Source organism: Pleurodeles waltl, chromosome 8 (genome assembly GCF_031143425.1).
Source record: "Pleurodeles waltl isolate 20211129_DDA chromosome 8, aPleWal1.hap1.20221129, whole genome shotgun sequence".
Lineage (NCBI taxonomy): Eukaryota > Metazoa > Chordata > Amphibia > Caudata > Salamandridae > Pleurodeles > Pleurodeles waltl.
The window spans coordinates 20,238,096-20,526,453 of record NC_090447.1 but is presented as its reverse complement, the minus strand read 5'-3'; the positions used below and the strand labels follow the sequence as shown (position 1 = coordinate 20,526,453).

Below are 288,358 nucleotides of genomic sequence, written 5' to 3'. Positions count from 1 at the left end.
TAATGGCACGCTAAAACTGAAGTTGGCAAAGATACAAGCGAGCTCTGGTCTTAAATGGCCTGACGCTCTGCCTTTAGCACTCCTATCAACAAGAATGACTGAGCATTCGCGAGTGGGACTTAGTCCCTATGAAATTGTGTTCGGCCGGCCAGCCAACATATGGGGAGTGCCAAGACCAACAAAATTCAGTGAGATCGAACACCCTGTACTGCTTGATTATTTGTATGAATTGACGACTAAATTGCGTGTTCTACCCCAACAGGTTCACAATACTCTGCCTCAGGTCTCTGAAGCTCCAGGACATCTTATCGATCCTGGATCATGGGTGCTGGTCAAGAACTTCCAGCGGACAAAGAATGACCAGCCCGGTTGGACCGGCACCCACCTCGTCCTTCTCTCAACAAGATCAGCTGTTCGAGTGGATGGGAAAAAGAACTGGATCCACGGCGTACACTGCAAGAGGGTCCCTTTTCCTCTACCGTACGACCGGTGGGTCCAGGAGGGGATCGCTGACTCTGAGACTGAGACTGTGCCTCGTTCTTTGCCATTTAGCGATGCATGTGTAAAAGGAACAATTTCTGAACGAGAAAGTGACAATAATTTGCAAGAAGCTGTGCCACCGTCAATTCGATTGAACACTACAGAGCCTGAACTCTTGTTCCAGAACCAGACAGTACCTGGAAAAAGCCGTTATAATTTGAGACCAAGAAATAAGGACAAATAATTTTTTCCCGTTCCTTTGCTATTTTTTTTTTAAGTGCGGCTCTCTCATCTGATAAACTTTCTTATTTTAGTTTTTTTTTTTCGAACCGCCATCCGGGTTCAGCTGTAGGGTCGTGGTTGCCCAAGTCTTTGGAGTGCAGCTGAAGACGTTAGGTCGACAGTTCTGGTCGGTCTAAGGGAGTTGCCCTGGACTGACAGAAGCATTCCCTAGTGTTAGAAATGGGGTCTTTGGTTGACAGTCAGGTTACCCCCTGTTCAAGCAAGGACCCTCACTCTAGTCAGAGTAAAAGAGAATCACCCTCAGCTAACCCCTGCTTACCCCCTTGGTAGCTTGGCAGAGCAGTAGGCTTAACCTCAGAGTGCTAGGTGTAAAGTATTTGTACCAACACACACAGTAACTCAATGAAAACACTACAAAATGACACAACACCAGTTTAGAAAAATAGGAAATATTTATCTAAACAAAACAAGACCAAAACGACAAAAATCCAACATACACAAGTCAAGTTATGAATTTTTAAAGATTAAACTCAAAAATAGCGCTTAGAAACAAAAATGCTTCAATGAGATGTTAACACGGCGTCGTGACGGAGTCGTTCCCAACAAGCCGACACCAGCGGCGCCGGACACGGAGTCGTGTAGACCCCCAAGTACAGTACCTTTGGTGAAGAGTGAAAACAAGCCGATGCGCAAAGTCAGGGATCGCGGCGTCTGTGCGAAACGTTGAATCGGTGCACTTCGAGCGGCGTCTGTCACGACGTGGTGCGGTGACTTCCACGGAGTCACGAACTTCAGCGGGGCTGCAGCGGCATCGGGCCTGCGAAGAGCGTCGCGTTCCAGCGAAGGTCACGGCGTCAGGTGCAGGCGGCGTTACCGGATTCAGCAGCGGCATTGGTCCGGAGTCATCCGAAGTCAATTTTCTTGGATTTCCACCAGCTTTTCTTTCAAGGGCCCAGGGACTGGATCGGGCACCACTTGTCAGAGCAGGAGTCTCTCCAGAGACTCCAGGTGCTGGCAGAGAGAAGTCTTTGCTGTCCCTGAGACTTCAAACAACAGGAGGCAAGCTCTAACTCAAGCCCTTGGAGATTTCATCACAAGATGGAAGGCACACAAAGTCCAGTCTTTGCCCTCTTACTCTGGCAGAAGCAGCACTGCAGGAAAGCTCCACAAAGCACAGTCACAGGCAGGGCAGCACGTCTTCCTCAGCTATCAGCTCTTCTCCAGGCAGAGGTTCCTCTTGGTTCCAGAAGTGTTTCTAAAGTCTGTAGATTTGGGTGCCCTTCTTATACCCATTTTAGTCTTTGAAGTCACCTTTCTTCAAAGGGGACTCACACCTACTTGTGAAATCCTGCCTTGCCCAGGCAAGTCATCAGACACACAGCAGGGGGTTGGAGCCGACATTGTCAGAGGCAGGCACAGTCCTTTCAGATGAGAGTGACCACTCCACCCCTCCCTCCTAGCAGAGATGGCTAATCAGGAAATGCAGGTTACACCCCAGCCCCCTTTGTGTCACTGTCTGGTGTGAGGTGAAAAACAACCCAACTGTCAAACTGACCCAGACAGGTAATCCACAAACACGGCAGAGTCACAGAATGGTTTAAGCAAGAAAATGCTCACTTTCTAAAAGTGGCATTTTCAAACGCACAATCTTAAAATCAACTTTACTAAAAGATGTATTTTTAAATTGTGAGTTCAGGGACCCCAAACTCCACATGTCCATCTACTCTCTAGGGGAATCTACACTTTAATCATATTTAAAGGTAGCCCCCATGTTATCCTATGAGAGAGACAGGCCTTGCAACAGTGAAAAACGAAGTTGGCAGTATTTCACTGTCAGGACATATAAACCACATTACTATATGTCCTACCTTATCCATACACTGCACCCTGCCCTTGGGGCTACCTAGGGCCTACCTTAGGGGGGCCTTACATGTAAGAAAAGGGAAGGTTTAGGCCTGGCAAGTGGGTACACTTGCCAAGTCGAATTTACAGAGTAAAAATACACACACAGACACTGCAGTGGCAGGTGTGAGACATGATTACAGGGTTACTTGTGTGGGTGGCACAACCAGTGCTGCAGGCCCACTAGTAACATTTGATTTACAGGCCCTGGGCACCTCTAGTGCACTTTACTAGGGACTTAACAGTAAAACAAATATGGCAATCATGGAGAATCAATTACGTACACATTTTAAACAGGAGCACTTGCACTTTAGCACTGGTTAGCAGTGGTAAAGTGCCCAGAGTAACAAAAACAGTAAAATCAGAGTCCAGCACCCATCAACAACCTGGGGAACAGAGGCAAAAAGTTAAGGGAGACCACGCCAAGGATGAAAAGTCTAACACCTAGCATAGAATACCCTACCACCGCGAGCAGCAATTAGAGAGGATGGAGTTTTTCAAGAATGAGAGACCTGCCAAACAGATGGACTTTAAAGCCAGAATGTGTATAATAATGATAAAGAAACGATTTTTGATATTATGTATTTTCATGTTGCTTAGTGTAAGGACGTTTTTAATAGGATATGTTTTATTCTCTTTTCAAGTGACATTTGCACCCATTACACAGCCCATACCTCCTTCTACTGTTTCCTCGCATTCTTTTCACCCCCTGAACACGAGTCTGCCAGAAGATTAGAATTTGTCAACAATTCATTCATTCAGCTTCTACACCAACACCAATTAGTAGTGAACACAACTAACTGTTGGGTGTGCGGTCTTATGCCTCATACTACTGATAAAGGTATCCCTTATCTGGTCCTGCCTTTCAGCCATAATGGTTCTGTGTGGGCATATAGAACGGTGTTCATATACGCGTATGAAGCCAACCCCCTACATTCTATGAAAGATAATCCTAAAAATAGTGCTCTAGCTAAGGGTATAGTAGATATGATTAGGGAAGATATTTCCTATGAGACTATCCGGAGAGATGAGACACTAGCATATATTGGATGGAACATAACAGGATATGGAGTTACTCTGAGTGGGAACCAGCGAGCAAAGAGATCCTCCCCGATTTGGATTGTACCCCATCAGGGTCACCTATGTCTGCAAGGTAATGGCAAGAATCCCAGAGCTCAGTTAGGGAAAAGTATCTGCACTGAAACATTAGTTTTTGCGTCTCAGACTTCTCCTTCGTTATTAGCAGCTAAGGGTACCTATTTCATCTGCCGTAATAGAGCCTATACATGGTTGCCCCCTGACTTCTCAGGCACATGTTTTGTTTCGTTCCTGTTACCTCCTACCTACACGGCCGCAGCAGATTACCATAAGACAAGGATAGTTAGAGGTGTCATAAGTAAAGAAGACACTACAGGACAAGAATTTGGAGATGTCGTAAGGGGTTTTCTGCCGTTTTGGGGTCCTATGGTTAACAGCAGGAACATAAGGCAATTGGCAAGGGTGGTTGAATCCACGGTAGTTGAAACCGCCGGTGCCCTTGGTAATTTGACTGCTGAGCTCCAGTCGGATCGCCTTATGACTCTTCAGAACAGGGTCGCATTAGACGTCATACTTGCAGACCGAGGTGGGGTATGTAAAGTGATCCAATCAAGTTTCTGTGTTTTCATCCCAGATAACGCTCCGACAGTCTACCAGGCCATTTCCAAACTGCATAAGATCTCTGAATCTATTCACGTGGATAAAGGAGATTGGTCATTGATGGGGTGGTTCTGGGAGCTGATATCCGCCTGGGGATGGAAGACTCTGGTAGTCATTGGGATGATCTTAGCCATTCTTTTCCTGTCCTGTTTGTGTATACAGTGTGCTCCTGCAATATGTGGCCTCTGTGCTACATTGTGTGTAAGGAAACCTGTATCAAAAGACGAGCTAAGTAATAGGATGATGCTACAGCAACATCTCAACGATTTTATGAATATAGACCTGGACTCAGATTAGCATGAGTATAGGTTATTGCCTATGTAAGGGCAAAAGGAGGGTCTGTGGTACTGAAAATTCTGGACCCGTGTTATAAACATTGTCGTATCACAACGATTTTGGTATCAGCAGACCGAGAATGATTAGAATAGTATGCACAAGCATTGTATTCATATTCGGGTGACGAAATCACCCGAATATCAGAGTTTCCGTCCTGAAACTCTGAGGTTCCATTGTAGCGACAGCCATTTTATGATTGCCCTCACATAGGCCAATGACTAATGCCGAAAACGAGTCTGAAGGACACGTACATCTTTGCTGACTCCTCTGTGACCTGGGCAAGCTGACTCCACTGTCTGAAGCCAAACCTGTTCGGCCAGATTCATTCCCAGTGGCCGAATGAGATTAGTATCAAGGCACAACACATCATAAAACCTTTCATCACACACAAACCATGCCTAATCTTACACACACCTGTCCCTGTTTCTTTCTTTATGACTTGCTTTACAAGGAGGAGGTGCCTGTTTATATTGGGGGTCCGTCGATATCTGATGAAAGTACTGAGCCTTGCCGGGAAATTGATTGAGGGCTGGACAAACTGAAATATGGGCTTGTCATCATAACCCTGCTATTTTCTTTGTAGTGAAAATATGTGAATGGTCAACTGCAAAATAAGGAATGTTTGCCTAAAGCATAATATTTTGTATAAAAGAGAAGGTTAGCTTTGCAAGGGGAGCAGTCTCCTGAGAATATACACCGTGTTGTACTTCTAGGATACCTGTTGCTGGCTGCAGCCAATAAACAAGATCTTTGACTTCACCAAGAAGACTCTGGGGGTCATTCTGACCCTGGCGGCCGGTGGCCGCCAGGGCCACCGACCACGGGAGCACCGCCAACAGGCTGGCGGTGCTCCCACGAGCATTCTGACTGCGGCGGTTCAGCCGCGGTCAGAAGCGGCAAGTCGGCGGGCTCCCGCCGACTTACCGCTGCTTGGGGGAATCCTTCATGGCGGCGGAGCGCGCTCCGCCGCCATGAGGATTCTGACAGCCCCTACCGCCATCCTGTTCATGGCGGGAAACCCGCCATGAACAGGATGGCGGTAGGGGGTGCCGCGGGGCCCCTGTAAGAGGGCCCCGCAAAGTATTTCAGTGTCTGCCTTGCAGACACTGAAATACGCGACGGGTGCAACTGCACCCGTCGCACCCCTGCAACTACGCCGGCTCAATTCTGAGCCGGCGTCCTCGTTGCAGGGGCATTTCCTCTGGGCCGGCGGGCGCTCTTTCGGAGAGCGCCCGCCGGCCCAGAGGAAATGTTTAAATGGCCACCGCGGTCTTTTGCTTTTGACCGCGGTGCGGTAATTTCACGGCGGTACCTTGGCGGACGGCCTCCGCCGTCCGCCAAGGTTAAAATCACCCCCTCTGTGTTTCTGTAGTCTGAAACAGGAAGGACTCGAAGTCTTAGGGTGTGTTCCCTGGCACCACTGGGTTCTGAAAAACCCAGTACTTCAAGGTGGTGACAAGGACGGCAAGAAGAAGGATGGTAAGTCTTCTGACAAGGGTGGGGACAAAGATAAAAAAACATTCTGAGTCTTCATCAGGCCCACAAAAATCCTCTGGGGGTGGTGCGTCCAAATCTTCTTCCCACAATCAAAAGAAGCCATGGTGTTATTTATGTAAGAGTAAAGGCCATTGGGCAAGTGATTTCACTTGCCCAAAGAAAAACACTAACGCTCCCACTACCACAACCCCAACTGCAACCTCTAGTGCCCCTAGTAATAGCAGTGGTATTGGGAAGTCTACTACAAATAGCCAATCAAAGGGTGTAGCTGGGCTCACCATTGGTAGTGTAGTTGGGATTGGTCTTGTTAGGGAAACCACAGAGGCTGTTTTAGTCTCTGATGGTGGCATTGACTTTGCCACCTTGGTTGCTTGTCCCCTTAATATGGGTAAGTACAAGCAGCTTCCCCTAATAATTGGTGTTGAAGTTGAGGCCTACAGGGATACAGGACCCAGTGTCACTATGGTGATTGAGAAACTGGTTCACCCTGATCAACACCTACTTGGTCAGCAGTACTAAGTGACTGATGATCATAACAACACTCTTAGCCACCCCATGGCTGTTGTGAATCTCAACTGGGGGAGGGGGTTACTGGTCCAAGGACTCAGGCCAAGAAGCAAAGAAGACAGGGAAGCTTGGATCCTGGAACAATGGATCAAGTGCTCTCAAAAGCTAGGGGTAGAAATGGTAAATCCTTGCCCACTATCCCTCCCTCTCCAGAAGATTCCTCTTTTGAGGAAGAGGAATCCTCTCCCTGTGCAGAACCTACACCAGAGGAGCTGGCAGCAGACACTGCTGAGCTTTTGGGTGCAGGGGGGCCTGCTAGGGAAGAGCTGACTGTGGCACAGCAGACCTATCCCACACTAGAGGGTTTAAGACAGCAAACTGTCAAACAGAAGAATGGGGATGTCACTCATAGCCATAAAGTCTATTGGGAAGACAACCTCCTTTATACTGAGTCAAGGGACCCTAAACCTGGAGCTGCCAGGAGATTGGTTATCCCTTTGCAGTATAGGGAGTTTCTTCTGACCTTGGCACATGACATTCCTTTGGCTGGGCATTTGGGCCAGAGCAAAACTTGGGACAGACTTGTTCCATTGTTTCACTGGCCTCACATGTCAGAGGACACTAAGGAGTTTTGTCGCTTCTGTGTGACCTACCAAGCCAGTGGCAAGACTAGTGGCACACCTAAGGCCCCCTTTATTCCACTCCCAGTGGTTGGGGTGTCGTTTGAAAGAGTAGGGGTTGACATAGTTGGCCCCCTTGACCCTCCAACAGCTTCAGGCAATAGATTTATCCTTGTGGTAGTGGACCATGCCACTAGGTATCTTGAAGCAATTCCCTTAAGGACCACTACAGCTCCTGCAGTGGCAAAAGACCTCCTGAGAGGGTTTTCCTAAGGAAGTGGTGTCAGACAGAGGTAGTAACTTCATATCTGCATACCTGAAAGCTATGTGGAAGGAGTGTGGTGTAACTTATAAGTTCACTACTCCTTATCATTCACAGACAAATGGTCTGGTTGAGAGGTTGAATAAAACTCTCAAAGGTATGATTACAGGACTCCCTGAAAAACTCAGAAAGAGATGGGATGTCCTGTCGCCATGCCTCCTTTTTGCTTACAGAGAGGTACCCCAAAAAAGGGTGGGCTTTAGCCCCTTTGAACTCCTCTGTGGGCACCCTGTAAGAGGTCCCCTTGCACTTGTGAAAGAGGGTTGGGAACAACCTTTAAAAGCTCCTGAGCAAGACATTGTGGACTATGTACTTGGCCTAAGATCCAGAATGGCTGAGTACATGAAAAAGGCCAGTAAAAACCATCAGGCCAGCCAATCAGGCCAGCCAAGAGCTCCAAAAGCAATTACATGACCCGAAGGCTGTCCTGACCCAGTACCACCTAGGACAGAAGGTGTGCGTATTGGAGCCTGTGGCCCCAAGAGCAGTCCAAGCCAAATGGAGTGGACACAATCTCATTGTTGAAAAGAAGGATGAGAAGGATGAGGTTACCTATTTGGTAGACCTGGGCACTGCCAGGAGTCCCCTTAGGTGCTCCATGTCAATCGCCTAAAACCCTACTATGACAGGGCTGATCTCACCCTGCTCATGGCAACTGATGAGGGGCAGGAAGAAGAGAGTGACCCTCTCCCTGACCTCTTCTCCACCACTGAAGCTGATGGCTTAGTGGAGGGAGTGGTGCTTGCAGATAGCCTTACTGCTGAGCAGAAGGACAACTGTATAAATCTCCTAGGCCAATTTTCTGACCTCTTCTCACTGATACCAGGTACAACTACCTGGTGTGAGCACACAATCAACACTGGAGACAGTTTACCTGTCAAAGGTAAGATTTATAGGCAGCCTGACCATGTCAGGGACTGCATAAAACAAGAGGTACAGAAAATGTTGGATTTAGGAGTAATTGAGCCTTCAGAAAGCCCATGGGCTAGCCCAGTGGTTCTTGTCCCAAAACCTCACAGTAAATATGGTAATAGAGAAATAAGGTTTTGTGTTGACTACAGAGGTCTCAAACAAGTAACCAAAACTGATGTTCACCCTATACCCAGGGAAGATGAGCTAATAGTTAAACTGGCTTCTGCCAAGTATCTAAGCACTTTTGATTTAACTGCAGGGTATTGGCAGATTAAATTATCAGAAGATGCTAAACCTAAAACTGCATTTTCCACCATTGGAGGGCACTATCAGTTCACTGTTATGCCCTTTGGTTTGAAGAATGCACCTGCAACTTTTCACAGGTTGGTGAACACAGTCCTGCAAGGTTTGGAAGCTTTTAGTGCAGCATATCTAGATGATATTGCTGTCCTTAGCTCCACCTGGGATGAGCACCTGGTCCACCTATGGAAAGCTTTGGAGTCCCTGTAAAGGGCAGGCCTCACTATCAAGGCTTTTAAAGTGCCAGATAGGGCAGAGGAAAGTGGTTTATCTGGGCCACATGGTAGGTGGGGAACAGATTGCACTACTGCAGGGGAAGATCCAGACCATTATGGAATGGGCTCCCCCAACAACTCAAACCCAGGTGAGAGCCTTCCTAGGCCTCACATGGTACTATAGGAGGTTCATCAAGAATTATGCCTTCATTGCAGCTCCTCTTAATGACCTCACTAGTAAGAAGATGCCTAAAAAGGTATTGAGGACCGCTAGCTGCCAAAAGGCTTTTGATGAGCTAAAACAGGCCATGTGCTCTGCACCTGTCCTAAAAAGCCCTTGTTACTCCAAGACGTTCATAGTCCAGACTGATGCTTCTGAATTAGGGGTAGGTGTAGTACTATCACAGCTTAACACTGAGGGCCAGGATCAACCTGTTCCTTTTATCAGCGGGAGTTTGACCCCTAGAGAAAAGCGTTGGTCTGCCATAGAGAGGGAGGCCTTTGCTGTGGTCTGGGCTCTGAAAAAGTTGAGACCATACCTTTTTGGTACTCACTTTATTGTTCAGACAGACCACAAACCTCTATTATGGCTTAAACAAATGAAAAGTGAAACCCCCTAAATTGTTGAGGTTGTCCATCTCCCTACAGGAAATGGACTATACAGTGGAACATAGACCTGGGAGTACCCACTCCAATGCAGATGGACTCTTCAGATATTTCCACTTAGACAATGAAGACTAATCTGGGCAAGGTTAGCCTTATTATCCCTTGTTTGGGGGGAGGGTGTGTAGGAAAGTACCATCTTGCCTGGTATGTTATCCCCATTTTCTACTTGTGTGTCAGTTTGTTTTTGCCTTTCTTACTGGGATCCTGCTAGCCAGGACCCCATTGCTCATAGTTGTGGCCTGAATGTGTTCCCTGTGTGGTGCCTAACTGTGTCACTGAGGCTCTGTTAACCAGAACCTCAGTGCTTATGCTCTCTCTGCCTTTACAATTGTCACTGCAGGCTAGTGACCATTTTCACCAATTCTAATTGGCACACTGGAACACCCTTATAATTCCCTTGTATATGGTACCTAGGTACCCAGGGTACTGGGGTTCCAGGAGATCCCTATGGGCTGCAGCATTTCTTTTGACAATTCTTACACAGAACTGCCACTGCAGCCTGAGTGAAATAACGAAGTGGCTTGTCTGACACTAAGAGGGATGTCTGTGGAGGGCGTTTGATATTAAAGCCCTTAATCTGCTGGCAAATGTCACAGCAAAGGACATACTGCTTATTTCGTCTGCATAGACCAGGCCACCAGTATCGTTGCTGTAGAATTGTTATCGTGGCCTGTATACCAGCGTGTGCAGAAGCAACACCCTCATGAGCGGCTGTAATCAGCTCTAATCTCTGGTCTTCATTGGGGATCACTCGATCCCCAACCCCATGTATTGTTGTATAAGCAACATTCTGTGCACTGACATGGTAAGTATAGTTTGTAGGGTAACCTTTCGGAAGGGTCTTGCCTGCAGCCGAAGCTTTAACGGCAATCAATATTTCATTATCCAACCTCGTCCGAGAACGAGTCACTGCAGCCACAGAAGCCGTAGCTACTGATGCTTTAGCAGCTTCATCAGCCAATGTATTGCCGGCAACGTGTATTCCTACATGTTGGTGTCCTAATGTATGAACTACATGGACACATGGTAGCTTATCCTTAGGAGCAGCCACCCTTCCCCACAATATTTTGTGTTTAATGGTGTTCCCTTTAGAATCCCGAAATCCGTTCAATCTCCAATGATTGAGATACTCATTGTATGACTGGATGCAGTAATATGAATCACAGACTATCAAAGTCTGGCTTCCTGCCTCAGTATGTTCGAGCGCTAGAAGAAGAGCCTTAAGCGCGGCCAACTGGGTTGTGCAGTCCCCTAAGGTCTGCGTGTAGGTATTGTGAGGGTGGAAAACTCCATCTTCCATCACTCCGCACACGGCTGCGCAAGCTGCAGAGTATTGATGTCTAGTACCTACAGCGGGTTGTGCTGATCTGTCAGTATAAATTATAGTATTATAACTGTCTAGTAGCAAGATATGCAGAGGAGCCGGGTACTCCTGTTCGTACTGGAGAAATTCTTGTGTCTGAAGCCTTGGATCGAAGACATAAGCGACATCAGTGGCGGTCAGAGACGTTGCCCATTGAATCCGCATGGATGTAATGCCTTAGCGTTCGGAACGCTCGCTTTAGTGACAGCCTCTAAGGCCGGCACCGGGGAGACAACAATAATGCGTTTCCCCTGAACAAGTGGCCTCTCTTTTATGACGGCCATTTGAACTGCTGTCAGAATCTTTTCTGTAGGTGCAAAACGTTTCTCAGCATTTGAATATAAATGTGATTTATAAGCTATCGCCACTGTGCCATCCTCATTAAAGGTGACATATGTAAATCCAAGGGCACCAGCAATTATTCTGATGACCAAATTTGTTTTGTTGTCACGTGTGTGTAAATGTTTAGCTTCTAGCATGTCCCGTTGCATGTCCCTAAGGATGTGTGTGTGTTCAATCGTCCATCGTCTGCTAGAAAAAGTGGGCTGAATTAAGTCATAAAGTGGCTTGATGCGTTCTGCATAATCTGGAATGTATGTTCTGCCCAAATTGAAGAAACCCAGTAATGACTGTAATTTCTTAAGTGTGTTCGGAGGCTGTAGTTGAGCACACTTTTCTAGGAAGTGCGGGCCAGGCTCTTCCCCTCGTTTGATAGCTCATATCCCAGGAACAATACGCTAAGAAAGGCTATCTTGCTTTTCTTAAAATTACATTTATAACCGAGGTCTGCAAATCCCAAAATGATCTGATCGACCCTCGTAAAATGAATGTCAAGGGTGTCGTCAGTGAGATAGATATCATCCACATAGGACAATGCATCGGAATCAAGCTCGTCGCAAAATTGATGTTACACGGGCTGAAAACAGGCATGGGCTATTTTTATGGCCTTGAGGTAAACGACAAAAGCGTTTCTGAGAGCCAAATGAAAATGCACTTAGGTCCCTACTTTCATGTGCTAAATTCTGGCAGAAAAATCCATTAGATATATCCAATGTAGTTTTATATTTCTTACGCACTATATTATTTATCAGTGCTGTGCTGTGTGAATTTTGTATAGCATATGTGCGTGTATGACTATTTAAGTGTCTATAATCAACCACTATTCTATATGAATGATCTGGCTTTGCAACGGGGAATATTGGATTATTCATTGCCGATGTACAGGGCTCAATTACTCCCTGGTACTCAAGTTATGATAGTATCTCCTTCACTGGAGCTTTCGCTTCATGTTTAACAGGGTATTGTGGCTGCGGTTGGGGTGTAGACCTAACGGGAATAACATGACAAGGAGAAACCCTGTCCCAACCGACATGATTGCGATATAGCGCAGGTGCTTGCGCTAAAGCCCATTCAGTAGCATATGCTTCTTTCGCTGCTGGAACAAGATCGGAGAAAGAAGGCAAAATTACATCTTCCCCATGCGGGAGCTTGCGGACGTGTTCAGGTGGCCAGTCTCTCTCGGCCAATAGGATATCACTAGTAAGTTCATCCCAAAATATTACACTAATAGTGCGTTTCACGTCTCCCTCTATCTGAATAGTCAAATCATAAACCCTATCGGGGGGAAGAACGCAGCCATCCGCTGCCTCAACCGCGATATAACCGCTAGTTGCTGTCGCATCCAGATGATCTTTCAGACTCCGGCGACATATCGTGACCTCTGCCGCGCTGTCCAACAGAGTCACGGCCCACTTCTTGTTCCTCAACAGCGTTCTCAATACTACTGTCATTTTTAACTGTCAGTGCAGCCACCTTCTTCTTTTTAAACTGTGGCTTTTGCTGAGGAGTCTTTTCTTCTTTTTTAATGGTAGACTGTGGTGAGTCTTTCTTCTTCGTATTCCAGACGTCAATCTTGACGGCCCCCTCTCTCGCTACGTTTATCCGGTGCGTCCTGAAAGGAACGAGAGGGACGTGAATCAGTATATCTGTCTGGAGGTCTAATGTGCTCCCTATTTCTGAGATTATACCTCCTTTCGGAGTACTCTGGATGTGGAGAATCTGCTCTCTTATTTCTTCTTTCTTTGAAATCTTTTTGTTTTTCCCAGCACTTCTTAGAGCCCTCTTGTGCCTGCTTCGTACCCTCCTTATTGGCGGTACTTTGTAACTCCAATTTTTTAGGTTTGGCTCCCAAACTATCCCGTCCTATACTAGTATAGGTATCGGAAATTATTTTCGGTAGCTGTCTCTCTTGTTCCACATTTGGAGTTTCCCGGAGACGCTGGTGTATTGCCAGTGCCACCGCTTCCCCTTTAATATTACTCAGTATTATCGAGGAGACGGCGTCAAAGTTACGCATCAATTTCATCCCAAGGTCCAAGGCCGGTGCAGCCCCATGTTCATTTTGTATTTGTATTAGCACTTTCGGTAAATTGGCAAGTGTCGGGGTACCATGTGTGGTAGTATACACGGCAGCGAAGACCGTACTCCATGTAGCACAGTCATCCACTGAGGGAACCATCCCAAACGGCAAGCACATAGTGAGCAATCTATGCTTTTCCTGTGGTCCCGTATGGGGAAACACAGCTTCCAGATGATTAGTTTTCAGGTATACAGAACGGTATGGACCCCGGGTACTGCCGAACCAGCTCACTGGGGTTTTCACTGCAGCTACCGCTGCTGCCAACCCACAGACAGGTTTCCGCCCTCCTGGGGTCTGGGCAGCACAGTCCCAGGAAGGCAGAACAAAGGATTTCCTCTGAGAGAGGGTGTTACACCCTCTCCCTTTGGAAATAGGTGTTAAGGGCCTGAGAGGAGTAGCCTCTCCTGGCCTCTGGGAATGCTTCGAAAAGCACAGATGGTGCCCTCCTTGTATAAACCAGTCTACACCGGTTCAGGGATCCCCCAGCCCCTGCTCTGTCATGAAACTGGACAAAGGAAAGGGGAGTGATCACTCCCCTTTCCATCACCACCCCAGGGGTGGTGCCCAGAGCTCCTCCAGTGTGTACCAGACCTCTGACATCTTGAATGCAGAGGTGTGAGGGCACAATGAGGCCTCTGAGTGGCCAGTGCCATCAGGTGACAACAGAGACCCGTCCTGATAGGTGCTTACCTGACTAGGTGGCCAATCCTCCTGTGAGGGCTATTTAGGGTCTCTCCTGTGGGCTTCTCAGGAGATAACGAATGCAAGAGCTCACCAAAGTTCCTCTGCATCTCCCTCTTCGACTTCTGCCAAGGATCGACCACTGACTGCTCCAGGACGCCTGCAAAACTGCAACAAAGTAGCAAGGAGACTACCAGCGACATTGTAGCGCCTAATCCTGCTGGCCTTCTCGACTGTTTCCTGGTGGTGCATGCTCTGGGGGCTGTCTGCCTTCACCCTGCACTGGAAGCCAAGAAGAAATCTCCCGTGGGTTGATGGAATCTTCCCTCTGCTACCGCAGGCACCAAACTTCTGCATCACTGGTCCTCTGGGTCCCCTCTCATCCTGACGAGCGTGGTCCCTGGAACACAGGAGCTGGGTCCAAGTGTCTTCCACAGTCCAGTGGCCCTTCTGTCCAAATTTGGTGGAGGTAAGTCCTTGCCTCCCCATGCCAGACAGTAATCCTGCATACTGCGTGATCTGCAGCTGCTCGGGCTTCTGTGCACTTTTCCAAAACTTCCTTTGTGCACAGCCTAGCTTGGGTGCCCCGCACTCTGTCCTGCATTGCCCAACTCGCTGAGTTGGACTCTGACGTCGTGGGACCCTCCTTTGTGACTCTGAGTCGACCTCTGTCCTCAGATCTTCTAAGTGCCTGTTCTGGTACTTCTGTGGGTGCTGCCTGCTTTTGTGGGGGCTCTCTGAGTTGCTGAGCGCCCCTTCTGTCTTTTCCTCCAAGGGGAGACCTCCTGGTCCTTCCTGAGCCCCAGCAGCACCCAAAATCCTCAACCGCGACTCTTGCAGCTAGCAAGGCTTGTTTGCGGTCTTTCTGCATGGAAGCAACTCTGTATCCTCCAGCACGTTGTGGGATATCTTCTGACCAAAGGAGAAGGTCCTGACACCTTCCGTTGTTGCAGGATCTTTGGCTTCTTCCTCCCGGAGGCAGCCCTTTTGCACCTTCATCCGGGGTTTAGTGGACTCCTGCCCCCCAGACACTTGTGTGGCTCTTGGACTTGGTCCCCTTCCTTTACAGGTCCTCAGGTCCAGGAATCTGTCCTCAGTGTTTTGCTGGCAGTTTTTGTTCTTGCAGAATCCCCTATCTCAACTTTACCTTCTCTTTGGGGTAGTAGGGTAACTTTACTCATACTTTTCAGGGTCTTGGGGTGGGGTATCTTGGACACCCTTAGTGTTTTCTGACACTCCCAGCAACTCTCTACAATCTACACTAGGCCTGGTGTCCATTTCTGATTCGCATTCCACTTTTGGAGTATATGGTTTGTGTTGCCCCTAGGCCTATTTCTACCTATTGCATCCTATTGTGATTCTACATTGTTTCCACTACTTTTCTTACTGTTACTTACCTGATTTTTGGTTTGTGTACATATAATTTGTGTATATTACTTACCTCCTAAGTGGATACTTCTGGCATATTGTCACTAAAATAAAGTACCTTTATTTTTAGTAACTTTGAGTATTGTGTTTTATTGTGATATTGTACCTATATGATATAAGTGGTATAGTAGGAGCTTTGCATGTCTCCTAGTTCAGCCTAAACTGCTCTGCTATAGCTACCTCTATCAGCCTAAGCTGCTAGAAACACCTCTAATCTACTAATAAGGGATACCTGGACCTGGCACAAGGTGTAAGACCACAAGGTACCCGCTATAAGCCAGGCCAGCCTCCTACAGGGACCCCTTGTGGTAATGCCTGCCATTCTCCGGTTGCCCTCTTAGCACGGTAGCAGCGAGCTATTGTACGGAAGCCAGATTCCACTACCAGGATATGCCGGTACCTCACTGCCCTCTTTTGAAATGTGTGTGGTTCATCACTGCTCATGTTGGCAGCTGTGAAATTGAGACAGGCAACTAACAGTGCCAGCATTGTGTGGAGTCTTTACAGACTATTAGCTTACACTGCCACATCTAATTACACATGCACTCCAACTCACATCCCGGATAAGACAACGGCCCTGATAAATGTAACAACAACGCTGCCTTAGCATCATTTTATAGAGACTAAGGCGACGTAAAATGCGAAAATGAACCAAACATATGGAAGTGTGCATTGCTTTTGTATTAAAAAAGAATAATGCAAAGGCAGCGCAAACTTTACATAGATCAGGCCCAAACTTCCTCATCATCTGTGGCTATTTACAACCATAATTGACCATGAACTTGGACATGTTAATAGGAGGATGGGATGCTGCTGGTAACCATAATGGGTCAGAGCTGATAGGTACACATGCAAGCCTGATCAATATGACTGTCACCTACACTGTGAACATCTCATCTACCTACAAATTTGGTATTCGACTCCCCCTGAGTCTAAGAGGGGAAGACAATGCAATCCATCATGTCAACTGTCCTGGTCATCCACCAAGGCATGCCCACTTCATGGTGTCAAGGAGTGGACCATATGCTCGGAGGGCTGACAACTAGGAATCTGGCATCTATAGGACTATAACATCAACATTCTTGTGTCCAGGTGTAGACACCCATCAATACCTGATCTGCCACTACTATTCCTTACACCCATTTCCACACCAGCACACGTTTGGCCTTGACCTGCATGCAAGCCAATTACATTCCATATAAGTGTAACATACAAGGAGTTCAAAAGACGGAGCGCCATGCTGGGGGACATTTTCCAGCCCAGTCCTCCATCTTCATGACAATATAGGAATACACCAAATTGGGTTCAATATGGTGCATCCCTGTGTTCTCAGAGGTATGCACCATCCCTGTGGCTCACTGGTTCCTATATTCATGTCCTTAACTTTACAGGTGTAAACACTGATCAATTGAAAGCCTGTAAAAGCCCTTAAGGTAATCCATGTCAATGACGCAGCCATACTTGTATGTGATATGGTAATTCATGTTGCATTCCATAAGAGTATTTGTTTTTTTCCGGATGTGCTTCTGTAGTGTTTCCTCAGGTGACAAGTGACTCTTGTATGGTGGACACTGTACACTGAGTCACCTCTGGGTGTCTGAGTGAGTTCATGTTGTGTGTGGGTCTCACAGCGGGCACCATGGAGAGTTATGGAGCTGAGACTGAAGGCAGTGCCAGTTTCTCACAGTGCCTGTCGTGCGTAATAAAAGTGTTCAGACCACATGCTCATCCAATCTTTGGCCTCTCTGCAGAGAACACGGGTGCAGGTCACACATGTACCAAATGTAATTACCATTTCAAGTGAAAGTGTGTGAATGACATATACACAGCTGCTGAAATATGACAGCAGCAAAGGAAAAGAATATGCTGTGTTTGCAGGAGAGGAGAGGGTGTGAACGTGTGACACAGGGGCCATGGTGAAGAGCAGATGATGCAACAAAGTGCATAGAGGACAGTGAGAATTCAATGCTGATGAGAAAGGAGGTGACGTGACAAATATGCAGAATGAAGGTTTCAAAAAGATTCAGAGAGAAAAAGAATGTGCGGTGTGAGCCTGCTGAGGACAGCGGTGTGAAGGGGAGAACCGGAGAGACTGAGACACCCTGAAGACGATTATCCATCCCACTGACCTTAGTAATGTTTAGTTCACAGTCTCATATTTTCAAAAAGTTAATATTTTTTACTCTAATTATTCATAAGAAGACCTTTGTTCCTACTCACTCTCCTGACACTGGTTACAACCTTTATGAAGCCTAACAGGCATGGCTCGTTTCAGGGTTTTGATCTAACATATGAGTGCATTCTGGGAGTTGTAGTCTTGGTTTATTTTATTTGAGTTACTTGGATCAACACACCTTATCATAATAAGTAACAGCAAAGCCCAGAAATGGAACAGTGGTGTCCTGATGACATGGCGCCATCTGGTCACGCTAAGCCTGGTGCTCACAAGCTGTGAAAAGGATTCTTTTAAGGGGAAAGCCCCCACTGAGAGGTGGCATGCTTCATCGTAGGGCTCCTCCTCATGCTGACACTACATAAGGCAGGGGTCTTCAACCTGCGGGGCAAGGCCCCCAAGGAGCGTCTCAAGTGATTCCAAGGGGGGCGCCAGGCTCTGGCTAAAAGGCAACAGAACTTAAATGCAATGTTTAAATAAGTCTAGACATATCTGAACAATGCCAACTTCATGGAATAATTGTGAAAAATTATGAGGGGGACCTGATGCCCCTCCCTCCAATTAGGGGGGCCTGTGGCGTTAAACGGTTTGAAGACCACTGCCGTAGGGTTTCCATCTGGGCTGCAACCCTCAGTATGGGCAAGTCTTTGAGGGGTAACAAGTCCTAAGTCGTACTGTCAGTGCTTAATTTGATACAGTGCTCCCCAGTGGGGGTCACTGGTACTCATTTTTGGGGAGTGGCACTTATTTTTCCTCATCCAACATTTCCAGAGAGCAAGAGAGGGAAAGACACCCAAACAGGAAAAAACACGAGAGGACGAAAAAGAGAAAAAAAATTGCCAGGGGAGAAAGCATTAACCTGCAAGAGTGAGATGAAGGGGCCTGGACTGTCTGTTGGGGATTAAAGAAGCATGAGGTGGGGTCAGGATTACCCCAGCAGTCAGAAAGAGTCAATTGTTCCAAATATCAAGCAGAAATAAATTACCCCCAGATCACAGCAGAAAAAAATATTATTTGGAACTGGGGACGCGGTTCAAGTCTCGGCACCGGCTAAACATCCTGTGATCCTGGGCAGATCACTTCATGTCGCCCGTGCCTAAAACGTATTGCGATGTGAAGTTGTGTAATGTAACTGGTGCTGGTGCAAAGCGCTCCCATGTCCTCGAATCGAGTTCGCAGTGCATAAAACCGCAAAAAACGAAAAACATGAATTGCCCCGGGTGCTTGGAGGTGTGTCACAAAGCACTGTGTTCGACCTGTGAATATAGAAGCGTTGGCACCGAGTGAGGCTGTAACCTGGTGCCCAGAACAAGCTGAAGCCAATCACTGCAGAGCGGAGCTTTCCCTCTTCATGGCACTGTCTGGGCTCTGTTAAAAACACTGTTTGTGCCAAGTGTGGCTTGAACGCCATAGCAGCCCTGAACCCCTGGGGCACAGCAGTGAGGTGGCCTGTTGCTGATGAAATGCGTGAAACCAAGAGCGCAAAAGCGCAGCCGTGCTGGCTCAGTCTTTCATCCTTACGCGGTTAAGAAGATGGATGTTCTTGAGTAAAGTTAAGACTTATTTGCAGGTCATAGATACTTTATTCAAGGTGATGTGTTCAAGAATAAGTGCCCATCTCGGGGTCAGGCGGGGGCTCTAGTGTTAATCTCGCACCCCCGGCTCTGTCCCCCACTTCCGGGGATGGAGCCACATGGCTTCCACAGGTCACGTGGCACCGGTGTTTGCGAGCAGGGCCTCAGGTGCTCTCCTGGATGCTGATTGGTCCCCGGGGGGTGGGGGTGCTCTCTCCCTCTCCATCCCGTGAAACAACACCTCCCGTCTCTGTTGCTGTGAGAGGAGGCAGGGAGGGTGAGGTGGTGTAAAGTGAGGGCTGCTGGGGGCCGGGGGGGTGTCTCACTGGGGTAATGATAGGTTCCTAGAGTGCCAGGGCGGAGGGGGAGGGGCTCTCCATCAGCAGGTATCAGGTGTGCTGTCACCTGCCCCCCTGAGACTCTTCACGGATTCTGTTCACACCTTGTAATCACCCACTGGCCCTGTCACCTGCAGCTCTCCATCATCGACTGACAGTCTCCTGTCTATTCTCGGGCCTCCATCCACGACGGTCTCCTGTATGCTGTCTCTTCTCAAGCCTCCGCCACATGCTGACAGCCTCCTGTGTGCTGTCTCTTCTCAAGCCTCCGCCACCTGCTAACAGTCTCCTGTGTGCTGTCTCTTCTCAGGCCTCCTTCACCCACTGACAGTCTGCTGTGAGCTCTCTCTTCTCAGCCTTCCATTGACTGCCCTGTGTTTTCAGACCCTCTCTGAGCCCCCCAGACTGTGGCCTGTCCTGTGTCTCCAAGCCCTCATCCCCTCAGCTGGTGGACTGCCCTGTGTCTCCGGGCCCTCCCTCAGGCCACCAGCCCTTGTCCAGTGTCTCCAGTCCTGTCTGAGCCCCTCATCCCGTGGACTGCCCTGTGTCTCCAGTCCTCTCTGAACCCCTCACCCTGTGGACTGCCCGGTGTCTCCAAGCTCTCTCTGAGCCCCTAATCCCGTGGACTACCCTGTGTCTCCAGGCCCTCTCTGAGCCCCTCACCCTGTGGACTGCCCTGTGTCTGCAGGCCCTCTCTCAGCCCCTCACCCTGTGGACTGCCCTGTGTCTCCAGGCCCTCTCTGAGCCCCTCACCCTGTGGACTGCCCTGTGTCTGCAGGCCCTCTCTCAGCCCCTCACCCTGTGGACTGCCCTGTGTCTCCAAGCCCTCTTTTAGCCCCTCACCCTGTGGGCTGCCCTGTGTCTCTCAGCCCCCTCTGAGCCCCTCACCCTGTGAACTGCCCTGTGTCTCCAGGCCCTCTCTGAGCCCCTCATCCTGTGGACTTCCCGGTGTCTCAAAGCCCTCTCTGAACCCCTCACCCTGTGGACTGCCCGGTGTCTCCAAGCTCTCTCTGAGCCCCTCATCCCGTGGACTGCCCTGTGTCTCCAGTCCTCTCTCAGCCCCTCATCCTGTGGACTGCCCGGTGTCTCCAAGCCCTCCCTGAGCCCCTCACCCTGTGGACTGCCCGGTGTCTCCAAGCCCTCTTTTAGCCCCTCACCCTGTGGACTGCCCTGTGTCTCTCAGCCCCCTCTGAGCCCCTCACCCTGTGAACTGCCCTGTGTCTCCAGGCCCTCTCTGAGCCCCTCATCCTGTGGACTGCCCGGTGTCTCCAAGCCCTCTCTGAGCCCCTCACCCAGAGAACTGCCCTGAGTCTCTGCGCCCTCTCTGAGCCCTCATCCTCATGCCCTGCTGTCTGGAGGGAGCACCCCAGCTTCCCAAGGGCCTCCACAAGGATGATGGACCAGACCCCAGGTAAGGAACTTCGTGGACTGAAACCAAATTCTGCCACTGTTGAAAGATGTGAAGGACATTTAGATGGCTGGGACAGGAGGCGGGGGGGCGGGGGGGGGGGGGGGTGGGTGTCAGTGAGGGTTGTAACTCATAGAAGACACAGTTTGTGTCCATTCCTAAGTATCGCCTGCATGGACAGCAGCACCGCAGGGTCAAGGGATGTCCTGTGGCCCTATGAAGGTCTGGGGAGGGGGTGCAGCTCAGGTGCGTCAGTAGACAGGGACGTAGCTCAGTGAGTGAGATTCGGAGGGTGCGGAAATTGAATCTCGGATTTCCCAACTAAAACAGCAGTGGGCTGCAGGGTGGAGGACTGAGATGGCCAAGGGTTGGGATGGGCTGTTTCCCTGAGGAGAGGGTCGGTACTTACTTGTGTTAGGTGGGCCTTTGTGTAGTGTGGCACACTGGGGACAAGTAAATGGCTTTGAACGCTACCTTGAGTGATGGCCACTGGTTAAACTATTTGCAAGCATTTCTCCTATCACCGTGTGGGTGTTTGATTGCCAGCAGTTTGGCGGGAAACTTGAGACTGACTCAGCCTTCCAAGCATGCCACTGCCAAGGATTGACTCCAAGCACTGTGGCCCGTATTTATACTTTTTGACGCAAAACTGCGCTAACGCAGTTTTGCGTCCAAAAAATTAGCGCCGGCTAACGCCATTCTGAAGCGCCATGCGGGCGTCGTATTTATTCAATGACGTTAGCCGGCGTTAGCCGCCGGCGCTGCCTGGTGTGTGTGAAAAAAAACGACTTACACTAGGCAGCGCCGGCGTAGGGGAATATGGAGATTGGGCGTCAAAAAATGGGGCAAGTCAGGCTGAGGCAAATTTTTCGCCTCAAGCCGATTTGCGTCATTTTTTTCGACTCCCAACCCCCATTGAAATGACTCCTGTCTTAGCAAAGACAGGAGTCATGCCCCCTTGCCCAATGGCCATGCCCAGGGGACTTATGTCCCCTGGGCATGGTCATTGGGCATAGTGGCATGTAGGGGGGCACAAATCAGGCCCCCCTATGCCACAAAAAAAAAAAAAAAATACTTAACTGTACTTACCTTATTGTCCCTGGGGTGGGTCCCTCCATCCTTGGGCGTCCTCCTGGGGTGGGCAAGGGTGGTAGGGGGTGTCCCTGGGGGCATGGGAGGGCACCTGTGGGCTCATTCCGAGCCCACAGGTCCCTTAACGCCTGCCCTGACCCAGGCGTTAAAAAACGGCACTAACGCGGGTACACGTCATTTTTTTTGACCCGCCCACTCCCGGGCGTCATTTTTGCCCGGGAGTATAAATACGACGCATATGCATCGGAGTCATTTTTTTAGACGGGAACGCCTACCTTGCATATCATTAACGCAAGGAAGGTGTTCACGCTAAAAAATGACGCAAACTCCATGAACTTTGATGCTAGACGCGTCTAACGCCAAAGTATAAATATGGAGTTAGTTTTACGTCAAATTTGCGTCGAAAAAAACGACGCAAATTCGGCGCAAACGAAGTATAAATATGCCCCTGTGTTTGGTGCGAAAAGTTGAGCATTGCACCTGTCTAACAACCAGTGCAGGAAATGGAGGGAGGGCGTCCTGATCCCAGTATCCGGCAATCATTATTTAACCGGATCCGGGATCCGGACAGGTCCCAGTGTGCTCGGGTGTCATTTGCCGACACTAGGGTGCCTCAGCAGCGCCGCACATTGTCTGCTTTTCTGTTTGGAGCAGCAACCTACATGGGTCTGGGGGAGGTTTCAGCCCAACCCAAAGGCCTCACTTGAAGGCCCATAAGCCCTGCTTTTGTGGAGTATCACCCTGACTGGGAGCTATCTCTACCCCAACATGTAGATGCAAAAGAGATGAAACAAATCTACCCAGGTTCTTATTGCTTTACAAGTACTTAGAAACTGTGATGCAGAGGCAGGTTTTTGGCTGTGCTAAACCTTGGTATATAAGAGACATGGATGCTCTGTGAGGATGGCAGATGTACCAGTCCCTGTGACTGATGATGGGGAACACTAATGATGATTTACATAACACTTAATGCTTTTTTACTCTACTTTTATGGAGCTACTCGTCCCACTGTAGGGTGTCCAACTGCTTTACATCAGAGACATTATACCGAGACAATAAATTATGCAAATGTGTAAATCAATATGCAGGAAATGTTACATAAGTCATCGAGTGTTGCAAGGTGTAGGACTGACATATTGTCCATAACTGTGGGCACTGTATGTTAAAAATGTATGATCTGGAGAAACACAAAGTCGGGATCTAAAACATAACACAGTGGTTGGGGTTGTCTGTACTCATAAGACCTACACCACTGAGGAAGTAAATACTGTGGGCATCTTCATGAGTGGCTTGAACTGCTGTCACATCACCTTTAGTGATGCAGTTAGTGGCGCAAACCACGGAACTACTGAACCATCCCTACCAGGCCAGATAAAGGCACTTACGCAGCATCGAATGGCCTCATAGACGTGGAGTAAGGCACACAAGCGCACGTCCCTGCGTTGCCTTACTCTGCACCAGGGGGGTGCACATGGGCATTATGTTGGGTTCTCCCACGCAACACCCATGCATTTTGACCTTTCCCCAGATTTACTCTATGACATAAACCTGGGGATGTGCCAAAACCTTATGTCTCCCCAAGGAAGGTCCAACAAGAAGAAATATCTTCATTTCCCTTCATTTTTCCTCTTTTTATGTGTGCTGCATTCTGCCCGTGTGGGTGCTAGTAGGCCAAAAGAAGTGCCGACGCAGTTGGAAGACAGAAATGCGCCGTATCGTATACATACAGTGCAATCCTGCCATTTCCTTTTGATGCAGGGCAGTGCAGCAAGACGACCTGCTGGGCTTCCCTCCGCCAAATTCTTGTAAATGTGGCCCTCAGCTTTATGACTTAGATCTGTATTGCGCATATTATGGTGGCAAGAATTGTGTATACAGTGTAGGGTCCTCGTATTGCGATGTTAGTGCGCGTTGACCTGAATGTACTACTGATCTAGCAAACTCTGAACTGTTTGGGTGGCTTGTAGGTGCCTGAGTGCCCCAGGACTTGTCTCCTCATCCGCGGGCATTGACAGGGCACCGCACGGTGACGACTGGAAGGGAGGTACCATTAGGAAGGGTATTGGGAACCAGGCCGAGGCAGGAAGAGAGTGGGAGAAACAGAGTCCACAGCAGCACCAACACCCTGTGAAGAGCACATGATGAAGTGACTTTAAATAGATGAACATAGGGGAGCAAGTGAGGGCAAATAGTTTACAAGGATTTTTGCAACAAAAGCATTTACCTAATAAGCTATCTTCATTAGACTAAAAAAGTGAGACCTAAAATTGCATGCAATGCTCTGGTGATGGTACATTAACCATCCAATCTATTTTAAGAAGACAGACTGTGACCATTGGTTTGGCCAGTGTTTTCATGCCAGGGCAGACAAAAAGAAATCGCGAAAATCATTATGATCCAATATTTTTCCATTTGAAATATAAATATGAAGCAACTACTACTGGTGAAAAGTATTTGAGAGTGGTCTCAACTATTCCTAGGTTATTTAATGCCAACCGAGGTAGAGTCGCAATGTTAAAGAAAACCAATACAGAGTTTTACACAAACTATCCCCTGGCCCTTCCATAGCCTCAGCATATACTGAAGTGTCCAGTATTGAAGGTCTGAGAAAGGGGTCAACCCATCCTGCAGGTCTTCAAAGATGGGGGCACCCACTTGATGCCCACAATCACGGTTAGAACCCACATCCAGGTGCACCCACTTAGCACTGTCAGAGATGTGCACAACAGTGCTTTAAATAATGATGCTGAAACAGAGTAACAGCCTCCCTTCCTCACCCAATATGTACCCCTCACCATCAACAGTCCAAGCACCACTCACAAGGGACCCACAGTGGAAGCGTCCCTCCCTGACACTACTGCAGCAGTGCGAGCTTCCTACTGTCACAGAGGAGGTACAGCGTGGTTCCTGCAGTGAAAGCTTCCCTCCCCAACACTAGCGCAGCAGTGCAAGCTTCCTACTGTCACAGACCAGGTACAGCGTGGGACCCGCAGTGGAAGCTTCCTTCTCTGACACTACAGTAGCAGTGTGAGCTTCCTACTCTCACAGAGCAGGTACAGCGTGGGACCCACAATGGAAGCTTCACTCCCTGACACTACCGCAGCAGTGCGAGCTTCCTACTGTCACAGAGCAGGTACAGCGGGGGACCTGCAGTGGAAGCTTCCCTCCCTGACACTACTGCAGCAGTGCAAGCTTCCTACTGTCACAGAGCAGGTACAGCAGAGGACCTGCAGTGGAAGCTTCCCTCCCTGACACTACGGCAGTTGTGCGAGCTTCCTACTGTCACAGAGCAGGTACAGCGTGAGACCCACAGTGAAAGCTTCCCTCCCTGACACTGTCGCAGCAGTGCGAGCTTCCTTCTGTCACAGAGTAGGTACAACGTGGTGCCTGCAGTGGAAGGTTCCCTCCCCAACACTACCACAGCAGTGCAAGCTTCCTATTGTCACAGAGCAGGTACAGCATGGGACCCACAGTGGAAACTTCCCTCCCTGACACTACTGCAGCAGTGCAAGCTTCCTATTGTCACAGAGCAGGTACAGCATGGGACCCACAGTAGAAACTTCCCTCCCTGACACTGCTGCTGCAGTGCGAGCTTCCTACTGTCACAGAGCAGGTACAGCGTGGGACCCACAGTGGAAGCTTCCCTCACTCACACTACCATAGCAGTGCGAGCTTCCTACTGTCATAGAGCAGGTACAGCACGGTGCATGCAGTGGAAGCTTCCCTCCCTGACACTACTGCAGCAGTGCGAGCTTCCTTCTGTCACAGAGCAGGTACAGCACATTGTATGCAGTGGAAGCTTCCCTCCCTGACACTACTGCAGCAGTGCAAGCTTCCTACTGTCACAGAGCAGGTACAGCAGGGGACCTGCAGTGGAAGCTTCCCTCCCTGACACTACGGCAGTAGTGCGAGCTTTCTACTGTCACAGAGCAGGTACAGCATGGCATATGCAATTGAAGCTTCCCTCCCTGACACTACTGCAGCAGTGCGAGCTTCCTACTGTCACAGAGCAGGTACAGCACATTGTATGCAGTGGAAGCTTCCCTCCCTGACACTACTGCAGCAGTGCAAGCTTCCTACTGTCACAGAGCAGGTACAGCAGGGGACCTGCAGTGGAAGCTTCCCTCCCTGACACTACGGCAGTAGTGCAAGCTTTCTACTGTCACAGAGCAGGTACAGCATGGCATATGCAGTAGAAGTTCTCTCCCTGACAGTACTGCAGTAGTGCGAGCTTCATACAGTCACAGAGCAGGTACAGCGTGAGACCCACAGTGGAAGCTTCCCTCCCTGACACTGCCGCAGCAGTGCGAGCTTCCTTCTGTCACAGAGTAGGTACAACGTGGTGCCTGCAGTGGAAGGTTCCCTCCCCAACACTGCCACAGCAGTGCGAGCTTCCTACTGTCATAGAGCAGGTACAGCACGGTGCATGCAGTGGAAGCTTCCCTCCCTGACACTACTGCAGCAGTGCGAGCTTCCTTCTGTCATAGAGCACATACAGTGTGGGACCCAGAGTGAAAGCTTCCCTCCCTGACACTACCGCAGCAGTGCGAGCTTCCTATTGTCACAGAGCAGGTACAGCATGGGACCCACAGTGTAAGCTTCCCTCCCTGACACTACTGCAGCAGTGCGAGCTTACTATTGTCACAGAGCAGGTACAGCATGGGACCCACAGTGGAAACTTCCCTCCCTGACACTGCCGCTGCAATGAGAGCTTCCTACTGTCACAGAGCAGGTACAGCGTGGGACCCACAGTGGAAGCTTCCCTCACTCACACTACCATAGCAGTGCGAGCTTCCTACTGTCACAGAGCAGGTACAGCACGGTGAATGCAGTGGAAGCTTCCCTCCCTGACACTACTGCAGCAGTGCGAGCTTCCTTCTGTCACAGAGCACGTACAGTGTGGGACCCAGAGTGAAAGCTTCCCTCCCTGACACTACCGCAGCAGTGCGAGCTTCCTACTGTCACAGAGCAGGTACAGCGTGGTACATGCAGTGGAAGCTTCCCTCCCTGACACTACCGCAGCAGTGCGAGCTTCCTACTGTCACAGAGCAGGTATAGCACAGTGCATGGAGTGGAAGCTTCCTTCCCTGACACTGCTCCAGCATGTGTGAGCTTCTTTCTGTCACAGAGCACGTACAGTGTGGGACCCAGAGTGAAAGCTTCCCTCCCTGACACTACCAAAGCAGTGCAAGCGTCCTACTGTCACAGAGCAGGTACAGCATGGTATGTGCAATTGAAGCTTCCCTCCCTGACACTACCGCAGCTGTGCGAGCTTCCTACTGTCACAGAGCAGGTATAGCACAGTGCATGGAGTGGAAGCTTCCCTCCCTGACACTGCTCCAGCATGTGTGAGCTTCCTTCTGTCACAGAGCACGTACAGTGTGGGACCCAGAGTGAAAGCTTCCCTCCCTGACACTACCACAGCAGTGCGAGCGTCCTACTGTCACAGAGCAGGTACAGCATGGTATGTGCAATCAAAGCTTCCCTCCCTGACACTACCGCGGCAGTGCAAGCTTCCTACAATCACAGAGCAGGTGCAGCGTGGTACGTACAGTGGAAGCTTCCCTCCCTGACACTACCACAGCAGTGCAAGCTTCCTACTATCACAGAGTATGTACAGCATGGTACCCGCAGTGGAAGCTTCCCTACCTCACAGTACCACAGCAGTGCGAGCTTCCTACTGTCACAGAGCAGGTACAGCACGATACAGGCAGTGAAAGCTTCCCTCCGTGACACTACTGCAGCAGTGCGAACTTCCTACTGTCCCAGAGCAGGTACAGTGTGGGACCCACAGTGGAGGCTTCCCTCCATGACACTACCGCAGCAGTGCGAGCTTCCTACTGTCACAGAGCAGGTACAGCATGGTACAGGCAGTGAAAGCTTCCCTCTGTGACACTACCGCAGCAGTGCGAGCTTCCTACTGTCCCAGAGCAGGTACAGCGTGGGGCCCACATTGGAAGCCTCCCTCCCTGACATTACTGCAGCAGTGCGAGCTTCCTACTGTCACAGAGCAGGTACAGCGTGGGACCCACAGTGGAGGCTTCCCTCCCTGACAGTACCGCAGCAGTGCAAGCTTCCTACTGTCACAGGGCAGGTACAGCATGGTACAGGCAATGAAAGCTTCACTCCGTGACACTACCGCAGCAGTGCGAGCTTCCTACTGTCCCAGAGCAGGTACAGCGTGGGACCCACAGTGGAAGCTTCCCTCCCTGACACTACCGAAGCAGTGCGAGCTTCCTACTGTCTCAGAGCAGGTACAGCGTGGGACCCACAGTGCAAGCTTCCTTCCCCGACACTAGTGCAGCAGTGCAAGCTTCCTACTGTCCCAGAGCAGGTACAGCGTGGGACCCACAGTGGAGGCTTCCCTCCCTGACAGTACCGCAGCAGTGCAAGCTTCCTACTGTCACAGGGCAGGTACAGCATGGTACAGGCAATGAAAGCTTCACTCCGTGACACTACCGCAGCAGTGCGAGCTTCCTACTGTCCTAGAGCAGGTACAGCGTGGGACCCACAGTGGAAGCTTCCCTCCCTGACACTACCGCAGCAGTGTGAGCTTCCTAGTGTCACAGAGCAGGTACAGCGTGGTACTTGCAGTGAAAGCTTCCCTCCCTGACACTACTGCAGCAGTGCGAGCTTCCTACTGTCCCAGAGCAGGTACAGCGTGGGACCCACAGTGGAAGCTTCCCTCCCTGACACTACCGAAGCAGTGCGAGCTTCCTACTGTCTCAGAGCAGGTACAGCGTGGGACCCACAGTGCAAGCTTCCTTCCCCGACACTAGTGCAGCAGTGCAAGCTTCCTACTGTCCCAGAGCAGGTACAGCGTGGGACCCACAGTGGAGGCTTCCCTCCCTGACAGTACCGCAGCAGTGCGAGATTCCTACTGTCCTAAAGCAGGTACAGCGTGGGACCCACAGTGGAAGCTTCCCTCCCTGACACTACCGCAGCAGTGCGAGCTTCCTAGTGTCACAGAGCAGGTACAGCGTGGTACTTGCAGTGAAAGCTTCCCTCCCTGACACTACTGGAGGAGTGCAAGCTTCCTACTGTCACAGAGCAGGTACAGCGTGTGACCTGCAATGGAAGCTTCCCTCCCCTACACGACTGCAGCAGTGCGAGCTTCCTACTGTCACAGAGTAGGTACAGCCTGGTACCTGCAGGGGAAGATTCCCTACCCGACAATCCCGCAGCAGTTCGAGCTTCCTACTGTCACAGAGCAGGTACAGCCTGGTACATGCAGTGGGAGATTCCCTCCCTGACACTGTTTCAGCAGTGCGAGCTTCCTTCTGTCACAGAGTAGGTACAACGTGGTACCTGCAGTGGAAGGTTCCCTCCCCAACACTACCACAGCAGTGCAAGCTTCCTAGTGTCACAGAGCAGGTACAGCGTGTGACCTGCAGTGGAAGCTTCCCTCCCTGACGCTACCGCAGCAGTGCAAGCTTCCTTGCTTTCACAGTTGGTAACAGTGAAGCCCCTTTCTTTCTCACATAACAGGTACTGCACAGTCTGCAGCTGCACTGCTCACACCCTTGCCTATTTGATGCGTATGTTTCAGTGTGGTTGTCTGGGTTGGAGAGGGCATGGATGGCTGAGCCAGTAAAGTGGTTAAGGATCAATGGTAGAGTGTAAACATCTCATATTTCAGTGACAAGATGCCCCAACGGGTGAATAAGTACTTATAAGTATATGCGATGTGATGCGATGCAATGTGATATCATATCATGTCATGTGGGTGAATGGATTTACTGATACGTGAGTAAATGGATGGCGAAGTGGATGGTGGTGTCATTTGGTGGGCATCTGGGTGAGTGGGAGGTTGGGTGGCTCATGAATTTATTTTTAGATGAATGCTGAAGTTGTGTGGACAGATGGATAAGCAGATGATTGGATAATGTGCGTGAGAATGCCAGTGAAAGGATAATGTCTATGGATTATTGGGTGTTTGTGCATGGATGTTTGATGGTTAGTCTGTGTGTATGAATGGATTAAAGGTCACTTTGTATATGAATATAAGTGTAAGCCTGGGTTCTGTTTATGGATATTTTTACATACCAATGGGTCTTGCATGTGAATGTGTGCCCGGATGGATGCTTAGGTGGATGGATGTGTAAATGAGCTTGATGATGTTGTTTGGAGCTGCTCACCTTGTGCACATGATGAGGTGTGAAGAGGCACTAGTGTACTTGAAGGAGATGTACACCTAACTCCCGAGCAGTGAGGCGCGAGGCAGCTCTGTGATGGGGAAGCAGTGTCACTGAATATCATCTCATGAAGAATCCTGATGCTGCATGCTGGCTGGGAATGTCTTTAGTGCACGTAGGTGTCAGGCCTAAGTGATGAAAACTCCTGTCCCAGCAAACATGATGTCTTTGGTATGACAGTATGACTTGGCCACTGTTGGCTGTAAGAAAACTCGTAACCAAAAAAATAGCTGTGAGCCACCTCAGAATGATATTTGATATGTTGTCGACATGTATGTTTCAGCTCCAAGGACACACGTGCAACTGTGAGTCCAGCAATTATGTGACCCACCTGCCCTCGTTTATCAGAACATTCATTATTTACAGCACTTACATGAAGATAACTAATCTTTGGGATGCTAATGAACTGTCAGTGAAGTGTGTAGGAAAGTACCATCTTGCCTGGCATGTTACCCCCATTTTTACTGTATTTATGTTTGTTTTTGCCTATGTGTCACTGGGATCCTGCTAGTCAGGACCCCAGTGCTCATAATGTATGCCCTGTATGTGTTCCCTGTGTGGTGCCCAACTGTATCACTGAGGCTCTTCTAACCAGAACCTCAGTGTTTATGCTCTCTCTGCTTTTAAAATTGGCACTGCAGGCTAGTGACTTATTTTACCAATTCTCATTGGCACACTGGAACACCCTTATAATTCCCTTGTATATGGTATCTGGTTACCCAGGGTATTGGGGATCTAGGAGATCCCTATGGGCTGCAGCATTTCTTTTGCCACCCATAGGGAGCTCAGACAATTCTTATACAGGCCTGCCACTGCAGCCTGAGTGAAATAACGTCCACATTATTTCATAGCCATTTTTCACTGTACATAAGTAACTTATAAGTTACCTATATGTCTAACCCTCACTTGGTGAAGGTTGGGTGCCAGGATACTTAGTGTGTGGGCACCCTGGGACTAGCCAAGGTGCCCCCACATTGTTAAGGGCAAATTCCCCGGACTTTGTGAGTGAGGGGACACCATTACACGTGTGCACTACATATAGGTCAATACCTATATGTAGCGTCACCATGTTAACTCCGAACATGGCCATGTAACATGTCTAGGATCATGGAATTGTCACCCCAATACCATTCTGATATTGGGGTGACAATTCCATGCATCCCCGGGTCTCCAGCACAGAACCCGGGTACTGCCAAAATTGCTTTCCGGGGTCTTCAGTGCAGCTACGGCTGCTGCCAACCCCTCAGCCCGGTCCCAGGAAGGCAGAACAAAGAATTTCCTCTGAGAGAGGGTGTTACACCCTCTCCCTTTGGAAATAGGTGTGAAGGGCTGGGGAGGAGTACCCTCCCCCAGCCTCTGGAAATGCTTTGATGGGCACAGATGGTGCCCTCCCTGCACAAGCCAGTCTACGCCGGTTCAGGGATCCCCCAGCCCTGCTCTGGCGCGAAACTGGACAAAGAAAGGGGGAGTGACGACTCCCCTGTCCATCACCACCCCAGGGGTGGTGCCCAGAGTTCCTCCAGTGTGTCCCAGACTTCAGCCATCTTGTTTTCCAAGGTGTGGGGACACTCCGGAGGCCTCTGAGTGGCCAATGCCAGCAGGTGACATCAGAGACCCCTCCACATAGGTCCATACCTGATAAGTTAGCCAATCCCCCTCTCAGGGTTATTTAGGGTCTCTCATGTGGGTTTCTCTTCAAATTCTACTTGCAAGTTTCCAGCAGGAATCCTCTGCAACTACTACTCTATCCTCTGACTTCGGATCGACCGCAGACTGCTCCAGGAACTGCTGTAACAGCAACAAAGTATCCAGAAGGGCTACTTTTCCTCTGCAAATTCAGCTCCAGCCAGTAACTGCAACAGTTTCCATGGTGTGCACACTCTGGGGACTCCCTGTCTTCACCCTGCACCAGAAGAACCGAAGAAATCTCCCGTGGAGTGACAGAGTAACTTCCCTGCTCAAGCAGTCACCTTCTAAGCCGACGTCCGGTTCTCTTGGACTCCTTTCCTGGCGACGAGCATGCTCTTTGGAACACAGGTGGTAGACCCCTTCAACACAGACTGTCCTGAGGTTCTGCTGTCCCAATTTGGAGGAGGTAAGACCTTGCCTTCCCCAAGAACGACCGTACCCCTTTGCACTGCGTCTTCTTCACCTCCTGAGGCTTCTGTGCACTATTTGCAAAATTCCTTCATGCACAGCCTGGTCCAGGGTCCCGGTACTCTATACTGTGACGCTCAACTCGCTGAGTTGTTCACCGGTGGCGTGGGACTGTCCTTTGTAGTGCTGCACCAACTGCAATTTGCACCTCCTTTATCCCGGTGTCCTGGGACTCCCGTGGGTGCTGTCTGGAGTTCTGAGGGCTCTCTAAAGTGCTGAGAGCCCCCTCTTCCTCCTCACACTGAGTTGAGGCCCCAGGTCTCTCCTGGGTCCAGGCAGCGCCACTTTGATGAAAAACACAACTTTGCCAGAACCAAGGCTTGTTGGAGGAATCTAGCGCCAAAACTCACCTGCTTCCAACTTCTCGTTGTGAGACATCCAGTGCACCATGCAGAAACCCACTGACATCTTCCTTGGGTGCATTTCTGCAGTCTTCATCCAACCTGTAAATCTTCTTTTGCACCCACGTCTGGGTTGGCAGGGGCTCCTGTCCTTCCTGGAACTTATTCCAACTTCTGGACTTGGTCTCCTTCCTTTGCGGGTCCTCAGGTCCATGAATCCACCATTTGTTGGTTGCAGCCTTGCTTGGTTCCTGCAATAACTCTAATCACGACTTGTAGTGTGTCCTAAGAGAACTTGCAGTACTTTACTCCTGCTTTCTGGGCTCTGGGATGGGGTATTTTACTTACCTTTACTGTATTCTTACTCTCCCAGCGATTCTCTACACACTACACTTGTCTAGGGGGGAATTCGTGATTCGCATTCCACTTTCTTAGTATATGGTTTGTGTTGCTCCTAGACCTATTTTCTCCCATTGCATTCCATAGCATTTCCTATTATTTGCACTATCCTATGTCTAATTACTTACCTTATTTTGGTGTCTTGTGTATAATACTTACCTCCAGAAGGAGTATTGCCTCTAAGATATTTTTGGTACAGTGTCACCCAAATAAACTACCTTTATTTTTGGTAACACTGAGTATTGTCTTTACTTGTGTATAAGTACTGTGTAACTATAAGTGGTATTGCAGGAGCTTTGCATTTCTCATAGTTCAGCCTAAGCTGATCTGCTATATCTACCTCTATCAGCCTAAGCTGCTAGAACACTACTACATTTCACTAATAAAGGATAACTGGACCTGGATTAAGGTATAAGTACACAAGGTACCCAATACAAACCAGGCCAGCCTCCTACACTTTGTCTCTGCCTGAAACTCCTGAAGACTAATTTACACACGCCTTCCAACTGTCACCCAGATGTCAAATGGCCCTGCGTGAGGTGTGAAAACTGATCGAGGAGCAAAGGAACTCTGTATGGGCAAGTGTTTTGCTCCTCTGGAATTTACGGCAAGTGGCTCTCTCCTGTCAGAAGGAGATGTCAGATGATACCTAGACATGACTTTTCTTTTCTCCTCCAAGTCAGACAGACACCAAACCTAGTGGGAGGAGCTTCCCCCAAAACAGGTTTCTAGTGACCACAGAGGAGGTGCTGCTCATTGCCCTGGCCACACCTCTGGGTGGGCAAACAAGCTCAGTGCACAGAGAAATTTATTTCCATTTTTGATTTTAGGAGGGAGGGGTACTGTGGGATTGTTTGCGGTAGGACAAACAGGAACTGCTACAAAAGTGGGTAGGGTTACCCCTGAAAACTATTACCCCATTGGTTTAGAGGGACTTAAGTGTCACTCCCACCCACAAGCTAGAGCCAGGTATAAATGTGGGTTCCCTGGCCTCCTCCTCAGGACACTGCTGGTTGCAAGGAAGAACAGAAGAGGAATGTATGCGACCTGAGAGAAGCACTGAAGGACTAGGCCTGCACCCTCCTGTACACAGGAGAAAGAAGTGGACTCCAAGGGTCACTTGACTGGCCTCCTGTTCAGTTACACAACTTCAAAAGGCTACAATTGGTCTTATCCTGCAACTCATAGCTGACCAGTACCATCTGGACCTGAATCCTGCTAGTGGCCTTTTCTTGGCTGAGTCCTGACTTCATGTCCTGTGGTTCTGGAACCCTTGGCTGTGTCTTGCTGGATTTCTCCAACCACTCATGAAAGCCTGGGCTTAGAATCATTTTAGACTTCAAGACCTCTGAAGGACTAGCACCAACATACCAAGCCAATCTGTCCGAAGTGCATTGGCAGTAGGCCGAAAAACAGGTCCTTCCTACTTTTGGGTTCTCCGCAGCATCAAGTACGATTCACTGGGTACTCATCAAGAAGGTATCTGTCCCTCCTCGGATAAAATCTATAGCCCTTCCCTACTAGAGACTTATGAGCTTCAAAAAAGAAATCAAATCTGAACGTAGAAATCTTGACTAGGCAAGGCTACAAAAGTATCCGACTGGAGAGTGGGCTTCTCTGGGAATGAAAGTTAATTTTTCTACTCTGAATATTTCCCACCTAAACCAATGGCTTCACTGAGCTCTCGACCAAAGGCCATATGATGTCTTTGAGTTCTTCTTGGACACAGCCTGCTGACTTGTCCTACTGAAGGTTTTTGACTTCCTTTTTTGAGACTAAGTCCCAAGGAAAAGCTTTGAATCGAGTTGAACTTTGTTGCTCTACCAACACTCCATCACAGTTGTCTTCAAATCGTACTTAGGTCTTGGCCTACCAACCCCATTTGACCCGCATTGGAGCTTAGCGTTTTTTGGTGTATTTTCATTTTAAACTTTAAAACTTCATATCAGTTTGGGATTGTAATTGCTTGGTGATTTGACTTTATTATTGTTTGGTACTGCATAAATAATTTACACTTTGCCCTGGGATAGGCGTGCCTGCTCTGTTCCTTAGCTAGCAGGGGGTTAAGCTCAGGTTAATTTAGCTTGACTTTGAGCATTTACCCTGTCAAGGATTGTGATTATTCCTTGAAGTGAATAGTTAGGAACCCCAAATAAACCAATTTCTTTAAAAATTGGTGCTTTCCTAACATTTAATATATTCTGAAATATTTGTAGATTTCTTGTAAAGATATAGAATTTTTTCTATGTGTTAGAAAAAAGAGACATTCTACAGTCTTTCCTCCCCTTCCGAACTCCAGCATGGTTATTTTAGAAGTACTGCTGCAATCCTTGCAGCCCTTCTTCTAGTGCCTGTATTGATAGCTCTATAAAGGTGCAGTGTGACGTCCGCTGTTCTTTAATTGTGCAGGGTGCACATATATTTCCAGCTCTGTAAAGGGGCAGTGTGGCTTTCACAGGTCTGTAACGGGGCAGTATGACTTCTGATGCTCTTTCATTAATACATTAATTAATTAAACATTCATTAAAAAAATAACTCTGGTTCTAGTGATTGAATTGTTGTTTTAGTATCAAATTATTTGTTAAACATTAGTTCTTTTTTTGGTGTGGTATTTTTTTTCTCGTGTTCTTACTTTATTACTGTTTATGTGCTGCATAAATACTTAGCATAGTACCTTGAAGTTAAACCTGACAGTTTTTTTGGCACGCTACCATAGTGTAAAGCACAGGTTAATTCAGTGAATTTTATGGTTCACCCTAGCTGACTAATACCAAGGGTATTGTTACGGTTTGACCACTGGAGGGCGCAGTGCTAGAAAACTTGGCACACTAGCAGGGTTTGTCCTCATGGTATTTGCTATGATGTTTGGTCCAGCTGCAGCATCCAGTTTGGGAGTTAGCAGCTGGTCAGTGAAGTTACCCTCACTGGCTTGCTGGTTTCCTGCTGTTGTGGAGTGGTACCTCCACTCTGGAGGGAGTTCTATGGCGATTTTTTAAGCTTGGAGGTTCTCTGGGTTCTATAGAGTTTTTCAAGTTGTCCGTTAGCTCCTCAGAGGCGACTGTCGGGTCATGAGTGCAGCAGGCAGGGTTTGGCACTTTTTCTTTGTTGCAGGAGGTCCACAGTTCTCGTGCCTTGGATCTTCTTGGTGCTGGTCTTCTTTTGCCCATCGAATCTTATTTTGTGGTCTAGGGATGCCAACTAAATACTGTATTTAGTGGGATTTTTAGGGGGAACCTGGTAGTGACCATTGGACCATCTACCTTTGGGTGGTTACACCCACTAAAGTGACCACTTCTTCTGGAAATGTCCACTTCCCTATCCCTGACTGGCTATTTACCTTCCATCCAAGATGGAGGAAAATGTAACGGAGTGCCCACCTCGCAGGCAGCGCCTTAGGGGTAGTGCATGCCAGGTGACGCCACTCCTCTTACTCTTTGTTTGAGTTTGCCGCTGTTGCTCCCACCAAAAGTGGGGGTTTGCACTTGGGTTACCATCTGCTGCTAGTAGCAGGCCTGGGGGTAGAGTTTTAAAGGTGGTTAGACCTTTGAAGCTTGACGCGAGGGCAGTGAACATTCCTGAGGGAGGGTGTGTTGGCACCTCCACCCAGGAAGGGCGTTGTTCTTCAAACCAGAGAGACAGATCTCTCCCCAAAGGTTTGTAGATTGGGTGTCTGGAGGTGGCAGGCTGAATAGGACCAGTAAGCAACCATGCCAGGGTAGTTAGCTTTCGCATGGGCCCCTCTAAGGTGACCCCTGGTTGATTTTAGGGATACATCCAATACTAGTACCAGTTTGGATTTATCATTCTGAGTTGTTTGATATCAAACAGCCCAGGGTTCAGAGTGATCATCATGTGGCTTGGAAACTCGTATTGACCAGTGTCTAGCACATGTATTAGTATGGCTGCTCTGTTCACTTACTATGTCCCAGATTTGGCAAGGACACAGTGGGGGCATATTGATCATATGCAGCTATGCCCTCACATATAATATGATGCACCCTAAGGACTGTAAGGCCTGCTAGAGGGGTGTCTTCCCCATAGTAAATGCAGTGTATGGTGAACAGGGCACACAGGTGTTGTACCATTCGAGTTTGTGTTTTAGGCTTGCACCAGGACACCCAGCCTGCAATGGCAGTGCTGGGTGCATCTGGATTCATTGCCCTAGAGGGTGGCACAATCAGTGCTGCTGCTCTCAAATGCCTTCCCTTAGTACCCCAGGCCCTGGGTATCTAAGTACCTTTTACTATGGACTTATAGTGGTAGCTAAAGGTGTATCCAATTGTGCCAATGCATCACATCAGTTTTAGGAAAATAGCTCTGGGCCAGAGAACCTGCTTAGCAGGAGCCCTGGGCACTACAATTTCTACGCTACAGTATTCATCAGGCAAAAAGTGGGGGCTAACCATGTCAAAAAGAGGCCTTTTCTCACATTACATTAATCCCTGTGGAGGGCGACCCAGGAGACCGAGAATGGAAGCCTAAAGTCCCTTGTCAATCAAGAGTTTAAATATCTTGATGCCCGTATGGCATTCGATCCAAAACTAACAGGGAGCTTTAACCTTCACCCACTCACTGCCAGAACTTGCAGAGAATTAGACAGCTGGATGGACCTGCTGTTGAATACCCTTGGCTGCATGGATATACTCCCTAAGCTCCTATAAACCCTCCAAAACTCCCCTCTCCGAATCACACCCAAATGGTTTAACGAAACACGCCCTGAAGGATGCACATTCATTTGGGTCAACTGAGCTCCACACAGTGGGAAGGACAAATGCATGCAGTCTACTTTATGATGGAGGAATGGGAATTGCAGATTTGAACCTATACGACTGGGCCTCCTGCATAATAATGCTAAATAATTGGCTGTTTGGGTAGTATGATGATGTGGGGTATAATACCAAAATCGCAACGGAGTCTTGAAACTCATATGTGAGAATTCCTCACCCGTCTTCCTCCCCAAGGTAATGAACATAGTACTCAGAAGCTGGCGGAAGGGACTGAAATTAATACAACAATATAGGAAGCCCATGTTAGAGCCACCTCTGAGAGGTGGGTATGTGTCTTAAACATTGTACACAATCATTGATCGTTGGGAAATGGGACATACAAAGCATCTCCAAATTGATAGTTAATGTAGGAGAGCACTTAATGACCTCAGGAGAAAATGGCAAAATTGGGTTGAGACCCTGGAGAATAGTGAGTGGCAGGAGGCAAAAATGGCCCCAGGCACAATTGTCTTATCAGCTAAGGTCTCTATCCATCAACGTAAATTCCTACACTAGGCTTATTCAATCCAATGAGGCTGTGGCGCATGAGTGGTCTTAGGTTCTCAATTGTTTTTGATGCAGTCAGGAGGGAGACTTCTTGCGTCTTATCTGGGAATAGCAGGTAATAGCTCAATACTTGAGCAGGGTGTCTGCTGCCTTATCATAGGTAATGGCCCGACCAGTCTGCCTTTCACCTAGGCTGGCCCTCCTAGGGCTTCTGGGGAACTTGTAGGTAATGGGGGATTGAACTTTGGTGGGCATTGGAACTGTTTCGGCAAAACAATATATAGAAGAATTTCAGAATTCTGACTATGCATCGTCTTTTTGTGAAAGGCTCAGGGCAATGCACCAAAGTGACAAAGTTGATAAAAATAGTTTCTTGGAAAGGGATTGCCCGCAGAATCACCACACGATCTGGGGCAAATGGTGCGCTCATTTTAGCTGCTTTGAGATTTATGAACAGTGTTCGACCTGGCTTTTTGACAGGGACATCCCCAAACTTTTTGCCTCCTTCCTCCTATTTTTTCTGACCTGTTGTTGTTGGCTTTTGACCTCTGAGCATTTTACCACTGCTAACCAGTGCTAAAGTGCATATGCTCTCTGTGTAAATTGTACTATTGATTGGTTTATCCATGATTGACTATTTAATTTACTAGTAAGTCCCTAGTAGAGTGGACTACATGTGCCTAGGGCATGTAGATTAAATGCTACTAGTGGGCCTGCAGCACTGGTTGTGCCACCCACTTCAGTATCCCCTTAACCTTGACTCAGGCCTGCCATTGCAAGGCCTGTGTGTGCAGTTTCACTGCCACTTCGACTTGGCATTTAAAGGTACTTGCCAAGCCTAGAACTCCCTTTTTCTATACATAAGTCACCCCTAATGTGTGCCCTAGGTAACCCCTAGAGCAGGGTGCTGTGTGGGTAAAAGGCAGGACATGTACTTGTGTGGTTATATGTCCTGGTAGTGTAAAACTCCTAAATTCGTTTTTACACTACTGTGAGGCCTGCTCCCTTCATAGGCTAACATTGGGGCTGCCCTCATGCATTGTTGAAGTGGCAGCTGCTGATCTGAAAGGAGCAGGAAGGTCATATTTAGTATGGACAGAATGGTAATATAAAATCCTGCTGACTGGTAAAGTCGGATTTAATATTACTATTCTAGAAATGCCACTTTTAGAAAGTGAGCATTTCTTTGCACTAAAACCTTGTTGTGCCCTTCAATCCACGTCTGGCTAGGTTTAGTTGACAGCTCCTTGTGCATTCACTCAGACACACCCCAAACACAGGGTACTCAGCCTCACTTGCATACATCTGCATTTTGAATGGGTCTTCCTGGGCTGGGAGGGTGGAGGGCCTGCCCTCACACAAAGGACTGCCACACCCCCTACTGGGACTCTGGCAGACAGGATTGACCTGAAAGGGGGCTTGGTGCATTTCTTAGACACTCTTTGAAGTCACCCCCACTTCAAAGGCACAACTTAGTATAAAACAGGGCCTCTGCCCTACCTCATCAGACACTTGCTGGAGAAGAAACCTGAACCAGAAACTACATCCTGCCAAGAAGAACTGCCTGGCTGCTCAAAGGACTCACCTGTCTGCTTTTCTACAAAGGACTGCTGCCTTGCTGTTGGCCTGCTGCCTTGCTGAACTCTTGTCTGGCTGTAAAAGTGCTCTCCAAGGGCTTGGATAGAGCTTGCCTCCTGTTCCCTGAAGTCTCAGGACCAAAAAGACTTCTCCCTTTCACTTGGACGCTCCGCGCGCCGAAATTTTCGACACACAGCTTGCTCCGCGGCAAGAAAAACGCTGCACACCGATGCTGATCGACGCAACGCCTTCGGGACGACCGAAACTTTGACGCACAGCCTCGCAAGGACAACGCCGCCCGACTTCTAAGGAGAAATCGACGCGACGCCTACCGTGAGCTTGAAACTTTGACGCATGGCCTCGCAAGGACAACGCCGCACGACTTCCAAGGAGAAATCGACGCGACGCCTGCCGTGAGATCGAAACTTCAACGCACAGCCCCGCAGAACGACGCGCAGCCGGAAAACAGGCAGGAAAATCCACGCACAGACCCTGGCCATCTGGTAATCCCCGCGATCCACAGAAAGAGACTGTCCGCGCGCCGGAAAACGACACACGACTTCCCAGCGTGAAAAATAACGACGCAAGTTTGTGTGTGCTGGGGAGAAATCGACGCACACACTATTTTTCCACGTATCTCTTCCCCTGTGGCCCTCTGAGGAGATTTCCCACCAGAAACCAGGTACTTTGTGCTTGAAAGACACTTTATTTGCTTTTTAAAGACTTAAGACACTTTTATCACTTTTCAGTGATATCTTTACAAATTCATATTGCAACTTTGATCGTTTTGACCTGCAATTACCCAGATAAATATTATATATTTTTCTAAACACTGTGTGGTGTATTTTTGTGGTGTTATATGATGGTATTGTATGATTTATTGCACAAATGCTTTACACATTGCCTTCTAAGTTAAGCCTGACTGCTCGTGCCAAGCTACCGGAGGGTGGGCACAGGCTGATTTTGGATTGTGTGTGACTTACCCTGACTAGAGTGAGGGTTCTTGCTTGGACAGAGGGCAACCTGACTGCCAACCAAAAACCCAATTTCTAACAAACAGGATGGTGGTTATTGTTTTAGTGTGTAACCTGTGCTCTTAGACTGTCTGTTCTAAATAAACTAAAATCAATACAATTTGGTTATAAAAACAGACATGTATACCTGTCTATTGGCCATGGGGGCGCATCTGGCTGTTGGTTCTATCCATGATTGGAGCATCCTGTGGGGTCAAAACCAAAAGGAGCCGTTTCAATCCTCTTAAAATAGTTTGGATGGGGGTAATGTACCATCACCAGAGCATTGCATTTAATTTTAGATACATTTTAGTTTAATAAAGATATCTTAGTAGGTTTTTGTTACAGATACTTTTGTGTAACCACTTGCTCCCTTTCTTTGGGATCTGTCTGAAGGCTTCTCATCACCTAATGTACAGGGGTTGGTACTGGGGACTTGTACTTAGGGTCTCATGTCCTCTTCCTGCCTTGGCCTGGTTCCATGTATACATTTTATCATTTGCTCATCCCATTGTGGTTTTCTCTCAGATGCCAGTGGTAGAGGAGACAACTCCTGGGTCAATCAATCTCATACAAGCCATCCAGATGGCTCAGTGTTTGCTAGATCAGCAGTGCATCCTGCTCAAGCCATACCTACATTCCACCCTACAACTACAGTACACATCAGACACAACTCCTGTCACCAACATATGCTCAAAACATTTCAAAGTCATAAAGCTAAATGCTTGCTTCCTCAGTGGCATATCCTTTCAGGTTATACTGACAAATTATATGCTATCACTAATAAACATTTCACTTATGAAAATGGGAAATTAAAAAGACTATTTCCAGAAGCCCTCAGAATGCTACAAAAGCCATATACAGTACGTGGAAAAGGGAGCTCCAAATGTACATTGAAGCTGAGCAATGGGCAATGCATCCCTCCGTAATACGAAACAAATTGCAATGTCCCTCAGCACACATATCTATGCGCACCATCTTCTACCTTTAGATTTGTGATACCATTTCTATACTTTGTATTATAATGGAGGAAAAAAGAGTGTTCTCTGGTTTCATGCTGCGTAGATCACCACAGTATGCAAGGGTTTTACGTTCCAGGATGTTTCAAACTTTCCTTTCCTGAAGGTTTATGTGTGGTAAGTCACTATACACTGCTAGGTGTTATGCAGCAGTTTCTAGTATTTTGAAGCTTTCACCTACCCTGATCTCCCAACTCCTCTCTCTTTTCAATCAGGGTCTTCTGGTGTGCTTGGGCTACTAAAAGGCCTGCTCTTGCTGCCAACCTTAAGCCAGGTCTGCTGATGTTTGTTATGGGCTTATGCGAGCCTGCTCGCCTTGGCCTCTCTACTCTACATTGCTGTTAGCAGGAACTGCACGAGAGTGGATAACATAGTCACTGAGGCACTATGCTGATTTGCCTTACTTTTCAAATAACAAAAATCTAATGCCCCTACCCTTCCCCATCACCACTGCCCAGCGGCCCAGCCCACCTTATCCTTTTTATTTGGGTACACCTTATTGCTTGTTTGGAAAACTCCTGCTTGCATCCCCTGATTTTATTGATTAAGAAACACCCCTGGCATGAGGGTAGACAATGGCTGAAGTAGGGAGTTGGCTCTAGAGAGCATCATGCTAGTGCCTGAGGGCAGATGTTGTCTGTTGCCTACAGCTGGGATCCCCCAGACAGAGACATTTTAGCATCCCTACATTAATCTTTGCTCACTGAAATTCTATTACCCACCATAGATGTATATCCTTCTGCTTGTGATTTACCATTGACCCTTCAAAATGGTTCCTCTTGAAATAATCCCATTGTGCACTGATGTGCCTTACGAGGCACTACACAGTGCTAAGTATTTCAGTATTTGTGGAAGAGGTCAACCAATTTCACAGAGTATCAAAAGAGATATCTCACTGCTCACCCTTCGAGCCACGATGGCGTCTTGAAGAATGTCAAAAAGTGACTGTGTAAAATGCATAAAACAGCTACAAAAACTATAAACAGTATTTTCACATAGGGTATGTTTGGAATTAAATTATTATATCACAAAAGAAGGGAAAAGAGGTACTGTGTGCCAAACCCTTCTCCTTCCATCACAAGTAAACACACATCAAAAGAGTTCCACAATTATTATTAGTATTGCCTTTTGTCTACATGGAGATCTCTCTGGGAAAAGCAGGGCCCTCACCCATATCGAAATGTGGCATGTTTCACCTTCAGGCTTCCCACACCCTGGACCCAAATTAGTCCACAGTGGGCTCTACCACACAGAGGCGGTCATTACAACCTCGGCAGTCTTTTAACAAGACCGCCGAGGGACCGCCGTGTGGAAGACCGCCAGTAGTGGCGGTTTGCCGCTTGCCGTATTATGACTGTTGGCTACTCTCCGTCCTTTTTACGATGGAGAGCCGCCAACAGCCATACTGGTGGGTGGCGGGGAAGTGGAGGTTGCTCCACCTCCACCGCCACGCCAACAGAACACCGCCCAGCGAATCACGTCCTGTGATTCGGCGCGGCGGTGTTCTGTTGGTATGGTGTCGGCGGAGCAGCCCCATGGCTTCCATCCCCTCCCGGAGGATCGACGGACAAGGTAAGTCGATCGTCCGTTAGGGGAGGGGGGTCAGGGGGTGTTGTGTGTTGTGTGGGTGCATGGGGGTGTGGGTCTGTGTATGTAGAGGGGGGTGTGAGTGCGTGTATGCTTGTGGGTGTGTTGCCTGTTTTGGGAATGAGTGCATGTATGTCTGTATGTATGTCTGTATGGATGTGTGCGTGTATGTCTGTATATGGCTGTGCGTGTCTGACTGAGTGTGTGGATGTAGGCATGTATGTTGGTGTGTGTGCGTGTATGTGTGTTGGTGATGCCTGCGTGCGTGTCGTGCGTGTGTGAGTTATGTGATGTTGGGGGTCGGGGTGGGGAGGGGGGCCCTGCCACCTTTGGGGGGTGGAAGGGGTGGTGGGGGGTGTAGGTGAGGAAGTCGGGGTGGGGGAGACCCCTATCAGTGCCAGGGAAGGAGTTCCCTGGCACTGATAGGGCTTACCGCCATGGATTTCATGGTGGTTCCTACCACTGGAAATCCACTGCGGTAAGCTGGGTCAAAATACCGGCGGCGGTATTGTCACGGCCGCCGGGCTGGAGACCCAGGTCTCCAGCCCAGCAGTCGTCTCCTCCCTGGCGGGCGGAACGGTGAAGCGGCGGATGACCATGGCGGTAAACGCCATGGTCATAATACTGAAAAAAAGACCGCCAGCCTGTTGGCGGTCGTACCGCCGCTTTAACACCGTCCGCCAGGGTTGTAATGACCCCCAGAGTGTGACAGCAAGAGTTTTTTAAAAGTTTATTTAAGTGTTCTCTAAACTGGAAAGTACTCTTCATTTCAACCATAGATGTAGTAATAGAAGATTAAAACTAGCTAGAGCTATAGCAACCTATTAATTTATGAGTGGATGCACTGATAGGATTAAAAACACACAGGGTGGATAAAAGCTAGGGATATTAGTAACCCTAACCTCTCATCATAGCCAACATGTTTTGGCCGTCCTAAATATGCCCAACAAGGTCAACAGCCTTCTTCAGGATTGTAGTCTTTGGTCAATTAGCAAGCAAATCCCCTAACAAGAAGGTAATAAACCATCTGTCCTGCTGTTCTCTATGAGACCCAGTGGGAGTAGCTGGTAAACACTCAATTTGAAACCGCTGGATGTGTAAGATAATTACTCTTATATAAATGTACTCCAAAAAACAAAGCTCTGGCTACTATAGGAGCATTGCCTATCCTAGGGAACCCAAGGAAGCATTGCTCGGTTGTCACACTGACTCCAAGAGTCAGATGTGACTGGTACTGGCAAGGTGTTCCCACCTCCTCCTGAACCCTTTTGATGTGTGTTTACTTGGAATAAAATGATACCATGAGTTCAAAGACAGGGGCAGAAACTCACTAAAGCCTGTTACATTGTATGTAGGGGGTGTAGACAAGAGTGTAACTAGGCTGCAACCACGGTCTTGTGCAGCATGAGATGGCATTAACACAGCAGCAGACTATTTGAATGCTGCTCTGATGGCCAGCACACTGCTGTAGGAGGTAGGGGGCAGTAAAAAAACAATGCTGCATCAGGGTGAGATTAAGCCTTAGAAGTGCCTGATGTTCATGTGCCCACCATCCAGGGTTGATCCAATGATTCCAGGGCCTGTGTGTGTCTGTGAGGTGGGCTGTTGGCATGTGCCCTGCCATCTGGGGTTCCAAGTGCCAGTGTATGTCTGGAGTGGCCGATGTGCATGTGAACTGCCATCCAGTGATCTCCAACTGGTGCAAGGTCTGGGAGGTGGCTAATGTGCAATCCAGTGGGCTCCGCCTAGTGCAGTCTGCAGTCAAGATTGGTGAAATTACAGGGAGTGTACAGTTGTTCTTAATCCTAGCAGGCATCTATATATAGATAGTAGTGCCAGCCTCACACTACTAATCATGATTAAAAAATATAGGTATTGGAGCTTAATATATCAATTCTCTCATTTATTTAAAGTAACCATGTTATCTCTTCTAAATACAGGATGAACCACTGCAATGTCTCGTTATCCAGCTACCACTGAAGGATGTTCTGCACTGATTTAGTCTGAAGTTAAGACCAATGGGTTCCCAAGAAGTTGAGAAACAGACGATGGATGGGCCAGAGGAAGAAATCGTGGAACAGAAGAGTCAGCCGGGGCTTGGCCAGGTGCGTCCACCCAAGCTGAAGCCGAGGCTGAGGAAGATCAAAGAGACCCAGTTCATAGACATGGACAGCGAGAGGGTAAGGCATACAAGAGGGCTTAGCGTGGCCTGGGGCTGGACCACAACCACACATTGTCATCTGACATGTGCTAGAGGACTGAACAAGGCCAAGCGGTGCACCATCACAGCACGTTGTCATCTGGTACATGCTAGTGGGCGGAGTGAATCCTGGGGGACAGACCATGGCAGCACACTATCATCTGCCCCCTTTCAGGCAAGGCACGCTTGAGGGCTTAGCGAGGCCTTGGGCCAGGCCACAACAGCTTGTTGTCAGCTGACGCATGCTAGAGGACTGAGTGAGGCCTGGGAGTGAACCACAATACCACATTGGTATCTGATGCATGCTAGGGGACTGAGCGAGGCCAGGGGGCACACCATGATAGCATTTTGTAATATGGCACATGCTAGAAGACTGAGCGAGGCCTGGGAGTGCACCATGACAGCACATTGTCATCTGACACTTGCTAGAGGACTGAGCAAGGCCTGGGGGTGCATCATGATAGCACATTGTCATCTAATGAGTGCTAAAGGGCTGAGTGAGACATTGGGGTGGACCCATGGTGGTGGACCACAACAGCCCATTGTCATCTCATACATGCTAGTGGGCTGAGCGAGGCTTGGGGGATCGACCATGACAGCACTTTGTCATCTGACACATACTAAAGGAATGAGCGAGGCCTGTGGGTGCACCATGACAGCATGTTGTCATCAGCCATGTGCTAGAGGCCCCAGTGAGGCCTGGGGGTGGACCATAAGAGCACATTATCAGCTAACATGTGCTAGAGGACCGAGTGAGGCCTGGGGGTGGATCGTGAGAGCACATTATCAGCTGACGTGTGCTAGAGGACCGAATGAGGCCTGGGGGTGGACCAGGAGAGCACATTATCAGATGCGTGCTAGAGAACCGAGTGAGGCCTGGGGGTGAACCATGACAGCACATTGTATGCGTGCTAGAGAACCGAGTGAGGCCTGGGGGTGAACCATGACAGCACATTGTCATCTGACATGTGCTAGAGGACCGAGTGAGGCCTGGGGGTGCACCATGACAACGCGTTGTCATCTGACACAAGCTAAAGGTCCGAGCAAGGCCTGGGGGTGCACCATGACAGCACATTGTCATCTGACATGTTCTAGAGGACCCTATGAGGCCGGGGGTGGACCATAAGAGATCATTGTCAGCTGACATCTGGTAGAGGACTGAGTGAGGCCTGGAGGTGGACCATGAGAGCACATTATCAGCTAACATGTGCTAGAGGACCGAGTGAGGCCTGGGGGTGGACCGTGAGAGCACATTATCAGCTGATGTGTGCTAGAGGACTGAGTGAGGCCTGGGGATGCACCAGGAGAGCACATTATGAGTAGACGCGTGCTAGGGAACCGAGTGAGGCCTGGGGGTGAACCATGACAGCACATTGTCATCCGACATGTACTAGAGGACCAAGTGAGGCCTGGGGGTGCACCATGACAGCACGTTGTCATCTGACACAAGCTAAAGGACTGAGGAAGGCCTCGGGGTGCACCACCGCAGCACATTGTCATCTGACGTGCTAGAGGACCCAGTGAGGCTGGGGGTTGGACAATGAGGGCACATTGTCAGCTGATGTGAGGTAAAGGACTGAGTCCTGGAGATGCACCATTACAGCATGTTGTCATCTGACATGTGCTAGAGGACTGAGTGAGGCCTGGGGTGGACCATGAGAGCATGTTATCAGCTGTGTAAGAGGACCAAGTGAGGCCTGGGCATGGTCCACAACAGCTGATTGTCAACTGACGCATGCTAGCAGACTGAGCGAGGCCTGGGCAGGCACTGTGACAGTACATTTTCAGCTGATGCATGCTAGAGGATTAGCGTGCCTGAGGGTCGACCAAAAGAGCACATTGTCATTTGATGCATGCTAGAGGACTGAGCGAGGCCTGGGGGTGCACCACGGTAGCATGTTGTGATCTAACACATGCTAGAGGACTCAGCAAGGCCTGAGGGTTCACAATGACAGCACATTGTCATCTGACACATGCTAGAGGACCGAACGAGGCCTGCGGGTGCATCATGACAACACACTGTCAGCTGACGTGTGCTAGGGGACTGAGTGAGGCCTGGGGGTGCACCATGACAGCACACTGTCATCTGATGCGTGCTAGAGGACTGAGCGAGGCAAGGGGTTGCACCGTGATAGCATCTTGTAATCTGACACGTGCTAGAGAGCTGAGCGAAGCTTGGGGGTCGACCATGACAGCACGTTGTCATCTGACACATGCTAAAGGAATGAGTGAGGCCTGTGGGTGCACCATGACAGCATGTTGTCAAATGTCATGTGATAGAGGACCCAGTGAGGCCTGGGGGTGGACCATAAGAGCACATTGTCCAGCTGATGTCTGGTAGAGGACTGAATGAGACCTGGGGGTGGACCAAGAGAGCACATTATCTGCTAACATGTGCTAGAGGACCGAGTGAGGCCTGGGGTGGACTGTGAAAGCACATTATCAGCTGACATGTGCTAGACGACCAAGTGAGGCCTGGGGGTGGACCATGAGGGTACATTGTCAGTTGACGCATTCTAGAGAACCGAGTGAGGCCTGGGGGTGAACCATGACAGCACATTGTCATCTGATATGTGCTAGAGGACTGAGTGACGCCTGGGGTGCACCATGACAGTACGTTGTCATCTGACACATGCTAAAGGACTGGGAGTGCACCACGACAGCATGTTGTCACCTGCCATGTGGTAGAGGACCCAGTGAGGCTGGGGGTGGACAATGAGTGCACATTGTCAGCTGACGTGTGGTAGAGAACTGAGTCATGGAGGTGAACCATGACAGCACGTTGTCATCTGACGTGTGCTGAAGGACCGAGTGAGGCCTGGGGGTGCACCATGAGAGAACATTATCAGCTGATGTGTGCTGAAGGACCGAGTGAGGCCTGGGGGTGGACCGTGAGAACACATTATCAGCTGACGTGTGCTAGAGGACCGAGTGAGGCCTGGGAGTGGACCATGAGGGCGCATTATCAGTTGCCGCGTTCTAGAGAACCGAGTGAGACCTGGGGGTGAACCATGACAGCATATTGTCATCTGACATGTGCTAGAGGACCGAGTGAGGCCTGGGGGTGCATCATGAAAGCACGTTGTCATCTGACACATACTAAAGGACTCAGCAAGGCCTGGGGGTGCACCACAACATCCTGTTGTCATCTGCCATGTGCTAGAGGACCCAGTGATGCTGGGGGTCGACAATGAGAGCACATTGTCAGCTGAAGTGTGGTAGAGAACTGAGTCATGGATGTGCACCATGACAGCACGTTGTCATCTGACGTGTGCTAAAGGACCGAGTGAGGCCTGGGGATGGACTGTTAAAGCACATTATCAGCTGATGCGTGCTAGAGGACCGAGTAAGGCCTGAGGGTGGAACATGAGAGCACATTATGAGCTGACACCTGCTAGAGGAACGAATGAGTCCTGGAGTTGCACCATGAGAGCACACTATGAGCTGACGCTTGCTAGAGGACTGAGCGAGGCCTGGGGTTGCACCATGAGAGCAAACTATGAGCTGACGCATGCTAGAGGACTGAGCGAGTCCTGGGGATGAACAACAACAACACATTTGATGTCAGATTTGAGTCAACATTGTAATTGTCTGCATGATGATGTAATTAAGTACGTATCTGCTGAGTTACATGAACAAGATATGATTCAAAATGTTCAGGTGAGTGTACATGCTATCCAGGATTATTCTTAAACGTAAGGACACATGAGGTCTGTCTACACATTACTGTCCTGAACACTGTAGCGAACATGGATTTTTCTGCTTCTGTTGGATTTCTTTCACAGTTTCTGATATGAATTTGTATCAATTGCATTCTGTATTTGAGACAGATAATGGCCATGGATTCTGTTTTCATTGGGGACTGATTTAGTATGTAATACAGGATATACTGTGTTCCTGAGATATTCCTTTTATAGGAAATAGCCACAAATACATCTTCCATTGATCATGTACATGTTACCCCACTCACAAAAATGAAAGTAAAAATGCCAGCAAAGATATACTCCTCTACCAGTATGTATTTTTTCCTTTTATTTCCTAATGGATTGCAATCCCAGTAATATGCCTCAAAGGCTGTACCTGGTGCAGGCAGATTATGAGTAATGTTAGGTGACACATCTTGTTGGACAGACTATGGGTAATGTGTAGTGCTTCTGCTCTTATCTAGTTTTTAACACTTACATAACATATCAAGAATGCACTTCTGAGTTCAAAGAAGACTTTTATTGTTGTTAATTCTTCCCCAACCGCGATTTTGTGAATGACAGATCGGTAGATTTCAAGCACACGTTAATGAAAACAAAATATATCAGTTTGCAATATACACAGCAGGTTATATTTATAAGATATTGAATGCAAAGCAAAACAAATACTTCACCGTGTGAGAAACTATTTACAGCTTCATCTTTCTAGGGTATGCTAGCTGATGACTCCTTGTCAGCTGCGAGAAAGAGATTTATCTACCCACACTGGATGCTGGCAACTGGCGCCTAGTTCCAGCACGAAGTCAGGCAGATTCGAATCTAATTCTCTGAAGCCTGTGACATTCGTTACAAAGGTGTGCCCCCTCCTCTCAGACTCGGGAAAATTACGCAAGCCATTGGAGACTGGCCAGATCTCCGAGACTGCTCCTCTTCCCAAGCTCAAGCAGAGAGAAAAACAACCAATGTACCCTCTCTTATCAGGTCTAGTCTACTGTGAGAAGAAAACAGCTTGGTTCATCTTGTGCAAAAACACTGCTTGGAAAAATACAGCTTGGATTCTCAACTGCAATGTCTAACTTCACGTTAAAGGCAATAGGCAGCTAACCTAAATATCAAATGCAATGTCTAATGTCATGTCAAAGCCAATAGGCAGTTGATCTGAATATAAAATGTAATGTCTAATATCATGTCAAAGCCAATAGGCAGCTGAGCTGGATACAGAATGCAATATATCATATCATGTCAAAGCCCATAGGCAGCTAAGCTGAATACAAAATGCAATGTATAATATCATGTCAAAGCCAATAGGCAGCTGAACTGAATACAGCATGTAATATCTAATAACATGTCAAAGCCAATAGGCAGTTAGACTGAATACATCATGTCAAAGCCAATAGGCAGCTGAACTGAATATAGCATGTAATATCTAATAACATGTCAAAGCCAATAAGCAGTTAGACTGAATACATCATGTCAAAGCCAATAGGCAGAATACAGAATGTAATGGCTAATACAATGTCAAAGCCAATAGGAGGCGAAACTGGATACAGAAAGTAATGGCTAATGCCATGTCAAAGCCAATAGGCGGCTCAACTGAACAAAACATACAGGCCCTCATTCTGACCTTGGCGGGCGGCGGAGGCCGCCCGCCAAAGTCCCGCCGTCAGGTTACCGTTCCGCGGTCGAAAGACCGCGGCGGTAATTCTGACTTTCCCGCTGGGCTGGCGGGCGGTCTCCTTCAGACCGCCAGCCAGCCCAGCGGGAAAGAGGCTTCCACGATGAAGCCGGCTCGGAATCGAGCCGGCGGAGTGGAAGCTGTGCGACGGGTGCAGTTGCACCCGTCGCGTATTTCACTGTCTGCGCAGCAGACAGTGAAATACATGTGGGGGCCCTCTTACGGGGGCCCCTGCAATGCCCATGCCAGTGGCATGGGCACTGCAGGGGCCCCCAGGGGCCCCGCGACCCCCCCTACCGCCATCCGGATCTCGGCGGTCCGACCGCCGGGATCTGGATGGCGGTAGGGGGGGTCAGAATCCCCGCGGCGGTGCAGCAAGCTGCGCCGCCGCGGAGGATTCAATGGGGCCGCGGTACACTGGCGGGACCCCGCCAGTGGTGCCGGTCCGACCGCGGCTTTACCGCCGCGGTCGGAATCCCCATTGGAGCACCGCCGGCTTGTCGGCGGTGCTCCCGCGGTCCTCCGCCCTGGCGGTCAAAGACCGCCAGGGTCAGAATGAGGGCCACAATGTGCTACTGGTGAACATTGAGCAACTAATATGCGCAGTGGTGAAACACAAAGTCATTGGTCAAACAAAATTAATCAAATGGCAGGACATTCCGCCCTTTGACCAATGAATTTTTGTTTCACATATTTCTTGTTTCAAACAAAAAACATTAGCACAGAAAAAACATTATCAGCAAATCAGATTTGAATGATCAAAGCAATCCCTGTAAAGCAATGGAAGTGGATTAACATATAGATCTCATAACCTTTCGCATCAGATACATCTAAACAGAAAAGACTGAGCAATTTTTATACTCTGCATGAGATTATAGTGTCTTTAACTCAACAGTGTTAGCAATTTGATGTGGCATGAGTTCTACTCATGTAAAGGTGCACGGTCCACCTGAAAGGTTTGCAGGAATGTAAGCAAAAGTCAGAGTTCCATACGAAAAAAAAACAGACAGCTGTTAAGGTTGATTAGTTCCAGTGGAACTGAAGGCGCAGTTTGCGCAAAATGGATCCATGGTGCTGGCACTTTACTCAGCCAGGTTCAGGTTGGGGGTTCGGTCCCTTCCCCGACCCCACACGCACACACCGGAAGGGGGACCACACAGCACACTCAGGGACAGTGGCTAAACGTGGTAGGATCTGCAAAAGAGACAAGTATGACTTTTCTTGCAAATAACATTTGTCATTTAAACTGCATCCTTCCTCTTTCTTTCCCTGTTTTATAATCAGCAGGACATTTATGTAGGCCCTTTATTATAATTTCTGCAGGTTCTGGAGGGTCACTTGGGTCTTCAACCCACACACCAGCACTGAGGTTTTTATCTGCTGCACCACAGCTTCCCTTTTCTTGCACTGTCAGAAGGGCTGGGGCAGACTCCTTCTTTACCAAACCTCCATTGACTGCAGTTTTGACAATTTGGGCCATTCTGTCTCCAATTTGTATGAATGAATCAGATTCTGTTCTAGGTATCAGCATAATTTCGATTTCTCCTTGGTAATCTGCAGCAATCACTCCCCTTAAAACATGATCAATTTGCCATTTCTGTCCTGGTAACTTTCCTCTCCCCAACTGCTCGGTGACTGCTTGCATGACAGATTGCTTTTGTGCGTGCTGCACAGTTTTTATCAAATCTAGGGGAATGTGCATCTCTCTCATCTCTGCCCACCTGTAAGTGGCTTTTTCTCTCAGCTGTTCACATTTCTGGGGCACCCACTTAGCCATCCCCACTAAGGCAGAATTCTGGGTGTACACTTCTCTCTCTGAATTTTTCTCTTTAACATCTGCAAGGTAATTGAACCAGTTAGGTGCAAGCCATGTGGAAAACCAAACAGCGAAAACATTGACAATGAACCACGAATCAGCGTAAAAATGACACATCTCACGTAGCTCTTGCTTTAAAATCTGACACACATTGTACAACGCTGTTCCTTCTCCTGTGCCATAAAATAACATTTCAGTCAATGAATCATTAGTAAAACAAACATGCTTTTTATCTTCAGTGGACACGAATTCAAATGGTGCACACAATTTCACTAGTGACTCTTTTACCTGTGGTACTCTAGCCCTGTCTTGCAAGTACCAGATCCAGTGTATGATTCTAGCTAGGGGCACTATTTTCTTCCCTTGTTCTTGAATTACATGTACATCAGTTTTTACCTCTTGCACTGCGAAGAAAGCTAAAGTCTGCATTATTTCATTTGCCAAATCACAAGCGCGCAGCTGCATATTATTTTTCACAGTGACCATATACAAAAGTGTTAGGATTTCACTCAAAGGAGGGCTATTCTGTTTCCAAAAATCAAACAAGCTAATGAAACTCGGTGTCTCTTGCTTAATACAAACAGTAAGAAGCTGTAAAATCTTTTGTTTTACTTGTGCATTTTGCAACGGTAACTCGTAAATCACATTCTGAGCTTCGTCGTTCTCATCTGTGTTATCAGTTAAGGAATGCGCTTTCACTGCCAAAAACCCTGGCTCACACAAAGGCTCAGAGCAGCTCAAAGCTGTCTTAACCCCCTCATTACTGGAATGGGAAAAGAAAGATTCTTCTAAAACAGCATTTTTATAACTTTCAGCATTATCTTGAATTAATGTATTCTGGCTAATTTGCTCACGTAAATTCCTATTTTCATGTTCCAACTGCCTACATTTCTCCTGCATGTCTCTGTAAGCAGATAAAGGTATCCAAACCTTTCTGTCATCATTGCTTCCAAAAGGCACATTTTCTAAATATGCTTCATCACAAAAAATAATATTTCTCAAAGCACCCTCAGGCAGTTTAGCTACACATGCATTTTCAAACATGGTCTGCCGTGCTTCTGTAATTCTCCAAACAACAAAAAACAATTTCTGTAATTCTCCAAACAACAAAAACAATTACAATTTTAAAGTGTGCACGGAGAAATCTACTAATTCGTCAATCCCCTTATCCGGCCCCACTTCTGGTACCAAATGTAGTGCTTCTGCTCTTATCTAGTTTTTAGCACTTACATAACATATCAAGAATGCACTTCTGAGTTCAAAGAAGACTTTTATTGTTGTTAATTCTTCCCCAACCGCGATTTTGTGAATGAAGGATCAGTAGATTTCAAGCACACGTTAATGAAAACAAAATATATCAGTTTGCAATATACACAGCAGGTTATATTTATAAGATATTGAATGCAAAGCAAAACAAATACTTCACCGTGTGAGAAACTATTTACAGCTTCATCTTTCTAGGGTCTGCAAGCTGATGACTCCCTGTCAGCTGCGAGAAAGAGATTTATCTACCCACACGGGATGCTGGCAACTGGCGCCTAGTTCCAGCACGAAGTCAGGCAGATTCGAATCTAATTCTCTGAAGCCTGTGACATTCGTTACAAAGGTGTGCCCCCTCCTCTCAGACTCGGGAAAACTACGCAAGCCTTTGGAGACTGGCCAGATCTCCGAGACTGCTCCTCTTCCCAAGCTCAAGCAGAGAGAAAAACAACCAATGTACCCTCTCTTATCAGGTCTAGTCTAATGTGAGAAGAAAACAGCTTGGTTCATCTTGTGCAAAAACACAGCTTGGAAAAATACAGCTTGGATTCTCAACTGCAATGTCTAACTTCACCTTAAAGGCAATAGGCAGCTAACCTAAATATCAAATACAATGTCTAATGTCATGTCAAAGCCAATAGGCAGCTGATCTGAATATAAAATGCAATGTCTAATATCATGTCAAAGCCAATAGGCAGCTGAGCTGGATACAGAATGCAATATATAATATCATGTCAAAGCCCATAGGCAGCTAAGCTGAATACAAAATGCAATGTATAATATCATGTCAAAGCCAATAGGCAGCTGAACTGAATACAGCATGTATTATCTAATAACATGTCAAAGCCAATAGGCAGTTAGACTGAATACATCATGTCAAAGCCAATAGGCAGCTGAACTGAATACAGCATGTAATATCTAATAACATGTCAAAGCCAATAGGCAGTTACACTGAATACATCATGTCAAAGCCAATAGGCAGAATACAGAATGTAATGGCTAATACAATGTCAAAGCCAATAGGCGGCGAAACTGGATACAGAAAGTAATGGCTAATGCCATGTCAAAGCCAATAGGCGGCTCAACTGAACAAAACATACAATGTGCTACTGGTGAACATTGAGCAACTAATATGCGCAGTGGTGAAACACAAAGTCATTGGTCAAACAAAATTAATCAAATGGCAGGACAGTAATGTCAGGTGACATGTCTTGTAGGGTAGACTATGGGTAATGTAGGTGACATGTCTTGTAGAGCAGACTATGGGTAATGTCAGGTGACGTCTTGTAGGGTAGACTATGGGTAATGTCAGGTGACATGTCTTGTAGGGCAGATTATGGGTAATGTAGGTGACATGTCTTGTAGGGCAGAATATGGGTAATGTCAGATAACATGTCTTGTACGGTAGACTATGGGTAATGTCAGGTGACATGTCTTGTAGGGCAGACTATGGGTAATGTAGGTGACATGTCTTGTAGGGCAGACTATGGGTAATGTCAGATGACATGTCTTGTAGGGTACACTATGGGTATTGTCAGGTGACATGTCTTGTACGGCAAACTATGGGTAATGTAGGCGACATGTCTTGTAGGGTTCTTTTTCTGCTGGGCCTGATTCTCCTTAGCGGTGAACTTTCCAAATCATTTTTCGTTCTGGAGAAAGTCCTTCTTGTGCATCCTCATACAATATGGAGTGATCCGTTGCACTTCCTATCCTAAAACACAAATTATTTCATCCCTTGGCTGGCTTAAATCTCTGACTAGTTCCAGGGGGAAAGGCATTGGATTTTAGTTTGTTAATGTTTGAGGGTGTTCCCAAACAATGCTTTAGAACACCCAGTTACCGTCCATTGAGTGGCATTTATGACTACAGATTTCTTTGCACTCCTGGTGGGGAAATCAGCATTAGTAAAGGCATTAACATCTGTCAGAATTTTTTTTGTGAATTTCTGGCAAGAATAAACACACATACATTTACATCCAAATTCAACTTTCTGAATAGAGCTCATTTTTTCCAATCGTACAACAAATTGAGATGTTTATAAATTCCACTTGACTTTCTAAAGAAGTCTTGATGTCTTCTGTATGTTTTAATCCTGGAGAGACATTAGCTTTAATCCTATATTTCACATTTCTTTATTGCTCAACACCCAGTTATGTTTTCTTTTTTTTTGTTGACAACTTGAAATGTTGCTTAATTTGAAATTAAATAAATGCTGGTACTCAAAATGTTTATCAGAACTCAAGAGGCTAAGTGAGGAGACAATGTGGTTCATGGAGGAAGGGCTAACACAAATCTCTGTCCTCCCGGGTCTGCATTCATCGTGCCCAGGATCAGTATGCACACAGTGCAGGTGGCAGGAAGAACTACAGTCCTTCCTTCATTTTCATTATGGTTCATGGTGAATTAAGGAAGCAGCAGACTGGGAAAGTTTGATGGGAGGCAAAGAGTCCCAAGCCCCACTGGCAACCACCGGCACAAATTAAGTACTGAGTTAAACTATGAAAAAAAGTCAAAAACAGCACATGGCAACCACAGTCTATGACCATTATTAACCTATGATGAAGTCACCTCTACTTACCCTGTTTCTGTCCATCTGTGAAAATGTAGCAACAGTCAACAAACTAGTAAACCCGCGAACCCTCCTCTTTCCACAATGACTATGACTTCCAGCCTTTTACCCTGTACAGCACTTTGCTGCCTTTCTGTTGGGTCTACGTGGATATAAATGCTACATATTCACATTTGTGCTGTGCATAATAACACCTCTCTCTTCTCACCTTGTATGACTCAGATTTTATAGATTCTTTCCCTGTTGCAGATAATTGACAATTTTGTCATCAAGGAAATGCACATACAGTGGCAGCTGGTGATTTAAGAGTAGTGGGGAGTCATTTCCACAAGCCAAGCAAGAGGGCCTGAATACTTAAAGAATTATTCTGAGAATTGTTTTTAAAAATAGGGCTAAAAGTGTTTTTTTTTATTATTTGAAAGTATTAGTAAAGATAAGATGTGAACAATACATTTACTTGAAATTAGGGTTACAAAGGAAAATTAGATCTCAGAAATTCAATAACAGGTTGACAATAATTCAAAATATTTGTACTATTCTAATACAAACTATTACCTATTCTTAACCATTCTTTGAAAGGCCTATAATCCTATTTAGACTTATAACAAAATGTTAAGAAATATTGTCCATAGGGAACCATAGGACTTCACATTTTAAAGCTAATGATAGAGGCGTTACAGAAGTTCTGTGAAGTCTATGGCCTGATTTGGAGTTTGACAGACGGGTTACTCTGTCACGAACGAGACAATTATCCCGTCTGCTATATTACAATCGGCATAGGTTATTGTGGGATTGTAATGCAGCGGACGTGATATCCGTCATGTTTGTGACAGAGTAACCCCCTCTGCCAAACTCTAAATCAGGCCCTATGATTGTATACCGTACTGTATATGCTATACCAACCTTGCTTTAAAATTAAGATTTGCAGCATTTTCAAGTGCACGGTAACTTGTTCAAAGGTAACAGCTAACAAAAGACTGCTAATGTTTTTTATGTTGACCAGAAAGAACCCATACATCAGACAAGCTACCAAGGAAAATGTTAGTTAAGTTTAAGCAAAATAGTGACTTTGAATGTTACATTAATTTGATTCCAGATTACCTCCCTGGATGGATGTATTTTAGGGCAGGTAAATATGGTGAATTTCAAACCATTGTTTATGGAATTACTTAACCAGCAATTAGCGTTATTCATTTTCACCAAAGGGATAGGTTGTATTAATAAATGATTATATAGAAAAAGAACGTGTTTGTAGCATTTGCTGCACAAAAGGACTTTTGTAAATTCATCCATATTTTACTCCAAAGTTCCAAAAGACTAACAAACATGAAGATCACTTTCCCAATGAACGTAACCTTAATTGTATTCGGTAGTCAGAAATCTTTAATGTTGTGAGGATTTTGATTGTGATCTTAATACATTTCATATTTCATAAACAATTAACTTAATTTTAAGTGAAGGTAGAAAGATAGTCAATTACAATCTTCTCTAATGAATTGTTTCAATTATTTTGGCAGATATTATGCTTTTTGTGTTTCTGTAAAAGGAAGCAGAACATTATTTGGCATTAATTGAAGGACCCAGGTTATGCCTTTGCCCCTCCAAGATGAAAAAAAAAATATTTTTTAATTGTAATATTTCTGTTTTACCAGATAATTTGTTAACAACATTCATTTTCTAGATTGTTGTAGCACAAAAATGGTCTTAAAGGCTTACAGGTATATGCAAAAATGTGAAGTGATAAATGGGTAGGTCCGTTAGCAAATTAACAGAAAATTGAGACATTAAAACACATTCAGTATCGACCCATAAAGGGTTCCAAGGATTTTCCTAATTTGGTAAACAGTGTGCTAATTGTCTAAGGAAAACTGCCTCATGCTATAATTGAAACCTTGGGAAACTCACATCAGCACCTTGTTAGTTTTGTCTCAATTCAGAAAATGCCATACAGACTGTTTTCTTGTGCACAAACTCTTTTAGGAATCTATCTACTTAAAAATAGGAAATGAGAATGAACACTGAAATCATGGATTCAGTGTATAACATAACAGGGTCTGTTATCAGTTTACGGTTGCCTCGCACAAAGAAATTAACTGTGCTCCTTCGTCTTGAGATCGAGAAATCAAATTTCTTTATGACTTAATTTAAGTTTATTTGACAGTTTCTCTTATTGAGTAATTGAACCACAGCCCTAAATATGTTATTTTGGTTGATTTTCCATTAAATATCTGAAAACATAAATGATTGTTTTAAACAGAGTGTATGAAAGGGCAAGATTTCAGATCTATCTGAAATTAATTCATAACCAGACAAATTGTAGAATATTCTTACCTCCCCTAGAAATGCATGTAGAGAGACATCATGCTTAGAGATATATTAATGAATATCATCATCACGTACAGTAATGTTCAGATGCTTTTCATCGTATTTACAACTGAATATATGAATTTTGTCCTATCCTGGAGAGAAAGGGCTCTAAGGCTAGGATAAATAGAAGAGGCGACAAACTTGTTGCACACCTCGTCATAAGTGAAAATAGTCAGACACAATACTGTTTACCAAATACCTGTCTTACAAAAGTTTATAACAAGACAATAGGGCCTATTATCCCCGGGTCCAAACCAAACCATTTTAAGGTTTTGAGATAGAAGTGCAATCCTAATCTGTCAAATGTTTTCTCTGTGTCCAATGTTACAGCAGCTAACAATATGTACAGTTCAATGCTTTGTCTATAACATAAATAGGGATTTAATGTGGCCCTCAAGACATATATGACAGAGAATATGTGTACCATCCTTTTTACCCCAAGGAGAAACAAAAGCCTTTCCAGCCAGAGTCTGACAGCGCCCTCCTTGGAAAGAAGTGTCTCTTGTAACAAAGCAATGTTTGATCTAGAGCTGGACCAATGTGAAAGAACTCTTTGTCTTTTTGTTTGGTTGTATTAGGTTGCCTAATCGCTTAACATTCTGAACTTGGATGCAAAGATAGATAAAGCTATGTCTATGCCAAAGATACACAGAAACTAGAAGTAATAAGATATTTGGACAGGATTATATAAGGAGTAAAAAGGAAACATAAGTGCAGAAATAGATACCCTGTGGAGGGCAAAAGTTTAAACAAAAGAGAAGAAGACAGAGACAGAAAAAGAGATACTACGTGTCCTGCGCTGGATGTTAACAACTAAGCAAAGCAATGTCAATCAGGCAGAAAGCAATAAGGACACTCAGTAAGGAGAAACACACTGGTAGTGGGTACAATTTAGCTTAAATAAAATTTTGCGTACGCACATATATCAGCAATAACAGGTATACATCGGCTCATACATTAGTAGAATGGTTATATGTATGTCGTAAGCAGGCTGAAATCACACGATACAGTGAGTCTGAGGCGCAAACCTCATTTTATCAATTAGACTAGCGCAGGAGAATCTAGCCTTTTGCCCTGGGTGCTGATCCCAATTGCAAAATAATCACAGAACGATACAAGTATACAGTGCAATGCTAGTACGATAGAGGAGTCGGGAATGAATTGCAATACAGTTAATCGAAGATGCAATAACAATACTCTAGTACATCAAGATAGAGTTGTAGGGTCAGGCCGATCACTCCCCTGGGGCTTAACTTTCTACAACACCGGGAAGCTCCGTGTCAATCAATCTCTGTCTCTCTCTCGCTCTCTCTTTCTCTCTCTCTGGGAGATGGCGTATCCAGGGGCAGCAGCTGTGGGAGATCTACACGACTCCATCTCTGAGCTTCGCGGAGGCAGCTGCAAGCCCTCCTTTTGTGTGCTAAAGATTGGCTGCACAACAGTCCGTTCCCTTCTTGCAGTTTCATCCCCTGTTATCATTGTTTACGACTTTTGCTCTTAACAGTACTCATCAGTCATCCTCCCAGGGCCTTCAAACTACTCCCAACCTTCTCAGGGTCAGTACACCCTCAACGGCATGTCTCTCCCACAGTTCACATGACTACCTGGTACCATAAACAGAGCTCCTGAAGGATAGTTGCATCTATGGAATTACGAAAACATACGTCACAAGCTCCGCGCATTACACTGGTTTTCTCCATGCATTCTTACTTGTCCACACCGTTTAAGCTAGTTAACCGTTCGTGTCACAGTGTCACTAGGCCTATACTGCACAATGCATGACAAAAGTTAGTGTAAAATGCCCATGTGGGTACCCTTTAGTGGAACTGGGGACACCACAAAGATGACACATCCTCGGTTCAGATGAGCAAGACACCAATAACATAGAAACTAGGGCAAAGAAGCATGACAATTTAAGAAATATTAATCTGTGAGAAAAAGGAGAGGATACGATGTAACAGTCGACTCTGTTATCAAAAATGTATCCTATTGAATACGTTCATGCCATATTGAGATAGTAATCATAGCAGGAACATAATTGAAGATTAAGCCTTGTGGGTTTCCATCTCTTCTCCCTGATCCATCATCAATTAATTCTCTCAATTTGGATGAGTCATCATGTCTAATCTTCCTATCTTTGTAGATTACTTTAAAATGACAAGGATGTATTAAATTGAACCACATTTAGAAATTGAAGCACTGGTCTCAGATTTAAAAACTACATTCTAAAAATTTGAAGTTGCCTTTGTCACATCTTGAGTGAAAAATATCTTAAACCTTAACTAGATCTGGGTACAATTTAAATTACTTCAGTGTAATTCGTGTAAATTTAGGAATTTTGCATAACACTAGTTATGCAAAATTCTTTAAATTATGCCATTAAGACATGTTATGGCATTTACGGTTCCTTCTACTGAAAAATTACAGCATGGAAGTGCAGGAACAACAGGAACAACCAGAATATGAACAACTGTTTTTCCCTGCAATTGTGTTTTTCATGCTAGATTTTTACCACCAAAAGCATCCTTGTGCAAGGAAGTTGACACAAAGAAGTATTTTGCACTAAAATTTAAAGCTCAATGATAGATTTTCATTTCACATAAGTTTGTGTAGTTTTCCTCTGGACTTTGTACTTCATTTTGGTCTGAATCTAAGGGCTCTCTGAAAATGAAGAGATTTTGTGGTTAGCATGTCAAGTATGTTAGAAATTAAGGATTTAAAGGAAAAGGTGGAAGACCATCAATTCTGGGGTTATCCCTTTGATTCCTGTTTTGTCGGTCTTCAGCGTGTCTTTTGCGAGTTGCAACTTCAGTTTGTAGGTTTTCTACTTTTGTACAAGCATCTTGCAGTCAATAATGCCCTATTCCAGCTCAGTTATTGATGTATCCATAAAAATCCAATTTACTCCAGTCCTTGCCAGCTCTTAGTTGCTTCCTCCAAGTAAAGAGGCAAAGCTCGAATTTGCTGTAGAATAAGCTCAATGGGTATGGGAGGCAAAGATTTGACTGGAGAAGATTATTTTTTTAGGTGTTTTGTTTTTGTCATTTTTTATATAAGGCAACTTGGCAAATGTGCTTGGTTTAGGGATATCAGCAGGGATTAAATCTTGGATTTGCTAATGCTTGTTTTATATTTTGTAGTGTACCCAGTATTCTAACAAAGTCTACCATAACTTTCCCCCAACATTTTTTGGGGAAACATTAAATTTGTATTAATTGCAAGCCTTATTTGGCCCTTCCGCGTGTGGTGTACCTGCAGGGATGTGGTTATTACTGCTGGGCAGCAGTCCCGTATTGAGTTGGCCATCAAAAATGTAAAATCTGCATAAACATAATTTTCTCTTCCTCTTTTTCAGATTAAAGTCCTAAACTCATGGTTCTCAGTAAATATAAGGAAAAAGGAATGTGTGGATTTCATTCGAAGTGCCAAGCCTTCTGACGCTGGGTAAGAAGGTAGCAAGCAACCCCATACAGTGCCATGCACCCCCTTGTATTTCTGAATTGTGGGCGGTTCTTCTGTTGGTGTCATGTGCTAATACTGCCCTCATTATTCACTTTGAGGTTAATCTCCGAGATTAATACCAAGGTCATTAGTGGTTTCTGTTTCAGGAAAAACATGAGATTTAATCAATTATCTCTATATGATGTTAATTTATTGTTTGCTGGTTGATGGCATGACTAAACCTTCTTAAAGCATTTCATTCTCTACTTTAAGTGTATTTTTTTAGGGCTGTCTTAACAGCACCACTGCCACAAACCTATTGTTAGCAATTCTCAACAGCCCTGGAAGAATGTCTCTCTCACCACATACTGTTCGCTGTTCGATGTATCAATCCACCTCCTAAGTAGTGCTTGCATTGCAGTGCATGAGTGAATATTTTACATATGAAGAGTACACTGAATGATTGCAAATTATATATATATATTTTCTAGAACACGGATTCTATACAGTAAGCATCCTTTTTTGGTTTCGAGGGCTAGCAGCCTTTTGAATGTTTTTGTCAGCATCTGTGTTTAAATCACGCATGCATGTACATATGCACTTACACATTCAGCCATACTTAAGGGTGCATAATGCAGCTGCTTAGTACAAAGCAAGCATTGACAAAGGCAATAGGTCTGGTTTTACTATGTAATGGTTGTAGACGCAGGAATGCACACATTCAAGCCCTGATTTATATTCTTTTTGTGCTGCATTAGTGTCATGTTTTGGCACAAAAGTGGTGCAGACTTACAAAATACATAATCATCTTTCCTCTCACCCTTCACTTATTTACTTCTTCCTTTAACCATATGTATTTATTTTACTTACCTTATATTTTTAATTCCATTATTTAGGTGTTTTCTTAATTGGGCATATCCAATCGGAAGCAATTGAGCCACCCGTCCTTCCTCTAGCTAGGGCACTGCATGAGCATCATGGTGCAGCATTGTTATAAGGATTAGCCCTGGGGCAGACCGCCTCTGACTCATCTACACTGGAAGACCCTCCATAACAAACCCACAATTGCAGACACATCTGTGCGCAAGAGCTTTAAGAGTTCTAGCAAATGGTAGGTGTGCATGATATCAAAAGTATGCAACATAACAACCATACTGCTGGAGAAAGAACTGGCTAAGACCCAAGGCAATGCCAGTGTTCCCAACAAGTCTTCTGGTGGCCTCTCAAGTCAGTGGAGACTATGGGCCTCTACTCCCCTTGTGGAGAGCTGCCCACCTCCTGGGAATATCCAAACCTTCAGTGCAGCCCATGCTGAAGCAGTGCTCTAAGGCTGAAACGTTACTTGAGTAGGTGCCATGTTTGATATGTTTTAAAAAATAAACTTGAAAGATAGGAGTTTGTTCTTGAAAAATGAAAATCAGTGGCCCTGATGCAAAGGGAGCTTTTCTCACTTCACATGAGGGCCTTTGATGGACTTCCCTTTCTGGCACTGCCAAGCATTACAGGGCAGTCCCGGGTAGGCAAATCTAGTGACCAGTGCCCTCCATAAATAGGGTGGACAACCACCATTGTGACCAGTGACCACCTTTATGGCTCTTTTGTGGAAAGGATATTAGGTCAGAGGTTTCCAACGGTGGAGCCAGCTGAGGCTGTTCTTTCTGAAACCCTGTGCTTTATCCACACCAGAACGAGGCGGGCAGAAAAGCAGTTTGAAGGAGTTGGTACCCCACCATTTCACAAGGGCTTCTACTCTGTCAAACTGTAAATAAGGAGCCTAATCTCTTAAGGAGGAATGCAAGTTCTACATTGACGTAGCTCGAGGAAACCCGCCTGGGTGAGAGTGTGCTCTACAAATCTGTACATAACATATGTAGCAGAAAGCACCAGCGAACAATCATGAACACCGCAATGAGGCAGTTGTCTTGACAAACTCAGCCCACTGGTATGCTGAAAGGCATAGACTGTGAATTAATTTGTCACTTTTGGACTCTTAAATTTGAAGATCAGATATTCTCATTTCACAATATCAGTAAAAAAACATAACTTATTGAGGGAAACATAATGAGATATTTGAGGGAAAGATGATGAGTATTGTTTGGTTGGAGTGATATTGCTCCTGTTGATGCATGCTTTCTGTGATTACTTCACACTCTACTATGCTACGTTAAAGCTTCTTCATGGTGTGGTAGTGTTCCTGCTGTAAACCTTGTCTCTTCGCTTAGAAAGGAAGTCTGCGGCTGTGGATACACACAAGATCAGCATTCGGAGGATCACGAGGAGCTTCCTTCAGATGGTGATCTGGAATGGAACCCAGGGAAACACACCAGGGAGGTGCCCACAGATGCCTACGGAGACCTCACCTTCACTGGCCTGGGGAAGAGCGTAGTGAAGGTAAGCGGAGGGCATGGAATGCTCAGGTAGAATCCATCTGGTGACACAACTATTTAATTCTAGCTCAGCAGAGACACTTCTGGGGTTGTCCATTTATGTCACCTGCACACTGGGACAAGACAAGACAATGTCAGTGTGGGTAGTGCCCCACTGGCATCAGACTTCACAGGTGTGATAATGGTGCTGTATATAGTCCCAAGTATTAAACACAGATTGTTCTTTTATTCCAATAATACCACTCTTCCCTAACCTCTTTAGATATATTCCCATAGTGCTAGGAGTCTAGAGCAAAAGCAGGACATTCACACCGCGCCACCAAAGCAGCTCACTGCCAAGTGGGATGTAAAACTCAATTAAGTCTAAGGAATATATTAGATATCATTACTCTTCTCAGTGCACTCTTCCTAATAATGTAAGGTCAAATAACCCAATAAGGAGGGCTTAAAATTCAGTACATGGTCTTCCTACCATTGTAATGGTTCAAATATATTTTTTGGAGTCCCTGCCTTCGCACCACTCCCTACTTTCAGCAGACACAGGTTTTTTGAGTGAGGAGGCTAAAGCCCCTTCAAGAGGCACCATGGTCAGTGGCACCACAGAAACTTTGAAACTGGTGCATTGTAAATATCAGATCACTGGATAGCATGTGCCCAACCTCCTTTAGGAGAATCTGGGGTGTGGGGTCTCCCCTGGATAAAAATGTACAAAGTGAAACAAATAGTGCATAGAAGAGTCCTATTTCTTTATAAATTATTTGAAAATCATACAAAATGAAGCAGCAGTCACAAAATATTCCAATATTCCAATACTTCTAAACAGTTACCCTGTCCAAGAAAAGTTTTCCCTAAAGAGAGGGAGGAAAGCCATGGGTATTAGAGACAACCTGTCTTTTATCGAATGTTTATAACATGCCTATGCAATACTACATTGCATTTACCTCTATTTTTGTATCTTGCCCCTTCCAGATAGATTTCCAGTGTTATTTTATAACTATGAATCTACTCTGAGGCTAAAAAGATGAGATGATAGACAGAACACACAATCTCAGGTCATGGTCATGCAAAGGCCACCGTTATGAAAGGCCAACTAGTTGCAGCCTCCAGTTCGATCACTGCTTCATGTCTAAATAGACTCCAAGCTGATGTTGGCAAACAATGAACAATATTGCTATAATATCATTAAAGATAACTTACAAGAAGTCAGCGTAAACACAATTAATTACAAGCTCTTGGTGCATGGGCGAGGCAAGACAAGAGAAGTAACTGAGGAAACAGGTGCAAATATTCACAGTTCACAAGAGTTTAAGGGGGTTATTCCAACTTTGGAGGAGGTGTTAATCCGTCCCAAAAGTGACGGTAAAGTGACGGATTTACCACCAGCCGTATTACGAGTTCATTATATCCTATGGAACTCGTAATACGGCTGGTGGTATATCCGTCACTTTACCGTCACTTTTGGGACGGATTAACACCTCCTCCAAAGTTGGAATAACCCCCTAAGGGGGTCATTCTGACCCTGGCGGTCTTAGACCGCCGGGGCCAGGGTCGGCGGGAGCACCGCCGACAGGCCGGCGGTGCCCCGCAGGGCATTCTGACCGCGGCGGTAAAGCCGCGGTCAGACCGGCAACACTGGCGGTCTCCCGCCAGTGTACCGCCGCCCATTGGAATCCTCCAAGGCGGCGCAGCTAGCTGCGCCGCCGAGGGGATTCCGACCCCCCCTACCGCCATCCAGTTCCCGGCGGTCCGCCCGCCGGGAACCGGATGGCGGTAGGGGGGGTCGCGGGGCCCCTGGGGGCCCCTGCAGTGCCCATGCCACTGGCATGGGCACTGCAGGGGCCCCCGTAAGAGGGCCCCTACAAGTATTTCACTGTCTGCTTGGCAGACAGTGAAATACGCGACGGGTGCAACAGCACCCGTCGCACCTTCCCACTCCGCCGGCTCGATTACGAGCCGGCATCCTCGTGGGAAGGGAGTTTTTCCCTGGGCTGGCGGGCGGTCTTTTGGCGACCGCCCGCCAGCCCAGGGAAAAACTTAGAATACCCTCCGCGGTCTTTCGACCGCGGAGCGATATTTCGGAGGGGGAAGTCTGGCGGGCGGCCTCCGCCGCCCGCCAGACTTAGAATGACCCCCTAAGTCTTTTAATAGGATGCCTCAGCGCAAGACAATTCAAAGAAAACTACTCAGAACCATGACCAATCCCATGGAAATGGTTCTTCTAAAGACCTGCAAGTAGGGCACCGCCTGGTTACAAAAAAAGTGTTGAATTCCTTGCTGGGTGGGAAAGTGGCTTTAACACCAGGGCCCATATCTATGACCTTTAGGTGCCTGGCAGCGCAGCAAGTCACCTTGCTCATCTACCCTGCATCAAAGGGAAAGGGCAGGAATGCACCACACCTATGGCATATGACACATCCCTGTCCTTTCCCACTGCACTGGTGCCGTTTTGGCATTCCAGCACCAATGTAGGCACCCTTGCACCATGGTTTAAGGGTGTCTGGTTTGCAGGCAGGATTGTTTTTGTGCAGGAAGGGGCACATTCCTGCACAAAAACAATTCTGGAAGGCTTTCACCTCTTTCTTTGTGTGCCTCAGAATACAGCACACATAAAAATAGTGAAAACAAGGGAGGCATAAGGTTTTGGCTCATCCACATGTTGCCAAGGGCTTGTAATTATGGGGATGCGTCAAAATCCATTGCTGTTGAGTTTGAAATATGGGGATGCGTCTAAATCCATAGGTGTTGTGTTGGAACACCCACTGCAATGCATTTGGAACACCTCCCTGACACAGTGTAAGGCAATGCTGCAACTTGTGCTGGGTTGCCTTGCTCCATATGTATGAGGCCATTCAAAGCTATTCAAAGTGGCTTTGCGTGGCCTCATAGAGATGATTTCAAGGTTTGAGCCACTGTTGCATTACAAAAAGTGATGCAACAGCAGTGCAAGGGGCTCGTAAATATGGCCCTGGGTTGCTATCATCACTAGTACTTGAGTCCCACAGCATGGTGGTGGAAAGGTGCCGAATTCTCACATGAGCGAGGATGGATTTTGGTTTACCAAATGCTGACTGTGAATTTTGTGGTGAGGCATCCGCTTATCATAGAAGAGACTGAGGGGGTCATTCTGACTTCGGCGGGCGGTGGAGGCCGCCCACCAAAGTTCCCCCGATAGAATATAATATAAAAGACCGCCGCGGTAATTCTGAGTTTCCCGCTGGGCCGGCAGGCGACCGTCAGAAGGCCGCCCGCCCGCCCAGCGGGAAACCCCCTTCCACAAGGATGCCGGCTCCGAATGGAGCCGGCGGAGTGGAAAGGGTGCGACGGGTGCAGTTGCACCCGTCGCGATTTTCAGTGTCTGCTATGCAGACACTGAAAATCTTTGTGGGGCCCTGTTAGGGGGCCCCACGACACCTGTTCCCGCCAGCCAGGTTCTTGCGGTGAAAACCGCCAGAACCAGGCTGGCGGGAAGGGGGTCGGAATCCCCATAGCGGCGCTGCTTGCAGCGCCGCCATGGAGGATTCCTCAGGCCAGGGGAAAACCGGCGGGAACCAGATAATATTCAGGCACTCAGCTGAAATTTCCACACAACTAGTGATGCCCAACACAACAATTCATGGACTGAGGTATTTGATACACCACTATCAAAATCTTCTACGTACTGTGAAATAACGTCAGCAGTTAATATGCATAAATATCTGGAGATGAGCACACGGCTATTCCTGTACAATACGTAGTCTGCTGTTATACTGTGCAATTTACATTCTGAAATTCAACATCAGGACTAACATGACATTGATTATTTGGTATCATGACTCCCATGAGATCTAACCTTCAGTGTCAGGATTCCCATGACATCTAACATTCAATATCAGGACTCACATGACGTATGGCATTCAGTATCTAGATTTACAAATCATCTAACATTCATTAGCAGAACTCAGGTGACATCCTCCATTCACTATCAGGACTCCAGTGACATCTACCTTTCAGTTTAAGGGCTCACATGACTTCTAACAATCAGTATCAGGACTCACATGACTTCGGGTATTCAGTACCAGGATCCACATTGCCACATACGTCCAGTATCAGGACTCATATGACAGTTTACATTCACTATTGGGTCTAATATGACATCTCACAGTCAGTATGAGGACTCCCATTTCATTTTATATTCAGTATTAGGACTCTTTTAACATCTACCATGCAGTTTTAGAAGTTACAGTGCATCTAGCATTCAGTATCAGGGCTCACATGACAACTAGCTTTCCATACCAGGATTCAGATAACGTTTATCATTCAGCATCAGGTGTGACATGAATTGACTCACTCACTTTACCTTCTGTTTCACATTGGTCTTTTTCTTTTCAGTACGTCCGTGCCTCCAGCAGCACACCCCCTAAGATTCTGTATGAGATGATGACCAAAATGTGGAACCTCAGTGTTCCAAACCTGCTGATATCAGTGACTGGTGGAACCAAGAACTTCAGCATGAAAGGGAGACTGAAGAACCTGTTCAGCCGAGGACTCATCAAAGCGGCCCAGACTACAGGTAAGCAAAGCAAATAACAACTTAACTCGGGTGCAGGCACTGGCATCCTCTGACATGGGCCTTTGAGGTGGCAAAGGCACACTTATTATAGGATTGTACCCATGCATGTGCAGTTAGTATGCATATGTTGATATTTCTGTGGTGCAAACATAGGTGGGGAGCAACTTAGTGCCTGATTTAGATCTTGGCATTAACAGCATGGTGTGCCCACCTGATTTAGATGTTGGCGGTCCCATAGGCAATAGACTGCATTTATCCCGCCGTCTCTGCCAAGAAAATCCCCCTTCGTCGACGGTGCTATAGGGGATAGTGGCTGCCGGCGGACCCCTGCCACCTTTCCCACCATGCAGATTTTGATGTGCTTTAGTGCCAAGCCAAATGTGGTAGTCCGACCTCCACACTTGAGTTGGCAGATTGGGGAGGGGGAATGAGGTAAAAACACATGCTTTCCCATGATTTGACTTCCATTTTCGACTTGACATGACTTGAACAATACCTGCTGGCACTACTGCCACTGACCCATAGAGAAAACATAACTCTGCCGTCACTGGAGTTGAAGGTTGGTGTAGGAGGCTGGACTGGCTTGTAGTGAGTACCAAAGGGTACGTATACCTTGCACCAGGCCCAGGTATCCCTTATTAGTGTAGAGGGGTGTCTAGCAGCTTAGGCTGATAGAAAAGGTAGCTTAGCAGAGCAGCTTAGGCTGAACTAGGAGACGAGTGAAGCTCCTACAGTACCACTAGTGTCACTTGCACAATATCATAAGAAAACACAATACACAGATATACTAAAAATAAAGGTACTTTATTTTTATGACAATATGCCAAAGTATCTCAGTGAGTACCCTCAGTATGAGGATAGCAAATATACACAAGATATATGTACACAATACCAAAATATGCAGTAATAGCAATAGAAAACAGTGCAAACAATGTATAGTCACAATAGAATGCAATGGGGGCACATAGGGATAGGGGCAACACAAACCATATACTCTAGAAGTGGAATGCGAACCACGAATAGACCACAAACCTATGTGACCTTGTAGAGGGTCGCTGGTACTGTAAGGAAAGAGTGAGGGTTAGAAAAATAGCTCACCCCAAGACCCTGAAAAGTGGCTGCAAAGTGCACCTAAGTTCCCCAAAGAGCACAGAAGTCGTGATAGGGGAATTCTGCAGGAAAGACCAACACCAGCAATGCAACAACAATGGATTTCCAGACGAGAGTACCTGTGGAACAAGGGGACCAAGTCCAAAAGTCACGATCGAGTCGGGAGTGGGCAGATGCCCAGGAAATGCCAGCTGTGGGTGCAAAGAAGCTGCCACCAGATGGTAGAAGCTGTGGATTCTGCAAGAACGACAAGGGCTAGAAACGTCCCCTTTGGAGGATGGATGTCCCACGTCGTGAAGAGTCGTGCAGAGGTGTTTTCGTGCAGAAAGACCGCCAACAAGCCTTGCTAGCTGCAAAGGTCATGGTTAGGGTTTTTGGATGCTGCTGTGGCCCAGAAGGGACCAGGATGACGCCAATTGCGTGAGGAGACAGAAGGGGCGTCCAGCAAGACAAAGAACCCACTCAGAAGCAAGCAGCACCTGCAGAAGTGCCAGAACAGGCACTACAAAGTGGAGTGAACCGGAGCTCACCTGAAGTTGCACAAGAGGGATCCACGACGCAGGAGGACAACTCAGGAGGTTGTGCAATGCAGGTTAGAGTGCCGGGGACCCAGGCTTGGCTGTGCACAAAGGAAATCCTCGAAGAGTGCACAGGAGCTGGAGTAGCTGCAAAACACGCGGTTCCCAGCAATGCAGTCTAGCGTGGGGAGGCAAGGACTTACCTCCATCAAACTTGGACTGAAGAGTCACTGGACTGTGGGAGTCACTTGGACAGAGTTGCTGAGTTCAAGGGACCTCACTCGTCGTGCTGAGAGGAGACTCAGAGGACCGGTGATGCAGTTCTTTGGTGCCTGCGGTTGCAGGGGGAAGATTCCGTCGACCCACAGGAGATTTCTTCGGAGCTTCTAGTGCAGAGAGGAGGCAGACTACCCCCACAGCATGCACCACCAGGAAAACAGTCGAGAAGGCGGCAGGATCAGCGTTACAAGGTCGCAGTAGTTGTCTTAGCTACTTTGTTGCAGTTTTGCAGGCTTCCAGCGCGGTCAGCAGTCGATTCCTTGGCAGAAGGTGAAGAGAGAGATGCAGAGGAACTCTGATGAGCTCTTGCATTCGTTATCTAAGGAATTCCCCAAAGCAGAGACCCTAAATAGCCAGAAAAGGAGGTTTGGCTACCTAGGAGAGAGGATAGGCTAGCAACACCTGAAGGAGCCTATCAGAAGGAGTCTCTGATGTCACCTGCTGGCACTGGCCACTCAGAGCAGTCCAGTGTGCCAGCAGCACCTCTGTTTCCAAGATGGCAGAGGTCTGGAGCACACTGGAGGAGCTCTGGGCACCTCCCAGGGGAGGTGCAGGTCAGGGGAGTGGTCACTCCCCTTTCCTTTGTCCAGTTTCGCGCCAGAGCAGGGCTGAGGGATCCCTGAACCGGTGCAGACTGGCTTATGCAGAGATGGGCACCATCTGTGCCCATGAAAGCATTTCCAGAGGCTGGTGGAGGCTACTCCTCCCCAGCCCTGACACCTTTTTCCAAAAGGGAGAGGGTGTAACACCCTCTCTCTGACGAAGTCCTTTGTTCTGCCTTCCTGGGCCAGGCCTGGCTGGACCCCAGGAGGGCAGAAACCTGTCTGAGGGGTTGGCAGCAGCTGCAGTGAAACCCCGGGAGAGGTAGTTTGGCAGTACCCGGGTCTGAGCTAGAGACTCGGGGGATCATGGAATTGTCTCCCCAATGGCAGAATGGCATTGGGGTGACAATTCCATGATCCTAGACATGTTACATGGACATGTTCGGAGTTACCATTGTGATGCTATACATATGTTGTTACATATGTATAGTGCACGCGTGTAATGGTGTCCCCGCACTCACAAAGTCCGGGGAATTTGCCCTGAACAATGTGGGAGCACCTTGGCTAGTGCCAGGGTGCCCACACACTAAGTAACTTAGCACCCAACCTTTACCAGGTAAAGGTTAGACATATAGGTGACTTATAAGTTACTTAAGTGCAGTGGTAAATGGCTGTGAAATAACGTGGACGTTATTTCACTCAGGCTGCACTGGCAGGCCTGTGTAAGAATTGTCAGATCTCCCTATGGGTGGCAAAAGAAATGCTGCAGCCCATAGGGATCTCCTGGAACCCCAATACCCTGGATACCTCAGTACCATATACTAGGGAATTATAAGGGTGTTCCAGTATGCCAATGTAAATTGGTGAAATTGGTCACTAGCCTGTTAGTGACAATTTGGAAAGAAAAGAGAGAGCATAACCACTGAGGTTCTGAATAGCAGAGCCTCAGTGAGACAGTTAGTCATAACACAGGTAACACATACAGGGCACACTTATGAGCACTGGGGCCCTGGCTGGCAGGGTCCCAGTGACACATACAACTAAAACAACATATATACAGTAAAATATCAGGGTAACATGCCAGGCAAGATGGTACTTTCCTACAGTAGGGAACCTGCACTGCCAGGGTACGTTGGGTGGGCACAGCATGTCAGGTCAGGACAACTGCAGGCATATACATGTCAAAGTAATTGTTAGGTCGACCGTAAGCGTACGGCCTCTTGTATACTTTTAAGTATGCTTCTTCTGTGAGTTTCTAGCTATTTCATTTGTTAATTTCAGTGTAATTTATAAATCCTTGCTTACTAGTTATACCTCTTTGTCCCTCCTTCTTCTGTGTGGGAGCAGGGACCAACTACTGTATAATTACTTTTTGTCCTCTTTATGAGGTCTGTAGGGGACTTTTTTGTACTTGGTTTCCGACTCCTGTCCAGGGAAGCTTCCCTTTTTATTTGCAGAGCATTCTTTCTCTGAGCTTAGCTGTTAACAAGACTATAAATCAGGCTGTTATCTTGGTCACATTTGGTCTTTATGGGCTCTGTTCACCCTCTCTCAGCTACTTGGTTCACACCCTTCCTTGGCTTGGATTTTCTTTACCAAGTGTGTCTGTCTGGAAGATCACTTGTAATTGCTGGTAGCCTTAGCACCCAGTTCTACCAGGGCTCCACAATCCTTAGAGACAGTGCCCACTTCTGCTCCATACTGGGATCCTACTGGCAGCTCCATTAGAGCACCTCAGTTCACACACCCCAGGCCCTTATCTGTGCCAATGCCACAACCCCACACAATCTGTCTGCCAGAGCACCTCAGTTCTTGCAGTCAGGACATTCTGCTGCTCCAGTACTGGGACCTTGGGCGAAGCTCAGTCATTGCACCTCAGTTCACACTCTCTAAGCCCTCACCAGTGCCAGTGCCAGGAACCCCATGCTGCCTGCCAGAGCACCTCAATTCTTGCTGTCGGTACACTGTTGCTCCAATGATGGGACATTAGGCGCAGTGCCATCAGAGCACCTCTGTTTGCACGCTCCAAGCCCTCAGCGGTGCCAGTGCCAGGAACCCCACACACGCTGTCTGCCAGAGCACGTCAGTTGTTGCAGCCGGTGCACTCTGCTACTCCAGTACTGGGATCTCGGGCGCAGTGCCATCAGTGCACTTTGGTTCACACAATCCAAGCCCTGGGCCGTGCCAGTGGCAAGAACCCCATGCATGCTGTCTGCTGGAGCACCTCAGTTCATTCAGTCAGTACACTCTGCTATTCCTGTACTCGGATCCTGGGCACAGCTCCATCAGTGCATCTCAGTTCTACCCCTGTGAAGTCACTTCCTTTCCTATACTGGGACCCGCTCACATACAGTTCTATTAGAGCAGTTTAATTCTAATATTCAGTCCCACTGCCAAGCCAATACTGGACCCAAAAGAGCAACACACAGCTCAGCCAGTGCATCTCAAGTCTAATATCCAACAACACTGTTGATGGGAACCACCACAGCTCTGCCAGAATCCATCATTTCTAACATTCAGTGCACATTTCTTCTTAGTACTAAGGCTCACACAAACGTACTTCATGACTCCTCGCTTCTGTGATTCAGAGGCAATGCCACTCCCAAGCTGGGCCCCACTCGCAGCTTCACCAGGGAACCTCCAGGCTAACACCCAGCAACACTGGCACACCAGAACTAGGATCCACACAGAGATCCATTAACATACCTCACTTCTGGCTTTGTGTGCCTGTTACTATTCCAGTACTGCAGCCCACATACAACTCTGTCAGTGCACCTCAACCCTAACCTGCAGCACCCCATTATTCGAATACCAGGAATTTCACAGCGCTCTATTTCTCATTCCTCACCTGCTGCCTTTCTGTTGTTCCAGCACTGGGCCGGAACACAGCTTTGTCTATACTCCCAATCCTGATATGAAGCACCCCAATATTGCTGTACTGGGGTTCACATACAACTCTGCTAATGCACCTCCTACTTTCCTGCAGTGCACCTTGCTGTTCCTCCCTCTGACTTCTGTTTGAGGACGTGGGGGAGCCAATTAATTCTATTCTTAACTGCAATCTTTATTTGGGAGGGTCTGTTTCACCTATCTCACTCCGTTCTTTCCTTTACTCAGTTTACTTTCAATGTTTTCCTTTTCTCCCACTTTTCTCTTTCTGGCTCTTAAAATCCACATGTTACCCGTTTTGTTCTTTCTTTCAACTATTTATTTCTATTTCGCTCCTTTTTTTTATTTCCCTCTTCCTCTTGCTACCTCCTCTTTCAAACTTGCAAAAACATGGTTATTTCTTTTGTTGTTTCGTTCCTCACTTTTTTCTTCACCAAGCATTCACTCTTTCACTAATTTTTTCTCATCCCTTCATTCTTTCTTTGTCTTTATTTATTTGCTCTTTCCTTAAACTCGGTAAGCATCTTTTCACTTTTTTTTTTAGATCTTTCTTCCTTCCTTTCTCTGGTGTTTTTCTTATCTTTATCTGTCAATTTACATTTTACTAAAAAAATCCCTCTTTTTCCCATCTGTATGTGGAAGCCACAGTTACTTGTCGGGACCCTAAGTGTCAAAGTGTTTTTCCCATTATATGTCTGTGGGAAATGTATCAATACATACATGCCCTGGCTCTTTCGCTGCTTGTGTCTCTCACCATCTCTCTTTTTTTCTCTAATATTCATTTTTCTCTTTCACGCTTCTTTCATTTTTTTCTCTTTATCTTTAATCCTTTCACTTCTCTTTTTCTGCCCCATTCGCTTTCTCTCCTGAGGCCTAGTTATCAATAGAGCAACACGTGCTGTGGCACCGGGGCCCAGAGACCTACACACCTCACTCAACTCTAATTACTGCGGTATTTTCCTACCAGTTACCCATTTTCATTTCTTACTCCAGGGTACACAACACCTTGACTACGCCACTTGTCCTCTCCATCTTTACTCCCAATTCCCTCTTTCCTTTCACCATCCAATCAATCACCAATGATATTTTGTTATGGTGGCTTGAGCATTACACTCTAATGAAAAAAGGTTTATTTCTGATAAAGGTTTATATGATAATTGTATATGTTTTAAGATAGAGGAATAAAGAAGGATGAAGTGCTTCAGTTAAATTGTGGGCGATTGGAATTATATGGCAAAAAAAGTCTAAATTATGAGGCAGGGTTGACCAATTTATGTGGCATGAAAAGTCCATTATGAAGTTACAATGCTAATAGCTCTAACTCAAGAAAATGCGAGACCTATTGCATTGCAAATGCTTGTTTTAAATTATTGTGACATGTATATGTCTGGAACATGATTGTGTCACAGATGGATAGGGACGCACTGGCAAAAGGTACATACCAAACACATACACAAATATCACAGTGGTGTCAGTATTCATTGCCAAATGATTGCTGGCATCACAATAGCGGTACAATCATACTTGTCAGCTGTGTCAATGTGTGCGCATTGCAAGGAGACCTGTACCAGTAAGGTTGTGCTGCCTGTTGTGGATGTGGGTCAGTACATGTATGCGTGTGTATGATTTGATTGGCTGGTTGAGGTGAAGGGAGGTGGAGTGGGTAATTTGGTTGTGTCCATCTGTGTGCCACTTGCATATGGGTCCAATGTTGTTGTGTATGTGTGATTGTGTTGTGGTGTAAAACATTCAGATGTGTGTTGTGTGGCAGTCATTTTGTGATGTGTATAGTTGTGCTTTGATGTGAGTGTGTTTGTGTTGGTTGTTGTGGTTGTGTCATGTGTGGTTTCAGTGTCAATGGTGTGTGTATGTTGTGTCATGGTTACTGGGCAGTGTGTGTTTTCGGCATGTATGGGTTGTGTTGTGGTAAAATGGCAGTGGATAATGGTATGTGTATGGTGTGTTGTGCAGATGGAACACATAGCTAAGGTACAGTGTGTGTGTGTGTGTGACTTACTTACCTTTATCCAATAGCCACTGCCATTAATCAATGTCCATTGGGTCCAGTGACGGTTCCCTCTGTCAGCAATCCGCTGGTGTGACACCACCTGTAGAGCTGAAGTGTCTAAATATGGTCAGCGGGAATGTGCCTGTCTGCTGGCTAGGAAGAGCACTCTGTCACGGCGGTCTTTGGCTGAGCCACAATACATCTAAATACGGCGGGAGGAACGCAATCAACTTGATGGAGTACTTGGGTCTGCCGCCGACACAGCTTGGTAGTAATACCGTCAAGATCTAATTCAGGTCCTAAGTACTGAACGCAACAATTCAGGACCAATTTGCTTTATGCAACAAAACCTCTCGCATTTCTGATAATGTTGACTCACAAAGCCCCCCACTGTACTTCCTAGCTATCACTGAGACCTGGATTGACACAACAACTCTACCACACCTGCCTCGCTTCACACTGACTTCCCCCTTCTCCAGCATGCCCCAAAGAACCTGCAAAAGTAACATTCTGCTACATAACAGGCTCACAACCATATTTTCTTTAGTTTTGTCCTCCACCCATCGTCTTTATTTCCACATCTGTCGAAGCCCTATTCAATGCCAAGATTGTGGTGCTGGACCACTCTCCAGGAGACACTGCCATATTCTTTGAAGAGTTATATAATATCTGTTTACCTATTCCCACTACCACTACTACCATCATACTCAGGTACTTGAAATTTGACACTAAACTGCAGGACATCTTGTTTTCTCAGCTCCTAACTGAATATTCACTCCTCAGTACACTGTACTCACCCACAGATAATCAAGGTAATCTGAATTTAGTGCTATCAGACACACCTAAACAATTATCACTCAGTACCCTCCCTTCCCACTCTGACATCCATCTACCAAGTACACAGTCATTTATCACCTCTGATTTATTATATATCATTCAACATATTTCATGAAGCCCTGAAGCAAACATTTGAATCCCACGGTGTAAGAGACTGAAGTGAACTATTCCTCTGTTCACCAAGCACTAGCAAAGGAGGAACCTCTGCCTTTCTTCTCCTGTTCTCTTGTCTCCATAGGAGCCTGGATCCTAACTGGTGGCACGCACACTGGGGTGACAAAACACGTTGGTGAAGCTGTCAGGGACTTCAGCATGAGCAGTAGCCAGGTGGACAGCGAGATCATTGCCATTGGGATCACAAGTTGGGGACTACTACACAACCGGAACACCCTGATCAGCACAATGGTAAGTGGGAGACTGCATGCGATGCAACAATGTGGCTGGGAAGGCATCTGAATCTTAGCTTTGTAGATCACATGATCCATCACTGAGGAGGAAGGACTATGTAAACAGTTTATTGTGGAAGAAATATTCAGGATCTGCCTCAAATCTGAGGTAGTTTTACCGCTGTTTAAGCTACACGTAGCAAGCCCCTCCACTTTGACCAACTACCACTTGGGATCCTAACACCCCTCTTTCCATGATCATCTTTAGCCCATGATCAGGTCAACCTTCTGCAGCCTGAGGTCCATCACCTTCTCTTTAGTGACATCCTTTCATGTATGAGTATAACAGTTTCACCTTTTTGCAAGTCGGCCACCTCTCCTCTATCCTCACCCCTCTTGCACTCTCTGCAACATCCATCACCTCACTGTATTCCCATCTCTCACCTCACCAGGTATCACTCACACTGATATTCATCCTATGATTCTAAGTACTTGTTCTCTGTTTTCTGGTGCTCAACACACTCTCCGCCCACACCCCTACCTGACTGCGCCTCTAGGGTGCAGTACTTGGCCATTGATTCTTTACCATTTACACCACCTCTAATAACAATGTGATCTTATCCTTTGTTTTACCTGAAATTATAATGCTGAAAATACAAGTATATTATCACTCCATTCTTTTAAGACGTCTCCTGCCTTCAAATAAAAATCTCTGAATGCCTTACATTGACCATACGTAAATGTCCCTAAACTCCTCTTAAATCAAAAACATTTACTTTCATTAATTTTCTTCTCACACCACGCCGCAACCCCCATTATCTCCCCCTCCCTGAAGACTTGAGTGTGGGTATCAACAGGAATGTAAGACTGGGATTCTCTATCACCCCCACTTTGGGATTGCTAGGTGACTAAGCATTAGGAAAATACATTGTCGCCCTTCTCGTTTGCAAACAGTGAAGTGCCTCAACAACAAGGTACACTGAAAAATATCTCCTGGTTGAACATCCACAACAGTGCTCCTCCAAAAGCTTCAGCCTTGGCTCACACTCATTATCTGCAACAAGTTCAGTGGTTCACACAAGGCACTGTGCAAATTCCTCAGCCTGGTCTTTAGCCCTTTACATGGTACCTAAGCATGTTCTCTTCCCAAAGGCCTTCATGGTTATACCAGTCATGCTCAGTTCAATCCATCTGCAAAAGTCTTAGGTTTCCACCAAAACACCCTTCACCCTATTTAGGACCACTTCAGTGTAATGCTTGCGCCAAGAAGCATTGGCCAACTTTGGGGCTTGGGCTATAAGTATGCTGCTTCCTGGGACCGTATTATACATAGTGCCCTTGGGGGGCGCGATGAGCATGGGCACCTTACATGTAGTAAATCTGGTGTTAATGTTGCACTGTCCCGAAATCAACAGGGCCAGTCGGTTGTACTCATAAAGTATAATCATTGGCAATTAGTTGTTTGGTGCTAAAATATTATGTGATGGAACCTAGTTGACATTGTCTCCTTTTATAAATTTTTTTACAATGTTCTTTGGGTTTAACTTTGCAGTAAAATCATCACTCTGTGTGGTTTTAGTCACTGATTAGTTTTCTTTGACTTAAAACTCCTGATGAATGCAAAGTACCTTGTGCTTGTAGCTGATGGCACAGAGAGGGCTGTTGTTTTAGTTTAGCACTCATCAGGAGTGACAGATTTGGTCTCTAGTTATTTGCTTACTGCAAACTGGTCACCAGCAAATCAGTCATGAGGTGGGCAGCACAGATAATGTGTGTTAGACCCTGTTTGTGGGGGTAGAGCGTCACAGAGCACACAAAGGCTTCTGGGCATCAACTGTAGGGCTTGAGGTTGTTTGCCTCTGATGTCCCGGGATCCATCCTATTAACCAAGCCCAACCCCTTCAGCTCTTTGCTCTCAGTGGTAGCACTGGTGAGAAGTCACAGGCTTCTTAGGGAGGTAGTGTGGGGGTGCTCAATTTCAGTACTAGTCAAATAATAATCAAACACCAGTGCAGTAACTGATTGTCCAACGCAGTGCATTGCTTTTAGAAAAGAAAAGTCGTTTAAGACACATCAGAACTAAATAATGCACATGCAATATTGGTTGCTACTATTTAGGAAGTGGGTGCTGGGTCTACCTGCCCTGCAATCAGCTATCATACTTCTAACCCTTGGATTACCCTCCCTTCTTCTCTGGGTTGTTTGCATTCTGTCAGGAAAGTGGTAATAGTGTGATTCTAGGATCGGGGGCAGATTACTCCCCACACAAGAATTGTCAAAGTGCTCAGTCTTTCCCAGTTCATATTGTCTTTCCTTTGCCACAGCAAGTCCTGAAAGCATTCAGCTGTTGGGCAGCAACTAGCCCCTCTCCCACTTCTGGGATGGTGTGCATGCCACAGTCTGATGCAAGAATCTCCAGCTGCAGCAGGGTCATGGCTGAAGAGTGATGGTGGGAGGAGGCAACAGAAAGCTCTTGGAGCAGGTAGTCTGGAGTTGTGGTGGTCCCATATGGGTGGATCTCATCATGGCTACACTCCAGTCAGCTTCTTCTTTATAGGTGTAACACAGGCCCCACTTAAGGGTATTAAACTCTTCTGGGACGTTTACTATTAACAGAGATTCTATAGCCTACCAACATGTGGGGAACTCTGATCGCTCTCCTCCATCCTTCGTCCCCTGGCAAACCTCACAAGCTTTGGTGCCTCACTGCACCTTAGCTCCTAATAGACAGTCACTCTTCCTCCAGGGTTGGCAGCATCCATCCCTCTCTCAGCAGGCAGGCTGACTTCTAAGTACTTTATTTCAGGTTAAGAGCTTCTTCAAGCAAGGCAAGATTTAGATGATGTGTTCTCATGGGAGAAAAAGTGGCTTTCATAAAGGCACCAGTTCTGGCTGCACAGCAGTTCTGTCAGTACTCTGTGGATCTTCCTCTTCCTTGGTCAGAGAGAACTTGGAAATGGACATTGTACCATTTAGGATGTTTTGATGTTACAGAACTAACAGTGAATGCCAGCAGGGTCAGTCTACGGGTCATCCTACCCCAGAGCAAGCCTGGCCGAGGTTCTTCAAGGCCAACCTTTGCATGTACAAGCAGACACATAAAAGAGGTGGAATAAGCATATTCACACCAAAAAAGGAGAGAGCGGGCTCCCAGTAACCTATCCACTCAAGGGGACAGGGGGACAGAGCACCATATCACAGTAATTAAAAGAAATAACACCCTGGGGGAATTATCATGCTATCCACCACTCAATTCTCTTCTCGTACATTCATTCACTCAAATGATTAATCTTAATAAAGGAATATTAAAATTTCATATTTAATAAATAATCCCATACACAATAAAAACATTAAAAACAGACAATCATAAAAAAGCCAACAGGCCCCACAGGGGACCTCAGTACAATCTCTGGCCAAAAGAAATTGTGAGACCACACACAAGACACCCTCCCTGATCTATTGTCTTTTTGCTGTCCCAAATCAGGTACAGTGGCCAATTGATTCATGCAACCAATATCTCATCTATTCTTGGCCAGTTCCAATGAGTCCAGCATTTTCATCTTGCGTTGATGCGTTTCAGTGGTTTATCACAGTCCTTTCTATCACCTTCCTCAGGACGATTTTATATTTTCCCAATCCATATTCATTCCATATCTATATAAGAATAAAAATACACAAATTCCAATCCTACACTCCATTACTTAAGAAGCTCTAACTCGTCATCCATATCATCCCAGTTCCTCCCTGGCTTTGTTTAAACCACAACAAACTTACCCCTTTTAAATATCTCCCTTATCCCTTTATTAAAACATCACATAAGAATACCCAGTGTGAGCAATCAGTCCAATCAATACTTGTTCAAATAAAACCAAACATCATTGTATCACAACACTCACTTGCATTCATAGTGGATTATACTAATATCAAAATTCAATGATAGTCACCAAATCGTATCCTTATCCAGAGGGTATTTCTTACTCATCTATTTTCCTAAGGCGAATTACCTCTATATGGGCCTCTATATATAAACAGTTATAAATGTGAATTTGCCCATGCACCCGGAGACGTATCTCTTCTTGTGATTCTGACACATTGGGCCTCATCCTGACCCTGGCGGACGGCGGAGGCCGTCCGCCAGGGTACCGCCGCTGAATGACCGCACCGCGGTCAAAAGACCGCGGCGGCCATTCAGACATTTCCTGTGGCCCGGCGGGCGCTCTCCAAAAGAGCGCCCGCCGGCCCAGAGGAAATGCCCCTGCAACGAGGACGCCGGCTCAGAATTGAGCCGGCGTAGTTGCAGGGGTGCGACGGGTGCAGTTGCACCCATCGCGTATTTCAGTGTCTGCTAAGCAGACACTGAAATACTTTTCGGGGCCCTCTTACGGGGGCCCCGCGGCACCCCCTACCGCCATCCTGTTCATGGCGGGTTTCCCGCCATGAACAGGATGGCGGTAGGGGGTGTCAGAATCCCCATGGCGGTGGAGCGCGCTATGCCGCCATGGAGGATTCCCCCGAGCAGCGGAAAGTCGGCGGGAGACCGCCGACTTTCCGCTTCTGACCGCGGCTGAACCGCCGCGGTCAGAATGCTCGTGGGAGCACCGCCAGCCTGTTGGCGGTGCTCCCGTGGTCGGTGGCCCTGGCGGCCACCGGCCGCCAGGGTCAGAATGACCCCCATTGTCTCTAGCATAATCAGTTCTATATCACTTGGGTAGGTCATGCAGGGTTATAGGAAGTGATGAGCGGAGCAACACAGACACGCTTCCTGTCCTGGCTCTTGTCCATTCTTGGGCATAAGATGGCAGGAACAAATGGTGCTTGGAGGGAGCAGTGTACGGACAATCATCCTTTACTATTTTCTTTCTTCAGGGAGGGTCACCAGCTCAATACCTGCTGGATGAGGAGAACCAGGGTAAGCTGTGCTGTCTGAACAATAACCACTCCCACTTCATCCTGGTGGATGACGGAACACACGGGAGACCAGGGGCAGACACCGCACTCAGGACTGAGCTGGAAACATTCATTTCAGAGCAAACTATGGAGAAAGGAGGTAGGAATGGGTCCTAAAATTATTAATGATATCACAACATCACTCTTTCAGTTCATTTCAAGTGCACCCACAGGTTACCACCATTAAATTAAACAGAGGCATCCTATTACAGGTCATCTGAAAGGTCTTCTGATCTGAATATCAATGATCTAAAATAAAAACCAATTGAACTGTCGAAAACCTCATAGGTGCCACGGTTCAACAGGAGATAGTCCTATCACTAACTCTGGCTAAAGTTCTTAAACAACTCTACAGTTACTCCTCAAGGCTTATTTTTATGTTTGAAGTCATTTTTGTTTTTCTTTGACAGTCATATCTTTTGAGGAGTACACACATTTGCCAGCATTGGCACAGGAGTACGTTTTCGCAAATCATATTTTAGCATTTGTAAATGCAGAAAAGGGCATTCACAGTTGACAGCACATTTGTTTTCCTGGGTGTTGTCTTGCAGTTCCGAAACTCTTGGTCTTGACATGGGAGTGTTCCTAACAAGGTTTTTATGAATACTTAACATTGCATGACTGCCACAGCCCAAAAAGACCAACTCCACTATCTTGCTAGCAGATTTGCTCACATGTAATATTACATCATACTGGTGTTATATGTACATGTAAATAATATTGTTAGTGTAAAGTCATGTTTTCTGAACATATAATGTGAATTTAAACATGTAACACAAGACATTTGTGCACCAAGGTCTCCATAGGTGCATATGTGGTCTTGTGAATCAGGCCGGTAATATAATACAAGGTCTAACTATCTTGTCCCTCTGTAAGAAACTGGGTTAGTGGTTGGGTGGGGTAAAACCCTGTTCAAGCAACAACCACAATCCTTCTCAGGGTGAGCCACAAAAGTCACAAGATTAATCTGTGCTTAACCCTCTGGTAGCTTGGCACAACAGCAGTCAAGTTCACGTTAAAGGCACTGTTCACAGTACTTATGCAGCAGAAAAACAGTAATAAGGTGAAAACGCAACACAAGAAAAATCCCAAATAAATAAAAAAAATATAGGATAAAATTTAGTAAGTAAAATGATAATAGAATAACAAAAATCGAATCAGTAGATCCGAAGATATTGAATTAAGTGAAAATAGCTCCAAGTAGCAGAAAGAGCTGACTGTGGGTATCTTGTTGTGCTGGATTGGGTCAAAGTCACAAATGTTGGTTGGAGGCGATGCAGTGCAGTGGGCACAGGACCGAGTTTGATCCACTGGGAATTGTACCTTATGTCCTTGGTGCACTGCGTTACTTTGCGAGGCTTTGCGTCATCTGGCCTTGGTTCTGATGAGGCTGTGCATCACTCAGCATCAGTTCTGATGAACGTTTCAGCTATAAGGTGAGGATTTGCAGGGTCATGTGTCACTCTGTGTTGGTTCTGATTGAGCTTTCAGCTGTGCAGCAAGGCTTTGTAGGGCTCTGGGTAGTTCGGAGTTGGCTCTGATGAAGTTTTCAGCTGTGCGGCACAGCTTTATGGGGCTTGGGTGCTGCTTGCTCTCAGTTCCAATGAAACTTTCAACTGTGTGGCAAGGCTTTGCAGGGCTTCATGTCAGATTTGGTGGAACCTCCGGTAATGCCAGGGTGAGTTCTCTCTGATGCCCAGGACTTGAGGAAGGACCTCTTGGGGATCAGCAACTCACTCCAGCAGAGGCCAGCAAGCTCAGGTAGGTCCAGGCAGGTCCAATGCAGCAGGTCAGTAACAGGTCTTACCCCTGCCTTCCTGGTAGGGTAACCCATCGTACCGACACCTAGTCCTCTTTTGTCTCATTGTCTGGGAGAAATACACAAAGTCCACCAGCTAAGCTATACACAGTCATGTGACCAAGGACACTGACAGCAGGCACCAAATGGTTAGTACAAGAACATGGCAAATTTCCAAACATGCCATTTTCAAATTTGTGAATACAAATCTGTATTTAGCATTAAAGAGGATTTAAAATTACAAATCATTTGCTTCCAAACATGACATTCCAGTCTGTCACCAATCAAAACATAGCACTTATTATTTAAGTGTAATAAGGTAACCAAATGCTATCCAATGGGAGAAACAGCCTTACAGTAGTGAACAATGAATGTAGACGTTTTTCACTACCAGGGCATGTAAAACTTTAAAAAACATGTCCTACCTTTTAGGATACAGTGCACCAAGCCCTACGGGCAGTTTAGTTTCTATCTTAGGGATGACTTATAAATGTTATAAAGGAAGGTTTAGTCCTGGAAAATATTTACTTTGCCTGATCGAACAGCAGTTTAAAAATCCAGTGTAGGCTGCAGTGGCAGGACCGAGATGCTTAAAATGGCTACTTCAGTGGGTGGCACAATGAGTACTGCAGGCCTACTAGTATGAGTATGTTTAAATTAAATGTGCCAATCAGGTGTATACCAATTTTACAATTTATTAGGGAGGGAGCACAAGTACGGTAGCACTGGTTTACAGTGGTAAAGTGCACAGAGTCCTAATACCAATAAAAATGAATACAGAAAACAAGGAGTGAAGGCAAAAAGTTTAGGGGAATGTGAGAAGGTAGCCTCTTTCTAGCCTTGTTACCCCCACTTTTGGCCTGTTTGTGAGTGTATGTCAGGGTGTTTGTCACTGTTTTCACTGTCTCACTGGGATCCTGATAGCCAGGCCTCAGTGCTCATAGTGAAAACACCATGTTTTCAGTATGGTTGTTATGTGTCACTGGGATCCTGCTAGTCCGGACCCCAGTGCTCATAGGTTTGTGGCCTATATGTATGTGTCACTGGGACCCTGTCACACAGGGCCCCAGTGCTCATAGGTGTGCATGTATATGTTCCCTGTGTGGTGCCTAACTGTCTCACTGAGGCTCTGCTAACCAGAACCTCAGTGGTTATGCTCTCTCATTACTTTCAAATTGTCACTAACAGGCTAGTGACCATTTTTTACCAATTTACATTGGCTTACTGGAACACCCTTATAATTCCCTAGTATATGGTACTGAGGTACCCAGGGTATTGGGGTTCCAGGAGATCCCTATGGGCTGCAGCATTTCTTTTGCCACCCATAGGGAGCTCTGACAATTCTTACACAGGCCTGCCACTGCAGCCTGAGTGAAATAACGTCCACGTTATTTCACAGCCATTTTACACTGCACTTAAGTAACTTATAAGTCACCTATATGTCTAACCTTTACCTGGTAAAGGTTAGGAGCAAAGTTACTTAGTGTGAGGGCACCCTGGCACTAGCCAAGATGCCCCCACATTGTTCAGAGCCAATTCCCTGAACTTTGTGAGTGCGGGGACACCATTACACGCGTGCACTACATATAGGTCACTACCTATATGTAGCTTCACCATGGTAACTCCGAATATGGCCATGTAACATGTCTATGATCATGGAATTGCCCCCTCTATGCCATCCTGGCATTGTTGGTACAATTCCATGATCCCAGTGGTCTGTAGCACAGACCCTGGTACTGCCAAACTGCCCTTCCTGGGGTTTCACTGCAGCTGCTGCTGCTGCCAACCCCTCAGACAGGCATCTGCCCTCCTGGGGTCCAGCCAGGCCTGGCCCAGGATGGCAGAACAAAGAACTTCCTCTGAGAGAGGGTGTGACACCCTCTCCCTTTGGAAAATGGTGTGAAGGCAGGGGAGGAGTAGCCTCCCCCAGCCTCTGGAAATGCTTTGTTGGGCACAGAGGTGCCCAATTCTGCATAAGCCAGTCTACACCGGTTCAGGGACCCCTTAGCCCCTGCTCTGGCGCGAAACTGGACAAAGGAAAGGGGAGTGACCACTCCCCTGACCTGCACCTCCCCTGGGAGGTGTCCAGAGCTCCTCCAGTGTGCTCCAGACCTCTGCCATCTTGGAAACAGAGGTGCTGCTGGCACACTGGACTGCTCTGAGTGGCCAGTGCCACCAGGTGACGTCAGAGACTCCTTGTGATAGGCTCCTTCAGGTGTTAGTAGCCTTTCCTCTCTCCTAGGTAGCCAAACCCTCTTTTCTGGCTATTTAGGGTCTCTGTCTCTGGGGAAACTTTAGATAACGAATGCATGAGCTCAGCCGAGTTCCTCTGCATCTCCCTCTTCACCTTCTGATAAGGAATCGACCGCTGACCGCGCTGGAAGCCTGCAAACCTGCAACATAGTAGCAAAGACGACTACTGCAACTCTGTAACGCTGATCCTGCCGCCTTCTCGACTGTTTTCCTGCTTGTGCATGCTGTGGGGGTAGCCTGCCTCCTCTCTGCACCAGAAGCTCCGAAGAAATCTCCCGTGGGTCGACGGAATCTTCCCCCTGCAACCGCAGGCACCAAAAAGCTGCATCTCCGGTCCCTTGGGTCTCCTCTCAGCACGACGAGCGAGGTCCCTCGAATCCAGCAACACCGTCCAAGTGACCCCCACAGTCCAGTGACTCTTCAGCCCAAGTTTGGTGGAGGTAAGTCCTTGCCTCACCTCGCTGGGCTGCATTGCTGGGAACCGCGACTTTGCAAGCTTCTCCGGCCCCTGTGCACTTCCGGCGGAAATCCTGTGTGCACAGCCAAGCCTGGGTCCACGGCACTCTAACCTGCATTGCACGACTTTCTAAGTTGGTCTCCGGCGACGTGGGACTCCTTTGTGCAACTTCGGCGAGCACTGTTTCACGCATCCTCGTAGTGCCTGTTTCTGGCACTTCTCCGGGTGCTACCTGCTTCAGTGAGGGCTCTTTGTCTTGCTCGACGTCCCCTCTCTCTGCAGGTCCAATTTGCGACCTCCTGGTCCCTCCTGGGCCCCAGCAGCGTCCAAAAACGCCAAACGCACGATTTGCGTGTAGCAAGGCTTGTTGGCGTCCATCCGGCGGGAAAACACTTCTGCACGACTCTCCAAGGCGTGGGGGATCCATCCTCCAAAGGGGAAGTCTCTAGCCCTTGTCGTTCCTGCAGTATTCACAGTTCTTCAGCCTAGTAAGAGCTTCTTTGCACCAACCGCTGGCATTTCGTGGGCATCTGCCCATCTCCGAGCTGCTTGTGACTTTTGGACTTGGTCCCCTTGTTCCACAGGTACCTTCAGACAGGAATCCATCGTTGTTGCATTGCTGATTTGTGTTTTCCTTGCATTCTCCCTCTAACACGACTATTTTGTCCTTAGGGGAACTTTAGTGCACTTTGCACTCACTTTTCAGGGTCTTGGGGAGGGTTATTTTGCTAACTCTCACTATTTTCTAATAGTCCCAGCGACCCTCTACAAGGTCACATAGGTTTGGGGTCCATTCGTGGTTCGCATTCCACTTCTAGAGTATATGGTTTGTGTTGCCCCTATCCCTATGTTTCCCCATTGCATCCTATTGTAACTATACATTGTTTGCACTGTTTTCTAAGACTATACTGCATATTTTTGCTATTGTGTATATATATCTTGTGTATATTTCCTATCCTCTCACTGAGGGTACACTCTAAGATACTTTGGCATATTGTCATAAAAATAAAGTACCTTTATTTTTAGTATAACTGTGTATTGTGTTTTCTTATGATATTGTGCATATGACACTAAGTGGTACTGTAGTAGCTTCACACGTCTCCTAGTTCAGCCTAAGCTGCTCTGCTAAGCTACCATTATCTATCAGCCTAAGCTGCTAGACACCCTATACACTAATAAGGGATAACTGGGCCTGGTGCAAGGTGCAAGTACCCCTTGGTACTCACTACAAGCCAGTCCAGCCTCCTACAGGGAAGAGCAAACTAAGGATGTCCGGTCTAACACACTCATTTGCTGGAAGTGTCCCACCGACTCCAGCCTTGTTCCTCAGTGTGCTGAACACTAGATCGAAGACTCCATTCCCTCTGTGGGGAAATGCAGCGAAATCTCCAGCATGCTCCTAAAGAAGCCAGGCTGTTACTCTGCTGTAATTGTACCCAATCGAGGGAGGAATGATACTGTAGAAGTCCAGAGCCAGCCAAAGCTAGCACCCCACCTGATCCCTGCTGCACATCAGGTCCAGGCCATGGAGGAGACTGGCCCTCTGGCCCTCACTTACTTGAGTACTGAAATATTAGCACACCAGTGGTGTCAATAGTGTTTCACGCAGTCATACCTTCACCTGATGTTGTATTTTTGTTCAGGGACACCTCCACTGAGGATAGAAGAGAATAACATTTTACTGCCTGTTTGTTTCAACTTTCTCATTTATTTACTCCTCTATTTTTGGGCAAACCTTTTCCGACTAGGTTGGTCTTACTCCAGCCTATTTAGGAATGTGACCATGTGGTGAACAGTTTGTGGTCAGAAAACAGTTCAAGAGACAATTTGAAGTTGGTATCACAGAGGGGGTGAACATACTCTGGGCTAAAACACTTCCTGACTAGGCCTCTTTACTACCCAGAATGCATCAGTCAGACAGTGGTTATGTAGCTTTGTCAGATAATGCCCCAGTCTCATTGCTTCTTTCTCATATTGGTCGGTCATATACACCCAGGAGTTGGAGACTACTGAAGATAAATCTGTAATATGATGAAGTGAGTGATTATATTACTAAATACATTCCGTAGAAAGTCAGGGTGCAAAGACACCTTACAGGACGCCTTAAAAGCAGGTATTAGTAGATGTCTCATTTCGGCATCTTCCAAAATGAACAAGGTCAGGATTGAAATGTGAGCCAACAGCAACTGAAAGAGGTAAAGAGGATAGCTAAGAGGACAAGCATGAGGAAATTCTGGTATAGACATATGGCCATCAGGGTACATGTCACAGCTTAGATACCCTGCACAGAATGAAACAGCGCTATTATAGTAGGGGTAACAAAGCGGGCAGATAGCTATCCTGGAAACTGAGTGAAACTAGTGAAGGTTGGGCTGGGACACTTGTATGTGGCACCCCTGAAACAAATACAGCCTTTGAAGTCTCCTAAGAGGTCCTTTATCAGGCAGAAGAGACGTGCCCTAGTCACATCTACACCTATTTAGAAGAGCACAGGTGCAGACCATAACACCCAAACAGGTGGAAGGGTTTGATCAATCGATTGGGGCTGAAGAAGGGGTTAGGCGTATAGGTAGGCTGAAAACAAGTAAATTCCCGGTCCCGGTTCGCTTCTATTCAATAAGACATTCTGTGGAGTCATGGGTTCCCTCTTTGACTGGATTATTTAATTCCTTCACGGACAATGATATTATGGTGGCTTCTCTGAGAGAGACTATAGTCACTGTAATCCCCCAAGCTAAGTGAGTGGCTTCTGTAGGCTCATATCACTATTGAGCACTGATGCAAACATATTTACGGCAGTCCTAAAAGCCTGTCTAGATAACACTGGGAACAGTAGATCTAGCCCAATCTGGAGCTACCTGCAGAATAAACTGTGGGGGCAATATAAAGTGTTTCCATATTGTGGATATTATCCGCAAAACAAGAAATAAACTTTCTATATAACTCTGGATCCAGTAAAGACATTTGATCAGTTGAACTTTCAGTTTCTGGGTGAAATCTTCAAGGCTTTTAATTTCATGCACAGATACTGAAAGTGGTTGCTTTGTGGCGATGTAGAACCTAACAAGGAGTTTATCTGTTGACAGTGTATGCAGACGATGTCTTAGTTTCAGTATTGATTCCCTCTTTACTCTAACAGCTTGAAGGGCAAGGTCAGGTTTGTGACTTTAAATCCATCCAGCATAAAATGGCAAATATTTAACATCTTGGCACCAATGATCATATACCCAGGTTGAGAGTCAGTTTTCACTTCCAATATACCAGCGAATTTATAATCTACCTGGAAATTTAGATAACCCCCTGAATCAAACACATGCTTTGGTCTAACTGTCATCCTTTTAGGTCTGGCATATGGGGGAATTGTCATGGCTGGGTAAGTTGGCTGCAATTAAGGGAGAAAATTGTTTCCTTTTCTATACATTGCTGCTGCTGACACTGCCTTAATTTAAAAAATTGCAGGAAATTATGGATGTTTTTGTCTTGTCATACCCTATTGACAAATGTTAGACCTGGCATCCTTGATGTGGCTTCCCCTATCTTTTTGCCTCTGGTTCCTATATTTTTTAACTGCATGCTGGATTTAGTTTTTGCTGGTTTTGATGCTCTGGGCCCTTTACTACTGCCGACCAGAGCTAAAGTGCCAGTGCTCTCTGTACAAATTGTATTGATAATTTGCTTTTCCATGATTGGCATATTTGGTTTACTAGTAAGACCCTAGTAAAATGCACTAGAGGTGCCCAGGGCCTGTAAATCACATGTTACTTGTGGGCCTGCAGCACTGATTGTGCCACCCACATGGCTAGCCCTGTAACCTTGTCTCAGACCTGCCACTTCAGTGTCTGTGAGTGCAGCGCTGAGCTGCCATGTCTACCTGGCAAGTGTACCCACTTGCGCTGCCCAGACTTTCCCTTTTAGTACATGTAAGGCACCCCTAAGGTAGGCACTAGGAAGCCCCATGAGCAGGGTGCAGTGTATTTAGTGAAATTCTGCTCAATTTTATTTCACTATTGTAAGGCCTATTTCTCCTATAGGTTAACATAGGTATTGCCCTAAAATACCTCTTAAGTGTAGTTTCCCATTGAGAGCAGATAGCAATGTGGAACTTGGGGTCTCTAAACTCATAATTAAAAAATACATCTTTTGGTAGAGTTGGTTTTTGAATAGTCAGTTTGAAAATGACACTTTTAGAAAGTGGGTATTTTCTTGGTTAACAAAGAAAGGTATGGGTAGCGGTGGTATAGAGTGGTACACCTCCTAAACCTTATGAGATCATAATCAATGATAGTTCATCTTGGTGGTTGTCCAAAGTAGGGTAGCACTAAGTGGCGAGGTATGCTCCACTACCCAAAAGCAGAATATAGTGTTCCAGAGAAACACCATGCAAATATTTTCCAAGAGATAGCAGCACAGGGTATCTGGTAGTCCCTGATGCAACAGACCATGGTAAGTCTAGAGCCTGAGGTTCAACAGCAACAGTACGGGAGTCGGAGTCCTACAGTATTGTTTTCACCTTATTTCTGTTTTTCAAGGACTACCAGATACCCTGTTGCACGAATAAGTGACTGACTTCATATCCAACTTTTGTTACATTCTGATATATAGAGGCACATGCTGTTGTGATTTTCCCAGGTTAGTCCTTGCATACCCAATAAGCCTTGAAAAAGTCACCTGTTGTTACGAAACACGTGTTGGTTGTGCTTGTGGAACAACACTCATCTTATCATTATGAGGTCCATATCTATGAATGAAAGGAACCTACTACAACCAAACTCATCTGGATAAGGTGTTGATTACAAACTACTTTTAAGTGCTGCGGTATCTTGGAAAAATATTTTCTTGGTTAACCATTCTGGGGGTCATTCAGACCCCGGCGGGCGGCGGGAGCCGCCCGCCTGGCGGGAACCGCCGAATGACCGCACTGCGGTCAAAAGACCGCGGCGGCCATTCTGTGTTTCCCACTGGGCTGGCGGGCGACCGCCAGAAGGCCGCCCGCCAGCCCAGCGGGAAACCCCTTCCCACGAGGACGCCGGCTCCGAATGGAGCCGGCGGAGTGGGAAGGGTGCGACGGGTGCAGTGGCACCCGTCACGTATTTCAGTGTCTGCAATGCAGACACTGAAATACGAAGTGGAGCCCTCTTACGGGGGCCCCGCGGCACCCCCTACCGCCATCCTGTTCCTGGCGGGAGACCCGCCAGGAACAGGATGGCGGTAGGGGGTGTCAGAATCCCCATGGCGGCGGAGCGCACTCCGCCGCCATGGAGGATTCTGAAGGGCAGCGGAAAGTCGGCGGGAGACCGCCGACTTTCCGCATCTGACCGCGGCCGAACCGCCGCGGTCAGAATGCCCTGCGGGGCACCGCCGGCCTGTCGGCAGTGCTCCCGCCGACCCTGGCCCCGGCGGTCTTAGACCGCCGGGGTCAGAATGACCCCCTCTGTGTCTCTGCCTGGCTGCTGAATCCATGTCTGGGTCAGACTGACAGTTGGGCTGTTTGTGAATTCACTATAGACAGTGACACAAAGGGAGCAGAGGTGTGTCCTTAATTTCCTGATGGGTCTTCCTGGGCTAGAGTAGGAGGGAGTAGCTGACACCTGCACCTGAAAGGGCTGTGCCTAACCCCACACAATACAGTCTCCAACCTCCTAGAGTATGGCTGGGGCAGGGCAAGGAAGAAACAGGGTCTTGTGCACCACAAAGACTTTCCTTCGAAGTTTGCCGACTTCAGTGGCAGAAATGAAAATGAGTAGTGGACCCAAAATCCCAGACTTTTAGAACATTTCTGGATCAAGAAGAACCTCTGCCAAGGGGAAGAGCTTAAGAACCGTGAGGAGGAGTACTGCCCCTTTGCCGTGAGTGCTTTGCTGCGTTGGCCTGCAGTTGCTGCTTATGCTTTGGAGATGACAAGGACTGTACTTTGCTGTGTATCCTTCTTGTGTCTCCAAGGGCTTGGACTGAGCTGGCCTCCTGTTAAGAATTCTCAGGGACAGCAAAGACTTCACCTGCCAGCACCTTGGTACTCTTGCTGAGGACCCTGACTTGCCAAGTGGTGACCAATCCAGTTCCAGGGCCTTTAGAAATGAAAGATGAACTGAAAACTAGACAAACCAGGCACACCTACTCCAGACGACCCCAGAACCAGCGCGTCTGTACGACTCTGTGCTGCTGCCTGCAACTTAAAGGTGGGGTCCCCGCTGAAGTGCAACCACCCCACTCGACACAGCAGGCCCGATGCCTCCGCGGTGCCTCTGAGGTCCTGCAACAGTGTGAGTCCAGAGTGCTGTGTCTCCGACGTCCGTGACACCTTGCTCTGTTGTGGCGCCTGTGGCCCTGTGGTGTGACCAAGACCGTTTGAAGTCGCTTCCTCACGCCCTGACTCGCTGGACTCATCGACTCCACCTGATCATCAGGAACTGCCACCACGTCGCCCACGTCGCCGACACTGCACCACCTCCGCTGCCTCAGCAAGGAACCGGAGCTTCACCTCTGTAAGGAACCAATGCCTCACTTCCTGCATAGCTGCACGGAACCAACACCCCACAGACTCCTGCAACGCCTCCCCTCCCTTACTCCGTGCCACATCTTTGACTCTGCATCGTTCTAAGGTTTTCTAAAGTGGTGTGGTGTCCATTTGTAATGTTTTCACTGTTTTACAGTGGGTAGGTACAAATACCTAACACATTGCCTCTGGGATAGGCCTGACTGCTCGTGCCAAGCTACCAAGGGTATGTACCAGGAGTTACCTTAGGTGTGTGACTCCCTTACCCTGACTAGAGTGAGGGTCCCCACTTGCACAAGGTATAAACTGACTGCCAACTGGGGACCCCATTTCTAACAACAATTTGGTCAACACCAGTCTAGGAGTTGCCTGTGTGCCATTTCAGAGAGGATCTAACCTGGCAGCTTAGACTGGCAGCTTGGACTGGACTGTTCCTAATGAAGCAGGAACAAGTCTGATCTGCGTATGGCTGGTTTCTCTATGTGGTCACATGTTAGGCAAACAAACAATGGACAGGATTGTGGCACTCAATAAATACCACTGCTTGATACTAATTCAAGCGATACACCCATCACTATTTTGTTTTCATAAGCCAACACCCTAAGTGTGACATGTATGGTCATACATGGATCCCAAGTTCAATGTGCAATAGAACTCAAGCTGCACCATTAAAACAAATACCAAATATGCCAACACATTGGTGGGTTGCTTGCTTTCCTGTTCAGGGCGGATATAGCCTGGCAGTTCAGCAATTACTTTTCCTAACAGAGCAGAACAGAGACTGATTGGATTAAGGTTGGTTCTTCTCGGAGATGGCAGTTTTTCTTAGTGGTGACAGAGAGCAAAAAGAGCTATTACACCATACACTCTAAACAGGGCAGAAGGTGTAAACTCCCTCATCTGACGGCCCGTACTCCCTCGAGCCCCCAGAAGTGCCCTCAAAAGAATACCTATGTTCCATTCGACTATAAATGAGGTGGGTGGACCGTCACTTACGAGGACAGGCTACTCCAGGTTTCATGTGTGTTAAACACTAAATCAGGTCGTTGGTTGATATTCCCTAGGTCTAACATTGATTATGTTTTATAGAATTATGTGATAAAACATTATGTGAAGGAAGAATGTGGCTCCTCATTTTGAAGTTCTCAGCAAACCTGCTTCTTTATCTGTTTCCCTCAGGTATTGACCTCAAGATCCCAGTTGTTTGTGTAGTGCTGGAGGGAGGCCCTGAAACACTTGATGTGAGTATCACACTTGACATGTTCGATGACTTCCTGAGATGTTTTAGTGCACACCATGGAATCACCCCAGAAGCAGTCGGCTTCTCTTCTGGAATCCAGTGCCATTTAAATTCAAACCAATCCATTGAAAAGCAGACATCTCTCACAAACACTCAAAAGTTTCCTTCCACTGACAGTCTGCTATCAGTCTTAACCTAGCACTTCCTGTACCCTCATGCTACTCTGGTTCCAGCCTTCTCCGCCAGTTCTCTTGGAACATTGTTAACCTGTGGGCTATCACCTCTCTCTCCCATCATTCAGGGCAGTGCTGAAAGTCACCTTTTGTTGACTGAGGATTAATTTAACTGACCTCATTCCACCCTCCACTTCACATCTCATAGCTTCTCCTCTCTCACCTCCTGGCAACACAGAGACCTGTAGCTTCTTACGTATCTACATTTTGTAAGCTTGTTATGATCTCATCCACCACCTATCGGTTTGAATATCCCGGCATATATACCATACACTATTATGTAGAACATTTCTGTTAGAAAGACTGCCAGTGTATGCGCGTGTCAAACATCGGGCAGGCGCATTAAATCTGCCATTACTTATTTATGAGCTAAAATACAAGGCTGGTCCTTTGTTTCCCTGACATATTTGTGTCATATAACTTCACGTTTAGGCAACATCCATCTCATTCTCAGAGGATGCTTTATGAACATAACGAAAAAAGCAAGCATCCCTCAAATGTTTGCAGCCTCAACTCAGGACCCTGAGACGTCATTGAAGTTTTCTGTCAGGTGCAATCCGAGATCTATGTGCGTTCTCCAAAGTTACTTCATGTGCCTTTCCAATCCCTTCCTCTTTCTTTGAGTTTGCTTTTATTAGGTTTTTCTTTCCTTTTTTCTCTTTCTACCCATTATGCTGTTTATATTTTCTTCACTCAGATCCACAGTTGGATTTAGTCAAGGATACTCAATTGATCAGGTAATCCCAATTCTTTGCTGTACAGTATTTTCCATCTTGTATTTCAGGTGATCCACCAGACTATGACCCAAAACACACCGTGCGTCATTGTGGAAGGCTTGGGTGGCATTGCTGATGTCATTGGCCAAGTGGCCACTCTGAACAGCTCAAAGATCACAATCTCCCTGGTCCAAGACAAGTTGCGCAACCTGTTCCCCGAAGCCTTTGATTACTTCTCAGAGATTCAGATCATAGAGTGGACAAAAAAGGTAAGGCTAGAATGTATACACCAGCCTTGGGTCATAGAGTGGGCTAAGAAGGTCACATCAAAGTGTCTGCCCCAGACACACAATATGGAGGAGGCAAAGAAGGTGAGGCTCGAGTGTCTAAACCAGTTTGGCAATTTCCTTGCACTAATGGGCCCTGTTGGCCTGACGTTATACTTCAAGTAATATCTAATATTTTTTTTAAGTTAAGTCTATTTTTAAAGGACTGTGGGCTGATTTTCACCAGGGAGTGATTGATGATATGGAAAAAAACAGTCTATATGTTTATCACAAGTGGAGGAGGTGCCACCAATAGAGACCCCACTGCTTCTGGCATCACCTCTGACAAGCATGGAGGTGGAGCATTGGCAGGGAGAGACTGGTTCTCCATTAGGTCTGGCAGAGTTAACTCCTTGGAGGTTTACCCTAACTTAGGTTGGTGGGAACCTTGAGTTGTTCCCGATCAGCAAAGCCTAATTTTTCCAGCAAACAACACAGTTACCACTATTGCTGAATCCAAACATTTGTTTTTATGATTTTCACGTAGGCCCTATTTACAAACAATACATTTAAATTAGAATAATGGTCATTGTGGTTGTTCTATAATTTTGAAAATGTATCTCGGATTTGGACTGTGTGCATTTATGCTGTACACGCTAGAATATGTAGTTGGGTCACTGGGGATATGGCATCAGGGATGCTGCGTGCTGCCATCTACATCTGCCATTAGTCAACAGTGGCTGCATCACTTTCAAGCACAACAGGGATCTACAGCATGCCCTGTGACCCTCAATCAGGGTTTAAAAAACCCTGTACCCTAGAGACTTACCCTCTGCATACTGGAAAATTTGATTTGCCAAGAGAGAACTCACTGCCCAAAACTCTTGTTCTTGCAAGTCACTGTTGGGATAAATCTAACAGTGTAGTATGGCGCTATTGTACTAAGAACAAGCCATAGCACACAATCCCACGCTGCTAAGATGCTGCAGTCAGTCGAGGACCTCGTGATCTCATGGGGAGAGGGGCACACCTACTTTGCTTTGTTGCTTTCATTGCGCCCCTTGTCCGGTGCCTGGTAAAATCAGAACAATTGTCTGCGATTTACAACTGCAGTGGCTGTAAGAGGCCTGGGGGGGGGTGTCCTTTGCTGTTTCAGGGCAGCTGTGAAAAGGGTCGTGAGATTTCCCTCCTGGGAGGCCAAAAGGATTCCTATTGTAGAAGAGAAGCTAGGATGGCTTTGAATGAGCAGTAGCATCAGTGAAGCTGTCCAGGGAGGCGTGGAGGATGACATGTGGTTGCACGTAGTTTGCTGATGAAATAGTCCTTAAATGTCAGTACATGGTCTTTCAATAGCGTGAAAATACCAAAAAGTCAGTGGAGCGCTGGACATGGTCAAAGACTAGAATACACACTAACAACTAATAGGAGTGGAAGCTGAGTTGTGCATGGTTAATGATCTGTGATGTAGTATTGTCCACATAAGGCTTCCTCGCTTAAGCATTCATGTCCTGAACTTAGAACTCTCAAACAACAGATGACTAATCGCTTGAGAAAAGCTCCGAGGATTAGCCACTGAAACGTTCTCGTAGAGGAGGTACGGCAAATTTGAAAGTCCTACAGAGCTAAAGTATGGGCCTTGATACAGCAGAGAGAGGAAAAACTTTGGGTGGAGCTATATGAGGCATTAAAGTTAAAGAACTTGAGTAAATTTGGAGACTTGTGCAGCATAGGTCCTGTGGGACTTTACTGGGAGTTCAGCCTTCCGTCTCAACTGGCAATTGGATGCAATATGTTACAATCCTCTGTGGCTCATATCCGGCTAGCCAGCTGGAGTATACAAGGAAGGCAGGATCAGAGTCACATATCGAGGAGAAGAGGGGCAGTAAATTGATTAGTAAGAATACAGTGCAACATGGATACATTTTTTATGTCCATTATATAATCAATGTTTTACTACAAGTTATGTTCCTAATATTTGGGGGGGTTCAATATTGTATCCAATTCACAAAAAGGGCCTTCCTGATCAGCCAGCAAATTTTCATTAATAGCCCTTCTTGATGTAGACAGGAAATGTTACGCAAAAATACTTAATGCTGACCTGAAGAAAGAGGCTTTTCCCAACAAATGTGTTTCAAACACTCAGACAGGGTTTATACAGGGGAGCAGCACAGAGGATAACTTGGTGATCCTCTCCAAATTGACCGAGGCAGCGAACCAAAAGCTAGCCCCTGCTTTTATGCCACTTTTATCGATTATACAACAGCTTTTGATAGAGTGGATAGGGCAAGGCTGTGGCGAAAGCTTTGGAACTGGGGTATTCCCTCTGCATTGCTGCGAGCAATAATGAGTTAATAGGCTAAAACCTGGGTTAGAGTTAAGATTTCAGAAATAGAGTAACGCAAAAGATGTGGACCACTCAGGGTTTGAAACAAGGTTGTATATTGGCACCCTTGTTATTTAATTTATATGTGACAGATCTTAATAGTGCTCTGGTGGGCGCCAACTCTTTCCCACCCAAGTTTGCATGGGCACATTTGCAGTGTTTCCAGTATGGTGACAATACTATTTTTTTTATCATACTCTAGTTGGCATGCAACAATTGATGCATGCCTTGTCACATTACTGTAGGGATAAAATGATTTCCATTGACGCCTCCAAGTCTAAAATGAGGGTTTTTGGGAGAAAGAAAGTTAAGAAATTTTACTTTGTATTAGGCCAGGCCAAAATTTAGCTGGTTTCCAGCTTCAAATACTTGGATATCTATTTCAGTCTACGAGGTATACACTATGCTCAACTTGATTCTATTAAATGAATGGCAGTAACCAGGTCTGGTAGCTTTCAGAAACTCTTGAATCAAATGTCAGGCCCAGATTTGAGTGCAATCTACAGAGTTATTGATGCATAGCTAATTCCACCATATGGTTTGTTGGTCTTTAAAGGTAGGCTTGCCACTTGGCTAGACAAGGGACAGTGTTGGTACTATAGACGATTACTGCAGCTCCCAGATGCATCACTGTCCTCTCACATATGAAGAGAATTAAATTTAAGCAATCAAACAATTATGGAGGGATTATTATTTAAAGTTTAAAGCTTAAACTGATCGCAGCTCCCCCTGGATCATTGAGAAATTTGATTTAGTTAAGCATGCAGAGTAGCAAGTCAATTTGGATGGAATATATTAGCAAATCCACCTCTGCTGTGGGAGTTCAAGAGATTATTAATCTAAATCTCACCCTAAAACAACAAGTGAAATTGCTTATAGAAAATGCAAGGATGAGATCCACAGAGGAAAATAGATTGGAGCTTGCTACAAAGGCACACACCTTCTATCAGTCTCCTAGGAGGGCTCTATGCAGGTTATTACAACTTTGGAGGAGGTGTTAATCCGTCCCAAAAGTGACGGTAAAGTGACGGATATACCACCAGCCGCATTACGAGTTCCATAGGATATAATGGACTCGTAATACGGCTGGTGGTATATCCGTCACTTTACCGTCACTTTTGGGACGGATTAACACCTCCTCCAAAGTTGTAATAACCCCCTATATCTTTCTAGCCTAGTGAACCTGGAATCTGTGGCAGTGCTGGACTGTCTGGCGTTTCCCGTGGCCTGATAACCACTGCCAGCGTCTGCACACATACATTGATAGATGCAGTTGGTCTAATTATTTAGGACCCCAATTTCACTCACATTTAGTGAAAACTCCACAATTCAAAGTTACAAACGTCCACTGCTCCCCCTGCCCACAGGCATTTAGTTATATACATACCTCATGCAGTGACCTGTTATTCCATTTAAGATCATTACTTTTTTCAAGGGTTTGCTCTTTTGTTTATTATAAAAAGACATGTATGTTGAATGTATTAGAAAAATTATACACCAGAGTCATTCCATTTTCACAATTTTTACTTTTGAGTCTAAACGGTGTCTTTGAAAGCCATGTGGCTGAGAGATTTTGTGCCATAGAGATGAGTTAGGAAATTAAATTAGGATTTTTTTCTTCTAAGTAAACCTACTACCCCGATTCCCTCAACCTCCTCTTAAAAAAGAAACCCCATTTAAAAACTTAAAACTGAGGCTTCAGCCATATACTTAAATTCAGGTGGTCTACAAACTATACAATAAAATCTCTTATGGCCAAACATTGAAGGAATAACTCATCAACAAACTAGCCTCCTGTCTGACGGAAAGGAACTCTCCCAGCCTTGTATAGCGCTACCTTGAGACAGCGAGTCCCGTCACAGGGTGCTTCATCCTGCCTTCCCATGCCCCACAGGCACCTTCAGTCAAATCTGACAACATGAATTGTTCTGCATTTTATTTTTGGAATACAAACAATTAATTTGGGAAATGAATCAGCAGTGCTGAAACTTGCAGTTCTCCTTATGTTATTGGGTGCCAGGCAAGAGGTGCAACAGAAACCACAAAGGGAGTCAGTGGTGGCAGATGCCCCATCCAGTTTGATGTGTGATTGCAAAAGAGAACTCTGTGCTCTTCTCCAGAGGTTTGTTTGTTTATTGGTAGGATTTATTTGGGACAACAAAGTGACCTTCTCAATTATAGGAGGTTCATTGGACTCATGACAGGGTATGGAGTTGTCCACCGAATGCCTTGAGCCAAAATGGATGGGTTCACGTCCGGTTATCAAAGAAAACTGTAGATGGCCTATTCGGTTTGCCCTTGTATCATGGGCAATTTGTGTTTTTTTAAATTAATGGTCCTCATGAACCAGCTGGCCATGTCATTGTCTTGATACCAGTATGGGTTCATCTTAATGCAGTAATATGTAGGATTTTCAAAAATTCAGTACATTTTTACTCCTAGATGGTGACCCCATTTTCTGTGAATAGATCCTGTCAGTCAATGAGTGGACATCAGCTTTTTGATCTTGGGTGGACCTCTTAAGGAAACGTGGTATGGATGATCTCTACCTCTCAATATCTGGTGTGGGTCTCTATCGTTGCTGAGAAGTGCTGTCCATCTAGGTGGCTGCCAAATTTAGGTCTTAATTGTACACATGGTTCTGTTTGTATTTCTTTCATTTCTCCCATGATGATGTGAAATCAGAGGTTATGTCGGTTTTGCATTTGGTGTAATCCTTCCTCAGAGATTACACTGATCCCTGGTGGAGTTATGGCAACTACAACATCATCATGATCATCATCTATCTTTTATAGCGCGCCTGCTACCCGTAGGCTTCCCACGGCTAAAGTGTACATCCAACGCCAGTCAGAAGAGGCTGAAGAAAGCAGACTGAACTTTACTAAACACTTCTGAGCAAACAACCAGGTTTTTAAGTGCTTGTGAAATGAGAGTTCCATGTCAAGTGCCCACAGGAAGAAGGCCAAGGAATTCCATAACTTAGCAGCATTATACTGAAAAGAACAGCCTCAACTCTTAGGGCCATATCTACACCAAAATGGCGCTGTGGGGGTGCTGCACCAGAATTAGCAGCGCTGCCCTGCACCAGTTTAGAAATGCAGGGATGCGCCATATTTACAAGAATACGGCACATCCCTGCGTTTCCCTCTGGGTCGGCAGAAGATTTTTCTGCCAACGCAGGTATCCTTGCACCATAATGCAAGGGTGTCTGCGTTGAGGGGATTGATTTTTTATATGCAGGAAGGGGTCCCTTCCTGTACATAAACAATCATTCATGGCGGTTTTGCTCTTTTTATGTGTGCGGCAGAATGCAGCACACATAGAAAAAGCAAAAGCGAGGAGAAATGAAAGCATTTCTCCTCGTTGCGCCATGCTAACGCCACCCCTCGGGTGGCGTTAATTTTTGGTGCTGCCACAGATTTACAGATTCTTGTAAATCTGGGGCAGCATCAAAAGCAGTAGGAGTTGTGGTGGAACAGACACAGCAACACCCACTGCACGCCCCTCTGCCACAGAGAACTGTGTCCGGGGCATATTTACAAGGCGGAGTTAAGCCACAAAAAGTGACTTAGTGCCACCTTGTAAGTATGCGTAGTACTTTTTTTATGCTAGTTCGGAGCTTTGCAGGATTCCCGTCTACACTTTTCACGCTAATCCTGCAACACCCATTGAGGTCCTATTGAAAACAATGGCATGGCTCCTTTCAGTGCCTGCTTTGAGCATGCTTTAAAAGTGGCAAAATAAATGACGCAAATAAATCTTTTATATTTCTTTTCACCAGTTCTTTGCCCCCTCCCCTAATGGATAAAAGCCCCCTTTGCATAGATTATGCCTCGAGCAGGCATAATATAGTGCAAAGGGTTACAAAGTGGCGAAATGCATGCAATTTGTAAATTTAGTGCAGTTGCTTTGGCCTCATTGGGCCACATTAGCATTTTAAAAATGACACCAATGTGGTGCAACGAGGTGCTGGGGGCTCTTAAATATGCCCCTAATTTCTTTTAAAATGGGGAATGACAACCAGGGGAACATCAACAGATCAGAGACACCTGGTAGGAGTATAGGGAGTAACAAATGATTGACAGAGTAGGTGGTCAGTGTTCATCAAAGCTCTACAGACGATACAGAGAGATTTAAATTTAATCCTCTGTTCCACCGGGAGCCAATGAAGAGCTTTAAGAGTGTGCTGTGTGGATAGATTGTACAGAAGAGGGGCTGCAGCATTCTGTAGCACCTGCAGTTTCCTGATCGTTGACTTGGGAGCTTCCAAGTGCATTAAGTTTCTATAGTCCAGGCGAGCCAATATAAGCACAAGAACTACCATGATGGGAAAGGTAGCAAATGAAGAATCTTCCTCAACATTCTAAGCAGCCCATTACTGGTAGCTGTTAATTTTGTGACTTGGATTTCCATGGTTAGTGCATTTTCCAGGCAAGAACCTATGCTTTTTACAGCAGGCGTGGGGGAAGAGGGGACCCAAGACCCTTGGCCATCCAAGATCGAGCCGAGACAGAGAACGGTTGCCCAAGATCATGAGTTCTGACTTTCCCCTGTTAAGTTTTAAGGTGGAATCATGCATCCAATTGGACATTGCCAATAGACAGGGAACTAAAATCACAGAAGAAGGAACCTGGGTATGACACAGGGAGAACACCAATTCGGTATCATCCGCATATGATATAATCAACAGCCCGAAAGCCATCACCACCTTGCTCCAAAGGTGGGTCTTTTTTGTACAGTGAGTTGAAGTACTTGGCTAGTAGGTGCAGCAGGTATGATGACACAGTTTACTTTCAGGAACAGACTTTCTGAAGTCTCAAATCGACAGTATGGAATATATCCACTGCCTGGCGTGCACTCTTCATACAGTGTGTACGTATGTGTAGTAGAGATTTCCAGCAAATGATTAGGGCTGAACAGGCGACAAGTTATAGGCAGTTATCATTCATGGTTGTGGCCTTTATGTCATCTGTGTTGACAGAAAGTGACTGGGTCCTCTCAACCACCATTATGCATATCGTTACAGCTCATCTGCGTACTGTGCTTTTTGTGCATTGACAGGCTAGAGGAAAAAAGATAAATAATCTGCTGTGTTCTGGGGTCCTAACTTGTAGAAGACCTAGAAGGAGTACTCTTCGAGTTGCAAAATGTGTTTTTTGAGTCATAGTGGTGGTTTGAAGGTAGATACTTTACAGAGTGGTGCTAAAGTTTAAAGGTTTAGGGTGGCCTGAAAGAAAATTGTCAATACAGATAGACCTGGAGATTTCTGTGAACCCACAAGAAGGTAATGGCCTCTTTTTTGATATGCGACTAATGTTGGTCACTGGGAACGAAAGAGTGGGTCTCATATGCGACTATGGTCCACTCATCACTGTCCAGTTTCTACATTAACACAGCCCCTTCACAAGTGGCACTAGCATCCATTGTCCACTTCAGGTATTTGGAAGGGTCATAGTATTGCAAGGTGGTTTCATTTCACAAGACTTCAGTGGTGGTTAGAGTGACTGTTGATGCATGCTATCCTATTCCATTGTCAATGACGATGTCAGCAATTCTCACAATGGTCTAATGAGATGTGAGATTCATGATTGTTTCTTTTCCCCTATCTTGTTGCCAGTTGCAGCATCCTCTTCATCCTGAGTAACCCGCCAACTACTACACCACATACAGAGCTGTAATTCACGTCTGTATTCCACCGTGTGTACCTGTAAACTCCAGCATTCTAAACAAAGCTTTCATTACATTCCTTTTTAGCCATTATGCCACTGATACAGAGTCTGTTTGGAGCCAAAAAGGTTCCCTCCTAAAACATGCAAGACACTACATATCCCCCTCTGTGAAATGAAAAATTATAAAGCATAAAAGCATTTTTTCACTTATTTTTTTGCTGCGAAATCATGATATTTGTGACTTTACAGCATGAAAAAAAAACAAGTGTGGGCTCCCACGCTTGTCTATGATAGGCCCCCGGGTGGGCCAGGTCCTGGGGGCAATAATAATTTTGTGTGTAGAGGGGCCGCCCAGCCTCCCCACAGCCCTGGGACCACCACCTCCCTGAGGCTTTAATTATAAAAAAAAAGCCACTCTTTGATACCGGGACCTGTCAAGCAGGACGCAAAACTGATTTTTCATCTGCAGGGAACAGGGATGAAATGCTTCAGCAAGCAGGGAGCTGCTGTTAAAGCAGCTCCCTGCTTGCTGAAGCAATGGCACTGCGAGGGAAGCCTTAAGGCTTCCCCCACGGTGCCAGATAACCCATAAGGGCATTTTTGTGAAATATATTTAAATAAATAAGGAGGGACCACGGGGTCTCAGATAGCTCATAAAGGGCTTAAAAAAATGAAAATAAAAAAAAGCAGTAGCTAACTGTGAAGGTAGCAGACATTCATACTGAGCATTGGGGGTATGAGTCCAGCTGCACTCATTACCCTCTTTTTGTTTTGTTTTTTTACAAATAAAGTAAAAATAATTTTTGTTTTTTTAAATGAGAAATACATTTTTTATTTTAAATTGCACACAAATATCTCATTCTAAGTATATCGGACATCAAAGCCTAAAAAACTCCCTATCTCTCTCCCTCACACTTTCGTTCTCTCTTTCTGTCTCTCTTTCAATCAATTTCTCCCAATCACACACCCACTGTCTTACTTACTTCTCCCTCGCACAGACCCTGTCAATCCCTCATCCGCCCACTCATAGACCCACTCAGACAGTTACGCACCCCCTCCCACTCCGACTGTCACATTCCCACTGACACCCACATGCACCCACTCACAGACCCGCACACATACTGATGCACCCACTAAAACACTGATGTATGCACTGTCACACCCAAACAGACATTCTGACAGCCACTCTTACCCCCCAGATACAGCTTCTCACAACTATTCTCACAACCAGAGAGACTGTGGCTAACTTCCGCCATGCAGGCACAAAGGGCCATGCACAGCATAGGGTTGGGTGGTTAGGGGGCTTGACAGCAGGGACTGTAGGGATTATAGGGGGTTGGCCTCGGGGTCTGGCCACAGGCTAGGAAGTGTATCCAATGGCTGCCAAGCACGGCCAAAGGCCATGCGCAGAGTTGGTTGTATTAACATTTAGTAATGCAAATTACTATACATAATAAAAAATTCACTAAAAAAACAAAGGCTACAGGGACGTTATAGTTAGGTTCTGAATTTACTCACACAAAACCATAGAAATTTAGCAGTTATAGTTAGAGTTCTTTCAAGTAACCATAACTTGCATCCTAAGGTAACTTAAACTCATCCCTTCGCCATGCACAGTTAATTACTCCACGTATTATACCATTGATGACATCTTCTATCCCAACTTCCATATTATCACTGCAACATTTGCAGTAAAATTATTGATCAGACAACTGTGCATGGCGAAGGTGCGAGTAACACTTACCGTAGGGCTCTCTTCATAAGAACAAGTGATGAATAACTGCAATGATATATCAATTAACTATGATACAATAGTCCCAATACATTGAGTATGAATGGATACATGTGTTATTTTCCAGTCGATAAGTGACATTACAAAACACACATATCACTCTTCTACATTTATACTTATGACTGTACCTTGAATTGTATGATTTTCAATGCACTGTGTTAACATGAACACATTTGAACACACTCTATATATGTCATTGACTAAATTTCCATGTCACTTCTGCAACGCATAATGATACAGCCAAATTATGCTCTCTCAGTAGACACCACTAAGAAAGGTTCAGCATCAAAGGGAGCATGAGATTTTCTTTTGCACATTTGTTGGGCAATCGCCAAATCTCCTTTTTGCATGTTGCCTGCATAAGCTTTAATTTTCCTTGTATGAATCATGTTCTCACTTTGGTCTCTCTTGTTGGTCCATTGATGTTACTTGGTTGTCATTACTGTCCTAAATATCAAAATTGCAGGACTTTCATCTGTCGTTGAGTGGGGAGTTGAACAATAAGTTAGTACTGTTTTAAAATTCAGCTTCTCAAGAGTTACACGCTGCACTGCTTTCTTTAACATACTCATAAAATGGTCAACAAGTCTATTGGCCTGCGGCCACAAAGGTTGTACTCTTTTGGTGCTTTATGTTTAGATGCTCCAAAAATTATTTAAATTATTTACTGTTAAAAGATGGGCCATTGCCAAACTGCACAATGGCGTGGTTGCCCCAGGTCATGAAGATGCCATACTTTTTTTTCACTGACTTGGTCATGAGTCGTAGACAAGACATCTTCAACTAATGGGAAACATGAGTATTCATCCACCATCACCATTAGATGATGTCCATTGTCAAGTGGACCAAAGAAGTTGAAGGCTATTCCCTCCCATGCATGTTTAGGGAGTTCTGACATGTTCAAAGTATGTTGAGTAACAATGGTAGAAAGGCAATGACATATATGACAGAGCTTAAGTTCCTTTTCAACTCTTTCATCTAAGTATGGAAACCCAAACTCACAATGTCCTTCGTGAGCCACTTCAATTACTTTCTGTCGCAGACTCTCCGGAATCAGGATTCTCGACCCTCACAGAATAACTCCTTCCTGAGTTATGGACAACTCATCTTTGACATTTTTGTAAATTTATATATTGACCATCATTGGTGAAAGGTCAAATTTGTTTGTTCGATTACTGATGTGTAATTAAGTCTTTTAACTTCAGAATTTCATTATCATTGCAGTTATAATTTGGGCTAATGATATAGTAGCTGGTGTACTTGACTTGAAGATAAAATAAATGTAGGCTTCAGCATTCTTGGATGGAGTATTATGACCTTGTATTGGAACTCTTGGAAAGTAGCCAGCAGGATTCTGATCCTTTCCTGTACAATTCACAATTGTAAAATTGTACTCATGTAGTCATAGTCTTCATTGTTCAATGTGAGGGGCTATCTTCGATTTTAGATGGCCACGCATGGTTAGCGAGCATGATGATCAGTTACCAGCATAAGAACCTTTCCGTACAGGAAATGTACACAAGCCCATGACACGGCTAAACGTTCTTTCTCAGATTGTGAGTACGCACGTTCTGTTTGGGACAAACTTCTAATAGCATAGGCCACAATATGCCTTCGAGCATTCGTGTGTCCACTGTGCTGTGCAAGTATAGCGCCCCACCCAACTGGGCTAGTGTCAACCATAACCTCTGTGTGAAGCTTTCAATTGAACTATACCATTTCAGCAGCATTTTCAAATGCTTGTTGAATTCTCTTGAAAAATCTTTCCCATTCTGATGAGTATTGAAAAGAAACATGTTTATTTGTCACCTCTCCTAAAGGAGCTCTAGAGTTGCAAAGATTTTTAGGTATCTTAAACAGTAACTGGCCATGCCAAGAAAATAGTGTACCATTGAAACATCTTGTGAGCGATCAGCATTTGACAGAGTTTGTACTTTAGGATTAGGTGTCATACCCCCATCTGAAAAGGTAGGGTCAAGGAGCTTCAGTTTTGACTTGGTGAACTCACACTTGTCTGCGTCCAAAGTCAAACCTGTGTCACTAAGTAACTGATATAGTTGTGTCAGAGTGCTATCACGTACGTTTGCTGCTATGCACCGTTATAACATCTGGTCCCTCATTTCCTCAGCTGCAAAGTGTAAAGATAAAGTTAGTATAGAAGCTGTTGCGGCTCATGAGAGGGAAAAGAGGTGGGGTGGCGCAGTGCGTGGTGGTAGGGGGGCAACAACAAAAAATTTATAATAAAAAAAATTGTTACCTTTAGCGCCGTTGCGCTCGGTTCCTCCACTGCAGGCGCAGGCTCCCAGCCTGCCCTGCTGCCCATCGAAAAGCTTCTTTCATGCTGCTGACAGGATTGGAGGGAGCGCCCAGCCAACGCACTCCAAGGCAAAGTGGGAGCCTCTGCCTACTGTCTCCAACCTGGCAACACAGTGCCGGGTTGGAGAGAGCCTAGTGCACATGTATGTTTGGCCGGCCCGAGACGGCTGGCCAAACATACATGCGCACTGAGGGGGAGTACCATGGCCCCACCCCTTTTACAGTAAAACCATGATAAACACAGTTTATCATGGTTTTACTGTAAATGTTTTGCAGCTGCTGGGGGGGGGGGCAATGCCACAGCCATAGTGGAGGAGCTGCCCCTGCATAGAAGCCTTCATTCAGATGAGCCTTGCTTTGAATGCACTAGCAGGAACAGCTCCTACTCTGGGTCGGCAAGCAGTGTCAAATAAGGGACATAGTTATACATTTTTCATACAGTGCAAGCGATAGACTGCACTGCATGAAAGGGAAAGAGCAAGAATGCACCATATTTAACATTTATACAGTGCATTCCTGTCATTTACTAGCACTGGCGTACTTTTGGTTCCCTAGCGCCAGTGCAGGCAACCTTGCATAATGTTGCACAGTTGCCTGCATTGCACAGGAAGGGAGACATTCCTGCACAAAAACAATTCTTAAAGGCATTTTTCTCTTTCTGTGTGTGCTGCAGAATGCCTCCCTGCCGAAGAGTAATGCAAGGCAGCGATTTGCAATAACTTGTGTTATTCTACATTTATGAAATCATTCAGGGCGTTATTTAGGTTTTGTGTTGCCCTTGCACCCCCTTGCATGGCACAAGGGCGACTTAAAACCTTGATAAATCTGGCCATATGTGTCTAAGCCAGCTCATGTGGGGTAATAGGTAAATGGAGCTTCTCTTAAAGACTTGAGTGCAGAGTATAAGCACCTTCAGTTGACTGGTGCAGAAGCACGGACTTCATCTTCCATCATGGTGCAAGTCAGATACAGTTCTTTAGTCCTTTTATACTCTCCTGGTAACTGCAGGGTGGTAGAGTGAGGCACTGCAGCAGTAATGCACTCTGACCCTATCCTCAGAGACTAGGATTGAAATGAGTATTATATTATGGTCTATCATTTTTGACATGTACATTCAGAGAGGTTTTTCGTATACAGAATGAGTTTAAATAATATATTAGCCTTGAAACAAAAGCAGCACATTACAATATTTCCATGAATATAATATTTCAAAGATCCTGTAAACACATATTAATACTGGAATGTTTGTCTCGAGGTTTGGAAATGAAGTCCAGTTCTTTCACTATTCCATTTAAAATACAGTCACAGTCTTTAGATGTGCTTTGAAATTACAGTCTTATCCAATACATATTACACTGTTAGAGCATCCTGCTTCCTCATGGCTTTATATTAAACAACAACATTGCATCATATTCAAAATGTTGCTACATTTGCCACAATTTTGTTACTGGTAAATCTTTATAGAATTAATCAAAACTTGGAGCACATGATGGGGCCGAGCACAAATGAATATGCACAAGTACTCAATGCATAGAACTCACAGAGTTCTGATCAGGAGAATATGAAACTTAGATAGGATCCAACTTCATTGAAATAATGCCAGTTACAAAATTGTGGAACATCTGACCAGAATTGCGATGGATGTTGATCTTTTCTGGTTATGATTTTGTAGTTAATTTCAGATCTGGTCGAAATAATGGTAAAAACAGATGTTTAGCCTCGGCATAAGCAATGTGAAAATGAGAATAAACTGATTAATGAGCCATTATTAATTTTACCATCCAATACCTCAAATAGTTTTTATAGCTTTAATTACAGTGGAATCATTCTTGTCAAATGTACATTTAGAAACAGTCTTTAGAGAGGAGAACAGAAAGACAGAAGTGAGAATGAATAATTATGGTATCCAGGGGAGGCAGCGGATGTAACCTGACCTCAGAAAGGGCAACAAGCTGTGAGTTGGCTTTATGATTCTAAGACTTCTGGGCATCCCAGAATTAGCAGCAGTTAGAAGATATTTTGGTGGACAGCTTTATTTGTTGATGTAAAAGAATAAGTTCAGGTGAGTCACATGTATTAAGAGTTCTCTACCTAGGACAAACCTATTAGTCTTTTGAGATCATAGCCTTGTCATCTACATCTTGGCACACTTCATCAATAGATTTTATAATATAATTACCCATTTGTGGAACATGTAATGAAAATAGGTCATTGCACACTTCAAAAGTGTTAGCACAAATCTTTGTACAATGTTATCATTCAAGAACTTAGTAGTCCATTTTGTTTAATTACAGGCAGGAATCACACTTCACGACTTTGCTCTGATTTGTGTTAAGAATTTGGTATAGAAGCCCATGGGTCTCAGTATGAGTTTGGCAGAGTGGATTACTCCATCACAAACATGACAGACATCCCGTCCACCGTATTACAAGTTCCATAGGATATATTGGTACTTCTACTTTGGCAGATGGGACATCCGTCACATTTGTGATGGAGTAATCCCCTCCGCCAAAACTCGTAATTAGGCCCTATATGTCTGATAGTTATCACCTCCAGATTGACAGGCAGACTGAAAGATTAACTCAGTGTGTTGAACAATATTTGAGATGAGGAGCTTTGCAACAAAATGGGATTGGAGTTAGATGATATGGCTAGCAGGATTAACATATAGTAAGTCCTGAAAATGTAGCTACTGGGATGTAACCTTTTTTTTTTAATGCATGGACATCATCCCAGAATATGACTGTTAGAATTGTTGTCGTCCACATCAGTTCCTTTCGTATTAGACCATTTAACTGAGCTGATGGAAGTTTGGGAATTAGCACAGAAGGTCTTAGAAAAAGCCAAAGCTAGTTATAAATTATATGCTGATCATAAAATAACTCCCACTACTCACTAAGAATATGAATTTAGAAAAATTGAAGATACAACCAAAACTCATTGGTACATTTTGTATTGAATGGATTGTAAATAGAGTTACAATGTTCCTATGGCCCCAGTCCATAAAAACGAATCTGGGATTCCATGTTTCTTTGTTGAAACCCTGTTATTGTTCTTGTGGCAAATGGTGTTGTATTGCTTTTGTTCATGATGCATATACATTCTACTGGGTAGTAATATGTGGTTAGGGGAGTCATTTATGAGGAATTTGTGTGTGTGTGTGTGTGTGTCTGTGCACGTGCTTTTAATGTACTCACAAAAGTGAAGGTAGTTGTCTTGGTAAAAGAAAGGCATGATATGCTAAACTCTTATAGTCTTGATTGCTTATATATTATTTATGTTTCAGTTCAATGAATGACAGAGTACTCTACAACGCAGAGACTCTCAGACACAGAGATATGTTTCTTGCCCTCTGATGTCTGCTATGACCCACTCATTGTCATACCAAGCGGAGTGACAACTTAACATGACAATATCCATTGTATGACTTTTTTGTTTGTAATCCCATTTTTCTTTTCCTGGGATTGCTGCTACCCAACATAATCCTGTTGTGTATGGCTGGCTGTGAATTTGGAGACATGATTAACGGTGCATTAGTCCCATTCTGTCCAGAACATAAAGTTTGTGCTTCCTAGCATATGCTTTTAACTCCTGAATTAGAAAAATGAATTCCTAAGTAGTAGAAACTTTAGTTTGATATATTTCTATACATTCTCATTCTATATAACAGAAAATCTTCTAATTCTATAAGTGAGAGGTCCCCTAGATACAGCACTGTCCTAATTAGGATCGCCATTCTATACATTCCCTATGAGAACCATGGTAGTGTGGGTGCTCCTAAACCCCAGCAACAAGCCCAGTTGGTGGGTGTCCAACCCATATTCTAGTTTTCTTGTGTGGAGCATGTCCTCTCTACTTCTGGCCACCTCTATTGGTTTGCATTTTTTTCTCATATTTAATTACACTGAGGGTGTTTGGCCACCTACTCAAGTATTTGAAAATGTGCCTGCCCTAAAAACTCATCATTTATCTGCAATCGATCTAACCGAAGGTCATGTGGAGTCATCACGCCATCATGATACAGGTCGGAGGCCAATATTAAAACTTCTATATACTGACGACCGAAGATGAGACTGCTCTCATTGCTAATCTCTCTCTGATTCACTTGTTTAGATTCAAGACATTGTGCGCATGAGCCAGCTGCTCACCGTCTTCAGAGAGGACAAGGATGGTGCTCAGGATATGGATGTGGCTATTCTCCAGGCCCTCCTGAAAGGTGAGTCTGTTCGATGGCACAATAAAGACTGACACTGAGTCTGAGGAACACCTGCCTGAACAGTTAGACTTTTGTTGGGAAGACTTCACATCTGTTCTCTTTGAAATTCATATGACTTCTTGTCTACCATGGTACATCCAACTACATACTCTGTGCCTGTGCATTGACAAATCACTCATTGTACCCATTTGTTGCGTACCATCCTCTTCAAGAGTAGTGAACATTTTTGAAAACTTTATTCAATACTTCTTAAACAAACTCTGTAAAATCATTTAATTAACTGAATTGTATATTCCAAATTTTCTAAGCTAAATCCATTCCTTAATTTCCGATGGACTTTCCCCTCACCTGGAGCACACAAATCTAACAAAGTAGGAGCAGATCTTAAACAGAAAGACAATTTATATCTGAACAAAGTCACTACATTTCAAAGGTTTAATGGACTTATATTATGAAATTGAATATTGTTGTTATGTTCAGACCATCTGATCCTACGGTATGGAGCTGATACAGGCCTATGTCTGAGGTTCTGCCAAATCTAGTCAGGACTAAAGAAGTATATGGGTTTTCTGATTGCATTTGATCTGGCCTGCTCCCTTCTTGAAGCCTCTTTGAGCATGCCTGCTTCAACCACTATTCTGAAAGATCCGAAGCTGGGCTGGACACTTCAAAATGAGCTGAGGTTCAGAAAAATGACAAAGATATAGGAGGAAGGTGAGAGAGCTCAACTAAATAGTGCAATCCTCGACCTATCTGAGACATACAGAGAATGTGTTTGCTGTTTAAACTGTGATATATAATGTCAGTTTCTGATTTAACTTTATTTATTCATTCACATATTCCCCGTTCTACTTTGCAAATCCCTATGTTTGGGTCCACTGAAGATGGGGACGGAGATTAATAAACCTGCATCGTCCTTCAATGGACAATCAGATAATCTTAGGTCTTTCAGGGATGGTCGGTCATTTAACTGTAAAATTCCACAATCTGGAGGTGAAGGAGGTGATCACACCAGTCAGATCTCTAATTTCATTTTCAAGCTCAGAGCCCTTTGATATAAGTCATGTCTGAATGTGTTTGTCTGTAGGCCCCTTGATTTTGTGAAATGAAAAATATGTCACAGGAGGTCAACTTTTTGGTGATAGTGAGATTCTCTAAGAAGACATAAGTGGTTATGGGAGCTATATATATTTTGCACAAAATGGTGCCTTAAGTACAAAATAAAAAAAATGTAAACAGCAGCTACATTTTACAGAATTTTACAGGTAGAGGACTGCCATGTAGTTCGTTGCCCTGCATTTAAAAAATATTGATTGTGCTTTAGCTAACTTGTTATTAGTAAATTTACTTATAATCACTTGTGTCCTGTAGTTGCACACAGGTTATACCAGTGATTTGTTTCTCTTTTAAGTTCCAATAACAAATGGCCCATAAACATTGATGGGCCGGCAAATGGAGGTACCAGTCTTACATGTAATGATGTCGTTTGTGTCTAAGTCCATGGGCATGGATTGTCAGAGTGCACCAACAACGCAGCTCTTCCAAGGCCAAGCTTTTTGTGAGTGAGGATTTAAGAAGCGGAGAAAAAGGTGACAATGTACTTGTATATTAACCTTAGGGATCGCCTGCAATGGCATGTGTCCCAGAGCAGTCACATGGAAAGCTCTGTAGACCAGTGTCACACCCAAGACCAATCCCTAAAGGCCAGCCTTACAAGATCTAAGAATGAAGGTCAGCTTCCCCAGTATCACTGAAGACCAATCAGAAAGTAATGAAAAGGACCAGGAGTTTAGTTGAGCTATGGCTACACCTGCTTCAAGGTTAAATAAATGTGTGAGATGACAATAAATTGGACCAAATCTGGCCAAAAGGTATTTTTTGTAGGATGACTAGACATAAATCACTTTCAGAAGAGACCCCAGTGGAATTAAATATTGAAGTGTATTAAAGAAATCAGAGTTCCATGTGTTGAGGCAATAAAGTATGATAAGAAGAGTGGGGCAGCAAAGTGGTGTCTTAGAAGAAACTACCACTATCAGTGAATGGAAAGATCACCTGAACTACTAGGTATATCCGGTAGTTCACTCATTTATAGTTGTTACAGCATCTTTAAAGAGTTTAATCAAGCTCAATGCAACACCACAGTTTGTTGTGGGGCAGCAAAGAACCCAGAATGAAGATGGGACTCTGTAGATAGATTATGAAGAGGAAGAATTGAGTCTTTTGGAAATTAAGCTATACTAATGGGAGGGACAAGTCAAAACTGGGGTGAATAGGGTTGGGGGAACGGAAGAATGTTGGCTGACAGAGGAGCTCACAGGGGTGCTGACCAGGGTAAGAGTCTGGGCTTCAATGCAGCTCTATCCCAAAGCAATTTTTACAGGCCATGTTTTTTCAGCCAACAATATATGGGAAAATAAATGGTTAAAGCACACAGAGAACGTTGAGAAAAATGAAGAATACAGGATTGAAGAACTTGTCCCTGAGGGAGTGTATAAATACGTAGCGATATAAGAAGGCTCTACGACCACATACAAAGCGAAGAGAACGAAAAGTACTGCAGAAGATTTTAAGAAACCTCATGGATTATTAAACAACATCTACCAAGATAAGAGTTTTACATCAGATTGCCATACATATTATAGACCGGCCGCAAACTGATAAAGACAGCTTTTATGTGGAAACACGCAAACTTTTGCATGGCCATCAGTTAATTTACAATAACCCTTTGTAGTTACAGGGTATGCATCCAAAGACAGGAGGGATCATAGGCCATCTTGAAATCAGCTACACGTCAGCCCATAAAAACAGGATTAGAGGCATTCTTAACAACATCAAAAGGTTCATGTTTATAAAAGGTATTGCAATGGGAAAAGAGAAGTGTACCTCAAATCTCATCATCAAACATGAATAAGCATTTCACAAAATGGAAGGCATGGTGGGTACCTTTTCAATCCCAGGATAAAAAGAAGCAACTGTAGCAGCAAAATAGGAAACATAAGTTTTAAAAACACTGGACTTGCAGAAAAGAAATGCCAGATGGAAAGCATACTAGTGTAGTGGAAAATACTAGAGATTTTGTGAAAGAAAGGGACTAATAATTGGTCACACTGAGGAGAACTACATTCTGAGAAACTATATAGACTCTTCTAAGCCCCAAAAACATAAGATGATAATACTCTAGAAACCACATTAATTTAAACAGATATTGGGTCACTTTTTAGTTCATTCGTATTGGAATAAAAAAAAAAATCACATCACAGAAATTCAAGTAATTCATAGAGCAAAAAAAGTCACTTTAATCAGTAAGATCAGGGATTGAAATGGAACTAAGAATACATGTTTAGACCTATTGCTTTATGCTGAAAGATTGGTTAATAGCTACATGACGTGCACAGTCTAAATTTCTGACACCTACTGTAGTGACTGGACTAATTGTTGTACTCAAACAAGGTACATCTTTACTCATTGTCTTAATCTCAAAAGATAGGTTTTGAATTAAATGTTTATTTGGAAGATTGTTATATGTAAGAACATGGACTACAATGGGACTAAAAGTACAACATCAGCCCAAATTATTTGTGCTAAATGATTTGTCCATATGTATTTGTGTTGACTGACATTTTACTATTGTGATTGATTTTGAATTTCCTTCATGTTTTTACTCATAGACCCCGCAGCATTATCGTTTATGATTCAATGTGTTGTTTTTTCATCATTTAGGTTATAACTGGTCCTGATGAAGGTGGTATAGTGATCAGGAACAACCTGGCTGACTAGATACCTAATGCATCTTTTGCTAACAACAGGGTGGGCTGGCTTATTAAACTTTCAATTTCCTTTCCCTCACAGTAAATGTGCCTTTGGTGAACAGGACCGCATAGGGAAGCGGCCAGTAGGGCTCCTCTCCTTGCACTACAGGAGAAAGATCAAAGCCCAAATTTGCTTGTCTCTTGTAATGTCCCAGTGCAGGGAATAGTTCACTCCCTGTCCACTCTCAGTTCTCTCCGCCATATTTGCACTGATTATCATCTCAGTTAAGACTTCTGGACAAGTTTCTTATGGGTCTCTCTTCCACAAGGCCCCACATACCATCCCCTTCCTCCCTGATCTGTGTGAAGATCCACCAAAATCAGGAAAACCGCTCTTCTCCATGAAATATGAGTTAGTTACTGTTTTCATGCATCCTGCTTCAATCCCCCAATAGTAGATGTATTTGCTAATACTAATTTACTTATGCACCTGCCATACATTTTTTATTGCATAGGTACTGAAACAATATGCTATCATCAATTATCTGATCTATACCTATTCTTAATCTTATTTGTATTCTTAGTATTATTATAATTATTACTAGTATTATTTTTCATGTATCTTCTGCTTAGTGTTACTCCCACCTTACTGCAAAGCAGATGGTAAGGTACAGTGCTGTTCTTTCCTGCTGTCTGTTATGGTTTTGGACAGGTTAGTTTGAAACTTTTCTGCCACTTCAACTTCTTAATATGGTTGTCACGCAGTGCATTACATTTTTGTTTTTCATACCCTCTTGCTGCCAATGTAGCCTCTCGCCGCCTTGATCACCATGGCCACGAGAACTGGGACTACCAGCTGAAGCTAGCCGTGTCCTGGAACAGAGTGGACATCGCAAAGAGTGATATCTTCACTGATGACAAGCAGTGGAAGGTGAGTAGTACCCGATGGATAACCTGGAACCATCTAGTGTTTAATTTGGACTAGTTACTATTACTCTGTTTGTTTTTAACGTGTTTGTGACGTTCCAACAACTAAATCTTCATTCTCGACTGGATAATGTTAGTAGTTAATTCTCACTGGAGCTACAATACAGGTGCAGACCTTTGCATGAATGCCTCAAAAAAGAAGTATATTTAAGAGGATTTTGTTAAGCTTCAGCACCTCATGTTCAATGTTTTCACGGTCACTTATTACAAAGTCGTAGTTGGAGCCTTGGTCAATTTCAAGTTCATGTACAAGTTATGGAATTGGATCTATTGGCATTCCATCTTCAGGTCCTACAGACACACCTTCCCCCCAAAATGCAACTGTATTACGACCATTGTACTCCTTTATCTTGGTCTATTTACCTACCAGCTCATGGATGACAACCTAAAATGCCTCACAATTCTGGTTTTCCTGCAAAAGAAAATGACTGTGGTGACCCGACTTGCCTTCCTTTCGGGTCTGTGGCTGCTGGGCGCTCAGCAAGGAGCTTTGATCAATTTGACCACCTTTTAACTGAGTCTACCAGCTTTCCAGCTTTGGTTTTGCCAACAGCTCAGATTGACTGACTGATTGCCAAACAAAATAGAAAGGATTCGGTCACTCCCTTACATTGGTCTGGCAAGGACTTCAGGCAGCCTAGAATGCAGCCATGTGTTTGACATTCAAGCTAAAAAATATGATTTTGTTTTCCTGCTCAAGTTAATGCTGACAGACCATAAGACAACCACACATTTGGGGGCATATTTACTTACATCTGACGTATCACAACACAACAAGGTAACTGTGTCAAAAGGAGAGGAGAGGGTAGGAATTCTCCATATCTACTAACATATGGCACAATCCTGCTCCCTCTCTGTGCTGGCTCACTTTTCGCTATCTAGCACCAACGCAGGAACCCTTGGGCCATGCAACGGTGCAACGTTGCCTGCATTGAAGGCAGGATTGTTAATCTTTGGAGGTTTTTTCCTTTTTTGAAGTGTGCTGTAGTTTGGAAATATTCTGTCTTGTTGCTGCAAGTGCAGCAGGTCCTTAGACTTTGACCACTGGGTAAATTAACCCTAAGACTTCCTGGATGAAAGTGTAATAAGTTATTTCTCTCCATGGGTTTAGTGTAAATCAACAGAGAGAACATGCCACCTTTTTCTCTAATTCAAATATCAAGAAAATTAACTTTATCCTTGTCACCTTTCATGATGAACGTCATATCAAGTCTGGTTGGTTATTTTGAGGTATAAACTCCAGATTGCCTGGGTGAACCAGGTCAGCAATGAGTGGTGGAGGTGTACTAGCCAGAACTCTTTGGCCAGCATTTTAGTCTTATATATTCAGTGATGATGTGGAGTCCATGGGCTTTCCCTCTTTGTGGATCAGAACTGCAGGGGCTGTTCTCAAGTCTACTGAAAGTCTGCATACTGTACAGGGAAGCACTTAAAGAGTTGTGGAACACTCTAAGTTTTATAGTAAGACAAAATCAAAAGGAGTCCAACAGGCGTCCAAATATATGTCCATCGTCTATTCAGTCCATTGAAATCACAGGAGCCAATGTGTATAGTATTGAATTTTATTCTTAAAAAAAAAGAGTTCTTAGCCCAGCCAATGTGTTTTGTCCAACCAACAGGACTTCATCAGGGATCTTAATCATCATAATTTGCTAGAAATACTCATTTCAAGTGCAGATAAATCTGTAGCCCAGACATAATCTAGTCCTTCCATGCCGTGCACCGGTGTATTAGTGCTATTTATGCTCTTTGGGTTTGTTGTACTGATAGTCTTCCTTCTTCTCGGGACTAAACAAGCATATTGTATATAGTTGAATTTATTAACTGAGACATCTTCTTTAAAAACTTTATGGGTAGTACTTCTGGCCCTAGGGCCTTCCCATATTATAATTATAAAATAACAAATGTAGCTGATGCAATCTCTGTCTAGGAGAGATCTTTGTTTCACTCTTGGTTGATGAATTGAGCAATCTAATATTCATTCTCACACTTCCCCAAAATGGTTAATCATTTTGGAGCTATAAAGATTTTGGAAATAATCAGATAATTCTACAGTTGTATATTCTATCGTACCACCCGTACATGCCTTAATCTCTCTCACCTGTATTATTCTCTCTTCCTGCTTTCTTAGCCAAGCCAATCATTTTCTGGTCTCATCTCGTATATTATATACTTTCATTTGTTTGCTCAGTTATAATATTTCTTGGTCATTGGTGAGCGTGATGTGTATTACATTTTTTATTGCACCTCCCTTGTTAATTGTTCACGTGAGTCAAGCACATGTTGCTTCCCCAGCTGTAAGGTTTCTTGTTCTACTTTGTTACATTTGCACGTTCTCTCCCTGATGTCTCCAGATTCCTCAATACATAGGCTTCCAATTATTACGAACGTGTAGACCAGTGTGTAACCATACTTTCAACCATATTGTCATTGTGAGTGCAGTAATTTTCTGCCGCTTACAACAGGTTGCCAACTATTTTTGTGTCAGGCGCCATGTTGCTAGTGATAGAGCAATCCGTACAGATAATTTTACCCGTACTTTGGACGCTCTTTTGGCCGATGAATCTTTTGGCTAAGTGGGACCCTCTTCACCCGAGATCAGTCAATTTAATCAAATCGATAATCAATAACGAACATAAGCAATACCTTGATCAACATAACACTTAACAATTAATCCAGAATACATTTTGGCGAACCCTGACCTTTCAGTCAGGAATAACCACACCAGTTTGTTGCAAAGTTAGTGAATTTATTTCCCTATATTAACAAAGCTAGCACAATATAGATGTGTCTCAACACCAAATGATATACGTAGATGAACATTAATAGCTGTCCATAGCGGCGAAACAGGTGCAATCTATGCAGCATTTGAATAACAAGGCATTCGATAATAGCAATGCAAATCACTAATACTATAATCTGTAATGAACTAATTGCATACATTTAGTCAGCATAACAAGGTCTCAAATTGCATCGTGCAACAAAAAGAATCCTCATCTACCCTCAAATTAGCATCGGCATGTGGGACTTCATGCAAAAACAATTTAGCAACGTTAATTTGGAAAAACTCCTAACTAGGGATCTTATCAAAATCAGCAGTTGGTTACCTAAAAGAAACGCAATGCAATTTTACAATTTCCTTTCATATTTACCAATTACGATCAGCATACAAGGAAGTCTTCGTCTCACAGGTACCGTTTCTCGATCAGGATGGGACGGGGCAAAGGGGCAGGGGTGGACGGGGCGATTGCCTCACGGCGGCAAGATAAAACTACTTCATGCAAAGGGATCAAAGTTAAAGTCTCTAGGGCAAGAATCATTTAAAGTCTCTTTCTCTCGATTAGAGAAAGCATCAAAGTCTCTTTCAAAATGGCGTCGCAGCAAGGTGGGCCATAATAGCTGCAATGTCCTGCAAAATGGCGGGTATCGGGCTGGTAATGGCTACTTTCTTCTCGTGCACCTGGGTTTTATAGACAACAGTTCAAATCCAGTAGGGTCTTCCATTGGAGGGTTCATAGGTTAGCTTCAAATTGTCCAATCAAAAACAACAGTTCTCAAGCTTTTACTTAAGCATACATTATCCTTGGAGACGGGTACGCAAGTTGCAACATTTTATACCAATTAACTCACTTTCAGAGCCTCCATTGTCCGCACCTGCAGATTGACCTTGGAGCAAAGAGAAAAATGCCAGGCTGGCACGAAACCTTAAGATAAGCATGTGAACGATCTCAGTGGAAAAGTACAGCTTCAAGCAAAAATACACGTTTATTAGCACATTGGAAAAATACGAGCATCTAAACCGTGAGACCAGGCAACTAGACCGAAGCCTCCGCTAAAGTAATGCTAAGCTAAAACATTTCAAACAAGCAAATCGTAGCACACGTTTATGATTATGTCGGATTAGTGCAATTTCTAATACACCACGTTATATAAAGCACGCTTATAAATGTTGGCAAACTACTCTGAGGGCACATTTTGTCCCCGTACAATCTTTATTAGTTCGGTTAAAGTCACACATGATTATTTCATACTACGTTTATGCGCTAATAAATGTAAAACCTTCATTTCTGCTTCATCAATCCCTCCTCTGATGACTACTTGTCATCACACCAAATCATGCCCACAAATCTTATTCCATTAAAATTCTGTCAGTTCTCTTTTCCTTTTAATTCCCCTAGTTTTTGCTTTGTATTCTTCTGCCATTCTTTTCATAATTTTCTCTTCCTTCCTTCTTTTAATTCTTTCCATTATCATTATTATTCCTCTTTTTATTCCCCAAATTCCAAAAATGCAAATTAAAACTATTAGTATTCCCTGTATTATTTTTAGCAATATTCCATTCCAAATGCCACCAAGCCAACTTCCCACTGACGCAATTCCCTTTCCAACTTTCCCCCACACTCCTGGTTCTTTCAATTCCTTATATCTGCACTTTCTTTTGTTAGGTTAGCAAGCATTGTTTTAATCTTTGCACTGTTATCTGGAATATACGTGCAACAGTGTCGTGCACCAAGCATTTTGCAAACGCCGCCATCCTTTGCTAAAAGAATGTCTAAAGCAAGCCTGTTTTGAAGAGTCATAGCTCTTTCCGCTGCAAGTTCAGCATCTATCAGGATTATAGCACCTGAAAACTTTGTCAACATGTTATCCACTATAGTAGACAACTTTCTTATTTTGATGGAATTCAACACAACTCCCAATGAAGGAATCATGGCTCCAAATATATCTCCTACCACAGCAGCTGCGGTCTCTCTTTTCTGGATACGATGCGATCCAGATGTCTTTTGAATCATCGATAGGTCATCCAGCTGATAAACCTTTGGGAATATTATACCCAAATAACATCTCCCCCACCATCCCTTTGGAAGACGATAATAGGCACCATACCCACAAATGTAATATACACCTGGTATGACAGGGTCAAGTCCGTTCATCATGAATGTCCATTTGGCCTTAAAGATAAACGTATGTTTACACTCACTCGCTCCTACAAAAATGTTGTCATAATAAGATTCACCTCGATATATACAAAATTTCCCTACATGCCAAGCATCTAAAGCTATTCTCCCTTGTGTTTTTATTGCAGCAAAATCATAATTATCTACTGAAGTCCTCTTATGTAGCTCTTTTTCTAATTTCACATTCATTTGTGCCCTTCTATCATCTGTGCGATCTAAAAAGCTTATTTCTACTGCAGAGAGCGAGCAGGTAAGGTTTTCCCTATGAGCGTGAGCCGTTTCAAAAGGTTGCATTGGCTCGAAAAATTCCCTCATTATTTTAGCATCCCAATCTTTAGCAATCTGGCTTAGCTGCGCTATTATAGGAACATATGCAAAGGTAGCATCATAATTTGAGTAAAAATACTGTATGTTAGTTTGACCATAAAATCTAGACATTACTATACTACATGTAATCCCGTATGTAAGAGGCATGTGGTGATAAGTCACCCCTTCCTTTACTGATGTCGGTATCTGTGTACACACATAACAATCTTTCGCATCCATAGTCTCAACATATTCTGTTAGCAAGCGATAGAAAACATTATACGAAAGTTCCTTCTTATCATGCAAGTGTCTCTCATCTAATTCTAGTCTTTTCAATGCAGTTAGTTCAGTGACAGTAACAGGAGCAAAAGTAGAAGCATCGATTTTCTCATTCTCACCCTTTCCATGCATTGCAAGCACTATTGCCATTATTATTAGTACACATGCAATTATCAAGCCTATACACGCATATTTACAATATTTCTTTCTACTGTTTTGCGTCATGATCTGTATAGAATCAGAGAGCTAGAAGCACCTATAAAAGAAACTATTTAGCAATTCAGTTACAAAGCTGAACGAGCGCAATGTTCACACAGTTTTCTTCAAGAGGCCAGTCACTTCTCGGTTAGCAGCATTTGTCTCGATTCGGCAATAACTCAGTCTTTATCAGTTCAGCAAGTGTCTTATCCGGTTTAGCAATGTCTCAGCTGGTTGTTTGTATCACGTTGGATTGTAGCAAGCAATATCATTTATTACCCTTTCAATCGACAGAGTCCATAAAACTTTTCTTTTCTATTGGTATCTCTTCTTCTTCGTTCTCAAGGCTTAGAGATACGAATTCGTCAGTCCAATCTTCGTTGACTGCATATGCCCATTCTGGACCGGAATATCTCCTGTTCGGTATCCTTTTCCTTTTCAATTTTGCTTCTCTTTTCGATTCTGCCTCGCTGGTACTTTCCTCTTTGGCCAAGTCTTTTCCTTCACTTGAGGATGGTACCACGACAGACACTTCCTTTCTTTTCTCTTTTACTTTTGGCCTTTCTTCGTCGTTCAAATTTTCTTTAGTCCTCTGTTTTATTGGTGATATACTCAGTCTTCTCTTTGCACCATGTCCATTTGATGGACCTGCGATCTTTTCTGTGGAGGCTTGAACTGTTTCGTTCTGTTCTACCTTGTCCCCTCCTCCTGGGGAATCAATCACGTTCTCTTTTTCTTTTTCTGTATCGTCTGCTTCTGGGAAAGCCCTCCTCTGATCAGGCTCTCCTGCTTTTTCACCTTTTTCGAGCCCTTCGTCACTGTTACTTTCGTCAGGCTCTTTATCACTTTCAGCTGCTTCAGGTTCTTTGTCACCTTCAGCTGCTTCAGGCTCTTTGCTACCCTCAGCTGCTTCAGGTTCTTTGTCACCTTCAGCTGCTTCGTCGCTGTCTGAGATTTCTCCTTGGTCTTCCCCAAGTGAGTCTGTTGCTTCGTCCTCAGAGAATGTTTCCCTCTCTTCCGTTCCTGCCTGTTCGCTTTCAGTTCGGTTTTGCTCTGTCTCAGCACTCAGCACTGTTTTATCAGGCACTGGCAGTTTCAGCGCTTCAACTTCCTCATCTGTGGGACACAACACTTTCTTTGTGTGACTGGCGTGAATCCAGTTGGGAACTCCCGCGCACTTCACAGCGGTAGTTGTCGTCAGGATCACTTGGAAAGGGCCTTTCCAACGGGGTTCCAGACACGACTTCCTCACGTGCTTCTTTACCACGACCCAGTCACCTGCTTTCAGTGCGTGTCCTGGACCTTGGATCGGTGGCAAGGTGGTTGCTTCCACCTGGTGAGAGAAAGAGCGAACCACGTCAGCCAGACCTTTGCAGTAGTCTAACACCATATCATCTGTAATATTCAAAAGCGCGTTTGCGGGAACTGCAGGAAGTCTCATAGCCCTGCCCATGAGAATTTCGTGCGGAGACAATCCAGTCTTTCTATCAGGGGTGTTTCTCATTGACATTAGCACCAAGGGCAATGCGTCAGGCCATTTCAAATTTGTCGATGCACATATTTTCGCCATTCTTGATTTCAGTGTACCATTCATCTGCTCCACCAGTCCTGATGCTTCAGGGCGATAGCTACAATGCAGTTTTTGCTCAATGTTCAGCGCTTCGCAAAGTAACTTTATCACCTCGTTATTGAAGTGGCTTCCCCTATCTGATTCTAAAGAGATCGGGAATCCGAAACGTGGTATTAACTCCCTCAGCAATAGTTTTGCAACTGTAAGGCTGTCATTTCTACGTGTGGGGTATGCCTCAATCCAGTGACTAAAAATGCACACAATCACCAACACATACTTTAGACCTCCATGCACAGGCATCTCAATGAAGTCCATCTGCATCCTACTAAATGGGCCACTGGCCCTGCCAATGTGGCTCGCGTTCACAACTGTTCCCTTTCCTGGGTTCATCTGCTGACAAGTGACACATCGATGGCAAACTGCTTCTGCAGCTTGACGAAATCTGGGGTTAAACCAATCAGTTTTGAACAATCTTATCATGGCATCTCTTCCTAGGTGAGCTTGCCCATGATAGAACCGCGCAAGCTGTGATAAGAGACTGTTTGGCAAAACGAATTTTCCTTCATTTGAAACCCATAACTCATCTGGTCTCTTTATACATTGTGATTTAATCCAGGAGTCTCTTTCATCCTCCCTGACGTTATTCTGCAATGCTTTTAATTCATCTATTGTATCTACGACCTTCAAGGCAAATGCTTCAGCTGGTTCGAGTTCTGGTTCACTTATCGAATTCCATTCATCTCTGAGTAATATACAGTTCAAGGCACAAAATCTTGCGACTTGATCCGCATATGCATTTCCCAGAGAAACATAGGCCCTCATTCTGACCTTGGCGGGCGGCGGAGGCCGCCCGCCAAAGTCCCGCCGTCAGGTTACCGTTCCGCGGTCGAAAGACCGCGGCGGTAATTCTGACTTTCCCGCTGGGCTGGCGGGCGGTCGCCTTCAGACCGCCAGCCAGCCCAGCGGGAAAGAGGCTTCCACGATGAAGCCGGCTCGGAATCGAGCCGGCGGAGTGGAAGCTGTGCGACGGGTGCAGTTGCACCCGTCGCGTATTTCACTGTCTGCGCAGCAGACAGTGAAATACATGTAGGGGCCCTCTTACGGGGGCCCCTGCAATGCCCATGCCAGTGGCATGGGCACTGCAGGGGCCCCCAGGGGCCCCGCGACCCCCCCTACCGCCATCCGGATCTCGGCGGTCCGACCGCCGGGATCTGGATGGCGGTAGGGGGGGTCGGAATCCCCGCGGCGGTGCAGCAAGCTGCGCCGCCGCGGAGGATTCAATGGGGCCGCGGTACACTGGCGGGACCCCGCCAGTGGTGCCGGTCCGACCGCGGCTTTACCGCCGCGGTCGGAATCCCCATTGGAGCACCGCCGGCCTGTCGGCGGTGCTCCCGCGGTCCTCCGCCCTGGCGGTCAAAGACCGCCAGGGTCAGAATGACCACCATAGTCCTGTCCTTTGGTATGAGCACTACACTTTACCACTGCAACTTCGGCTGGCATTTGAATGGCGTGTAACAATTCCCTTATTCTCTCCCCGTTTTTCACTGGGGATCCTGAAGAAGTCAGGAAACCTCTCTGTGACCATAGTTGTCCAAAGTCGTGCACAATCCCAAACCCGTACTGACTATCAGTGTAAATGGTGACTTTCATCAATGCAGACAGTTGACATGCTCTTGTAAGGGCTACAAGTTCTGCTACTTGTGCAGAATAGACTCCTTGAAGCCAGGCCGCTTCCAAGACACCTGTTACAGTACATACAGCATATCCTGCTTTCAAAATTCCCATCCGATCTCTTAGACATGAACCATCAACGAAAACAATTTGGTCATTTTCATCAAGCTTAGTATCCTTAATGTCAGGTCGAGGTTTTGTGCAAAATTCAGTCACCTGAAGGCAGTCATGCTCGACGTCTTCAGCGTTCTCAATTTCAGCATTTTATCCAGGAAGCAAGGTTGCTGGATTCAACGTAGTGCACCTTTTCAGCTGCACATTCAGTGAGCCCAGAATTATCGTTTCATACCTTGTGAGTCTTGCTCCAGTCATGTGTTGCGTTCGGGAGCGGGTCCAAAGTATCTCAACTGAGTGAGGGACCATGACTGTTAATGGGTGTCCCATCACTATTCCTTCACTCTGAGTGAGGCTGATACCAACTGCTGCTACGGCGCGCAAACACCCTGGAAGTGCTGCTGCGACCGGATCCAAAGTAGCTGAAAAATACGCTACTGGTCTGTTTATGCCACCATGGGCTTGAGTCAAGACAGACAAAGAACATGCATCACGTTCATGACAAAACAATGTGAAAGGCTTTGTGTAATCAGGCATACCTAAAGCTGGAGCCCTGCACATGCATTCTTTCAATTCGATAAAAGCATCCATCTCATCTTCTTTCAGCTCAATCTGATCCAAGGCATCCTTCTGGGTCAGCTTCAGTAAAGGCTTTGCTAGAGTTGAGAAGTTGGGAATCCACTGACGACAGTAGCCCACCATTCCCAAAAACTTCCTCACCTCCCTCCTTGTCTTTGGTGGACTCATTTGAAGTACGCTTGTTATTCTTTCCTTCATTATTCTCCGTGACCCTTTCTCTATCTGGTGACCCAAGTATTTCACCTTCTTCTGACAGAACTGCAACTTGGAAGGAGACACCTTGTGCCCATTCCTTCCCAAATGGTTCAACAGAGCAATGGTGTCGGCTGTGCAGCCACTTTCTGTCTTTGATGCAATCAGTAAGTCATCAATGTACTGTACTAGGGTTGACTCGAATGGCAATTCTAATGCTTCCAAATCTTTCTTTAGAATCTGATTGAAGATTGACGGTGACTCAGAAAACCCTTGAGGAATTCGACACCAACTGTACACTCTGTCTAAGAATTTGAAACAAAAGAGATATTGACTGTCCTCATGAAGAGGCACCGAAAAGAATGCTTGTGATAAGTCGATGACTGAGAACCACTCAGCATCGCAAGGGACTTGAAACATTATCACAGCTGGATTTGGTACGACAGGGCAACACTTGACTATGATGTCATTTATTTTCCTCAAGTCCTGCACAATTCGGACCTTTCCACTCGGCTTTATTAGTCCCATGATTGGTGAATTACATGGACTGCTCAACACTTCTTTCAGTACTCCCTGCTTTACAAATTCGTCAATGAGTTGGGCAACTTTCATGAGGGTATCTTGTGCCATGTGGTATTGTGGGGTCTGGGGAAAGGTTGCTTTGGGCTTTACAGTCACTTTCACTGGTTCCACTCCCTTCATCAATCCCACCTCTTTCCCTGTCATATCCCACACTTCCTTTCCGACTGTTTCCCGTAATTCGGCTGGAATATCTTCTTCAGTTATCATCGGGAAAAGGCAAATCAGAGGATACTCTTCATCGACAGTTTCCATCTCATCCCCCTCTACACTGTCCTCTTCTTCCCCATCACTGCTCGTCTGAATTTTTATTCCCTCGTTCGAACACATAATCGAACAACCCAATTTGCACAATAGGTCTCTCCCTAACAGTGCTATCGGACTTGAGTCACATACCACAAACTGATGTAACCCTTGATAGTTACCAATGCTGACTGGTACCGGATCTGTAATTGGGTTTGTCAGGTGTCTGTTTGCTACTCCCACCACTTGAACTGTTCTCCCTGAGAGTGGCAAATTTGGTACTTCAATGCTCTTAACAGTTGAACGTGTGGCTCCTGTGTCAACCAAGAATGAGACACGATGACCCATTACTCTTCCCTCCACGTACGGACCCTTTTGATCAACTTCCAAGGATGCTGCAAGCACACAATCTCCTTCCTCTCCTGAACTTTCACTCTCCCACACATTGTTTAATCCACTCTCACTGTGTAATGGGAACTGTTGTACGGTGCCATTTGTATTCATTACCTGACCCGAGACCTGTGGAGGAACCATCACTTGCTGCTGACTCATTGGTGCCAAAGGTATTTGCATTTGCTGATTAGGTACCATGGGAAACTGCTGTTGCATTGGCTGCATTTGCGTCATCTGCATACGGGGCATCTGCATTTGCTGCGGCTGCATGGGCTGTAATCCCTGTAGCTGATTTATGGTCTGAAAATTTGGGTTTGGACCTCTCATTTTCGGTCCCCTCATTGTCTGAAATGCATTGACATCATTGTTTTGCTGACCAACACCTGCACCTTCCTGCACCACCATCGGGCACTCGCATTTCCAATGACCGACAATTCCACACACGTGACATGGCATCACCTTTTTCAATGCCTGCACACCATTCGGAGTCACAACAGTGTTCAAATCCGGACCATTATTCCCAAAACCTCCTCTGCCTCTGCCTCTCGCCTGTGGCTGAAACATCATATTTCCCTGCATCTGCTGCTGCGGTTGCGGTACCTGCTGTTGGAACCCTTGCAACCCTTGCAAACCTTGTAGACCTGTCTGAGCTGCTTTAAGTTGCATCATCATCACTTTCTCCTTCAACCTTTTCTGTTTCACTTCGATTTCGTCACTACAGTATTTCGCATAATTCAACACCTCATCAATCGGTTTCGATTGCCAACAAATCAAATGCGACTTTATCATCTGACTTATCTCTGGTCTCAGCCCTTCCACAAATCTAAACACAAAATGAAGCATGTCCTTCGCCTCTATTGTTTCCGTGCCACTGTAGTTCTTGAACGCCTTCAACAACCTCTCATAGTAACTATGAATCGAATGTTTAGCCTCTTGGGCAGTTCGATCGATCTTCTGCCAATCCACATTTTTCGCGGCCACCTTCGTCTTCAAATGCTCAATCACCTTATAGTACAGGCTCATCACCATAGGTGATGGTGCACCCGTATCCCTGTCTCTCTCCGGTTCACTTGTCGGCCAACCTACAGCTCTTTTGCAATCCTCCCACAAATCTGCCGGAACTACAATCTCAAAGAGAGTGTTCAGGTCTTCCCAGAGACATTTTGCAAGCTTCACAAACCTGTCAGTCTGTTGATACCATTCAATTGGTTTCTCTCTCAGTTTGGGAAAATCATCCGTAAAAGACTGAATGTCGCTTCTGTGCCATGGTACATGTATTAATTTTCCCCCTGCTGTCTCCCTCATTGGTAACATGGTTACTGCATCACTACTCTGTGGTCTTTTCTCGTTGGGCTCTGGGACACTGTCTTTCCTCTTTTCCTTTCTCTTTACCCATCTGCTCTCCCATTTGTCTAAGCACCTCCACACTTGTGCACTCTGCAACAATTCTCTAAGGTGCGCCTTCATGCCTGCTGACCTCATGTGTTCAAAATCTGTGGTCCCGAAATCCAACCTGTAGCTCCTGCTCAAGTGTTTTGTCTTGTCTATGTCAACCCCGTTTTTGTCAGCAATTTCCTGCAAGCTTTTATGTACCTTGTTCACTTCTTTCGTAATCCTGGGACATAGATATCTCAGCTCTTCTTCCGAGTAGGACTCTAACCTATTCACACCCATAGTCCCTTCCACCAATTCTTGTGCTTCCATGTTCAACCTGACCCTGTTCAGATAATCTTCTCCCTTCCCACTGGCTGAGCTTTGTGTGGAATTCAGACTGTTGAACCACTGTGTCAGCTGTTGTGCATTCAACCCCATCAGTGTAGCATTTACATCGACTGCCATTGATGGTTGCGGCAACTTTTCAGTATTCGATGACAGCGGTATCACCAGTGGGGGACTCGACCTCACCAGTGTTGACTGAGCGCATATGGGACTAAACTCCATCAAGGACCCAGATCCAGTTGGTTGAGCCGCTATCGGAGTTATCCCTGGAGTGTTTTCTATGCACCTCCTTTCTGTCCCATTCTGCAGCATTGATCCCTGACCGCTCATACCTAGGTTAGGCTGACTGTACAAAGGTACCGGTGGACCTACAGTAATGGGTAGTGATATCGCGTCTGGGTTCTGTCCATTTCCCATGTTCTGAGACATGTTCATTCCCACACTATGGGTCATCATTGCCGGCATGCCCATCTGACTCCCCGTCATCTGAGCATGTGCGTTTGCCCCCTGCATCTGTTTTTGAGGCATCAAAAACTGGGTTGATTCAGCTTGTGCCAGTGTTGGGTTGTGACCATTCTGTCCTCCCATTACGGTTGGATCTAGAATCATTCCCGTACTGTTATCACTGCTGTAGTACCCTGGGATCTTCGGCTGATAATTTTCTGCTGGTTTCAACATGGGCACATCTGGATATATTCTCTTAACCTGCGGTATCTGCGGGGTGAACAGTAAACTCGGGTCCTTAGACCCCGATGATGCTCCTGAACTCTGAGTTTCACTGTTCTGTACTGGTGCCGGAGGGGCAGAACTGGTACTTGGACCTTGTCCACTCTCCGCATAAGGTGGTGGACGGTCGTTCAGCAATTGCATTATTAACTCCTCATCCTCTAACTCCTCTTCTCTTCTCAACTTTTCCTCGTCCTCTCTATCCTTGGAACACCTCCTGTTTGTCTTACAGGTAGCTTTCTTACCTGTCTCCTCTTCTTCCTTAGTAATTGCGGGAAACAATTTTATCCCCTGCAATACATCTGACCTCCACACCTTCTGTGCATTATCCCACCTAGCGTCCGCTAGTGTCTTTTCTACCTTCCTTATCCTAGTCTCAAACTTATTTTGCTGTTGCTGTCTAGCCATCAGTTCCCAAATTGCTAGAGCCTCAAACTGTGCTGGCCTTGGAGGTACCTTCATGTCGTACATCGCAAATCTCAAATTCTCTAGGATCCTTATATTAAATGTCCCATGGATCGGGAACGCTACGCTCCCATGTTTCTCCGTCAACTTGTGCCATTGTTTTAGCCAAAGGCACGGAGCTACCCCCTTTTCCTCCATTACAATGTAAGCTGGTGTACCTTCGGGTGGCGTCTCTTCTCCTACACTCGCTTTAATGTAAGACTCCCCCTTCATCACACTCTTGAATGCCTTAAAAAATTTCATTTTTCTTTCTCGTCTTTTATTTCACAAAGTTTGTAATCAATAGGTGACTTTAATTCCCGGAATACTCTTCGCTTGCCTTTCCCCTTTCAATCGAGTCCCACGGACTGCGTCCAATCCGTGCGCGACCCTTCTCTACAACCAACCTATCCCAGCGCGGCTCCTAGTGACGTCACACTCACACACTGCGGCTGACAAAGCCTTGCGGCTTGTCCTCCTTCACTCAGCTCCTCTCGTAATAACTTCTGGCATGTATCGCGAGCTACCAAAAATATAAAACAGATCTGTCGGTTTACTACAGGAAGGGTAACACAATCTTAGGACCTTAGGGATTTTTCACTAGCCTCAGCAGTTATTCCATCTTTCTCGGTCCCCACTTTCGCAAGCAAATCTGACCCGCAGACCTACTCTCAACTTGTCAATGATCTATTCTAGTGCACTTAGAATCTTGTCAAAGCCCGAAGTCGAAGTTTCTTTCACTCCCTTACACACGTACCGACTCGTTGACCACGCCCGATCAACCTACTAAACCGACCAGACCACAACATAAAACAACATACTCCGGAGTCTCTTGACCTCGCAGGGCCCGTCTCAACAACAACAACCACGTGGACCTTTTTATGCACAAAGCGCCACACGCACATGAAGTTCGACGACTTCCCTACTCTCACACTCGGAGTCGCACCTCCGCTATTTCTATGAAGTTCGACGACTTCCCTACTTCTACACTCGGAGTCGCACCTCCGCTATTCTCTAAAATCCTCGCAACCTTTTTTTTTTTTCACACAATCTGCGGCAATAAGCTGTGCAAGCACAAAACCCTAACTTCTCTCGTACCGTCACTAGTCCCACCAACGCCGATCTCACACCTCCATTCTCTTCATTCGCAAGCTCCGAGATCCCGGGAAAGTCGCGGTGGACTTAGCCCATCATCATTCTGTCAATCTATTTTACCCAAGAAAAATCTAATTCAACTTCTCGAGTGGGATCTCAAAAGTCGAAACCGTTAATTCAACACCATGTACTTTAACGGTACGGGGTCCCAAAAGACGAAACCGTCCTCTGCTACCATCTACTGATAGAGCAATCCGTACAGATAATTTTACCCGTACTTTGGACGCTCTTTTGGCCGATGAATCTTTTGGCTAAGTGGGACCCTCTTCACCCGAGATCAGTCAATTTAATCAAATCGATAATCAATAACGAACATAAGCAATACCTTGATCAACATAACACTTAACAATTAATCCAGAATACATTTCGGCGAACCCTGACCTTTCAGTCAGGAATAACCACACCAGTTTGTTGCAAAGTTAGTGAATTTATTTCCCTATATTAACAAAGCTAGCACAATATAGATGTGTCTCAACACCAAATGATATACGTAGATGAACATTAATAGCTGTCCATAGCGGCGAAACAGGTGCAATCTATGCAGCATTTGAATAACAAGGCATTCGATAATAGCAATGCAAATCACTAATACTATAATCTGTAATGAACTAATTGCATACATTTAGTCAGCATAACAAGGTCTCAAATTGCATCGTGCAACAAAAAGAATCCTCATCTACCCTCAAATTAGCATCGGCATGTGGGACTTCATGCAAAAACAATTTAGCAACGTTAATTTGGAAAAACTCCTAACTAGGGATCTTATCAAAATCAGCAGTTGGTTACCTAAAAGAAACGCAATGCAATTTTACAATTTCCTTTCATATTTACCAATTACGATCAGCATACAAGGAAGTCTTCGTCTCACAGGTACCGTTTCTCGATCAGGATGGGACGGGGCAAAGGGGCAGGGGTGGACGGGGCGATTGCCTCACGGCGGCAAGATAAAACTACTTCATGCAAAGGGATCAAAGTTAAAGTCTCTAGGGCAAGAATCATTTAAAGTCTCTTTCTCTCGATTAGAGAAAGCATCAAAGTCTCTTTCAAAATGGCGTCGCAGCAAGGTGGGCCATAATAGCTGCAATGTCCTGCAAAATGGCGGGTATCGGGCTGGTAATGGCTACTTTCTTCTCGTGCACCTGGGTTTTATAGACAACAGTTCAAATCCAGTAGGGTCTTCCATTGGAGGGTTCATAGGTTAGCTTCAAATTGTCCAATCAAAAACAACAGTTCTCAAGCTTTTACTTAAGCATACATTATCCTTGGAGACGGGTACGCAAGTTGCAACATTTTATACCAATTAACTCACTTTCAGAGCCTCCATTGTCCGCACCTGCAGATTGACCTTGGAGCAAAGAGAAAAATGCCAGGCTGGCACGAAACCTTAAGATAAGCATGTGAACGATCTCAGTGGAAAAGTACAGCTTCAAGCAAAAATACACGTTTATTAGCACATTGGAAAAATACGAGCATCTAAACCGTGAGACCAGGCAACTAGGCCGAAGCCTCCGCTAAAGTAATGCTAAGCTAAAACATTTCAAACAAGCAAATCGTAGCACACGTTTATGATTATGTCGGATTAGTGCAATTTCTAATACACCACGTTATATAAAGCACGCTTATAAATGTTGGCAAACTACTCTGAGGGCACATTTTGTCCCCGTACAATCTTTATTAGTTCGGTTAAAGTCACACATGATTATTTCATACTACGTTTATGCGCTAATAAATGTAAAACCTTCATTTCTGCTTCATCACTAGTCTCCAGTCCCCAAGTCTTTACCTGGATACTGATGATAAAGTCACCATTAGGCCTAGTTGGATATTCCTGAGCAGTGTACCTTCCAGCTGCAAATCTATCAATAGTTACATATGGTGTGAAGTAATAGCCTATCCACAAGTAAGAATTTTGAGCCTCAGATTAATAACACTGTTCAGTGTCATGAAGGTCTCTCCATGTGGTAATAAATCCCATAGCTTGGGCAAATCCAGTCAGGTTGGTATGAGTCTGGCTCAGGTGGTATTGTGACTTGTCTTTGTCCACCGAAGCATCTATAACCCAGGTAAAGCCACTGCCCAATAAAGCCAGTGCATCCCGGAGGTCTGCATCAGTGCTTCCAATGCCTATAGTGCATCCCCCTGGATGCCTGGATGTATAAACACTGACTAGGAGCATTTCCTCCCCCTCAAAGGTCCCCACCATACCTTTGTATAATCCTGCATTGTCCATCCATATTTGGTCTGGATTGAAAGCGACTGCTTTTTTAAATTATTTAGGTGAATCCCTGGACCTGGTGGTGTATCCTGAGTCTCAGACTACCATGTGTTTCTCCTTCTTGATGAACTCCCCAGGATTAGCTTTCAAATGCATCTCCTGGAGAGACAGTGGGTCATCTTACTCACCGCACAGCACCCCTTGTTTTAAGGACCAATGACATATACATATCATGAATGTCAAGGACTGTGCCCTTTTGGGGGACAATTAGTGTTTATTGACTTGTCCACAACAGGGGAAGTGTACATAACAGTACTACAACTTTTCAACACTACTAATGTCTCCGGTGTCCTCGCAGATAGCTTATAACTTTAAGCTATCAACTTTGTCCCACCTCACATCAAGGTGTGGATCTTCGACTGCCCACCCCCAATACATAATCTGCCCTTCGCAGAAACTTTCAATAGAAAGTTTTTGGAGCAGATTCCTTATACTATCATCTAGTCGTTGCCCTCTACTCTTGCACAACTAGTGCTCCTAATTTGGTTCTTGATTTACTTTGAGCCACATATTTATCTCCCTTATTCAGGAGAACTATATTTTTGGGTAGACCCATTTCCTTTGAAAAAATAAGAAGATACATATATGTCACATTATTTCTTTATGTTTTTGCAAAGATATCATTCCTCTCTCCAGCCTGACAAATTTGTCGTTCATGTGTCATAGGTGTCGGTTACCCAGCTATGTCCTTATTCATGCTCAGTGTCCCCATTCAAGGGAAAGCCCCCCACTACGAGTCCCAATCTGTCTCTCAAGGCGGCGCCTTATATTTCTCTGACAGTGGTAGGTTTCTGTGGGTGATTCTTCACCCCTTATCTCCAGGTATTACCTGGGGTCTTTCTGTTGTTCCACCTAGTGATTTTGACTTTCAGTAACTGTGGGCCATCCATACAGCCTTTCCCAGGCCTCATCCATGGATGCATATGCCAGAATGTCCTTCTGCCAGGACTCTCCACTTTTCAGTGTACAAGTTCAAGTATTTCAAATTGCTTGCCTTAGTTCCAAAGTATCAAAGTTCTGTTTTGTGTCTGTACTCTAATGTGAGTTCTAGGAATATCAGTATATCAGAGTCTGGGTGTTTTCGAACTGTATGGGACCTTTACTCCTCACTACTTCTGATATTGCATGTCGCTAAACTTTATACTGGTCTGGGTTGGCCTCCAGGCTACAACTGGGAGGCTGGGGCTCTGTGGGCTCTTTCTATGGAGAACAATTTCAACATCAACATGGGTGGAGGATATCAAGAATGAGGGACTTCACAAAAAAGTGTGGCTGAGGTTTCCACCTCACGTCTCAGAACCACACCCAGGAAAATGTTTCAATGAGAGCACCCCTCCGCATCTTCTGCTTTCACTGAAACCTGTTGGTTTCATTAGTCAGAGATTTGGGTTTCCTCCTTTGTGTTTTTTTCGTCTGAGGTGTGTTCTCTGGTGTTCTATTGGTTTAGTTTGTAATGTCTGCCCATTGATAGTTCCCCCCAGCACCATAATATTTAACTTATCTTCAAATGACAATCCCTGTTCAGTGGGCTCCCATCACACACTTTGGTTCCAGCCATAAAACTGGCTTCTTCTTCCAGCCAGCAGGATGCCTGGCCCTTGTGCTAAAAGCCATGCCTTTGTACCCTGTTCTGCCTTTGTTGGTTGGTTACCCTCCTGGGCCCCCACACTTCAAACAAGGTCAGCTTCTTCTCACAAAAAAATTATTTGCCACTGCTTCAAGCAGTCCCCTTCAGTGATGCAAGGCACTCACTAAGAAATGGGAGGGCCCGAGGCCCAGACTGAGATATGTGAGTCCATGGTTCCACCGGAGGGGGCCCCAGTCCCAATACTGGAAGACAGGGAGGGGTTTCAAAGTGGGGAGATTAGATCGCTGCTCTGTTGTACCTTCCAATTATGGGATCTCTCATCCTGATGCCCCCATGTTGGAGGGAGGTAAGGCCGATGGACCAAGCCCGCACTGACTTCTCCTTCAGGTTATTCTTCTTATGGGGCAGGTCTCCTCTCTTTTGACCTGTGACTACCACCCTCCACCCCAGACAGTGGCTTCACCAATTTTACAGACTCCTGGCTGAGTAAAGACAAGTTTCTAGTCTCCCAGGGGCGGATTCACAATGCTCCAGCTGTGACAAAGCAGCCCAGAAGGGCAGGCCCACATCAGTGATCCAGGACCCCAAAGGAGCCCTTCATTATCTGCCTTCTTTCTTTGATGACACTCACTGCATCTGCTGGGTCTCTCCACAGCAGGTGGATGGGTGAAGCGATTGTACAGGATGGATGCTACTGTTTCCAGGATCTCAAACCTATGCATCCATTTTGTGTGTGTATCAGCCTGTGCCTCTGTGACCTTGGATCTGGTTTTCTCCAGGTCCCACCCAGCTTTACCCCACCTACTGCTTACACTCTGGACCACAACCATTGGTGTATATGTCTGCTTGGAGATTAAAGCCTGAAGAGCTGCCAAGAACCTGTCACAGAACTGAACTGCTGAAATAGGCAAAGTCTGTCTGCAACTTGGGTATGGGGATGAGACCGAAACTTCCAGTCAGTGTGTCTAGATTTGCTGACCAGAAGCCTGGAGGTTTCCCACACCAGTGGAGACTACAAAATCTTTAAAGCACCTCAGTGGGTAATGAGTCCCAACTCCCTGTGCTAGGTTTGGGACCAGGAAAATGGTGAAACTTGAGAAGTCTGCCAGGAGAGGACATCTGAACCCTGTTTCAAGAACAGAGGTGACCAGCTGCTTGGGAGGGGAGCTGGAGATGCCCTGGCCGAATGGTTAATTTATACAAACATGAGTGCCCGGCCCAAAGCTTTGCTCAGAGCCCCATGGCTGGTGCTGTTGAAGGTCGATGTGCCATTAACCCAGGCTGCCTGGTCTTGATTCCACCACCAGGTACTCTCTTATTCCACTCTTGCAGGTCCTGCTTACTCCCTTTATTACGTTTTTTCTGTCTTTCTCTTCCTCCATCTTTCCCTCATGTTTGTCTTACTCTCTTGATATGCCTCCAAGTTTGATGAGGAAAAGTAACTGTAGGTCCCAAAAAAAGAATGCTTGGGGTCCCCAACTGCAACCACCTGCTCAAATTAAGCACTGTTTGCACCACTGGTGAAGTTCACACCCCAAGCATTTGAGCCTATTCTGCAAGCTGATATAATGTTAGTCGCAATAAAAAATTAGATTACTCTTAGCAACCAGGCCCTTACAACATAGATGTACAAGGCATCTGTTCCAGGGAACCGTATCTCAGGTTCGTTGATGGTCAAAATAGCTTTGACAATTGTAGTGTAGTTCACTCCAAGCACATTCACCTAATCCCATAAAGTAATTTTACCCACCTTTTTCTCAAATCCCTCCACTCCTGAAGAGAAATCACTATTCACACTGGATTTCAAGCGATGCCTGGAATTGTATTTAGGCTTAAATGTTTGGAAATCAAACGAGCTGGTAACACACTGCTCCACAAGGTTCAAGGCACTGTCCATCAAAAGGGATGCCAGTGATGGCAGCGTTTTTAGCGAATGGCCTGTTACACATGTATACAAAGTTATAAAAGGCATATCATCCCATATATTGATGAGGAGCTACTGCCTGGATGCCCAGTCTAAATTTAGAAATGAGAGCAGGCTGGGCAATGTCCAGGGACCACTTCCAATGAGTTTCATTTGGATCCTGCTTTCCACTTCTGTTTTTAGAAAGCTTCCTGGTCTTAATGCAAGAATGTAGATGTATGAAAGGCCCAGTCCTGCAGAAGCACAAGTTACTTACCCGTAACTACAGTTCACTAGCATTGGGACTTCTATAGATTCACATGTGATCCTTCATCCGCCTCCTCTATCGGGGTCTGTTACTCCTCAGCCTTTGTGCTATGAAATTCTAAGCAGCAGCCTCTGGGGAGGCAGAGTTTGTTTTCTCTCCAACTGCCTTGTAGTCCAATTAATGAGGTAAGTGGACTCTATTCAGTACTGGGTTCAATCTCTCCGTATGAACCCTGCAGATTTAGCATTGCTATCAGGTCTTCTAACCCTGTTGATGGGGCTTAAGTAAAGAAAGTGAATCTGTGAATGATCCAGTGAAAAACAGTGGTTGCAGGTAAGATGTGTTTTCCTTGCTCACAGATGCCTGTAGTTCAATGACAAAAGATTGTTGTTGAGCTGCATTTGATGGATGTTGACTCATGGTTGATGGCTGTGCTGTGGGTGAGTGTTATTTGGTTACAAAGAGCTGTTGGTAGATTACAGATGACTGGTGTGCGGTCATTGATGACTGCTATTGGTTTTGCATGACTGCTCTTAAATTCACCTGGCTGCCTATCTATTTTTGATACTTTGATTCATCAATGAATATTCTTTCTCTTATTTTACTCTGATCTATGTTGGATGTTGGCGAGCTCTATTTGTGTTTAATTCTGGTGATGTTTCTTGGACCTCCAGCCCTCAGACTTGTATCCGGTGATGACCATTGCATTGATTGATAACAAACCAGATTTTGTGCGCCTTTTCCTGGACCATGGAGTGAGCCTGAAGGAGTTCTTGACCTGGGACACTTTAACTTTTCTCTACAACAATATGGAGCCATCCAGTCCAATCTACAGCAAACTGGAGAAGTTGATTGCTGAGGAGGAACCCCTGACAGTGCCTAAGAAGGGACTTGAAATTCAGCTCTACCATGTCGCCCGAGTCCTGAGAGAGCTGCTGGGGGAGTTTACGGAAGTACTGTACCCGAATTTAAAAAGCAATCGCTCTTCAGTAGCACCGCATATCAACATAAAGGTACAAGAAACGATTCTAGTTCATAATTGACATAGTTCATTAAGCACAAGTAGCCTATTAGAAGTGCGCAGGTACTTCACTAAGTGATAGTTTCACAAGAAGAACCATGCTTTTTAATTACATCCTAAAATAGTGAGTAAAATAAATTTTCTTTTAGGGAGTGTTGCACATCAGGTGATCTGCAGAAAGCCGTCAAATTGAGATCTGTATTGTTAAGTTCTAGTTCCTATGTTGACTCTAATAGATTGTACTTTCCAGTCCTGTTGGAAACACATCTCCTATGCTGCTTGTGTTGAAACAGCCATGGCACATGGTTAGGGATTGCTTAATAGGTTCCGCTTGGTGAAGCTTGAGCCATTCATGCACTTTGCTAATGTCACATTAACTTTCTAAATGTTGCCCCTTACATTACTGTGGCCAGACCTTGCTCCCTGCTCTGACATTAAGAGATGCTGCCTGCTGCACTGGCATTGCTCTGGTTTACATCCTATTTTGACCCCCCAGGTGACCCCCTCATGTTTGCTTTCTGTATTTACTTTACTGGATTTTGCTTTCTCACAGGCTTTGATAAGCTTGGCTCCTCACAGAAACCTACCTTCCAACTTATATTTTAGAAAAATCCCTTCCTGTAAGTGGGTTAGTAGCAGTGTTGATGGTTGCAGCTATATTTAGCATTTTAAATGAGAATAACACACATTTAGCATCTTCATTCAATACACATTATATAAGCATTGAGGGCAGGAAGGGGGAATCGACACACCACATCTCCATGGGCTTAGTTATCATGACTGTAAAGGAAGTCACTGTAAAAATCTAGGAAATTCCCCACAAGACTTTCATTACCTCCCACAGAAGACAAGAGTGACCCTCTGAATCCATTTCCATCATGGATATCCTATTATCCCTTGTAGTGTGACAGCGTAAATACTGAGCAGTCGAAGTATAGGGAAGTGAAGGAGGCCCATCTGGTGAGTCTGAAGAAGAGAAAATCCATATGTCTGAGGCTTTTAGCATCTTGGCCATGGTGAGATGTATCCCCCTGTCCTATTTTGATGTCAAATGTGTGTAATAAAGGGGAGCCATGTGGACTAAAACGTAGCCACCCTATCTCTAATCATTACTGTAAGCTTTTCCATGGAGTACAAGTTCCAGAGCTTACGCACCACAGATTTAGAGTGGGAACATGGGGCTGCTTGCACAGTTGTGCTATGCATAATCATGCGGCAAGGTGGATATGAGACAAAAAACGCCCCCATTGAGTCGTTGTGGGAAGAGCTCTCTCTATACCCGAATCGCCCAGAAGGACCAGCAAGAGATCTCAAGGAAGTTGACATTAGTTATACTAAATACGTTATGCAGGACCTCCTCCCAAAAATATTGGATCGTTGGGCAAGATAATCAGGCATGGAAAAATGTGCCTCATTCCCTGCACCTCTTCCACCAAGATTCTGGGCTGCCAAACATTTTGTGCAGCGGTACAGGAGTCAAATACCAATGTGTGACCAGTTTATAGGCATCTTCTTTATGGTGAAGGCAAACTGACGAGCTAGATGGCTGTTGCTTTATCGCCCCCCCACGTGTCTTTGAAGAATTTGTTTCCTAATTCCCTTTCCATTGCACCATATATGTATGCTTCTTGGCGGGGGTAAGATTGAGTATATATCGATAGGGCCATGAAATGCCTTTGCACCAGACGTATTAGTGAAATAGTGATTCAGTGGCTGTTTCGTCTCTCTCCATGGCCAATTGGGACTTCAGGAGCCCTGCCAAGTGTAAGGCTTGTACTAAGCGATATGCAGTGTTGAGGGGAAGGGAGTATTTCTCTCTAATTGATTCATTAGTATTCAATTCGTCCCCATCATAAAAGGCGCGCAGTCTGGGGGGGGGCCTTACCCTGATCCCAGCTAAAGGAGGGTTGGTGAAGCATTCCAGGTGAAAAATCGTAGTTGGGTGCTAAAGGTGTGAGGGGGAAAGGGTATGCGGGGAATAGTCTTTTAGCCTGCACTTCATGCCAGTATGTTAGCAAAAGGGATGTCAACGGAAGGAGTGGGGAACCCAGTGTGCCTTTCGAAAGTGTAAGGCACAAGAGGCCATCCAAGGGGACCGAAGAGTAAGTCTGCTGTACCTGTACCCATGGATTGCTGTCTGGGTTATAGTTCCAATCGAGGGAGGGCCAAAGTTGTGCTGCTAGGACATAAGTGAACACATCTGGAAACACAAGGCCTCCTTCTGTTGTGGTACAATGCATGTTTTTCCCGGATACTCAGGGGAGATCCCCAAACAAAGTGGAGCAATTTGGTACGAATGTGTACCTGCATCGATTTAGGTATGGATAGTGGGAGAGTTTGAAGGGCATATAGTAGACACAGCATCGTAAGGCAATTAAGCCTACACAGCCAGGAGATTTCTAACTTGCCCCATTGATAGAGGCCTTTGAATAAAGCAGTGAGTAACGGGTGATATAACTCTGCTGTGCGTGATGTAAGATGGATGCCCAAATAGATGATGAGAGAACTAGACCATTGAAACCGGGCCTTTCGAATGGGTATCTCGAGGATACGGTGCAGTTCGGATACTCCCATACCCCAGGATTTATTAGAATTCACTTTGAAACCTGAAATTTTGGAAAATGAATCCAGTTCTCTCATTAGGGCCAGGATGGAAGTATCAGGGTGAGCGGGAAAACATAGTATATCGCCTGCGAGAGAGCTAGTTTGTGCTCCCTTCCACCGAAGCTTGTCCCCTGAATGTCTGGGTTGCTCTGAATCCTTGCAAGCAAGGGTTCCATAGGTAATGCAAAAATTGAAGGGGATGGAGGCATCCCTGATGGGCCCCCCTCGTGAGGAAGATGTTGGGTTCTGTTGATCTTTAGCTTTGCTGCAGCTTTCTGGACTTTAGCTTGTACATAGGTCATCATCCTGGGGCTCATGTGAATTCTGGTCAAGATTTTAGATAGATATTTCCAGTCTACTCTATCAAACGCTTTTTCAGAGTCCAGGGAAAGGAGGGCTGGGGTTGATGGGAGCTTTCCGCTACCTCCATGAGGGCTACAGCAAAGCAGGTGTTATCATTGGCTTGCCTATTAAGGAGAAATCCCGATTGTTGAGGTGCTATGATTGTTGGTAAGACATGCTGCAAGCGTGTAACAAGAATAGATGTAAAGATTTTAATGTCACATTTTAGGAGTGCTATGGTGCGGTATGAATAACAATTGGTCGGGTGTTTGTGAGGTTTGAGGAGTAATGTGAGCTGAGATCCTAACATTGTGTCGATGACGGGACCTACAGTTAAAGAAGAATTGAATACCTGTGCTAAGGGTTCAGCCAGTAAATGAACGAATTAATGTCTGGCATTAAAAACTGTCAGCTTTGAGGTGATGGCTGTTGTTAGAAAGTGTGTTAGGAATATAGTTCATGATCTCGAATCCCTGGAGGAACTTCCTTCAAAAATGTATTTTACCACTTTCTGAGGGTCGTCAGAACCCATATCCTTTTTAAGTTCAAATACTGTGGTTTCATATTATCCATTTATGTAGAATCCAAAAATCTGCGGGGTCGGACCTTGTGAGGTAAAACTAAGGTGTCCACAATAACTGTAAGAATATTCTTTTACTACCAGAAAGGGAAAAAACCTTTAAGACTTGCAGGAAGGCATCTGCTAGACTGATGTGGAGAGTCACATGTCATGTCCTCATATTTTATGACAAAGATAGTGAACCTCAGTGGACCAGAATTGTCCACCTCATGCCAGCGGTAATGATCCCACAGAGGACCAGTGCTGAGCATCCTATGGGAAATCTAATGAACCCTCCATGGATGTGCGCTGTACACTTCACGAGATGGCTGTAAAGATGCAGCAGGCTACAGCTGTGTACCCCGTTACTAAGACAATGAACCCCGGATGCCCAGAGGAGCACACGTTATAACTGAGACAGTAAACCCCTAGAGAATCTAAGCTGTAGGATTCACACAATCACAAGACAAGGCTAGAGCTGAGGGGGTGAAGAAATGGTTTGACCTAGGAGTCAAGAATAGAGAATTGAAATGGGGGCAGAGGATGATGAAGCCAGAGACAAAGTGCAACTGAGGCTGCGAACAGTTTGACTGATTCTCTGGGTGAGAGGTGGCTGTGTATGAGAGGAGGATGGGGGTACAAGAAGGCTACAGGAGATGCAGAGGTTTGGCAGAGGTGAGATTGAGAGTTGTAGTATGCGAGAGCAGAGGGTGGGCTATGGGCTCTGAATCTCTCACCCAGACTCAGAGTTTTTTTTCTCATGTGCCCTTGTACACAAAGCAAGAGACAGTAGTTGGTACTACTCATATAAAGTAAAGAAAACAAACAGGTAGAGTCTATCTGTTTGTTTTCTTTACTTTACCACCGCTTTTCTTAGAAGTGAGCAACTGAGGCCATCTTAGGAAGAAAGACATTTATGGTTCTGCATTAGAACTAGAAGTTGTATAAGGGACCTGCAGATTGACAGCTATAGCAAAGTGAAACAAATTACACTGGAAGTGAGCACCAGGCATGATGAAGGAGCCAGGTGATGGGAGATGACAAACTAGATGCATAACGGACGACGCAGGTCTGGGATTGGGAACTGTAGAAGCTGAGGCACCATGTGGGACCATGCATATGGCTGAAGGAGGCCTCAGAGGAGGCTCCTGGGCTGCTAGTGCAGTGGCCAACTGGTGGAGTCACAACATCTTCATCGGCACATGGCAGGACTGCATGTTTTGGTGGCCAAGACACCTGAGGGTTGCCAACCACAAATGCACATCTCTGGGCCCTTTTAGAGCTCTTCGCTGATGCCATCAGGACCCTGCATCATAGTATATGGATGCAACAACAAGCAGGCCCATAGTGAGCACCTTTGTGTGTGTGTGGGTGTGTGTATGTGGGCATGTATAGTCCACACTGTGACGACCGGTTCAGTCCTAATGGCGTGGGTAAACACTGTCAGTTCCAGACGAACACTATCCTTGTGAGGACCGGCGCGTTAGGAGGACAGGTCCCCATAGTGTGTTCGGGTAGTTTTGAGCGAGTGCATCAAAGAACGAAATGTTATATTTGCCTTGGTCTGCTTTATAGCTTTCCCTACTATCAAAGACCATGTAAAGTTAGAATAACAAATACACACTTCATTACGGCCTATGGCCAGTCCTCATAATTATAGGTATGTCATGTTGTGTGTGGGTGTGTTTAGCATTAATGAATGTATATACATGTGATCAAGTGCTGCTTCTATCAGAGAAGAGAACTACTATAGGCCTCATCACCAAAGCTCTTTTTGAAAGTTAAATGGCACAAGGTAATCATTCATAAAATGGTGTGGCTGTGATAGATGGACAAGCCAATCAAAAGTTAACGCAGAAAAACAACTGGGATATCAATGGCCAAAGAGGCTCATCCAGATCCTATTCTCTTGCTGTAGTTTGTCGATTGTTGGAGAATTGATGATATCAGCTCTGCCAAATACCTAAAATTGCTCCTCATTATTTAGTCACAGCTAAATAAGGCAAGTCCTCTTGAGTGCTCATTACAAGTTGCGATTTGCAATTACAAAATGAGGTGGGACTTTGCGACCCCCTTGCGAGTCGCAGATGGTGTCAGGGACACCATCCTACATTTTGAATTGCGACTCGCAAATCGCGAGCCGCTCTGACTCGCAATTTGCGGGGCGCAATTCAGAATCTACTTACATCTGGCCCTTAGACCTGAATTTGTAACAAGGACCTTACAGGTGATAATTGTAAATGCTGCAGAACACTGTTATTTCAGGTAGGCTTTAAAGAAAGAGTGACCATGCTGGATACAACAAGTGGGGATTTCCATGCATGAATTAAATTGTATTTCATATATTAACAATTCCACTACGTTTCATATATTTAAAAATTTGGACATCAGGCAGATTAAATGATTTGCTCAAAATCACACAATTTTGAAACAAGTACCAAATCTGGGGCCAGGTCCCAGGCCTCTGGGTGCCAAAGATGGGACTTTTACCATTAAAACACTTCAGCTTTCCTGGTCCTGATACAATTTTACCAACTACACAAATCCTATATGTCCCCTGCAAACAAACACTGAGGCCAACTTCCCCGCTGTCATGCCGACCCAGCTCACTTTTACCATATGGTGTGGGATTGCCCAGTTATCATTATGTTTTGGGCTCACATCCACGCAATTATTGCACAGGTCATGGGGAGGGATTCTTGCACCACGCCAGAGACATGTTTGATTGGGCTTGCACCTTGCCCGCAACAGGGCAAAGTAGGACCTCATTGTCAATTTATTGTTAATTTTAGCAAAACAGGCCATCTTAATGACATGGAAATCCCCATCTGGTCGGTGCATCGAACAAGGGCGGCAGCTAAGAGTTTCGCCAACATTGAAAGGTCTGCTTTGCACCAAGAGGAAGCTTGGGGCTTAAGTAAATTTCCTATTTCCAAAGAGTGGAATGAAGTATGGACCTGATTGAGATCCTGGTGGATGAGTTACTCCATTACAATGGTGACGGAGATCCTGTCCCTGAAATATAAATCCTATAGGATATAATGGGATTCATATTTCAGCGGCCGGGATATCCATCATCGTTGTGACAGAATAAGTCATCTACCAAGATCTCAATCAGGCCCTGATTTATACTTTTTGATGCTAAACTGCACTAACGCAGTTTCGCCGGCTAGCGCCATTCCAAGACACTGGCCAGGCGTCTTATTTATGGAATGGCGCAATACGGCGCAAAGGGTGGGCTAATATCATGGACAATGACGTCAGCCGGGTGGGGTGGCAGTATGGGAGTAGTGGGTTTAGCATTAAAAAAAGGCGTTAGGCTGGTTAGAGTAAAAAAAGATGACTCTAACCAGCCTTGTGTCATTTATTGACACCAAACCTAGCATACCACATGACTCCTGTCTTATAAAAATCAGGAGTCATGCCCACCACCCCAATGGCCAGCACAGGGGACAAGGGTCCCTTGGGCATGGCCATTGCACCCAGTACCATGTATGGGGGCCCATTTCAGGCCCCGCCCATGACATTTTTAAGAAAATACAGAAATACTTACCTCTACTTACATATACTTACCTGGGATGGGGTCCCCCATCCTCTGCTGTCCCTCTGGTGTGGGTGGGGGTGTCCCTGTGGGCTTGGGAGGGCACCTGGGGGCTTATTCCATGGTGTTCCACTATGGAAATAGGCCCAGAGGTCCCCTAACGCCTGCCCTCACCCAGGCGTTAAATAAAGGTGCTATGCAAGCTTAGTGCCATTATTTAGGCCCGCCTCCCTCCCGTGCACCATTTTTGCACGGGAGGATAAATAAGGCGCTAGGGCCTTAGAGTAATTTTTTGCACAGGAACACCTACCTTGCTTCTCATTGACACAAGGACGTTTTCTGCAGGCAAAAAATGACTTTAACTCCAATATTTTGGCGCTAGATATGTTGTGCACCAAAATATGAATATAGAGTTAAGTTTGCCCTGAATTAGCGTCAAATAAATGGATGCTAATTCAGCGCAAACAGAGTATAAATATGCCCCTAAGTGTTGCATTGGGTGACTTCATTAAAGATGACACTCAACCACCTTGAACGACTGGAGCCTCAGCCCTCATGGTGCTCACCCATTCTAACAGAGACTGGGTGAGGGGCCAGACAGGTGGTTTAGGGACAAGACACACATTAATGTTGCCCACAATTAACTTTCAATTGAGATTTTTGGTATTCAAATACTGAAGCAAGTGTACCACACTTTGTAAATGAGACCTCTCTGCATTGCAGCTAAAACAATGAAAGCACTTCATGTATCTTAATAAGTGAGCCTAATGACCTTTCCTTAGCCATCAAGGATTTGTTTCTCATCCTTGGATATTCGTTAAGATGCTTGACATTAACTGGGCGGAGTACATAGCACACTTAAAGAGCTATAGGACTACTGTTCTCTGGTCAGATGGACTATATGTGAGCACACACGTTATGCTGTGTCTCATATACCATCCCCAACTCGAATACATATAAAACTGGTCAACGAATGTATATAGACCTTGTTAAAAAGTTCTAATGGAAAAAGGCGCTCATAACTGTTTTTTTTAAACCTACCATAATGTATTAAAAAAAGATTTAGAAAGGCTTTCACAGCACTGAATACCAGTGGTTCTCAACCTTTTGACACCTGCGGACCCCCACTTTATCATTACTGGAACAGGGGGACCCCGACTGAGTCAATATTAGAATCTGGGGACCCCCCCCCCCCGCTGAGCCATTACTTGGAGTCGGGGACCCCAGCCTAACCATTGTTGATGATTTGAAGTGCAAAACAATGCACAAGAAATAAAGAAACAAGCATCCATCAGACACATGTATGCACAAACATTATTTTATTTTATTAAATTTGCACACAATATAAATAAAAAAGAATAATGTAAATTTTGAAAGGAAGGTTTGAGCTTTTCTAAATTCAATTGAAGCCACACATCTTCCATACTATATTCTGCTTGATGCACGTGCACTGCTCCCACAAATCAATCTGAGGACACCGATTTAAGATTTAACCTCTAATTTCGAAATCCCTGATATTTACAGTACCTTTTACAATTTTCAGTTGTACATTTAGCCACTTTATTTATATACACTTTATTAAGTTGTTAATATTATTTCATTTTCTAAGCAGTCGCGGGCCCCCTAAGGAGCCCTTGTGGATCCCCGGACCACTGGTTGGGAACCAGTGCTGTATACTTGTTGCTAGTTGGGAACACTTCTGCTATAGTGCAAAGGATCTGCGTCCTTGTTGTGTAGGCTACACCTGAGGTCCTACTAAGGATGCCTTGAAGGAGTGAGTGTGTTTAGGTCTCCTTTCTGAGACTTTGATGGTGAAGGTCCATCTCCTTGAGCTAGTTGAGATCTCCGGAGGGTTTAAGTGTTATTCCTGTCAGCTCTTTCCACTTCTGGTTTTCTGGAGCTACAAAGAATCCCTTGAGAGTCTGGTGACACATTCATACAGTGATGCTGCAGGGAACATCAATGCATTAGTGTTTAGAGATCGTATATCAAAGAATCACAGTCAGAATTGTCTGTCATGTGTACTGTGTCGTTGATATCATTTGCAAAAGTACTGTTCAATCGGGTGTAGGTTTCTGAAATATTAACTCCAATGGGGCAATGTTTTTGTAAGCGATATTTACCGCACAATATTTATGTCCAATTTTATTCCGAAAATGATATAATGGTACCACTCTGTTTCCTAAAGATGTGAGAATCTTGTTATCTGCTGTTGTTGTCAGAGGGAGCAATCAAGCTATTATGTTTGTAGAGGTGTTTCTCCTTTTTTTGTGCTCCTGTTTCCTGCTGTGGATACTTCTCTTTTGTTAATTTGTAGACATGTATATTTTCTTGGTACTAGTGTTGTTTGTGGATGTGATATTCTTGCTCTTTATCTCTTTGAAACAGTAATAGGCAGGGAATCCTGGAAAGAGTAGAAGAACATGAACAGTATGACTACAGTGATGTTGGTCCTGCATCCTGCATCCTACAATGCATGTGCTGGTGCCTCTGCGCGCCAGCCATTGAGCTGAATTCACCAACCAGACTGAAAATAAGGGTTGAAAATGATATCACTTTTCCAATTTTGCTCTTTTTCAGATATTGGGTAAAAAGCGTAAAACTCATCCAAAAGAGCCACCTGCGCTGCCTGTCTACCCTCTCCGTGACATTCTCATCTGGTGCATCCTACAGAACCGCGCCGAGCTCGCGGAGATCGCCTGGTCACAGGTACAAACTAGATCCTTGTTGCCTTATTTGAGCTCAGACAGTTCAAGATGACAGACTCACAATTCAATAAAAAAAAAAAAAATACAATTTGAAGCATAAATGTATGATATGCCATGGAGGCCCAGGTTGACCAAGAAATCACGCAACACGCTGCAGCAAGTAAAGTTGTGGTGCTGCATTGCGCACACAGGAAAAGGTAGAAAAGTGCTGTATCTACTAAGATGTGGTGCTGTTTTGTTTCTCCCTGCCCTGACACAGATTAAGCTGCCATTCGACAACGCCGACACCGATGTGCCATAGTGCAAGGGTTTCTGTATTGTGATGAGCATTGTTTTTGGGCAGGAAGAGGTCCCTTTGTGTTTAACAACGATGCTTTAAGGCATTTCCCTCTTTGTATGTGCGCCTAGAGAGCAGCACACATGCAAAGAGGGTGAAATGGAGTATATTTCTCCTTGTTATGTCTGCCTCAGTGAGGTGGAGGATTTTGGTAGAAATACCTGTCAACAATTTTTTGTAGATGAGATTTGCATCAAATCCCATGGGTGGTTGGACGGGAATGCCTATGCACCTCACATTGCACAGCTTTGCATTAGTTTGGTTAGAATCCAAGGTAAATCATGATTTGCATTTGATCATAAGTAGCAACACAGGTTTGCATTAAAAAGTACTTCAAACACGACGTTAAGTGTTCGTAAATCTGGGTCACAATCTGTAGAACCTGATAAGTGCACATCAAACTGCATGACAACATATCAAACCAAAGGAGAATTGCTAGTTGTTATGTAAACATACACATCTCACTGGTGTATTTATGTTGATCCTGGTATCATTCTGTCCCCATGCATGGAATGAGGACCAGCACACAGATAGATAAAGGGAACTTTTTCCGGAGTCCATGGCAGTCAGGGGCTGGCCTCAGACTGTGGCAATCAGACACCTTTGCTGTACCACTGTTGTTCTGTGGTTTAAACTTCCTATTGGACTCAAAGCTGACCACCAGGTGCACCGCTTTAGTACCTGACTCTCAGAGTAGTGAAGGCGAGCAGTACAGGGCTCACTTAGGGAGGAGATGATGAGTGGTTATACTCGCCAGTCACAGAAAAACTCACCGACCAGCCCACAAAAACCCCCCAAGCACTTCAATCTTACCACACACAGAATTAGACCACTATACACAGTTTAACAGAGGGCTGTTATTTAGGTGTCTTTTGGAGCAGTCCTTCCAGCATTTTACAGGATAGACTCTCCCTATGCAGGAGAGCCTTGTGGTGCCTGGCAGGGATAATGCCTCTGGCCCTGGTCACTTGCCGTCGCAACAAAAATATCTGATCAGATCTCTCTCAAGTGCAGTCGCTTTTCCCCTTGTGGAGCAATGTCACCATATCTTTCCCTGTCCAAATGTTAGGGTGAAGATGCTGACAGCAGGACTTCCCCACCTCCAGTAGTGCGCGCAGAGCACAGATTACGAGCAACAGTGCTTCATTCGTCACTGAAATCCAGCCTATGGAGTTCATGCTTTGTGCTCATGCGCCGCCTATAACCCCCAGTGTCCCTTCTGAGCAATCAGTTAGCTCTCCCGCTCGCCGTAGGATACAGCTACTCCCTCCTGACAAGTTCCACAAGTTTCCCTAGGTTACAGGTCCCGAGCCTGGCAAGGGACGTCTGAGGTCAGCACACCAGCCCTGGAGCTCAAAGGAATTTCCCAGTTGACCAGTGATGAGTGACAACAGGCTTCTGGTCAGGAAATGGTGGCACACTGAATGGGAGTGTCTGCTTCATCTTTACACCCAAGTTGCAGCCAGAACTTGTGTATTCCCACAGTTCAGCTCTGTGACCGCTTCTGGGTGGTTGTCCATTTTTTTTTAATGCCTTTCAGAATGGTCCCGTAATGGCGTTTTTGACCACGTGAGTAGGAAGACAGGCTGATCCTGGCGTTTCCTCTCAGTTATAGCCCGACACAAGCACAAAAGCAAGGGAGGGTGAAGCGCGTATCTACCTATTACCCTGTGTAACAGCCTTTCCCAGGGAACAATTGGTCAGGGAGGGGCAGAGGAGCCCATCAGAGTTAAGGGAGCCCATGTTTCTTCTCTTAATCCTAATTTCAGCAATTTCTTTAGTTCGCTCTCAGATCTACTGAAAGAGATCAATAGAATCTTCTGGCGGAAGCCCCGCAGCATGCATTTGCAGTCTTGGCTCTCCTTCTAAGTCTCCATCTTAGATACTGTCAGAAGGACTTTCAGAGTCCCACACAGCACGCAGGGGCTACTGGGTGTAACCCTTGTCGTTGAGACTTTTAACTCCTTATGTCGCGGGCCAGACCTCCTCCGTATCATGAGAAACATGGCCAAGAACCCCTTCTGCACTTGTCTCTCAGTGGTAGCTGTGGACATGCAGTCAAAGGCTCCCTCAGGGGGAAGTGTAGATACAGGTGAGTGAATATGACTCCTAACTCAAAATGCACACAGTACTAACAATAAATCAACGTCAATACATTCAAAGAAATAATGACATTAACAAACAACAACACAATCCCCTTGAAGTCGGGACTCTAGTGTTTATCTGTGAAATCCCTGCCCCACCCTCTTCCTTTCAGTGTGGTCGGGGTTAATCCCCATTCACTGGCGGCCACATTCAGGAAATGCTCACCAGTAGACCTTACTCAAGAGTCCCCGGTGGCTCTTTAGGAAATAGTCAAAAGTGTGTACCATGCAGCAGTACCTTTGGTAGCAAGTCTCCTTGGGCCCAACAGAGCCGTTTCAAGTCCTTCCTGCTCCAGCAGCACGGAAGTGTTCAGCGATTTAGCGGGTCCCTTGACTGTGGTCATTTGCAACCTCTGGTGCTTTTCAGAGGAATCGGGCTGCTCACTGTGCATGCAGCAGTTCTCAGCAGCTGCCTGTTCTCCTTCCTGAGCGGCACTGTCAGCCTACAACAGCAATTGAAGGTGCTTCCACCTTCCGTCAGCATGGTAAGTTCAGTTTTTCTTACACAGGACGAGGGTGTTGATCTTTGTGCTCCTGATTGGAGCCCAGTGCAGAGCGAAGTTTTCTCGGAATCCTCCTGAGTGCACAGGGTCAGTCAAGGAGCAGGTCTCGATGTGACATTTTGACCAACAGGTTCCAGGTTCAATTTTCCTGAAAAACATCCTGAATTTGGCAACACTAATTAATGGCAGCCCTTCAGGACATACGGGGTCACTTCTAAGGCTCACACAAGTCTTGGTGCATGGACAGCACAGTCCCTTCTACGCTGGTTCCCTCTTGCAAATGGGGTCATCGCAACTAGGCAGTACTAGCTTAGAGCTCCCACCACAGCACACAAAATGCAATGCTCAGTCCACGGAGGCCCTCTACTGGCATACGGGGGGTCACCAAATCACTCCTGCACATGGGCAATGACCATATCAGTGCACCGCTGTCTCCTCATACCTCGCACTGAGAGTCCTCCCCACTGGACCTCACTCCCTCCAATGCTCTCCTCTTTCTTATAAACAAACTGGTCTTGGAAAGCAGGTGGGCGCTAGTGCTCCAGGTAGGTTCCAGGTCAGGTGGTCTTGGTTTTCTTTTGGGTGATGTCCCTCACCCAGCAGGGAGATTAATTGGTCTTGACCCCCGCCTTGGTAACAGGCAGACGTTTTGCATAACTTCCCACCTCGGTTGTCTAGCTGCTTGGCAGATGACAAATTTGATTTAGGGTCTGGGTCTTTGAAGTTTAATGTTGGGGCTCTGCTTCTTTTGAAGTGCACATCTTCCTTTCTCTTCTTTCCACTCGAAGGGCTGTTTGTCACAGCAGGACAGGCTCCGAAGCTCATAGACCCACAACACAGGCCAAAGGAGTGACTAGAGTTCATACGTGAATGTCAGCCACAGTGATATTTGCATCAAAGGGTTAATCCCAGGCTCTCAGTCCTGTTCTTTATGATTCCCTTATCAGCCCCATCTCCTTCCTGAGAAGTGTCCAGGTCCTTTCCTTGTGATCTATCATTGAATCAAAGAGCACCTTTTTGAGGTGTAGGGGAAGTCTTTCTCTCCCTTCTTCCAGTGTGTCCAGAGGAATGCAGCAATATACTGTACATGTCTTCACAAGGCAGGCCTGGGCTTCCCAAAATGGAACCCAAGATGCTCCATGTAATGTACTATTGCAGGCACTCCTGCACTCAGTGTACATGTACAGCACACACACTGTCCAGCACTGTTAGCTCCATGCATTGTGCATTCCTAGGCACACATGCAGTCAGAACACACATACACACTTACTGCACACTCCTTTTTAGTGTAGCCTTTTTGAATTGTGCCTTGGTGTGCTACTTACAAACACACACACACTGTCAGGACACGCATTCACCATGTGCACGCTGCACAACACTTCATTCTTCAAGCAGTGTACTTTGTGCAAGCACACTTACTCCCAGCACATGCTTTCACCATGCACACTGCACAGCACTACATCTCTCATAAAATATATTCCTTGCAGGAATACATGCACTCGGGAGGTGCACTAACCAACTAACCACGCTTGTACTGCACAGCACTGCTCTATGCCGCTAATGTACCTTTCCCAGGCACACATAGATCCAGTGTAGTCCTACACTGCACAACACTCTACATCCAGTTGATATAGGCCAAAGGTGAATTAAAAGCATGGGTGAGCCTGTATGTCTCACTCTGGTGACACAAGGTAAAAAGGACCTGTTCACTCCTACTGTATCACTGCATTGTATGCTGCCACCATTGTGCTTCTGCTGTTTAACTCTTGGTGAAAGTGGTAGCCTTCCACCACTATGAGGGTAGCACTTTGGGTGCCCATCCCAGCCTAATAAGAGCACATTCGGTGAGACAGGCCTATGCCATGGCACACATGGATGATCCGTCTTTGTCAATGACATCAAGAATCAGATTCGGGATCCAGAAAACAGTACAGTTGGGTACTCACAGCAGGAGTACACGTCTTTTACAATGCAGAGGACTTTTCCATCTCAACAAGTACATTACAAAATATTACTGGTTGGCACAAGCAACAAGTTAGACATAATACCTAATTCTCAGCTGCCACATGTTTGGCATTGGAGCTTCAGAATGCTAGTTAAGCTATTTCAAGGCCTATAAAATGTGTGTATGTTCAGAATTCATTTCTATTCAAAGTTTCCCTTCATTTCTGCCTTTTCACCAGAGTAGAACTTGTGTTTGTGGTTCTAGATCTCAAGCATAATTGACTTCTATTTGGGTGGGGTGTTTTTCATTTGTAACATATTCCTGTGAAAATAAATGGGTACTAGATGAGTTACTTATGGTTTTCTTGAGTGTATTCACAACAAATAGTGGTTTGTTGTTAACCATCTGCCAGAGGGATGTATTTTATATAGATTGCTGCAAAGAACACTGGTTCTCAAAGGAGCTAGTTGCAGCAGTGTGGGTGTAGAATGCCAACTGTGTGCAAAACTCTTCACAACTCACCAGAGAGTAGGGAATGAGTCAAAATCATGGACAAGGGATCAGAGAGGGAATGCATGTTGTGCCTTGTGTCCCAGGAGCATGGAGGTTTCTTATCCATGACTGACGAGAAGCACGTTAGATGGCATCATCTAATGAGGTGCTGATCAATAGATGAGGCATCGTCTGATGAGGCGCTCAACGATAGATGAGGTTTCATCTGATGAGGTGCTGTTCTATAGGTGAGGCTTCATCAGATGAGGTGCTCATCGATTATTAGATTTCATCTGATGAGCTGTTCATCAATAGATGACACTTTATCCTATAAAATTCTCATCAATTGATGAGACTTAATCTGATGAGATGATCACCGATGACATTTCATCTGATGGAGTAGTCATCAATAGGTGGGATTTCATCTGAAGAGGTGCTCATCGATACGTGAGGTTTCATCATCTTTGCATAAGGCACTCATTGATAAGTGAGACTTCATCTGATGAGATGCTAATCACTAGGTGAGGCTTCATCTGATGAGGTGGAGTGTTTATCAGTGTTGAACTTCATGTGATGAGTTGCTAAGAAATAAGGCTTCATCTGATGTGGTGCTCTTGGATGATGATGCTTTATCTAATGAAGTGCACATCAGCAGATGAGGCTTCATCTAATGAAGTGTGCACCAATATATGAGGCTTCATCTGTTGAGATGATCATTGATAATGAGGGTTCATATGATGAGGTACTCATCTAAGATGAGACTTCATCCACTGAGGTGCTCATCGATGGTGAGGCTTCAACTGATGAGGTGCACGTCGACAGGTAATATCTAATGATGTACTCATTGACAGTTCGCCATGTAATGAGATGGTCAGTTATAGATGAGACTTCATCTGATGACGTGCTAATCAATAGGTGAGGTGCTTATCGGTGATAAGACTTCATGTGATAAGTTGCTCATCCATAAATGAGGCTTCATCAGATGAGGTGCTAATAGATGAGGCTTCATCAGATGAGGTGCTCCCATTAGATGAGGCTTCATCTGATGTGATGCTCTATGATGATGAGGCTTCATCTAATGAAGTGCGCATCAATATATGAGGCTTCATCTGTTGAGGTGGTCATTGATGATAAGGCCTCATGTGGTGAGGCACTCATCTATGATGAGACTTCATCCAGTGAGGCTTCATCTGATTAGGTGCACGTTGATAGGTGATATCTGATGATGTGCTCATTGATAGTTCACCATCTAATGAGGTGGTCATTGATAGATGAGGCTTCATCTGATAAGGTGCTCACAGATAGGTGGTGCCTTATCTCATGAGGTGTGAGGTGCCCATCGAAAGGTTAGGTTTAATCAGTGGAGGTGATCATTGATGATGAGGCTTCATGTGATGAGGCGCTGATCTATGTTGAGACTTCATCCAGTGAGGTGCTCATTGATGGTGAGGCTTCATTTGATGAGGTGCATGTCGACATGTGGTATCTGATGATGTGCTCATTGACAGTTCACCATCAAATGAGGTGGTCATTGATAGATGAAGCTTCATCTGATGAGGTGCTCATTGAGGATGAGGCTTAATCTGATGAGGTGCTCATCAACAGGTGAATGTTCATGTTATGAGGTGCTTGATATATGAGGCTTGTAGGAGGCTGGCCTGGTGTGTGATGGGTACCTATGGCACTTACAGCTTATACCAGGTCCAGTTATCCCTTATTAGTGTAGTGCAGTCAGTGTCTAGAAGCCAGACTTTCTAGAGGTAGCTGTGGATAAGCAGCCAAGGTTTATCTAGGAGACATGCAAAGCTCATGCGATACCACTGTAGTCACACAGTACTCACACATATGAAAGAAAATACTCAGTGTGACCAAAAAAAAGTACTTTATTTTGGTGACACAAATACCAATAATACCATATAGACTATACTCCCTTAGGAGGTAATTAATACACAAATTATATACAATAGTATGCAGAAATAGGCATGAAAACAGTTAGAAAACAGTGCAATTAGTGAAAATCACAATACTTAGAAATGGGCCTAGGGGGAGCACAAACCATATACTAAGAAAGTGGAATGCCATAGCCGGTCCCCCACCTAGGAAAATGTAGTGTGTAGAGGGGAGCTGGGAGTACTAGAAAAGCCCAAAGGTAAGTACCACAACCCACCCCAGTGACCAGGAAAGCAGGAGTAAATCACAGTAACTTTCCCAGAACACACACAGAAATGAGAAGAAGAATTATGAAAAACCCAGAAGAGACTGGAAGACACCAAGAGTGGCCTCCTGTAAAAGAAGACCTGTGGAAGAAAGGGACCAAGTCCAAAAGGCACAGAAGAGTCCAGGAAGAGCAGGTGCCCCTGATAATCCGGATGAAGGTGCAAAAGGAGACCCACTGGTGGAGAAGAAAAGTCAGTACTGACCCAAGAAGACGAAGTCAAGTTTCTGGAGTGTGCAAGTGATGCCCTACACTAGATGGAGGATTGCAGTCAGGTTTGCTTCATCAGAGTTCGCCAACAAGCCTTGGCACACGCAAAGCTTGCTGTTAGCTGAAAATGTTGCTGCAGGGGACCAGGAAGGACCAGGTGGACTCTACCCAGGAGGGGAAGCCAGAGGGGGCCCCCAGTGACACAGAGAGCCCACAGAAGACCAGGCAGCACACCCAGGAGTCCCACAGGATGGGGACAAGAAAGCTGCAGAAGAGGTCCATGCAGCACTACGACAAAGGTTCTCACGCTGCTGGAGAACCACTCAGGAAGATGTGCGTTGCAGGATAGAGTGCTGGGGGGCAGAGCTCCAAGATGCACAAAAGACTTGGAGGAAGGGTGTCAATAAGCCTTGGCAGCTGCAAAAGACGTGGCATGTGAGGGTACTGTCTTGCGTTGGGAGGCAAGGTCTTACCTCCACCACAGTGGGACAGCTGGAAGAGAGGACCGTGGGAACCACTTCAGTCCACCATCTGTGATGCAGGATCCATGCAGCTTAGCAGGAGAGGGGATCCATGCAGCCAGTTGTCATCGCAGGTGGTGCCTGCAGAAGCAGGGGAGTGACTCCTTCACCCCAAGGGAGATTCCTTTGCTCTTCTGGTGCAGACTGAAGACTGGCTGTCCTTAGAGGATGCACAACTGGGAAACTGTTGCAGTTGCTGGCAGGTGATGGAGATACAAGGTTGTAGAAGATGTCTTGCTTCTTTGTTGCAGCTTGTAGAGTTCCTGGAGGGTCCAGGTGCAGTTGCTTCAGTGAGAAGTCGAAGTGGAGAGGGCAGAGGATTCCTGCTGGAGTCTTGCTATCCGAATCCGAGGAACCACCCAAAGGAGAGACCCTAAATAGCACTAAAGGGGTGATAGGTGCTTACCTGGTTAGGTGACCAATCAGGGGAGGGCTCTGACCTCACCTGCTGGCACTGGCCACTCAGATGCTCCCAGAGTTCCCTGCTAGCCTTGAATTCAAGATGGTAAAATCGAGGGACCCTCTGAGCACCTCGGTGGTGATAGACAGGGGAGAGGTCACTCCCCTTTCCTTTGTCTGGTTTCGCGCCAGAGCAGGGGCTGGGGGTCCCTGGACTGGTGTAGACTGGTTTATGCAAGGAGGGCACCAAGTGTGCCCTTCAAAGCATTTCCACTGGCTTGGGGAGGCTACCCCTCCCAAGCCTATAATACCTCTTTTGAAAGGGAGATGGTGTAACATCCCTCTCTCAAAGGGAATCATTTGTTATTCCTTCCTGAGCTTGAGCTTCTCAAGCAACAGTAGGGCAGAAACCTGTCTGTGAGGTGGCAGCAGCAGGGGCTGCCTGGAAAACCTCAGAAGGCTGAAATGGCAATACTGGGGGTCCTCTAAGGAGCCCCCAGAGTGCATAGAATCATACAAACAATGCTTGCAAAAGCCTTTGGGTATGAGCCCAACATGTTTGGTACCAAACATGCTGATGTTCGGAGTTACCATTATGAAGCTGGACATAGGTCTGACCTATGTCGAGTACATGCTTAAAATGGCATCCCCGCACTCACTAAGTCCAGGAAAATGGGCCTGGAGTTCATGCCCTCATACACAGGTACTTTACACCCTGCCCTCTGGGCTGGAAGGTCTGCCATAGGTGTGACTAATAAGTGACTTGATGCAGGGAACAGTGGCAGTGAAAGGGTGCTTGAACCTTTTCACGCCGGCTGCAATGGCAATCCTGAAGAACCCTTTGCTTGGACTCCCTATGGGTGGCATAATATATGCTGCAGCCCATAGGGATCCCCTGGAACCCCAATGCCCTGGGTACCTAGGTACCATATACTATGGACTTATAATGGGGCACCCATGTGCCAATTGTGGATAAAATACAGAGTTTTGGGAGAGAGAGCATAATCACTGGAGTCCTGGTTAGCAGGATCCAAGTGGATACGGTCAAACACACTGACATCAGGCAGATAAAGGGGGCAACCATACCCAGAAAGAGGGCAATTTTCTATAAAATGATGACATCCTTTTCAGTAGATGAGGCATCATATGATGTTTTGCTCATAGATAGATAAGTATTCACCCCGCAATGTGCTCATCAATGAAAATGCTTCATCTGATGATGTCCTCATTGATAGTTGAGGCTTCATCTGATAAGGTGGCCACCAACTCATCTGATGAGGTGCTCATTGATAGATGAGGTCTAATCTGATGAGGTGCTTGATAGATGAGGCTTCAACTGATCAGGTGCTCATCGATAGGTGAGCCTTCACCTATTGACGAGCTCATCAATCCATCTGAGTGGGTGCTCATCTATAGGTGATACTTCATCTGATCAGGTGCTCAATAGTTGAGCTGTTATCCAACAAAGTGCTCATCGAAAGGTGTTGCTTCATCTAATGAGGTGCTGATCAATATATGAGGCATCATCTAGTGAGGTGCTCATTGATAGATGAGGCTTCATCTGATGGGGCGCTCATCGATGATGAGAATTCATCTGATGAGGTGATCAACAATGGTGGCGCTTTATCCGATGAGGTGCTCATCAGTGTGAGGCTTCATCTGATGAGGTGCTTATCGATAGATGAGGCTTCATTTGAGTACCTTAGCTTCAATAGATGATGCTCCATCTGAAGAGGTGCTCATCAATTCACCTGATGAGGTGCTCATTGATAGGTAAGGTTTCATCTAATGAGGTACTCATTGATACATGAGGCATCATCCAATGAGGTGCTCATTGATAGATGAGGGTTCACCTGATGAAGTTGTCATCAGTAGATGAGGCTCAATTTTTAAAGAGGTACGCCTAGACCAGTGGTTCCCACTGAGGGTCCGCAAAGCCTCCTCAAGGGGTCCGCGACAGCTTAGAAAATTTAATAATATTAACAGATTAGGCCCCCAGCTTTTAGTAATGACTTAGTGGGGGGATCCCCGCATTCCAATAATGATTCAGTGGGGGTCCTTGGGTTCCAGTAATAAATAATAAAGAGGGGGTCCACAGAAGTCAAAAGGTTGGGAACCACTGGCCTAGACAAATGAGATGAACCTGCTTTGCGTGTCAAATGGCGCACGTTGTGTTGCTGATGGTGCATTTCCTTCTCACAGTGGTTACATCTGGAATGTAGGATGCTCCACAAAATATATAAAATACGGAGGATACTTCAAGAGAAAGTGTTAAAGTGACTGAGAGTTGACAGTGTGGCAAGTGTAAGGGAAATAAACCCTCTAAAAGCAAAAGAAGGCATGGATGCAAAGGAGGACACTAGGATCCCTGAGAAAGATGATAGATATGAGTAATAGAGTTAATGGACTGCAGAAATGGAAAACCAGGAACCCAGCCCCTTCTTAGTGATGCACAAGGATGAATCCTGGGCATCAAATGTAGTACATTGGAGCATCATGCACAGCTAAGAGACAGTTGGGTTTATGAAAGTGTGGATGAAAGAAAGAACTGAAGATCTTCTCAAATGGTTTCTCTCATGGCTCAGAAAATAGAAATGTGTGTTCTGGAGTATTTATAAGAATGACAGGGTGGGCAGAACAACATCCACTGCTCCAAGACTCCTTTGGCAGTACCCTAGAAGGTCTGAATGGGCGAAAGGTGTGCACTTATCTTCTTTGGTTCTGACTGTCTTTGACTGACAACTGACAACTGTTTATCGTGTTTCAGGACACAGATTGCATTGCAGGAGCTTTGGCATGCAGCAAAATCCTGAAGGAACTCTCAAAGGAATCAGATGAGACGGACAACTACGAGAACATGATGGCATTGGCAGCGCTTTACGAGGAGCGAGCTGTAGGTCAGACTTCAAACCATTCCCTACTTTATTCTTTTTTTATGTAGACTGTGTGGAGGTAATGATGCCTTGTATTAAACCAGTGGCAGTAATACATACGTTTTGCAGATATACGTGGAATGTTCGATCATGGTGAATCTATACCTGAGGAAGCGTCCTTGGAGGCCCAGTAAAGGTATTATCTTCTCCATGGAGTCTATGGCACTTGTAATACTGAGGACAGGTTATCCCACCGCCAAACTCTTAATCACGCCCTTTGTGTTCCAGACCATGATGGCTTTGAAGCTTTCCTTCCTGTCTGTTTTGGTGACAAATTTCAAGTATGCTGAAATCAAATATTACTTCTGCTATTTATAGTGGAAGTCCTCTTATGCTATTGCTGTTGGCTGCTGGGTATCTCCAGTTCTAGTGCTTAGTTAATGGGTGATGGGTAGTGGCCAGCTGGACTTGCAGTCTTGAATCGAGACTCTCAAAGTGTCTAATTAACACCCTGTGTGGAATGCTAACAAAGGCTTGGGCCTGATTCAGAGTTTGGCGGATGGGGTAACTGTTGTGACGGATATCCTGTCCACTGTATTACAATCCCATTATATCCTATGGGAATCATAGGAAGGCGTACAGGACATCCATCACGTTTGTGGCGGAGTATTCCATCTGCCAGGATCCGAATCAGGCCCTTAGTCATTCTTAGTGTTTTCAATGCTGGCAATAACTACTCTTATTTTACTGCATTCTCGATCTGCCAATGGGCGAGATCACGAGGACTGATGCTGAAATTCTGCCATCCTTATTTCCCACATGCTGTTGGGGCTTACCAGCTAATATTAACCCTTCTCCTCATTGTGCAGCCTCCCCTTCAGCTGAGATCTTGAAATATGTTGGTCAGCTCCAGAAACACTGGGGAAACCAGGTTGACCACTAGCATTATCAAGTATGTATCTAGAGTTCAATGTGACTTCTCAATAAGGTGGATGGTGTCGGTGTCAGAGCCGCTGCTTACCTTACACACCCCAGAACTGTCAGCAACTAAGAGCGGGGTCTGAAGGCCTGAATGTTGCTGTCTTTTATGAATAGGAGAGGAGGGTCTGACTTTCTCACGCAGTGAGGATCAGCCAGCTCAGCTCTTCGGCAAGGCATAGCACTGTGGGACAGGATAACTGTATACTGATGGGAATATATTTTAGGGTGCATGTAAATTTGTTGGGAAGGGAATGTCCCCCATGGTGTACAGTTATATCCACTGAGTATCTGATACCCTGATTTCCGGAATTTTTGACCTAGCCTCTTGCTAATTTAGTGGGTGTGCGAAGGCCCAGGCCAATTCCTTGATGCAAGTCTGGTCCTGGATCTGCCATAGACCTGCAGACCTAGACCAAGTCCCCTCTCCACAGTGACAGGCGACTACTGTTCCTGTCATGTGTCCAAGTGTGTGGCATTGTGGTGGCAGCAAACCATGTTTTGTGGTGAGTCTTCTGTGACAAGACCTTTTAAAATGTGTCACAAGAGTGGATGCTTGCTGGCCCACTCATGCAAAAGCGCACACATGTGTATGTGTGAGTGAACCAGACTAAAGGAGGTCTGTAGGTTCTCCTTTGGAAGTCCCTCACTTGCTCATGTCCACAAGATGGAGATGAGATTACTTTCCCAGACGGTGACGTGTCGTGAGGCCTTCTTGGGCCCACTTTAGTTCTCCATTTTAGCTTAATTGTGCATAAGTAATCTGGTAATAATCTACTAAATTTCACTGCGCCATTTTCTGGGCCTCCTAATGGGGGAATGATCCCTTTTCATACACTATGCCTGAAGCAGGCATAATGTGGCGCAAGGGGTTGCACAGTGGCTTAGTGCATGCATTGTGCCACTTTGTAAATATGGCACAGGGAATGGCCACCTTAATGCCACCTTAGTGTCATAAAAATGATGCTAAGGTGGCATTAAGGCAGCGCTAGGGGCTTGTAAATCTGACCCTTTATGTTTGCACGATAGTATTCTGAGAATACGCTGTAAATGCTTAGTAAGCCTTTTTCGCCATGTAATCTGTACACTCTTTTCAAGGCTAGAATAGAATTAGATATGCTGCTGCTTGCCAGATCATTTGGAAACAGCTCCAGAAACCTAGACATATCATTGTATCAGTGCTGCACCTCTAACACAATGTGGTTTTGATAATATAAACGGTGCACTGCCCTACAGGGGTCAGAGGAGCACTCCGGACGTGATTGTCCTGAAGCCGATCCTGTGTTTGATATACAAATCTGTTGATCTTCCATATTGCAAAGAAGGATTGCCAACTTCACTCTTAACTGGCTCCCTGGCAGAGCTACCCAGGTATGGGGGTCACAGGCTTTCCTCCTAGATCAGACAGAGGGCACACCGCTATGCTCTTAGAGTGTAGGGAGAGATAGGTAGGAATATATAGAAATAAGATTGCCATGACTGAATTTTTTATTTTATTCACCATTTTGGTACTGCTGGTTACAGTGCTTTTTTTCATCTGCCTAGTTATTGCAGCTCATTCTCTTTATGCAAGAATATGAATATTTCAATAAAAGTTTGAAAACCTTTATTCGTATCTTTCTTGTGTTACCCCGGCATGCATGAGCAACCCGACTTCCTAGGGAGTCAGAGTGGTCATGTTCGTGGTTGCCGAAACAATCTGTTACCCTGGGAAGCTTGGGGTTTCAGGTGAGGCACTGTGAGCTAGCTAGGAATTGGGCTGATATGTCCTCATGGTGTAGATGGACTCAGTCCTCAATTCCTGAAGTCCTGTCGTCCAAATATGCAGTCCTACTTTTTTAGTGCGAACGTATAACAGACGTGCATTGCTGATGTTCTAGAGACAGGAGGGAGTAGACTTAGACACTGAAGTGGGAGAAAAAGAGACTAGTTACCTTTAGAAGTTCAATGAGGTAATTTGCTAGTGAGACCTGTTGATTAATCTCCCTGAAGGCTACCATGTGATGGATTGTTTGGGTGAAGGATGGGATTGTAGTTCCTGTTGTGGGAGTAAGATGGGTCCTTTACAAAGGGGTCAACCTTTTGTTTCTATTTATGATCACTGTCAGGAATGATTGATGTGGTTAGCCAGGTACCAAATGCTCGCAGCGTTTGTGCCTCTACTCAGGGTACACATGGATGGAGATTGCCCTCTTGTGAGAAGCATAGCTCTCGACAAAGGCTAAATCTGGAAAACAGCCTCAGAAGGAAACATGAAAGAAGAATCCACCAAAGCCAGTTCTGGAAGTGAAGACAGAGAATATGCATCCCTGTCTGCTGTATCTGAGAGTGGGAGCTGCTGGCCCACTTGTTGTTCTAGTTCCAAGTTCACTTTGACCAGGAAGGGGTTACTCCACAGAGTACTCAAAGGAATAGTACACAAGCAGAACTGGTGTCTGGCTGACTCCCTGCACCCCAGAGGTGAGGAGAGATCACCTGGTGTCTGACCTGAAGGAATAGCAGTTCCTTGTCCTGGAAAGGCTGGAGGATCCTTCGTAGAAGAAGAAGTAAGGAGCAAGCCAACCGTGCACCAGGATCACAGTACGGTAATGGGAAAGAGCAGTTGAAACAGGTGCTATAGATCCATAAATGGTTGAGACTCGTGGAAGCATGACTGGCGTGCTCCACACTTGGATCCATTCACCATCACCGTAATAGAGGAGTTACGGTACTGCTGAAGGGTAGCTGAGCCGATCATCCTGCCAACCTTGTTGTTGTAGCTGTGGCACTTTCCCAAAAGTGTTCCGGACCAGTCTGCACCTCTGAGGAAGAGACTATGCTAAAATGCTGCACTCCCCAAACATGCCTGAAATGATTTTGCTGTTGGCAGCAATGGCACTTGCCCCAGTGGTTCCCAAACCTATATGTATTATGACTAGTCCATGGCACCTGACAAAACATGGACAATGCTATGTAAAGCAAAATATGTGAACCAAGTAGACCCAAAATACATGATATCAAACACCGAGTCAACCACCGCCTCTGAACCTATCAAGACCCTGTATACAAAAATGAAGACAACTGGGATATGGATATTTCACCACCGGCATATGCCACTCAAAAAAGTAACAATGGAGGTTCCACCCACTGTATATCATCAAGCAGAACACTGCACATAGAAGCACAACAACCCTTTGTTTATTGAGTTCTACTTTCGTTTCCCTCTTCTCTAATTTCTTTTATTTTCGTCTGCTCTTGTATTTTTCATCTATCTTCTTGCTTGTGTAGGAAGACCCCATGGCCAGGCTGAATGGAATTGAAAAATTGAAGACTGAAAATTTGAAACTGGACTTGTACATTCCCATGGTATAGTAATCACTTGATCTGTTTTGTTTACCATAGATAATTAAATACAAAGGCACATAGGGCCTCATTATGACCCAGGCTGGTGGTGTTCCGCCAGCTATTATGACCGTGGCGCAATAGCCACAGCCATACCGCCGGCCCCTCCAATATACCGCCAGGCTTCCGCCTGCTGGTCATAATCCCCAGGGCAGCAGTGCACGCACCGCTGCCCTGGGGATTATGATTCCCCGACGGCCAGCCTGGCCATGGCGGTAAACACCGCCATGGAAAGGCTGGCGGTAAGGGTGACTTGGAATGCCCCTGCACTGCCCATGCACTTGGCATGGGATGTGCTGGGGCTCCCAGGCATAGCCCAGTCACACATTTCACTGCCTGAATTTCGGGCAGTGAAATGCACGATGGGTGCTACTGCACCCGCTGCACATCAGCATTGCCGCCAGCTCTATTATGTGCCAGCAGCAATGTTGATGTGACTTTTCTGCTGGGCCAGCAGACGGTAACACTGTTACTGTCTGCTGGCACAGCGGAAAAGTCATAATAGGGAGCCAGAAATACCGGCAGTATTCTGGCACCCGAAACCTCAGTGGTCTTTGGAAAAGACCGCCAAGGTTGTAATGAGGGCCATAATCTGCAACGCTTTTGGATTCCTGAGTCAAGTGTATATGCTCACCTCTTATGGATCATCCAGATAATTAAGTAACTTCTTCAAGAATCCATTTTGGCGTCCTTGTACATCAAGAGCCTCCCACTGTGTATGTAGTGTGTGCCTTGAACTACTTCAGTGTGGACTCTCCATCAATTCTGTGGAACCAGAGGAGTCTCTTTAAGGCACTAGATGGAGCTCATTTCTTGCTGTTTTACTGAACACTTAGGTGATCATTCCAACCTCGGTGGTAAAAGGCGCTTACCGCCGTGCAGAAGACCGCCATAACACCGCTGCGGTCGCGGTAAACCGCCACGGTCATTCTGACCCACACCAGGCAAACCGCCAAAATACAGACATCCACAAAAGTCCGCCACACCAAAGGTCAGCGAGAAACTGGCGATGACCAAACCTCCACCGTCACGCCAACAGAAATACGCCCACACTATCACGACACACGAATCCACGCAGCGGTCTTTCAACCATGGTATTCTATTGGCAGTACACACCGCCGCGCTCGAAATACACACACTTGTACAAAACACTACCACATTGGACAATTCAAAATACACACACCTGATACACATACACACACCACTCCCACACACCCATTACAATATAAAATACACACCCACATCACCCACAAACCTCCACTCCTAGAGATTCGTGAACACACACCGAGAAAAGACATCCGAGCACCCAGACGCCCAATTCACTGTCACCCAGCAATATTTGCACGCACTTCACACAACACAACAATACACATCACCACACTTAGCACCACACAATCCACCCTACACATCACCCACACCACCCCATGGCACCGCAAAGACACCCCAGGTTCTCTGATGATGAACTCAGGGTCATGGTGGAGGAAATTGTACGAGTAGAGCCACAGCTGTTCGGGACACAGGTGCAGCACACCACCATTGCCAGGAAGATGGAGCTATGGAGCAGAATAGTCGACAGGGTCAACGCTGTGGGACAGCACCCAAGAAATAGGGACGACATCAGGAAGAGGTGGAACGACCTACGGGGGAAGGTGCGTTCCATGGTATCCAGGCACAACATCGCGGTGCAACGGACTGGCGGAGGACCCCCACCTACTCCCCCAGAATTTACAACATGGGAGGAGCAGGTCTTAAACATCCTGCATCCTGAGGGCCTCGCAGGAGTAGCTGGAGCAATGGACTCTGGTAAGTCAACTTTTTACTACTTCATCCCCCCCCACCTGCATGCCAACTCATACCCACCCCCTCACCCCCACCCCCATCACACCTACTCCTTGCAAATGTCTCACCATCACAACCCACCCATCCCAACACCTAGCCCTGCATGCGTCAACAAAGCATGGACACCCATCACCAAAGCATGCCCACTGCACATACACATACAACCTCCCCCCCCAAACCACCGTCACAACAGCCCCCACAAAGGAATGCCAGCACTGGGGTACTCGGGCACCCACCCATTGCACGCTATGGCACACACAGAACCAATAACCATACTTTTATACCCCTGCAGGACCCGAACGCCAGGTCACCGCGCAGGAGGGTCCACAAATGTCCACTCTACCCCCAGAAGAGGCCAACAGTGAGGACAGCACCTCTGTCGACCTGGATCTAGATGACCAGCCCGGTCCATCGGGGACCTCGGGACAGTCGGTTCCCCTCAGACAGCCACAGGCCACAGCAGACCTTCCCCCCTCTGGGAACACCAGCACAGCACCCACCCAGCAGGCCCATACCTCTGTTCCCAGGACACGTCAATCAGCGGTGTGTCCACCACTACAGGGAACCCAGGCTAACCCAACACCCCAACAACAACAGGGACCTGGGGGCAGTGGTAGTGGGCACACGGTCCAGGGGACAGAGGCCCAGGGAAACAGGGGAACTGGGAGGGCTGCTGTGCGACAGGGGGGGGGACAGGCCCAGGGAATCCACTCTCCACGAGGCCCTCATCTCCATCATGGGAGCATACCACCACTCCCAGGAGACGATGGTGACGGTCCTGGCCAGGTTTCAGGAGATCCAGCTTCTGCAGGAGCAACAGTACATGGGGTTCAGGGAGGAACTAAGAAACATCAGTTCCGCCATGGGTACCATCGTAGTGGCCCTGAATCAGGTAGTCACCACATTGCGGGACACTGTGGCACCTCAAAGGTCCCCTGTCACTAGCATGGACCAAGAACTGCCTACCACCTCTGCCAGCGCTAGTGGACAGGAGGCCCCGACACAAGACCAACAGGCCACCAGAACCCCACCCCCTGCAGAAGGAGAACCACCCCGCAAGCGGGCCCTGAGATCCAGGAAGAAGACAGATTAAGATGTCAAGATCCCCGCCAGCAAAGGATACCGCCCTGATTGTCATCCCACTGTCCCACATTGTCACCCTGTCCAACCTTAAACTGCCCCTCCTCCACTTTCCACAGGCATTTGGACAATGCACCTGTGATACTGATAGTCTGGACTCTGCCATGGAAAATCCTCCACCATCACCCCTCACCGATTTGCAACCACCCATCCCATATAGAGCACTTGAATAAACACACTTATTGCACAAAACAATCTGGAGTCTGGCTGTGATTTTGAACAAATGTATTAGAAATGACCGTGCCAAAATGTTCATTCACATTGTGATGCCAACAAACCGCTGTCACACAGCTGTAGTCCATGGGAAAACAAAGCAGATGTCACGCAGTGGGGCCCACATCTCTGAAAACAGAAGGGAAAGTCACAACACAGTTACCATACACTGGGGGAAAAAGTCAGACAGTAGAGAGGTAGGAGTCTTTAGGTAAATGTAATATGCCCGTGTGTACTCTTACCTGTGTGTCATTGAAAATACTGCTGTATTACTGTGTTCCTGTTCTCTATGTCGTCCTCTTCGGCTTCCTCCTCTTCACTCTCCACAGGCTCCAAAGCTGCTAGAACACCACCATCTGGACCATCCTCCTGCAGAAAAGGCACCTGGCGTCGCAAAGCCAGGTTGTGAAGCATACAGCAGGCCACGATGATCTGGCACACCTTCTTTGGTGAGTACATTAGGGATCCACCTGTCATATGGAGGCACCTGAACCTGGCCTTCAGGAGGCCAAAGGTTCGCTCGATCACCCTCCTAGTCTGCCCATGGGCCTCATTGTACCGTTCCTCTGCCCTTGTCCTGGGATTCCTCACTGGGGTCAGTAGCCAGGACAGGTTGGGGTAACCAGAGTCCCCTAATAGCCACACACGGTGCCTCTGGAGTTGACCCATCACATACGGGATGCTGCTATTCCGCAGGATGTAGGCATCATGCACTGACCCAGGGAACTTGGCATTAACATGGGAGATGTACTGGTCAGCCAAACACACCATCTGTACATTCATGGAATGATAACTCTTCCTGTTCCTGTACACCTGTTCACTCCTGCTGGGTGGGACCAAAGCAACATGTGTCCCATCAATGGCACCAATGATGTTGGGTATATGTCCAAGGGCATAGAAATCACCCTTCACTGTAGCCAAATCCCCCACCTCAGGGAAGACGATGTAGCTCTGCATGTGTTTGAGCAGGGCAGACAACACTCTGGACAACACCTTGGAAAACATGGGCTGGGACCTCCCTGATGATATGGCCACTGTTGTTTGAAATGACCCACTTGCTAAGAAATGGAGTACTGACAGCACCTGCACTAGAGGGGGGATCCCTGTGGGTTGGCGGATGAGTGACATCAGGTCTGCCTCTAGCTGGGCACACAGTTCCTGTATAGTGGCTCGGTCAAGCCTGTATGTCAGTATGACATGTCGTTCCTCCATTGTCGACAGGTCCACCAGCGGTCTGTACACGGGAAGATTCCTCCATCTCCTCGCATGTCCCAGCGGGCGGTGCCTATGAAGGACAACAGCGAGCACAGAGTCAAACAACCCACAGGTACGTTCCCACTGCTTGCACATAACATGATTCCCAATGCATTGAAAGGTTTGTATGAGTGTTGATGTGGGTTCCATGCTGTCCAGATTCCTCGTGGGGTGTATGGAGGTGAGCGTTTTCCGTTCGAAATGGCTGTTTCCGCCGTGTTTTTATCGGCGGGGCTACCGCCCCGGAAAAGGTGTCGGATTGGTGGGTTGTGATAGGATGGGCGGTACACTGACTCTCGCCTGTCTGTTGGCGGTGACCGCCGCGCTGTTTGTTAGTCCCGCCGTGGCGGTCGGAGTGTTGAAGTGGCGGTCTCTGGTGGCGATTTCCGCCAGGGTCGGAATTCCATTTTTTTTAACCGCCAGCCTGTTGGCGGGTTAGCCGCCGCTTTAACACCGACCGCCAGGGTTGGAATGACCCCCTTAATCACTTGGCTGCTAAGCCTTTCGTACCTAAAATATAAAACTTGCTATTTAATGTGATGGAAAATTAGTTATATTATGGACATGGAGACAATGATTATGCTATCAGCAATCTTTACTACTTACAGCAGACGGGCAACAGACTGTACCAAAGCAAGGGCTGAAAACCTACAAGTCATATGGTTTGACATAGCCAATCCTGAGCATAACAGTTAATAAACATGATGACTTCCTCCCCTTATCCTCTTTCTTTGTCCCGAAGCAGGTGACGATCAGTCTTCAGGGGAAAACATTCTAAACCCCTTTGGCCTGCTTCCTCCCGGTAGTAAAACCTAAGGTCAGAGCATAGTGAACAAACATTCTAATAAGATCTTCTTTATCAAAAAAACAAATCCTCTTATAACAAACTGCACATCAAAGACATTGTATAACCAGAGGAGAGCAGCATACCAAAACACAGGAAAATCTTTACCTGCTGACTAAGAGGAGAAGCTTGTAATAATGTACCTTAAAGATGATTTACAACCAACATTGTAAGGCTTAAGATAAAAGTTATTGAAAAGAATCCAAAGACTAATCTGCGGTTTCAAAATGTCCTTTAGTTTGACACGTAAGGTAATTGAAGCCATAGCTCCTTTAACTGAAGGTGCCCCTAAGCAAGAGATATCCAGTCACCCCAGTACATGACCTACAGAAAGCACCTGACTGGGGTAAGTGAGGAGGCTGCTTCAATGGATCTTCAAAAAGACAGCAACATTTATTTCACACCTCGGGATGTAATGTACCTGAGATCTCCTTGTTCTCTCTCAGGAATCTAAGTGGTCCAGAAAGGCTGTATAAGAGCCTTCCCATGTGCTTTGACTTTCTTTTTTTGGACATTGGGAACATTATCAGCTATGTGTTAAAGGACCTTCTGGGCAAACCTAACAAGGGGAGCTCAGAAGCAACAATGTGGCCTTGTTGGCAAAAAACTGTGTCTTGCATAGCTCGTTGTTAGCCATTGTTAACTGGACAAGAGCAAGAAGATTAAAAGCTCTGTTCAGATCCCACAACTTTATCCATTTTCAGGTTATCAGATATGATAGCACAAATACCCCAATAACATCATACTTGGAGAAGGTGGGCACACTGCATAGAAAGAGGAGAGTTCTTCCAGAGCCAGAGAGATTAGGTCTGCTGCTTCAGCCACAGTAGAACTGGCTACAGCAAGTAGCCATTCTAGGCCTTATAGAGGTAGAGCTACAAAGAGATACTGCATGCATGAGCAAGCTGTCTGACTCCTTCGCTTTCGCTTCAGTTTACAACCTTGTATTTATCTCAGTTCCCTAGGCCTTAACTTCTAGTCATTTTATTTTGACTCTCTTCATTAGTATTGTCTCACAACTCACCAACTTCCCACTATCCAGTGCTACAGTTTCATTCCTTAAGAATAAGTGATAACCCTAAACCTGCGATAAGATGTGTGTTTATTGCTTTGGTACTTTCTCAGCTGATTACCTTTCGTCTCTTAGGATGGAGAAGGTGCAGACCCTAGGATATTTGCCAAAGATGCAGTGCCACAGCCTTCCAGTCGAATATGTCCACCAGCCAGCCTGCAGGAGTGACTCTGTCTTTCTCTTTCTCTCTCTGTCACCCACTTTTCACCTTACACTAGGGACCTTTTCTCAAGTCTGTGAGATGTGAATGAATGCTCCCGCAGGGGAAGGAGGAGCAACTGGCCTTGTCATCTTGAATGCTGGAAGTGCTCAGATCGTTCTATAATTCTACATTCAAATGGATTAGAAAGTCTACATCCCTTCAACAGCTTGCAGACCAATGGATGTTGCCTCATCACTTTATCCACCACCAAAGCTGGCAGAAGGAAAATGCAGGTTGCAAGGGACTTGCCATTGAATTTGTTATGCCAGATTACACCAGAAAGTAACTACAATGAAGGTCCAACTGCACTAGCTGGACCAATCTGATTAGTAACGTTTATAAGGACTTGTCGTCAAGGTCTGTTCTATGAAGAAACAGGTTTTTCTGAAATGGCTTCCACTGTTTCTCAACAGAGGTTCTTGACACCAGGCCACCCTAAATCATGGGATGCACCTCCCCTATTGGACACAACAACAGCTCTGTAAAATCCAGAATCTGAACTGGTGGATAGCGGCAGAATTCTAGGAGGACCCGGAACCAAACTGAGTCCACCAGACAAGAGAAACTAGAAGTCATTTCCTCTGGTCTGAGCCCCTAACCACAGAATGATAAGAAACAGAGGGAAAGGCGTAACTCAAGCCTTTAAATCAGTTTTGCAGGAAGTCCCCCACCTGCTCAGTGTCTGGGTCTGTTCTCCAATCGAAGGTGAGGGGAACCTGCTAATTTAGTCTCGGGGCAAAAAGACCCAACTTCACCTGGTCCCGGAACACTGAAGGGTGTTACCTTCAGTCTCTGGATTCCCGAGGAAACAGCCTCTGTCCCTGGAGAAGTTGCACTATCAGTGAGAACCCCCTGTCAGGAACAGGAGCCACAAATCCTTGTCTAGCTTCATAAACATTCTGATCCTTCTAGGCGATTGACATTAAACATTGTTGAGACATTGTTCTGCTGTACACAACAATTAACATTGTCCCTTGACAGGATGCAGATCACAATCATGTCTGACAACAATTCAGACAATTGATGTTGGGCGAAGTTCATCCTCTGACTCTCAGACCCAAGTGAAAACACCTTTGCAGTGCCCAAGCCAAAGAGACTAGTGTCCACCATAACTGATGACATCTCAACGATCGCCTGGGCAATCCACACCTCTGTGTGAATCAACCACTAGGCTATCTCCGTCCTGACATTTTCCAAAAGGTGCAGCTCTTTCACACTGGATGGAACTCTCTGCCAATGTTAAGTCTCTAACCGTAACATAGCTCAGTAGTGCAAGTCCATTGAAAAATGGCCTGGATCAAAGAGGCTATGAGCCCTAATATCCTGGTGATTGTCCACAGGGACAACTTGTTAGCCAACAAGCATTGCCTTCATCTTCTCCTTCAGAGGTTGAAGCATTTTGTATTCTATCACAAGGCCCAGAACTTCATCTGTTTATTGGGGACCTGGTTCATCTCTCCCTGATTCACCAGGGCACCCAGGTCTTACAGCAAACAGATTGCTGACTCCACACAAAACACCTGAACTTCCTTCTCATGACCCATGATAATGATGTAACCTAGGTAGACCATCAACCTGACTGCTTGTGCTTAGAGTCAGGATACTGCAGTCTTAGCAGCTTAGAAAAACACAACAGGGAGGATGACAATCTAGGCCTGCTCACTTCTAAGGATCTGCAAACTACACCTGGGGGGCACAAAAATAGGAGCTGATACTTCTATTCCCTTTAGGCCCAGACGTACTATTCTGTAATTTTTCCATGGGGCGTCTCTCATCAAACACACACTTTCCACTTTGAAGGACCCATAGACCAGCATCTGTTAAACTCCCTCAGATTGATGACTGGTTTCAGACCTCTGCCTTTCTTCCTTAACAGGAAGGGTTTGCTCAGATAGTCAAAGGAATGGAGGAAAGATCCCTGGATCCCTCCCTTTCCTCTCAGGTGAAACCCTCTTGATCTACAAAAGCCATAAGTTCCTGTGAAGAAAGCATAGCTCTTAGCTTCACCAGTAGCACTGGGTAACCCCAAAATTAAACTTGAAACTCTGGGGCAGTGCTTAAAGAAGAACTACCCAGGGATTTTCAAAGTAGCAACACTTCTTCAGAAACCTAAGGCGCAGCAAGCCTTTTGCACCCTACTACTTAATCCCCCCAACGTCTATCTTCTCCGCCAGATTCAGCCTAGCTCAGCATTCTGTCATGACATCACAGACGCCGCTTCCATAGGTGTGGTCACCTGGCCACTGCTGCTAGAGCACTACAGTGTTAGATGTTGAGAGTTAATGATACATTCTCAATCACACTTCAGATCAATACCAAAGCTGAAATTTAGGTCTCACTTAAAACAAAATAGTGACCTCACTCCAAAAAACGCAGATCAAGTCTGTCCTTTTGAAAGACATAGGCCTTGATCTTGAGTGAGTCCTAAAATTTCTCTTTCCACAGATGTGAAACTTGTAAGTTTGAAGGATTTTACTGATAATCATATTATTCACTTGATAAATATTCGCTGGTCAGACCTGCCAAACTTTACTAGGTTTTACAGGCCCAGTAAATAACAGGACATGCAGATTTTCGTGTGAGTAGCAGCAAAATCCACATTTTATGTGCATTCTCGAGGCAAAATCATAGTTGCCATGATTTATCACAAGTGATAGACAATGATTCCCAAGAGTATCATTATTTGTTGGTTGCAATACATAATGATGCGGTTGTGCAGGGTTAGTAATCAAGGCCAATGGATATGTCCACCAGAACAGATCATCTATAACAATCCCACTTGAGAAAAGGATACAAAGAAGCTAAACCTCTATTTGGCAGAGGTTCCCTGAACTGTAACTGTAATTTAGGGAACACTTAAATCTCTTTCACTTTAGGGTATCAACATTTTGTCACGTTATCTGTCAAGGCCCAGCACTACAAACGGTGAAGCTCATTGCAGTATTAACCTGGTGCAAGAGATTTGCAGAAACAAATGGATGGAACAACCACAACCCTCAACTAGGAGATGCCCAGGGAGACCACCTCCACCAGTGCGTTTCCCATCAACTGGTCTCTGTTGGGAAACAGGCCTTCCTGTAGGGTCACTCCCAAACGTTTTGCATTCTTCCTACTTTTTCTGACTTCCTTTTTACTGGCCTTAGAACTCTGTGCACTTTACGACTGCTAACCAGAGCTGAAGTGCTTGTGCTGTCTCCTTAAAATGTGGTAACATTGGCTGACCCCCACCCCCAAATTGCATATTTAATTTACTTATAAGTTCCTAGTAAAGTGGCACTACATGTGCCCAGGGCCTGTAAATTAAATGCTACTAGTGGGCTTGCAGCACTGGTTGCGCCACCCACTTAAGTAGCTCTGTAAACAGGTCTCAGGTCTGTCACTGCAGAGCCTTTGTGTGCAAGTTCACACTGCCATGTCAACCTGGCAAAAAAACTTTTTGCCAGCCCCATGCCTTCCTTTTTGATACATATAAGTCACCCCTAGTGTAGGCCCTGGACAGCCCAGAGGTAGGGTGCAATGTAGTTAAAAAACAGAACATGTACATTTGGGTTTTACGTGTCCTGGTAGTGAAAAACTCCCAAAGTCGTTTTTCACTACAGCAAGGCCAATTGGGATAGGGATTACCTTATTACATCTTATAAGTGTAAATGACATTCTGGAAGAGATACACTTTTCAAGTTTAGTGTCTCTGGAATCACAATTTAAAATCACAATTTATGATGAAGTCAGATTTTAAATTGCAATTCTGAAAATACCACTTTTAGAAAGTTGACATTTTCCTACTTTAGCCTTGGTGCCTGTTATCTGTTTCCTATCACAGGTCTGTGTTGGTTGACAGCTGGGCTTTGTGTATTTCTCCCAGAAAGCCACACACAATAGGAGTTTAGGTGTGACTTGATGGGCTTTGATGGGCCATCCTGGCAAGATTGGAGGGAGGAACACAAAGAGCTGTATAACTCCCTGTAGTAAGTCTGGTGTCAGGGCAGGATGGGCAGAGCCTCTGTGCACTTCAAAGGCCTGTCTTTGAAGTCTCCCACAGTTGAAAGGCCCAACTGGCTATAAGAGCTTGACCTCTGACACCACTACTTCAGTACACTTCTGGACCTGTGGATACCATGAAGAAGGACTGCTGTGTTACTAAAACAAGTGCCATTCTGCTGGACTGCTGTTCTGAAGGAGCTGCTGCATTGCTGTGAGACCTGCTGCTTATTTTGCCTGGAGAAAAAGGAACTGGACCTGGAACCCAGTACCTCAGAGTGACTCAAAGGGCTAGTCTGCTAACCTCCTGATCTCAGCCTTAGGGACAACACAGGCTCGCTCCATTTCCTGGGCCTGTCTTCAACAAGCTCCTGATCCCCAAGAAGTGCCACTCAGGTCCTGAGCCCTTGGAAGTTGTTTCTAACTCTTAAAGTCAAGCTATTGGGATCTTTGTAAATGCGAACAGGCCTGTTCAATTCAAACCCTCGTCGCTCCCCCGAAATCCAGAGCAAGCAGCTGCAAGTTCATCACTTCACACAGCAAGCATCTTCCGCCCATGTGAATACCACCCCAAGGCTCCAGCCTAGCTGTCTGCGATGCCTGGCCTGCTCATCGCTCTTCACCGACCCTCGCCAGCAACACTCTCCTTAGTCCCAGCAAACTTTTTCCCACAAACGGAACTCTTGGCACAATTATTGGTAAGGTAAAAGTTCAGCAAGTCTAATCTGGGACTGTATCCAAACTGTGCTCCATCGTGGTCTGTTTGAACTTTTGACTTTCACCCGATCCAGCATAACCAGATAGCTGCAGTTGGTGCTTTATGCTTTTGGGTGCTATATTGCAGTTTATCCTTTAAACTTTCTGGTAGTACCTATTGGATTTTTGTCATCTTGGTCTTGTTTTATTCAATACCAATATTTATTCAATTTATTTAATTCTGCTCTATTTTTGTAACTTGGTTTGGAATCTTTTTGTGTGGTGTATTCACTGTTTTACTGTTTTAAGTGTTGCACAAATACTTTACTCGCTGCCTATAAGTTAAGCCTGACGGCTCTGAGCCAAGCTACGAAAGGGTGCGCAAAGGTTGATTTAGGGTTTGCCTGACCCTTACCCTGACTAGAGCTGTGGTTGCTGCTTGACCAGGGCTCATACCCTAGTCAACCAGTAACCCAATTTCTAAGTTTCCATTGATCAAATGCATCGCAGCCCCAAAAGATCTTTAACCAGCTTTGTGACTGATTGGTGACTCGACAGTAGATGACCTCCTTAAAGGTTGTAGGTGGTGTAAGCCTTCATCTTTCAGGCATACAGGTTAGATCAATGTCAGGAGTGAACGGCTATTAATTGAGAATGAGGACGTACAAGAGCCGATAGATGGAGATTATGTCTGGTAGGCCTAGGTTCCCTTCTTAACAAGACTTATAGTGTTTGGCCATGGACACTTGCAGAGTACCACTTTCCCATATGAATCCTCAAATTAAGGGTTTTAAATTTTGGTGGGCGGGATATCAAAGACTGTCGTCATGGAGTAACCCCTCCGCCAAACTCTAAATCAGGCCCAAAGTCTGAGCAATATGACACAGATAGGTTCGAACAGCATATATTAGTTTGGGGAAGTAGACCATTTTTATAAGGCCCAAATGTCTCATCACAATAGGGAAAAGCATGGACTTAGTCCAACTGACAAGGAGTCTAAAGATCTCTCTGATGTGATCTAGTGAGTAGAAGGCCCCACACTTCCCACGGGTCACTTACTGAACCCAGTCATCACCAGCTTCAGCAACATCACAGTAGACAAACCCACACTGATCACCTCATCCGACCAAATCTACATCAACCTCAGCATACTTATCCCGCACCACTGTAGAAACACCAGCATCAAATCTTCATGATGGGAATGGAACAAGATATTAGAAGCATCCTGATCTTCTGAACTCCTACACCACTGGCTGTGACTAAACAACAACCTCCACTATCCCATCTCCAACCTCAACGCCTGGATCACCTCCTGCACAGGTACTTTGCCTCCTCTCAAAGCCAACAAAACCACTAGAACCAGACCACAAGCAAGCTGTTCCATAGCAGAGCTCAGGCTTACCAAATCCCATGGTAAGCAACTTGAATGCAGATGGAAACTAGGTCTGAACTGCACTAACAGAAGCACCTACAAATCCACACTCAGATGCTATCATCAACAAATCAGAACCACCAAGCACTCTGCTCTCAATTACCACAACAACAACAGCACCATCAGTGCCAAGGAAATATTTGCTGTAGTGAAAGACTTCACCTCTCTGGCAGCAAGCTCTACCTGGACTTCTGCACCCCTCTCAGGACCTCTGCACCCAGCTGCCCCTATTCTGCAGCAACAAGTTCACCACTACCCATGAAAACTTTGAGCCCATACCTGACCCTTCCATCCTTGCAGCCCATTTCTTTCAACACCCAGAGGACCACCCTGACCACCTGGCCCATCATCACCTCTCAAAAAACTGCAACGACCATCCTGTCGATACACTCCAGAGCACACGTGGACTCTGCCTTCACCACATTTTCATCAAAGGACTGAACTTCATCTTCCTCAAGAAAGACACTAGCCAGCTACTGATCTATTTCCCTGCTACCCTAACCAGCAAAAGTAATGGAAAAGATGATAAACAAATGCTGAGCCACCCACTCACTGGGAACCACCTCCTCAACAACACCACTAAATCCTGATTCATGCCTAACCACAATACAGAGACCACTCTTATTGATGCCACAGACTAGGTGAAACCCTGGCCCTTATCCTACTGGATCTTTCTGCAGTCTTTGACATTATCTCCTACTGGATCCTTATCCAATGACTGCACAAAGCCAACATCTAAGTTCTCTCACTTCACTGGATTTGCTCCTTCCTAGCTTTGGTCAACCTCTTCCCCTCCATCTTCTGCAAAGAGACCTCGCTCTGTGACACCACCTGATAGCCTGCAATACATGGACCTACACCACTCCCAGCAACTCATACAGAGAACTCTGAATAGTAATTGATAATCAACTCACTATGACCGACATGTGATCACAGTCCATGTATCCTGCTTCCACACAGTGAAGATGCTCATGAATTTCTCTAAATGTTTAACCTCCAATACTCGCAGAACTGTCACCCAATCCCTCATCATCAGAAAGCTGGACTATGGCCATGCTGGAATAAAACTTAACTGACCGGAAGACTCCAGACCTTACAAAACTGTGTGGCCAGGCACTCCTCAATATCCCACCCTACATTTTCATCACTCCACATCTCAAAGAGCTTCACTGGCTCCCAACCACAAAAGACCACTCTTCAAACTCCTCACACACATATAGAAAGTCTTACACAACATTGGCCCCATGTAGCCCAACAACCACATAAACTTCCACAGATCCCACCTCCGCTCTACCAGACTCCTACTGGCACACAACCACTGCATATGCTTGGAATGACCTTCTCCTTCACATCAGAGCCCCCTCCTCAGTTCTTAAATTCCAAAGGAAAGTGAAGGTCTGGCTCCTTATCTAGGCCTGACCCAGGCTTGTTTCATACATATCCTGCTTCAGTGCCAGAATACTCTCCTGGGTGAGTTGCACACTCTACAAATGAACATAACAAAACTCAACGCATATTGGGGCACCCTATTCTCAAACCCTCTCTTTCACTGAAAGCCAGTGATCTTGTTATCTGCTTGCAAGACTTGGCCTTGTGGTTCTATGACAAGGGGGAACAGCAACGAGGATATTGGGTAGCCCTATCTGGTAGCTCGATCAATAGCAAGGGGATGTGAGAAGACTTGATTAACCTAGACTCCACCGTTGGTCTAGTGAAAAGAAGCTGGATATGCAAACTGAAACTTGGCGCAATCCTGTACTCTCTAGCACTGCAAATAGGCATTCTTGTCTACTAAGTCAAGGGCCTTTTCAAAGTTCAGTAAGAGGATTGCAAGTAAGTACCCTCGATTCAATAATAAACTGAATGTGTTTTGAAGGCTATAGATATTAAAACAGATTGAACACCCAAGTGCCTTTGATCTGCATGGACCAGTGACTTGATCTGTGTAAAAAGGTGTGTGGCTAGCTTTTATGCAAGGATTTTTACTTATTCATTTTAGCAGTACCCTGTAAACGACCTCTTTTAAGTCAGGGGACAGGAGGTGGTCCATTGATGCTCCAGTGACATTTCCCGCAGGAATGGCGCCACTTTGGATTTAAATGGAATACAATTCAAAAGCCTTGAGGTCCCAGAGTTGTCCCAGATACTGTGAGACAACATCTACAGGCTCCTCTGCCGTCATTTCAGAGTCAATAATTTTTGCATCTTCTCTGTTTAAAGAACAAAGCAAACTGTCATTCAGTAGGGATGTTCAGCTGATGGTGGTGCTCTGCCTTCCACATAGCTGCTTAAAATAGGACGTGAACTCTTCCACTACCTCATGTGTGCCTACAAAGAACACTCCATCTGCAGACTGAACCTCCCCTACATGTCTGGGTGGCTCCTCTCTGTGACACAGTAAATAAAAGATCCTTCCTGCTTTAAGTCAATAGTCATATATGCAGTTTTTCGGTGCTATCCAACCTTTTTTTTACTTTGTCAGCTAAATATAGTTTGATGGAGGATTGAGCACCTTCCGTGGCTAAGCATGTTTCCTGGTATTTGGGTTGTCTACATGAGAGCTCTAAATTGAGTAGGTGAGCGTCAAGGTTAGCAATTGTTTCTCTTTTTTGATTTTGAGATGGGAAATGAAGGCCAACAATCTACTACAGATGACCAGTTTAAATTAATCTAATTTTCCAAGTCTCCGTTTTCTTGACAGTATTGTTTTGTGTTTCTACAAAGGTAGGCTGCACTTCCAAAAACAATCCCCTGAGGAGTATTCCTCTATCTATGTGTGCTTCAGATATTTCTCCTCGTTAGACCTCCTCTTCTAAGATGTAGCATTTTGGCACATTCCCAAGTGTGCCAGCTCTGGTAAATTTGGGAATGCATCAAAATCCATGGCAGTTGCATGGGAACACCCACACACACAATGCCCATGGAATGCCTTCCCAGGGAAAAGAAAGGCAATGCAGTGATCTGTACTGCATTGCTTTACTCCAGATTTATGAAGCCACTCAGGGCCACACGTGGCTTCATAAATCGCATTTGGGGTTTGCGTTGCACAAGTACCAAGTTGCGTGGTGCAAACGCAACACAAGCCCACTCATAAATGTGCCCCTACATTTCCACACAGCGATGCTGTGGCAATTATGGTGATCAAGCAACAGCAGCAAGAAGAGTGGTCAGAGATACCCTGTGGAAGGATATCCTCCTGAAACAAGGAGTGTTAGAGGCAGGCATAAAAAAGTAGTCAAGCCTTCAGAAAGATTTGTGTGCCCTAAGAAAAATTAGTATGTTTTAGGAGTGGAATGTAGCATGCACTGTACATCTGCCAATTCCAGCAAATTAGCAGAATCTTTCACTGGCGTCTCAGACTTGGTGAAGAGCTGAGAGAAAACCCCATCCATAACCTCATTAAAGTCCACTGCTATTATTGCAGTACCAGTCTAGGCCTGAGGTAGCACCTAATGTGGGGTTATAAGAAATGAGCTGCAAATGGGGTTTGACAGGGGCAGTTGATGCGTAGATGTTCAAGCATGTGATGGAATATCCCTTGATGGAGCCTGAGACCAAATATCTGCCCTGGGTGTCTCACTTAAAGAGCAACACTGCTCCACTGAAACTCCTAGTGAAACCTAAATATAAAACATCAGTAAAGCTGTAGCTGATCCAAAATGGGACTTGGGTGCCAAGTAGGTGGGTTTCTTGGATGAGCAGTCTATCTGGTGAAAGGTGTTTCGCCGCTTTAACTTTAAGAGCTGCACTTCTCTTAATGTTATCATTCAGCCTATTTATATTCCAGACAGGATATGAAAATTGAGTGTTCTCTTGTGTTTACCTTGTGAGACAATTTCTGTCTGGTAAGTCATTGGGATGGGGGCCTAACGCAGACCTGCCAGTGCTGGGATCTTTCCATAAAAGACACATGCCTAATGAAGTAAAAATAACAAACCAAACAGCAAACTATGCGAGGCTGCATAACACGTCCAAAACACTTAGAGATAAACAGAGGCTTAAGCAAACCACTCGTCTGCCTCAGGTGAATATAGGGAGACACAGAGGCCATGATCCCCCTTACTGTTCCAAATTAATACTTTTTATTAGTATTTTCATCCATACCGGGATACCACCAAATAAAGGAACCGTTGTGATTTATCCCAAGGTATTTTAGTCAAGTAACTGGATCCCAGAGAAACATCCAGACAAGCAATCTAGTGGAGAAGTGAGGCACAATGGTTAGAACAGCAGACCGTGATGCAGAGATCTGGCCCGGGAGCAGGGTTCAATTCCCGCCTCGGCGGGTCTTGGACTCAATTGCCTTGAACCAGATAATTCTCGCCTTGGTGCCTAATCTAATTAATGGGTCCCACTCTGTGTCTCTGGGCAATAGCGTGCTTAGATGGCTGGCTTTACCCTGGGGTGTTACCCAGGAGTGGGCTCCTCACAGGGAAAAGCCAGGAGGGGTTCCACAGCGGTATGCGTACAGCGCCTTGAGACCCTAACAGGTGAGTATTGCGCTATACAAGTGCAAAGTTTAGTTTAATCTATAAGATCTCCCTCAAGGTAGTCACCCTCGAGGTCGCGTCTACCCTGGTAGTATTACCTTACCAGTGAGGGATTAAGGGGCCAGTGATGAAGCATGTCACATTATATGAGTGATCCCACCTCATCTGATTCTTGGAATTGCCCTGAGAATGACTAGGCAGGATCCAGGGGTGAAAAGTACTTCCTGGAAATGAGTACTAAAGATAAAAGACATAGGCCCTCATTACAACCCTGGCTGTCGGTGTTAAAGCGGCGGTAATACCGCAAACAGGCCGGACGACTTTAACACTCCGACCGCCGCAGCGGACACCGCCAACAGACAGGCGAAACACAATGTACCACCCACCCTATTACAACACGGCTATCCGCCACCTTTTCCGGGGTGGAACCAACGCGAATAAAAACATGGCGGAAACAGTACACAGAAGGGAAAACACTCACCTCTCCACACCCCACGAGGAACCAGGACGCCATGGAGTCCGAACTGCAGATCCTGCCGGCGATGGGCCTTCCTGCTCCTCTATCAGGAGCTCCAACGACGGCGGCGATGACCACTGTGAGTACTGCACCTACAACACAGGGGAGGAGGGAGGGAAAAGAGAGTGACACACACGCGCAACACGCAACACCCCCACCCCCACCCTCACCCACAACACCATACACACAAATACATGCTGCAACATTACATATACCCCCTCCACCCCCTGGAAGAACGCAAAGACAAAAGGAATTGATTTGAACGATTGTAATCAATAAAAATCCATTCGTCAAAAGCCAGTATATACAAATATGTACACCAACTACACAAGTCCGGATAGTGTACTAATCATTGCCCGTGGACTACTGGGCCCAAAATGAATGGGTGAAGCCTACACTAGATACCTGACTGGAAACGGAGAGAACACTGCTGGGGCATCACATAGACAATATACAGGCACCTCAGGGGGACAGGGAGGGGGGGCACCTCAGCCTGATAAACGCACAACACCACTGCTCCATGAGGGGGCTCCATGCCCATTGATGTATCCTGGGGAGTGCAAAGCCACAGTCTCTCAAGTCTCTCCAGAGGGTGGTTTGCCCACTGATTGGTCCTGGGGAGTGCAAAGACACAGGGGGTCATTCTGACCCTGGCGGTCTTGGACTGCCAGGGCAAGAATGACGGAAGCACCGCCAACAGGCTGGCGGTGCTTCATTCCCCATTCTGACAGCGGCGGTACCGCCGCGGTCGCACTGCCGGGGCTGGCGGTTTCCCGCCGATTTTCCCCCGGCGGTGATAATCCGCCAGGGCAGCGCTGCAAGCAGCGCTGCCCTGGGGATTATGACCCCCTTACCGCCAGCCTGTTTCTGGCGGTTTACACCGCCAGGAAGAGGCTGGCGGTAAGGGGTGTCCTAGGGGCCCCTGCACTGCCCATGCCATTGGCATGGGCAGTGCAGGGGCCCCCTAACAGGGTCCCGGCCTGCTTTTCACTGTCTGCATGGCAGACAGTGAAAAGCGCGACGGGTGCAACTGCACCCGTCGCACGGCCGCAACACCGCCGGCTCCATTAGTAGCCGGCTCCTGTGTTGCGGCCTCATTCCAGCTGGGCCGGCGGGCGCTAACTTGGTTAGCGCCCGCCGGCCCAGCGGGAATGTTGGAATGGGGGCCGCGTAATTGCGTTGGACTCACCCCCACAGTCTCTCAAGTCTTTTCAGTGGGTGGTTTGCCCACTGCTTTATCCTGGGGAGTGCAAAGCCACAGTAACTCATGTCTTTTCAGTGGGTGGTGTGCCCACTGCTTTATCCTGGGGAGTGCAAAGCCACAGTCTTTCAAGTGGATAAGAGTCTCCACTGGTTCTGGAGGGGGCCTGGTGCCCAGAGTGCTTCATCCTGCCAAGGACTGAGGTGGTGGATGTGATACTCCAATGGTTCTGGAGGGGGCTTTGTGCCCACAGTGCTTCATCCTGCCAAGGACTGAGGTTGTGGATGCCTTTCTCCACTGGTTCTGGAGGGGGCTTTGTGCCCAGAATGCTTCATCCTGCCAAGGACTGAGGTAGTGGATGTGATACTCCACTGGTTCGGGAGGGGGCTTTGTGCCCAGAGTGCTTCATCCTGCCAAGGACTGAGGTAGTGTAAGTGATACTCCACTGGTTCTGGAGGGGGCTTTGTGCCCAGTGATGCTGCACCTGGGGTGTGGCAGTTGACTTCATCTCACCTGGGAGTCTCAGCCACGCGACGTACCTGGAACAGGTACCATGATACTCCATGGAGGCAGAGACATACCCCACACTGCTGCGGCCTAGCATTCCATATGCAGGTGACAACTGTGATGACAGTGATGCTTCATGGAAGCTGCCCAGGCTCCTGGAACTCACCACCAGCCTCGGATGACTGACCACTGGGGATGGCAGCCATGTCTGCGGTGGTACCACTGGCTCAGGATGTCGCTGGGCCGCTGTCGGTGCTTGCGGCGGTGTCAGTCGCAGCGGTGTTGGCGGCGGGCTCTGTGGCAGCGGTGCTGGCGATGGGCTCTGTGGCGGAGGTGCTGGCTGTGAGCTCTGTGGCGGCGGTGATGGCGACGGGCTCTGTGGTGGCGGGCTCTGTGGTGGCAGTGCTAGCTGCGGGTTCTGCGGCGGCGGTGCTGGCTGTGGGCTCTGTGGCGGCGGTGCTGGCTGCGGGCTCTGTGGCAGCGGTGCTGGCGGTGGGCTCTGTGGCAGCGATGCCGCCGGCATGCTCTGTGGCAGCGGTGCTTGCGGCGGGCTCTGTGGCAGCGGTGTTTGCGGCGGGCTCTGTGGCGGTGCATGTAGCAGTGCAGGTGGCAGTCTTCTCCGCCGTACAGGTTGACGTCGACGTGGACAGAAGGTGTGACACAGGTCCCTCAGTCAGTGCCACCATGCCCTCTCCTGACCCGCCCTTCAGTTTCTGGCCCTTCCCCACCTTTGATGGTGGCGCAGCTGTCTTGCCACTATCCCCTTTTGTTTTCCCTGACCCCTTGGTGGCAGGTGTTTTCGGCTTCTTCCTCTTGGATGTAGGCACCTTTTTCACCTTGGCAGGTGGCGGAATGTCCTTGTCCTCGTTCCGTGGCACACTGGCAACCCTGATGGTTGGCGCACTCCATGACCCCGCAGATGCTAGCACCACTCTGCCTGGGGATGTGGTGGCTGAGGTGCTGGGCTGGGACCTGAAAAGCCTAGCCCTAGGGGAAGGACGGGGGGAGGTGTAGGGAAGAGGTCAATATTAGCCAGGAAAAGTTTTTTAGACACGCTGGGATGGGTAGATGGAGGGGGTTTGGGAGTGGAGGAAGAGGTAGTGGTTGTAGGAGGTGCACGTCTGCTGAATTTGGGTGAAGGTGCATGGGCTGGAGGCTGTTGTGAGGTGGATGGCTGTTGGGTGGGTGTGTGCCTGCGATGGGGTACTTTGGGAGGAGGGCTCACAGACACACTGGAAGAGGACACTGGGGATGTGTGAATGGTAGTGGGGGTGGTGAGTGCACGTGAGCGGTGTGTGGTGATGGGAATGCTGGTGATGGAGGTAGTGGCTGAGGATGTAGGGCATGCAGGTGTGAGTGGAGACGAGACTGGGAGGGAGGAGGAAGACGTGGAGGAGGGGGACACAGTGGAGGCAGTGGATGTTGGTATATGTGCATGGGTATGGTGCTTGTGTGAGTGCCTGTGGGATGTGTGGTGCTTATGTTTGCCTGAGCCACCCTTGTGTGTTGAGGTGTGTGCATGCTGGTCTGATGGTGTGCTTGGGATAGGCTGAGGTACAGGGGATTGGGTCTGGGTGGAGGAAGTTGGAGGGGGGAGGCTGAACACAGGGACAATAGCTGCCATCAGTGCTGAGGCCAGAGCCTGAAATGCTCTCTGTTGGGCTGCCTGGCCAGAATGAATGCCCTCCAGGTATGCATTTGTTTGTTGCAAATACCTCCCAAAACCCTGGGTGGCATTCAGAATGGTAAACTGCCCAACAGTGAGAGATCTCATGAGGTTAATAGCCTCCTCACTGAGGGCATCAGGGCTGATTGGGGAAGGGCCTGAGGTGCCTGGGGCGAAGGAGATGCCCACCCTCCTGGGTGAGCGGGTACGGGCCACACTCTGAGTGGCTGCTGGGAGGGCGGTGCTGGTAGGGGGGTGGTGGCTGTACCTGTTGATGCGGGGCACAGAGGGGCCCGCCACCGCAAGGGAGCTCCCATCAGAAGAGGAGTCGCTGTTACTGCTGTCTGCTCCTGTCCCCGCTGTGGAGTTCCCTCGCCCTCTGTCCCACTGGTGGCTTCAGACTCTGTTGTTTCGCCCTCCAGGGCCAAGTGGGATGCAGCTCCCTCCTGCTCCAGTGCCACTGCTCCTCCGCCCAATTATGCTATTGCACACAAGAACAGGGAGACCACAAAAAGGGGGGGGAAGGCAGAAGAAAACATGTTCAGTGCATGCAACACCACTACTGTTGGCAGACACAACAGACACAGCAGCCCTCTGAAATACGCCATGCACTTATAGTTCCTAGATTTATCATAGGCCTAAGCCCGATTACTGCACACCTGGAAGTCATAGGAGCCTGACTAGGTATAGATGGCACTAACCACTAGTGGGGCTGGGGTGCCACAGAGCCTGCCTCACAAGGGACCTTACCTACAGAAGCGGCCCTGGCCTAGGGGATCCCACTGCCCACCTCCCCCGCCCAGACACCTTGTAATGTGCACAAAGTCAGAAGAATGATAGTGAATTAACCCACTTGTGGCTGCTGTGATGCCCTCAAGACCCCATCCAACTCCGGATACGCCACCGCCAGGATCCGGAACATCAGGGCGGTCATGGTGCGATGGGCACCCCTCCCACGTTGGGAGGCCATCCCCAGCTGGGCCTCCGCCGTCTTCTTGCTCCAGCGGCGAAGGTCCTCCCATCTTTTCCAACAGTGGGTGCTCTGTCTGTGGTGGACCCCCAGGTTCCGGACGTCCTTGGCGATGGCACGCCGAATATCCTTCTTCTGGTGGGCGCTGACCTATAGAAATAGTACAGGGGAAAAGGAAAATCTTTACCCGTCCGGACGGTCATCCTCTTTGGCACACGTTCCCACCCTTGCCCTGGTGCACATACACTCACCATCCACACGTGCAGGCTTCAGTCCCCCCCATTTTCTTTCCATCCACACCACTCCAAACAGGCATTGCCCATGCAGCATTCTCACAGTGTACTCACCTGTTTGTCTGGAGGACCGTACAGTTGTGTGTACTGGGGGAGGACCCCATCCTCTAGTTTCGACAACTCCTCCGAAGTGAAGGCAGGGGCCCTTTCCTCAGACACATGAGCCATTGTCGCTTCCAGACTGAGGTCACAGCAGCACTTGAAGTGTAGGTCCTCTCCTGTTGAAGGTCAGGTATCAAGTGAGTGAACAGACAGAAAATGTCAGTCACGTCTGCGGCGGTGCACACCGTCACCACTGGCGTACATCGTCATTGGCTCCTGGGACCCATAGGGTCCAATGTTAACCAATGCAGGATCGCGCCGCAGTCTTCGACCGCCTACCGCGACGGTGTACAATGCCAGCGCAGTTACCTCCTATACCCTTGTCCCACCTTACAGGTCAGGCAGCCGTCATTTCAGGGGGCCACATGGTATTAATTTTAACTGCGTCACACCAATGTAGGCCTTGCATACACACAGTAACAGGCACATTGCGGATTAATAAATGTGTGCAAATGACATTTTGTGATACCTCTGTGTTGGCTGACTCTCTGCTTGCTGTTCACGACCATAGGGCATGTCCACTGGGGCAGGTGATGAGATGGCGGCATCCTCCGGTGTACAGACTGCTGGTGGACTTGTCGACAATGGAAGAGAGACACATAATAGTCACCTACAGACTTGATCGTGCAACAATCCATGAACTGTGTGCACAGTTGGAGCCAGACCTGATGTCAGCTATCCACCATCCCACAGGGATCCCCCCTCTAGTGCAGGTCCTTTCAGTACTCTATTTCCTGGCAAGTGGTTCCTTTCAAACAACAGTGGCCATTGCATCAGGGATGTTCCAGCCAATGTTCTCTAACGTGTTGTCCAGAATGTTGTCTGCCCTGCTGAAACACACGCGCAGCTACATCGTGTTCCCTCAGGTGGAGGATTTGCCCACAGTGAAAGGTGACTTCTATGCCTTGGGACATATCCCCAACATCATAGGTGCCACTGATGGTACAGAAGTGAACAGGTGTGCAGAAACCGGAAGAGCTACCATTCGATGAATGTGCAGATGGTGTGTTTGGCCGACCAGTACATCTCCCATGTGAATGCCAAATTTCCTGGCTCATTGCATGACGCTTACATTCTGAGGAATAGCAGCATCCCTAAAGGGATGGGGCAACTCCAGAGGCACCGTGTGTGGCTAATAGGAGAGGACAAGGACCCTATACAGTTTGAATAGTTGTCTGGGTATGGTGTGGGCCCTAAGGGTTAATGTGTGTCTAACAGTTGTCCCTCAACTTTTGCAGGTGACTCTGGTTACTCCAACCTGTCATGGCTACTGACCCCAGTGAGAAATCCCAGGACAAGGGCAGAGGAACGCTACAATGAGGTACATGGGCGAACTAGGAGAGTGATTGAACCCACCTTCGGCCGCCTGAAGGCCAGGTTCCGGTGCCTCCATATGACAGGGGGTTCTCACCAAAGAAGGTGTGCCAAATCATCGTGGCCTGCTGTATGCTACACAACCTGGCTTTGCGACACCAGGTGCCTTTTCTGCAGGAGGATGGTCCAGCTGGTGGTCTTGTGGCAGCTGTGGAGCCTGTGGACAGTGAACAAGAAGAGGCAGAAGAAGAGGATGTCGACAACAGAAACAACATTATCCAGCAATACTTCCAGTGAAACACAGGTAAAAATATGTCACTGCCTCACACATCTCATTCTATTGTTGGAGCTAGCATAAGTCTGTCATTTTCACTCAGTTTATGGACCCTGACTTGTCACTTTGTCTTTCCATTTAACAGATGTGGGTCCCACTTTGTGCCCTCTGCTATATTTCCTCCAGCCCTACAGCTGTGTTTCATCGGTATGTGAACAATTAAATTGACCTTGCTATATTCCATAGTTATTGCAATTGCACATTTGTGAAAGCACAGACTGACTCCAGATTGTTTTGTGATTGAAGTGTGTTTATTTCTGTGCAAATAAGTGGAGGGGGTTTTAAAATGGGCAGGGGTGATGGTCGAGGAATGTCCATGGCAGAGTCCAGTCTATTTCACAGGTGCATTGTCCAAAGGGTCATAGGAAGTGGAGAAAGGGCAGTTGATAGATGGACAGGGTGACAAAGTGAGACAGAAGGGTGACATTCAGGGGGTCTCATTTCCTGGCGGGGGTCTTGGCAATGTTCTCTGTCTTGTTCCTGGATCTCAGGGACCGTTTGCGGGGTGGCTCTCCAGCTGCAGGGGGTGGGGTGCTGTTGTCATGTTATTGTGGCGGTGCCTCCTGTCCACTAGCGCTGGCGGAGGTGGAGAGCTGTTCATCGTCCAGGCTAGTGTCAGGGGCCCCTTGTTGTGCCAGTGTCCCTCCAGGTGTTTGCAAGGTCTTGCAGCACCCCTGCAATGGTGACCAGGGTGGTGTTAATGGACTTCAGTTCCTCCCTGATCCCCAGATAGTGTTCCTCCTACAGCCACTGGGTCTCCTGAAACTTGGCCAGTACTGTTGCTTTCGTCTCCTGGGAATGATGGTACGCTCCCATGATGTTGGACAGGGCCTCGTGGAGTGGGTTCCTTGGGCCTGTCCTCCCCCTGTCGCACAGCAGTCCTCCCAGTTCCCCTGTTTTCCTGTTCCTCTGTCCCCTGAACCGTGTGCCCACTGCCACTGCCCCCAGGTCCCTGATAGTCCTGTATTAGTGAGTTTGCCTGGGTTCCCTGTAGTGGTAGACACACTGCTGATTGACGTGTCCTGTGGACAGTGGGATGGGCACGCTGGGTGGGTGCTGGGGGGGGAGGCTCTGTGGTGGCTTGTGCCAGTGTCAGGGGAACCGACTGTCCCAAGGTCCCTGATGGGCCGGGCTGGTCATCTTGATCCAGTTGTGCAGAGCTGCTGTCATCACTGTGGGTCTCTTCTGTGGGGGGACTGGATATGTCTGGTACCTCCTGTCCGGTGACATTGGGTAGGGGTCCTGCAGGGCCATAGAGGCATGATTATTGCATCTGTGTGTGCCATCATGTGCAATGGGTGAGTGACCCTGTACTCCAGTGCTTGCATTCTTGTCTAGGTCCTTGTATGATAATTGGTTTGGGGTCTGTGTGGGTATCTGTAGTGGACATGCTTGGGTGATGGGTGTCCATGCATTGGTGTTACATGCAGGGCTTGGTTTTGGGATGTGTAGGTTGTGTTGGTGGGGTATCTGTGGGTTGTTGGGTGATGGCTGTGAGGGTAAGGGTGGGAGTATGTGATTGCATGCAGGTGGGGTGGGAGATAAGGTAATAAAGATTTGCCTTACCAGAGTCCAGTCCTCCTCCTACTCCTGCGAGGCCCTCAGGATGCAGTATTGACAAGACTTGCTCCACCCATGTTGTTAGTTGTGGGGGAGGAGGTGGGGGTCCACTGCCAGTCCTCTGTACAGCAATCTGGTGTCTGGAGACCACGGAACGCACCTTCCCCCGTAGGTTGTTCCCCCTCTTCCAGATGTCATCCCTAGTTCTTGGATGCTGTCCCACTGCATTGACCCTGTCGACGATTCTGCGCCATAGCTCCATCTTCCTAGCAATGGAGGTGTGCTGCACCTGTGATCCGAATAGCTGTGGCTCTACCCGTACGATTTCCTCCACCACGACCCTGAGCTCCTCCTCAGAGAACCTGGGGTGTCGTTGAGGTGCCATGATGGGGTGTAAGTGATGTGTGAGGTGATGTGTGAGGTGATGTTTTGGGGTGTGTGGTGTTTTGTGCGTGGATGGTGTATGAGTGATGGTGTTGTGTGCCTCTGGATGCTGGTGTGGTCTTAGCTTTTCTGTCTCTCTGCTTCTTCATAAATTTTGGTTGTAAGGGTTTGCGGGTGATGTGGGTGTGTGTTTTATATTGGATTGGGTGTGTGTGGTGTGTGTATGTGTATCAGGTGTGTGTATTTCGAATTGTCCAATGTGGTTGTGTTTTGTATATGTGTGTGTATTTTGAGCGCGGCGGTGTGTACCGCCAATGGAATACCGCGGTTTGAAAGACCGCTGTGTGGATTCGTGGGTCATCATAGTGTGGGCGTATTCCTGTTGGTGTGATGGTGTGGGTTTTGTCATCGCTAATTTATCACTGATCTTTGGTGTGGCGGACTTGTGTGGGTGTCTGGATTATGGCGGATTCCGAGCTGTGGGTCGTAATAGCTGTAGCGGAATTCTGCCGCCGCAGCGGTGTGTTGGCGGTCTTCTGCACAGCGGTAAGCGGGATTTGCCACCAGGGTTGTAATGAGGGCCATAGTACCATATGATTCAATCACTGTGTCAAGATGTGAGGGTGCATAACATGAACATGAGTAAGAACAACCCCTCCTTGTACATCCAGTGAGAAGCATCTGCCACATTTCTCCATCACTTGCCCAGTCCTTAAGTTCGGAGGAGTGCAGCAGAAGCAGATTCAGTAGCCGATTAAAATAATACCTACAGAACCCGTAAGGAAACAAAAACTAAACAAACAAGATGATAATTTCCAAAATGTGCCCAAACCACCACAAATTGCCTCTATAGAGATAATCTTGGGAAGAGTATTATAGAGTCAGAGAGTGGACCTAGGAAAGCATACCAGGTGAGGATACGTATTAGAAGAGCATGTCTGTGTAAGGCAAGGGAGAAAGCAGCCCCTCGGAGGGCAGCCTCCCCTCACAATGACACAGTGAGTTTATGTATGTTATTAAAGCTGTACTTTTAACAGTCATTCATAGGCGTTTCAGATGTTTGTCTTGTAACATGGTAAGTTGGCTGTTGACGGTGTTGGTGCACTGCCCATGGAAGTTCCCGGGAAGCACAGTGTGGATATTTGGTTGACGTTTCATATATATATATATATATATACATATATATATATATATATATATATATATATATATATATATATATATATATATATATATATAAAGACAACCCAATACCCCTTGTGAGCTTTGATATATAGTATCCAAAATACTCAAGTATATTTTTTTTCAAGTGGTACGTATTCCAGCATACATGTCCACTGCAAGAGAAACCCTTTAGAATGTCTATTGAAATAAAACAAATATGTGCTGATCCACTCTTGGGTGAAATGTTTACTGCATCAGCCATCTGTTCTTTAGCTTGTCTAGTTGTAGGTGACTGAGAGCTTGCTTTGTGAAATAACAAGGAGTAGAACATGCATCAACATTTCGGTCTCTATGGAAATAGATGAGGCCATCTTCAGGATAGAATGCAGAAGGTAAAATTGCTGACCCTGTGTCTTGAAGGCAAGTGGGCAAGGATGTTCTGCATGCTAGAATAACTCCCTTTCTTGATAAAACTTTTTAAAATATTTTGGATTGATTGAGGAAAAATAATTTATTGTTTTCTCTGTTCTGTGCTTTAATTTAAATATTCTTCATATGTATGCCTTCTGTTAAATAATTATTTGCTTTTTGCTGGTGGAGTTCGATGTGTGGTTGATACCATTCATGTTTCTATTATGAATATAATTAATTCTAAAGTTTTAGTTAAATAATACCCATGATTGCCCTTTACTTCGCTAAGGTTGATGTTTCAGTCAAGCGATATGATCCTAATTCAACTGACATCACTGGGGAAACTTAGCCAGAGTACTGGTCCTGTCAAAGGGGCATAGAGCCTTTCATCATGTGTTGTGACTTATCCCAGTTTGCCGCCCAGCCACCATGTCCCTGTGGCCCATGAGGTATTTTCAGAGCATCAGGATCTTCCAGGTTTGCACATGTGCATCTCAGACTGTGTCTTTCTTCAATTCACTCTCAGGTAACCTATGTGGTGTCATAAAAGAAATAAATAGGCCTTACTTAGAATTGTGCAGACTAGGTACCCAAGCATAAATGTGGCATATGTGCTGCAGACTGTAATACAAGTACATTGTAGTCAGTGGCACTTGTAATACAAGAAGGGGCCATCAGCCAGGTTTGTGATGAAATACCTGTTCTTCAAACTCTAAATAAAGCCCCTGGATTTCATTAGAATTTCACTAGATATAAAAGTCCATGGTCTGCAAATATTGCTCAAGCACTGTGAATGATTTCCTAAGTGTTTGTACATGCTTAGTGTATTCCAGGAACGTTAGGAAAACTGTGTGATTCATAGCAGCTTAGTTCCACCCTTTATTAAGAGTTAACAATTTTATCACAGTCTTGGAAATTGATCAGTTTTAATAACATTGATCTAGGGGTGCTCCTCGAGGTGGATCTTGACTGATGGCTCAGTATGCACTTCCAACCACAAATCTTTGATGCAATCAATCAGTGTCTGTGATGTAGATTTCAGAGAACCCGTGAAATTTAGAATTACTCCATCCACTGCGTTCTTGAGATCTTGATGCAGTCTTCATTTCCAGTGCAGTTCTAGAGTCCTGAATAGCTTGCAGGATAATGGGCCTGATTTAGAGTTTGGCGGATGGGGTTACTTCGTCACTAATATGACGGCTATCTTGTCCGCCGTATTATGATCCCATCATATTGTATGGGAATCACAATATGGTGGACTGTATATCCGTCACGCTTGTGACAGAGTAACCTGTCCACCAAACTCTAAATCAGGCCCTATGTCTGTGAACAGGCGATGGACAGGTCCCAGCCTGTCGAGACGCAGCATGTGCTATCTCTTTTACTGGGGATGCTTTTAGAGAACCTATCCAATTTATTTCTAGTGAGGAATTTGAACGAGCCTGTCTTTGAGCAGTCTCTGTTACTATCAGAATTGAGGGGAAGGAACTCTCCAAAACCTACAAGGAAAATGGATCACTTGCAGTGTGCACACTGGTGATACTCTGCAGTGTAGGTAGTTTTCAGACTCAATGACGGAGTCTTTAAGAATGCGGTTCCCAAGTTCAAGACTTACTCCTTTCTCTCCCCCAATGTGGAGGATTGCTCAAGTGAACCTATTACTTCCATCCAGCATTGCACAAGGTGTGGGCTCAGTGTCCTGGGGGCTGTCCAGACTAAAAGAGGAATGTTTATTCCTCTTCATGACCTAGATATTGCCTACCAACTCCCAAGCTTGGCATAAGCCCTTTATAAAAACAGAGAGAGGGCATTTTCCCTCAGGAAGAAGAATAAAGAAGTCCCTTGTGAACCTACTGTCAAAAGTAGCCACTCTGCCAGCTGCAGCATACTTAGAGCCCACCTAGCCACTGCTAGTGAGGATTGTGTCAGTCAGGCAGATTAACAGAGCCCACATCCAAGATAGACCAGCATGGCATGAGAGACCCATAACACCGTCCACATCCTCTGACCTACCCAAGGGTATCTCCAGGGTGAGTCTTCAGCACTGCAGTAGAGTGTCCCTATCTGCCTCTGAGGGGAGAAATACAGCAGAAAGTGAGCCCTGTGTAGTGTTGTCAGCAACATAAAGAAGTGGTGTTTGTGGGGCAGGGAACCAGTGAGGAAGACACCATGACCCATACTCCCAGGACCCCACAGGGTCCCTGCCCTGCAAACTCACCTGTCCTGGCCTGGCTCTATCCAGCAGAACTAGTAACCATGCAGAAGGCTACTGCCAGATCTCTAGGTCCTACTTCTCCTGTGGTAGAGGACATGCAGATCTTAATTCAGACTGCTTGTGATCACTCAAGAGGTTTAGGAGGACTCATTGGTCCTACTGGTGAATCTGACCTATAGTATACCAGATGCTCATACTCTGATGCATCCTGAAGGGCAGGAGCTTGCCTTGTACATAGGGCACTATCATTTTGGTTCTTTTACAGCCTGTGATCTCAGGCCTGGTGCCACTGCCCGTGGCAAAAATCATTTACCTAGACCTCGGAGCAGAGCCTATTCTGTGCAGCCCCTTCTGCAGCCCCTGCAGTCTGCTGTGCCCCCTTTCTCAGCCTGGAGTCACTTGTTGTATTTGAGCTGTTTCCCAGGGATGAAGGGTGAAGGAGGGACAGATAGTCAGCCTTTCTCCAAATCCAAACAAACACTTATACTAATCTATCCGTTGGTACACGGAGAAACCTTGACACACCAGCCACTGTGTCCACTGAGAAGAAGGGATGAGTCCTTTTTATGGGGACAGGTTCAGAATGTCTATAAATCTCAAATTCAAACATTGGTTGATTTTCATCCTTACACTGCTCATATTCAGGAAACTTTCAACACTTGATGGGAGTGCTTGTGGTTTCTTCTCTCCTCCGTTTTGTGTTCCCCTTCCCCAAACACCCTGCTCCTAATGTGCTGTCTTGCTGGCTGACTTTTAATTTAATTCCTCTCACATTAAACTCATTCTTCCTGTTATTCCCCAAATAAACCTCCCCCCACCCTTTCCTTTGTTACTCTCGTGTCCAACCCGGCATAGGACCTGATTTATTTAGAGTTTGGTGGACAGGTTCCTCCATCACACACATGACGCATATCCTGTCCGCCGTATTACAATTCCTATAGGATATAATGGGATTGTAATTTGGCGGATGGGATACACGTCATGTTTGTGATGGAGTAACCTCATGCACCAAACTCTAAATAAGGACCATAATCTTTTTTTTTTAAGTTTAAAAAAAAAATTGGAGATCCCAGCTTAAATTATTTTTATTTACTGCTCCAAGGTTGGAGACAGCCATCTTGATATAGTAAACTTAATAATAAACAAAATGGTGCTGCATCCTGGTATATGTGCCCTAATGTGTGGTGAAGCATACCTGTACATATATCATCACGCTTGGCTGCCACAGCATCATGTCATATGCATGCCTAAACGTCATTGCATTTTTTTTGCTGCTCCTTTCCAGCAATGGCAAGCAGTACTAGCAAAGTCAGTAGGTTGTCATTTGCAGCCAAATGGCAAGCCCTATTGACTTTGCCAGTACTTGTTAAAAAGGCCAGCACTTTAGCTTCATTCTAGCTTTTTGCATTTTTTCTGAGGTCCATGTCCATTTTGTGAAAACCAGACCACCTATTCATTGAAAGCTGTATACAGTTATTCTAGAATCCTGGCTAGAAGTGTCTGGTGTTGTCCTATCAGAAATTACGTTAGGATGTCAGAATCATAATATTGTCCAAAATATACCATTCTAAGGAGGGTAAATTAGCAAGACGTAGCTCATCCAAAACTTTGTTGCTGACTTTCAATAGATCTAAATGTTGACAACAGGCTAAGGATGTCTTAGCTCTAGGTCAGTGGCGGATTCTAGATTTTCAAATAGGTCTTTAATTCTCAAGAACATAGCCTGCCCTAAACAGAGTCTGCCCTTTATTGTTAGGGACTCAGCTTGTGCTTCGCCCTACAATCTGGAATGATCAACCCTGCATCTTGTCTGGTGTCTAATAGATCAAAACTCATGCACTTGAGGACTCAGTTTCCGCTGGCTTCTACATATATCAAAGTCCATTAGAGGGGGTTTATTATTAACCACAGGGCAGGATCTGGTGGGTCAACTTGAGGCGTATTTCTATCCTCTATCCTCTCTCTTCCAGTCTACTGTAGGATTTGTCACCTCTTGGGTAATGGGGAATATGTTCTTGGAGATGTAAGACCTGCATCTTTTAATAATGTTGGGTGTCTCCTTTGATTTCCCTGCATTGCTCTGGCTGTGACTTGGATATGACATGATAAACTTTGAGTAAATCCATTTCAGTATTAACCTTTCTGAAAGATCTTCACATTTGTTGGATTAGCATTACTGATGCCCCTGTAATGACTGACTCATAAATATGTTGATATCAGGGTAGTTCTCAGTGGACCATGCTGATTACAAAAGATTCTTGTGGATATGCAGGTGCTGGTGTTGCTTAAATGTATTTGAATTATATGGTTTTGGACCCTTATATTTAAGGCTGTGCTCCATGCCTTTCCTAGGAGTCTTCTCTGAGTGCTTTCGGAAGAATGAAGCACGGGCTGAGGAGCTCCTGACGCGGGTGTCACCAGCCTGGGGTAAAACTACTTGTTTACAACTGGCTCTGGAGGCAGAAGCCATGAGCTTCATGTCTCAGAGTGGAGTGCAGGTCAGTGGTTTTGTCATATCTGCTTCTTTCCTTTTTCCCTATTGTTTGTCACTCTACCTCACAGGTTGCATTATTCGTATGCCTGCCTCTGTTTGTCCACAACCTTGGTTGCAAAAGCCTTGTAAGTGATGTAGCTGCTTTTGAAAATGATTAAGGCTGGCAAAGTGATATGATAGATGGGGGTGATCTGATCATATTTTTCAATTATTAGCCAGAAACAGCCTACTTACTATAAATCACTCGGTAACCAAATGTTTTTGAATGAACTTCGAAGTGGGAGTGAGGGGTGTGGACAGTCATCAAAAAGACTATTGTTAAAACGGTGCATGTTAATTTTAATCTGTTTCTTATCTAGATGTTCTGCTCTGAACCTCTTTTTAATTTTTAATTCAAGCTACTTTCCCCTCACCCCTCGTTTGTGCTGTACTATCATACATGCCAATAGACCCGATTGATACAGGAGACTCAAAATGTTTGCAGCCAAAAACGGCTTTATTTTAGTTGTCTCTCACCTGAAATTGCATCTTCTTCAATAGAAGTCAACTGGGGAAATCCATTCCCTTGATTTTATTTTTCTCAAATGTTGGCATGAATGTGTCTTTTGCTCTCCCACCCACATCTCATCCTATAACGCATAGGATGTGGTGTGTTATAGAGGCTCTGTTCTGCCCTCCTGAGTCTGGGCACCTGGGTCTGGTAGCCTTACAAACATATTCCCTCCATGCATGCCAGATAGTACTTGAATACCTATTTGCATCTCACTCCTAAACCTTCCTTCCCTCCACCCCACAGTTGGTGAGAGGACTTAGTTTGCATGCATCTGTGTAGACCAAGTACTGAGATAGCACGAACCACCAGTAGTTTCCTTTATGCAGAGACCTTGCAGAGATACTTTTCATGAAGCCCAAACTGGGGTATATCAAATAGCCTTCTGTCCATGACACAGAGTGACGTGCTGTGTGGTAAGACACTGACCTGTGTGTGTAAATGTTTTTCTCCTTTAGATGCTTTTGACCAAAATATGGTGGGGAAAGCTGTCTGTGGACAATGGTCTTATCTCAGTCCTCATGTGTATGCTGATATTTCCTCTGATTTACACCGGCCTCGTTACTTTCAGGTGAGAAATTCTCTTCTGACATGAGAGGAATGTGGGGGATTACCAGTTGAACTCTTTCTAAAGTATAACAACTAGGGCTGTGGAAAAGGTGTGATAGGAACTGAATGTGTTCTGAATGTTTCTGTTGCTATTCACGTATCGTACTTCAGGCAACATGGGCTCTTGATTCATTTTTGCCAATATGTTTTTAACTGTTGCTTTACTCCTCTTGTGAGAAATACATATCAGTGTGTCAGTGTGAATAAGAAGAGATTCACATTCTATAATAAAATGTCAAAAATGAGCACTTCTTGCTAGCCTTAAAGAAACCCAGGAAATGTGGAGTTGCTCACTCATCTATAGATCATAGGTTTTCACTGATGATCGTCTATCTTCCACCTGGCGGAAAGAATACATTGTTAGTAAAATAACAATTTCTACATGCCATTGCATGGAAGGAAGAAGCACTGATTCCCATAGTTGGGAGCTAAATGCCAAGGTTGCTAACTCTGCAATTGAAGAGTATGAAGATATAGATGAAATTAAATCTTGTAATATTTCAAGCTGTCCATTCTGGATTCAAATAGACCAGATATGAGAGGGCATTTGTTTTTAGAATTTTTGGGGAAGAATGACTGTATGTGTCCTCGATTATGTGATAGCCTATTTCACCAAGTTTGGGCTTCTTTCTATTCTTATGGTTATTGACAATTCACTTAGTGTCGGGACCAGAGGCATTTATGGCTTTGACAGTGTCACCCATGATGACCAGAGGATAGGTTGCACATCAGTCTCAGAGTGGGACTGGGAACATTCATGATTTGCAGGGACCAGGATAAGGTAGTTTGCAGGAAAGGACAGACTCCAAGAAGGTAATTTTGTATGGGCTCTTTAGCACCTACATGGGACACCTTTATTTTAGTAACAGGTCATTGGCTTGTGCCTTTTGCACTCATACACATTTTGTTTTCATATATTTGAGCAAAGTCCGCATTTAGCTTATTGTTTTTATATTCTGATCAGCTGCCTCTTTCTAGGAAGACAAAGTTCATGCTGCACATTTTATCAGTCATTGTACAGTGTGCACTCTGTGCTTTGTCCAAGACTGCCATGTATGGTACATGATATGTCAACTTGCATTGCTGGCCCAGGAGCCCCAGAGCCAGTTCTTGTCCACAACATACATCATTATGTCAGGCCTGTTTTCAAAACTCTATGGATAATTATATAAATCACACACAGGCCTAAGGAGGGTAGGGGGTATTCCGATCATGACCGCCTGGGATGTGTACCACACAACAGACAGCTTAGCTGATTCTGGTACTGACTCTTCAGCTTCCCAAGAGGATTGCCGTCCAGACAACAGGCAGACCACTGCTATCCTATTCAGGAATGGGGCTGAGGTTATTCCCTTAGATCGGGACAGACAGAGGGTTACAACCACTATGCTCTCAGATCTAGACATAGGGTTTCAATAGGAACCTCTAAACTTCCTAGAATTGCTAAAAATGGTGGAGTTATTCATTTTCTTCATGTTCACTGTAATGTTGATTACTGAGCTCTGTTTCATCGGTCTGTCTGTTTCATGCTTTTTACACTAGGATGCAATTGCTTCAATAAATGCATTGAAATCCAGTTTGCATCTCATGTCTTGCCTTGGAATGCGTGAGTCACTGAGTAAATGAATGAAAGGGGTATGATCTGTTTCCAAAACTTCCCTGAGAAGTCAGGGTGTTAAGTTTAAGTTGCCACAGATCACTACTCCCCTGTTTGGGTGGACGAGGCACTGCAAGCTAGCCAGGAGTTAGGCCAACAGCTTCCAAGTAGTTTGGGGTTGACTCTGTCTCCCACACCCGGTGGTGCTGACGCAGTAAACACACAGTCTTATTACCAGAGTAAGAACCACACAACAATAATGGCTGTGGAGGTAATCACTTCTGCTCCAGAGGGAGGGAAGAATGAGGATTCTGAAGTGGACCAGTTGCTGGAGTCTTGGTTGCTTCCAGAGCTGCAGAGTTTTTTTAGCTGCTGGGGAGCTTAACTGGGAAGATTTCTGCAAGGCACAGATGGATGCTCATGGATGTTCAGAAGGAAACCCAAGTACAAGTAAGCAAAGGAGGGGTCAGAAACACTATGTTGGCTGAGGGATAGCCTAAATCCTGAGCCAGGAACAAGAAAGAGGCTACTGGTTCCATTTGTGCACAGGATATTCCTGTTGTCACTAGCCCCTGAAGTGCCCATGGTAGAACACCTAGGGATTAGGAAAACCTAGGACAGGCTGGACCCTCTGTTCAGCTGGCCCGGGATGCACAGAGACACAGGGTGGTTCTACATTGTCCATTGAATGGTAAGACAGGAGAAAGGACTAAGGCACCTTAGTACCTCTATCAGTTGGAGGTGTTCCCTTTGAGTGAGTAGGAGTGAGTGGGAATAAACAAAGTTGGTCCATTCAACCCCCCCCCCCCACAAGGCCAGGCAACAAGATTGTCCTGGTTGTAGTGGATTATGTTACCAAGGTACCCTGAAGCTGTACCTCTGAGGAGCATGAATTCACAAGTGATAGCAGGGCCTCTCCTTGTGACCTTTCTAGGGTTCGATTTCTGACAGTAATTTATGAGCTTCTATGGGGAAGAAAGGGAATTTGCCTGACCGATATGCAGACCTGCTGTCCATGGACCATTCTTTGGGAATTCCCTTTTATGTTCTGGGTGGCATTTCCCACCAATTATAATTTTTCTTCTGCAAAATCTGTAAGCCATACTCCAGTGGGACATACATCACAGTTACAATATTTTGACCTGTACATTTGACCTAGCAGGTGTAGGAGGCTGCCCCTCTGTGTAGTGTGCAAAGCTAGGCACACTGTGCAGGGGATCCAGGCAACCACACGTTGGTTTACAAAGGTAAAAAAGTCGACCACCAAATGCTCTAGTTTTTATGGTAACTTGGTCGAGCAGTTAGGCTAATCTTGGAGAAGTGCAAAACATTTGTTGTACTCACAGTATCAATAAATCACAGCACACACTCAAATTAATAACTCAAGACCAATTTATAAAAATACTCAGGTTTTTAAGTCAATTTTCAGACCAAGATCTTCAAGATTGGTACTTTTTGAGAGATGAATTTTTGAAGTTTAATAAAAATAGTCTTTTCATGTGTAATCACGCACCATAGGAATCAATTGTGGATCACCTTTCAAAATACACAGAAAATCATACAGTGCAGATACCAAGTTCTCTTTTGGCAGGTAAGGCAAGATTTTCAATCGCCACTATTGGTCAGCTGCAGAGGTTTGGGTGGATCCCGGTTCCGTTGGGAGCAGAGGGAAGTGGCATTTTCAGCTGGTGTCAGGCCACTGCAATGGGCCACTTGGAAACGTGCTACACAGGTGAGTTTGAAGGTGGATCCTGTGGGTCCCCTTGGACTGTCGAGGTAGCAAGGGGTGGGGGACCCTTAACATACAGCTGGTCCATCGATGGAAGTCACAGGGTGGCCGGGTGCAGAGCGAATTGATGATCCTGGTGCCGTACATAAAGATGCCCTTGGAAGCAGGAGGTAGTTCAGGTCAAGGGTCGATTGCAGGAAAACGGGGGCACTCTAGTGGGAGGTCCAGGTTGTTTCTGAAGTCCCTTGACTGGGGCTTCCTTCTTGAACTCTTACAGTCCTTGCCGGGCTGTTTTTCTCGATGTCTGAAAGTAGGTGACCTTTAGTCAGGGTATTGGTACGGTTTAGCCGCTGTAAGGTGTAGTGCCACCAAACGTAGCACACTGTCAGGATTTGTCCTCACAGTCATTGGTGTGAAGTTTGGTCCACCTGTGGCACCTGGCTCTAGAGTTAGTAGCCAGTCAATGAAGTGGACCTCACTGGCTTGTTGGTTCCTCACAGATTTAGAGTGGTACCTCCACTCTGGAGGGAGTTCTCTGGTGATTTGTGAAGCCTGGAGATCCTCTGGGGTTCTTAAGAGTGTTTCCAGTGTCCAAACAACTCCTCAGCAATGACTGTCAGGTCCTGGGTGCAGCAGGAAGGGTTTGACACTTTTTCTTGGTGCAGCAGGTCCACAGTTCTCGTGCCTTGGATCTTCTCTGTTGCTGGTCTTCTTGTGTCCATTGAATCTGATTTCTTGGTCTAGGGATGCCCACTAAATACAGTATTTAGTGAGCGTTTTATGGGGAACCTGGTAGTGGCCTACGAGCCACCTACATTACGGTGACTACACCCACTAAGTGACCATTCCAGTGGGCAGAGGTCACTTCCCTACACCTGATTGGCTATTTTCCTTCTATCTAAGATGGAGGAAAATGGCTGCTGTATTCACTCACTATGTCCAAGGTTTGGCATGGACACAGTGAGAGCATATTGCTCATGCAGCTGTGCGCTCACATACAGTATAGTGCACCCTCCTTTAGGGCTGGAAGGCCTGCCAAAGGGGTGTCTTACCCATAGTGTATGCAGTGTATAGTGGACATGGCACACAGGCAGTGTGCCATGTCGAGTTTGTGTTTTAGGTTTGCATCGGAGCACTCAGCCTGCAATGACAGTGCTGGATGCATCTGGATGCAGTGCCCGGGAGGGTGGCACGATCAGTGCTGCTGCCCTCAGGAACCTACCCTTAATATCCCATGCCCTGGGTACCTCAGTACTATTTACTAGGGACTTATAGTGACAGCTAAAGGTGTTGCCAGTTGTGCCAATGCATCACAACAGTTTAGGGAAAGAGCTCTGACCCAGGGAACCTGGTTAGCAGGGTCCCAGGGCACTATCAATTTTTAGGCTACATTATACACCAGGCAAAAAGTGGGGGGCTAACCAATTCAAAAGAGGCCTTTTCTCACACCAGGATTCAGGGATGGCTGTCTTTCTTCCCCATAGAAGCTTTCAATCTTCGCTTTCCCTTATTCCCCTTGTTTTGGGCTCCTATTCATCTTGATGATGGTCCGTCCATCTTCTTGAGGGACTGAAACATCATAGATTGCCACTACGGACCGTTATAGATTATGTTATATATAAATGGGCAGCGATGTTCTTCTTTTTAACATATACAACTTTGATCACTGTATCCGTTTACATGTGTGTATCGCTTTGATGAGAGCACCAAGCGCGTTTCTCACTACACACTAATCCTGCTGTCACAAAGTAAAAGTTTGACTGTATTGTTTTCAACTGTGGGGCCAGTTTCATGCACATGTACTTACCCATGGCCCTTGGTGATCCTTGGGTTTCCTTGTGAACTGCACCCCAGCAAGGACACAGGCAAAACTGATCATCAAGGCAACCAAGTGTCAGTTCTCTGTAGTGTACCTTGGACATAAGGTGGGAAATAGGAAGATTCACCTTTTGGATGCCAATATTCAGTCTATGATGGAGTGGGAAGTGCATTGTACCCAGGCTGAAGTGAGGACATGTTTAGGACTCACTGGGCTGTACAAGAATTTTGTGGTGAACTATGGAAGCATAGTTGGCTTATTGACACCTTTGACTTCTAGGAAGCAGCCTAGGAAAGTGATATGGACTGCAGAGTGTCAGACAGCATTTCAGGAACTGAAGTATGAGCTTTGCATTTCACCGGTACTGAAAGCAGCGGACTACAGTCAGACTAATTATAAAATTGCCATAACACTGGATGATATAGGTAGAGAGCATCTGGTAGCATTTATTAGTAGGAGGTTACTTTCAAGAGAACTGGGCAGCTATCGAGGAGGAGTGTTTTGCTATATTTTGGTCCTTGTGTAAGTTCCACCTTTACGTGTTTTGCACTGAGTTTGTGGTGCAAGCAGATCATAAGCCACTGAAATCGTTAATTGCTATGAAGGAAAACAATCCTAAGCTGTTGAGACTGTTTATTTATTTGCAAGAGTTATACTTTTTAATGAAGTACAGAGCTAGATTGAGCCATGGAAATGCTGATGTATTGCCTGCTGGTTTTACCAATGTGACTACCCAGCTTCTCCAGGTTAGGACTTGGGTGAGGCTGCTCTGATCTGGGAGAGGTGTCTGTTGGGAAGGAAAAGTCCTCTATATGTTAATAGATGTATACACCCTGCCCTGAATGCCCAGCTGTGCTGATGTCTGGATCCCTAATGCAGATTTTTTTTGTCATAAGAAAACATAGATCATACATGTACACTATAACTTAGGCCTTTCTCACAGACTCATGATCTTGGCCAACATCAGATTGATATGAAGTGCTGTGCAGTGCAGAGGTGGTGTACTTGAGCTTGGTGTATGTGTGCTTGGGATGGGTACAATATAGTGATAATACAGCAGTAAGCAGTGTATATGTGTGGTGAATGCATGCTGCAAATAAATGTGCCTATGAGTGGTATAGTACCTGAAGGATGTAGCGCTGTGTGGCATGCTGGATAAATGCATGTGCTGGGTGTATGTGTACCTATAAGTGGTACGATACATGAAGGATGCAGTGTGTATATGTTAAATACTTGTGCTAGATATATGTGTGCCTCTTAGTAGTACAGTTCCTGAGGAATACAGGGCTGAGCAGTGTTTGCACGATAAATGCAAGTGCTGAATGTATGTGTGCCACTGAGTGGTGCAGTACATGGAGGAAAGGGTACTGTGCAGTGCTTGTATGCTGTATAAGGGCACTAGGTGTGTACATGCCTTAGAATGGTACAATACATGGATGGCCCTGGGTTTCATTTTTGGAGACCCAGGTCTGCCTGGTGAAACATGGAGGGGAGGTAGCAAGATCACCCAGACTGATTTGTCGATTGCTACATTCCTGAGTGGGAAACACACTGGGGAGGGGAGGACGAGGCCTGCTGTGTACACTTCAAAGGGTGCCCTTTGATTCAGTGAGAGGTCACAAGAAAGGGGCCTGGGCACATGTCAGGAAGGAGATGGGGCTGATAAGAGAATCATAAAGAGTATGGCTGGGGGTCCTGGGCTAACCTTTTGATGCATATATCTCATTGGCTGACCTCCAGGTGTGAAATCTAGTCGCTCCCTTGACCTGTGTTGTGGGACTATCAGCTGTGGAGACACGTCTGCTGGAATAGACTGCTTTTCAAAAGGAAGAGGGAGCATAGAAGTAGACACTTGAAAATAAGCAGTACTCTAACACAAAACCTAAAAGTCTCAGGGCCTGATTTTGATTTTGGCGGACAGGTTACTGCATCAGAACGGGAACAAATTTCCCATCCTCCAAACTATAAATCCCATAGGAAATAATAGAATTAATTTTTCCGTGACTGGGATATCCGTCACCGATGTGACGGAGTAACCCTTCGGCTGAAATCTAAATCCGGCCCTCAAACTCTAAATCACTCAAAATTCACCATAAGTAAGAGAGTTTGAGACACCAAAAATTGTCATCTGCCAAGCAGGCTGTGTGAAGAGGGGACTTTCTGCAAGACTTCTGCCTGTGACCATGACTGAGGGACAAGTCCTGCTAGTCTCCCTGCTAGGTGAGAGGACATCACCCAGGAAAACCAAGATCACCTTCCCTGGAGCCTGGAGCACCAGCCCCAGCCTGGCTGCTAAGAGTAGTGTGCCCTGTGAGGGAGAGGAGGGTGTTGAAGGGAGGACGGTCCAATGGGAGCCATGACGAGTGTGCTTACCTTGAGAGGAGTGAGGAAATGGCTGCTGCACTAATTGAGACGTCATCCATGTGTAGGACAGATTCAGCGACCCCCAGTATGCTAGGAGATGGCCTTCGAGAAGTGGACCATGAACTGTGCTCCGCCGATGGGGTCGGAGTTGGTGCATTGTGCTAAAGTCAGAAACGCCAAATGCCAGGAGTAGCCACCGTGAAAAAACACTGCTGTGCGGTTAGACCTGTAACGTGTGGTGGTGGACGGGTACCCTGTATGATAGGAGGGGCCGCCGTGCACAACTTCAGTGTGCTGATCAAGCAGTAGCCTGTGCATTGTGAGGTACGGTACCATTGGGGTCAACGGAAGCATTAAGAACTGTGACCTGATCTGCTGCCCCTGGACACTTGCGTTGCAGGAGGAATCGCATAGAGCCTCCAGTTGCTTCAGGAGTGCGGCCATGAGGGAGAGTCTACACCCACTAAGTGCAACTGCCTAGACCGCGTGAGGTTGACTCATCTGGACATAGCTGCAGCTGCTGTGAGCACCTGCTGATGGGGTGCACTCAGGAACTCCAGACGACTGACCCTGCCGGTGGGGGTAAGGCTGATTTCAGGCCGGTTGGCCCAGGGGGAAATTGCTGCAAAATTAGCACTGGAATGCTGTTGACTTTAAATTACACTCAAAGAAGACTTGTGAGACTCAGACTACTATTGGGGAATACCCTGGATGTTACCAGTAGTGAATGGGAAGAAACTAAGATCACTAGAGCGACGCGGGAGCAAGACAGGGAACCACCAAAGAAACTATAGAGTCCCAAACTCAGAGGGGAATGTGAAGTTGTTTGTAAATGTCATGTTTTTCCTTTGTGTTGGTTAGCAGTAGAAATAAAGTACTTTCCTTTTCCATAAAAGTGAGTATTTGGCAGGCCCATGATTTATTGCTGTAACTGTGCACATGTTGAGTTGTAAATTTGTGTTCACTAACCTGTATCCACCTTTCCCCTCGAGGGAGCCTTGGACTTTTACGACCACACATACAATGAGAGTCGAGTGCAGAAGGTGTACTTGGGCCACTTTCTCTGGATCCATAGTAGGTCTGACCCTGGGAAATCAGGGGTAAAAAGCCTCACCCCTCACGCTTGGCTTGGGCCCAGTAACTCTCGGATGCCCCGTGGCCCTCTGAACGGGGTTCTGACAGTCCACTCCAGAAAAGCAGCGTTAAGGCTGTTCCTTTCAATTGGTGGTATGTAAGTAGCTTTACTTCACTGTCTTCACTAACCTCTGACTTCACTGACCTCTGGTCAGCATTAGCATCGCTCCCCCACGCAGCAACACCTGTTTCTGCTGCTACCCTTCATCCTCTGAGCGTGCCTGGCTCGGTATGTTCGAGGCCCTTCTCCACCCGCAGGCACCCGCCTACATCTCATCCCTGGTGGCCAGTGGTGGCCTTCTATTTCTCTTCTGCCTTCTGCCCTTTTTGCTCTTTTAGCCTCTCTTTTCCTTTATTTTCTCTTTTTCTGCCTCTTTCACTCTTTTTGCCTTGTTTTTTGTCCTTTTTTGCCTCCTTTGGTAATCCCCACGCTCCCCTGTTGCTGCTGTACTTGCGGGGCTGCCCCCTCCCAGTGCTGTGTTTCCCGCCCTCCTACCTCCCAGCTGAGTGGCTCCTCCTACCTCCCTCCCCTTCTTAATGGTGGCGACTTCACTGACCTCTGGTCAGCGTTAGTATCGCTCCCCTTGTGCAACGCAACCTTTTGCTGCTGCTGCCCTTTTTCTTTTGAGCCTGCATGGCTTGATGTGTTTGAGGCCCTCCTCCACCTCCAAGCACTCGCCAGTGCCTCATCCCTGATGGCCAGTGGTGGTCTTCTGTCTTTCTGCTCCCTACTGTCTTTCTTGCACTTTTTCCCCATCTTTTTCTTTTATTTTCTCTTTTTGCCATTCTTTTCTTTTCTTCTTTTGTGCCTCTTTCACTCTTTTTTCCTTGTTTTGTGCCATTTTTTGCCTCCTTCGCCAAACCCCATACTGCACCGGCCGCTGCTACCCCTGTGGCCTGCCCTCCTCCCAACGCCCTGTCTCCTGCCCTGCTGCCTCTCAGCTAAGAGAACCCTCCCACCTTCCTCCCCTTCTTAATGGTGGCTGCTATACAGCCATGAGCAGCGGGCGTGCCACTGGTGCACCAAAGGCAGGCCCATCTGCACCCGTTAGGACCCGGAGCCTGCCCAGCACGACAGACCCTGGTTCCTGCACCATCCATCAGTATGAAGCAATCACCCTGCATGCCCTCAACTCTGGAGGCTCCAGCGCCTACCATCGTGCCTCGCCCAAGGACACTCTAAGCCCGTTCTCCTGCCGCAACTGCACCTTCACCTGCCCATGCACTGTAAACCCCCCTACGCTGGACCACCCATATACCACAGATGCATACTACTCAACACCTGCTTCCTCATCAAGCATGCAATAGAAGTTTGGGACCTCCTCGACTCCACCACTCCAACGTCGCCTTCTTAACTGATACCTGGATCACCAACTTCTCAGCACCGGACATCACCACAGCAATCCCCAGCAGATACAAAATCATACATCAAGACCGCGTCAACCGACCAGGAGGTGTAGCCATCGTACACAAAAACTCAATCTGCCTCACAACCAGCGTCGACGTCCAGACCCCTTTCACCGAACACCTGCACTTTCAGATCCAGACAAATCTGAACACCACCCTCCGTGGCACCCTCATCTACAGACCCCCTGCCCGCGCCTCATCAAAGCCCTGGCCGACTCCATCACTCCCCCATGCCCTCACTAAATTCTCCTCAGGGACCTAAAATTCTATCTCAACTGGACAGCCTAAAAACAGAAGTCACCATCCTCATCACCGCCACGCCTTTGAAACTGCCTCCCACACCACCTTGTGCACCAGACTACACAACACAGGCATCCGCAGCAAAGCCCTTGAGTGGATCCGCTTCTTCTTCACCAGCCGTAACCCAGAGAGTCATGCTCCCACCTTTCACCTCAAAGCCGACAGAAACTTGATGCAGAGTTTCCCAAGGCTCCATCCCTGAGCCCCACACTCTTCAACCTCTACATGATCCCGCTCGCCAAGATAATCAGACACCACAGGCTCAACATCATCTCATAAGCCAACGACACAAAGCTCATTCTCTCCCTCACCGACAATCCATCAACAGCCAAAGAGAACTTTCACAAATGAATCCAGGCAGCCGCCGAACGAATGAGAGACAGCTGCTTCAAGCTCAACTCAGACAAGATAGAGATCCTCATCCTGGGCCCTACCACTAATGCATGGGATGACTTCTGGTGGCCAAGTGCCCTCAGAACTGCCCCTTCTTCAGCCGCCCACGCTCGCAACCTCGGCATCATCCTCGACTTGTCACTATCCATGACCAGCCAGGTCAACACCACCTCATCCTCATGCTTCCATACTCTCTGCCTACTCTGTATTTGTATTTTGTATTTATAAAGCACGATTCCGGCCTAAGCATTGAAGCGCTAACAAAAGAGGAGAAGGCGCAAAGAACGTGGGAGAAGGAGATCAAGACAGGGAATTAACGTGGATATAAACAAGTTTTAACTAGCTTCCTGAAAGTTAGGAGGTTGTGTTCCTTCCTAATTGTCAGGGGAGAGAATTCCAGCACTTAGCTGAAGCTATCGTAAAGGCTTTGTCTCCCCATTTTACTTTGTTGGTGCAAAGAACCTGGATTCTAAAGGCTCCTGAAGATCGAAGGGGCCGCTTGGGTCTGTACCAACAGAGTTTAGAAACTAAATAATTAGAGGCAATTCCATGAACCGCTTTATGCATTAAGCATAGCGTTTTGAAGAAGATACGCTGGGCCACTGGCTGCCAGTGGAGTTGATTTAAACTGTCGCTGGCAGAGGCAGAGCGGGGGAGGTTCGGGATAGCTCTAGCAGCCATATTCTGGATCATTTGTAGCTTATTCTGAGACAGTTTGTCTATCTTTAGCAACAAAGGGTTGCCATAGTCCACTTTAGACATTACCAGTGCTAAGGTGACTGTCATTTTCCATTCCCTATGAAGATAGGGGAAGACTTTCTTTAACATTTTAAGGTCCAAAAGCATGTTTTCACCGTGTGATTGACATGAGATTTGAAAGAGAGGCGGTTGTCAAACATAATCCCTAAATTTTTAATAGCTTTAGAGGGAACCGGAAGAGTGCCACAATCGGTCGGCCACCACCGTGGGTTCCACCATTCACTACCAGGACCAAAACAAAGTATCTCAGTTTTGCCACCGTTTACTTTAAGCCAGTTCGTTTTCATCCAGTTTTTGACTGCCTGCATGCAATTATTAAACTATCCGCCACTTCCTCCCAGTTTTTATTGACTGGGATGATCAATTGGGTGTCATCAGCATAGGAAGAAGGTATGAAGCCAAATGATCGGATCAGATTGGCAAGCGGGCCACATATAAGTTGAACAGGGTGGGGCTGAGTGATGAGCCTTGGGGAACACCGCAGGGTAGTAGGTAGACGGGGAACTGAAATCTCCTGACTGTGGTCCATCTGTTAGTCAAAAAAGATTCTAGGAGCTTGAGAGCTTTATCTCTAATGCCTGCTTGATGCAGTCGGGTTAGCAACATTTGCGGAGAGATAGTGTTGAAGGCCGCGGACAGATTTAACAAAATCAAAATAGCTCCATGACCTTCGTCCACCATTCTCCGAATAGAATCCGAGGAAGTAATAAGGGCTGACTCAGTACTGTGAGCTTTCCTAAATCCATGTTAGGAGGCATCAAAGCCTTCAGATTCTGATAGAAATTTCACTAGTTCATAATTAATATGTTTTTCAAATATCTACTCTGGAAGATCTTTAAGTGGATACCCATTGATGCAAGAAGGACAGTCACTCATGCACTCATCAGCAGTACACTCGACTACGGCAATTCACTCTATGCCGTAATCAACAAGAAACTCCAAAATAGACTTCAGAGAATACAGAATGCAGCCAGACTGATTCTGGACATCCCCGCCTCAGCTACATCCCTGCCCACCTGAGAGACTTACATTGGCGCCCCATCAACAAACGCTTCACTTTCAAGCTCCTGGCACACGCATACAAGGCCCTTCACAATATTGGACCTGCCTACCTTAACCACCACCTCTCCTTCTACACACCCTCCAGGCAATGCCACTCTGCTCAACTGGCCCTCGCCATTATCCCCAGGATCTGGAAGAACACAGCTGGAGGAAGGTCCTTCTCCTACCTCGCCGCTGGACCTGGAACACGATGCTGCTGCACCTCAGGCAGTCCCACTTGCTGGCTCAGTTCAGGAAGGACCTCATGTCCTGGCTCTTCGACTGAACCGCATCCCCCAGCTAGCACATTGAGACCCCCCGGGTGATAAGTTGTGCTTTATACATGCTGATTGATTGATTGATTGATTACTTATCACCTCTTTCTTTACAACTGCAGGACATTTTGTATGACTTTTAGTACTTTTTAACAATACAGTACTGTCTTGAGGTGGTCCCTCAAGTGCTAGAAAGTACGAAACATCCTCAACTGTCTATGTATACAGTACTAGATGCCTGGTAATATCTAGGGATTGAAGGCTTCACTTCAAGCTAGTGCTTCTGACTCAAAAGGGACATTTAATAAGTACTTGAGGTAACACACCAATGCGAAATGCCAGACCTATTTGCTTTGCCAATATGATTACGTTTATGAAATGTAGTAATTTGTTTTTCTTTGACTAGGTGACCCTATTAAAGAATCTAAAATGTTCAGCAATATATTATTTGACATACAATGTGTCGTTGGTTCATAATGCAGTACCATCTCAAATTGTTTCCTTTATTGTGAGGTAATGTTCTCTAGGGATATTATAGATATATATATATATATATATGTATATTCACTGGAAAAAAAAAACAACTGTTACAGAAACGTTATAGTTAATATATAGAATTTTAAAAACACCTTAGAAATTTACTGAAAGAAACAAAGGTTACAGGTACACTATAGTTAGGTTCAGATTTTACACACATAAAACCATAGAAATTCATCAGTTGTAGTTATACTTATCTCAAGAAACTATAACTTGTGCCCTAAGGTAACTATAACTCGCACCCCCACCATGCACAATTTTCTCATCAATAATTTTAAGGGAAATGTTCCAGTGCTATTATCAATGATGTCATAGAAAGATGTCAATGACTGATAATTAGTAGTGCATGGTGCACGTGCTGTGCAGCGGGGTGTTGGCCACAGAGTCTAGTCTGAGGCCAGGCCCCGCAGCAAACCCAGGAAGGGGGCACACAACCCCCCTCCCTGGGTCGTTTTTGGCCCTGGGGACCCAATCCCTTGGGGCCCACCAATGATTTCATGGGGTAGAGTGCACGAAGCCCCCCCCAGGCTGATTTTGGCCCTGTGGAGCCTATCTCCCAGGCTACGACCATATTGTAAATTGAGAAGGGGCACGCAGCCCTCTTCCTGGGCCGATTTCCAGGGACCCCATCTCCTGGGCCTGGCCATATTGTTAAGGGGCACGCAGTCCCCCTCTACAGGCCAGAGGGGCATATGGCCCCCTTCCTGGGTCGATTTCAGCCCTGGGGACCCCAAACCCCTGGGGCCCAACCAATAAAGGGTGTATACACTGGAGCTCACCCAGGGCACCCACCATATTCTTGTTGGGGCCGCGGAGAGAGCCCCAAGGCCCCTGCAGCCCCAGTATTACTCGATCCCACTTGGACCAGCTTACAATGCTGCTCAGAAATAATCTTTTCATAGGTTTCCTTGCCCGCCTCAGTGTGGTCAGGGAAGCAGATGAAAAGTCTGCTACCAGCAGGTGGAAGCATCTTTCATGCTCCTGCCCGCTAGGAGTGGACTTAGGGCCTGAGTTAGATCCTGGCGGAAGGGAATACTCCATCACAAACATGACGGATATCCAGTTCGCCTTATTACAATCCCATGATAACCTCTGGAGATCGTAATAATGCAGATGGGATATCTGTCATGTTTGTGATGGAGTATTCCCTCTACCAAGAACAAAATCAGGCCCTTAGTATTTGTTCTTGCTGGATGGGACCTTTGAAATTGTTCCTGTCAAGCAAGAGCAGACACAGATTTCCCTCAGTGTGAGCAGGGAAACAGCTATGTCCCTGGGGTGGGCACCCTGGGACATAGCAGGAGCTGGCTGTGGGGAATTGGGTCCCCAAAGCCATTATTGACTTCAGGAGGAGGGTTGCTCAGCCCCTCACACTATTCAATGCATGGCAGGGCATTTTCTTCAGACTCAGCCAAGTCCTAGTCATAACATGGCTGCCACCTGTTCCTGGTTGAAGTGGTTGCAGCCAATCAGGTGTCATTTTGAGATCTGCAATATTTGCGGACCTTGCGCATCTCTAGATATACATAAATCTTTTTTCCTTGGCTTCAATTGACTGAACAGATTTACACCAAACCACAAAAAGAGATCTTTCTGGACCAAATGAGCCAAATCTTTTTGCCGAATTTGGTGTAATTCCATTCAGTGGTTTGGGCTGTAGTCGTGTATAAAATCTCTAATGAAAAGTGCATGGAGAAAATGAGTTCCCCCCCCTTTTTCTCTGCCCCTACTTGACGAACCACTCTGAAACTTTCAAGATGGCAGCTGAAGTGAGTGGCAAACTAGTTTTGAAAATTTCATGAAGATTCATAAAATGGCGCCAAAGTTATTAGCAGAACAAAAATACTAACTATAACTAACTATCTGTCACTGTTAGTAAGTAAATCTATCTATCTATCTGTCTATCTATCTAACTGTCTATCTATCTATCCATCTATTTGTATATACATATACACATAATAGCCCAGGTCTGATTCATGTGTTTTATGTAACCCTGTTTTCCGAGGAAGGGCTCATTATAATGTTCTTTGCTCAATATCTGCCAAGAAGCTACAAAATGTGAGGGGCAAGTGTGATAACATGTATTTGTTTGCTTTTTAAATATAACTGCAGGAAACATGCTTCGTCTTCAGGTAGATCGAAGAAACCACGCCCCCTCAGCTGCGTAGCACGCCTTGTCGGTTTCTTCACCGCCCCAGTGGTGGTCTTCTATTGGAATGTGGTCTCCTACATCGGCTTCCTCTGGCTCTTTTCCCACGTTCTCATGATTGACTTTCAGACCTTGCCGTCCTGGAGAGAATACCTGCTCTACGGCTGGATCTTCTCTGTCCTCTGTGAGGAACTGCGGCAGGTGAGGAACTCATGAGCCTTCACTTTCTGTCTTCCTGCTGGATGGGTCTGAATGACACATTTAAAGAACTTGCTCCTGTTACTTAAAGGAATCCTGATGAGAGGACATCAACTCAAAATACACCTGTAGGGCTAGAAGCATCATAGCAGGTCTTTATCAAAGTGAACCATCAACTAACTAAAAAGTAATCGCACCCATGCTCCAAGGTGCTACACCTTCTTAAATCTTTTTAAATTTGTTTTCTTGGTAGGTTTATCACTTTTTTCCAAACATCAGTACCAATACTCCTGTGCTAATAGCTGGATGAAAATGCACCCAATTTAAATAGATCACCATCTTTGAGAGTAATGTATCTCTGATTCTCAATGCACGCTCCACAGTCGACCTTCTCAGGAGATTGTGCAAGCCACCTTGCTTTATTTTTCATGTGGCTCCCTTCTTAGTTCAGAATCTCTTCGACTCTTCTGGATAGGGATTTGTTGTTGCTTCCCTCAAAGAGTCTTTTCTCCCTGGCTGGATCTTCTCCTTCGTTATCTTGCAGAAGGTGAAGTAAGCAGCTTCCCCTACACTTAATTTCTGTTCCTTGCTTCTAAACTACAGGCAATTCCACCTGGCAGCAACCCTGGTTCAGCTCTTCAGAGCACAAGTAGTTTGGTTTCTGTTTCTGGCTTTTTATAATACTGTATTTTAGAGACATTAGAGATATCAGCTGTTGGCCAGGGTGTTGTGGTTCTCAATAAAAAACACTGTCTTTCACCTCAATGCCTATTGCCTCCCTCCCTTTACTGATTCGACCCTCTACCTACAATCTGTTGACTCTATCTTTTCTAAAAAACACAGGACCAGCCTGATTTTGTTGATCTTATCTGCAAATGACAATTCTTTGTATTATATTATCAATAAATGACAACATTAAACTGCTGTATTCAGTGGATTACAATCCACTCAAATATTCCCATTTAAACTATGTACATTTATGTATAATTGAATCTCTCCATTCTGTCTGCATGCCGCCAGAACCTTAGAGACCAACAAGGAGGCCTCAGTTAGTAAAAATATACATTCATCACACGTTGTTGGGTAATTCATTTCCAGCAGGGAGGGAGAACATTATGTTAAATATGGTTTTCGACCATTGATTTTTGTTTTGATTTAATCTTGTATTTGAAACTTTCTCACTTTTGGGGGCACATTTATGAGACCCTTCTGCTGCTGTTGTGTCATTTTTAGTAACACAAATGTGGCCAGACTTTCCAATCATATCTACGAGACCACACAAAGCCAGTTTGCGTGGCTTTTCATGGCCTCATAGATATGGAGTAAGGCAAGGCAGAGCAAATCACTGTGTTGCATAACTCTGCCACAGGGAGACGTCTCATGGGTGTTGCAGTGGGGATTTTGATGGTGCTCCAGATTTAGAGCCTATAAACCTGGGGATGTGTCGAAACCCAGCGCTTCCCCAGGAAAGGTGCAGCAAGGCAAAATATCTTTATTTTTCCTTGTTTTTAATCTTTGCATGTCTGCTGCATTCTGTAAACACAGAAAGAAGGAGGAAAAAGTCTGCCAATCAATCAATCAATCACTGGATTTGTAAAGCGCTGCTTATCACCCCAGGGGCTAACCAGGCGCTCAGGGATGGTGCTGTGCGTAAGTGGCTACTCCTCAAAGAGCTATGTCTTGAGGTTTTTCCTGAAGATGAGGAGGGAGTGCGAGGTGCAAAAGGTGGGGGAAGGGTCATTCCAGGTAGGAGAAGGAACGTCCTCCGCTGCGGCTGTGTGGGACACTCGGGACATGCGCAAGGGCGAGAGTTGTTGAAAGAAGCTCTGTGGTTGGCTGGTGGAAGGAGAGTCTTTGATTGATTAGCCTGGGTTTGATGTTGTGGAGGAATTTGTATGCGATGGTGAGAGCCTTGAATTTGCACCTCTTGTGCACCAGCAGCCAGTGTAGACCTCTGAGGTGGGGGGGTGATGCAGGTGCTTCTGGGAAGATCTAGAACAAGTCTTGCTGTTGTGTTCTGGATGGTCTGGAGGCGGTGGAGGAGTACGATGTAGAGGGGTTTTCCATAGTCTAGTCTGCTGGTGATGATGGCTTTGATGACCATCTTTCTGGTTTCGATGGGTATCTTTTTGAAAATCGTCTGTAGCATGAGGAGGTTATTTAAGGTGAAGCAGGCCACTGCATTTATCTGCTGTTTGAAGGTGAGTTTGCTGTTGATTATGATGCCGAGTTTGTGGGCGTGGTCTGTCTGGGTTGTGGGTTGTCTGAGCATGGATGGGGATATCACGAGTCATCGCAAGGGGATGGGTTGCTTCTGAAGATGATCACCTCCATCTTGTCTGTATTCAGTTCCAAGCAGTTGGATCTCATCCATTCAGCAATACGTCTCATGGTGTTGCTGAAGTTTTCTCTGAGGGTGGCGTGGTCTTTGGTAAGAGAGAGTATTAGTTGAGTGTTATCGGCATATGAGATGATGTTGAGTCCATGGGAATGAACAATCTCGGTCAACAGTGTTACGTAGAGGTTTAAGAGGGTGGGGCTGATAGAGGATCCCTGAGGGATGCCGCATATGTTGCTCCTAGGTTCTGAAGTGAAGAGTGGGAAGGGGACTCTCTGGGTGAAGCCTGTGATGAAGGTGTGGATCCATTTGAGGGTGTTGCTTTGGATCCCGATGTGGTGGAGTCTGGAGGTGAGGGTGAAGTAGGAGATGGTGTTGAATGCTGCGGAGAGGTCTAGGAGGATCAGGGCTGCTTTATCCCCATGGTCAAGGAGGTACCTGATGTCATCCGTTGTGGTGGTAAGGGCGGTCTTGGTGCTGTGGTTGGAGCGGAAGAGTCCAGTAGGTTGTGTCTTTCCAAGTGTTCGGTGAGCTGCTTGTTGATGGCTTTTCCAGGACCTTGGCTGAGAAGGGGAGCACAGAAATGGTGTGATAATTATTTTAGCTCGCAGGGGTTGGCAGAAGTTTTCTTCAAGAGCAGTTAGACCTCTGCCTGTTTCCATGCTTCAGTGGAGGTGTTGAAGATGGGAGAGAGGATGCTAATGATTTCCTTCTGGCCCAGTTTGAAGATGTAATGTGAGCAAGGGTCATTGGGTGTGCCGGAGTGGGTTGGCATCATGAGGACGGCGGTTTTCTGGATGGGTAGTGGCTTCCAGTCCATGATGAGGTGGCCAGATGAAGTCCTCAGACAGGGTCAGTAGGGTTGGATCATGTTTTTGGTTGCTGTGGCAGGAGAACTCTTTGACGATCTTGAAGAGTTCCTTCGGGCGGTTGGTGCTTTTCTGGATGCGGCTGAGTAGGGTGACCTTTTTTGCTCCTCTAAGGCAGCAATGGTATTTGTTCAGATCATCTTTGAAGGTGGTGCGGTCTGTGACGTCTCTGGTGCGTCACCACACTGTTTCTAGCTTTTTGCATTCACACTTGTGAGTGCATAATTCGGGGGAGAACTACCTTGCAGGCCCCTTCCTGCACAAAACAATCCTGCCAACAGCACAGGCACCTATGCACCATGATGCAACATTGCCTTAGTTGGCAGGGGGAGAGGACAGCAATGCACTGTATCTCATAGATATGGTGCATGCATGTCCTTTCACTTTGACGCAGGGAAGCACAGCAAAGTGACTTGCTGCACTGCCCTGCCCCAAATCCTATATAAATTTGGGCATTGGTTTTAATATCCAGTGGTACCCTTTAAATAGAGTTCACCTCACCACTCCCTAATGCCATCATTACCTGTGGATGAGCACAGAGAATGATTTAAGATTTAAGCATTTGTTGTTGCTCCCCTCAAAGGGGGCCCTTTTCTGTCCCAAGGCCTTACTCCTGGTGGGAGTATATTAAATGCAGTAATCCCAGAAGAAATTTGTTATTTTGATAATCTCCTGGGTGAGTATCAAAAGCAAAAGGGCTGATTATGGTTTGGTTTAGAGTCTGCTAGAGTGGCTGTCCAGTAGGATCAGTGGGTCATGAGTAGGGGTTTGGATTCATACCTATCTGGCGCTTAGTCATTCTTCTTGTTTCTCTGTCTTCTGCAGTGCTTCTATGACCCCGAGGGCATGGGCTATAAGAAGAGGTCTCTCTTATATATCAGCAAGTTCTGGAATCAAGTGGATGCCCTGGGCCTTGTCCTCTTTGTTGCAGGGGTGGCCTGCAGGTTGGTAGAGAAGCTTTAAAAATTTTCGACAAAAAAAGTATTGTTAGAACAATTTACTGATTGAAGGTATTTGGTGGAACAAAGGTTTGTGCAAACATTTTTTAGAAAACTAAATGTAGACTGCTGCAATTGGAATAAAAGTAACATACTACTTTACTGTAAATTATGGGATAGTGGCTAGCACCAGGCCTAGGATATGAGCCTCGAATATTGTGGGGCTGGCATTAGGATTTAATTTTTTAGTGGCTAAGTGTTGTTGAGGGAGTTTACATTTTAGGCCTCTACGTCCATTTTATTCTATGAGAGGATGTTGCAGTACCTTGAGTGGCCATGTGTGGCACTGGACTTAATTCAGCTCCGAGCTAGAGTACATTTAATACTGTTGTAGGTACCTTTTGGTTGTAGTAAATAAATAAGGGCTTATTTTTGAAGGGGTATTGGCTTACTCTTTGTGTATAGATGAATATCTTTCCCTACACTCCTGCCTACCCCGTCCCTAACTACTCCTTTCTCCCTTCTGAACTCCTCCTGTTTATTCACAAATATTTCTGATTGTCCCACTCTCCCCCCTGTTTCTTCCACATTTATTTCTAAAACGCATACCTTTGTGTGTGCAGACTCCATAGTCTGTGCAGATATCTCCACATTGAAAATGATAGGACAGGTGGGGGCATGAACCTACACGTAGGCTGATATTTATGGGCAATTGGCATAGGGCAGTACTACAAGTCTTCTTTTTGCAGTGCCCTATGCCAATGTGAAAGGGCACAAATACACCACATTTATGAAATATAGTGCATTCTTGTCCTTTCCCCGCACGCTGGTGCACAATTTGCTGCCTAGTGCCAATACAGGCACCCTTGCACAGTGGTGAAAAGGGCATCTGTGTTGCATGTATGGTTGTTTTTGTGCAGGAAGGGGCACCTTCCTGCACAAAAACAAACATGAAAGGCTTTTTCCTCATTTTGTGTGCTGCAGAATGCAGCACACAATGAAAGAGAAAAAAACAAGAAGAAATACAAATATTTTTCCTCGTTACACCACGGGTTTTGGCGCAGCTTTGTGTGGCCTCATAGATATGGTTGAGAGGCTTGCCCAGCCAGAGCGTTAAAAAAAGTGACACTTCGGTGGTGCAAGCCTCTCATAAATATGCCTCGTAGTATGCAAATAGGATTTTGCAGTATATTTGTAGAACTATTATAGTACCACAAAACATACTACAAAGTACAGTTTGTGAATATAAATGCATTTTTAATGGACCCCCACATGCCTGCCTTAAAAATCATAGAAGTTGTCAAGAACCTGTGCAGAATGGCTCTTGTGCAGGGATCAACACAGAGAGCATTCCCCTACCTGAGTCTTCACACAGTATGCCATATATGTGACGAGGAAATCAACTCAATGCATGCATTACCCCATCACTTGAGTTTGCTGGTTGATGGTTCACTGAGGCATGCCTTGTCCCCTATTATTCAGTAGCCAATCAGTATGTTCTCAAAACTGAGATCAGCTCTCATTGCTTGATGATCAGTCAAGTAACAATCACTAAAACAGCAGCAAATCTACTTGGCTTTCTGTCAACAAATCAGAGCTGGTCTGTGCAGGTAAGCCGCTCTGATTGGCTGCTGGATAGTAACTCAGAATGGTGCTTGTTCCCGAATCACAGACTGTGTGCGATGGGCCAGACAAGCCAGAAGTTGAAACTGGTCGGCTCTGAGACATTGCTCATGACTGTTTCTGTCTGTATACTGACACACCTTTTGACATGAATACCAGTCTCATGGATTGGAAGAAACTGTTTATTTGGAAAATGTTGAATCATCAAATAAAAAGTACATGAACATACTATGATGCCTCAAGCCACATTTCCAGCTTTCAGGTGATTTCATCAGGTAAAACTATGGCGTGTCTGGCATTGTTCATGGGATGTTTCCCAGGAATCTTATGCAATGACAACCATGCTGCTGGTTCTTTCCCAGCCTGGAAAGTTACTCTGGCAAATCCCTGGAGCAAGGAAGTAAATGAGACACTCCCAGTTACAGAGAGAAAGTACTCACACAGAGTCATATTTCTTTAGGAGAATACAGATCTATTAAAAATTTGCTCCTCCACATGAATAACATACATATTTTGTTGTGATGTCCACGGCCTAATTAATGTAATTATGTGAATTCCTCCCAATTTTTAAGACTATGCAAATGATACCTGTGGCATACTACCAGAATATTGGCTCCTGGGTATCATGCTATACAATTTTGTAACAAGTATATCAACAACAGAAATATTGTGAGGGTTAATGTGTACAAGTGTAGGTTCACCACACGTTCACATGTATGTACCCTGTATGTTCACATGTATGTACCCTGATGATAAGAAACAACAGGAACTATCAATAATAAATAAGAAGCTGCATCATCAAATGGGATATTAAGGGAAATCGAAAATTACTGATCAAGAATCAAAAAGGGTACGTGCTTCTATTAAAGCGTTTAGTAAATGTGTGGGCAGTGCAAAATTTACAAACAGAAGCAGTTGCAACATAAAAGAACTCTACAAAAAACACTACAAGCATTGGAAAAAGAAGACAGGTATTGATATTAACATATGGTGGGAAATGGGAAATGACTTAATTGAATAAATAAATAGAGTTCAAAAGAATTCCAAGACTGTTAAGGATATGAATATATTAAGAATTTGCCTCTTAACTTAGAGATATATCACACTTTCTCATAAAAATTAATATCATACCATAAAAATAACCGCAAAGGAATTCACACATTCAAAAAATCATAACTAGAAAAATCTAAAAGATTTCTGAAGTATAGAAACATGATACTAAAATGCTTTACAACTGTCTGAAAGATAAGTTGTTCCTGTTGAATGTTAATTTTAACTAGAAAGAATATTGAACAGCAATGGTCACCATGTTTGCTCTCACATTTGTGAAATTATTTATGAGACTGTGGGAACAGGATATAGCTTGGTCTGAGAAAAATTAGGAGATGATGAACCATACAGTTTTATTGACCAGGTCTTGACGATTTATTTCTAATAAGAGAAAGAGAGAAAAATATTCATGAAAAGTCCACCAAACATTAAAGAACAAAGAATACAACTTGATACCACAATTGCGACAATAAGTAGAGGCCCAGATTTACTATTCTTTGATGCAAGGTAACAGTGCATCAAATTTGCTGTATGCCATTGCCACTAAGATATGCTGCATTGTTCTCTGACCAGCACTGGTACACTTTGCTAGGAGTCGGCAGCAATGTCATGACAGATGAATATTTTGAAGAACAAGCGAATTATATTTTGAATAAGACTGTACAGAAACTGTAATACAGGATGTTATTGTCAGAGCACGATCAAAGAAAAGCAGTGATATGTTTGTGAAAACAACACTAAAAAGAAAACATCATGACAAAACTTGGGTTCCGTTTTTACATTGATCATGAATTTGAATATCTCTCCCAAGAATATAAGATACTACACAAAATTGGGAAATATATTGTTTAGAGTGTTAGTTTATTTCAGTGAATGAAAACTATTTAGTTTTTATATAGTCAGTAAAATACATAAAAATACAGAAATCAAAAATATTTTTTCTGAGGTGCACTGTGCAAAGTTACAGGCTATTAATAAAACACAATTCGAATTAATAAACAGTATAAAATACAGTGTTCCAGTAGGAGGAGCTGAGTAGCACTGGATTGCCATTTAATACATTTCCCCACACAAAGGCTAAAATTGTTCAAGATCTTGCCACAAGAGGTTAAATGCTAGCAGCCAGACCCTGGCTGTTACTTAATTATAAGGCAACTGCTCATCCTTGAATCTAAAAAAGTGACATGGCTTAATGATCTCTGTGTCCAATCGTGGTTGGGGAGAATGATACGAGAGGCAAAAAAGATGATTTTTGTGCCAGATATTGCTCCTTTAATTCCAACCTCATCTCAGATTGTGAGAACGTCTGCAGGAGCCTAAATAGCAAGCGGTATAGGTTGTATTGGGAGGTGTTGTGAAAGGATCCAAATTTATCTGGGAAGGGTCCTGTCCCAAACGCAACCATAGGAAAAAGTTATTCTTTGAATATTTTTAACATCAGAAAATGCAATGAATAAATTGGTTTATGTAACAGTGACTGGAAAGCAAATATAAAAGAGGGAATATAAAATTTTATTGAGTTGAAGTGTTGCAAATGGGCCCCCCACTCATGAAGCCTGGCTCCCGCTTATTTGTATTTATTGTTTTTGATAGTTTTCATCTGAAGATCACTATGTTCATTTTTTCACAATTTACAGACATTTGATTTTTTTACAATATTTGTGCAGCGTATTTAGTAATTTTTCAAGGCCTACTCTTGTTAAATTCAGAGGACCACGTCGTCAAAATATTATAGCAAAGAGGTGCGCTGGGAGCTGATGCTTGGCGGATGAGAGGCTGCTGCATACAAGAATACACTCAGGTTGTAGATGAAAAGATTGAACAATAACGGCAGGAGCTCCCAGCCCTGTTTCAGCCGTTTCAGAGTGTAACTTTTAGGTTTAGGTGAAAGCATATTATTTGAGCCGAGTTTGACTTTTGACCAGGTGCCAATATACAGACGTTGTATGGCACATAAAAGATTGTCATGGATGTGTCTGCTTGCCAAGTTTTTCCAGAGTATGCTTTGGTTTACATGGTCAAAAGCTTTTGGAAAGTCAACCACTCAGGCATAGAGAAGTAATTTTTATGTTTTTTTTTATTAACATCAGTAGTACTACTGAATTTCCTGTAATGCTGAATATTGCTTTAAATTCTATTTAATTGAAAGGTATTATGTTTTCTTTGCAGGCCCAATGCTCAAAGGGCCCCATTTAGGGTTTGGCTGATGGATTAAGTACCATCACCATCACAGAGTACTTTACTCCCACCATAGCTTTGGTACTTCACCTGCCCAGCAAACATCTCATGCATTTACAGTAACGGTTCATGCATGGAAAGCGTGACAGATGGCTCCGTCAGAATGACGGAGCCATACATCAAACTTTTAACTTTTTTTTATCTTCAGTAACAAATCCCAAAGCAGGATTTTGCAAATGAAAAAGCTTTGACCCCTCAACATGGACTTTATTTTTATGGTCATTTTGCAGTTCTCACTGCCCCTTACCTCCAGGGTTTACAGTGATGGGCAATGTAAGCCTGCCATTTGTTCTGCCCACTCATAAACGGGCAGGCGGACAAAAGGCAAAACCTCTGATGGCCATTACTCTGTGGGCTATCCGAGGCGTATGCTGGTGGCAGAGACTGGGCAGTCTGGCTGTCAACATACTGAATGTCTGTCTGTTTGTAAGTGAATTTGGCAGACCTTCAGTTTGGCAAAGCGAGTACTCCGTCGCTGTTGTGCCAAAGTACCCTCTACACTAAATTCTAAATTGACCCCTGAGTCTACTAATATTGTATTCAACATCCAACAATGTTCTTAAATAGTAGCTGTTTGGGCTAGAATAGAAGCCTTTCTTATAAAGAGAGTACTGTCAGATCAAAGGCTTATCGGACAATTCGCTCTTTATCCTAATGTAACATTCAGAAAAGTAGCATATCTGTGGAATATTCCAATAAAAAAACAGACATCTGGAACCAAATATTATAGAAAAGGAAACAACAATGACTAACATCTAAAAAGAAGGGCTTATGGAAATGCACAGAAACTTGTAACATGATAAAAATAAAACAGACTTGGACCTTGTGATGGCAAGAAAAATATAATTCATTGATAGGATCATATGTGATACTGAAAATGTGGTGTACATTATGGAATGTACTTGCAATAAAGGATTTGTGAAAAGCACTACCACCAAAGTCAAACTAAGTGGGTAAACAGCCTTTACAATGACAGCCGAACCTCGCGCTGCAGTTACAACGTGGTCATTACATCGAATGTTTCTTTACCACACATTCCTTTACCACGCACGTCATTACTACCACATGCCTTAGGGAAAGCAGTGTTGGACTTTAAAGTCCAGTGCTTTCCCTACTGTTGTGCAGACTGGAGTTGGAATAGTAAATTATTCTGCTCCAAAGTCCAGCGTTTTCAATAAGGTTTGTCGACTTTGGAGTACTGGCATGCGGCCTATTGGCATGCGTTCTTCAGACATCCAACCACTAAGAGCACTCAAATACTTAAGATCAATAAGGAAGAAAGATTTTACTTACCCTACTCCAAAACATTTTTAGGAAATTGGCAATGGTGGTTCCAAAGATCTCACACGTTACAGCATTATGCACATCAAGAAAAGTCAAAGAGGAAGATATCGTAAATTCATATTCTGCAGATCAGAATCAAAATATATTTTGATGTTCGGAACAAAAGCCGTTTGGAAACAAAATGTGGTGCAGAGTTAGTTAAACATTTATAAAATAAGACATAATTGCACTCTTCAGAGTTACTTCATCATTTGATTGGAAATCACAGAATGAGCTTCCTGAACTCATGAGTAAAAAATAAAACAATTAATACGCCACTCTTTTGAATGCAATTATACCAGAGTTGGTTTTAAGCACCTTAAGGGATAACATGTTAAAGAAGTATGAAACATGTTTTGTGGAAAGATCAATTAAATGGGCACTAAGAGACTGAAATTATATTTTCACCAAAAAGAGATCTGATTTTTAAAACTGGTACGGTGACATAATGTAATGCTTCTAACATTGTAACAGTATTGTGATTGTGGCCACGACAATTTGTAACAGATTATGAGAAAACATTTGATAATATAATAGAACAATTAGAGAGTATCAGAAAAAATAGGATTGAAAAAGTGAAGTGCATTTGAAAAGAGGACAATAAAACTTCAAATATGACATACAAAAGAAGCCAACTCATGATACTGCACGATTTGCCTTTGGATCATATGTGGTAGCAATTATGCAGACTGAAAGGACATCTTTGAGCATCTCCATGAGTTATGGTTCTAGTTTTCTTTAGAAAGGATTAACACCCTGGGGCAGACTTTTTAAAAGGCCAACTATCTTCCTACTCTGTGGTCCAGTTCAAGGCAAATGTGCTGGCTCTGTGTTTAATGCACTAGCTTTTGTTACTTAATGAAGGAGCCTTGTCGGAGTGCCATCCCATCCTTCTCTTTTAAGAGAGAACACAGAACAAATATGTGTGTTTTTAGATGAAAACAAAGGTTACATTGACAACATAGGTGTTGCAATCAGATAAGGGCTAACGTTGAAACACTGAAAAAAACAGACATTTGTTAATCACAGTCTAGTAACTAAAAATAACTTGTGGCCCCATCATGCACTGTTTATGACCTCACATAGTTCATCCGTCATGACATGTTAAATGGCATAATTAATAACAAAATGGATGACATATCAAATGACATCATAGATTACCTTAAGAGCCACAAATATCTCAGGTATACTGGACACACAAACTTGTGCATATTCAAGACATTTGTGACGATGCACTGCGTTTCACTTTCAGCCAGATATGCCAAAGTGCTTTCAGGCAGAAGTGCCTTTTCAGGCATTAATTTCCAGGCCTACAGATAGAAACAGGAACCAATCAGAATATACTGTTCACTATGACTGCACAACTCTAAAACATAAGTACAGTAAGCATGCACCTGTAAGATGTTAGTCAAAATTGTGTGTAGTAGTTCATGGATAGATATTTTGGTAGGTAGTTGGACAGTTGGACACACAGTGGGTTGAAAAGAAGCGACATCATTAAACATTGCATCTTCACTGCACACAAGAGGAAGCCACAGCACAGGGCAGTGAGTATGGTTGGGGTTGGCATGATTGGAGTGATGAAGCACATAAAAACTGACTTAGCTGCTTGCAGTAGCACACTCCCACAATGGCAAGCTGGTAATCTTCCCAGAACATGCAGCATACTGAAAATGTAAATTATGACAGCCGATATTATGACTCAGTTATTTGCAGCCAAAGTGCAGTAATGGCCTGTGAGTTGCATGCTTGCTGCACTTGCATCTCCTCTGCGCATGTGCAGTCATGTTAAAGGGCTGTGGCTTTCTTGACCCCTCAATGTGATTTGGTAACAGAGGGTTTAGCAATGAGTAACAAGGATTGTTGTTTCTATTTGCCAGATTCTTCTCACTCACCTTCTATGCGGGCAGAATTTTACTATCTCTGGATTTTATCATATTTTGTGTGCGCCTCATGCACATTTTTACCATCAGCAAGGTCCTGGGGCCAAAGATAATTATGATGCAGCGAATGGTAAGTGATGTGAACACACTCTTTGATGTCTGATCTAAGTTCATGATGACCTTCCATAACACTGCATTTCTGGTCTCCAGATGAAGGACATCTTCTTCTTCCTCTTCCTGTTGGCGGTTTGGATCGTGTCATATGGCGTGGCCAAGCAGGCCATCCTGGTGCACAACGAGGATCGGCTGGACTGGATCTTGCGCAATGTTATTTACCAGCCATACCTCATCCTCTTTGGACAGATCCCAATGGACGTTGAACGTAAGCAGTTAAAGATTTGTTTACCTGCACCAGTCTCTTGCCTCACTGCTCCTTCACCTAGAGTAATGCTCTGTCTGTACTTCGGCCACTCCCACCGCTAAGCATCCTGTCTTCTGGTACGCGTATGTTTGGGTTATGGTGTTCTCAGACGTTTGAGGGCAGATGGTGTAACAGAGGTGTGCTGTTCATAGGGTCTCTTTGGGCTGAATTATGTGTGTTTTGTGCTTGATGCAAACATATTTGTTTTGCTATTAATTTGATGTGGTAAGTTACTACTCAAGCATTGAGCATGGATCATGCTGATTGTGGTTTGAATGACTTGTCAAAACAAAGCTGAAATCTTAGAAGTCCATCAGAAAGACAGCTTGTGAGAGACTGAGAGAAAGGCTTACTTGTGAGTGACTAGGATTACCTGCTTGAAAGGCATGCATGTTTATTTGATAAGCAAGGTGCTGACACCTGTGGTCCGGTCCAGTGGGTGATACATTTGTGGTAAACAATCCAGTTTACCTCAATGAATGTTTAAACATTTTGGTTCAGGTCCTTTCACATTTGCCATGCTTGGTGCAGTGCATAAGGACTTCTCTTCTGTGTATGTGAAGTTTTGGAATGTGTAATTGAAGCTGCATCCTGAGAAATAGCATCAGCTGTATAGTGAGGTTAGTGTGTGTGTGTGTGTGTGTGTGTGTGTGTTTGTGTGCCGCATGTGTATTAGCATGTTGGGATGTTGATGCATGTCCATTAGTTTGTTTGTGTGTGTGTGTGTATGAATGAATGGGTGCATTAAAGTGTGTGAGCACACACTTGTGTATGAGGTTGTGTTCGTGTGTATTAGTGCTTATAAAATATGTGTGTATATGGTCTTGTGTTCTGGTTCATGCCTTTTTGTTCATGCCTTTGGGCACTCCTTGTGTACTTTTGAATGTGTTGTGTAAAGTAATTTTTCACAGAATATCTTGTATTTATAAGGATCGAGTTTTGATGTAACCAAATGTACGCTTAATGGAACTGACATGAACTTGCCAAAATGCGCCTACGCTGATGACTCGGGCAACCCACTGTTCCCTGAATGGCTGACTATTATTTTACTCTGCTTCTACCTACTGTTCGCCAACATCCTGATTATGAACCTGCTCATCGCCATGTTTAGGTGAGTCCGATGGTTTCTTTTCTTGTTGATGTCTTTTTCTGTTCTTCACTATTTGGGACTGTCTTTCTCTTTCTTTGGGGTTCTTTACCATAAATGCAGGATCCCAGTCCTTACTGGTTAACCCTGGATGACTATGCCTACCAAAAATCTTGACTGTGATTGATCAGTTCCAAGATTTGCTCCTCTAAAGTTTGGTGTCCCCTGGGGAGATTGTTGTGGGTACCATTTTTCACTTGCACCCAACCCAAGGCATTGACCGAGACCAGATAAGCCCCTTAAACTGGTCTCCATTGTGACTGGTCTTAGTTTATAGGTATGTTTGCAAAAACTACCAGATCCCTGGTAACCCCACTAACTGGACACCTATGCATTGTTTAAATTACATTTGGTATTGTAAAGAGCTTTTCTGACTTGCATGCAATACTTTAGCAGGCCTCTTGGTTTGGCACCACATAATGTAGACATGCAGCGACACAGGCTCCAGTCCACAGAGGTTTCCAGCTTTACATCTAGGCCTGCAAGAAACCACAGCAGAAGGCAAATACATCACATCCGATCGGATACATTGTATCTTCCACGCTGATACCTCTTCCTCGTTGACTGCAGTTTGACACCTAAACTAGTCTATCAGGCCACCTACTGATGTGAGCATTCAAAGTATCAAGTCAGTTTAATGGCTTATCCATATACTCACATTGTTAATCGGGCATTATGTGTTTGTGTAGAGCAAGTTTATAACAGGCTATAATAGTGCTGGGGTCGTTTTTCAGCTCTGAGTGCTAAAGAATTCAGTTTTATGGGTCTTACATTATTTTTACTGTTGATCTGCCAACCCAAGGCATTGACCGAGACCAGATAAGCCCCTTAAACTGGTCTCCATTGTGACTGGTCTTAGTTTATAGGTATGTTTGCAAAAACTACCAGATCCCTGGTAACCCCACTAACTGGACACCTATGCATTGTTTAAATTACATTTGGTATTGTAAAGAGCTTTTCTGACTTGCATGCAATACTTTAGCAGGCCTCTTGGTTTGGCACCACATAATGTAGACATGCAGCGACACAGGCTCCAGTCCACAGAGGTTTCCAGCTTTACATCTAGGCCTGCAAGAAACCACAGCAGAAGGCAAATACATCACATCCGATCAGATACATTGTATCTTCCACGCTGATACCTCTTCCTCGTTGACTGCAGTTTGACACCTAAACTAGTCTATCAGGCCACCTACTGATGTGAGCATTCAAAGTATCAAGTCAGTTTAATGGCTTATCCATATACTCACATTGTTAATCGGGCATTATGGGGGTTATTCTAACTTTGGAGGAGGTGTTAATCCGTCCCAAAAGTGACGGAAAAGTGACGGATTTACCACCAGCCGTATTACGAGTCCATTATATCCTATGGAACTCGTAATACGGCTGGTGGTATATCCGTCACTTTACCGTCACTTTTGGGACGGATTAACACTCCTCCAAAGTTAGAATAACCCCCTATGTGTTTGTGTAGAACAAGTTTATAACGGGCTATAATAGTGCTGGGGTCGTTTTTCAGCTCTGAGTGCTAAAGAATTCAGTTTTATGGGTCTTACATTATTTTTACTGTTGATCTGCCAACCTATAAGTAAAATTCTATTTGTTTGCTAAGTAACATCTCTGACATAAGGTATTTTGTGTGTTATTTCCTGCCACAAGGTACCCAATTTACTAAATTTTTCGTGAAAACGCTACTCAGTAGGGTCTGTTGGCCATCTTGTATAGGCCTGGAGAGTCAAGCACCCAAAGAGAGATGCTTTTCAGTGGTGGTCCCATGGCACGGAGAAGATACCCCACTTCCTATCATTGTCCTCTGTTCTTACCTGGCTATGGATGCAGAGAAAGAGAGCTCAGCTTGACTAAATGTAGCAGTTGTGCTGGAGGAGGGCTTGTTTGTGGGCTATTTACAGGTGAGCCCTCTCATACATGGACGTGTGCCCTTGCTTTCTCAGGGAGGTCTAATTTCATTCCAGCCATCTCTTGCTGGGGAGGGCTAGGTGCAGACAGGCCCTGCAGGTGTGCATGAGCTTCCAACATGTTTTTTTGTGGCTCTGTGCAAAACATTGTCAGGTGCCCTGCTGACCTGGAAAATGTTTTATGAGTGCACTGGTGGGCTAAAATCAGTAGGGCAAGTAGCGTGTGCTTACTTTGAGATTCAATATTTTTGATATTGTGAAATCTTTTTAGGATCTCAAAGTGAGCCTAAGAGTACGTGCATCTTTTTATAATTTCAATTGAAGGATTGTTTTGCTGTGGAAGGTTGCTTTTATTTATCAGAATATATGTCTGCTGAGAAATTAAGACTTTCTGTACAGTGCCCAATGTCTATGGCCAAATTTTGTGTGACATGTCTATATGAATGAAAAAAAACTCCCCCAAAAATGCAGAAAAAGTGTTTCTCAGTTTGACAAGACAAAAAGTAGAACATGGAGACTGAACGTCCTCTAGGAGCTTTCATGCTGAGCAGAAGTGTGTAGGTATTTATATCACATCCACTACTATATAAAGTGTTTCTGAGAACTGACAGAAAAGTAAATCTTTGGGAAATAAAACTAATTTTTAAGTTTCATCCAAATGTGTTTGATTGGAGAATGCAAGTTTGCGGCATGGCGACTAGATCACATCGTGTTTCAAAGGAAAAGTTTTTAACGTAATCTAGCAATTCATCCATGAGACATTTAGGGTTGAAGACCCTAAGGTTCTTGAAGATTGAACGCTTTGAAGAAATTGAGTATGGTGGCAGAAGTGACAAAGGGAAATGTCTCTGCTTCTTGAATGTCGAGATCTTAGGACTATGGGATGTGCATGAGAAGTTGTGACAAACTTACATTTGTCCCTTAGTTATACCTTTGCAGAGGTCCAAGACCACACAGATCAGATCTGGAAGTTCCAGCGACATGACCTGATCGAGGAGTACAACAACCGACCTCCCGCCCCACCACCATTTATCCTCCTAAGCCTCCTGTACTTCCTTGTGAAATATGTTATTTTACGCAGACCAGCACGAGGACAAAAACAACTAAGTGAGTAATGCTCTAATCCATTCAAAACCGTATCAGAGTGATTGTTGTATCTTCAAGGCTGGTACTCTTAGAAAGTGCTTGAGTTGTGTCAGGTGTCCCAGATCTTTAGAAACCAGCTTAGGTTTTAGGTGTCCTGTACTCTATCATATCCATCACCCTTCATTCATCACAGCAGAAAGATAGATGATCCTCTTTGAGTACCTCTTTTTTCTGGTGAGTGCTGTGCTGGGGTAGGGCAACCTGGGCCCTCCCAATACAGATAAAGCTGGAATGAGGGCAAACATGCTATGCATACAATTAGTGTACATAAAACAATAGTGTAAATTATGTTCTGACTGATTCACACTTCTAGGTAAGCAGCATGGATATACTTAACAGGGGTGGGTGGTACTTGCAGAGTTTCACGCCATGAATTCCGCAGTTCCACAAAAACTCCATGAGATTCCGTGAGCAGGCAGAATTCGGGCATGTCGTGCTGCTGCGCTTATTTTTAGTGCTGGGTGCTTCTTCAGTGTTGATGCAGCACGAACTGCTGCTTCTTTCTGCCGCTCAAGTAGATTTTCTACTCAAGTGGCAGCCTTCTCAACGTGAATGGTCAAGACGTGCTACAACTGCCCGCACTGAGAAATCTCACCAGAAGGCGTTATAGCACCCAAAAATCGTGCTAGGGGACGCAAATTCTCACTCGTCATCTTTCCGTTGGTGAGCCGCGAGTGAGCAAAAACTCTGCCATGCTGTGGTTGGCAGAGTTTTGCCAGAATACCGCACTTCAAGCAGAAAGCAGAGTGGGCAAAATTCCATGAACTCCGCAGACGAACCAGAATTTTTTGCCCATCCATAATGCTTACATGGGTGATACCTTTTAATTGGAAACAAAATAATATAAAATTAATGTTAGACTGTAGCAAAGTAAACACCATCCCACTTAAGTAGGTTAAATAGGGTATCACATTAAATAAATATGTGTGCAATTTCAGTACACTTACAATACCTGATACTATTCTCAAGGTGGATACAATCTCTAAATTTACTGTAAGGATTAAAAGGTATGTTACTTATTTGCATTTCAGATACAACTTCAATTTTTTTTAATTTGTTGTGTAATGCAGGCTCCACTCAAATCCTTTGTGTCGTTTCCCATTTAAGAAGTGATATAAACAAACTTCCTGTGTAGTTCACAAACTGCAATGATGACCCCTTAGCTCTATAATGTTGGTTAACCCGTTGGCTTTCAGCACTGTGGCTATTTCTGTAATGATGCTGTAATCAAACTAAATTGGATAGGCTTACATTTCATTTGACTGTGTTTTAGTTTTGCCTTTTTGAGATTATGAACTGTGCCCTCCTGACCCTTTGTGAACTAAATTCCATGGCTCACATGATTTCTAAGCTTATGTTTACTGAACACCTCTGAAGATCATAGGGGAGGACTCAGAAGGGAGATGTGGATCCTGTTTTCCCATCTTCGTGATACCATGCTTCTGATTCCTTCCATCTTTCACACCCAAATATTTCTCTTTCTTTTCATCTGTTAATGCATCCAGACTCTGCTGTTGGCCATCAGGCATCACCTTGAAAACCAGTTACATACACAACAGGGCTTTATGATGGACATTCAAATTACTATAATGTGTTCCCCACTACTAGGCCACAATCATGCATTAGGTTAGAAGTACAGTCAATCCATTTGAATTAATAAGTTATTTACTCCTGAAATGTCTGTGTATTTCGCAGGACTGTCCCCTCTCAAGCTTTGCAATGATATGTGTACAGGTTCAGATAAGTCATCTCAGGAGACCAGAGAGAAAGTTGAAAGGTGGAAGTGTCTAAGACATCTAGCAGCGTCATGCTCCCCAGATCCAGTGGGACTGTGCACACTCTATGGTTTAGATGTCAAATCATAGCTTTACTGAATCCAAAATTTCAAGTTTGAACTGTGCATGTAAATCAAGCATAAATGTTGCATTGGGAGATGCATTCAGGTATTCCAGGAAATACAACTGAAATGTCTCTATAGTATTCATTTGCTTGACTAAAGCAGGATAGATGCAACCACACACCTTCCCCTTCAAAGCACTGCAATAACTTGTTCTACTAGAGGCAAGACTAAAATTTGAGTTTCTTCTACTGCTTGGTACTTAGTTCATCTCATGTCCTGCTCTCACATGGGGTGAGGCCCTACAGAGCCTTGGGCTCTGTCACCTCAAGTAGCATTAATGGCAATCATCATATAGGCATTAAATATCAATATTATCTTGTTTTACAGCACTTATTAATAATCTTTGCTATTCATAACCACTGGAAATACCGGCTGTTACCATTACCAAACTGGGGGACTGAGTTAGAGTTGGATGGAGAGGTTACTGCGCTACCTTCTTGGTCAAACACTCGATCCGCCCGCCTGATCTATAGACGGGAGGACCGTAAGTAGGTTGATGGCAGAGCCTACTCTGGCTCTGCCACTGAGATAGTGCTCTGACAATCGTACCTATTACAGGGCGTCAGAGGCTAGCTGAAAACACCGTCCACCCTATTTACAGTGGACAGCATTATGGGTTTTTGTTGCTGTCTGTCACTGCCAGCTAAAACATGGCAGCCAGGAACAATAAAAACAAATGATAACTGTAGGTAAATGCCACTGTTGGCATGGTTATCCCCTAACTTTTTGCCTTTTATTGATGCTGGCTATGATTGAAAGTGTGCTGGGACTCTGCTAACCAGGCCCCAGCACCAGGGAAGGTCTCTAAGGGCTGTAGCATGTATTATGCCACCCTGGGGACCCCTCACTTAGCACATGCACACTGCCTCACAGCTTGTGTGTGCTGTTAGGGAGAAAAAGACTAAATCAACATGGCACTCCCCTCAGAGTGCCATGCCCACAACCCACTGTCTGTGGCATAGGTAAGTCACCCCTCTAGCAGGCCTTAAAGCCCTAAGGCAGGGTGCACTATACCACAGGTGATGGCATAGCTGCAGGAGCACTATGCCCCTACAGTGTCTAAGCCAATTCTTAGACATTGTAAGTGCAGGGTAGTCATAAAGAGTATAATGGTCTGGGAGTTTGTCAAAGATGAACTCCACAGTTCCATAATGGCTACACTGAATGCTGGGAAGTTTGGTATCAAACCTCTCAGCACAATAAATCCACACTGATGCCAGTGTGAGATTTATTGAGAATTGCACTCAGAGGGCATCTTAGAGATGCCCTCTGCATGCCAGCCCAACTGCTAGTGCTAGGCTGATCGGTCTCTGCCAGCCTGCCACTTCCAGACTAGTTTCTGGCCACAAGGGCTGAGTGCCTAGGTGCACTCTGTGACCAGGAACAAAGCCTGTCCTGGGTGGAGGTGCCTCATATCTGCCCCTGCAGGAACTGTAACACCTGGCGGTGAGTCTTAAAGGCTCAAGCCTGGTGTTACAACGCCCCAGGGCACTCCAGCTAGTGGATATCCCTCCTCCCCCACCGGACACAGCCCCCACTTTTGGCGGCAAGTCCGGAGGAGATAATGAGAAAAACTAGGAGACACCCTCCAGCCAGGACAGCCCCTAAGGTGTCCAGAGCTGAGGTGACCCCTTCCTTAGAAAATCCTCCATCTTGGCATGGAGGATTTAGCCCAATAGGAATAGGGATGTGCTCCCCTCCCCAAAGGGAGGAAGCGCAAAGAGAGTGTAGCCACCCTCAGGGATAGTAGCCATTGGCTACTGCCCTCCAGCCCTAAACACACCCCTAAATCTAGTATTTAGGGTCGACCCTGAACCCAGGAAATCAGATTGCTGACGACCTAACAAGAAGAAGGACTGCTGACCTCAAAGCCCCGCAGAGAAGAAGGAGACAACAACTGCTTTGGCCCCAGCCCTACCGGCCTGTCTTGAGATTCAAAGAACCTGCAACAGCATGCATCCAGCGGGCCCAGTGACCTCTGCTGACTCAGAGGACTGCCCTGCAAAACCAAAGGACCAAGAAACTCCCGTGGACAGCGGCTCTGTCCAAAGCAACAAGAAGAAACCATCTTTAAAAGGACTGCCACCTCGCTCCTGAAGCATGAGTCCCCACCACTCTGCACCCGACACCACCGGCCCGTGTCCAGAGAAACCAACACTGCAGAGAGGACCCCCAGGTGACTCCAAAGACGTGTCCACCCTGAGACGACTTCCCTGCACCCCCACGACGACACCTGCAGAGAGAATCCAGAGGAACCCCTGACAGCGACTACCCAGTAACAAAGACCCCGACGCCTGGAAGAAGCACTGCACCCGCAGCCCCCAGGCCCAAGAGGAACCAGCTACCGGTGCAGGAGTGACCAGCAGGCATCCCTTATCTTTGACCAGTTGGTGGCTGGCCCGAGAAGCCCCCCTGTGCCCTGCCTGCATTGCCAGAGTGACCCCCTAGTCCCTCTACTGATTCCAACACAAAACCCGACGCCTTATTTGCACACTGCACTCGGCCGTCCCTGTGCTGCTGAGAGTGTATTTTGTCTGCCTGTTTGGGACCACCCCAGTGCTCTACAAAATCCCCCTGGTCTACTCCCCGAGGACGCAGTTACTTACCTGCTAGCAGACTGGAACCGGAGCACCCCTAGTCTCCATGGGCGCTTATGTTATTTGGGCCCCTCTATGACCTCTGCACCGGACCTGCCCTGTGTTGGTGGTGCTGGGTGTTTGGACTTAACTTGAACCCTCAACGGTGGGCTGCCTATGCCCCGGAGACTGAACATGTAAGTGCTTTACTTACCTGACAAACTAACTTTTACTTACCTCCCCCAGGAACTGTTGAATTTTGCACTGTGTCCACTTTTAAAATAGCTGATTGCCATTTCATGCTAAACTGTGTACATTACTGTTTTAATTCAAAGTTCTATATTTACCTCTACTAAGTACCTTACAATCTATGTACTTACTTGAAATCTGAATCTTGAGGTTCCAAAATAAATTAAGAAAATACTATTTTTCTATATAAAAACCTATTGGCCTAGAGTTGAGTGTGTGTTCCCATTTATTGCCTGTGTGTGTACAACAAATGCTTAACACTACCCTCTGATAAGCCTAACTGCTCAATCACACTACCACAAATAGAGCATTAGTATTATCTATTATTGCCAGTATAAACCACTAAGAGGAACCCCTGGGCTCTGTGCACACTATCTGTCACTTTGAGATAGTATATACAGAGCCAGCTTCCTACAATATCTCCCACAACATGGAAAAAACCTCCTGCTTTAGGAGTTTGACTTTTAAAAATGAAAAAGTTTATAAAAGTTGACGGTCAGGCAACCTGCCCGATGGAACCGTCCATCAAACTTTTATAACAGTGACAGGATCCACTGTGATGGTGGTTACTGTCAATGACTAGAGATGTCCAGAGGCCAGCAGACATCTCTAAATGTGGACTATGAGCACTCTCTCAGAGTGACAGAGTCTTTCCACCATCACCATGATGGAGTAAATATCATACTCTAAACTCTAGATTATGCCCTAAATTTATTAAAACTCCGAATGACAGGTGGGTGAGTTTCCCTCCTGGGATTCAAACTTATGCCCTATAAATCACACAAGGTGTCAACACATGTGCTAACGATTCTAATTGGTTTGGCAAGATTAGCAAGATTATCAATTATGACAACTGAGCTGTTTTATCAGACCCCCCAGAACACACCATGCTGGATGGAGCTGTCATGAATTACCCTGATTTTCCCACCACTACTAGATATAAAAGCCCAACCAATAACCTATCCCAGGTTTGAACAGTGCAATGCAGAATATACTGTGTGTGACAGAGTTGCCATGGCCAGCCCTCTGCAGTGCTCCTTCAGTCCCTGCCTGACTAAACTTCTCACTTTCATTAGTTTTGAAAACGTGTCCAATCCTGGACTCCTGGGCCAGAAAGAGTAGAAGAAAACCATGATCTCAAGCACATCATGCTGGATGCAGAGCTTCTTCAATCCTCACCTTACCTGACTTCCTGCCACCCAGCTGGTTCACTGCTTCTTCTGGTTACTAGGCTTTTCTCAAAGAAGGGAGGAAACAAATGGGAGTGCTGCCTGTGTGAGCCAGGCATGAGTAGGGGCTGAACCGTGGACCTCAATAACACTGTCTACATACCCAAACGCACTCCCAGACCCTAATAATACACTCTCAATTTCCTCACACTGAACAGCATACTGCTCACTAACACTCACCACCACACACACTCCAAATCATGTTCATCAAAACACACACCCTACAGCCACCAGTGACACATTATTGCCCACATCATCAGACAACACAGCCTTTATGCACTTTGCATCATAAAACCACAGCTTCCTCATCTATCTCTACAAACATCCTAGATCCTCATCCTCACCAGTCACAGCATCCAACAACTTCACTACTGATACAAGATAGAGGGAGTACTTGCTGTAACACACAAGTCTACCTGACCCTGCACTGTGGCTGACCCCACAGCAACTCCACATCATTCTAAATCCTGTCCTGCCCTTCTCTTTTTCACCATCTCAGATGGCTTCTTTTAATCTGATCTACAGCTCCTCCAGGCCAACAAGAACTTTATATCTGACATCGTGCCTTGTGCCTTTATCCAGCAAAACCAGCCCACTTGCCTTAGAGGCTTTAACCTTCCTGGAAGTGGCTGTGTGAAGACAGTGAAAGAATGCCTCCCGACATGCTTTAGCATCAAGCAGCATGTCACCATTCCAAACCACTCCAAGGCAACTGATTCCCTGTTAGACTTTCCCTCAAGCCACTGTAAGACCCGGATACCATGGCCTGATGGGCTACTTTGCTAGCATCTCCTCATTAATGCCTACAATCAAATGCATCAAAGTCAATCAAAAAAACAATACAGCCACTCTGTTCCTTCAAAGTCTTTACCAAGGTCACCCTCTGAAAATTACTCATTGACCTTTTAAAACACCACTGCCATAGCAAATATTCTTGATAAACACAACAGTTGTCTTCAAAATAATCATGTTGAGCTGAGTGCGCCTTGGAAAATGTGATCCTTGCAACTTGAGCCCTCCGCACTATGTTGCACATAACAACTTGGAAAGAACCAGCATGTAAGTCACAGACAAAAAAGAAAATAGAAACTGGCACTCAACACTGAAGCCACCACCTAACTCACATCTCACTACTCTGCAGGCAAATCCATCATCATCGAAACCAGTGTCACTTTCAACGCAATCACTATTAACAAGTTAAACAACAAAAGCAAACCCGCTTCAAGCATATCAAACACTGCCCCAACCCAATCCCTGATCCTTTGATCCTTCAAGCAACAAATAGGAGCAACACTGTCAACCACTTCTTCATTGAAAGGACCAACAAGATCAGATGCCACATCAACACCCCTAGGCAAACATTCAGCTTGCCTCCTATTCCTCACCAGTATATTCCCAAGTGGTAGGACCTCTCCCTCCCTCACATGCAGTTTTCACCAATGTGTTCATCTCCAGTGACAATTACATTCTTCCTTTGTCCATTGTGAAAGCTTTTCAAAGTAAAGCTGGCACCCACTGTCAACCCTGTCAATGCCTCCCTCAGCCGAGGAACTCTCTGGATGCCCTCAAGGAGACCATGCCAAGATTCTGTTCAGGCAGGGTCTGTGGCATGTCGTAGGTGATTAAGGAAGCAGGTGAGTGCGGGGTAGGGTACAGTGTGCACCCGGTTAGTCTTGCGGCAACAAATAGAAGTGGTGCAAGACCTTGGGCTATGGAGTGTAGCATTTTGATGGAAAATAGTCCCACATGTATTACAATGTAAGCATCCCACGATAGTGGGTGGAAGGATGCACCAAACAGCCAACAGCGTGAGAAGAGCAAATAGTGGCCCCCTGGATGGAATTAAAAACCCATTCTATATTTTAAATAACTGGCAACGCTAGGTCATGCAGGCAGGGTCACTGCCAAGCAAGACATAAAACACATCCGCACTTATGAAAGGAGCACTTAGGACATGAGAAAAAAAACACATGGTACCATTCTGCATAATAAAGAGAAATACAGATGCATGGAACATGTGAAAAACATGTCTCGTAGGAACAGTCAACACATATGAAAAATATATTACATAGGTACACTTAAACATAAAATCATCACAAAAGAGCACTTGGTACATGTTGAAAGCATATCATGTAGCAGCACTTAGCACATGAGAACATATCACCTAGAAGTAAGGAACATATGAAAAAGACATCACAAAGAAACATTGAGCACATTTACAAACGTCACAAAGGAGAGCTCAGCACATGGGAAAAATAGATGAGTACTCAACACGTGAAGAACATCCTATGCATTAGTTAGTAGTGCATGTGAAAGAAACTTATCACAAACAAAGCATTCAGCACAAGTGAAAAACATCACAAAGGAGTGCCCCCCACATGTGAAAAGCATATCATCAAAGAGTACTCATCACTTGCAATGAACAAATCACAGATGAGCACACTGGGTATGCGAAAACATATCACATAGGCACAAAGAAATCTGAATACGTGACCCCAAGCAATGTCTGCTGGTTGAGTGTTTTGCAAACATTCCACCCATCAGCTTTTGTTGTTTGAGAGTGGCACCCTAAGTGCGACCAGTATGCCCAGACCTGGGTCCCATGCTTACTCTGCCATAGGATCCACGTTAAATCTCAGTGATACCCGGTCTGTGGTTGTTTATGTTCTCATTCAGAGAGGACCTTGGTGTAGCACTTCGGGCTGGATTGTTCCTTCTGGTGAAGGACCAAGATTGATTTGCATATGGTTACTCCCCATCTAGAGTGGTGCAATGGACATTCATGCTGCAACTCATGGATGAGGTCCAAGAGACAGAAACCCTTACAGGGTTGCTTCTGTTCCCATTGAGAGGTTACATGGCCTGGAAGTTTGGGCTGGACTATTGGTGCAGGACAGAGGCTGGTTTTCATATTTTGCTGACTCCTGCGTGAAGTGACATGGCGGACAAAAAACACAGTGACTGCAATGCAATCCTTAGCAAATGGAAGTGGCTGAGAAAGGAAAAGGAGGTCTCAGTGCTAAAACCCCTGTGAGGGCTTGGGGGTGACAGCATTGTGCAGAGCCGGCTTTAGCTCTGGTGGTGCCAAGTGCAACGATCTTTGAGCCCTCCATGAACTTCTTGGATTCCTTCACTACCATCCTCCAATGATGCCCCTCATCTCTACGGTGCCTCTCACATTCATTAGTGTCAGGGTGCTTTACATCAGACACACATACAGGAACAATGAATCATACGAAGGAAGAAAACAATATATAGAAAAGGTTTAAGACAATGAAGGAGTCAAGGGGGAGGAGCTATATACCATCCTTACTCGCAGGCATTATGTGTAAAGACTGCTTCCTCTAGAGAAACACAAAATCAATTTTTAAAATGTAACCAAGGTTGGGCTGTCTGCACTAAAACTAATGTATTACAGCAGTGTTGTCCAACCTTTTTATCGCCGCGGACCGGTAAATGTATGATAATTTTTCCGTGGCCCGCTTGTCCCATTGTGTGACAAGCGGGCCACGGAAAAATTATCAAACATTTACTGCCCGCCACAGTGGGGCAGCCCGGTGCCGATTGATCCACGGACCGGCACCGGTCCGCGGCCCGGGGGTTGGGGAACACTGTATTACAGGATGTGCTTTGCAACAGGCACTTTAACCATCTACACTAGGTTATGATGAGACAAAGCTGTAACACTCAGATCTCTCCAGCAAATACATTAATAACTAGTAAAGCATCTCTAGCATCAGTCAGACTTAGATTTTAGAGATATAGAAACACGGTATCAAACAAGTAAGGTGTGTATGGGAGGAAAGAAGGAAATTAAAAAGTGACAAGCAGTGATGTTTTCTCTAGACAGTGCTGGCCGCTTTGGGTGAGGAAATGTGCATCAAAAGTCCAGTAAGTTGCCAGCCTAGCTACTGCATTAGTGGTTCCAGGGAAGAGGAATCAGCAGGTCTGGAAAACATGACTCTCAAGGCCAAGAGGCCTTGTTGGTGACCATGAGCATCAATACAAGAAGTGCAGGGGCAGAAAGAAAGGAGGTTTGTGGGGTGGACATCTGATTTAAGGAGGATGGAGAAATGCTAGAGCTGAGGAGTTACAGCACTTTTTTTATTACCTCTGATAAGGCCAGAATAAAACAACTCCTCCAAGCTGTATTCAGCATTGTGGTCCTAAATGTGGGGGATGCAGCCAGCCTCCCCCTCTCTGGAGGCCCCAGGGATGGGAGAAGAGCTCTCCAAGGTAGACCCGTCCCACACTCCCTGCCTGATCGGCTGGCAAAGTGACATCTAGCAGTTCTTTGGAAGAAGGGCATTTATTTCCTCCTTCTGCAAGCTTTGATACCACCCCTCTAATTTGAACCAACTTTGGGGCAAACCACTTATCATCTTTTGGTCATTTGCTGTTACGATCATTACTAAAGTGAGCATCCATTAACTCAAAAAGGGTAGTGGTCCAGTTGTTATTATTATTGTTAGTAGTAGTAGTAATTTATAAAATGCAACGTTCACCTAATGAGCCTCTTGGCGCTATCAGACCCATTGATCTACGCAAGGGGCCTCTCTGAATATTTGCAGACAGAAGAGTTATAATTTACCTCATCTACTTAGGGAAAAGTCACAGCTTCAAATTTTTCCTACAACGCAGCAAATTTCCAATTGATCTCAGGGAATTGGGCAGCTTCTTCCAAAACTGCGCTGCCATGAGTTGAAAAGACCTCCCACAACGTCTTGTCTTTTTAAACATTGGTACAAAAACATGATTTGCTCAATACAATCTTACAGACCTTAGGAGCTTATAGCAGCAGAATTCCTTTTGTAATGGCCTGGGTGCAGTTCAATTGAAGGCCTTGTGAACTATAGGCATGCCCTTAGAGATACATCTTTCCTTCACAGGTAACCAATGAAGCTTTTTTAGGGTACCTGATGCAGAATCGAATCTTAATTTATTCATTGCTAATTTAGTGGCTGTCACTTGTATCCTGTAGAGTCTGTTAATCAGGTGGTCTGGAGCTCTTAGCAAAAGAGAGTAGCAATAATCGATTCTGCTTAATACTGTACACTGTAGTACCAGTTTTCTGGCTGGCTGTGGAAGTAGAGGGACACTTTTTTCTCAGATTTCTCATACGTCCAAGCCAAGTAGCTACAGTTTAATTGGCAGTTTCATTGGCATGAGTGCCTATAGAGAGCCTTGCGTCATTCTGAACTCCTAAATTTCGCACTGACTGGGCCATTATTGATCTGTCTCATTTGGCCAAGTCCACAAATTGCTCATAAGTTGATATAGTACTTTGCCGGGGGAACAACAGAGAAATGTTGTCTTACTTCTGTTAAATGTAAGCATATTCCTGCTGAGCCAGTTAGGCATCTCGATTAAGCAGGCATGAATTTGTTTCTAGCTGAGTGGCATCATTATTATTTAATTACAGTATTAATTGGGTGTCACCTGCATAGTTTCTAAATTACATCCCAAAAGTTGTAATCATGGTCAGCAGTGGACGAACATAAACATTAAAAAGAATGGGGCTTAAAGCTGATCCTTGAGGTACCCCATGTAAGATTCCTTTGAACTCTGACTTAAATGGAGGGAGAGATATTGCTTGAGGTCTCCCAGATAGATATTCAGAAAGGTGCCCTCTACTCCTATCTCCTTTAATCTATTGAGTAAGACTTGATAGTGTGAAAAGCAGTCTAGATCTAATAAGATCAAACTGCTACCTGTCCGCCATCAACCCTCATCCTCAGTTCATCCATCCCCATGACTAATGTTGCCTCCGTGCCATGGGCCGGTCTAAAGCCCATGGCACATGAATAAGAAAGCAGTGAATGAGAAAGCAGGTCCAAAGAGAATAGCAGGAGGCAGGAGGCAAGGTAAAAAACACAAACAAGTCACCAGGTTGCGTGGCAGGGACTTGCATGGGAGGAGAATAGAATTGGCGAGAGACTGTCTGACATAATAAGCATGTAAAGGAGGTGTTTTAGTGCCAAACTGTGCTGGGTGAATTGATTATTGAAGGGGGAGAGACTGAGTAAATGTAATTATTTTATCATAGCAAGATTTATAAACCCTACTTGCTTTTACACGTGACTGAGGGGGTCTGAATGCCATACTTTAGGCTGGTAGAGATTTTTATGAATGCATGTGATTTTTATAGGGTATCATATACCTCGTGCACTACAGATTCTCAACATTTCCAATCTTGTTCGCCAGTGAGAACGATGGACGAGAGTGAAGCAGCAGCTCTCCTGTCATGGGAGTCCTACATGAAGGAGAACTACCTGCAGAGCCAGCAGTATGAGCAGAACCAAAGCACGGACCAGAAGATCCGCGACACCTCAGACAAGTAAGAGACGTCTCCTGAACCTCTCAGGAACCAGTTACTGGGCAGCAAGGCTTTGTGAGCAAAGTCCAGGGCTCAGGTCCAGCTTGACATGTTGTTCCACAGAACACTCAAGGTCTTGGATCAACATTTAATAATAGCAGAGCATGCTTTTTGTTTTTTATTCCAAGTTTGGTTTCACCACAATGTTCACATTACATTAAACATGGGATCATAATTAATTCCACACATCCCCTCAAGCCCATTCTTCCCTGAAGGCCCCCTGCCGTAGACTACTACCTGCAATACGTAATCTGACACGTGGAGAACATTGGTAAGAAAAAAAGGTCACAAGCTCTTTCAAAGTCAGTTCTCTATAGCCTTTGGACATACATGACAGAGCAGTCCGCATTTACGTTTGAATATCCTCAGAGAACCCCAAGTGAATATATTGTCTGTTCCAGTTGAAGAATTTCCAAAACCCGATTGGATTGAAATTTAATCTGTTGGGCCTTGCAGCCTTCCCATAAACTGTCCACTTCCAGCCTTGTTACCATCGGTAGTTCATTACATAACATTCCATACACGATGCTGGTTCTTCCTCTTCTGGGGGCCCTTCCAGCATTAGGATAAGAAAAATCCCCAGAGGGTAGCATCTCATGTCCTCTCTCACAGCTTTACTGACTTCGCTCCAGAATGGACCTTTTTTTCTGACATAACCACCAACAGAGGTGGAGGAGGCCTCCTCTTCTCCTGCATACCCTCCTGCAGTCTTCTGACCTTGCAACGTACCATTCCTTCATAGGAACTGGTGTATAACACCATCTGTAACTTTTAAGTTGACTTCCTCTATCAAACAGGAGTGTTAGAAGTAAGCAACCTGTTGTGCATCAATTGTCACTCCTTGTCCATCAAATCCCTCCCCAAATCCTGATCCCAAACACCTTTCAGTAATTCACTGTTCTCAGCAGGTTCACATATTACATATTTTTGTAGAGTTTGGAAATCATATCTTTAGAAGAACCTATGAGCCTACACTTTCCCACTTCAGACTCCTAGTATGCTTGTCATATCCGCTTGAATTTGATGAAGCTCAGTGTCGAAGCTGCTGATGCTGAAGCATTCCCATTTCCTTGAGTTCAAATTATTTTATTAAGCTTTTGAATGACCTGTTACTCTTGTCAAATAAGTCTGCAGTCATACAGAAGCTTCCTCGGTTCCATAGTCACCCCTTGATGTGGTGGTTTCCATCCAGGAATCATCGTACGGCTAGTCAGGGGGCTGGAGAAGTAGTTCTGCTGGTGGAGATTAAGTTATCCCTAAGCCTATGAATCATTTAAGCATGGAGTTTATAGGTACTGCTGTTGGCTGACGTTGTCTAAACATCCATCTATCCCCTACAATGACTGCCTGACTACAACCAATTTCATGAAAATCCATCTCTTTTCCATGAACCCCCCCACAAGCAATCTCCGTATACATGTAGCTGGATTGCCCTACAGTATGTTAGCATATCAGGGCATGCCAACCTACACAAAACCCTGGGGCCATAATTATTTTCCAGATCTCCCTCATGTTTTCCCTGCTCCATTTAAAATTCCATAAAGGTCCTCCATATGGGTTGAAGCACCTTATTTGGAACCACCACTGGAAGCTTTTGAAAAGTGCATTAACAAGACTGTGAGAATCACCATGTTCAAACTTGCCATCCTCTCCAACATTGATGCATAAAGATCCTCATATCTACTGAGAACCATTTCTATTGCCTTATTTGCCCCAGGTTGTGTACAGAGTACAACAGTGTAAGGTCTTTTGTCGGCATGATACCCAGATTTTAACCTTCCCTTGCCCATGAAAATCCCACCATAGTTTGTATCTGCTCCTTTTCCACTACAGTCATATGAAGATCCATCAATTATTTTAAAGTAGGTTTTTTCCCTGGACACGTCTAGTTCATTACTTAGTGTCTGACCAGAGTCTCCTTGTAGTGTATGAATAATCACATCAGCAAATAAACTTAACTTGTATCGATTGACCCCTACCCCTAACAAAAAACCTATAGTCATTGTCTCCTGGGATCCTATCCATCAGCGGCTCTGTACCCGATGTCATATGGTTAAAGTGTGAACCCCTGCCTCGTCCCCCCATGAAATAGGAAAGAATCTGACAACACTTCTTACCTGCGGTGTAATACGATTAGCAGTTATCCTTCTGCACACTCTTTACCCCAATGTTTATTAACCTTTTCCATATAACCCCTACGAATACATTAAAATCCTTTTCAACATCAAGAGAGACTAACAGTGCCACCTCCCACCTCTCCTTTCCACTTGACCTGGTAAATGAATGTGGCTGTTTTCTAGAGTTAGTACACGCCTCCCTTTCACTAAAGAAGCCCACCTAGTCCAAACACATTAGGTAAGGTACAAGTAGGGCATTTTTGAGGCTGGTGCCAACACAGTTTATTTTAGATCGTGAATTAAGTGTATTGGAACGCAACTAGATCTGACCATCCTTAGGTCTCCCTGAAGGCACCTATCTAGCTTCCAATTCCAAGATAGCTGCTGCAGATCAGGCCTGGTATCATGCCATTGTTTGAATGCAAGTGCTACAATTTCTTTTTTAAATTAAATGCTCCCATGTTAATTTACAAAAGGCAAATTCAGCACAATGAGGAAGAACACTTTACAGCAGGACATTGTTAGAGGGGTATGGCTGTTGCTAGGTTACACTGCTGGGTTCCATAGCTGCCAAGGTTTCAGATAACTATGTGTGACATGCTCAGAATTTCAGTGTACTTATGAGTGATATTCAACAACCAGGAGTAACACTTTCTCATGAGCAAAATCAAGTAATGAAGGCGACATAAACACAAAAATATCCGAAATTATCACCAATTGAGGAACAAGAAACTGTGGGGGCTGCCAGGCGTACTCCGCTCTGCATCTTCCCACCTGCGGTCCACATGGCAGGAGGAACATGGCATTTACTCCTGCCCACTGAAAGCAATGCCGCCTTTGATACCATGGATTGAGCATGGGGTGCTTTTGTGCAATAATTAGGCGGGTGTGTGGTTTTGTGTTTAGGTCTTCAAATCTCTGTGGTTCGCGTGGCTGGGATATGAGTTTCTATGATAGTAGGATACATTGTTCTTCAAATAGATCGAGAATCCTATACCTTCTGTTGTACACCACTGCCACCTTGTGTCCTCTGATGAACAGTACTCAGAGCTTAACTAACAAAGTGAGAAACAAACTACACTGTTTTATCACACTTCACCACACGGTTCAGTACAATACCCTGATACACGTCATCTAAAAAGTGACAGGTACCCTGCCCTGGAAGTGACATCATCATTGACTGAGAGCCCTCCCTGGAACTGATGTATGTGTAGGTGGGGTCATGTAGGTTGTGACATCATCTGAACACGTTTAAGTCACGTGCCAGGATTCTACCAAATGGGCAGGGTTATACGCCAACCCTCAAGGAATCAGAGCCCCCCTGGAGAGCTCGTGTCCGTGATGTGCTGTAGGAGAGTATGCACTTTTTGATCCGTATAATGCATATAAGGAGCCTATTCCAAACCCAGGAGCCCCATCCTGAAAGAGATCGCTCTGTCATTATGAAGAGGTAACAACTACCTCTTCAAAAAGTGGACTCTGATGGTAGACCGAACATATTGCTAGATATTATCATAGTCTAACACCATCAGTACTGGATGAGAATGAGCAGCAGGGTGCCCCTTAAGACGGGGGTTACGACATTACGAGTTTTCAAGAGGAACTCTGCCATCAGCTTGCAAAGCTCAACCTCAAGGGTTTACCTCAGCTGACATCCCCAACTAAGGGCGACAGCAGCGACGCCTCATGTCTCGAAATAAATGTTGGAAACAGTTTCATCGACACAGAAGATGTTGACGAATCCTGACTAATCACTGGTCTATGAAAATATGGGGTTTCTGGGGGAAACTGCTCTGGAGGCCGTAGTCGTGCAGCAGCCACATGTAAACCCTGACGCTGGTTATGCACTGCTGGACCTAGGCGACTCTTAAGATTTCAGAGCCGTCCCAGAGTCCCACAAAAATGACGAGGTTAGTAAAAAAAATGCTATAAACAGTTAACGTATAGACGGTGATATATTTTTTTTAACTAATAGTTTGACTTTCTTTTTGGAACCATAGAAAGCATCAATACAAATGGCTGTGGTATGGGGGCTGCCGCCACAGGTTAACAACACAAATTGTTATTGCTTATGATTTTCAAAACAGTCTGAAAGTTCCACAAGACATAACAAAGAGCCATGGAAAAAATGTGTTTGTATCTATAATAGCGCCGATTTTGAAAAGGAAACTGCAGGCGTCCCCTACAATGCCATATGGCCTGTTAAAGGTTTTGCGCCGACTGTTGTGAACATCTGTGTCAAACGTGACTATTATAACCTTTGTTACTGTCATAAAATTAACGATCCCCATCAGTAGGCTCACAAGTGTCTATACGACTCGTACACATCAAGAACAGTCCTCCATTTATGTAGCAGGCTAGGCCCATACAAGGTACATAAGCTATTAAGGGTGCTGTATGGGCTCTCTGAGGAAAAGAAATATGTCCACCCTGATATGATTATGGTCTTTTCAACAACGCTCAAAGAGATCCGATACTCGAGTGAATCAGGCTCGAAACTTGAGCGTATGCAAGTGTTCTGTATGTATTTTGATAGAAGGATGATAGACAGGGTCATAGACAGACGGATTTGCGATATTTACTTTAGAAATAATAGAAAAGTGTCTTTAGCCCCAGAAAGACTTTAAAAAATGCTGAATCGGACGTAGCGGGTCATTACTGTATTATTTAACATAATATATTTACTCACTTTTAGGACGAGCATCAGAATGTCACTGCACATGATGCCTATAAGTTACACCCAGGATGCATATGTATTGCCAGATTGGTATACGTGTTGGTTAAAGCAAGAATAGCTGAAATACACCCTGTAACTCTGTGTTATCTGAAGCTTTATGAGCCACCCACGGCAATGCAGTGCAACAGTCCTGAGTGTATTGGCAAATGGTGTATCAACGTGTGGCTACCTACAGCGGATTAATACTTGAGCGCAACAAATGCCGTACGAGTGAGTTAAGACTATCACCGATGACCAGGTTACGCAGCGCCTTGAACTTCTGACTGAACCTTATTCAAATAGCTATTGTATTGTATGGCTGGAACTGTACGAACCTTTGAATGCTGTCAGTATCATGAGTGTACAAAGTTATAGGAGGGGTCAGCAGGAAGTCGTGTCTAGCGCCATTTAGTGTATATCTGTGAAAATATCAAAGCTTGTGATGCTGAGGCACATTAGTGGCCTGGCCCCAAGTAATGTATGTAGCCTGTGTCATACTATTTATATTTAGTGAAAAGACAGCAAACTGTCCAACAACAACAACAATACGTGTACCAAGAAACTGTAAAGTATGCTATGTTTGTGTTTTGCTAACATTCTTTATTTTTAATAAAATGTCCTTACACAAAACAAGCTTCTTTCATTTCATGGTTTCATAGGTTGTAGCAGCTGATAACATGTTGGTGGGTGGGTTAAGGAAGCTTTATTACGATACAACAGGGGTTGCTTCGGGAGCACCAAAGCACTGTTTGGAAGGGCTCTAGTTGAAAATGAGCCGGTATACAGAGCGCGTGTAAAAACTTGGTTATCTGGGGAAGAGGCATATTCATTCCACAAGCCAGCCAGGATGCGTTTTAAGAGGAAACCTACCATGACTAATGAGCAAACAGATTATCAATGGCAGGCGGACATAATCAGTCTTCAAGATTTAGCAAAGCATAGTAACGGAGCTCGATATATACTAACGGTCATAGATTTATTGTCTAAGTGCACCTTTGCAGAAGCGCCAAGCGATAAAAGCGAGATGAGCATCACCAAGGCCTTTCAAGTCATCTTAAGGAAAGGTTGAACCCCTCAAAGGCTACAGAGACAGGAAAATAATTTTTTAACAAATTGTTTCAGAAAATATTAAAACAGTATGCTGTTCATAATTGTGCAATGCACGCAGAGGTAAAAGCAGCTGTTATAGAGTGTTTTAAGCGAACTTTAAACTCTAAGATGTGGAGATATTTCACGGCCTACAACATGTACTGATACATGGATGTTCTACACGCTTTTTTAGATATTTATAACACCAGTTACCACAGAACCATTACAACATATCCCGTAGAAGTAACACTAGATAATTTATTAAAGGTCTGGAGAACGGTGTACGGGAGCTGGTTCCCTGCAGGTATAAAGAAGCATCTTTTAAAAGAAGGTGACCATGTTAAGGTTTAAAAGGTGAAAGAGGTCGTTACGAAGGGTTAACAACAGACTTTTAGAAACAAGATATTTATAGTGGAAAGTGTGGAGCTTAAAGAGAATGTGTACATTTATAGGTTAAAGGGCTACAAAAAGTACCTGACAATCCGCACAGAGTGTACAGGGTTGAAAAGATTCTGAAAAGGAAAGGTAGTGGGGCTAACAGGCATGCCTTTGTCAAGTACAGGGGACGGCCCAAGAAATTTAACAGTTGGGTGTTGGCCAGCTCCCTGCAGGGTGTGTGAGTACGGGAAAGTCTCACTGTATTTAGTCACACTATTTCAACCATGATCTTCGATGACCAGTCTGAGAAAGTGTCCTTCAAATGCAGAAAGTTAATGTTAAGCTTCATTTAAGGCTGCCAAGTGACAGCGACTATTAAGGAGTCATCCGGGTTATTATGAAAACATACGGCGACCCCTCTATGTACAGGGATTATTACAGAAATCAGGCCAGATATAACACCACCAAACTTTCAAGGGGCCTCTGTTATGTGCGGGCCAGTTTGGGGGGAGTTCTTCTGTAGTCTGCCAATTGCCTTGCCGTTCTTGAGAAGAGGCTACAAAATTGCAAAACCCCACATTAAAGCGGCAGCTACGAATATTGCACAGGATGTGGTGGGTTCTTTGATGTCTGCTGTTATCAACCGCATGAATAAACAACCCCAAGAAGGAGAGGGTCTGGTGCACAAGTCTCACACATGTTTTAAAAGGAAGCAAAGGGTTTAAGGTGCAGGGGGCCACCGGCTCCCTATACTCTTCAAAAATTGCTTGCAAAAGAAGATCCGTAAGTTGGAAGAGAGCTTCAAGGAGGAAGAGAATGGGTGCTAGCGTAAATATTTTTTAAAGCACAACAACCTGAAACATAGCCTTTGCACATTGCAGATTGGGTGAATGCACCTAATTAGAGTTAGACTTGTTTTCTCTAAAACCCACCCAGACCTGCATCGAAAACACTTTTTTCATGGAGGTATCGCCGCTAGCTGCTTTGGTGCCTTTAGCACCGATAAAGTTTTTTGTGTCCTGGTCCATGGATATGTATCTGGCTCTCAACAGTATGCTGCTGCACCTTAACTGTAAAATTGCAAAAGTGGACGGTTCTAACACAGCGAGTGACACTAAAGTGGTGACAATCGCTTACCCCATCGCAACTATATTTAATCAGGTGGACATCACCCTCGACGACGGACGTATCACGCAAAGTGATAACATGTACGCATATATGGCCTACATCAAGGGTATTCTAAATTACAGCCATGATACCCTGGACACCAAAATTTCAGAGGACCTCTTCTACAAAGATACTTACGGACATTTTGAAGACAAGGAGCCAGATGAAGACAATCAAGGTTGTGTAAAAAAAAAGCATGCTTCGCCACAGGCAGTACACAGTTTCACCTCCATGGATGTGTACATTCGGACCTTTTCTTCCAAGATAAACTACTCGTCAACAGTATTGATCTTAAGATCAAACTTAACTGCAACAAGGACTCATTCTGTCTCATCAGTGGCGATGCAGCACAGTATAAACTTGTCATACTGTCCACTAGCTTGTTTGTAAAGGTAGTGAAAGTGTCACCAACCGTCAGACAGGCTCACGCCAAAGCTTTACAGCTATCAAAAGCCAAGTACACCATTGAAAGAGTAGCTCTGAAGATACTCAGCATCCCAACCGGTACCAGATGAACCCAGCAGCAAAACTTATTTCTAGGCCAACTACCAAAAGTTATTATCATCGGTTTTGTGGACAATACCGCTTTTAGCTGCCCCTATACCTCAAACCCTTTCAATTTAAAACACTACGACATCAACTACGCTGCACTGGTCCACGAGGGGTCTGAGATTTCTGCAAAACCAGCTAATTTTATCCGGGAAACACCTGCGAGACTCAGGAGTCATATCAAGAGAAGGATATTGGTCTGGCTACACACTGTTTGCTTTCAATCTGACGCCTGACATGGAAGACAGCAATCACTATAATTTGATTAAAAACGGAAATATAAAAGCTGAAATATGTTTTAGTCAACCCTTGGCAATGAATTAGAACATAGTTGTATTCTCTGTATTCAACTGTGTCATTCAGGTCAACCACGCCCGAAAGATTTGTTTGACTATCTTTAAAATATTGTAAAATAAACACTGTTTAGATACACCAGTTCTTAAGCCGTCATAAATATGGTAAGAAATACTTTTCAAGTGTTTTTCCAAGCAAAGGACTACCTGGTGAAATGGAGGTAAAAAGACCATGCACGCTCGTCTTTAACACAGATCCGCATTACAAGGGTGGAACACACTGGGTGGCCCTGTTTTTGGATAATGACAAGGTTACAGTGTTTGACAGTTTAGCGACTTTCCCCGAACATAGCATCTATACAAAACCTATAGAAAGTATGCAAAAAATGCTGCTGCTAGGGTAGAGTACAACACGATCTGGGTACAGGATTCCCTAGCCATCACGTGGGGAACATTTTATATATTTTATTAGTAAAATATATGAGGGTATGACATTTAGAACATTTTTAAATCTATATTCAAGCCATCAAGTAAACAATGACAGTATTGTTGTGAAAAATGTAAAAGAAAACACCAGGTCTACGTCAAGCCCTGTTACAGAACAGAATATGGAGTTTGTCAAAAGTGTATGGTCGTGTAACACCTGTATGTGTAACAATGTCTACAATAAAATAATTGAAACTTGAATTCAGACTATACATCTTTATTCTGATAACAGGACACACATTTTAAAAGGCTTTAAAAGATGACAGAAGTGCGTTGAAAAGTTAAAAGTGTTTATTTTTAGTGCAAACATTACGCTGACATTTTACTTAGCAAAATTTGCATGGTCCCTCTGTATCTTTGACTTATATTTTTCTTCAACAAAGAAGTCTGAGGATGGTGGTGGTGACTTTGGTGGTGGTTGTTGATCTTGAGGCATTGCAGGGGTTGGTGGAGGCAGTTCAGAGTCAGGGGTATATAGAGCAAGCTTGTTTTTTTCAGAATTCCATTGCTAGTAATATTGTAAAAAGTTTTGAAGAGCGCTCGAGTAAAGACCTGCTTTGTCATAAGGTTTTAAATCAGTACGGTTCAAAATGTCTTTAAGCTCAGCATCTAGACGTAGCGTTTCTTTTTTCTGTATGTCCTAGGAGCCGCCCGTAGACGGGCCTAAATGTTCCAGCTGCTGGCATGGCACCAAGGTCATCTTTTGGGCATAATCCATCAGTTCCCTGCTGGGAGGCTTATAATTAACAATATAGGTATACCCAACAAATAACCTATAAAACCACCCAACTGCTTTACCAGTTTCTTTTTAGAAATGAGGGAAGTCCTTTTATTACTGAGCTTCTTCTTCAACAAACGGAACTGGCTCTCTGATACAGGGCATTACCTTTTAGGGTGTTTAGGGCAATTTATGAAATGGCAGCCACTAATTAGTCTGAAGCCGAGCACAGAATGGCCTTTCTTTGCTGGGGGCTAATTTGATTTTTTAGGAAGGCTATATTACGATGTAGAGGTGCAGACATGGTCGTCACCTTATATGATAAGACTTAGAGGGTAATTATGACAGTGCAGGACCGCCAAAATATGACAATGGTAGTGAACTTGCTGCATTGCAGCCAGTTCACCACCTAACACCGCCCGCGCTATTTTGAGTATTCTTACAGCCAGGGATTCTGTGGTGGCAGCCCTGCCACAAAATCCCTGGCGGTAAGAATACTGGTGACATAAATACGCATTCCTGATGCCACTACAGGACTCCCCAACCCCCCTCCATGCCGGAGCCCGAGACCCCATCAGAAGCTCCCCACACTCCCCAAGCAGCGACACCCCCTTCCCGTTCTGTAACCCCGCCACCCCTTCCCGTACTGTACCCCCACACCCCATCCACGCACGCACACACCACACACACACCACACGTAGATACACGTACACTTCCACGCTCACTCATTCACACACACATACACACATGGCCATGTGACTACCCCACCACCCGCATACACGAACACATATTCCCCCCACATACACATGCAGTCACACAGGCACACAGACACTTGCACACACACGCACATAAACACACACAACACCCCCCCTCCATTCACACACACACACCCCCATTCATGCACACAACACTCACCAGGCCCCCCTGTCGGTCGATCACCTTACCTGGAGGTTGCAGTGCTAATCCGGGAAGGAACGGCGTCCATGGAGCTTGCTCTGCCACCAGCGCCCCGCCAACACAAAACCGCCACGCCATCTACAATGTAGTAATACGGCTGGCGGTGTTATGATGACGTGGAGGTGGCGACAGAGCAAGCTCCACTAGACCGCCGACCACCAGTATGGCTGCTGGCGGATTCCCCACCAAATAGAAGCGGAGAGCAGCCAGCATCAAAATATGGCAGTCTGAAGACCGCCAACACTGGAGGTCATGTGGCGAGCGCAACTTTGGTGGTCTGAGAAAAAGACCTTAGAGTGTAAATGCTACAAAAGTATTTTTAACAATTCTTTTTATAGGCTCTGAGTCTGGTTTTAGGTATGTAAGCAATGGGGAGATTGGGTGGGGAAATACAGGAACATAGGCGGTCATTACGAGCCGGCATGGTGGGCCAAACTGCCATATAAAGAACAGGGTGACGGCCGCCAGTGGCAGCCGTCACCCACCGCCATGCTCCCGCCGCCAGGCAGCCTGGCAGCGGGAGGAAACACCATCCGCCAGGGTAGCTGCGCTACCCTGCGGATAATGTTTCAAATGCTGCCAGCCTTTTCCTGGTGGGATATCCTGCCAAGAAAGGGATGGTGGAGGGGGTGCCCTGGGGCAGTGCAGGGGCCCCCGTGCAGGCACCCGTCGCGCATGTCATTGCCCGATTTACAGGCAGTGACATGCGCGACGGGTGCTGCTGCACCCGCCGCACAACAACATTGGCGGCGGCTCCTCTTGGAGCCGCCCTCAATGTTGCGGCCGTGTTCCCCGCCAGGACAGCGGGCAGAGACACTGTCTCCACCCGCCGGCCTGGCGGGGAGATCATTATACGGCCGGCGGGTTTTCCAGGAGGCTGGCGGTCGATGGAAAGACTGCCAGCCCGAACATGGTGGGAATTCCTGCTGTGTTCGTAATGACCGCCATAGTCTGTAGTCTTCTAGAGTATTAAGTTTGAAGTCTACCAGTAGGTAGCCGTGAGGTTTCATGGTAGCGACGTTAAAGGCTTCCACGTAAAACTGTGTGTTTCTGGGGTACATATATTCAGCTATGATAGATATCTGTTGTTTGTCACAGGGGTTTTTAAATAAAACAAGGTTTGAGGCATTGAGAGCTTTAGAGTGGCTGCTCTTACAAGTTTTGCATGATGTAGCATATGCTTAGATGACTATGGTTTGATTATTGAGTAAAAGTTTTTTTATCTCAGAGTGATCCCCACCTCCGTGCATAAGATCGTCTACAATCACCATGTTTACAAGGCCTGTAGGTAACAATGCGTCATCGTTGAGATTACTGGGTATGCCTTCTATAAATATGATGTGGGGAACCTTAGAGATAGTTCTCTATAAAGATCTTGCCAGCATTATTAAAGCCATACAATACAATATTGTTAGGGCTTTGGGATAAAACACCGGGAGCATTTTCTAATAGCTTCTTCATAAAGTAACATTTACCGCAATTTGAGGGACCTGCTAAAACGCAGGAGAACGATATTGCAATCTTGTGTCCATAATCAGGGGGATTTGAGACTCTAATGTACCTTTAGTAACCATACAATATGGTTTTGTAGTCTTCAGTCAGAACCCTTTTAACAAACACTACGCATAAGATTTGGTTGGGTTGCAATTTCTCACCGCTCTTTGGACTGGACTGTGCTAGGCTGTTTTACAACAATTGTTTTATCATTTTCACGGTCGCTCAATATAGCCTATTCATTCACCAGATCCTTTAGACTGTCAAAATTGATTTTGACGGTATTGTTAACATTTAAGGTGATGCCTTTGACTTTCATACACACTGTTTTGTTAGATGTTTTGTAAGAATAGGTCTCGGGTCCAGATGAGGTGAACTCGACTATGTACTCGCCCTTTTCTAGCTCGCCGGTCAAATCTCCTTGATAATCTCCTAGTAGAGGGTCTCCATCCCCTACTTTGCTCACAAAAATAACAGAGTCGGTATAGTGATAAAAGCACCTGTCCTAAAGTTTATCCAGCAACCTGTTAAGCTCTGAGCATGAGCAGTTGTGAAACATGCTATAAAGATGTTTATATTGTTACACGCTGTGGGGTACTCTTTTGTGTATTTCCAAATGAGAGCTGCGGTCTCATCATTGATAAACTCGCAGCTGGACACCTCGTGACACGGGTCAAAAAGGTACTTAAACAGTTTGTCAGGATCTGTTATTATGGTGGTGTTTGACAAGTTTGTACACTGTGCGAATTTTCCCCATAAGAAGTTGAGGCAGAGCTTGGCTAACTGATGCCTGGCTGGGTTGACCTTGATGAACTTGTGTCTCAAGCTTATACCCTTGTGAGCATAGTAATCATTTATGTACTTTTGCTTAGAGGCCTCATTAATACATAATTCTGGAAACCCTGATGCCTCCTGCTTGTCTCTGAGAAATATGTTGATATAGTCACAAAAAAGCTGGGTTACAGTCCTTTCAAAGTGCCATATTTCCAGTATTTTATCAAGTCGGTATCCTTTTTCTAGGGCCGCTTGTACCGCAATGCTACATCAGGTCCCTACCAGCATCCTTTGCTTGTCATTGTGTCTGCACTCATTAGTCTCTTTACTTCCAGCTCATGTTCGACATAGTGGGAACATTAGCTTACAACTGACGGTAGCATTGGGAAGTAAAGCCTCTGGGGTGGATAGATTTAATATTTAACTAGCCCAAAGTTTTCACTATAGGGTTAAAGTCCCTATATATGATGGTGGGATGGCCTAAGGGGTATAACTTCAGTTTGTTCACAAGCTGAAACAGACTTGTGAAATTGTGATAATGTATTTTCTCGAACTTGCCCAGGGCACTGTATAGCGTTTGTACGACCCCCAAATAAGGCGTCATGGAACTCGATAGGTTTGGGTAACACGTGACTCTTAATGAAAGAGCTGAGTTCCATATCTGATGTTAGCATATCTGTACACTAATGCTCCCAAAGGGATCTCATAACAAAGCCGCAGTTTTCAACATATTGCACCTTCACCAGAGTAAAGCAGTGTAAGTGTTCAAACTTGGTACCCAACAGCTTGTTAAACTTATTTTACAACTTAACACCATTAATTACAGAGTACCCATCAAGGTAATAGGGCCCCAAAAGGTATTCACCACCCTGTAAGGCGAGTTGAATGAAGTTGTTTTGCTTGTCAGAGGCGTACATGAGCCATTGGATAGAGATGGTTGAATTATGCTTCTGTTTACTGTTATAGAGGTCGGGCAGTACATGGGCTATGCTTTCAGGTTTTGAAAACATTGGCTTGGAGATCGACACACACATAGAAGCCAGCGTAACGTGTTGAAAAGGGTCCATGTATTCTATGGATTTTGTCATCTTGGGTGTGTTGGGTTTCAAAACCTTTTCCTGTTTAGTCATCTCCACCACAACCTCTCTGAAGAGTCTGGATGCTTTTTGCAAGATCATTACATTTGCCTGACACTAAGCTTTCAACTCTGTTTGAAAATGAAACCTATTTTCATGGTTTTCACCATACCATGGTAGAAAGCTTTCTTTCTCTGCAGGCATCATACACTCAACATCGTAGCTGTCGGGCAGAGGCATGGGACCCTCATAATTCTGATTCGTCCAGATGTTAAAAAAGTGGAGGAAATAGTCTTTACACCCTGGAAAACCAAAGGCTTTTGGCAACTTGCTCAATTTCATGGGCAGAAAATTCAGGGCATCAATGAACCTTTTTTGTAAAAGCACAGCCATTAACAGCATCAGTGTGGAGACCTGGGTGATAAGTTCTACAGGCATCTTTTCACAAATCACCTTTTGCAAAATAAAGAATGAGTCATACGCTTTTGAGTTATGCGCCATCAGGGTATACCCTTTGAATTTTGGCTGACTGAAAGTGCTAAGGAAATTGTTCACGCATGAACGGCCTTCAAACTCCCAGTTGTCATTAGAAGTTAGATGATGAGCGTAAATATAGTTAGGTTGTGTACACTGGTCTCTTGTGTACACTCTATATCGAACACTATGTAGGCTTCTGTTTTGTCATAGGGCCACCCTTTAACCATGTAACACTTGTTCTGTTCCTGCCTGAAAAGACGCCTTACACCTGGGATATTTCATGCCTTTCCATTTGTGATCTTCGGCTACGTAGCTCCCACCCCCCTACAATCTGTTTTAAGGATGCACCAAACAAACCTGTTGTGTATGCTCAAACAGTTTTGTAAGCAACAAAACAGATTACATGTGCGACATCTCACCTTCTGATTGGCGACTATGATGCAGCCGTCCCTTTGACACATTTTACATGCATTTCACAATGGTGAGTTGACTGAGTGTTGTAGATGTGTTCGCAATGGGTGCACACATGCTTGGCTCCTAGAAAACCCTTCAAGTTCAAAATGCCATAAAAGTGATTTTAATGATGGAGAACGTAAACGTTTTTTTTTTTCACATGTTCCCCGGTTGTGAAGTACTTCCATGGTCCGTTGTGGTAAACAACTTTCACCATAACGGCAAAATAGTTCTCAAAAAGCCCTAGGTCTCCAGATCTGACCAGCATGTTGTGCGGTATTTCAAGTGCCTGCATGGGTTTCAGCCGCTGTAGACATAATATCCGCGTCGGGTGTGCTGCGATCCAGCAGTAACCTGGCGATGCTAGCGATGTTCCATTTTCAAAGTTGAGCAACCAATGCTGTTTTGTTCAAATGTTTTTACTGTACAAAATACTCTTTAAAAGTCAGGAAACAACCGTCTCACGACCCTGAACAATGAGGGTGATGACTCTGAAGGTCCCATATGCTACTATTTCTGCCTTACTGTGTAGAAGATTAGAGCTGTGTTCTAGAAATTCCACAGTGTCAAACACACTACAGGGTGTTCATCTGGTGAACAAGGGACTGTCAATGCCCTACGCCTGGAAGCGTAATTGGAAGAAATCATTAGGCCCCACAGTGTGTAACAACCGCTCTGAGCGTTTGCATGGCCTGGTGGACCTTCTAACACTCTCTAAAAACACAGGCTTTGAAACCTCAGATTGGGAATTGGTGTTGGTTGGTGAGCTCTCAGGAAAATCATTTTGGGATTGCTGACTTTCGTTCTGAGTAGGCATACTGTTAAGCCTCCGTGTAGCACAGTCTGGCTTTCATTGATTTAATTAAAAGCCTGTGCTGCTTAGCACTATTAGTCCACTTGTGTTTCTTATAGGCCCTTCCGTTTTTAGGCAGAATCACACAGCCTATTTGAATGGTCGCAGCTGTATTTACGATCGGTGTCCTCGCAGCTTCACCTACTACAGACCCAGCAGCAGTTCTTCTGGGTATTCAAGGTATTCAAGTCTCTTAACTTTATCCCGTGAACGCCTGAAACGTCCGGAGCTCGTGATGTTCTCTCCTAAATGTATGTTTTGAGGCCTAACAGGGGCTGATTGATATGGCGCTTTCAATGTGTTTGGAACTTTTAGGCCTTGGTTGAGGGGTTCTAGGAGCATTTTGTTCTTGAGGACTATTAAGAACCGACGGGCTTTAGTAAGTATATCTTGGACCTTCTTTTAATATTTTGACCTCTGTACAGCTTTATTAGTAAATATGGAACCGTCATTCTTTAGGGAGCGCCATAAGTCTAGTCATGATGGTATCACCTATGTCTGCAGCGGCTGCTTCACAAGATTGTAACACCTCTCTTCTACACCTTTCCGTCCTCAGAATTATCTCCCTCTGGGCATCCCTCAAGGGACTGTTCCCGCTTCCTTCCTTCCCCAGATTTAAGGTCTTAGAGTTCAGCTTGGGTTTTAGCTTTCTGACAGCCTGTTGTATGTCTTTGATATATGTCCCTAGTACAGTTTTTTGGTGCAAAGCATCATATTCTGGGGCATTAGCTGCGGCATTTGGAGTGGGGTGTATATTACCACGAAGTGCACCTAGTACAGTTCTCTGGTTACCATCAATAGCACCATTCTGAAGGTCAGGACTTGGGTGGGTCAAAAAAACAGGGTCCCAATGCGAGCACCGGGTGCTCCTGAGGATGGTTCCCCGCTAGACGCTGTTTCAAAACTCTGATTTTTAAACCCGCTCCACCCTGTACTTCTGTTGGGGTATGTTGAGGTGGGTGATGGTAGATTTACACTTGATGGGGGGCTGGTGGGATCGTACTCTCCAGGGGGTGTAATCGGTGACACCAGACTTGGAGAATTTAAATGCTGGTCATAATATCTCGGGTCGCAGAGGATTAGGAAGCTCACAGACTGGAAACAGGTGATTGCAGCCCTTCGGGGTCTACACTAGAAGGCACACTGTGTGCAGAGGCGGCTGGTGTTTCAGAACCCTCCATAACCCGGGTCAGTGCCCTGAGAAGCCCTATATTTGTAGAATAAGGGTCCTCTATGGGGTGATCATTTTCAAGCTTTGAGTCCCAAAGACTATGCGGTATAGTTACAGACAGTTTTGGGGATGGTCCTCTGGGGAGTACATCTACATAAGACATCTCAGATGTTGAACATTTAGAGACATGCAGATTATGGGGACCTGCCTGAGGTGTAATGGTTTTCTTTAATGATAGATCTAAAGGAAATATTTGTAGCTCCGGGAACGCTGGCTTCTTCTTCTGATTCTTTAAAGATAGGTGATTAGCTTTTCTTTTTTTGCATAGCTTGAGATCCCCTTCAATGGTTTTACACAGCCCCTGCTGTTGTGTGTCTGCAGCTGGAAGTGTGCACCCTTGGGGTCTCCAACCCCAGGCACCAATGGAGTTCCTGTAGGAGTGTTCAATGTGCTGGTTATAGGCTTTACTTGTAAAGTGCTGTAGTGGTTATAGGAAAGAATGTCTTTAAGGCCTTGTGTGTTCTGACGCACATTGCAGCTCTCACCGGCAGTTGACATCTGGGTGTTTTGAAGGGTCTTGGTGATGTCCTTTAGAGGCGTCGATGTCCGGTTAGCCTTACGTAGGACTCCTCCAGAGATCTTTTGTGGTGGCTCTATGATGTAAACATAAAAAAATACATATTACATATTATTACATTTGTTTATACTCCTTACTATGTGCTAGAGGAACAAGCTGTTTGAGAGGGAGAAAGGCATTAGGATTATTTTGACTCTGAATTTTGTAAAAACACACCTGATATGTCCCTTTGCAGTGTCCCTTTCTTTATAGAAGGACCGTCTTTAGGCCCTGTAAACTTCTTTTTTTGGACCACCTTTTTTGCTTGAGGTTCTACCTTTTATGGCCATTTGCTCTCATGGCATACTTCCAGGTGATCTGTAAAAAAAAAAAAAAAAGAAAGAAATGTCCCATTTACAATATAATAAACAGACTTGGCACTCTCTCTGAGGGCCCCACTTATAGGGTCTCTATGGTATCTTTGGACTGTCAGGGTTGATGCTTACACAGCGTTTACAACAGCACCCATTTTATTTACCTGCAAGAGCTGTATCCTGCTGCAGTATGGGTGCTGTGTCTTGAGCCTCTAGGATTTGTGGTAGCGCATCAACCGCCAGCTGTACTTCATAGCGTCATAACCTGTAAAAAACACACATTCACAGGCCAATATTTTTTTTAACTAAAAAATTAACAAATAAGACAGTGTTGTTGAGAGTAGGAGGTTAATAATGGTCTCTGAACTATCGAGCCTTAAATAGATGTACCTTGCTGAAAGGCTGCCATTTCCTTGAGGGCCCACGTTAGTTCTGGGAGATCCTGCGTACAGAAGAGACAACTTTGGCTTTAAAATCAACTCTAACAATCATAGGGAACTTTAGACCATAACTCATTTTGCGCCCCATTTTATAAACACCTGAAAATTACTCCTTTTAAATTATGTACTAGTCCAGAGTAATATACTGCCATAAACCATAACACAACAACCTGAAAAAGCAAACACTCCCAGGAGACTGCGCAGTTAAGTAAAGTACATGGAATATAAACATAAAGGGCACTTACCATGACATTTTTAAACTATTTGTTCAGAACTACAACCATGTATTTTGCATGAAAAGTTAAGCATATGTACTCAAGAAGTGTCTTTCAATGGCTATTTTAAATTATGATCCTGGCGAGACCCTGTGTCACACTTACTTTTCTGTTTAAGATATTTACTGAGCACAACACCCATATTAAAAAGACTATGAAAATATAAAAAGGCAGTAAAACTGTTAGGAAGTTTGGAGGCAAGCATCTGTGTTTTGAGGGATTTCATTTCATAGCATTGGGATGCTTCTAACATTGATTGTGTCACCCTGGGTTGTCACTTTAAAATTTGACATCTGCTAATCACGTTTGAGACTTCTCGTGGGAAGATTGAAGCAAGCATTTGTGTTAAAGTTTCATTTCACAGCATTGGGATCATTCAACATTTGTATGGGTAAGCATTTGTGGCCCCTTTATACTGTGACATCTGCTAATCATGTTTGGCCATTCTCGTGGGAAGTTTGGAGCTACCAACTGTGTTAGGGTTTCATTTGACAGCCTTTGTCTGCTTCAACCTTTGTATGTGTAGGCCTTTGTGGTCACTTTGTACTTTTACATTTGCTAATCATGTTTGACCCTCTCCTAGGACGTTTGGAGCAAGCATCTGTGTTTTAGGGTTTCATTTCAAAATTGACCAGTTGATTCTAATGAAAGACACATCTTTTTTTATAAGCCACATTTGATCAGCCCCTTTTGGGTTAGACAGCAATGGGGAGGTTGGCTGTGTATTCACACAGACCCTTGCTCTGATGAGCCACACAGCTGGCACAGGTCTGTGACTTTCTGAACATGCCCAGGCATGACCTCTTAGACTCAGAAAAACTTTGCACTCCGGTAGGGCTACAATTGTACATAATAGACACTATGGCAAGGACCCTGGCACATGACTAACACATGTTCAGATGATGTCACAACCCACGTGACCCTACCTACAACTACATCAGTTTCGGGGAGTGCTCTCAGTCATTGATGACGTCACTTCCAGGGTGGGGCACATATCACTTTTTAGGTGACGAGTAAAGATATTCCGGTATGACCCAAAATGCATTATTTTAATCCAAGATGCGTGGTACTTGGCAGGGCTAGGGTCCCCCCAGTGTAAGTTTGAGGGTTTGCTATTTACACATAACATTTTCAAAATCTTGATGTTTGTGGTATTGTGGTCCCAAGAGCTGTGTGCACCGGCTGTTCTTTTCATTGGTGGGTAGAAGTAGGGGATTGACCTCATTTAAGTAAGACAGGAGAAAAATTATGTAAAAATAAACTCTGATTATGGCTAGCTACGTAGAGGCATATTATTATAATAATTTTTGCTTACTGTTTTCATTATTTTCAATAATATGATAAATACGTTTTAAATATGAATGCAGTCACTGCCTTCATTGTAGAAAAAAATACTCATTTTCTTTGACCTTAGAAACATTTTCAAGGAAATGAAAACATGCTTTTTGGAGCACTTGGATTCACATATATACTCTGCATCAGCAAGGAAACCCAACATGTCTTCCTTTTAAAATAAAAGTAGCTTAAAGTTCACAGAGCACCCTTGTTTCTTACAGACCTTGGCGTATTGTATGATGAAGCTGTGTCCATACTCTATGGACTTTCCCTCACCACATGTGTAATTACATACCATGTTACCGTTACCACTTGACGAAGATGACTGTTAATGTAGTATCACTTATTCGTTTGAGTATGTGTTGTTGTTTAGTTACATTTTACTTCTCTGTGTTGTAATTTATTGGTATAAATATTATGAGGTCGCAAACATTGCATTTGGTGTCTGGCAGATACTAAGCAATGCCCAGGTATGGCTGTTGTCCAAGCAACCCAGTAGTGTACAGAATACTTCTTTCCAATTTGTTTAGAGGATTCACAAACTGTATGCTGGATTTTCGAATCACACAACATTTTTTCATATTTAATTTATTGCCAGAGGGGTCCCTTGAGGCCCCACATGGGCCTGGGGGCCAGGGTAGGTTTGCCATGGTTCCTTACCCCTTTTCTTTTTCCCAACCGGATGCTCGGTGCACCTTGTTGAGTAATTGCCACAACAACTGAAAAGCTTATGCAACCGCCAGCCAATCAACATGAGGTGGATTCAAGAATCCATAGCCAAATTGACAACCCCACAATGGGTGACTGGAGAAAAAGTCTTGGTCTGTCTTCTGTGTGGATATAGGAATCCATGAAGGATCTGCAAATTAATGGTCCAGATATCTATAAAATGTACCTTTTTTATGTCCAGTAAGGAACATGTCTGAAACTCTAATTTCTTGAAAACTAGTGAACCGGTTTACACCAAACCAAGGAAAGGCTTTCCCCATGGTCTATTTGCATGCCAATTTTGGTGTAATTCTGTGTAGCCTTTTTTTATTTTCAAGGAGCAAAAAATCCTATTAGTGTTTGTTAGAAATGGGGTTTCTGGTTGGCTAGGGTATGCTCCTCAGCCACCCTAGTCAGGGCGAGTAAGTTACACACCAAAGATAAACTGTGCTCACCCCTGGTAGCTTGGTACAGAGCAGTCAGGCTTACCTCCAGAGGTCATGTGTAAAGGGTTTGTGCAACACACTCACACTACTGACACAATAAATACAGCACCAAGGAGATACCACACCAGTGTATAAAATATCCTTCTTATATTCTATATTCATTTATATCATAGGCCAAAATGTCGTACACAGTGAACATGGTCCCCTTTACTGAACTGTTACTCATTAGCCTGTTAGTGCAAGGTACAACATCATATGATATTATGAGTAAATAACCTAGAACAGCATAAATCACATGTATTGTGTGGGGATAACACTTATGACAAGGGGACTCAGGATCCCAGTTCTGAAAAGAGCAACCCCTTATCCAACATCCTAGCATGATGTGAGAAGGCAACAGTTGTGGGCAGGAACATGAATCACCACAGGTTATGAGTTACAAATATTGTGCATAATTCAGGTCAAGGTCAGGTGAAGGTGACCAACATCAGGGCAAGAAGTGAAATAGTAAAACAGTTGTACACCCAAGCATCACCATACACACATTGGGCTCTCTGAGACCCTAATCATTGTGTATTAATAGTATGCTCGGCATAACATGGAGGCATAGCCACACTCAGGGATCCCCAGAGGTCCCTATAATGGAAGTGCCCTCACCAGAACATGATCACAGAGATTCCTCGGGCGTTGGAATACCTGTGCGCCTACTAGGCAAATCACGATAGCCTTTGGCAGTGTGGCTGAAGAAAGGTAATTGTCATCCATGTGCAGGCTGCTGAAGAGCCTGCACCTATTAAATGTGTTGTGGTAGTTCCCGGGAAACCCCTGAGCTAAAAACTACCTACAGCAGTTTCGAATAGAAGGAAGCCTTGCAATCCCAACAGGGAGGTATTCGCTCACAGGACATCTCTTAATGCAGCAGGGAGCTGGGGCAAGATGAGTTCCTCCTAGGTATGTGCCCAGGTGGGAGAGGCACACTCACCATAAGCACCAGGGGGGAAATCAGCATTAAATAACAGTCTAAATGCACTATAGAATACCTTAAAAGAAATAAAGATAGGTTTCGAATAGTTTCTTAGACGGGAATTATCAATCATCGCAAGAGAGTGGATTACAATCATAAGGATGTAAGCGTGACCACCAGTTTCCTTTAAATAAAAGTTGATGGGCATAACCCTCTACTATCGGTATGGACAGTCCCAAAGCTTGAAGTAGCTAAATGTTGGTCTGAGTTTTATTATGTATATAAATGTGAATTTGTTGTCATGTGTGTAATCTAATGTTGGTTGGTGTAAATAATTTGTGATATACTTTTTGACATTTTGGACAATTTAACAGTGAGTCATTTTTTTGCTTTGCATGTAATTAGTTAAAACAAACATTGGGAAGTAAATAACCCACAAAGACAGTATTGAGCACGGTTTTGTCAAGTAGATATTTAATCTATCCCTACCTTCAGACCATTTTGTTGTAGATATACACTAGAAACTACCTACAGCAGTTTCGAATAGAAGGAAGCCTTGCAATCCCAACAGGGAGGTATTCGCTCACAGGACACCTCTTAATGCAGCAGGGAGCTGGGGCAAGATGAGTTCCTCCTAGGTATGTGCCCAGGTGGGAGGCACACTCACCATAAACACCAGGGGGGATCTCCCCGCAGTCCGCATTACAAAGGGCAGCAGCCTGTGAGCAAACCGAGTGGGAGATCAGTGAGAAGCCCTCCTGGGCCCCCCTCACTCCACCTGAGGTCAACGCAGCGGCCCATGATCACATGGTGCTGCTGCTTCAGCCCTCTCTCCACTGGAGAGGGTGTTGGAGACCTCCCATGGCCTCATACAGCCTTGCCCAGCATGCCGGCAGGAAGAGAAAACCAAGGCACACACTGTACACCAGAGATCAGTGGCACACAGGAGGAGGCGATCTCTTTGTCCAGGGTGTGCTGTCCATGCGCCAGTGTCCAGAACCAGCAATTTTACCATGGCAGTCACAATTTCAGATCTTTGGGGCAAGCATGGATTTGCTGCTCACGCGATTGGGAAAAGGAAGGCGCTCTTCATGTGCTAGGTTCAACAAGCCAAGGAGCAGGAACTAGTGCTTCCCCTGCCCTGTGCTCCTTGGGAGGTACTTGGGGAGGTGGCACAACAGGGGCAGGCAGGCCAGCATACAAACATGCAGAGGGTTGAAATGGCAGTTCCTCCTGGCCGTCCTGTAGTGCTTGATTGGGGCCAAAGTCAGGGTGCAACAGGGCAACATGCAGAAAAGCAATCCAGGTGAGTCCTTTGCGCCACCCAGCAGACACCAGGCAGCAGGCCACCAAACAGAAGAGCAGTCCAGATGAGTCCTTTGTGCAGTTCAGCAGTCCTTCTGACAGAGGTTCAGTTCCAGTTCCAAACGTGCTCTAAAACATTGGGTTACAGCCCCTCTACTTATACTCCAAATGACCAGCTTCTAGAAGGTGGAAGAAGGTTCCAACCAGATCTGACCTGTACCAAGAATTTCCCTTCTCATATACTCTGGCTCCAGGCATCTGTAGGGGGGTAAACAAGTTCTTTGTGTGAGGGCAGGACTCAGAGCTATACAAGTGTAAAGTGCCCTCCCCCTTTCCCAGCCCAGAAAGACCACCAGTATGTAGGTTAATGCAGATGTAACCCTGTCACACCTAACCCTCCTGATGGATGGCTGTCTTGGGAGTATGCACAAAGTGGACCTGTCACTCTGTCTAGAAGTGTATTGGAGTTAGGCTGCAAAGCAGCAGAGTTATAAGCACAGAGAAATGCCCACTTTCTTAAAGTGACATTTCTGAAATAGTAATGTAAAATCCACCTACACCAGTAAGTGCAATTTCTCACTACCATTCCAAACATATCTATCATGCCCACGCTACTCCTTGTAGATCAGAAATGACCACTTAGCCATATATAAGGGAATCCCCAATGCAAATCTATGGGAAAGCAGCACTCATGGTAATGAAAAATGAAATGGGCTGTTTGTCACTATTAGGACATGTAACACATAAAGATATATGTCCTACCTTTTACATACACAGCAACCTGCCCATAGGGCTATCTAGGGCTTTCTTTAGGAGTGACTTAGGTGTAGTAAAAAGGGAGTTTAGGCCTTGGCAAGTAGTTTGACTTGCCAAGTCAGTGTGGCAGTAAACTGTGCATGCAGGCCCTGCAGAGACAAGTTTGAAAGGCTACTTCTGTGGGTGGCGCAATCTGCACTGCAGCCCCACTAGTAGCAGTTAATTTACAGGCCCTGTGTATATGGTACAAAGGGCTTACAGGTAAATTAAATAAGCCAAATAGATGTAAGCCAATTATACCAAGTTTTAGGATTGAGAGGACATGCACTTTGGCACTGATTAGCAGTGTTAAAGTGCCCAAGGTACTAAAGCCAACAAGAAGAGGGTCAGAAAAATAGGAGGAGAAAGGCAAAACGTTGAGTGAAAACCATGCAGAAAGGGCTATTTCCAACAAGAATTAAAATGGGAAGTGTCGCTTTTACGAACCCCCTTTTGTTAGGCCCACGCTTGATGAATCTGCTTGCCATGCAGAACCAAATGTGGATGTATATTCATTTATGAACTTTTCATGGAGAGTCGACAAATAGCTTCAAATTTGTTTAAAGAAAAGGCCTTTTTAATGGAAAAGCTGACCTCACCACGATTCTGGCTATGTTTGTACCTACCTCTCCTTGTAGTGTAGGATATTTGTGGGCTCCTCACTCTGGGCACATGCTGCAAACCAGTGACTGTGTGATCTGAAACAGGCTTGTATCCATTCCGCAATACAATAACTCAAATAATTCTGTTTAGGAGTTGCCTCAGCTGCTAAAGTGCCATTCTAAGGTGTGACTTGACAGCACATCTGGCTGCTCCATCTACCGTAAGCTGTTCTTTAAAATATACATAGAGTGGGCTTTGGTTTCACTCAGAAGAGTATTGCTCTCGCACCTCATCCTTTGGAGTGCTTGCTTTACAAGATAAATAGGGTCCATTTTACATCTTAAAAAAATAACTAAATCAACATATGTTTAGTTCATCTCATTCCTGCAAATGGAAATGAATGGTAATACCTATTTTGTACTATTTTGTAATTTATGTAGGCCTTTTAAAATGCTTTCTGATGGAACTTGATTGCAGTGTATTATCGGCAACCCCCTTACTGCCATCATCACTACCGCCACTACTGCAGTTACCACCAACACTATTACCACCAACTTTGTTACCACCACTATTACTGCCACCACTACCATTACCGCTACCACAGAATTTATGCATGTCTGTGTTTCATGCTTTACCACATGAAAGTCAGGCCTACTGGCTTTAGCAATGCTTTCTATTTAAAGTGGTTTAATTATAAGAGTCAGTGTGTCACTTATCAGCTCACTGATTCTCCTTATATTAATGTGACATTCATACCGAGGCTTATAGAAAGGTTCCTTACCTTCTTGTGTCTGCTTAGGGTCAGCACGGTGGTGAACCTCTTCGAGGTGGACCAGGAGAAGCGGTCAAGGATGATGGAGCAGAGAATGGCAGCGCTGGAAGAGCAGGTGAAGAGACAGCACTTTTTCTCTTTCTCCTGAACCCACATCACAATTATTTTTATTTGATCTTCCATATTGCTACAACCCCTATCATGTGAACTATCCTAGGTACTAGGCCCACTCCAGGATGGTCTTATTTGACTTCTTCTTCACTCATGTGGAGCTGGACGCCTTCACCTTGTGATGGGAGTAGGCAGTTCAGAGCATCATGTGGTGTGAAACTTGTTGAATGCCTAAACTATTAGGGCCAACATGAGATCCAAGTAGAACTCATTTCCTGATGCAGTGAGTATCCTCATACCCTTTAGTCTTCCCAGAGATCCTCAAGCAAGGTACATCATGGGTGCAGACGTTATCTTGTGTCAGGACCAGTTTCCCACACTCCATCACCAATAACCTTTCTAAAAAAGGTGTTTTTTATTTCAGAGCCCTGTGCAGTGACATCGAGCTAAATAAAAAAACTGTTGGGGCTCTTAGTCGTTGGTGCAAACATCAGTGTAGAGGGGTTTTTCTTTAATTTTATCTTGGAGCTTCCAGGCTTTCTCTAGAGCCAGAGTGTAATCTTGGCGTGAAAACACTCCAGCACACACTAGATTTGCCCTTGATACCTAATGCATAACTGAGTCCACTTCAACGAACAGCAGAGTAAAAATTTGTGAGTTTGGTGTGCAGATTATTTCTACATTTTCTGTGTTTCTCTCTTGTTTTTATCACTAGCTACAGAACCACAGATAAAGTAGTTTGCACTCAGCTCTTAATCTGGACATTTCAGGTTAGTTACTACATGACACTGTTGATACTATGGTTCTTATGCCAGTTGTTGAATTCTCAATTTTAGGTGCTGACTGAGAGTTCCTCTCCAAATCCAAGTTAGGACATTAGTATACCCCACCAGCTTAATTCAATCAAAGGTGGTGTTTTCCTTGACTAGTCCACCAGAGTGACCTGTTGCTAAATACATTCTTTCTATGACATCTCTATTGCATTCAAACACCTCATTCCATTCTGTCAAATCATGCTTATAGTTGGTCATCAAGGATCAACTCTCCCACAAGAGACTTTATTTGGGCCCGATTGTGGAATCTTCATCTTCTAATGAAAATTTCTGTGGAACACTGTAGGATACCTACCTGAGGCACCGGAGACTGGCGCCTCAACTTCGACTGACCATACCCACAGTTGGGCAGTAAGAGGGGAGTTCTGAAACTATACAAAGAATCTTTAAATTGTTCCGGTCACCTGGTGGCTCAGGCCTCACTCCTGATTTTCATTTTGTCACCATCATGAAGTGATATGTGATAATCATCAGATATTTAACTTTATCTTGCTTTTATGTTTATTGTATATGCTTGGTGTGTGTTTTGTGAATATTTCCTTTTGCAGATGCTAGAGGTGAAAACAGTCAAGGGGTTTAATGAGTTTTGTGAACACAGTGACTTTATTCCATGTAGATGTCTCAGTCAACCAAGGCCCTGAGCTGGATCATTGAAACGCTGACAGACAGTGGGTTTGGATCAAAGGAGAGTGCTCCTGTCCTTGGTAAGTATGCTATATCTTTGTATGTATTGTTGTATGCTTCACTATCGCTTCCCGGAGGCTGCCTTGCAGTATTTGGAAATGGGCAATTCATGTAGCATCATCACCTGCTCTCCCGGGCCTTCCCACTTTGTCAGTGCAGGATGTGGCAACCACCGCTATCTCAAGATCTATGCATATGGAGGACAACAGCCCTTTACGTTCACAAGTATCATTGATGTAACAGTTTGTAACTGAGAGGCTGTGACTCAGAAGTAACCACGCTACTAGGCACATGTCCTGCCCTCTACATACATGGCACGCTACCCATAGTGCTAGCTAAGGCCTACCTTAGGGGTGACATGTAGTGAAAGGGGAGTTCTGGGCCTGGCAAGTAAATTTAGATGCAAGGTCCCTGTAGCAGTAAACTGTGCATGCAGGCCCTGCGTTAGCAGGCCTGAGACAGGTTTGAAAGGCTACTTCAGTGGGTGGCGCAAGCAGCGCTGCAGGCCCACTAGTAAAATTTAATTTACAGGCCCTGGGTATAGGAATACCACTGTACAAGAGACATACAGGTAGATTAAATGTGCCAATCAGGTATAAGCCAATCATACCAAGTTTACTTGGGAGAACACATACAGTTTGGCACTGTTTAGCAGTGATAAAGTGATCAGCATCAAAATGTCAGCCAAAAGGGGTCAGAAGAATTAGGAGTAGAAGGCAAAACGTTTGGGGAACGCCTTGTGGAAAGGGCCAGGTCCAACAAGTTTTTTTTAAAAAACTTAAAAGGGGCTTAGAAACTGCCCCTTTACTAATCTGAACTTACCATTGGTTGATTCCAAGGTTGCTCTGCCTTACTTGCTTCTCATTGGCCAGCACGTTGTCAGCAGGTCATCTGCATTCACCTCCTGCTGCTTTTGCCATCCATGCTGTCAAAGGAGCAAGGACCAAGTACACCTTCTGTTCGCTCCTCATTTGCTTTGGGCCAGTACCCTTCCACTAGCTACTTTCACTTTATAGGCACTTTTTTCATGGAATGAGCACACCAATTGCACTTGTGCCCTCCTCCCACCCTTGGCTGTATTTTTACTTAGAGACATGCACCCAGTATCCTCTTTCATCGACACGCCTTTGTATTTGTTTGTCACCCCTCTCGGTGTTAGTTCTTGTTTTGATTTGCCGTTTTCTACACACGAGTTCAACCCAAGGTGTCGGTGTGCTTTACATTAATATCAGTTGTATTACAGACACACCGGAACCAGCAGGTAGAGGCCGGGGTGCCCAGAGTGAGGCGCCGATGACAGCCCTTTGTCTACCCCCCCGAGGAGGTGCCTAGTGAGGGTTCCGCCGCCTTCATGCTCAACTCACATTTTTGTGGGTTATGTAGCATCGGGCCCTTCGCCTGAGCCGGCCCACCCTGCACTGCTCTACAGGGGCGTTACTCTAGGATACCCCTCATGCGTGGGCTGAAATATTATAGCCCATCATGATGTATCCTAGGATATAAATGTTGCTCGCGAAGGCGCGAAAGGGTTCTTTTATGAGTATTGAGTAAATAAAGAAACAGTGTTAAAAAATGATCTGTGGCCCAGAGTCTTCATTTTGGGCCTATCTGGCAGACCTTGACAATTGGCAACGAGGGGAGTAACGCAGCCCGCTGCCTCAACTGCTCCCGGTCAACGCTCCCTTGCACTCCGGTGCCCCTCGTCGAGCAGCCGCTGCAGCACTGTCTGACTGTCAGCGCTCACCAGTACCTCGCGCCCGGCAGCTGCTCTCTCTCCAGCCTGCACGCAGTGGGCCAGCGCCTGCGGCCCCCCCCTCTCTGCACCATTCCGGAAGCCTCAGAGCGAGCCGCGTTGTTTAGTGGCAGCAAAGTGCCTGAAGCCCCACTCAGGGTTCTCCAATAGAGGTATTTTCCATCGGCCTCTTCTACACCTACCGCACGCCGTCAACAGACTCTGCTCAACGCGCTGCCCAGCCTGCAGTGCTTGTCTGCTTATTCCCCATCGTGTCTGCTAGCTGCCTGTGTCAGCCTCACCCCAGTATTACTCAAGGGGCCACAGAGGAGACTATTATACAGCTCATTCTACAGGTAACTGCCCAGTTGGTCACAAGTGGTGAGACATTTTCCTGCGTGCTGGAGTAACACTCTCTCTGCCTGATCCAAACGGTGGTTTCCTGCGCTGTTCCTCCCATGTCTGTGTGGCACACTTGCCACTAATACCATGGCAGGCTTTCTGGCCCTGGAACCATTCACCGTCACCGGCGCCTCTCCCACCCAAGCTGCAAGATGGAAGGCGTGGTTGGAACACCTCAAAACCTACTTCGAGGCCCCCAAGAATAAAGAGGAATGAAAGAGACCCCTCCTTCTTCATCTGGGTGGGGCGGACATCCACAAGATATCCAAATCTGCGCACGAGGCAAAACCACACTCTTACATCATGCTCAAGGAGGCAATCACTGCGCACTTCGACCCATACGCCAACCCGGACTATGAACGTTTCTTGCTCCGGCTGGTGCGCCAAACCACCGACGAATCGGTGGACGTGTTCAAAATGCGCCTAAGAGAGTTGGCCAGCACATGCACATTACCTGATGAGGAAGACGCGATAAGAGCTCAAGCTATCCAGGGTTGTTCCTCGTCTAAACTGCGGGAGCGCATCCTACAGGAACCAAACATGCGGATGAGAGATATCCTCACCTTAGGCCGCTCACAAGAGATATCCAAAACACGAGCAGCGCACATGGAACAGACGCCAGGCATCCAAGTGAAGACAGAACCCGTCATTGGAGTCATGGAAGACACTCCGAAAAGCAGGACAGACACCTCGAGATGAAAACCCAGAGACAAGGTCTGCAGATGGTGTGGAAACCCCCTATCACATCTGGCAAGTTGCTCAGCCGGAGGAAAAACTTGCAGTGCGTGTGGCAAGCTCAACAACTTCGCTAAAGTCTGCTGCTCCACACTAAGGATGCCCACTGCCAAAAAGACCCTCTGAGCGGTAACTGCCTCTCCCACCGCTGCATCCGACAGCGACATGGACAACAAACAGCAGGTAGTTCATATAATAAACATCGTCGGCAACCGACGACTACCCACGTGTCAAGTGGTGCTGCGCCACCAGTGCATTTCAGCTCTAATCCACATCGGCACGTTGATTAACCTCATGGCCGGAGATATATACCAAACACTCACTGACCCACTACTGCTAAGACCCACTTCAGCACAAGTTCATGCTTTCGGGTGGCGGCACCCGCTGGACATCGCTGGTGTGTTCACAACCAACGTTGCCCATGAAGACTCGAAGATAACCACCAAAATCTACGTATCACGGGAAGGAACAGGATTCATCCTTGGCTGCTGCGCCGCTCATTGCCTTAACCTGGTACAGTTCGCATTCAGCATTCACGCTAATGGTCTAGATAGCCTACTAAGAGACTTTAAACCCCTGTTCGAGGGAGGGCATAAGAAGCCTAAAGGGCCCACCCATTAAACTCCATATAGATGAATTGGTAGCACCAGTTACCCTCAGGCACAGGTTGGTAGCGTTCCATCTACAGCCCAAAGTCGAAAATGAACTCCTCGTACTGGAACAAGCCGGCATAATTGAAAAGGTGTCCGGGCCCACTCGGTGGGTGTCTCCCATTGTTGTTGCGAAGAAACCTAAGCAAGTGAATGCGGTCAGGATCTGTGTGGACATGCGTCTCCCCAATCAAGCCATCAGAAGGGAAAGGCATCTGACACCGACCATTGACAACATCATGGGGGAGCTCTCAGGGTCCAAGTGGTTCTCTAAAATGTACCTTTGGTCAGGGTACCACCAGATTGCTCTACACCCCACCTCAAGCCCGATCACCACTTTCTCCACCCATACTGGCCTCTGGAGGTACACCCGCCTCAATTTCAGCCTCTCCAGCGCTGCAGAGATGTTCAAACACACAATCAAGGAGGTCCTAAGAGGACTCGTCGGGGTCCTCAACGTAAGCGATGACATCCTGGTCCATGCCCCCACTCTGGAGGACCACCTGGCAAGAGTCTGGGCAGTGTTTGTCAGACTGCAAGAGAGAGGCCTAACGCTCCAGAAGGAAAAGTGCAAGTTTCTCAAAAAGGACATACTTTTTTTGGCTACCGCTTCTCTGAACATGGCATCTGTCCAGACCCCCTGAAGGTCAAAGACATCCAGGAAGCCCCAGCATCCACGTCCGCCTCCGGAGTTCGGAGCATTCTTGGTATGGTCACGTACAGTGGCCAGTTCATAAAAAATCTGTCGGACTTAACCGGTCCTCTACGAGTGCGAACCTGAGCCAACCACCCATGGGTCTGGGATGCCGAGCAAGAGAAGGCTTTTGAGGACACGAAGAAAGCCTTATCCACGGAAACCACCCTCGCTTTCTTTGACCCCAGGCGAGAATCACAGCTGGAGGTAGATGCCAGCCCCACCGGACTAGGCGCCGTCCTAGCTCAGAAACAGGACTGCGGAGACTGGGCACCCATTGCGTTCGCCAGTCAGATCCTCACCCCGACAGAGCAACGATATTCTCAGATAGACCGGGAGGCTATCGCTATCCACTGGGGGTGTCGCCACTTCCACATCTATCTCTCCGGCTGAGCCTTCACCGTAGTCACAGACCACAAAGCCGCTCCTACCACTTTTCAAAGGGTCCTCCTTGAAGCCTCCACCTCAAATTGAGAAGTGGATACTTCAACTGCAGGAGTATGACTTTGGCGTAAAGTATCACCCAGGCACCCGGAAGCCCGCTGACTTTCTGTCCTGTCATGCTCGCCCAGCAACCCCACAGGAAGTAGAAGAAGCACTAGAAACTGAACAGTACGTCCGGCAGGTAGTTGACTGAGCCTGGCGGCTGCCCATACCCCTCACGGAAGTAGTGGAAGCTACCAATCAGGATGGCTGTCTTCAAAAAGCCATATAAGCTGCAAGATCAGGAGATTGGTGCCCATTGCAACACCCGGCGGCCTTCCGCACTGCTGACACCCGAGCCACGCTCCAGGTGCTCTTCAACATCGGGCACGATCTGTCAGTGAGTGAGGAAGGGTGCCTATTATGAGGATTCCGCCTCGTACTGCCTACCTGCCTGATGGCTAGAGCAGTGCTCCTAGCGCATGGAGCCCACCAAGGCATCCACACACAAAAGGGGTCCCTGCCACAATTAGGAGAGTGATTCAGGGATATAAGTCCAAAAAAGCAAAACACCCTCCTTATAGAATACCAAAAACAAAAATGAGAACAGATACAATCCAAAATATATAACAACCACCTTTAATACAAAAAAATATTAATTACATTCAAAGCAAACAAAACCTCCCCTCCTATGATCACTTTAACAACATCAATTCTATTCACTATAAAACATACAGAAATCATCAACAACACAACATGAATATACAAATACACAGACTAAGATCAAGACAAACATTAAACGTCACACTCTAAACAAATCCTGACATACACATTTAAAGGATATTCAACATATAATGTAAATGATTTGATAAATATAACATATATCACGTTACCACAATTTGACAATCCATATATAGCAGATATATATTTATACATTATATTAACGGAATCAAACATCTGTCTATAATAAATTGTTCATATAGATCCTAAACAAACTCTTTTAGAAATAAAATAAAAAAAACCTTAGTTCTTGAAAGTAGCACAGGATCCCAGTGCTACCAGTTCTCGAAATGATAGGAATTCAATGTTCTATCAAAGGATCAATATGCATTAAATTCTCCATCATCAACTTTGGTACTCCAAAGTCATAATCAGCTTTGGTATTCCAATGCCTTTTCCAATGACAACGCGCGTTTCGGGGGATTTTAGTCTTCTTTACATCCTTGTAATACCAACACCACCTTCCTCAGGGCAAATATATATGGAATAAAGCACCAAATGCTGAAACTTTCATCTAATCAATTGAATGAACGTATGCGTATAAGCTGTGTTGTAGACTATAATAACTAAATCACATTTCAATATCTAACAAAGAAATATATATACTCAAATAGATATTAAGGTTGATGTGGGTACCTAACCCTTCACCAAATACCTAAAATAGATAGAATCATAAAAAAACAAAAATAGTGCTAAACATATATCAAACCCAAAATCAAACGTGTAAGACCTCTGAAAAAACAAAGCCATAAACACCCAAAGTGAAAACAAACACACAAACAATAAACATACCTAATCTATTGTACCTAATGATGTTTCTTCCTTTCAACATAGAAACTGGATGCATACTCCTTCGAGTAGTTTTATTTGTGGATACGGACCTGCATGACCTTATACTACATTTTGGTCAGAGGGATTTGTGTCCCTTGAAGTAAAAACTAAGGTTGTGTTGCATAGGTTATTATTACGCTTTGTTGGCACCCATTAATATATGGCTACATCCGCTTGCTATTTTGGTGGGTATTTCCTTAATATGCAAAAGAATGTGGATAATGACTTGTTCTGGTGTAGCAATGTCTACTAGTTTCTTGGCTTTAGACAAGTTATTGCTGACTTTTCTGTTTTAGAATGATGAAGGAGTATGCATGGAATCTGAGAGGAGCCACAAATTTCCTTCCACCCAGCGTTCCCCCAAGTCTCCCGATAAAAATGATGCCTCACTTGTGTGGGTAGGCCTAGCGCCCGCGACAGGAAATGCCTCAAAACACAACGTGGACACATCACAGAGGTGTTTTTTGCAAAGTGCCTACCTGTAGATTTTGGCCTCTAGCTCAGCCGGCACCTAGGGAAACCTACCAAACCTGTGCATTGTTTAAAACTAGAGACCTAGGGGAATCCAAGATGGGGTGACTTGTGGGGCTCTGACCAGGTTCTGTTACCCAGAATCCTTTGCAAACCTCAGAATTTGACTAAAAAAACACATTTTTTTTACAAAGTGCCTACTTGTGGATTTTGGCCTCTAGCTCAGCCGGCCCCAGGGGGGGCAGAAATGGCCTCAAATAAATATGCCCCCCAGGGGAGCGACCCTTGCCTAATGGGTCGCTCCGCATCTCTAAAAAAACAAACAAACAAAAAAAAAACACAAAAAAAAAATTGCCCTGGCGCCTAGAGGTTTCTGCCCCCCGGGGGCAGATCGGCCTAATAACAATTACAATAGGCCGATCTGCCCCCGGGGGGGCAGAAATGGCCTGAAATAAATTTGCCCCCCCCCCTCCCCACCCAAGCACCCCCGGGAGTGACCCTTGCCTACGGGGTCGCTCCCCTTGCGTGGCATTGGCGCAAAAAAAAAGATCCCCAGTGCCTAGTTGTTTCTGCCCCCTTGGGGGCAGATTGACCCAAAATCAGCCGATTTGCCCCCAAGGGGGGCAGAAATGGCCTAAATACAATTTGCCCACCAGGGGAGCGACCCTTGCCTAATGGGTCGCTCCCCATTTCTAAGAAAACAAACAACAAAAAAACACAAAAAAAATTAGCCCTGGCGCATAGAGGTTTCTGCCCCCCCTGGGGGCAGATCGGCCTAATAAAAGGCCGGTCTGCATCCAGGGGGGGCAGAAATGGCCTAAAATAAATTTACCCCCTGGAGCGACCCTTGCCTACGGGGTCACTCCCCTTGCGTGACATTGGCGCAAACAAAAAAAATCCCCGTGCCTAGGGACTGACCGGAAAATCAGCCGATCTGTCCCCAAGGGGGGCAGAGATGGTCTAAATACAATTTGCCCCCCAGGGGAGCGACCCTTGCCTAATGGGTCGCTCCCCATCTCTAAAAAAACAAACAACAAAAAAAACATACAATTTTTTTTTTTGCTCTGGCGCCTAGAGGTTTCTGCCCCCCCTGGGGGCAGATCGACCTAATAACAAATTTGCCCCCCAACTGCCCCTCGGAGCGACCCTTGCCTACGAGGTCACTTCCCTTGCGTGACATTGGTGCAAAATAAAAGATCCCCGGTGCCTAGTGGTTTTGGCCTAAAATCGGCCGATCTGCCCTCAAAGGTGGCAGAAATGGCCCAAATACAATTTGCCCCTCCAGGCGAACGACCCTTGCCTAAGGGGTCGCTCACCATCTGTAAAACAACAACAACAAAAAAATCCCCGGTGCCTAGTGGTTTCTACCCCCCTTGGGGGCAGATCGGCCTAATTAAAATAGGCAGAAATGGCCTAAAATACATTGCCCCCCCAGGGGAACGACCCTTGCCTAAGGGGTCGCTCCCCTTGCGTGAAATTCACGAAGAAAAAAAAACTCCCTGGTGTCTAGGGGTTTCTGTCCCCCTTGGGGGCAGATTGGCCTCATAAAAATAGGCCAATCTGCCCCCTTAGGGGGCAGAAATGGCCTAAATGTAAATTGCCCCCTAGAGGAGCGACCCTTGCCTAAGGGGTCGCTCCCCACCTCTAAAAAAAATAAAAAATGATCCCTGGTGCCTAGAGGCAGAAAAGGCCTTAAAAATATATGCACCCCCCTGGGAGCGACCCTTGCCCAAGGAGTTGCTCCCTTATGGCAATTTCAAATAAATATAAAATCCCTGGTGCCTAGTGGGCGTTTCAAAAGCCAGATTGCTTTACAATCCGGCTTATGAAACTCTGAGAGAGACTTCAAAGGGAAGGAAATTTATTTCCTTCCCTTTGAAGCCTCTCCGGCCTCCTCCACGTCATCAAAAGATAAATGCTTTGCATTTCTCATCTGAGCTCCAGCGCGAAGGAGGAGGCCTCTGTGACAATCAGCGCGCGCTGACGTCACAGGAGGGGTTCGGGGGTGGAAGGGGAAGGGATTCCCCTTCCATCCACGACCGCGGGTTGTGGGTGGGGGGCCCATGGAGGGAGTGCTAGCGCTCCCCCTGGTTCCCGGGTGCAGGACGAGGTGATCTGGTCCAAGGCACCCGGGATCCGGTGCCTTGGACGAGATCACCTCATCCAAGGCACGGTAGGAGTTAAATGTGTATGTCAGGATTTGTTTAGGGTGTGACGTTTAATGTTAGTCTTGATCTTAGTCTGTGTATTTGTATATTCATGTTGTGTTGTTGATGATTTCTGTATGATTTATAGTGAATAGAATTGATTTTGTTAAAGTGATCGTAGGAGGGGAGGTTTTGTTTGTTTTGAATGTAATTAATATTTATTTGTATTAAATGTGGTTGTTATGGATTTCGGATTGTATCTGTTCTCATTTTTGTTTCTGGTATTCTATAAGGAGGGTGTTTTGCTTTTTTGGACTTATATCCCTGAATCACTTTCCTAATTGTGGCAGGGACCCTTTTGTGTGTGTTTGCTTTAAGTTACAGTAGATTACTGGAGGTGATCATTGTTTTGCTCAAACTGATTTTATTGGTTGATGTGCATACCTAATTCCTTCTTGGGTGTGGCTACCTTTACCTGTTAACTTATTTATTTATTTTTGCCCACATTTTGATTTTGTTTTTGTTTGAGTTGTGTGCCAATGGAGAGCATCAAGACCTTTAGTTTCTCCGAGGCAGAGTTTTCTAGGATTGTTGGAACCACTGTGAGTGGTGGACAGGGATTCAGTTTCTCCAGTAACTTGAAAGATGATTGGATCAAGTTATTGAATTTGAAGAGAAAGGCATGTAGAGCAGAGGCCCATGCTGAATTCATATTAGAATACCTGAAAGCGGGAGTGATTCTGAATGGATTAAAAGTGAGAAATATACCAGGCCTTTTTGTGGAAATTAAAACCTTTTTGGAAAAATGGTCTTTGATTTCCAACAGGTGTTCTAGGGATTGGATGCTATTCATTATTGAGACTGCATGTGAGATCGTGTCTCTTCCGGTTAAGGAGATTGAAGAAATAGAAGAAAAAAACTTAAACAGACAATTGCTTTAGAAGAAGCTAAGAAGAAGTCAGAGGAGGTATCCACTGAATTTGAGTCCTTTAATCAGTATTTAGTAAAAAGGAAAACTGAAAAAATTGAAAAAAAGATATTCGTTTTTTCACTTTAGAAAAAATATATCCATATTTGTCTGAGAATTATTATAAACAGTCTACTCAGACATTTCAAGAAAAACAGGATTGGACATCGAAATAGATAGTTAACTTTTCCGATACATCTAATTCAGATGATGAAGGAAGTTCACATCACTTTGACACTTTTGGGAATAGAAGGAATCAAGTAGATCAGGGTTTTAATAATACCCGTTTTTTAGGCAACAGGCGGAACAACTACTGGCCCAGACCTCGCTACAACAGGGGGAACAGATTTGTGAATACAGAACAGCCTCCACATTTTTTACAAACCAGATGCAACCAGTATTGGCGAGATTAAATGATATCCCGATCTTTAACTTAAGTTCTATTACTTTGGATAGTAATTCAGAGAAGGTATTGTCAAAAGGATTGTCTTTTGTTCTGAGCACTAGTATCAATAAGTTCGAACTTTTTAGGGACATTTATGCCTTTTTTAGACGTATACAGCTTAAGAAATATTTTGATACACCATATATGTAAACAGAAGAGAATAGAACTGGTTTGAGACCAGCTTCCTCGTTTATTCCAGACATTGATTGTCTAGGACCGGAGGTCTTGATATTTGAGAAAGCAGTTCTTAACAAAATTGATAAGGTGTTAAAATATGTTCCTAAACCTCGATTTTATTAACCAGGGACGAAAGTTTAGCTTTAAGACGTCTGCAAGCTAACAGATGTATTACGATTAAATCCTGGGACAAAGGCGGTGGCATTATTATATTTGATACTGTACAATATACAGATAAAATGGTGAGAATGTTACAGTGTAAGGATTTTTACAAAAGAGTAGCTTCAAATCCAGAACCACGTATTAAAAATATGATTAAAGATATGTCATTGAGCATTACAACAGGGAGTGATCTGTCAGAAAGAGTTTGAGTTTCTTACTCCCAAGAACACACGGCTTCCTGTTATCAATGGGTTGCCTAAAATTCACAAAGATCTGAGAGCTCCCCCCTGCGACCTATAGTTTCATCGATTGGTTCTGCAATAGAACCATTATCTCAATACGTAGATAACTTTTGTAAACCTTTGGTTTTCGGTCTCCCTTCTTACGTTAGAGCTACGGGTCATTTGATTTCCAAAATTGAGGGTATTCCATTCAATCCTGAGAATGAAATTTTGGTCACAATGGATTTGGAAGCGCTTTACACAAATATTCCGACAACAACAGGCACTTGAATGTGTTAGACAGATTCTGACAGGCACTGAGTTAAATTCTTTAAATCAGTTCAACACCAATTGTCTCGAGATAGTCCTTTTGGAACAAGTATTTTGAATTTAACTCAAATATTTTCCAACAGATTAAAGGAGTCAGTATGGGTGCAGCTTGTGCCCCCAGTGTGGCTAATGTGTATGGTGGGGACTTTGAACGAAAGTTTATTTACAACGAGGTTGCCCCTTTCTTTGAGAATATACGCTGGTGGTCTAGATATATAGATGATGTATTTTTTATTTGGAGAGGAGAAGAGGAAAGCTTAGAATAATTTTTTTCTTGGCTTAATCTATGTGATTTGAATTTGAAGTTTTCTATGAAAAGTGATAGGAAACAGGTGGAGTTCCTTGATGTTTGTATCCTACATAGGGATGGACACATTGTTGTGTCACTTTATGTTAAACCTACTGCATGGAACACAAAGACTCAACTGTCAGTTACACCCAGCCATGTGACTATATTTAAGTATTCATGTTCAATTAATTAAAATCATTACATATATAAAACTGTACATAGCATTTACTGTCACAGTTTTGGGCGGGTCTGATCAGGACTCTGGTTGGGACACCCATTGAGGTCACCGAATATCCTAAAGAGGTAGTGTACTGGCGCAGAAGAGCAGCTAAAGGGGTACACTGGAAGGACAGCTATGGACAGACACATGAAACAGGAAAGTAAAAGCAGAGCAACCCTTATGTGAACAAATAGGAAACAGATTACTAGTGGACAAACACGCTGGGGTTGTACACAGAGTAAGGCGCAGAACCTCCCACAGTGACAGGGAATGTCAATGCCTCTGTGCAGTTTGCTCTTACAGATAGTCACCCTGCCAGCCCCATAGAAAGGAGGCAGCAGAAGTGATTCTGTCTCTGGACCCTAGAGCACAAACAAGGATAGTACTTACATACACAGGACACGCTCTTGTGGGTCCAGTTGGAAACACAGTGGCGATTCCTGAGAAAAGAGCAATAGCACACTGTCACTGTTAGGCACGAAAGACAACGTATAACACTAGACTAGGATGGGGGCTGGAATTGCCTCCTGGAAACCAGGAGCCAACCCCAGTACAAAGGAGGACACTTATACACTGGTGAAGACTGATAGAACACTTACCAGACACAAAGAACCAAGAAGAAACAGAAACAGAAGGGAACAAACAAAGAGGCAGAGGCAAGAACTGGGAACAGGCTCAGGCTGAAGTAAAGGCAGGATTAGGACTTGAAAACAGGGTGCAAACTTCTGGCTGGAACAAACAGAGATAGGACTGGGAAACTGAAAGCAGGCTTTGGCTGGAACAGGCAAGGACAGGACTGGAATACAGGGAGTAGGGATGAGTAGTAAACATGACTGGGAAACAGAGATCAGGTTCAGGCTGAAACAAGGCAGGAGCAGGGCAGAGAAACAGGGAGCAGGCTCTGGAAGAAACAAACAGGTACAAGGCTAAGAAGTAGGGAGCAGACTCTGGCTGGAACAATCAGGAACAGGGCAGAGAAACAGGAAACAGGATCAAGCTGGAACAGCACAGGAACAAAACTGGAACACCATCCGACAAGGGATCTGTAACACAAAGGAATCGAACTCCAATGCACGACAAGGATCTTGAGGAAATGGCTGCTTATAAGCAGTTTCAAGCTGGGCTGCACAGGAGAGGTCACAGGTGTGTGTAGTTCCAGACACTTGCAAGTCCTGGAGGAGAGGATCCGGTGAAAAGGAGCAACTGGACTTCTCCCATAGAAAACAATGGGAAACAGAATCCGGGCTTTCTTGACTACCAGGCTGTGCATTATGGGATTTGCAGTCCCAGGAAGCAAATGTAGTACTACAAAAGTATACCATGGCCAAAAGAGAAACAAACCGGAGTCAGCAAGGGACTTTAGATAACTGTTCAAGGTGATTCCCAGGCTTCCAAGAGTCCCCTTACAGCGCCCCCTAGAAATGGGACGACAGAGTCGTAACAATTCCATTCAGTCAATTACTACGTGTTAGGAGAAATTGTACTGATATAAAAGATTTCTTGGAACATTCTGACATTCTGGCAAAAAAAAATTTAGTCAGAGGTTATCCAACGAAATTGATAAAAGACTTGCTGAAAAGAGCAAAATACTATGATTGTCAATCTATGTTCCAAGGAACCAGGAGAAAAACCAGTGAAAGGCTTGTATGCGTCATTCGTCATTCTAATTTAAATGGTAAAATTAGGCGTATCATCAATTCACAGTGGCAAATCCTTAATGTTAGGGCAGATGCAGAATTATTAGAGAAACCTATTTTCGCTTTCAAGAAAAACAGTAATTTGAGGAACATTCTGGTCAAGTCAACAATGAGTACTCATAAGGAACTTACACAAAAATCAATTTCAGGTCAAGAACCAGTGATTGGCAATCATACATGTGGAGACTGGTTAGCTTGTAGGGGGCCTATAGTTGCAAATAAAATCACCTGTAACAAAAAGTCTATTACCTTGAAGGGTATTATTAATTGTAGATCAAAAAATTTGATATACCTGATTCTTTGTCCATGTAACATGGGTTACGTGGGAGAAACATCAAGGGAGTTCAGAATGGGGTATTATGGACACACATCTTCTGTAAAGACCCACAAACAAAATGCACCTTTAGTTGCTCATTGGATACAGTTCAACCACAGGGAGGACGATATTAGATGGACAATATTGGAGAAGATAGCCCCTAGAAGTGGGTTTGATTTAGAGAAGGATAAAAAAAAGCGAGAGGTGTTCTGGATGTATTTTTTGGACACATTCCAGAACGGATTGAATGTGTAGATTCCATGGCAGAATGCCCTGTAGATGTTGTCTTTATTATTTTTCCAGGAGATGAATGTATCAAAGTGTAATGTAGATTTGGTTGCTATAACTGTGGTAAGAGCTAGGTTGGAGAATTTTTAAATAAAATAAGAAAATTATTTTCCTTTGATTTCTATGGAGTGGGTGAATAAAAGAGGTTGCTCATATTTGAGCAGTACTGTTTAGCCTATTCAAAGATGTCCGACACCTTTTTGGTATCCTGTAGTGAGATATCTGAATAGTCCTACATCTATGTTCACCTCGTCCGCGGAACGTGATTTTCTGGCGGCTATATAACAGCTGATGTATGAAATACGCAAGGTTTTGAAATCTATGCTTATCTGGCAAAACATTTGATTTGACATCCATCTATATATACAGGTGAGTGCTATTATGAATAAATATATTTACAGGAGTCTTCCATTCAAAACAAAGACAACGTGCGTTGGTTAGCGTGTACCGTTGGAGGGTTCGCACACGGTTAGTTGCTATGCGGTCAGTTGTCACATTGTGAGCTCTTGTTATAGCGACATGGGTGGCTTGTGTTAAGAACGTACTTGGGTTGAAAGCATTTTTATTTGTGGATACGACCTGCATGACCTTATAATACATTTTGGTCAGACAGATTTGTGTCCATCGAAGTAAAAACTAAGGTTGTGTTGCATAGGGGATTATTACGGTTTGTTGGCACCCGTTAATATATCGCTACATCCGCTTGCTATTTTGGTGGGTATTTCCTTATTATGCAAAAGAATGTAGATAATGACTTATGTTCTGGTGTAGGGATGTTTACCAGTTTCTTGGCTTTAGACAGGTTATTGCTGACTTTTCTGTTTTAGAATGATGAAGAAGTATGCATCCAATTTCTATGTTGAAATGAAGAAACATCATTAGGTACTATAGATTAGGTATGTATATTGTTTGTGTGTTTGTTTTCACTTTGGGTGTTTATGGTTTTGTTTTTTCTTGCATGGTTTGATTTTGGGTTTGATATATGTTTAGCACTATTTTTGTTCTTTTATGATTCTATGTATTTTAGTTAGTTGGTGAAGGGTTAGGTACCCACATCAACCTTAATATCTATTTGAGCATATATATTTCTTTGTTAGATATTGACATATGATTTAGTTATTATAATCTACAACACAGCTTATACGCAGACGTTTATTCAATTGATAAATACATTTTTAATACAGTATCTTTTGATTTAGATTAAAGTTTCAGCATTTGGTGCTTTATTCCACATATATTTGCCCTGGGGAAGGTGGTGTTGGTATTACAAGGATGTAAAGAAGACTAAAATCCACCGAAACGCGCGTTGGCATTGGAAAAGGCATTGGAATACCAAAGCTGATTATGACTTTGGAGTATCAAAGTTGATGATGGAGAATTTCATGCATATTGATCCTATGATAGAACATTGAATTCCCATCATTTCGAGAACTGGTAGCACTGGGATCCTGTGCTACTTTCAAGTACTAAGGAGTTTTTATTTTATTTCTAAAAGAGTTTGTTTAGGATCTATATGAAAGATTTATTATAGACAGAGACTTCTGATTCCGGTAATATAATGTATAAATATATATCTGCTAAATATGGATTGTCAAATTGTGGTAACATGTGATATATGTTATATTTATCAAATCATTTACGTTATATGTTGAATATTGGTTAAATGTGTATGACAGGATTTGTTTAGAGTGTGACGTTTAATGTTTGTCTTGATCTTAGTCTGTGTATTTGTATATTCATGTTGTGTTGTTGATGATTTCTGTATGATTTATAGTGAATAGAATTGATTTTGTTAAAGTGATCGTAGGAGGGCAGGTTTTGTTTGTTTTGAATGTAATTAATATTTTTTTGTATTAAAGATGGTTGTTGTAGATTTTGGATTGTATCTGTTCTCATTTTAGTTTTTGATATTCTATAAGGGTGTTTTGCTTTTTACGCCCACCAAGGCATTGTCAAATCAAAGAACAGGCTCAGATGTAAATTCTGGTTCCCCGACATAGACCAACAAGTGGAGGAAGTAGTCAAGGGGTGTGCAGTCTGCCAGACCAGTGGGCCACCTGATCCCCCAGCGCCAGTCATCACCGAGGAAGGTCCTACTGCTCCGTGGGAGAGAGTCAGTGCAGACTTCGGTAGACCTACCGGACGGATCACACATGCTGGTGCACGATTTCTCGTGCTACCCCGAGGTAGAGATCGTGCAGTCCACGTCTGCTGCTGCAGTCATTCCCAAGATTGAGAAACTGATGGCCACGCACTGCCTATTCGGTGAAGTCCGCACTGACAACGGGCCCTCCCTTCAACAGAAGGAAGGGGGGTGAATTCCTGAGATCATGGAGCACCAGACATTGCCGCATCACACCCCGGTGGCCACAAGCTAACGGAGAGTTGGAACGGTTCGTAAAAACCTTAACCAAGGTGATCCAGATTACAGTGGCCGAGTCACAGAACTTTGAAGGCTCCATCTACATGTTCCTCCGAGAATACCGGGGTTGCCCCAAGCCAACTCTGTTTTGGCCGGACTGTGACAGATATCATACTGCACCACCTAGTGTGGAGAACACAGCCAGAACCCCAGAACCACTCAGCCCAGCGGAGATCACGCGCCAACGAATACGCCTCGTGGAGGCGACGAGCCCGCCCAGTATCAGTCCGAGTTGGGGATGCCGCCCTAGTCAAAGACCCCCACCCGTGAGGGAAATTCCCGCTGTCGTTCGAAGCCGCCCCATGGGTGGTGACAGCAGTTAAAGGAACCCTGGTGACTGCGACAAAGGGATCAGAGACTGTGACCAGGAACGTGTCTCACTTCAAACGCTTCTCGACAGTCGCCCGATCAGGGTGGGAAAGTCAAGGCACCAATGCATCCGAAGAGCCCAATTATCCAGACGGCACACAACCTCACCCGAAACTCCTGAGTCAACAGAGCACCCAGCGGCAGCAACCCCGGCCACCGATCTACATGGGGCACCATGCTCCCTGAAGCCCGAGCCACCAAGCACCAGCGAGGAACCCCGACTGCCAGCTGGGAGGCAGGGTGGTGGTCGATATCACCTGAGGCAAAACCCCAACCCTTCCAGACGCTACGCTGATTTCATATCAGATTGATGTCACTGCCCTGTATACCCAGGACCTGTGTGCAGGGGCGCGAGTGTCCTGGCTCCTATGCCTATGGTTGTTTTTCTTTACTAATCATGTTTATGTGTTCTGAGTTTTGTTTGCTCCCCTCCAGTAGCATCGGCCCCTTTGGCTGGGCCGGCCCACCCTGCACTGGTCTACAGGGGTGTTACTCTAGGATACCCCTCATGCGTGGGCTGAA

General features: G+C 45.4%; 1 protein-coding gene across 1 annotated transcript; it reads left to right on the top strand.

The window, feature by feature from the left end:
* The first annotated feature begins 62,019 nt into the window (after positions 1 to 62,019).
* On the top strand, positions 62,020 to 273,418 carry LOC138249315 (transient receptor potential cation channel subfamily M member 2-like). Its single transcript, XM_069203274.1, has 31 exons — positions 62,020 to 62,145; positions 62,686 to 62,774; positions 64,994 to 65,162; positions 69,527 to 69,707; positions 78,129 to 78,295; positions 83,143 to 83,323; positions 95,404 to 95,465; positions 96,482 to 96,682; positions 112,953 to 113,055; positions 117,617 to 117,738; positions 139,629 to 139,967; positions 140,879 to 140,935; positions 149,602 to 149,730; positions 161,263 to 161,388; positions 165,614 to 165,691; positions 197,496 to 197,548; positions 197,855 to 198,023; positions 199,028 to 199,140; positions 214,646 to 214,883; positions 218,913 to 219,031; positions 227,140 to 227,272; positions 227,353 to 227,524; positions 228,494 to 228,674; positions 231,549 to 231,730; positions 243,928 to 244,060; positions 251,452 to 251,744; positions 251,831 to 252,070; positions 254,908 to 254,926; positions 269,468 to 269,555; positions 271,001 to 271,088; positions 273,297 to 273,418. The coding sequence occupies exons 1-31, from the start codon at positions 62,020 to 62,022 to the stop codon at positions 273,416 to 273,418; spliced, it is 4,473 nt and encodes a 1,490-aa protein (XP_069059375.1).
* The last annotated feature ends 14,940 nt before the right edge of the window (positions 273,419 to 288,358 follow it).

Excerpts from the sequence above, each read along its gene's own strand:
- LOC138249315 (XM_069203274.1), top strand. The coding sequence starts at position 62,020 with ATGTCAAGTATGTTAGAAATTAAGGATTTAAAGGAAAAGGTGGAAGAC. Across the intron at positions 69,708-78,128 it reads CAAAGCGGCCCAGACTACAG|GAGCCTGGATCCTAACTGGT; the intron begins GTAAGCAAAGCA and ends TTGTCTCCATAG. Across the intron at positions 227,525-228,493 it reads GATCCCAATGGACGTTGAAC|GATCGAGTTTTGATGTAACC; the intron begins GTAAGCAGTTAA and ends TGTATTTATAAG.